The following is a 288,358-nucleotide window of genomic DNA, read 5'->3' on the forward strand; positions in this document are numbered from 1 at the left end:
TTTCAATCCGGACCCGCCAGAAATCACTTTGGGATAATCACAACCTCCGGTCCTCAGTTTCCTTATGGTGGCTAGGGGCGGCCTGAGAGGGTACCTTTCAATCCGGACCCGCTGGAAATGACTTTGGGATAATCACAACCTCCTGTCCTCAGTTTCCTTACCTGTGAAATGGGGCTGATAACGCATAGCTGTGGGAAGCACTGGCCCAAACGCAGGGCTTGGGGGCACGACCACGATCCCCGCCCTCGGGTCCCCGCGCCAGGCCTCGCTCTCCACCCCTCCCGCCGCGGGCCCCCGCGCTTCGCGGAGGTCGGCCCCGGGCGCCGAGAGGCGTGGTCGGCCCAAGCGGACCCTCGCGGCGGCCATGGCGTCGGTGGTGGAATACAAGGGCCTCAGGGCCGGCTACCACTGCGGTTACTGCGACTCCAAGGAGGGCAAAGCGTCCTGCGGTGAGTGTTCTCGACGCCCGAGCTAGCGCTGCCGCTTCGCGCCCAACCCCTGGCGCGCCCGCCGCGCCCGGACAGGCCCTCGGCGAGGGCAAGAGCGGACTCGCGCCCCGACTCCCGCTTCCCTTCCCCTCTCAACGCTCCCCATCCTGTTTCCCTTCCCGCTCCGTCTCTCCGCCTCACCCTCACTGACGACGGCGGCCCCTTACGGAGAAGGAACGGAAATAATGGAAAGCTGCCCTCGGTCAAGATGGCGCGGCCGGCGTCAGCTCCAAGAGGCGCCGGGCCGGCCGGGCCTGCGGGCGCCCGAGTGGCTTCGCGTGAGCCTCGGGGGCTCCCGGGCGGCGCGCTGCATTGTGGGGTGGCGGTGGCGGCGGCGGCTGCGACGCTGAGCCGGGCGCCTGAGCGTTCGCGGGGCCGAGGCCATGGCTTTCTGGGCTGGGGGTTCGCCCAGCATCGTGGACTATTTCCCCAGCGAGGACTTCTACCGCTGCGGCTACTGCAAGAACGAGTCGGGCAGCCGCTCCAATGGTGAGCGAGCCGGGCCGGCGGGCGTGGGAAGCCGGGCGCCCGGGTCTCGGGATCCCGGGGTCCCCCAGCGAGGACGCGAGGGGGCCGGAGCCCCTGGGCGGCCCCAGTGCCACGGCCGAGACGAAGGGGGGCACCCTCGGGAGGGCTGCGGCGCCAGCTTAACGGGGCAGCTTCGCGGTGCCTGTTCTGCAGGAAAGTCCCCACCAGTGCCCAGACCCTCGAAATCGTTGTGGTCTCCCCAGAGTCGGGAGACGGACACCCGTCTGGGGTAGATTGTGTGAGGTGAAGGACGGCGCGCAGTGCCAGGGAATGCCCCAGAGCCGTAGTTAATGGCCGGGGCGGATCGGTGGGTGCTGCAGTGGGAGCGTCCCGGGAGCGAGGACGAGACGCGGTGCAGAAGGAGCTGTGGGTGTGCACACAGGTGCCGGTCTTGTGTGAATCAGACGTCCCTGGACGAATGTACAGGATGAGCCCCTTGCATCTCTGGGTTTAAAAAAAAAAAAGACAAGAAACTGGTGACCGCGGTCGCTACCGGCGAGAGATTGTCCTGATCTGTTTGAAATTTTTACCATTTGCTTATGTGCCGTGTGTTTCCTCCACCCACCCCGACGACAGCAAAGCCAGCCCACAAGTTTGTTTGGTTTTTCCATCGTGATTCAGATTTCTTGGGGGGAGATTCGTTGTTGGTAAACAAAACATCGTGTTTATTTCTTCTCTTACCATGCATTGGCCAATATAGAATGTCCAATCTATTATTTTAGTAGAACAGTCTAGCTTTGTGGAAAACGAGATTTGCATGAAAACACACAGGCATTTTCCATGAAAAAGGTATAAGTGGGGAATAATTTGGTCGATAACGGTGTGTGCATTTACTCCTTCATTAAAAGTGTTTATTAAGTGCTTCTTGTGGGCAGCGGTCTTGTGTAGACAGTTATGCAATCATTAGAAGTGAGGATTATGAAGACTAAATGGAAAAATGCTTCCAGTTTGGAGCTAAACGGAGGAAATCAACAGGATGCAAATGACTTATGCGACATGATTACAGTTCTGAAAGGAAGAAGGCCCGGAAGCACACCAAATAGTGACAGTGGTAATACGGCCTTAGAGTGATATGGATTTCTACTTTCTTTTTTTCAGAATTTTTGTATTTTGGCTATAATATTTATAAAATCAATAAGTTACATTAAACGTGCCTAAAATTAATGTTTTAATAGGTCATTACTTATTTTTTCCCAGTAATTGTGGTAAGAGGAAATTGGCTAACATAAATGTCTTGTGTTTCACATTTTGTCGAAGAAACCTGCCTGCAGCCTTTCCATCAAGAGAAAATAATAATCAATTTCTAGTATCTCGATTTTAATTTTAATACTGTTTATTATGGGGCATCTACTTACTTGGTAGGTGAGTTTTATTTTTTTATTTACAGATGATGAAATTGAGGCTCATTGGGTAACTCCTTAGTGTCAGTGAGTGCCTGCCAGGTTTCCGGATATTTCTGTTGGACTCCAGTGTCATGCTTTTCCCACTATATCCTGCTCTATCAAGCCTGTCTCTATCTTTACATATCTCTGATGTGATTTACTGTTTACAAAAGGGAAAAATCCATTTATTTATTTATGTATTTATTTATTTATTTTGAGACGGAGTTTCACTTTTGTTGCCCAGCCTGGAGTACAGTGGCGTGATCTAGGCTCACCGCGACTGCTGCCTCCCAGGTTAAAGGGATTCTCCTGCCTCAGCCTCCCGAGTAGCTGTGATTACAGGTGTCTGCCACCACGCCCAGCTACTTTTTTTGTATTTTTAGTGGAGACGGGTTTCACCATATTGGCCAGGCTTGGTCTTGATCTCCTGACCTCAGGTGACCCACCCACCTCGGCCTCCCAAAGTGCTGGGATTACAGACATGAGCCACCGTAAGCGGCCCATTTCTTTTTTAACTTCAGTTTTTTTTTTTTTGTTTGTTTGTTTTTTAAAGAGACAGGGTTTTGCTCCTTCGCTCAGGCTGGAGTGCAGTGGTGCGTTCATGGCTTACTGCAGCCTCAAATCTCGAATTCCTGGCCTCAAGCCTTCTCCCACCTCAGCCTCCCAAGTAGCTGGGAGCATAGGCACAGGCCACAAAGCCTGATTAATTATTATCATTATTTATTTTTTGTGGAAAAGGAGACTTGCTGTGTTGCCCAGGCTGGTCTTGAACTCTTGACCTCAAGTTATCTTCCACGTTGGCCTTCCAAAGTGTTGGGATTATAGGCTTGAGCCACCATCTCATGAAGCCTTAACTTTAGTTCTGATATGCCTTTAAATGTTTCCTCATAGACTTCGTTTTTTTCCGTGGTTGTGTAATTATTCCATCATGTCGACAACATCATAGCCCCTGTAATCATCTTCCTGTTCCTTGGCATTTGAGCTACTTTTAGTTCTTACACTTAGAAGGAATATTGTTACATGCTTTTCTCCAATTTTTAATGTTCAAGACTGTACCGTAAATATATACCTATATATAAATCAGGAGAACTAATAAGTACAAAACATTCTGTTAAGTTTTCTGAAGAGACCAGTATGTTAAATCATTGGGGATATTATTAAACTTTGAAGGTCTGATGCAGTTGAATTGCAGTGAGGACCTAAATTTATGATGTCATAGAGACTATTGACTAATTCTCAAATAAATATAATGACTTTGATGTGTTTTATTGAATTAAAGTATATATAATGTCATTTTTTATTTGTGCTGTATGTATGCCAAACTAACAGATGTGAAGTATGTACAAACTTTTCATTTATCCAATATGACAATTTGAGTGTTTTGGAATTTTAACCTAAACACTCTTTTTCTTTTTTTTTTTGAGACGGAATCTTACTCCGTTGCCAGGGCTGGAGTGCAGTGGCATGATCTCGGCTCACTGCAATCTCCACCTCCCAGGTTCATGTGATTCTCCTGCCTCAGCCTCCTTAGTAGCTGGGATTACAGGCACCTGCCACTATACCCAGCTAAATTTTTGTATTTTTAGTAGAGACGGGGTTTCACCATGTTGGCCAGGCTGGTCTCGAACTCCTGACCTCGTGATTTGCCTGCCTCGGCCTCCCAAAGTGCTGGGATTACAGGCATGAGCCACCATGCCCAGCCAAACACTCCTATTTTAAAAAAATCACACTTTGAATTTAAAAAAGAAAAATGTTACCGTGCCGTAATTAACACACTACTTATTTTTTCAGGCATGTGGGCACATTCCATGACAGTACAGGATTATCAGGATCTCATAGACCGAGGATGGCGAAGGTAAAGCTTCCAGATACAAAGAGACTTCCTACGGTTACTCAGGTTCTTGAAAAATACAGCATGCCTTTAAAATGCTTTCCTGTTGTTGGAAAGAGGTTTAAGAAAATTTTTATTATATTCTTTGTGTAGTGATTTTTTTCTCTTTTAAAAAACTTTATTAGAAAAATGTCAAATATCTATAAAAGCAGAGAGTGCATTAGAATGCACCTCAGGTACCTATCACTAAGCTTCAGCAGTTATTAACATTCTGCCAATAATGTTTGATTCTCCTGCTCATCCTTTTAATAATTTAACAGCAAATTGCATCAGTAGGTTATTATGACATTTTTCCTATCAATAGATTGGCAGTAAGTATGTGTCTCTAAGAGAGGTCTTTTTTTCTTTTTAACTTATCCACAATGCTATATCTCACCTTACAAAATTAATAAAAATTCTTCGATGTTACCTGTTACCTACTTTTTATTAGATTTTCTAGATTGTCTCAAAAATGTCTTCTTTAACAGTTAGTTTATTTGAATAAGGATTTCCTTAAAGTCTGCACATGGCCTGTTTTGAGTAGTTATTTTTATGTGGATGATTTTTAAGTAACTCTCAGGTAAAGTTCCTTGTGTAAATATAAGTAATAGTAAATACAATATGCTAATACTCGCCAAAGACGCGGGATTGGGAGCACCAGCTGAAACATCACAACTTTCCTTAAACTTAATAATGAGATTCAAAAGGTAGACTTAGGTCAGATTTTAAAGGGCTTTGTATGCCATGATAAGGAACTTTTTTTTCTTTTTTAGAGACGAGGTCTCACTCTGTTGCCCAGGCTAGAGTACAGTGGCATCATCATAGCTCACTGTAACCCCGAATTCCCACACTCAAGTGATCCTCTTACCTCAGCCTCTGCACTTTCTAGGACTACTGGTGTGCCTCACAACACCTGGCTAATTTTTCAGTTTTTTGTAAGATCTTGCTTTGTTGCCCATGCTGGTCTCGACCACCTGGTTGCAAGTGTTCTTCCAGCTTAGCTTTTCAAAGTGTTGGGATTATAGGTATGAACGTATAATGCCTGGCCAGAACTTTTAAAAGGTAGAAGGCAGTCATAGAAGGATTTTATGGTAAGAGAAATGTGATGGAATTTGTTTTAGAAAAGATTGTTCAAATGGCTGAGAGGTATTTGAGGGGGTGGTCAGAGAGGCAGGAAGATGAGTTCAGAGGTTATTGCGCTATCTAGATGTGCGATGATGAGGACTGTCACCTTAGTGGCAATGGTGATAGAGAAGAGGGGACAATTAAAGATAGGGTTTAAAGTGGGGGAAAGCTTGCTGGCAGGATATAGAGGTGAATTCCAGGGAGGAGTCTAAAATGACTCCCAGCTTTCTGACTTGAGAACAGAATGAACAGTTCCGTTACTACCATAGACCTGGAATGCATGGAAAGAACCGGCTTGGTTTTGGGTACTCTGTGCTGGTGCATGTGGAATACCCAAATGTGGTTGTTACAGGCAGCACATATATGAGTCCCACAGCATCGTGGGCATTTCTCTCATTCCCCTCGTGGTATTGAGGATTGGTGGCAGGTAAAGGCAGAGCAGGAGTGGCAGATGCTGGTGAGAGGGTAACTGAGATGATTGACCTTGGGGGACTCAAGTAAAGCTTTGGGAAATAAAAGGCAGAGTTCTAAAGTTTGGTACATGCACTTTGAAGATTATTTGGCTTATGAATAGTACTTAAACCTACATACATTTCTACAATATTGATTAGATTTTTTACACTTAATTTAATGCTCCTGTGCTAGGCTGTTTTGGTACAAGTGAAAAATATATGACATTAACAAACTGTTTTTATAATTTTAGAAGTGGAAAATATGTGTACAAACCTGTCATGAATCAAACATGTTGTCCTCAGTACACAATAAGGTAAGAATTTTAATTAGCCGAAAGAGGATTTATAATGTGAAGATTGTGTATAATTTTTTAGTATTCTCTTGTGCTTTTTTAATGTTTATTTCCGCTCTAGGTAGATGTCCTTTAAAAGGAAGAGTAAATGATTTATGTCTTCTCTTCATACTGATGCTGTATTTATGTGCTGATCAGTAGTTTTTAGTAATACTCTTTGATTGGTTCAGATATAAATATGATGTGAAAAAAATACCCTCTTAATTTAGCAGTCTTGTCAATGAATGCCAGGAAATACTGGGAAAATGTTGGTAAATATTCACATTTCTTTTGGATGTTAAATATTATAGGACTTAGCTTAGGATTTTCTACATTCTGGTATATTGCTTGACACAGTGCTTGTGTTCAAGCAATACTACAGGCTCCTATGAATTACTTGGTAGGCTCATGTTCCCATGTTGTGGGATTCGGGAGGACGAGAGAGACCTGGGGTTAAAACAGGAGAATCTTTATTGAGTACACTCAGGCCCATCTGACTCAATGTCCAAAAGACTGGGCCCGGAACAAAGACTTTTATACACACTTCACAAAAGGGCGTGGGCTAGCTTGAAGCAAGCTTACAGTGGCGTGAAAGCAGGGATACAGAGGCAGGACAAACTCAGGATTACACATGACCATTGCCAAGCAACCCAGATGTCCGTGATCTAGGCTTGCCTGGCCTTATCCCATAATCTTCACTATGGTGCCCAGGCAGCTGTAGTTCAGGCCTACTCAGGCTTCTCATGACATTTGTTGTACTTCTCAGATAAAACAGAATACTTGAAGTCACTGGTTACAGAGAACAGGAATTTATAAACTCATTCCATAAAACAAAGGAAAATTTGTTTTTTCTTCTCCCTATGTCCAGTGCTGGGAGAATCTCCAGAGCACATTAGATAATATTATCAAGGCTTTTCCTGGATCTGGGCTGTGCCTGTTGCTGCCTCTGGGACAAGTCAACCTAATACAGGAAAGCTTATTTATCTTTCTTTTTACTTTTATTTTTCTTTAATTTCCTGCCTCACTCACTTATAAGTGGGAGCTAAATCTTGGGTGCTTGGACATAAAGATGGCAAAAGTAGAAGCCGGAGACTGCTAGAGGAGGAGGGAGGGCGCGAGCTAAAGATTGAAAAACCAACTTGGGTATGACGATCAGTACCTGGGTGATGGGATCATCCATATTGCAAACCTCAGCATCATGCAATATATCCAGGTCACCAGCCTGTACCTGTACCCCCTGAATCTAAAGTAAAAGTTGAAAAAAAATTAATTGGAAGGGAGAGGGCTTAAATTTAATCTGCCACCTGCACTTAGAGTTCAGTTTTTTTTTTTTTTTTTTTTTTTTTTTTTTGAGACGGAGTCTCGTACTGCCGCCTGGGCTAGAGTGCAGTGGCGTCATCTCGGCCCACTGCAACCTCTGCCTCCTGGGTTCGAGTGACTCTCCTGCCTCAGCCTCCGGAGTAGCTGGGATTACAGTTGCCTGCCACCACGCCCGGCTAATTTTTTGTATTTTTAGTAGAGATGGAGTTTCACTATGTTGGCCAGGCTGGTCTTGAACTACTGACCTCATGATCCACCCGCCTCTGCCTCCCAAAGTGCTGGTATTACAGGCGTGAGCCACTGCGCCCAGCCCGGAGTCCAGTTAATTGGAAGGGAGAGGGCTTAAATTTAATCTGCCACCTGCACTTAGAGTTCAGTTTAAGTTTCTTAAATGGGAAACTTAAACCAAAGTCTGTTTTCCTACAGAGTCTTTGTTGGATTTTTTAATAATCTTTTGGATTTTCCATGTATCTTCTCACCTCACCCTAACACAGAAGAATCTTCTCTCTTACTCTGTTTATAAGGTCATCATCACCTTTTTCTTCTTTTTTCTTTTCTTTTTTGAGACAGGGTCTTGCTCAGGCTGGAATGCAGTAGCACAACGGTGGCTCACTGCAGCCTGCCTGCCAGGCTCAAGTGATCCTCCCACCTCAGCCTCCCAAGTAGCTAGGACTGTACATACCACCAGGCCTGGCAAATTAAATTTTTTTTTTCTTTTTTTTAGTAGAGAAGGGGTCTTGCCGTGTTTCCTAGGCTGATCTCACCATGTTTCCTAGGCAGATCTCGCCACTTTTCCTAGGCTGATCTCCAACTCCGAGCCTCAAAGGAGCCTTCTGCCTCAGCCTTGCAAAGTGCTGGGATTATAGGTGTGAGCTACTGCACCTGAACCTTTTTTTTGATAGAAAATGTGAAAAGTGCATTAACATTTTGAGGTATGTATTTGCCTCCAATTTCAATGTGTATATATACTCATAAAATTAAAAGACAGTTTTACTTTAAGAAATGAAAAATTAAAAATCAAATAGTTTTTTATCCATTACTTTTTTGTTTGGTCCTCAAAGCTATCTCCCTTGGTTGCTCTTAACTTATTTTTGGGTTGCAAACCATTCTGAGAATTTGATGAGAGCCAGCCTCCTGCCCAAAGGCATGTAGACAAAAATATGTAATATTTTGCATATCCTCCCCACCGAGACTGAGTCTTGCTGTGCCGCCCAGGCTGGAGTGCAGTGGTGTGATCTTAGCTCACTGCGGTGTCCACCTCCTGAGTTCTAGCAATGCTCCTGCCTTAGCCACCTGAGTAGCTGGGACTACAGGTACTCGCCACTAGGCCTGGTTAGTTTTTGTATTTTTAGTAGAGACGGGGTTTCACCATGTTGGCCAGGCTAGTCTCAAACTCGTGATCTACCCACCTCAAAGTGCTGGAATTACAGGCGTGAGCCACTATGCCCAGCACATTTTGCCTGTTAATTTTAGGATGATCGAAGACTCCCAAAGGTTCACTGATCCTTGATTAGGAGCCTTCTCTCTCTCTCTTTTTTTTTTTTTTGAGATAGAATCTTGCTCTGTTGCCCAGGCTGGAGTGCAGTGGCTGGCGCTATCTCAGCTCGCTGCAACTTCTGCCTCCCAGGTTCAAGTGATTCTCCTGCCTCAGCCTTCAGACTAGCTGGGATTACAGGCGTGCACCACCACACCTGGCTAATTTTTTTGTTATTTTTAGTAGAGACGGGTTTCGCCATGTTGGCTAAGCTGGTCTCAAACTCCTGACCTCAGGTGATCTGCCTGCCTCAGCCCCCCGAAGTGCTGGTGTGTCCAGAGTTGGATCCTTCTGTTGGGTTCTTGGTCTTGCTGACTTCAAGAATGAAGCCACAGACCTTCACAGTGAGTGTTACAACTCTTAAAGGTGGCGCAGACTCAGTGAGCAGCAGTGAGATTTATTGTGAAGCACGAAAGAACAAAGCTTCCACAGCGTGGAAGGGGACCCGAATGGGTTGCTGCTGCTGGTTGGGGTGGCCAGCTTTTATTTCCTTATTTGTCCCTGCCCATGTCCTGCTGATTGGTCCATTTTACAGAGTGCTGATTGGTCCATTTTTCAAACCTCTAGCTAGGCGCAGAGCGCTGATTGGTGCGTTTTACAAAATCCTCTAGCTAGCTACAGAGTGTCAATTGGTGCATTTTACAATCCTAGCTACAGCGGGCTGATTGGTGCATTTTACAATCCTCTTGTGAGACAGAAAAGTTCTTCAAGTCCCCACCCAACCCAGAAGTCCAGCTGGCTTCACATCTCACTGGGATTACAGGCATGAGCCACCACACTCGGCCAGGAGCCTTCTTTTTTACCTAACTGGCTGTTGGATTGGCAGAGGATGAGAAAAATGGGGTCTGGTTTGCTGACACCATGTCATTACACAAAGAATAGAATGACAGAGTATCTTGTGCTGTCCTCTTTCAGCTTTCGTGGTTATAAAGAGAAGGTATCGTCTAAGGCAGAAGTCATTTGTCTTCAATTAGCAATTTATTGGATTATGGACAGGATTCTATTCATAAGTTTGAAGTTGATTGGCTTAATCTATGATCAGAAAAGGGTGACTTGGAATGGTTAGAGAAAAAAGAATCTAAATTGTGTTTGGTGCCTGTTACATGGAAAGCACTATTCTAAGTATATTGCCTTTATAAAAGGGGATTCAGTTAGCATTGCGAAACAAGTAGTTATGTGATTTTTGCAATTTACCTGGCATCAAATGTTTCCTGAATTGCTTCTCTTTGTAATTTCATTATACATCATCTTCTTTTTGTTTTTTGTTTTTTGAGACAGAATCTTCCTTAGTCGCCCAGGCTGGAGTGCAATGGCGCGATCTCTGCTCACTGCAACCTCTGCCTCCCAGGTTCAAGTGATTCTTCTGCCTCAGCCTCCCGAGTAGCTGGGACTACAGGTGCATGTCACCATGCCCGGCTAATTTTTGTATTTTTAGTGGAGACAGGGTTTCACCATATTGGCCAGGCTGGTCTGGAACTCCTGACCTCAGGATCCGCCTGCCTCAGCCTCCCAAAGTGCTGGGCTTACAGGCGTGAGCCACCAGGCCCAGCCACATCATCTTATGGAGTCATTTTCCATATTTAGTCTTCTGGTTATTTTTACCTTGTATATAACAGTAGTTACAGTGAGAGCTTAGATAAAGGAGAGGGGCTTATAGCTAACAGCTTAGCTTCTTGTTAGTCAGAAGTTAGAGACTCTCTAGTATGAATGTATAAATGAGGATGAACTTTTCTGGCTATGATTTTTTTTTTTAAGTTTTTTATTTTTATCAGAATTACATATGCTCATAAAGTGTCAAGTTGCAATAAAACTTGTTTTAGATTGGCCGGGCGCGGTGGCTCAAGCCTGTAATCCCAGCACTTTGGGAGGCCGAGGCGGGTGGATCATGAGGTCAGGAGATCAAGACCATCCTGGCTAACACGGTGAAACCCCGTCTCTACTAAAAAATACAAAAAACTAGCCGGGCGAGGTGGCGGGCGCCTGTAGTCCCAGCTACTCGGGAGGCTGAGGCAGGAGAATGGCGTAAACCCGGGAGACGGAGCTTGCAGTGAGCTGAGATCCGGCCACTGCACTCCAGCCTGGGTGACAGAGCGAGACTCCGTCTCAAAAAAAAAAAAAAAACTTGTTTTAGAAAAAGCAGTCCCCCAGACCCCCCTTTCCCATTTCCTTTTCCCCCTTGGCAGTCATCTTGAAACATTTTAACTAATTCTTTTGGTTTTTCATCTCCCTGTCTTTAAGCAACATGCTTGTATAATTGTAACACTTGCTTTTTTTTGTTTTTCTGTTTGTTTTCTCCATTATTTCCAGGCTTCTCTCTGTGGAAGATAAGGATTTAGTTTTCTCTTATTCCTGTTACCCTGCCACATTCAAGCTCCTTTTTGTCCCCATCCCCAGCTTTCCATTTAGAAGTCGTGTAATTTTGAGCAGATGTATTCACATCCATTGTAACTGTAAATATACTTCACAACTGAGTCATGGCGGGTACTATGATTACTTTTCCTGCACAAGTTTTTGTTCTCCTTGGAGTTACTAATTACCTTTTTTGTTTGCACAGTCTATATAACTAGGACCAGATTATCTTGAAAATAAACCCCAGTTATGTAAGTTTCTTCTTAGTATGTTTAAATGCACCAAGTGCTATGATCGCTTTTATCTACTTGAGAAAAGTCCCTTGTGGAGCCTTCTGACCTGCTTGATCTGAACAGGGTACCCCTACACCTGAAGCATCACAGTCAGCCTGGGCTTTTTTTTTTTTTTTTTTTTTTTTTGAGTCCGAGTTTTGCTCTTGTCGTCTAGGCTGGAGTGTACTGGCGCAATCTCAGTTCACTGCAACCTCCGCCTCCTGGGCTCAAGTGATTCTCCTGCCGCAGCCTCCTGAGTAGCTGGAATTACAGGCGCCCACCACTATGCCTGGCTAATTTTTGTATTTTTAGTAGAGATGGGGTTTCATCATGTTGACCAGGCTGGTCTCGAACTCCTGACCTGATGTGATCCACCCACCTCGGCCTCCCAAAGTGCAGGGATTATAGGCGTGAGCCACCATGCACGGCCTGGGCTATTCTTTTTACTGTCATCTTGGGGATTTTTTTTTTTTTTTTGAGGTGGAGTCTCGCTCTGTGGCCCAGGCTGGAGTGCAGTGGCGCGATCTCGGCTCACTGCACCGTCTGCCTCCCAGATTCAAGTGATTCGCCTGCCTTAGCCTCCCGAGTAGCTGGGACTATAGGCGTATGCCACCATGCCTGGCTAATTTTTTGTATTTTTAGTAGAGACAGGGTTTCACCGTGTTGGCCAGGATCGTCTCAATCTCCTGACCTCGTGATCCACCCGCCTCAGCCTCCCCAAAGTGCTGGGATTACAAGCGTGAGCCACCGTGCCCGGCCTGGGGATTCTTTTTAGCACCTGAGTTGGAAACCCTTCTGTCTTGGATTATTCCCTTATTTTAGTGAAGCACATCTTCTAATAGAAAAAGTGCATAAGGGGTACATATTTGAGTTCTTGTGTGTCTGCAAACTTTGATTCACTGCTCAAACTTTATTTTAGTTTGGGAGGATACCACTGCTGAGAAGTGCAGTGGTATTCTGATTCTCATACCTTTATCTGAGACGTATTCTTTCTCTTTGGAAGCATTCCTTTTTGTTGTTGTTGTTTGTTTTTTGTTTTTTGAGATGGAGTCTCGCTCTGTTGCCCAGGCTGGAGTGCAGTGGTATGATCTCTGCTCACTACAAGCTCTGCCTCTTGGGTTCACGTCATTCTCCTGCCTCAGCCTCCCAAGTAGCTGGGACTATAGGCGCCCGCCACCACACCCAGCTAATTTTTTGTATTTTTAGTAGAGACGAGTTTCACCGTGTTAGCCAAGATGGTCTCCAAAGATGGTCTCCATCTCCTGACCTTGTGATCTGCCCGCCTCAGCCTCCCAAAGTGCTGGGATTACAGGCATGAGCCACTGTGCCCTGCCGAAGCTTTTCTTTTCATTTCTTTTTCTTTTTTTTTTTTTTTTTTGAGACGGAGTCTCACTCTGTTGCCTAGCCTCTCTTTGGAAGCTTTTCTATCCTCTGTTCTTACATTTCATAGTCAGTTTGGCTGTGTGTCTGTTTTAATCCATCACAGACGAACTGGAGGGGCCCTTCTTATCTGGGGGCTCGTCCCATCTTATCCTTTAGTTCAGGGAAATTTTCTTAAATTTTTTGTTCTATCTTTTCACCTCCATTTTCTTCTTTTTTAAATGCCTTTATTTAGCTTTTGGACCTTTTAAACTGGTCTCTGACTTTACCTTTTGTCTTCAGTTTTTCATCTTTTTTTGCAGAATCTTCTGGGAGGTTTCTTCAACTTTAAGTTTTCAGGTCTTCTACTTAATTTTTACATTTCTCCTGTCATATTTTTACTTCTGAAGGTCTTTTTGTTCTCTGACTCTTGTTTGTTTGTTTAATAACACCTTGTTATTTTATGGCTCTGGTGGCTTAATAAATGAGATCTTTCTAAGGATTTTTTTTAAAAGGTTCTCTTCTTTCTGCCATGGTCTGTGTCCTCCAAGTGACTCTCTCCAGTTTGTTTGGTACCTATCTTTTCAGTGGAGGCTCTCCTCGAGTGTCTGGTGATTAGGACTTTTCAGGGTTCCATTGGAAATTCCATGTCCCTGGTGGGTTTTGTTTTTTGTGGGTCTTGGGTATTTCTCGGCCTTGTGTACTGTGGGTGATCTGGTGGGGCTGTTCTGTTGGGGAATCCCTGATGTTAGTATTTTTAGGTCTGATCATGTTCTGGAGAGAAAGTGTTACATAACCTGCTGCTGTTCTGGAGCTGGATTGATGATCTCAACATGTACTGTGTACACTTTCATTTAAGCCGTTTTCAGTAGTACCCCTGCTTTCAGCTGTGGCTTGCATCCATCCTGTAAGAGGCTCTTTGTTACTCTTTCCTGAAAGTTTGCAGTTTTCTGCTGGGTTGAGTAGGGAGTCGTCTAGTCATCTGCGGGTGGGAGAGGGGATCTGGTGTCTATCCTAACTGCTTCGAAAACGAGACTTTGAAGGGATCTTTCTATTTTTAGACATACTTTCACTCATATTTCCAGAGCTATGAGGTGTCACCAATCCCTTATACTTTTAAGGGTAATATAGAGAAAATTGGCTTTTTGTTTTGTTTTTTTCCACTGTTGACCTAGGATTCAACTTTCTTTGGTCTGTTAAAGCAGCATTGCTTTGTACATCTGTTTTCAAGCTTCTAACACTTCTCTCCTTCTCTTTTTTCTAGTGTTTTATGTCTTTCTCTTTTTTTTGGGGGAAAAAAAAAAACTCTTGCTGGGAGCCCAGGTGGCTCATGCATGTAATCCCAGCACTTTGGGAGGCCGAGGCAGGTGGATCACGAGGTCAGGAGTTCGAGACCAGCCTGACCAACATGACGAAACCGTGTCTCTACTAAAAATACAAAAATTAGCCAGGTGTGATGGCGCACGCCTGTCATCCCAGCTACTTAGGAGGCTGAGGCAGGAGAATCACTTGAACCTGGGAGGTGGAGGTTGCAGTGAGCCAAGATACCGCAACTGTACTCCAGTCTGGGCGACAGAGTGAGACTCTACCTCAAAAGAAAAAAAAAATCTCTTAACTCTAGTCTTAGTGTGATGTGGGCTGGGATTAGAGGCTACATTAAGCCCCATCTTTAACCAGAAATCTCGGGCATGAGATGGTCTCATTGTACTAGGTGATATCCAGAACTGATTTCATTTCTTCAGGGTTTGAGTTCACTTTTTAAATATTTATTTTGCTTTCCTAGGTGCCAACCTTTACAGTTTCAGCCTTCAAAATCTCACAAGAAGGTTTTGAAAAAAATGTTGAAATTCCTGGCTAAAGGGGAGGTTCCCAAAGGAAGTTGTGAGGGTAAGATGGGCTGGGTCTAAAAACGATTTACTGTCTGTCTTTGCAACAGTCCCACTTTCAGTCATCTTAGATAGAGGAAGGGTCATTAATACAGTCATGTACTACTATGATGACAGCAACTACTGTTAGCACTGCTATTACTGTTACCATCGGCCCCCAAGTCAAGGTACAGGGAATATATCAGAAGAGTTTAGCTTGGAAAGAATATTGAGGATTATGTTAAAGATGTGATTTCTTGGAGTTTATCAACCAGAATGCTTTGATGACTCATCTTTCTTGATCCTAATACTATCTTTATCAAGTAAATAGAAAGTGCCATTGTCTCTCAAGAAGCAAGTGCTTACATGTAGCTTGTACAAGATTCCCCTGTTCCTTTTAATGCTGAATAAAGATCAGCTTTTCTGTTTGAATAAGGCTTTACTTCAGTAAATTATACTGTTTGAAATCCTCTTATCTATGTGATCAGTTTTGAATTGTGAGTGACTTTGCTAAAAGATAATAGCATGTATTTAACTTTAGTTACACATGATTTGCTTTTTTTTCTTAGTCTTTTTCCCAGTTTTGGTTTTATTTCTTTAAATTTTCTTACTGGGTCCAGGCGTGGTGGCTCATGCCTGTAATCCCAGCACTTTGGGAGGCCGAGGCAGGCAGATCACGAGGTCAGGAGATCGAGACCATCCTGGCTAAGATGGTGAAACCCTGTCTCTACTAAAAATACAACAAATTAGCTGGGTGTGGTAGCAGGTGCCTGTAGTCCCAGCTACTTGGGAGGCTGAGGCAGGAGAATTGCTAGAACTCAGGAGGCGGAGGTTGCAGTGAGCCGAGATTGCGCCACCGCACTCCAGCGTGGGTGACAGAGCGAGACTCCGTCTTAAAAAAAAAAAACAAGAAACAAAAAACCGAGCTTGGTGGTGCACTCTTGTAGTCCCAGCTACTCGGGAGGCTGAGGCACAAGAATCAGGGAGGTCAAGGCTGCAGTGAGCCAAGATTGTGCTCCAGCCTAGGTGACAGCAAGACTCTGTCTCCACCAAAAAAATAAAAGGGAATTAGGTTCTGAGTTGGAAAAATGAACATGGAGACATGGAGATGAGCACTGAAGATGCTGTCCATTTGTAAATTGGTGGTTGCCTTTTTTTTTTTTGGAGACGGAGTCTTGCCCTGTCACCCAGGCTGGAGTGCAATGGCTCAGTCTCGACTCACTGCAACACTCCACCTCCAGGGTTCAAGGCATTCTCCTGTCTCCGCCTCCCAAGTAGCTGGGACCATAGGCGTCTGCCACCACGTCTGGCTAATTTTTTTGTATTTTTAGTAGAGACGAGGTTTCACTGTGTTGGCCAGGCTGGTCTCGAACTCCTGACCTCATGAACTGCCTACCTTGCCCTCACAAAGTGCTGGGATTACAGGCGTGAGCCACCACGTCTGGCCGCCTCTCTTTCTTATGTAGTGTTTATATTTGGTTCTTTATTTGACTTGTTATAGGCTTCTGAATTATCTGTGCTTGGAACTTATCTTAGGAGTGATGAGCTCATTAGGGTAAAGGAATAAACAACTTATGACAAAAATATACCAAAATGCAATAACTAAAAAAAAGATAAAAGTCTGTTTCTTTCAGAGCCGGGTGCGGTGGCTCACGCCTGTAGTCCCAGCACTTTGAGAGGTTAAGGTAGGCAGATCACGAGGTCAGGAGATTGAGACCATCCTGGCTTACACGGTGAAACCCTGTCTCTTCTAACAATACAAAGAATGAGCCGGGCTTGGCCGGGCACGGTGGCTCACGCCTGTAATCCCAGCACTTTGGGAGGCCGAGGGTGGATCACGAGGTCAGGAGATCGAGACCATCCTGGCTAACACGGTGAAACCCCATCTGTACTAAAAATGCAAAAAATTAGCGGGGCGTGGTGGCGGGCGCCTGTGGTCCCAGCTGCTCGGGATGCTGAGGTAGGAGAATGGCGTGAATCTGGGAGGTGGAGCTTGCAGTGAGCCAAGGTCGCGCCCCTGCAACCCAGCCTGGATGACAGAGGGAGACTCCGTCTCAAAAAAAAAAAAAAAAAAAAATTAGCAGGGCATGATGGTGGGCGCCTGTAGTCCCAGCTACTGGGGAGGGTGATTCAGGAGAATGACGAGAACCCGGGAGGTGGAGGATGAAACTGCACTCCATCCTGGGCGACAGAGCAAGATTCTCTACTGGGGAGGGTGATTCAGGAGAATGGCGAGAACCTGGGAGGCGGAGGATGAAACTGCACTCCATCCTGGGCGACAGAGCAAGATTCTGTCTCAAAAAACAAACAAAAAAGTCTGTTTCTTTCCTCACATAACAGTTCAGTGTGGGTTTTCTAGGTTGGCATACAACTCTGCTCCCCACCAGCCATTCTGGGCTTTTCTTTAACATGTGATTTCCCAGGTTGCTCTGGTTTTTACTAATCCAGCCACTGGGGGAAGGGTAGAAGTTCAGGGTTACAAATTTCCTTTAAAACTAGTGAGGCACAGTTGGATGTATCAGTTGTGTTATGTTCCATTGGCAGGAGCTTGGTGACCATTTGTAAATGGTCACCCCCACCATTGGCAGGGGACTGGCAGTACATTCCCCTGCTAGGGTGCCACAGTTTGTTTTTTTTCATTTATTGTAGAGATAGTGTCTCACTATGTTGCCCAGGCAGGTCTTAAAGTCCTGGCTTCAAGCAGTCCTCCTGTGTTGGCCTCCCAAAGAGCTGGGATTATAGGCATGAACCACCATGCCCAGCTGTGCTAGTCTTAAGTGCACCTCTCTTATTTTGGAGGATGAGAATGGATTTGGTGGACAGATAGTAATTCTGCTACAGTGGATAATAGGGGCATTGTGTTTCTGTTTTTACCTTAACTGTGTCAACCCAGCTGATGGATTTTTAATTTCTTCTTATTTGTAGATGAGCCCATGGACTCCACAATGGATGATGCTGTTGCTGGTGACTTTGCATTGATAAATAAATTGGATATACAGTGTGATCTTAAGACGCTCAGTGATGATGTCAAAGAGAGTTTAGAGAGTGAAGGAAAAAATTCAAAGAAAGAAGAACCTCATGAATTACTTCAGTCACAAGATTCCGTAGGAGAGAAGTTGGGCTCTGGTGAACCATCACATTCAGTTAAAGTTCACACAGTTCCTAAGCCAGGTAGTAAAGATTTTTGATAACAAGTCCTATTCACTGCTTTGCTTTTTGCTGAGTCATTTTAAACCCTGGGCCTTTCCATCAGCCAAAAGGATGATTTAGTCATGCAATCTGTAAAACAGAAGCCTGCTTTATTTATTGTTGCCAGAATTAGAGGGACAAATCATGCCTTTTGTAAACTGCTGTGCTTAAAAAGCCTGAAACAATAGCCTTATCCCTAAATACAGATATTTTCAAAGAGTTCCATTTCTTTTTACTACTTTAGGGCCTTACAGGGTTGAGAATCAAATTTTTCTCAGTGAAAAGGAGTGATAAACATTCTTACTTTAGGATTAAGTGAGACAACATTAATTATCGGTATTATGTCCAAAATACATCATAAAATTCTTCAGTTTATCATTAAATTTTTTAATGTAATTTTAGTACATTTTAGTTTTAAAAAGTCCACATTTTGATGTTTAACTTTGCATTTAATCAGGTAAGATTTTTTTTTATGTTATTACTTATACAAGAATTAGCCTTCAAAAGTTTATCCAGTATTAAATGAGTGTAATATGTGTGTATGACTCTTCCAAAATTATTTCATAAAATGTGAAGTTGAATGGTTATTAGTTTATTAGATGGTGTCAGTTTTTGAATTAGTTCTTATATTTATGCAAAATGATCCAAGGGAAAGATTTTTAGTACTATTTTAGTTTTTCTTGTCTAAACTATGTTACACATGTTAAAGTAGAGAAAATTCTCCATTTGCAATTTTATTGAATAGTTTTTTACGTAAGGTTTTCATTAAGTTGATTTTGGTCTGAGATTTCATCCTAATTAATACTAATAGTTCAATAAAATATTTATTTTTTAATTTGAGAGAGGGTCTTGCTCTGCTGCCTAGACTGGAGTGAAGTGGCGTCATCATAGCTCACTGCAGCCTTGAGCTCCTGGGGCCAAGTGATCCTCTTGCCTTAGGTTCCTGAGTAGGTAGGAATACAGGAGCTTGTCACCATGCCTAGCTATTTTAAAGTTTTTTGTAGAGACAGGGTCTCACTATATTACCCAAGCTGGTCTCCAACCCTTCACCTCAAGTTATCCTCCAACCCTGGCCTCCCAAAGTCCCGAGATTACAGGCGTGAGCCACTGTGCCCAGCCTCCAGTGAAATATTTTGAATAATTTAGACAGTTTGTTTCAGCTATTTCTCTCGTGCGTGTAGGGTCAATTCTTTTATTATTTTTTAATAAAATTACTTATAGTTTGTCAAATTTTAAAAATCTTCATTATTCAAACATAGATGAGCATAGATTGAATAGTGTAATCGACTTCCATGTACTCCACCTGCATTTGAAACAATTACTGACTCATGTCATAGCCACTCTTGTTTCGTCTAGTTCCCCCTTCCAAAATTATATGGAAGCAAATCCCAGACATTGTGCCATCCTGTATTTCAGAATACGTTTCTAAACGATAAGAACTTTAAAAAAACATATTCACAATACCATTATTATACTTGAATAAAATTTCTTAATGGCATTGAATAGTGTTCAAATTCCAAGTTTTTTTTTTTTTTTTTTTTTGAGATGGAGTCTTGCTCTGTCACCCAGGCTGGAGTACAGTGGCGCGATCTCTCGGCTCACTGCAAGCTCCGCCTCCCGGGTTCACGCCTTTCTCCTGCCTCAGCCTCCCGAGTAGCTGGGACTACAGGCGCCTGCCACCTCGCCTGGCTAGTTTTTTGTATTTTTTAGTAGAGACGGGGTTTCACTGTGTTAGCCAGGATGGTCTCGATCTCCTGACCTTGTGATCCACCCGTCTCGGCCTCCCAAAGTGCTGGGATTACAGGCTTGAGAAAATTCCAAGTTTTAAACATTTATTTTTGCCAGGATCCAGATAATGTCCACGTATTGTGATTGTTGATACATTCAAAAAATCTCTTGGCGAGGCGTGGTGGCCTACACCTATAATCCCAGCACTGTGGGAGACTGACGACGCAGGTAGATTGCTTGAGCCCAGGAGTTCGAGACCAGCCTGGACAATATGGCGAAACCTGTCTGTGCTAGAAATACAAAATATTAGCCAGGTGTTATGGCGCATGCCTGTAGTCCTATGTACTTGGGAGGCTGAGGTGGGAGGATCACCTGAGCTTGGGAAGTCGAGGCTGCAGTGAGCTGAGATCATGCCTCTGCACTCCAGTCTGGGTGACGAGAATGAGACCCTGTCTCAAAAAAACTACAGTAAAGATCTCTTTTGTTTTAGAGGTTCCGCTTCCATCATTCCTCAGCTGGGTTGTCTGTCTTGGGTTGTTTGTTCCACTTTCTGTATCTGACAGGTTACGTTTGCGGTTTAACATGTTCCTCTGCCTGCTTATAAATTGATGGTTAGATATAGAGCCTTGATCGGATTCTGTGCTAAATTTTCTTTTGTTTATTTTTTTGCGGCGGGGCAGGGGGCCAAGTCTTAATCAGATTTGAGTTTGAATTATTTGAGGATGGGTGAGATTACTTCATGGGTGTTAGAGTGGTCTTTCAGGAGACGTGTAATGTCTGGGTGCTTCTCTTTTCGTTAGTGCTAATAGTCAGGGATGATCCATGCTTCAATTCATTCATTTCTTCATTTCCAGGCTGGCTGGACTGCTTCCATAAAGAGAGTCTTCCCCTTATCTGTTTGTTTCTCATAAAAACCCATAGCAAAGGCAGGATGCATTGTTTTTTTGAAAGAGTCTCACTCTGTCGCCTAGGCTGGAGTGCAGTGGGGTGGTCTTGGCTCACTGCAACCTCCGCCTCCCGGGTTCAAGCGATTCTCCTGCCTCAGCCTCCAGAGTAGCTAGGATTATAGGTGCGTGTCACCACGCCTAGCTAATTTTGTGTATTTTAGTAGAGACAGGGTTTAGCCATATTGGCCAGGCTGGTCTTGAACTCCTGACCTCAGGTGATCCACCTGCCTTGGCCTTGCAAAGTACTGGGATTACAAGAGTGAGCCACTGCACCCGGCTGGCAGGATACATTCTTGATTCCTTCTTTTTATTTACCATTTTTCAAAATAACATCTAACAGTGACCAGTTAGTTTTCTTTTTGGTACCATTGGGAACTCATGGATCTGAACATACTGCTGTTGCAATCTGTTGCTCCTCTGAGAGCTTCTTTAAGTTGACTTTTGAGTCCTTTCGACATAATCCTGGTAGTCTTTGACAGCTTCCTTGCTATTTGGCATGATATTATGCTCCTGGATCATCTTGTACAGGCATTTCGAGAGGTTGTGGTTCCTTTTAGTGGGAAATGGTATTTGGAGATCACACACTAGATTAGGAGTGCACATTATTGCTGCTGGCTTGGTCATTGTTTTCTAGGCTTTGTTGGCGAACAGACCTATGAGGTTATGAGTTCATACTGATACTTCCAATTCAAATTCAGGACTATAGCATTCTAATCTTTTATGAGACGGAGTCTCGCTCTGTTGCCCAGGCTGGAGTGCAGTAGTGCCATCTTTGCTCACCACAAGCTCCGCCTCCTGGGTTCATGCCATTCTCCTGCCTCAGCCTCCCAAGTAGCTGGGACTACAGGCGCCTGCCACCACGCCCGGCTAATTTTTTGTATTTTTAGTAAAGACGGGATTTCACTGTGTTAGCCAGGATAATCTCGACTTCCTGACCTCGTGATCCACCTGCCTTGGCCTCCCAAAGTGGTGGGATTACAGACGTGAGCCACTGTGCCTGGCTGCATTTTAGTCTTTTTCTTTATTTTTATTTTTTTGACACAGAGTCTCGCTTTGTTGCCCAGGCTGGAGTGCAATGGTGTGATCTCGGCTCACTGCAACCTCTGCCTCCCGGGTTTGAGTGATTCTCCTACCTCAGCCTCCTGAATAGCTGGGAGTACAGGTGTGCACCACCACACCTGGCTAATTTTTGTACTTTTAGGTACTTTTAGTAGAGATGGAGTTTTGCCATGTTGCTCAGGCTGGTCTCGAACTCCTGGCCTCAAGTGATCCACCTGCCTCAGGTTCCCAAAGTGCTGGGATTATAGGCATGAGCCACCGTGCCTGGCCATACATTTTTATCTTTTTCTTTCTTTTTTTTTTTTTTTTTTTGATGTTTGTAGTTTCTTCTACACTGAGAAACCTAGTTCTTGAGAACACTGAGGATGGTAGAATTAGGTTAGACTATCACACATTAACCTTTTGCTTTTTCCCATATTACACAGTTTTAGAATAACAACCTTACTTCTAGCAGTACGGTTAGTGAAACATTAAAAACTGTTTTTGCAGGGTTTTTCTTTCCCCCCTTAAGATATCTTTCACTAAAAATCTGAGACCATTTTAAAATCCTTGGATTTTAGCCAGGCTCAGTGGCTCCCACCTATAATCCCAGCACTTTAGGAGGCCGAGACAGGCGGATCACCTGAGGTCAGGAGTTCGAGACCAGCCTGGCCAGCATGGTGAAACCCCATCTCCACTAAAAATACAAAAATTAGCTGGGAGTGGAGGTGCATGTCTGCAATCCCAGCTCCTCAGGAGGCCGAAGCAGGAGAATTGCTTGAAACCGGGGGGGCAGAGGTTGTAGTGAGCTGAGATCTTAACACTGTACTCCAGCCTGGGTGACAGAGTGAGGCTCCATCTCAAACAAACAAACAAACAAATAAACAAACACAACACCCTGGATTGTTTTTTTTTTTGGAACCTGCAAAAGCAAACCTGCATTTCCTTTTTAATTTTTTGTTGTTGTTGAGACAGGGTCTTTTTCTGTCTCCCAGGCTGGAGTGTGGTGACGCGATCAGGACTCACTGTAGCCTTGACCTCCTGGGCTCAAGCAATTTTCTCACCTCAGCCACTGGAGTGCTTGGGACTACCAGTGCATGACACTACACTTGGCTAATTTTTTGTATTTTTAGTAGAAATGGGGTTTTGCCATGTTCAGGCTGGTGTTGAACTCCTGGACTCAAGTGATCTGCCTGCATCAGCCTCCCAAAGTGTTGGGATTATGGGCGTGAGCCACCACACCTGGCCTAAAAATGTTGATTTGTAGAGATGAGGTCTTGCTATGTTGCCCAGGCTGGTCTGGAACTCCTGTGCTTAAGGAGTCCTCTCACCTTGGCCTTCCAAAGTGCTGGAATTTACAGACATGAGCCATTGTGGCTAGCTTGCATTTCCATTTTAATTTAAAAAATATTACAAGTCTGTTCCCTTGGACTTAATTAGAAATTATGTAGGTTTCCTAAACTCTATTCAAATCACCTGGAACTAATCTCGAATTCTTGAGTTGCTTTGAACCTCTGTGGGTGCAGGGTTTGGTATAGTGTACTGATTTTACACTGATGATCTATTTCCATTCTGTTGAAGGAATTTAGTGAACTGGGAGATCTGTATCCCCTAATATGCTGAAATCCTACTTTTTTTTTGGAGACAGAGTCTTGCTCTGTTGCCTAGGCTGGAGTGCAGTGGTGTGATCTCGGTTCACTGCAGCCTTCACCTCCTGGGTTTGAGCAGTTCTCCTGCTTCAGGTTCCCAAGTAGCTGGGACTACAGGTGCACACCAACCCTCTCGGCTAATTTTTTGTATTTTTAGTAGAGACAGGATTTCACTGTGTTGGCCAGGTTGGTCTCAAACCCCTGACCTCAGGTCATCCGCCCGTCTCGGCCTTCCAAATGCTGGGATTACAGGCGTGAGCCACTGAATCCTGCCTGAAATCCTACTTTCCATTGCAGTAACATAGTATATAAATGTAGAGCAAAACAATCATGAGAAGGCTTACCTAGTCCGGTGACTTAGTTAGTGTAAAGATGATACAGGTAGTCAGTCCTGCATAAAAATACCGAAAATGTGTGTTTCTTAGATCATGTTAGTTTTAAATTTGCTTATAATTTTATAACTTCTGTAGGGAATATAATTTTCAGTATAGGAAATGGAAAGTTTTGAAAATTACTATTTATGGAATTTTATATAGGTAAAACATTATTCTAGATGTTGGTAATACAAATAATAGCTAATAATAGTTAGCCCTAAATGAATGGTAGTTGATTTTTTATGAGCTGCACAGGTATTAACTCATTTAATCCTCACAGGAATGCTGTAGGTAGGATTGGTTTTTGTCTTTCTTGTACAGACAGGGAAACTTGTTCAAGGTCATCTAGCGAAGTGACAGAGCCTGGTCCATGACCTCAGGCAGCTTGTGTCGGAGTGTGTGTGCTCAGAGCAAATTTGAGAAAACACACAGTTTGTGGTCCAAGAAAAGTAATTCTGTTAGGCAGTAGAGTAATAGTTACAGAAATGTTCTTTTGTTACCTGGTTCAGACTTATATAACTTAGGCTTACTCAAAGTCGTTTTTTAAAAAAGTAAACTTTATTTTTAGTTAGAAAACATTAATGAAGTTGTGAGATAGTCTGAAATGTTTGTGAACTCACTACTTTCTCATCAGATTGGTTTTCATTTGGTGAGCTTATGGTCTCAGGCAAATCCTTTAACTACTCTAGGTTTTGATTTTCTTCTCTCTAAAAACTGAATTTGTTGGTTTTATAAACCTTCTTTTTGTTGACTTTCATATGGTTTGTGAATACCTTGTTTTGGGGTTTTTTTTTTTTTTTGAGACGGAGTCTCGCTCTGTCACCTAGGCTGGAGTGCTGTGGTGCAATCTCAGCTCACTGCAACCTCCGCCTGTTGGGTTCAAGCAATTCTCCTGCCTCAGCCTCCTAAGTGGCTGGGACTACAGGCGTGCGCCACCATGCCTGGCTAATTTTTTTTTTTAATATTTAGTAGAGACGGGATTTCACTGTGTTAGCCAGGATGGTCTCCATCTCCTGACCTTGTGATCTGCCTGCCTCGGCCTTCCAAAGTGCTGGGATTACAGGTGTGAGCCACCACACCCGGCTGTTTTGGGATCTTAAACAGCTTATTTCTTTAATATCTTCTAAAAAATTACTAGCGTAATGTTTGTTGTTGGAAAATTCAGCCAGGCGCGGTAGCTCATGCCTGTAATCCCAGCACTTTGGGAGGCCAAGGCGGGTGGATCATGAGGTCAAGAGTTTGAGACCAGCCTGACCAGCATGGTGAAACTCCGTCTCTACTAAAAATACAAAAAATTAACCAGGCATGGTGGCACGCACATGTAGTCCCAGCTACTAAGGAGGTTGAGGCAGGAGAATTGCTTGAACCCGGTAGGTGGAGGTTGCAGTGAGCTGCGATCGTGCCACTGCACACCAGCCTGGGTGACAGTGAGACTCCGTCTCAAAAAAAAAAAACAAAAAACACAAAACTTGGAGAAAAGATAACACTACTAAAAAGGGAAATTCTCTATCTGTTTCTGAAACAAAGTAAAATGACTGTCACCATGGTGTCGTCTTTCCAGGTTTTTTTCTAAGTATTTTTATTTAGTTTATAATAGTAAAAAGTTTTTTATTTTAAAGGGTTGTCAGTTTGATATTTGGTCTTTTAATTAGAACAAAACTCTGATTGACTACAACTGAACTAATGAGACCCAAATACCTGCAGTGTTTGGATAAAGACACAGATACCTTTAACTGAGCAAGGATTCCTTTTTTGTTTTTTGAGACAGAGTCTCACTCTGTCACCCAGGCTGCAGTGCAGTAGTGCCATTTCAGCTCAGCACAACCTCTGCCTCCCTGGTTCAAGCAATTCTAATGTCTCAGCCTCCTGAGTAGCTGGGATTACAGGTGTGTGCTACCACACTTGGCTAATTTTTGTATTTTTAGTAGAAATGGGGTTTCACCACGGTGACCAGGCTGGTCTCGAACTTCCAACCTCAGGTGATCTGCCTGCCTTCGCCTCCCAAAGTGCTAGAATTACAGGTGTGCGAGGATTCTTTTAATTTATAAAAACCTGTCAGAGTTTGTGCTGGGATCAGTATTCCTTTACACCTGGTTCCTAAGTATTTATGTTACCAGTGCTTTCAGAGAAATGTCCCTCAGAAATGTTGGGCAGAGATATCAGTGTCCTTTTAATGCAGAAGGTACTTTGATTTGATTGGATGAATGTGTTTTTGTTTTTTTTTTTAAAGATTTTCAGGCTGGGCGTGGTGGCTCATGCCTGTAATCTCAGCACTTAGGGAGGCCAAGGCGGGTGGATCACAAGGTCAGGAGTTCGAGACCAGTCTGGCCAACATGGTGAAACCCCATCTCTTCTAAAAATACAAAAAATTAGCTGGACGTGGTGGCGCACGCCTGTAGTCCTAGCTACTCGGGAGGTTGAGGCAGGAGAATCGCTTGAACCAGTGAGGCAGAGGTTGCAGTGAGCCGAGATCACGCCATTGCACTCCAGCCTGAGTGACAGAGCAAGACTCTGTCTCAAAAAAAAGATAAAAAAGATTTTCAGCGGTAAGAGCCGCCTTGGAAAGTTTCTGTGCTATTTACTTTCTCTAGCAACTCTCACTTCTAAGGTAGAATTTTAGATCCACTTATAGCTCTGTATTGGGATCCTCTGAAACATCTACCCCAAAGCTAGCCTAACCATTGGAACTCTTTGGACTTACTCTGTAGAATCTTTGAGACATGTGAAAATACTTTTCTAGAACCAAATGTGATTGGTCTAATATTTTAAAATTCTTTTTAGGCAAAGGGGCTGATTTGAGTAAGCCTCCATGTCGAAAAGCAAAGGAAATCCGGAAAGAAAGGAAAAGGTTAAAACTCATGCAGCAGAACCCAGCTGGAGAACTTGAGGGTTTCCAGGCTCAAGGTCACCCACCATCTTTGTTTCCACCAAAGGCTAAATCCAACCAGCCCAAATCACTCGAAGATTTAATTTTTGAATCTTTACCAGAGAATGCATCACACAAGTTAGAGGTACTTTGAAGGACTTTTGTTGTTTGTTTTATTATGATTTTTTTTATTTGAGCATATCGTTTATTTTTATTTGAAGTTCTAACCAGTTGATGTTTTGCTAGGTAAAGAATGAGAATTTAAAAGAAATTAAAGAGAATTGGGAAGAAGTAACATTTGAATTTACTAAGTTAACTGTTATTTGAGAGAAACTCCCTTTTTTAAAAAAGACTTTTTGAGAATACTTCAGATAGTTGGCCACTAAACTTGTGAAAACAGTGTCAATTTTAGCATGCTACCTTGATTGAAATTTAATAGTTAAAATGAAAGAAATACTCTTTAAAATTGTGTTTTTAGCAGTTTTGGTTTAGATAGTAAAAGACAATGGATTACACAAGGCAAATCACTATTTTCTCCATTATAATATTCTGATCTTGGTAAAGACAGCAAATGGTGTCATATACATAAGCTAGCAGTTAGGAATTATCTAAATAGGGCTCAAATGTACTGCTGAAATCTTCTCTCATTAGTACCCAAACCAATTTGGGCATAATATGAATCCTTTTAGAGCCAGATTCCTCCTTTTTTTCCAAATTTTTTTACATTTCTCGATCAGATCAAGATTTCTCAGTATTAGTTTCTCATATATAAAAAAACCAGGACTGGATGTGGTGGCTCACACCTGTAATTCTAGCACTTTGGTAGGCCGAGGTGAGTGGATCGCTTGAGGTCTGGTGTTTGAGATCAGCTTGGCCAACACAGTGAAACCCTGTCTCTTCTGAAATAGAAAAATTAGCTGGGCGTGGTGGTGTGCACCTGTAATCCCAGCTCCTAGGGAGGATGAGACACGAGAATTGCTTGAACCCAGCAGCTGGAGGTTGTAGTGAACTGAGATCATGCCACTGTACTCCAGCCTGGGAGACAGAGCAAACGTTTGTCTCAAAAACATTAGCCATAACGATTTTTATCTTATTCTCATATGTGATTAGTAACTGGTCAGCCTTTGAATTTTATGGCTTACTTCGTCTAAAAATACCACTAAAGTCCTGATAATAAAAATTAACTTTCATGCATTCTAAGCCTTAATTCAATATATGTGTTATCAGAGGATTTAGCTTTTTTTTTTTTGAGACAGAGTTTCACTCTTGTTGCTTAGGCTGGAGTGCAATGGCGCGATCTCGGCTCACTGCAACCTCCGCCTCCCGGGTTCAAGCAATTCTCCTGTCTCAGCCTTCTGAGTAGCTGGGATTACAGGTACCCACCACTACACCTGGCTAATTTTTGGTATTTTTAGTAGAGACAGGGTTTCATCATGTTGGCCAGGCTGGTCACGATCTCCTGACTTCAGGTGATCTGCCCACCTCTGCCTCCCAAAGTGCTGGGATTACAGGTGTGAGCTACCTCGCCCCGCCAGATTTTAGCTTTTATAACTCCTTGGCTACTCTGATTTGGATACAGATTTTTTTTCCTTCCAAAATTGTAAACAGAGTTGAATACACTACTTAAAATATTTTACAAGGTGTCTTTTATCTTTTGATCATAAATAGTAATGTATTCAGGGGGCCAAGCATGCTTAACATAACAGTTGTCCAGTGGTTACTTTTACTTTTTGAATGTAGTGATACTCAGGATGTATAGAGATCTTTTACCACTGGGTGTCGCTGTTTCTTCACAAAATTACCCCTCACGGCACACATGTCAAGTTTCCAGTTGTTTTCGTTGCATTGCATTTGACTGTTTTACTGTTCTGTTTTGCTAATACATTTTAAGTGGCTAGTAAATAATGTTAAAGTAAATGTTAGCCATTACTGCATGCAATTACTGTTTTAAACTTATCCTTATTTTACAAGGTTACTTAAGCAACATGGTGACATTGTAAAATTTGAATGAAGGAAATGTGACTTCAGAGTCATGGTTGTTAATTATGCTATGAAGTAGGAAAACTTTATGAGGTCTTTTAAGCTTAAACAGCAGAGTTTTAAGTTGAGGGTTAGCAATGATGAATGAGTGTCCAAAAAATGTATTCATATTTTTAGTCTTTCTTAGAGTTACTGGTAGTTGTGCACAACTAGAGGTTATTTATTTATGTGTGTGTCGTGTGTGTACGAGTGCTGGAAATACTCTGCCAGTTTACAATAGAGGCAGGCTCACATAATTCAGTCACGAAAGCTGAGGCTTAGAGTTTAGAGGGCATCCTCCTCTGTCTTCTTAATGAGTCTGTAAGTTACAAAAATAACTTTTTTCTTTATTTACTAACTGGTTGGTTTTTAATATTAAAATATTTAGTTGCTTTAATGATTCTTAAAACTCGGTTTCTTGGATGGGAGTTACTGTTAATGCATATTCCACTGAATGAATAAATGAATGAATTAGTGAACTTGTTTTTTTAACTGCTTCTGAAGGTGAGGGTGGTGAGATCATCTCCACCAAGTTCGCAGTTCAAAGCCACACTTCTGGAGTCTTACCAGGTCTATAAACGTTACCAGATGGTTATTCACAAGAACTCACCTGATACGCCAACCGAGAGCCAGGTCAGCAGGCCAAGTGTAATTTTCCTGTGCAAACAGAGCTTTCCTTCCACTTAATATCATTTAATGAAATCTTGGTTTATTTGTGCTACATTTTATTTGTGTTCAATTTGCAGCATATCTGCAAATACCTAAGACTGAATTAATGGACATTCTGAAAGTGCAAATTTTACCTAGTGCCATGTTAAGTACCAGCTATGTATAATTTCAGAGTGGAAAGTAATATGTAAAATTATTTAAAATCACTATTTTAGATGCATTTATCTAAAAGATAGTAATAGAGCTCTAAATTAAAATGCCTATGAGGAAAATGCAGGAAACTTTATATTTTTATGGTAGATACATACTTTGCCTAAAATGATTTTAATTCTTTATCCGTATTTGAAAGACCTATGTAGAAAGAATTGATCCCAGCTAAATTATTATTTATTAATGTGCTACCCTTGCACAATTGAGTGAGACTAAAAAAGGCAGATAGTAGAACATTTTAATAGAAGAACTCATATGCTAATAATTTTGTAAGTTAAATGACCCAAGAAAAATCTGTAAAGGAAAAAAGCTTAAAACACTTAGTATAAGTAGAGATAGCAAAAGTAGTGATCATGACCACGATTAACAACAATATTGACTCTAGTTTATGCAGAAAACTACAATAAGTGGATAGAGAAAAAAAAAAGAAGAACAAATTGTTGGCTCTTATGATTTTGAGATTTTCATAAGTTTTAGTACAGAGTTAGCACTTCAGTCTCTGCGCCAGTCCGCCCAGTCTAGGGTTTCTTTTCATGACAAATTCCAGTTTGAGCTTTGGTGTGGATTTGCGGAGATCTTACTCTAGCCTCACCTTCAGAAGCATATCATCAGTTAGAGATGTTTCAATAGCATTTGCTTGTATTTTCCTTGCTCTGAAGGTGAGGTTAGTACCTGCCTCCTTTGAGGACCCAGAGTTCAAGTCGTCTTTCAGCCAGTCCTTTTCTTTGTATGTCAAGTATCAAGTGGCCATACACCAGGATCTACCTGATGAATGTGGGAAGACTGAGGTATTGTTTGTTAACTGTTGTTTTCTGTGTTGATAAGGTTGTCTGGGAAGAAGTATAATATGTGCTGTTTTCTTACTTGTCAGGTGGAGCTGATGACCCTTTCAGTGTGTATTACTGAACTTCCATGAACACTCACATGAGTCATACATGTGAGCATTTTAAATCCTTAGAAAAAAGGATTGCAAATTCAGGATGCGTTCTCAGTGTCTTCTCTAGGAACCTGAATGTAGTGGTTTATATGGTCAGTCATCCACCCTAGGTTAACAGTCATTTACTGAATACCCATTGTGTGCCAGACTGTGCCACAGAACAAAAGGAGGAGTCTCGGTCTTCAAGAAATTGATAATCAAATGGGAAAGACAGACCAATAAGCAAAAATATCTTAACAAGTGAATTAGAAAGAAATACCTACACCTAACCTACTGAACATCATAGCTTAGCCTCGCCTGCTTTAAACATGCTCAGAACACATATTATAATGGCCTTTAGTTAAGCAGAATCATCTAACACAAAGCCTATTTTATAATAAAATGTTGAATATCTCATGTGATTTATTGAATACTGTACTGAAAGTGACACACGGAATGGTTTTGCATCATTGTAAAGTTGAAAAAGCGTTAAGTCCGACCATTATAAGTTGGGGACCTTCTGTTAGATATAATATGATTTAACAGGCATTTTTTGAGGGCCTGCCTTTCCCAGGCTTGGGATATTGAAATGAATGAGATGGCATCATTGTCACAGTAGAACCATGATATGTTGGAAGAGAGAGGCCGACGGATACAGAAGACTTAGAGTTTTGATTTTTTGACTGCTTTTGTTTTTTTAATGACACAATGTGTAAGCTAAAAAGAGAGGGTTAATAGGATGGGAGTTAATGCTGCATGTTCCCTGAGAAAGGGCTCACTTCCCAGATCCCCCAGAGTCTTCTGGTTAAAGTGTCATCTGCAGACCTGCAGCATCAGCAGCACCTGGACCACAGACTCGCAGTCCTGTTCATTCAGCATCTTCATTTTTTTTTGAGATGGAGACTTGCTGTGTCGCTAGGCTCAAGTGCAGTGGCGTGATCTCTGTTCACTACAACCTCCACCACCCGGGTTCAAGCGATTCTCCTGCCTCAGCCTCCCGAGTAGCTGGGACTACACGCGCGCGCCACCACGGCCGGCTGATTTTTATAGTTTTAGTAGAGATTGGGTTTCACCATGTTGACTAGGTTGATCTCGATCTCTTGACCTTGTGATCTGCTGCCTTGGCATCCCAGAGTGCTGGGATTACAGGCGTGAGCCACTGCGTCTGGCCAGAATCTGCATCTTAAACTAGGTTTCCAAAGGATTCATATGCACATTTCAGTTTTGAGAAGCTGTGTCCTGGGTTTCCTATTGATCCATGCCACTGTAGGTGATAGCATTTGTGGATAGTAAGGATTCTGCTAGGCCTAAGAAGCTTCCTTTGATATTCTCAGGGAGTCTTACTCCTTTCTGAGCTTTCCTCCTTCCTACTGCTTTGGAGATGGTGCCTTTGTACCTCTCTGCTTAGCAGGTAGGAATAGTTGGGATAAAATGTTTCTGTGGCCCAGTGTGTTTATTCAAGACTTCCCTAGGGACTTCTCCTAGTAGGCTTCAGGCTTCTGGGAAGTCCCTTTATGTACACTTAGAGCAGCACTAAAGGCATTCATAGTCTGAATTGGGGTGGTAGACAGGTATGTAATTCCAGTGCCTTTAGAATTAGCCACTGGATTAGTAGGGACAGCCAGCTTAGTGTGAGACTGGAAGTTATAGAGGTTTTTCTGAGGGAAGTGACATCTGAGCCAAGTCTGGAAAGATGAGTAGGTGTTTGCCAGGACAAAAAGGGAGAAGCGTGTTCTGTGCACCAGGACTATGCAGAGATGTGGATGGTGAAATTATACGCCATTTTGAGGAACTACTATTAATACTTAGTTTAGTGTGGCCAAAACATAGAGTACATGTTAGGAGGTAATAAGGGATGAGGTTTTTTTTTTTTTTTTTTTTTGAGACATTCTTGCTTTGTCTCCCAGGCTGGAGTGCAGTGGTGTGATCTTGGCTCACTGCAGCCTCGGCTCACTGAAACCTCTGCCTCCCAGGTTCAAGCAGTTCCTCTGCCTCAGACCCCTGAGTCTCTGGGATTACAGGTGTGCGCCACTACACCTATCTAATTTTTATATTTTTAGTAGAGACAGGGTTTCACCATGTTGGCCAGGCTGGTCTTGAACTCCTGACCTCAGGTAATCCACCAAGCTTGGCCTCCCAAAGTGCTGGGATTACAGGTGTGAGCCTGACCAAAGGATGAGGCTTTTGGAGGTTTAGGTAGGAGCCAGATTTTTAAAAAAATAATATTTTAGAAATAGTTAAACTGCCACATACCTACCAGCAGTCTTCAACTAGCCTTAACATGCTGCCATTCTTGTTTCATCTATCTCTCCATACCTTTTTGTTATTATTTTGCTGTGCTATTTTATACCAAATCTCAGACATATTGTTTTATATGTAAGTCCTTAAGTGTGTATCTTAACTGACTAAAAATGTAGGAGGAGCAGATAACGTGCCTCCTAATGTAATCCAGTAAGAAGTATAAACCACCACCTATGGAATGTTCTTGCTAAAGAAATTGAATCTGGATCTATCCAAGCTTCTATTGACCAGTTCACAGAAAATATGAGGGGTAAAGGAATATGTTAAAATGACACTTGGGCACTTGTATAAGATCAATTACCTAGTTTCTTTAAATAAATTAATAAAGAAAAAGGGAACTCTATTCTCAGATTAAAAGTTATTAATATAGACATTAAAAATATATAACACAGTACCATTATTACACCCAGCAAAATGTATATTATTTAATGCTTTGTACATGTTTGATTTGTTTTTTTCTTTTTTTTGAGTGGGGGAGACAGTCTTGCTCTGTCGCCCAGGCAGGAGTGCATGGCGCCACATTGGCTTACTGCAACTTCGCCTTCCAGGTTCAAGTGATTCTCGTACCTTAGCCACCTGAGTAGCTGGGACTACAGGCATGTGCCACCACGCCTGACTAATTTTTGTATTTTTAGTAGCAATGGGATTTTGCCACATTGGCCAGATTGGTCTCAAATCCTGTAATCCTAAGATGCTGGGATTACAGATGTGAGCCACTGCCCCTGGCTGATATACTATATTTTGTTTTCCACTCGTCCATTGATGGACATTTTGTTTTTTGTTTTTTTTTTTGAGCTGGAGTTTCGCTTTTGTCAACCAGGCTGGAGTGCGATGGCGTGACCTTGGCTCACTGCAACCTCCGTGTCTCGAGTAGCTGGGATTACAGGCACCCACCACCATGCCTGGCTAATTTGTTTTTTTGTGTTTTTAGTAGAGATGGGGTTTCACCATGTTGGCCAGGCTGGTCTCAAACTCCTGACCTTAGGTGATCCGCCTCAGCCTCCCGAAGTGCTAGGATTACAGACGTAAGCCACTGTGCCCAGCCTTGGGTGGTTTTTATTGTTTGACTTTTATAGAAAATTCTGTTATGAACAGTTCATGTTCCTGTTTTTATGTGGATGTGTATTTTCTTGGGTGTATACTTATGCGTGGAATTACTGGGTCATGTGGTAACTGTGTTTTCCTTTTGAGGAACCGCCAGACTTGTTTTTCAGAGAGCGAAATCATTTACCATTCCCACCAGAAGTGGATGAGGGCTCCGCTTTCTCCCTCCATGTGCTCACCAACACTTGTGTCTCTTTTTTCTTAAAATTGATTACGTTACTCATAGTGCGTGTAACGTGGTGTCTCATTATGGTTTTGATTTGCATTTCCCTTCCTGTGCTTTTTGGCCTTTTGCATTTCTTCTTTGGAGAATTGCGTATTCCAACCCTTTGCTCATTTTTTAATTGGGTTGTCTTTGTTACTGAGTTGTAGGAGTTCATTATATGTATTCTGGGTACAAGTCTCTTATGTATGTGATTAGACTCTTGCATTCTGTGAATTATCTATATTCCTAGGAACATTTCCTGGTGAAAATCTATTTTGTCTGCTCTTAGTAGAGCCACTCCATGTTGCGATTCCTGTTTGCATGATACATGTTTTTCCTCCTACCTTCAGTCTGTTTGTGTCTTTGAATCTAAAGTGTGCCTCTTTTAGACACCATATAATTGACCTGGGTTTTTGTTTTCGGTTTTTTAAAGTCCAGAGGGAGAACAGTCTCCCTTTTCATTGAAGTGTTCAGTCAGTTCACATTTAATGTTTTGATTGAACTAGTTGAATTTACACCTTCCATTTTACTTCCATTTCCATTTCCCTGATATGTCTGTTTTTTTTTTTCCTCTGTTCCTTTTTTTTTTTTGAGACGGAGTTTTGCTCTTGTTGCCCAGGCTGGAGTGCAATGGCGTGATCTTGGCTCACCGCAACCTCCGCCTTCCGGGTTCAAGCGATTCTCCTGCCTCAGCCTCCCTAGTAACTTCTCCTGCCTCAGCCTCCCTAGTAACTGGGATTATAGGCATGTGCCACTACGCCTGGCTAATTTTGTATTTTTAGTAGAGACGAGTTTCTCCATATTAGTCAGGCTGGTCTCAAACTCAGGTGATCTGCCTGCCTTGGCCTCACAAAGTGCTGGAATTACAGGCATGAACCACTGCGTCCGACCTTCCTCTGTTCCTCTTTTACTGCTTTCTTTTGCATTAGATATTTTCTAGTGTACTAAATGAATATTTTCTAGTGTAACATTTTTATTTCTTGAGTGATTTTTTTCATTATATATTTTTAAAATATCAGTGGCTACTCTAGTATTTAAGATAGAGATCTTAATTTACACAATTGACTTAAGATTTATACGAACTTAATTCCAGAGAGATGTAAAAAATGCTAGTTCTGTATCGTTTTAGTCCCTCTTTCCCTTTTTTGTGCCATTATTGTTATACGTATTACATGTATCTGTGTTACAAATTCAATAATTATAGTTATAATTATTCCTTTATGTAATTGTGTCTTTTATAAGAAAAGGAATAAAAACAAGTAGTTATTTATAGTTTCTTACGTTAACCAGTTTGTTTACTATTTCTGGTTCTCATTTGTTCTATGGATTCAAATTACCTTCTAGTATAGTTTTGTTCCTATCTACTTAATGAAGTTATTGTCAAATATATTACTTTTCTCTATGTTATTGTCCCAGTGGTACAATTATCTACATATTGTTTTTACAATTTTTTTTTTTTTTTTGAGACGAAGTCTCGCTCTGTCACCCAGGCTGGAGTGCAGTGGCGTGATCTTGGCTCACTGCCTCCCGGGTTTAAGCGATTCTGCTGCCTCAGCCTCCCGAGTAGCTGGGACTACACCTACCTGTGTGCCACCATGTCTGGCTAATATTTTGTATTTTTAGTAGAGATGGGGTTTCACTATGTTAGCCAGGATGGTCTTGATTTCCTGACCTCGTGTTCTGTCCGCCTCGGCCTCCCAAAGTGCTGGGATTACAGGCATAAGCCACCACGCCCGGCCTACAATTGCTTTTTAAGTCAGTGAAGAGAAGAAAGGAGAGTATGCATTTATATATGAGAAGCCTCTGATGTGGCTCCCTGGAGGGCTCAGCCTGGGTCATATGCACAGTCATCCTGGATGTCGGTGGTCTTAGTAGTGTTCTTTTTGTCTCTCCCTGATGCTTTTTAAATGTTTACCACTGAGGCTGGGCACGATGGCCCATGCCAGTAATCCCATCACTTTGGGAGGCCAAGGCAGTTGGATCACATGAGGTCAGGAGTTTGAGACCAGCCTGGCCAACATGGTGAAACCCTCTGGAGGGTCCTACTACTAAAAATACAAAAATTAGCTGGGCATGGTGGAGGGTGCCTATAATCCAGCTACTTAGAAGGCTGAGGCGGGAGAATTACTCTAACCCAGGAGGCAGAGGTCGTAGTGAGCCGAGATGGCACCATTGTACTGTGGCCTGGGCGAGGGCGAGAAGAGGGAGACTCTGTCAAAAACAAAACACAACAAAAGATGTTTGTCACTGTTTGTGTCACACCCAGCTTTTAGTTTCCACTGATTGCTGACTGAGTGCTCTGTTGATTTCAATGGTCTCCTGGGGCATGGTCTTCTAGGGCATGGTCTTCTAGGGCATAAATTGCTCCACAGTCTGCATTAATTAAATTTGGGCCCATTTGCTCTAGAAGTTTTTGAGTCCAGTTTTCGAGGTTTGTTCTGACCCCAAGAGGGCTCTTCTTAGTTGCATCTTTTCCTGGTTCCCTTTACTTGTTAAGCTTGTTGCTTAAATGGAACTACTGGCTGCCTCTGAATTGCTAACCACCAGAATCTGTTGTTTTCAGGTGTTCTTAGCTTTGAACTTCCCCATATCTCTTTTCCAAATAAAGAGCTCTGAGGAACCCCCTTTCACCAACTGCTCCTCCCTTCTCCCCCAAATCTTTCTGCCACTCTTGTGTTCTCTTTGAATGACACCTCTGGTCCAGGTAAGATAATTAAATTTGGGGCTCATTAACAGGGATTAACCTGCCAACTGCCCTAGTGATAGTTCTTTTTTTTTTTTTGAGACAGAGTTTCGCTGTTTTTGCCCAGGCTGGAGTGCAATGGCGCGATCTCGGCTCACCGCAACCTCCGCCTCCCGGGTTCAAGCGATTCTCCTGCCTCAGCCTCCGGAGTAGCTGGGATTACAGGCATGTGCCACCACCCCGGCTAATTTTGTATTTTTAGTAGAGACGGGGTTTCTCCATGTTGGTCAGGCTGGTCTTGAACTCCCGACCTCAGGTGATCCACCTGCCTCGGCCTCCCAAAGTGCTGGGATTACAAGCGTGAGCCACCACGCCCGGCAGTGATAGTTCTATATAAGGAGATGGTCACTGCTGCAGATGAGGTTCTTCACCTGCTGTGTTTTCATCCTACAAATTCTTCCTCCACTCGGCAAACCCTTGGCTTCCAGATAGAGAGCGCACTCTCTGTGGGACTGACTGCTCTAATGCAGAAAGAGAAGCCAAAAAAGTTCTTTGAGAAGTTTGCGTTCTACTGACTTACTGTAAGGGACTCTGTATAGTATCACACTGTGATGTAGTTTCGTTAATATAAGAGGGGAAACTAATTATGTTCAAGAAAATACATGTTTTGCTTTTTTTGTTGGAAAACATTTAAACAACAGTTAATATGCCTATTTGAAGATTTCAGGTAACCAACCACATCAGTGCATTAAGTCCATTTTGACTCTGTAAAATAATCATTTAAATACTTTGAAAAATAGGTTATTTTTTGAGAAATTTGATGAGAAGATAAATATAGATTGCCTGGCTATTCTAAGCAATTCTTTTTAGTAACATTAATACAGGCGTTATTAAAAAATAATTTTTAGGCAACCAGAAAGGGTAAAAGTTCTCAGTGGAATTTTCCTTTAATAAAAAGCAACCCTAAACCATTTCTTCTCTAACAGAAAGCACCCTGAGGAGTCAGGCATAGATATGCAAACTAGGAGCTTTTATATGTAAATGCAGGCAGCTGTACCTGGAATCCAGGTACATTCAGTATGGCCTCTCCTGCCCTCTTTTCCCTGTTGCCACCGTGTGCGGGCATCATGGTAACCTCCATGTAAAATCACATGTACGGGTATCATGGCCACCACCTGGTGGAGGCCACATTTGCATAATAAAAGACTAGGGTGGGAGGGTCAGTCTTCGAGGGCTATATAAATGGCATACCTGATCAACCCAATCCCCTGAGCCCTATGTAAATCAGTCACCACCTCCTCAAACCTCTTTACAAAACCAATTGCATTCTGCCACAAACTGGAGACCCTTTTTGGGCGTCCCACTTTCTCATCTTGAGGAAACCTTTTCTTTCTCTCTTTGTCTGCTAAACTTTCTACTCCTAAACCCACTCCTCGTGAGTGTCCGTGTCCTGAATTCTTTCTCGACCGTGACGGAGAACCAGGGTGTATACCTCAGACAATGGAGTCGTTTCAACATCTTTAGAAAAGTAGCGTATAATTGCAAATAGTGAAATAATACAGGACTTTGTCAATTAATCCAGTGCGTGTGTTTCCATGACTCTTTTCAATCATTCGGGTGGATACCAGATTTTCAGAAAATAATGTAATATAAATTGGAGTAATATGTGACCTGTCTCGTTTATAATACAGTATAAAACTAACTTTTAAGAATCTTTATTTTTCAGGATACCAGTAATTCTATGTGATAGAAACATGAGATTTTAGCTGAAATTTTATTGATGTTATTCTGTAGAAAATACTGTTGTCTAATATGTGCCATTGGTTCCCTAGAATAACTAGAGTTGACCTGTCATCTCTTCTTTACTATCTCAAAAACAGGCTAGTCATAAACCCAGTAATCTCATCACACTTCCGCATTCACTGACTAATTGTTTTCCAAATTTTATTATCAACACTATCAAACATAAAGGAAAATTGAAAGAATGGTTTACTGATTAGTATAATCAGTATAATTAGTATAATCAGTATAATTAGTATAATGACCTCTACACCCCTCACCTAGTTTCAACAGTTGTTAGTTTTCCTTTGCTTTATCTTCTTTTGTGTGTGAGTCATTTTAAATCCATTATATATCATGACATTTTACTCCTAAATTCTTTAGCATGCATCTTCGATAAATGAGATGTGCTTCTACAAGACACAGTATAATTATAACGCATGAGAAACTTAATGATAATTTGTAAATATCTAGTATTTAGTGCTTATTTTACATTTTCCCATTTTAAAAGATTTAGTGTTTAATCAAAGTTTATTACATTTTGTGATATCATCTTAGATTCCTTTATTCTAGGACAGCTTCTTAATTTTTTTCTATAATATTGACTTCTTTTCCTTAACTTTTGACTTTGAAACTTGGAGTTTTTGAACAGAAATTGAAAGAATATAATTAACATCCAGACTCCATTCACCAGTGTTCACAAGTTGTTAATAACTTTGTCAGGTTTGCTTTATCTTTCTCTCTTGAACCATTTGAAAGTAAGTTGTGCATGTTATGACATTTCGCCTGAATGTGCTCAGCATGCATCTCCTAAGAATAAGTATATTCTCTTATATAACAACAATATTTATTCTTTAAAACCTGTAGAAATTCTGTAACATCACAGTCCACATTCAGATGCTCCAAGTGTACCAGAAATACCTTTAATTTTTTTTTTTTTTTTTAAGAGACAAGGTCTTGCTTGGTTACCCAGGCTGGAGTACAGTAGCAGGGTCATAGTTCACTGCAGCCTTAAACTTTTGGGCTGAAGTGATCTTTCTGCCTCAGCCTCCCTTCTGAGTAGCTGGGACTACAGGAGTGGACCACCATGCCAGGCTAATTTTTAATTTTTTTTTTTTTTTTTGTAGGGGTAGAGTCTTGCTCTATTGCTCAGGCTGGTCTCGAACTCCTGGCCTCAAGCAATTTTTCTGCCTCAGCTTCTCAAAGTGTTGGGATTACAGGCATAAGCTATTGTGCCTGGCCCCAAAATAGAATATAGCTTTTATAAATTAATGAAAATAGGATCCAGTCACGGTTCACACATTTTACATGAACTGTATTGTGTTTATGATATGTTTATGAGTATTATGTTTCTGTAATCTTTTTTGATTTTTTCATTTAATGACTTTGACATTTAACCCAATTATCTTTAGAATGTTCTGTATTCACAATTTGCTTGTTCTCTAGTAATCAGATTCTGTCACCTAGGCTATAGTCTCAGCTCGCTGCGAGCTCTGCCTCCCAAGTTCAGGCCATTCTCCTGCCTCAGCCTCCCCAGTAGCTGGGACTACAGGCACCTGCCACCACGCCTGGCTAATTTTTTTGTATTTTTTTTAGTAGAGACGGGATTTCACCATGTTAGCGAGGATGGTCTCGATCTCCTGATCTCGTGATCCGCCCACCTCAGCTTCCCAAAGTGCTGGGATTACAGGCGTGAGCCACCGTGCCCAGCCTAGTAATCAGATTCTTAAGGGTTTTTAAAAGCTTGCATGTTTTTAGGTGTAGGTGATGTGTACTTAAAAAAAAAAAAGCTTTTTATTGAAGTGTAATGTATATGCAGAATAATATGCATAGGTGTTCAGATAGATGAAATTTCACAAATTGAACTCACATGTGTAACTACCTCTTAGATTAAGAAATTGCTACTCAGCAGGCTAAAGTGGGAGAATCGCTTGAACCCGGGACGCGGAGGTTGCCGTGAGCTGAGATGATGCCACTAAACTCTAGACTGGGTGACAGAATGATACTCTGTCCTCCAAAAAAAAGAAAAAAGAAATCGATTATTACTAACTCCTCAGAAGCCCCTGTTTGTTCTTTTCCATCATACCAGTATTCTCTTGACTTGTAAAACTACAGATTAGTTGTGCCTGTTTTATACTTAATGTAAGTAGAATCCCACTCTTTTGAGTGTGGTGGTGTTTGGCCAACATTATGGTAGTGTGAGTCATCTGTATTATTTTGCCTGTTGTAGTAGATTGTTCACTTTCATCGCTGTGTAGTGTTTTATGTATGACTAATCCAGAATTTATCCCTTTCTACTGTTGGTGGGAATTTTAGTAGTTCCTGGTATGAGGCTGCTGTGAAAAGTGCTGCATAAGTATATCCTTATACATATCTTTTAGTAAACATATGGACACATTTCTGTTTGATGTATGCCAAATAGAAATGCTGTGTCATAGAGTGTGCAGATGTTCAGCTTTTTCCATATTGTCAGTTTCCTCTAGGGGTTGTGCCAGTCTTACTGTTTTACTGTATCATATCAAGCAGCATGTAATGTCGGTTGTCCTTCATTTGTGATGAGGGACATTTAAGTCTATTGTCACTTGGTTTGCTTAATCAGCTCTCTTTATTATTATTTTACTTATTTATTTATTTTTTGAGATGGAGTCTTTGCTCTGTTACCCAGGCTGGAGTGCAGTGGCACGATCTCGGCTCACTCCGAGATCAACAGTAACAAACTCTGCCTCCCGGGTTCACGCCATTCTCCTGCCTCAGCCTCCAGAGTAGCTGGGACTACAGGCGCCCGCCATCACGCCCGGCTAATTTTTTGTGTTTTTAGTAGAGACGAGTTTCACCGTGTTAGCCAGGATGGTCTCGATCTCCTGACCTCATGATCCGCCCACCTTGGCCTCTCCCAAAGTGCTGGGATTACAGGCTTGAGCCACCGCGCCCGGCGTCCATTTGTTTTAGCATCCTTTGATGATCCTTGCCTGAGTAGTTATTATGGAGAGGTGGGAGAGGTAGCAAAACGGTGATTTGTCTAATTGTATTATTGTTTCTACACTTACTAGCTGAAATTCTGTTTCTCTGTAATGAAGAAATTTCTCTCTGTATTCACAACTCCCTACCTCCCACCATCTTTTTTCCTTTTGATAGCATTGTAGGCTCATGGCCTTATATGAAGTGCTATAATCCATTGCCATCTATTTTATTTTCTTCTTCTTCATCTTCATCTTCGTCTTCTTCGTCTTCTTTGTCTTCTTCTTCATCTCCTCCGTCTCTGCCGTCTCCTCCTCCTCCTCCACCTTTGCCCAGGCTGGAGTGCAGGTAGTGTGATCATAACTCACTGTAACCTCAAACTCCTGGACTCAAACAGTCTTCTCACCTCAACCTCCTAAGTAGCTAGGACTACAGGTGCACGTCACCACTCCCAGCTAATTTTTAAATATTTTTGTAGAGGGGGATCTTGCTGTGTTGTCCAGGCTGGTCTCCTGGCCTCACATGATCCTCCTGCCTCAACCTGCTAAAATACTGGGATTATAGGTGTGAGCCATTGTGCCCAGCCTATAATGTTTTTGAAATTAGTTCAAGGAACTTCCTATGAGAGATGGAAATAGGAGGCGATATCTACTTCTGAGGGATGCTTATTTTGAGGATCGTTATCTATATATTCAGATGTATGTATATTCACTTGTTTAGACGATGAGTGTGGAAAGGAAAGGTCGTGATGATCCATTCTGACCCCATGGAGGCTTGAAAGGAGACTGTGGAACCTGTGCCACTGTCTCACTCTGCCACCAGGTGGTGGTGTAGATCGAGAACCCTTTGCTCTTTCCTCCTGGCTCAGCTCTCTGTGCAAGTTGTGTGTTCACAGCCCAAGAAGTTTGAATAAAGGCTTCTTTTTCTGTCATTTATTGTAATTTTCATTGAGGCCTTAAAAGGATAATTACAAGTGATTCTTTGCTTGTTAAAGAATTTAAATAGTTTCTGGACTTTAATCTCGAGAAGTTTTCATCTTCATTTTTTTCCCTCTTAATGGTTTACATTTTTGTATATGAAAGTAATAACTTATATTTAGAAAATTTTTCAGTGTATTAGAGAATTGACTTTCTCCAATTATGCAAAGACCAGACAATCATATATAGGCATACACAGTAAGTTCTCACTTAATGTCATTAATAGTTTTTGGAAACTGTAGTCATAGCTGAAATGACATACAAGGAGACCAGTTTTACCCTAGATCAATTGATGTAAACAGGAGTTAAGTTCCTGCAGCATATTTCTGATCACAAAACATCACCAGACTTCTAAATAAAAACCAAAGCACTTCTGATATTAAACATTGAAATAAATGTGAGCTATATATACATTTAAGAAAGATTAATAAACATAAGTAAGATAATTACCCAGTGATTTCAGTTCAGGTGGCAGGGAGCTGCAGCCTATTCTGGAAGCTCAGGGCGCAGATTGGACACTCACCCTGAATAGGAGTCTGTTCCACCACAGGGCATATTCAGGCACACACCCACACTAACACTGGGACCATGTAGACATGCCAGTGAACCTAACGTGCACACCTGTGAGATGTGGGAGGAAACTGGAAGACCCAGAGCAAACCCACGCAGACGTGGGGGGAATTGCAAGCTCCATATAGACAGTAGCCCTGGCCAGGAGGCGGGGTTTTTTTTTTTTTTTTAAATCATCAACGTATTTTTGTTTCTTGTTTTTTATTTTTTATAGAAGCAGGATCTTGCTATGTTGCCCGAGCTGGTCTCAAACTCGTTGAAGTTATAACGAAATGATGTTGAGCAAAGCAGTGCCACCTGAGAACCTGCTGGTGCTACAGGTTGAGTATAGCTTATGTGAAAATCTGAAATCCAAAAATGCTCCAAGATTGGAAACTTGTTGAGTGCCAACATGACAGTCAAAGGAAATGCCCATTGGAGCTTTTAGATTTAAGATTTTTGGATTAGGGATAGTGAACCTGTATTTTATAAATATTTAACTCTGGCATATAATTAACAGAATTAGAATGAGAGTAAGATCCGAACATTTTGAAACGTTTTAATATTTATTTAATATTTATTTATTTATTTAGAGACAGTCTTTACCTCTGTTGCCGAGGCTGAAGTTCAGTGGTGCAATCTCGGTTCGCTGCAACAACCACCTCCCAGGTTCAAGGGATTCTCATGCCTCAGCCTCCCAAGTAGCTGGGACTCCAGGCGCGTGACTCCACGCCCGGCTAATTTTTGTATTTTTAGTAGGGACAGGGTTTCACCATGTTGGCCAACCTGGTCAGGAACTCTGGCCCCAGGTGATCCGTCTGCCTGCCTTGGCCTTGCAAAATGCTGGGATTCCAGGTGTGAGCCCCTGCGCCCGGCCACATTTTGAAATGCTTCAGGCAATTTTTTTTTTTTTTTTTTTTTTTTTTTGAGATAGAATCTCACTCTTGTCGCCCAGGCTGGAATTCAGTGGTGTGATCTTGGCTCACTGCAAGCTCCGCCTCCTGTGCTCATGCCATTTTCCTGTCTCAGCCTCCCGAGTAGCTGGGATTACAGGTGCCCACCACCACGCCAGGCTAATTTTTTGTGTTTTTTAAATAGAGACAGGGTTTCACCATGTTAGCCAGGATGGTCTTGATCTGACCTCGTGATCTGCCTGCCTCAGCCTCCCAAAGTGCTGGGATTACAGGCGTGAGCCACCGTACCTGGCCTCTTTTTTTTTTTTTTTTGAGACGGAGTCTCACTCTGTTGCCCACGCTGGAATGTTGTGGCGCCATGTGGGCTCACGGCAACCTCTGCCTCCCAGGTTCAAGCGATTCTCATGCCTCAGTCTCCCGAGTAACGGGGATTACAGGCGTGCACCACCACACCTGGCTGATATTGTATTTTTAGTAGAGGCAGGGTTTCACCATGTTGGCCAGGCTAGTCTTAAACTCCGGATCTCAGGTGATCCACCTGCCTCGGCCTCCCAAAGTGCTGGGATTACAGGCATGAGCCACCGTGCCTGGCCTGAAGCTTATTTTTTAAAGCCCGGCTAACTTACTTGAATAAAGTAGAGAGCTTAGGCAATTATTTGTATAATTCGATCAAGGAAGCCAGTTTCTTTAAGCAGCTCCTAAGTCAGGGCACACTTGTGCATTGTAGTCTGTCCCAAGGTCTGTGACAAGACATTTGTTACTAATAGTAGTTAAATGACCAAAGCTTTTCAATCGTTTACTATTGGAGAGAGACACTGTTATATCCCAAGCATGTTCCTTTTTGGGGAGATCCAAAGGGATGCAGTTAAAACTAGCACTGGAAATATTCATCTTTCTTTCCTTCTCTTTCTTCTCTCCCTTCCACTCCTCTCTTTTCCCTTCCTCCCTCCTTTTCATTGTTTGACACAGGCTCTTGCTCTGTCACCCAGGCTGGAGTGCGGTGTCGTCATAGCTGACTGCAGCCTTCAACTCCAGGGTACAAGCAGTCTCTCCTGCCTTGGTCCCCTGAGTAGCTGGCACTACAGGCATATGCCACCACACCTGGCCCTTTTTTTTTTTGAGAGGAGGCCTTGCCTTGCTATGTTGCCCAGCCTGGTCTTGAACTCCTGGCCTGAAATGATCCTCCCAAAGTGCTGAGATTACACGTATGAGCTACTGTGCCAAGCCAACATTTAACTCAAAGTTCCTTTTGGTCAGTAACTTCCTAAAACTTGTCTCAGATCACAAAATCATACCATCATACAACATTGGAGGTGAAAGGATTTTAGGATTATATAGATGAATGTCTCATATTTAAAGAATTAATTAATTTGCCTAAGGTAACATGAGTAGTTAGTGGCAGAGCAATGTCCTGAAATTGCAATGCTTTGGTTTTTTTTGTTTGTTTGTTTGTTTTTGAGACGGGGTTTCACTCTGTCACTCAGACTGGAGTGCAGTGGTGCCCTGTTGGCTCACTGCAACCTTTGCCTTCCAGGCTCAAGCAATTCTTCTGCCTCAGACTCCCCAGTAGCTGGGATTACAGGTGTTTGCCACTACTGCTGGCTATATATATATATATATATATATTTTTTTTTTGACACGGAGTCTCGCTCTGTCGCCCAGGCTGGAGTGCAGTGGCGCAATCTGGGCTCACTGCAAGCTCTGCCTCCGGGTTTGTACCATTCTTCTGCCTCAGCCTCCCGAGTAGCTGGGACTACAGGCACCCGCCACCACACCCGGCTAATTTTTTATATTTTTAGTAGAGATGAGGTTTCACCATTCCCAGGATGGTCTTGATCTCCTGACCTTGTGATCCACCCGCCTTGGCCTCCCAAAGTGCTGGAATTACAGGCGTGAGCTACCTCACCTGGCCCCGCCCAGCTAATTTTTGTAGTTTTAGTAGAGATGGGGTTTCACCATGTTGGCCAGGCTGGTCTCCAACTCCTGACCTCAAGTGATCTACCCGCCTTGGCCTCTCAAAGTGCTGGGATTACAGTTGTGAACCACCGCGCCCCAGTCTGCAGTGCTTGTTATACTAGACATGATGTTGCCATTGGAAAAAGTTAAAGTGGGCCTCAGTTAAAATATGGAGTGACTGACATCAGTGAGTGAATTGTTCATTGTAAGCAAATTTTCCAGGCATTGGAAGCGTTTTTATTGCTGAGATATTATGTACTCTAATCATTTAAAATGACAATGTTCCCAAAACGTATTGTGTTCTTCCTCACCTTCTCAAACAGAATGCTGAGCAGGACTTGCCTGTTGATTATGGCTCTCATATTTTCCTAGGAATATTCTTCTGCTCTTGTTGTATTTCCGCGTGGCATGGGCCACTGCTTTTCTCTCTAAAGTTACTCTGTTGTCCCCTTTATCCTTTCTCTTTCTTGCTGACAATTCTTGTGTTAGTTTGTCTAGTATTAGCATTTCTTCCCTTTCTAATTTGTAATTTCTTAATATGTTCGTTAAAATATTGAGCACCTGCTATACGTCAAGTACTGTCGAGGCATTTGGTAACTCTTTAATCAGTGAGTAAATCAGATAAAGATCTCTTGCTCTCATGGAGCTTGCATTCTGGGGGTTTGGTTGGGGGAAAATGGTCAGAGATAGTTATTAAACAATAAGTATAATACATCAGTAAATTATATAGTAGGTTAGCAGGCGGTGTTATGGGAAAAATAGAGCAGGTATAAAGGAGGGTTGGAAGTATTGGTTATTGGCTTGGAAACTAGATCACCAAGTTTATTGTTAGTAAAGTTACAGTCAAGAGGAAAGTGGGAAGAGGAGCTTGTGGGACTCTTCTGTAAGTTGGGAATATAAACATTAGGAAGTGCCTTTTTTGAGTCCTCATTTTCACCTTTATTGTTTTTTTCTGGGTTTTGTCTTTGATTTGAATGTCCGAAGTTCTGGAGTAGCTTGATAATTGACCTCTGCTTAAGGTTTAGCTTTATATAACAATAATTATTACAATTAATTTGAACATAGTTACAATGTTTTCTGAAAGTTGAGGATTAAGCCCGTGAAATGGGACGTTAGCTGTCAAATGGAATGCTTGGCATGAAATGGATGCTGGTTCTTGATTAACCTTCTGCCTGAGAACAAATGTGCCCAGTGATAGACTGTTTGGATTGAACGGTGTGAAGGTGATATCAGTACTACCAAACAGTGCTTGCTATGTTCACAGTTCCATAATTTTGGGTCAGGATATTGTTGACATGAAGGCTGAGTAGCATCCAGGGTGAAAATGTGAACTCTAACTAGTCATTTCTGCCTTAACTCTTGTCTCCTCTACTTACTACCTGTGTGGCTTTCAGCAAGTTCCCAATTGCTCAGCTCTCTTCACTTCAGGTTCCTCATTTGTAAACATGGGAAGGGCCTACAACACAGTTTGTTGTGATAATTACATAAGGTTATACTTGTAAAGGTGCTTGGCCAAATAATCATCGACTGAACTTTTGTTACTAGGTCTGGATGATGTTATTAGGAACTATCAAAGATACTGAGGTCAAGGGCAAGTAAGTGATCCTTCTGGTTACCCAGTCAGCATTTGCACATGAAATTATATTTTTCTTGGTTGTTTTTTCTTTTTAATTCAAATATTTGTCTGAATTAAAAGGACATATATTTTAAATTTTAATATTAAAATCAGTCTAGTCAAAGAAAAAAGTAATATTCAAAACCACTCAGTTTATCAACGTATAATTTTAATCTTTGAGAATTTTTAATATTTTAATTTATCCTTTTATACCACATAAAACCTGTAGGCCAGGCGTGGTGGCTCACGCCTATAATCCTAGCTCTTTGGGAGGCCGAGGTGGGCAGATTGCCTGAGCTCTGGAGTTTGAGACCATCCTGGGCAACGTGGTGAAACCCCGTCTCTACTAAAATACAAAATAAATTAGCTGGGCGTGGCGACATGTGCCTGTTGTCCCAGCTACTCAGGACGCTGAGGCAGGAGAATTGCTTGAACCTAGGAGGTGGAGGTTGCAGTGAGCCGAGATCGCTCCATTGCACTCCAGCCTGGGCGACAGAGTGAGACTCCTTAAAAAACAAAACAAAACAAAACAAAAAAACCTGTAAAGAATTTTTAATATGTTGATTCATCTATTATACCACATAAAACCTGTAAAATATATCATTTGGGAAAAGATTTATTTATGATTTTCTTTCCTTTTTTTTTTTTTTTTTTTTAAGAGACAGGATCTCACTATGTTGCCCAGGCTGAAGTGCAGTTGGTTATTTATAAGTGTTATGATCACTGTGCACCATTGAATCCCTGGGCTCAAGTGATTCTCCTGCCTCAGCTTCCCGAGTAGCTAGGACTACAGTCACGCTATGGTGCCTAGTTTCTATTAATATATGTGTATTTCTTAATTGCTTTACCTAGAACTGGAGACAAAAGAACTATAGGTGTCCTGTTTTTTTATTCTAGTGGTAGAGCTTCTTGTTCATACAGGAGCAGATCTCTTGTTTTGATAAATTAGCTATATTGGGGTACTGTAATCCATAGCATTACTTTGTGCTTGTTACACTGACGTATAAAAATACTATATGCAAGAGTCTGAAGAAATACACAATGCCCAGCAGAGTGTCTGGAATGGAGTAGAAGCCCAGTGAACATGTTTTGAATGAATGAGCAGCTGAGTTGACTACTTTTAAAAAAACAGCTGGAGAGAGAATTCAGTTGTTGCCAAATTGAAAGCTACTTGGGAAGAAAATAGTGTTCTTGAAACTTGTGACATGAAGCAAAAAGGAAAATTCAAATGATGTCATAAGCTTTTGACAGTTGTTCTACTATAATAAGTAAAAGCTGCTTTTAATTTCCTGAGTGAGAGTGTTGAGCAATTTACGTACAACGAGTTAAGCACATTTTAGTGAGTGCAAAGCTCATGTGATAGGAACAACTTTGCTGTGAGTGCCATTTGTCTTTCGCTTTTGTATTTTAGGTCTGTTTTTCCCATTAAAACTGAAGAGCATCAAGTTTTATGACCTTCTGGTAATCACTTGACAAGTGAACAATAGTACCTTTTGATGGCTAGTCTAAACAAGGAAAGTTTGTATTTTCACTGTGGTCATTCATTTTATATGCCAAATAATTTTAGGTAACTGCCTGTATGATTAAAAAGCAGTTGATTTTCATCTAGTCAGTAGTAGTTAATTATAAAAGTAAAACATGTATTACATATGGTTATTTATCCAGAGTATAATTCTGCCTTAAGAATATGTAAAAATAGGGAATATATTTGTATAGGTCTCTAAATATTTTTATATATATATTATATGTATATATGTTTGTTGGCTTTTATGTGACTTTTTTTCCAGAAATAGCTCAAAAATTTATAATGGCTTTCATATTACTTTTTCCTGGAGTGTGGAAGAATGTGATTCTTCTATTCAAGCAGTCATATAATCATTTAAATTGGGGCATGTTCCATTCACTGTGCTAGATACTAGGGATGCATAGATGAATAAGACATGTTTAGTTCTTGCACATTTTAGCCAACAAATAAAATTTAAAATAATAAGTGTCTTGTCTTTTCTTTTTTTTGAGGCAGGGTCTCCCTGTATTGCCCAGGTTGGAGTGCAGTGGCGTGATCTTGGCTCACTGCAAACTCCGCCTCCTGGGTTCACGCGATTCTCTGCCTCAGCCTCCCCAGCAGCTGGGACTACAGGCGCCCGCCACAACGCCCAGCTAATTTTTTTGTATTTTTGGTAGAGACGGGGTTTCACCGTGTTAACCAGGATGGTCTCGATCTCCTGACCTTGTGATCCGCCCGCCTCAGCCTCCCAAAGTGCTGGGATTACAGGCGTGAGCCACCGCGCCCAGCCTATAAGTGTCTTTTCATAGCATTGCATTGATGTTAAAATGTTAAAAATTATTAGAAATACATGTACCTGACAAGATGTGGGCATATTCAAACTTGCTTTAAATCAATTGGTCTGGTAGGTTATGCAAGCAGTACGTGTAACCATTATCAATATGTTTATGTTAATATAGTCATTCTTAATAATCAAATAGCTAATACCATATTCCATTTTTATTACTTTGACCAGATGGCATTAAAAACAAATATTGTCTTTATTGTGGTTTCCTGCTAATTTTGATTTCTTGGTTTTGTGGTATTTTCTGTTTATCCCTAATTTATGTTATTTGGATTTTTGGAAGACACCCAATTTTTGAAGGTTAAATTGAATGATTTTGCCTAGCTTAGTGTAGTTTCAGTGATACCTGGTTTTGTTCTCCATATTTTTTGTAGGTATTCCTTGCTCCTTACAAATGGTATGTGCTGGAAGTTTTTCTGCAGGAAGCTAGTGCTTGGAGGACATGGATGTTCCCAAGAAGGTCTAACAAGAAGGGGACAGGTTTTTACTTCAGCATTACTGGGTCTTCCTTATGGTGACTGCTTCTCTCTGTTTATGGAGTCTCTCCATGACCAGATGACTTAATTCTATAGCGTATCCAGAGGCTGTGAAGAGACATGGGAGAAAGAAATGATTATGAATATTCATTTACTCATTGATGAATTACTCCCATTCACAAATGAATGGATGCATTTATTCATTGAATTCATGAGTAATTGAATGCATGTAGACATTTCAGTAGCAAATACTTGAGTCTCTACTTTGTGCCAGGCATTGTTTTGGACTGAAGATGTAGTATAGGGAACAAGATAAAGTTCTTGCCCTCAGGGAGACTATGTGCTAGAGAGGAAGATAAATAATAAGTATGCAATATAGTGCCAGAGTAATGTGTGCTAGATATGTGAAGGGATAGAGTGGTGGAAGATGAGAATAGATAAGGATATCAGGAAGAGGCTCAGGTAAGGGAAGCTCTTCAACAGACACCTCTATAGAGAGCATGCACTTTGTGCATGGCTGAGGGAAGTACATTTTAGGTAGATGGGAGAGTACCTGATGTTTTCTTTTTTTTTTTTTTTTTTTTGAGACGGAGTTTCGCTCTATCGCCCAGGCTGGAGTGCAGTGGCCAGATCTCAGCTCACTACAAGCTCTGCCTCCCGGGTTCACGCCATTCTCCTGCCTCAGCCTCCCAAGTAGCTGGGACTACAGGCGCCCGCCACCTCGCCCGGCTAGTTTTTTTTTGTACTTCTCAGTAGAGACGGAGTTTCACCATATTAACCAGGATGGTCTCGATCTCCTGACCTCGTGATCCGCCCGTCTCGGCCTCCCAAAGTGCTGGGATTACAGGCTTGAGCCACCGCGCCCGGCCAAGTACCTGATGTTTTCAAAAAACATCCGGGACCCTGATGAGGCAGGAACACAAGTCATGGTGGCATCTGTCTTCTTGATGATTTCTGTTGCTTGTGAAAGTTTTTTTAAAAAAATCCCTACCTATGCTTTTTGCCGTTTGTTAGCTGAATTTTTCAGTATCGTAAAATTGTGTATTTTGTTGTAGACTTACTCTTTTCTTGTTACCTAAACAACTATTTGTCACCTTATTTCAGTGTTGTTTTAGTTAAGCTGAGACTCTTGTTGTTGGTGTCTCTGGATTTTGTTGCTTTCTTGTTGAGTTCTGATTAATGGTATTGTTAAGTCCTTGGTAGAATGAAGGGGAGCCATAGATTGGAAAAGGTTTTGAGGTTCTGATGGTAATGTAACAATTTTGGATCTCAGTATGTAAAGGAGGTGGGCTAGATAATTGCTGAGATATAGCTTAGCTGTCTAATTGTGTGCTTTCACTGATTTCAGGAAAAATCCCCAGGTGGAACTCTACAGTTTCTTCTTCTTTTTACATTCTTTTTTAAAATTAATTTTTAAGTTGATAGTGTAGTAAAGTGCGTAAATCTTAGGTGTATAGCTTGTTGATTTTTTTTTTTTTTTTTTTTTTTTTTGAGGCACAGTCTCGCTCTGTCGCCCAGGCTGGAGCACAGTGGCGCGATCTCAGCTCACTGCAACCTCTGCCTCCTGAGTTCAGGCAGTTCTCGTACTTCAGCCTCCCAGGAAGCTGGGATTCCAGGCGTGTACTACCATGCCCGGCTAATTTTTGTATTTTTAGTGGAGACAGGATTTTGCCGTGTTGACCAGGCTGGTCTCGAACTCCTGGCCTCAAGCAGTCTGCCTGCCTTGGCCTCCCAAAGTGCTGGGATTACAGGTATGAGCCAACGCGCCTGGCCAGATTTTTACTTATGTATATGCTCTTATAGTCACTGCTCAGATTAAGAGAGAACATTTTCAGCATGCTAGAAGGCTCCCTCATGGCCCTTCCCAGTCAGTATTTTCCTACCCAGAGGTTAACTACCCTTCTATCACTGTAGATTAATTCTGCCTGTCCTTTAGCTTCATATAAATTTATCATACAGCATACACTCTCCTGTCTTACTTAACATTCTGTGTGAAATCCATGTGGCATATAGCAGCAGTTTTCTTTCAGTGCTATGTAGTATTGCATTGTGTGGATACAGCACTATTTATTAATCTATTATTGCTGGGCATATGTGTTGTTGACAGCTTTTGCCTGTTATGAATAAAGTTGCTGTGAACATTCTTGTACGTATCTTCTGATGGACATAACACTAATTTGTCTTAGATATATACCTGGGAGTTACACTGCTCAGCCATAGGGTAAACATCTTCAGCATTTACAGAAATGTGGCCAGTTTTCCAGAGTGCTTGTACCATATAAACATGCTCGTTGTCCCACATCCTCATCAATATACGGCGTTGTCTGATGCTTTAGTTTTAGCCTTTCTGGTGGGTGGATGGTAGTGTTTGTATTGGGGTTTTAATTTGCTATTTGCTGATGTCTAAATAGGGAACTTTTTATGTATTTATTGGCCATTTGAATATGTTCCGTTTTGTTAAGTCTTTAAGAGTTTGCCCCCCTACCTTTTTAAAGTTAGGTTCTTGTGTTTTTTCCTTATTGACTGAGAGAGTTCTCTATATTCTCTGATATGAGTCTTTTGAGATCTATATATATATATATATATATATATATATTTTTTTTTTTTTTTTTTCTAACTATCTTTTCCCAACCTGGAAATAACTATACTCCATACCTAGGAAAATATTATTTTGGAAGAATCTAATATTGAAAACCTTTGAGTTTTGGTACATTTCTAAACACTCAGCTTGCAGATCAAGAATGTCAGCAAGTGATTTAAAGATTGCTCTTGTATAAAATTTCGGCCTCAGTGTTTACTTTCAAAAACCAGAAGGCGTTTTTTCTCTTAAACATACTTGTAAAATTATTTCCATACTTCTTATGAGATGTTTTAGTATTTGGTGCTGGTATTTATTTAATGCAATTAACACACAGGCCTTAGGTCATTAGGGTCCTATGGCAAATTATCTTCCTGTTAGAGGAGCAAAGGATTCTGAAATCAGCACAGAATGCCACCAGCACCGGAGTCTTTCTTTGGTGGGTGTTCTGTTTGATGACTTTGCCAAGAACCTGTTCTTCTTTGTGTTTTTATATGAACTCTGTTACGGTGATTTTGTTTGCTGCTGATAATGTTGAAAAGCAACACAATTTTTAAAGATTCCGTTGTTTTTGACTATAGCTCTTTAAGATATAGAATTGTTATACTGTTATCTGGATTTTATAGATTCGTATTGCAAACTTAACAGTTTAATTTTAGAAACAAACTAGGCTTGAAGGTAGTAAATAAATGATATTTTAACAAGTTTATATGGATATCATTGATGTTAATAAGTATAGAGCCACCATTTCTACTATTTATAAAATATATGATGATTATTATAGTGGATATAAGAGGTAGATATTAGTGAATAACCTAACTACAACCCAAATCCCTGTTGCTGTTAGAAATTAGGGAGAAAGCTGCAAAAAATAGTAAAAGGATATTTATTGAAGTAGCTCATTAATTAGGATGTGTTTTAGCAAACTTTGAAATCAACATTTAGAGCAAAACATTTATAACTAGCTCTGTATATTAGTGTTTTACGGGCTTTTATGATTCTGGGCAGATACTAGAATTTTCAAGAGGCATTTTATTATAGTGCGTCTGTGGCATTGCTTTGAGCATTTGCCCATAATATCACCAGGAATATTATTGGGTAGGGACCAGAACTCTTAAACGGGGGAAAAAGAGGGTGAATAATTCATTGATAGTATTGGATTTTCTGCCATTTTTGAGAGCGCCACACTGAGTGTTTTCAGTGAGCAATTCTAGTAAGTACAGATTGAGGAAAACAAGTTAGAGCTGGTAGGGACCAGTGTTGCCTAAAATGAGCTTTGTGGAAAATGGATTCTGTGGAATGTTAATAGATATTATATGAAATTAAAAACAAAAATCTCTAGGCATGTAACTTTGGGAAGCACTTGACTGAGGCTGAAGTAGAAGAGTTTTTTGTTTTATAAATACAGGAATGTGCAGAGCCTTTAATATATCAGTGTAGCCTCCAATTCACTAAAGTAAGGAGGAAGGGGAGGTGAGGCCGCTATATAGTAAGAGCATTTCCTAAACTTACGTGGCCATGGAATCGTTTTTTAGAGAGTGTCTTAGGAGCCTGCCATGCCACAGGATACCATCTGGGGAAGGTGGGTTGGCTGAAATCCTTTTACACATCAAAAACCAAGGCCCGGCTGGGCACGGTGGCTCACGCCTGTAATCCCAGCACTTTGGGAGGCTGAGGTGGGCGGATCACCTGAGGTCAGGAGTTCGTGATCAGCCTGGTCAACATGGTGAAACCCCGTCTCTACTAAAAATACAAAAATTAGCCGGGCATGGTGGCAGGTGCCTGTGATCCCAGCAACGCGGGAGGCTGAGGCAGGAGAATCGCTTGAACCTGAGAGGTGGAGGTTGCAACGAGCCTAGGTCGTGCCATTGCACTCCAGCCCGGGGGACAAGAATGAGACTTCATCTCAAAAACAGCAACAACAAAAAACAAACCCCAACCCCAAGGCCTAAATAACTCAAGTGGGTAGACCTAGTAAGATTCTAATCTTCGGGCAAAAAAGGAGATGTAATGCTTCAGAAGACAAAGGTTTAACTATGTTAGAGTGTAAATAATATTTTTGTTGTCTTTTTTTTTTTTTGAGATGGAGTCTCGCTCTGTCACCCACGCTGGAGTGCAGTGGCTCGATCTTGACTCACTGCAAGCTCCACCTCCTGGGTTCACTCCATTCTCCTGCCTAGCCTCCCGAGTAGCTGGGACTACAGGCACCCACCACCACGCCTGGCTAATTTTGTGTATTTTTTAGTAGAAATGGGGTTTCACTGTGTTAGCCAAGGTGGTCTTCATCTCCTGACCTCATGCCGCCCGCCTTGGCCTCCCGAAGTGCTGAGATTACGGGCGTGAGCCACCGTGCCTGGCCTTGTTGTCATCTTTTAAGATGTTTTGAAGCTTAATATCTAAGGTGCCAAGTGTAATCAGAAGATGTAGCACAAACAGCCCTTTCAGGTACATTGCTTACAATTGGGACAGAGAATAGCTATAAAAAATGAATTTAGGGAATTACCTGAATCTGCCCTTTTTACTCCCCACTAATAGGTTAAATAAGATCTTCTCAAACCTTAGTTTCTGCTCCTTGTTAAATACAGATTTAATTCTCATTCTTTCGATGACTTTTTATATGGGCGCTAGCTGTGTCTTTTGGCTGCTTTGAAGGTTTTATTTGTCTGCAATGAAATGTGAAACAAAACTTTTTTCTTTTGTGTAGTCAAATTAATTTCTTAGCGTTGTAGATTTATCAGAGACATTCTTGATATAAAACCTAGTTTTGCACTGCCTTAGAACTACCGGTTATTTATAGTGTAAATATGTGCCAGAAATTGAACAGGGATGGGAAGGGAGTCTAAAATGTTATTTACGTTGACATAATTTAGAGTCATAACTGAGTTAAGGCTTCCAAATTCCTGATAGAAGAATTTAGTATTTTACATTGAGGTGTAATTTAGATTGATAATTGCAAAATTTTTAAATAAAGGTTTTATTAGATTATAACTTAAAATAATCAGCCCTGTCCCCTGATAAATTATAGGACAGTAGGTGGAAGTAGAGTACAATAAGTGAAAGGCCCAGGAAATACAACCGGAAGTGTATATTGTTAGTGTGAGGAAATTTTGGATAATTGATATGACTAGTTATGAGATTTGGAATTTTACTTTGGCAAATAGAGACACACCTCACTGATGTTCCTTGGGTTAGGAAAAAAAATGTGATTTATCTTTGTAAAATTTGCGTTTTGGCGTTGAGTGTCTCCTTTTTCTTTAAAAGATAGGAATTTAACCACGGTTACTTATTAAACAGATAAGGCATTTCAGGAACAAAGTGTCTTGAATTATCTGTTGAATAGTTTATATTACAAAGAGAAAATAATTACTATTTTTCTGGGACCTTTTTTTTTTTTTTTAACTCACCAAAAAGGAAGTCATTACATCCAAATTGCTAGGATCTTTTGACAAAATTAGCAATGTGTTTTCTTTGGTCCTTATTCCCACCACCCCTGTACTTAGAAAAAGAACTTACTGATTGTAACTAATAGGAGGTCTAACTACAATTTTGTGCACTTGGAAAATGGTTTAGAAAATTTCGGTAAGCATTAAGTGCTTCTTTGGAGGGAATGAGAAAGGATTATGTTATGAGTCAGGCTGCAGATGATGACTAGAACAATGGTACCAGGCTTGGTAAGTGAGAATACTTCAAGAAAAGCAAGGTCAGTAAGAAGCTGTGGAGTGTGAGCGCTGTCTGTGTGTATCCTTTTTCTTTTTAGAGGCCTAAAGGATTTCAAAAATGGTACTGATGCCTTTTATGCCTGGATTCTAAATATAGACCATAATTCTTACATTTTTTAAAAAAATTCAAGACCTGACAGAATAATTGGCATTTAGAATTTTTATAAATTTTATCAAGTGAATCAAATTGATAGTGTTACTAATATTGTTACAAACAGGAATCTTAGCTGTTAAGTTTAAAAAGCCAAATATGCAAGTTATTCCTTTATTCAGCTATGTTAAATCAAGAGACTTCCTAAAAGTAATCTTTAAAAGTGGGTACATAGGGAGATAAAGAATATGGCTATGTTAACCTCTGATTGTTATTAGAATGATAAAATTGTATGCCCATCTGCAGAATCAGATATTTTGTAAAACATATTATATTTTTTATTTATTACGCCCAAGTATTTTGAAAAGGATCTTTCTCTTAACTACTAACTTTACCCATTATTTATTATTAAGTAGTCCTATTAATATAGTCATATCAGACAAATGATATTAATGTGTGCTACCATCTGTGTGCGGCCATAGTCTTTTTTTTTTTTTTAATAGACTTTACTTTTTAGTAGTTTTAGGTTCATAGCAAAATTGAGCCACAATCCTTTTTAATACTGATCAGACATGGTAGTGATTGTTAAGGAATCTATTTCTACTTTCAATTGCAGTGTATATAGAAAATGTATTTTGCAGTCTCATTTTTTATAATTGTTTTTTCAAAGTATTACCATTTCTACTGAATATAATATGTACAGTTTCATTATGAAAGAATTTACTAAGTAACTGAAGTGAAAAAACAATGGGTTTTACTGATGCACTAATAAAGAGATGGCATTTTTTGAAATCTTTTTCATGTTGTGGGAATAGGAGTGTCAATGTGTGTCTTGTGATTTGTTATTCTGTTTTTACTGCTTTAGGATTGAAAACTTTTACTTATGTATTTCACATTTTGGCGGCTTCAAGCAGGGTGAGAATTTTTTAGGTCTGTTTTGAAAAAGCTGTGACACAAATGTTGGACATATACACATGCCAAAAATGTGTATAAACTGTTGGAACTTCAAGGAGACATTAGTTTTTATAGACAGCATTTATATTCTTGTCTTCATTGTTATTTAAAGTAACTTCCATCCTAATTAATGCATCAATTACTACTGAACATGACTTGCTTATAAATTCAAAAGTATGTGTATAATATTAACATTCACTTTTGGGGAAAAGTGTAGAACCCTTCAGTATCAAATTTCTGATTTTAAAATCAAAATTTACCATGCCTCATTTTTCTCCACTGTTAAAACTGGCTAGGCTTTGAACTGGCACTTTTTATTCTTGGGAGGAAGGGTAGAGATTGTCTCAGGTTGAGCTACAATGAAAGAATCCAAGGCCACAAAACTTGCATTTTAAATTTCATTAAAATTATTTGCTTCATGTCAGCATTAAGAAATCTTAAAATTTTGGTATACTTTGCACTTTCAGAAAGTTATCTTAAGAGTTAATATAATCAAACTGCATATTGATATATAAATTAAGAAAAAATTCTTACTGTTTGCATTTTTTTTCTTTTCTTTCCTTTTTTTTTTTTTGCTTCCTACTGAAGTGTTTACATTTTGATATACTGTCAACTAGGGCCTAAATGATACTATTTAATTGAATGGCTTTGGTATGCATTAGTGATATTCTAAGAATATATTTAGTGTTTTTGGTGGGAGTATGTGATATCTTTTTAAAACTTATTATAGAAAACCTTAAACATTTACAAAGTAGATAGAATCAGGTGATGAACCCTAATCTCTTGTCCTCACTCATTTAATATCATGTCTAGTCTGTTTTATTTGTTTTTTATTTTTAGGACAGTCTCGCCCTTGTTGCCCAGGCTGGAGTTCAGTGGCGCGATCTTGGCTCACTGCAACCTCTACCTACCAGGTTCCAGCAATTCTCCTGCCTCAGCCTCCCAAGTAGCTGGAATTACAGGCGCCTGCTACTACACACAGCTAATTTTTGTATTTTTAGCAGAGACAGAGTTTCACCACGTTGGCCAGGCTCGTGTCGAACTCCTGACCTCTCTCGGGTGATCCACCCACCTTGGCCTCCCAAAGTGCTGGGATTACAGGCATGGGCCACCCCACCCAGCTAGTCTTTTTATTTTATACTACTACATTTTACTTTTCTCCCTACTTCTCCAATGATCATGAAGGGAATCCCAGATATCTTATAATTTCATTGATAAATATTTCAATGTGTAACTCTAAAAGAGAATACAAGTTATTTGTATTCCCTGTGAGTACTAGCTTTGTTGTGGAGAGGAAGTTCATGAGTGCTTGGAAACAGGCTTGTCATTGTGTTTTATTGTAGTTAATTTGCATTTAGAAAGATCAAGAGTGTGTATTATTTGGGTGTTATTACAGTAAATCTCAAAGGATTTGAAATGTTGAATCTGTAAATAACATCTCTGAAAACATTATGAATTACCATCATGTGTATGCATGAAGTTATGTGACAGTCCTCGTTTCAGAGGTATCCTACAATTTGCTTTGTCATTTGTTTCTGTCCGCCTCTATAATCTGTTTATTTAAATGCTGATCATATAGCATTTAGTTTCAGGTGATATTCTGTATTCCTCTATGTGTGTCATAAAAAGAAAGAGAAAGGTGAGAGAGAAGGGAGAAAGGGAGAGAGGAGGAAGGAAGGAAGGAAGGAAGGAAGGAAGGAAGGAAGGGGATATGGGACTGAGAAAAGAGAAAGATCAGAACAGGGTAAAGACCACAGATGAGATGCCAGATTGTGGAGCTAAAACCTCACCTTCTCATTCTCACTCACCTGACCTCTCTCTTGGTCTTTCCTCTCCCCTTTTCTTGGTCTCCTCATTGGTTTGTATCTTCTTCTCTTGGCATTTACTGAACTTTGCCTGTCAAATTTAGGGTCAGGAAGATTGCTGATTTTTTTCCTTAAAAGGTGTTTTTATTATGTAGGAGTTGTGAGATAAAATTTAAGCAAACTATTTTAGGACTGATTTGTTGTGCTTTATGTGCTTTTATACAGAGTTTTAAGAATGTTTATTGAAAGGAATTCAAGTAGTTAGGTGCCTCCTATGGACTAGGTTGAACCTTTCTATTCTCTGGATGAATTTTATGGACGCATGAATTTTCTATAATCTTTGGGTTCACTTTAAGTGGATTTACTGGAAAATTGTATAATAATTTTTTTCTTTTTCTCTGTGTTTGTTTTTGCTGTTTATTTACTGGATGAAACGGATTCTGTTCAAATTTGACTCTGCAGTTCACAAGATTCCTTTGCAGTTCACCCTTGGAGGTAAGAGTTACTCACTGACCTTAATATTAGAATTGGTAATTGAACACCATTATTGACATCTTTCATTAGGCATTTATTTGATAATTTAGGAGTGCTTATTTTGGTGTGACACATATATTCTTCAATAACAGTAATGGAGTGAGTTACTGCCCGCTTTTTTTTTTTTTTTTTTGGATAAAAGTTTCTAGAAGTTATATCAGTAGCAATTCACCTTCATGACAGGTTATTGCCTCTTTTTAAGTATATTTTCTTTCTCAATAAGTAGAGAGAAATCAGTCCTTTATTTTAAAGAGCCTTGTTGTATCGTCATTACTCCTGTTTGTTTAACAGCAGCCTTATGTTCTATAAATTGCCATGGTATTAAAAGAAAGCTGGAAAAATCAGAGGCAAAGGCTGTCTTCAAGGAAGTTTCAGTTAGAGAGAGCACTTTAAAATCCATGAATGGACAAGAGAAGAGCAAAGTGATTGAGCTGCTATTATAACAAGGCAATATTCTGGGTTCTTCATTCACTTTTTCATTTAATCCTCATCATGGTTTTCAATGTAAAACTGAGAATCCAGTGATAAAATTGTGAGATAAAGAAAAACTATTAGATATTTAGAGAACTAGATATCGTTATGAGCTGCAGTTGCAGAAGAACTTGTAGATGATCATTGAGACTTGGAAAAGAAAGTAGAGAAAGGGTGGAAGCAGAGTTATGTGAAGAGGTAATGGGACTTAGAACCAAAACCGGGTAAGAGCTTGCCTTCACTTACTAACCATATGGCATTGGGTAAATCACAACTGCCCTGAGCCTCATTTTTCTTATCTTTTAAATGCAAATAATAATTCCTCTCAGATGAGGTGATGGAAATGGGAGCAGTTATAAACTATGCTAGTTACATCATGGCACTATTTTGTGTTCTCCTCTTAGGCTTCAGCTCCACGCGATGAGACTCTGTTCCTTGCCTTGCACTTGTCCTTCCCTTTGTGCCTATTGTTTATTTCATTTTATGCTTTTCCCATTCCCAACTTGTCCAAATCATATTCCTCTTCAGGGTTGAGCCTCAATACCGTGTCCTTTCTGAGACCATTTCTGCTTTTATAACATTTTATTTGATTATTGAGACTATTACTGCTGATAATGTGGTGTGGCCCACAGTGGCACATTGAAAACGTGTGGTAGCCAGCTAAGTGGTCACCAGGAGAAATGGACCAGACCAGTGGGGGTAGTCCCATCCAGACTTGGTCACATTGTCTGAGTATCCAGGATCAACGGGGAAGCAGAATGGTATAGGGGAAAGAGCCTAGGCTTTGAAATGAGAGAGGCCTGAGTAGCCCACGGGCAAGTCATTGACTCCTGAGCCCTTTTTCCTGATCTAAGAACGGAGATAATAATACTTACAGGGATATTAAAATTAAATGAGATGATCTGTGGCAAACACTGAGCACAGTGTCTGGCAGATAGAATTTTAATTAAGAGTTAGGTGTAAAGTGAAAACCAAACCATAAAAAGTTGAAAACAATATAAGTTTTATAGCCTGCTCTATAGTTATGGAAGCACTTTCTCACTTCAAAAGCAATGGAAAGTATCAAAAAACAGAGTGAAAAAATTAATTTGATTATGTAAAGACTCATAATTTTGTACATGAAAACAAATGTAGCTAAAAGGTAACTTGGGTAAAGTATGATGAAAGGGTTTTACTTACTGTAATGATCTTTTAGAAGCAATATGAATTTCTTTTTCATAAAATTTGGTTGGATTTTTATCAGGTAATTGATAAGATAAAATACAAATGGTAATAAATGTGTGTTAAATGTTTAATCCTATTAATAATAAAAGAAATGTAGTTTAAAATGACAGTGATCTACAATTTTTTTTTAACCTATCAAGATATCTTATTTTTTAAGTGAATGCTTGACAAGATATAATGAGATGGGATGTTTATGAACTTCATCCTTTCTAGGAAGCAGTTTGGTCACATACACTAAAAGCTTTATATACATCCATACCTGTGGTTGAGTAATTGTATTCCAAGAATCACTGTCAGAGAGTTCATCAAAGATGGGGACAAAACTTGCATTAAAATGTTTATGACAGCATTATTTATAACGGTAAAAAACTGTAAACAATCTAAATGTACAACAGGAACAGGTCAAATAAATTATGACACAGCCATATGATAGACCACCCTACAACCATTAAAATGGAGATTGTGTATATGTGTTTATGAGTATATATTGATGAATAACACATATAAAATACATTTGATATATTGAGAGGTAAAAGCGTGATGCAAAATTATACATGCAGATCTCAGTTTAAAACAATTTAAGTGCACAGAAAAGTAGAAAGGAGCTGCATAAAATGTTAACAACTACAAAGTGCTGTTTTATCCTTTACTTTTCCAGTAAAGGGCCCACAGTAGGTAGAGGTGCATTGGGGCCGGGCGCGGTGGCTCAAGCCTGTAATCCCAGCACTTTGGGAGGCCGAGGCGGGCGGATCACGAGGTCAGGAGATCGAGACCATCCTGGCTAACACAGTGAAACCCCGTCTCTACTAAAAATACAAAAACTTAGCCGGGCGAGGTGGCAGGCGCCTGTAGTCCCAGCTACTCGGGAGGCTGAGGCAGGAGAATGGCGTGAACCCGGGAGGTGGAGCTTGCAGTGAGCTGAGATCCGGCCACTGCACTCCAGCCTGGGTGACAGAGCGAGACTCCGTCTCAAAAAAAAAAAAAAAAAAAAGAGGTGCATTGGTAGCTTTTTGGTAATGCTTCTTGTAATCAGTGTTTGATAGATGTACATCAGGGGAGTCTCTTTGATTTGGTGTGGAAACAGCGTCTAACCTTGGAAAAAAGGGGCTGGCAGGAGCTTAGATGAGATAATGTTGATAATGTGTAATGCTGTGCTCTCATTTTAGCAAAAGCTTAGAGGAATGAACAGGAATAAGGGTTTTTAGCAGAAGGCGATTAGGCTGGGTTGGCTTTCCTATACAGGGATCAATAAGGAGGCTTGAGCTTGATGTCCACTTTACTGGGGCAAGTAGCAATTTAAGGCTGTTACTCACCAATGGCAAAGATACTTCTCAGTAAATCTTAACAGTTGACATCTCTCAAATGTAAGCTCATTGAGAGAGGACCCTGTTTTTCTTGTTTCCTTGTTTTCATTCTTAGTATATGTAGAACATAGTAGGCACTGAGTCAATAAATATTTGTTGAATGAGTGAATGAACAAATGAATGAATGAATTTTGTGGGGCTGAGACTGAGAGTAGCAGTCTTTCATCCATAATTTGGCAAGACTCAGCTAAAAGTAGACAAGTTTCAGTATTTACATTTTAGTATGGTTAACAGTCTGTCTTTCCAGTTAGATTGTAGCTACTTAAGATTGAGAGCTTTGTCCTTTGTACTCTTTGGATTCTCTCAGTTATAGATAGGTCTTGGAGTGTACTTAGAGTACACTAGCTGCAACTAGAGTATATAGAGTATACACACACATATATATATGTGTGTATATATATATTTTTGATACAGAGTCTCGCTCTGTCACCCAGGCCGGAGTGCAATGGCACAATCTCAGCACATTGCAGTCTCTGCCTTCCATTTGAAGCAATTCTTCTGCCTGAGCCCCCCAAGTAGCTGGGATTACAGGCGCCTGCCACCATGCCTGGCTGGTTTTTGTATTTTTAGTAGAGACGGGTTTCACCATATTGGCCAGGCTGGTCTTGAACTCCTGACCTCAAGTGATCCACCCGCCTCGTCCTCCCAAAGTACTAGGATTACAGGTGTGAGCCACTGTGCCTGGCCACAAATATATACTTTTAAATTACATATTACTACTCTTGTTAAGTATTGGGAATATATGTGTGGAAGCTTCAATCTTTGGTGAAAAGTAGAAGGGAAAGTATCCAGAGTTTAATGATAGTTTCTGTCTGCTTTCATCACTTAATGATCTGGAGTGGTATTTACCTTGGTTAATTATCTTTTTTATTACTGGGTTTATGACATTGGAGAGGAAGAAAAATCAAAATTAAAGATGACCAATATAAGTCTCCTTTCTTGATGGGAAATATTTTGCAGGCTTTCTGTTGGTATTTTTCTAGTTTGCAGTTCCACAGGGGCCACTTGAGGGCTTAAGTTAGTGGCAGCTACCCTTAAGTCTTCACTAGCAGCACTAAGCCGGTGGCTGCTGTTCCTTTGCCACCACATAGCACCTGAGAGCCGAAGCAAAGGCAAGGCAGGAGAGTGTTGGGAGTCTCTGAGTGTTTAATTTTGCCATTAAGCTTATGACTTAGCTGGAGAAGGAAAATTACAAATATGGTCTATACCCAGCACCTTCTTTAATTTTGAATAGAAGTCAAATTATTCTGGCAGAGATAGTAAAATACATGAGAGTTGCAGTTGAAAACAAAGCTGACTTTAAACTTCACTTTCTCCACAATGGCTACTATGAGTGAACCATGTCCCTTTGTTGTAAGTCCTAAACAGTTAACTGCCACATGAATCTAATGAAATTGTCAGGTTATAGTAATTACATCAGTAATTTGATATGTTGTCATTTGAATGGACCATATGTGGAGAGTCAGTTACTTCCCTCTGTGGGGCTGACCCTTTTACATTCCTGTAAGCTGAAGACTAATAGAGCTCATTAAGCTTTATGGGAAAAGAGCTTTTATCACCTCGTCAAGTCAGGCAACATATTTCCATTAGATCCCTAATTTCGGGTGGCTCTGTAGCTGCTGATATGTACTCCCCTGCTAGGCTTACACCGGACCCTTGCCTTAACAGACATTTTTATTGACATTTCTAAGTCTGAATTACATTTTGTGTGGCACCACTTACAGATGTCTTCAATTAAATGTAGGTAAATAAAAGGGATTATATATCAGAGCTCGAAAGATTCTTGAATTTCTCTTCTGAGTCAAACTTTGCCAGCCAGTCCAGTAGGGCGCAGTCTCATTGTCACTTTTGTAGGTAGAGAGCTATAGGAGAGGCATTTATAACAAAAGTTAAACCAGGTGTGAATGTAGGTCACCTAGGTTTCTCTTCAGGTGTGTCCTTCTGTTCCTTCATTTCAAAATTTTCTGTATTAATAGGATAATAGCTTACTGATAAGTTAGCACCTCTAGTGTAGATACTGTGCTTTCCACTCTCCTTATTTTAATTCTTACAGAATGTCAGTGAGGTAGATATTCCCAATTTTCTTATGAAGATAACTGAACCCAGAGAGGTAGACTAGGTAGGTGCTCAATATCACAGCTACTAGTATGTGACAGTAATCACAAGATAGGAAGAAAGTAGAATGTGGTTAAGATTCTAACATTACATGAAGTGATATGATAGTATTTGAAAGAAGACAGTGATTAGTTAGGGAGTATTTAGTAAGCCCCAGAGCAGGGTTTCTCAACCTTGGTACTATCAGCATCTTGGGCTGGATAATTCTTTGCTGTGAGGAGCTGTCCTGCACATTATGGGAAGCTTAGCATCTCTGGCTTCTGCTCACTAGATGCCGGTAGGACCCACCCCACTGAGTTGCAACAAAATGTCTCCAGACTTTGCTAAATGTCCCGAGGGGAACAAAATAGCTCCCTGTTGAAAACCATATCCCTAGAAAAGCCTTAAAAAAAAAGTACAAAGAGGTATTGTTAATAAGCCAATTTAATGATAAAATGTTTTCAGTCTAACAAAAGACAAGAAAAAGTGAACAAAAAACATGTGGGACAGATAGAACAAATAGCAAGAAGGCCCAATTAAATTCAACCCTACTGATTATGATGGTACTAAATACAAATAGTCTAAGTGAAAACTCTGCTTCATGGTAATTTCTGTTTCTGAACGTCTGCATGTTCAACACCAGCCAATGGTCATACATCAGGGGTCCCCAGTTCCCAGACTGAGACCGGTAGTGGTCTGTGGCCTGTTAGGAACTGCGACACTCAGCAGGTGAGCAGCGAGTGAGCGAGGGTTGCTGCCTGAGCTCCACTTCCTGTCAGATCTGGGGTGGTATTAGATTCTCATAGGAGTGTGAACCCCTTTGTGAACTGCCCATGTGAGGGAGCTAGATTGCGTGCTGCTTATGAGAATCTAATGCCTGATGATCTGACTTGGAACAGTTTCATCCCTACACCTTCCCCTTCTCCCCTCTGACCCTTGTCTATAGAAAAATTGTCTTCCACAAAACCAGTCCCTGGTGCCAAAAAGGTTGGGAACTACTGTTATACATTAACTAATGAGCTTTTTGGGAACTGAATTTTAAATTTTTAAAATTTGAGTTAACTTAAGGCTAAGTGACCACATGTGGCCAGTGACTATACTATTAGCGCAGATTGAAACATTCCAATTACAAGTCAGAGATTGTCAGGCTAGGCTAGATAAAAGGAAAAAATCAACATCCATCTTAAACACGAAGACGTGGATGGGTTAAAAGTAAAAGACTAGAGTAAAACACTACTATACAAATACTTATCCTAGGAAGGCTGGCTCATGCCTGATCCTAGCAACTCAGGAGGCTGAGGCAGGAGGATCACTTGAACCCAGAAGTTTGAAACCAGCCAGGGCGACATAATGAGAACCCCCATCTCTAAAAGAAAAACAAAAATATTAGCTGGGCGTAGTGGCGTGTGCCTATAGTCCCCGCTGTGAGAGAGACGGAGGCTGTGAGAGAGACAGAGGCGGGAAGATCATTTCAGCCTTGAAGTTTGAGGCTGCAGTGAGCTGTGATTGCACCACTGCAGTTCAGCCAGGGCAACAGAGTAATACCACATCTCTAAAAATAAAAATGAAAAAAATTTAAAAATTAAGAATTTTAAGTCAGAGTGACTGTATTCTTATCAAAGTAGACTTCAGGGCGGCCGGGCGTGGTGGCTCATGCCTGCAATCCCAGCACTTTGGGAGGTCGAGGCAGGTGGATCACAAGGTCAGGAGTTCAAGACCAGCCTGGCCAATATGGTGAAACCCTGTCTCGACTAAAAATACAAAAATTAGCCGGGCGTGGTGGCAAGTGCCTGTAATCCCAGCTACTCGGGAGGCTGAGGCAGGAGAATCGCTTGAACCCGGGAGGTGAAGGTTGCAGTGAGCCAAGATCGTGCCACTGCGCTCCAGCCTAGGTGACAGAAAGAGACTCTGTGTCAAAACAACAACAACAACAACAGCAGCAGCAAAACAAAGTAAATTTCAGGGCAAAGATGGAAGAAAGAGTGACATTTCATGGCAGTAAAAAGGTCAGTTCATCAAATGAATATGCAGTAATTTGAAATGCGATCCACTTAACAGAGCCTCAAGATAACAAGAAATAGACACTAATAGAACTGAAGGGAAAAGTATAGTAATTGGGGACTTCAGGACAACCTTCTCAGTAATTGATAGAACATTTAGATAGGAAATTAGAGTAAAATAGGAGGCATGAACAACACTACAACACAACACTACAATACAACACAGTATGCTCAAGAGTAGCAGTGCATGGGGTGTTGGCTAGCCATATGTATACCCCCCTTTAATTGCATGCAAATTAAGGAGTGCATTATTCAGAAATCTCTGGAAAGGGGGTAGTAACTTGCGAGTGTCGCCATGGTCTTTGTAAACTGTCATGGCACTGGTGGGAGTGTCTTATGCCAATGAACAGCAAGGGCAATGAGAGGACACTTTTGATGCCATCTGCTGGTTCGTGCTGGTTTTTTCATTTCGTTCTGTCGGGACCGGCAAATAAGTCCTACAGGTTTCCTACCTCAGTAGTATTTGTTTGGCTGTTAGGAAGGAAAGAGGCCTGGCGTGTTAGCTCATGCTTGTAATCTCAGCACTTCGGGTGGCTGAGACAGGTAGATCACTTGAGCTCAGGAGTTTGAGACCAGCCTGGGCAACATGGCAAAACTACGTCTCTACAAAAAAAAAAAAAAGAAAAAAAAAATTAAAAAAATTAGTCAGTTGTGGTAGTGTGTGCCTGTAGTCCCAGCAATTCTGGAGGCTGAGGTAGGAGGATCACTTGAGCCCAGGAGTTCAAGCCTTGATCACACCACTGCACTCCAAAGAAAGAAAAGAAAGAACCATAGGAACCTAACCATCTCTTGAGTCTGTCAGTGTATGAAGTATCATTGCTTGGAGTAGCTGTAGATATCAAGGTCTCTCCAATGGCTAGAATTCAGAAGGAATGGCTGTTACTCAAAACTGGGTCCTGTACGTAGCTTGCAGAGGCAGCAATAAAGGGACGAGGTGGACGAAAGGTTGAGTTGTTAAGCTGAGGAAGGGAGTTAATTTTACTGAATGAGGAGAACACCGAAAATAAAATATCCAGAGAGCTGGCCCAAATTCAAGAGTAGTGGAGATAAGGCTAGGAAGAGGACTGAGCTGGTGAATTGGGGGAAGCTTTTACCTGCTTTCTGGTCTAAGGCCTGGGAGGCTCAGCTGTGTTTAAAGAGCCAGGCGCAGGGAACAAAGAGGTAACTACTTGGGGGGCTAGACATCTTCAGAGAATAATTGGCACTCTGCTCTTGGTACTGAATTGAATCAGAAGGGGAAAGCTAGGCTGTGGCTTGATCCATTGGGCAAAAACAGAAAATAGGAGTACATTGTTGTTACTCTAGTCATGAGGGCTTACGGTACTTCAGTTAGTTTTTGGATGTGACCTTATAATTGAGTCAGTGTAAGTTGCAGCCATATATCTCATGATATCAACTGGAAGTCTTTTCCTAGAAACCAATCCCATATGATAAATGTACCAAAGTTGATTCTGAGAATAAAAGAAAGTACACTTAGAGTAGAAAACTAAACATTAAATTAAAAAATGCCAGGAGTTTCCTGGCTGAAGATTTTCCTGCTTGGGGCTTGGATTAGTATAGGCATCTTAAAATCCAAGGCATTCAAGACATCTTTTGGCTGGGTCAGTCTTCCTTTAGCAAGTAGTGGTGTTGCTGCAAGCACCTTTCAGTTGTGTTGAAAATTAGGGTCATCTGCCTTGACAATTTTCATTGCCCATTAGATGTGCATGAATGCTTCAGAAAATGTTTGAATAGTAAATCCTGGGGTGGATTAGTTTCCATGGGGACGTCAGTCTTGTTTGATGTTGGCAGTCATTGAGTTCTCAGTCGGGGTTGTCACTCTGGGATGTATTTTTCCCTCATAAGAAATATTGTAAAAGCAGGAGTCTCAAATTGAACTGACGTTAAGTAAGGGCTCACATAAGGACAGTTCTGGGTTCTCAGGTGCTTACTAGAGTGCTTAATAAACATTGACTTGTAGAATTGAGAAGTTTGGGATTCTGTTACTTAGCCTTTTTGACAGTGCCTCACTACAAGTCTTTTTGTTGGAGAATTAGGATTTAAAATAAAAGGAAATGTCAAAGTAAAGAAAATAAATAACAGCATCCTGATATTTATCTATTTGTTCTGCAGTAAAAATGCAGAAGTAAATTTCTTATTTCTGTCCAACTTATTAAAAACATTTACTGTACTTCCTTTCTTAATTACATAAGCTTGGCAAAGTTTGTTTAAAATTTTTATTTCATTGCTTCTAGTATTAAGTTGTGAATGTCAGGGTAAACCTTTTTGCTTTCATGGAGACATTTAAATTCAAAGAACGACGTCATTGAGAAATACATTTCTTTGTTCATTCTTTGGTTTAGTAAGTGGCTAAAATCTCTTACCTCTTATGTTGACTAGAGCACGTTGATACACTGTGATTGTGTGTTGGCATGGTGGACTGCAGAAGCAGTGTCCAGCGAGGCAGACACTGAACTGAGAGGTGGGAATTTCAGGCTTTGGTCTTTCCTAGCATTCCCCTAAATTGGCTTTGTGGCCTTGGGCAAGCCCCTTAGTCACCCTGACCCTTCCTTTTCTCACTTACAGAGTAAGAGTATTCCAGATAAAGAAGTCCCTCAAAACTAAGTGAACTTAGCCAACATGTCAACACGTATTATACCGTTTTCTTACTCTTAGATATTATGACCAAAGCCCATAAAATTCACTTCCCCAACCTACTATACTTTCTCAAGTTTTGTCTCCACTATGCTGTTTTGTTCTGTAATAAGCTGCCACTTTGGAATAATCCTACTCACATTTTCCTTAAAAAGCAAGTCTTTTTTTAAAAAATTATTTTTTATTTTCTGAGATGGAGTCTCACTCTGTCGCCCACCCAGGCTGGAGTGCAGTGGCACGATCTTGCTCGCTGCAACCTCCGCCTCCCAGGTTCATGCGATTCTCCTGCCTCAGCCTTCCGAATAGCTGGGATTACAGGCACCTGCCACCATGCCCGGCCGCCCTGCTAATTTTTGTATTTTTAGTAGAGACAGGGTTTCACCATATGGGCCAGGTTGGTCTTGAACTCCCGACCTCAAGTGATCCACCCACCTTGGCCTCCCATAGTGTTGTGATTACAGGCATGAGCCACCACGCCTGGCCTAAAAATCAAGTCTTACACCATTACTCTGCTTACACAAATGTATGTCTCTTATTTTTGCCCTTAATATGGCCTGAACCATCCATATTAATTACATCTCTTAAGAAAATAATAAATTTTCTTTCATAGGGAGAACTGGGAGGTAGCTCATTGAGAAGTAACTTTTATATGAGCATTATAACAGACTGAGAAAGTTTGTAAATGTCACAAATTTCACAACTTTCTTACATACCCTTTTTTTCTTTCTTTTTTTTTGGAGACGGAGTTTTGCTCTTGTTGCCCAGGCTGGAGGAGTGCAATGGCGCGATCTCAGCTCACTGCATCCCCCACCTCCCAGGTTCAAGCTATTCTCCAGCCTCAGCCTCCCGAGTAGCTGGGATTACAGGCATGCACCACCACGCCTGACTAATTTTGTAATTTTAGTAGAGACGGAGTTTGTCCATGTTGGTAAGACTGGTCTCGAACTCCCAACCTCAGGTGATCTGCCCGCCTTGGCCTCCCAAAGTGCTGGGATTACAGGCATGAGCCACCACACCAGGCCCTTACATATCCCTTTTATACATTCTTATGTACATTTTAAAGTGACAACGATGAGCATGTTTATTGACAGACCCCAAAGATGTAGCTATTCTGTAGTATATAAAGGAAAAGTAGGTAAACTTCTAATTATGGTCATTATTTTAGTGTTTGTTCCTACTTAGAAACTATTCAGGTAGCCAAAGATTATTTAAGTTGTTGATTTACATTAATTTACGTTTTAAAATTACCTAAGGATCTTCAAAATTATGGTAAGACAACCCAAACCAAAATATATAAAAATGTTTGTCATTTGTTCAGCATCACGAGGGGAAACACAAAGCAAAACCAAAATGAGATATTACTTCATACCTATTAGGTGGACTATCATCAAAAAAATGGAAAATGGTAAGTGTTGGCATGGTTATAGAGAAATTGGAGCTCTTGTGCATTGCTGGTGGGAACATGAAATGGTACAGCTGCAGTGGAAAAATGTATAACAATTCCTCAAAATATTAAAAGTAGAATTACTACGTCATCCAGCAATTCCACTTGTGCATATATACACACACAAAAAAATAGGGACTTGAACAATATAGCAGTGTTCAGAGCAGCATCATCCACAGTAGCCAAAGGTAGAAGCGACCCTGAACCACTAATATTCATCAGTGGATGAATGGATAAGCAAAATGGTATATAGAGATGATGGAATATTATTCAGCCTTAAAAAAAGAGGGAAATTCTCAATCACACATGCTGGATGAACCTTGACAACATTATGCTAAGTGCAATAAGCCAGTAACAAAAGGACAAATATTATATGATCTACTTACATGAGGTACATAGAGTAGTCAAGTGGCTAGAGATAGAAAGTGGAATGATAGTTGCCAGGGGCTACGGAGAGGAGAGAATGGAGAGTTAAGTATTTGGTGGGTACATAGTTTCTGTCTGGGATGATCAAAAAAATGATGGATTGCATGGATAGTTACATGATAATGTGAATGTACTTGATGACACTAAACTGTACACTTACAAATTGTTAAAATGGGTACCTAGGTTGATTCTGTTTCTTTGCCGTTGTGAATAGAGCTATGATGAATGTATGAGTGCCTGTGTCTTTTTGGCAGAACGATTTATTTTCCTTTTGGTATATGCCCAATAATGGGATTGCTGGGTCAAATACTAGTTTTAGTTCTTTGAGAAATCTCTACACTGCTTTCCACAGTGGCTGAACTAGCCCGTCAAAGGTGGAGTGGATAAAGAAAGTATAGTACATTTACACTATGGAATACTATGCAGCCATAACAAAGAACAAAATGATGTCCCTTGCAGCAACATGGATGCAGCCAGAGACCATTATCCTAAGCATACCAACACAGAATCAGAAATCCACATGTTCTTGCTTTTAAGTGGGAGCTAAACCTTGGGTACACATGGACTTAAGGATGGGAACAGTAGATGCTGGAGGCTGTGATATAAAGAAAGGAAGTGGGGCAAGGGTTGAAAAACTAACTGTTGGGTACTATGCTTACTACCTGGGTGTTGGGACCATTTGTATCCCAAACCTTAGTGTCATGCAATATACCTGTGTAACAAACCTGCCTCTGTACTCTGAATCTAAAATAAAAGTTGAAATTTAAAAAACCCCAAAGTGAAGTAAACAATGAAAATAAAAAAGTGGTTCAAATAAATTTTATGGATATTTTACTATAAATAAAAAATGTTTAAACAATGTTTATCAGAATTATAATTATTTAGTTGAACACAAACTTACATTTTTCAAAATCTTCAGCATTACAGAGGTATGATGTTAGCTTTTTTGATTAGTAAACCAATGAGTAGTTTTGGAAGTTCAGTTGAACTATTCTCATTAGAAACCAACCCCTATATAGGCATCCTTCATTTTGTTACGCTTCATTGCATTTCTCAGATACGCCTTTTTTTACAAATAGAAGGTTTGTGGCAATCCTATGTTGAACAAGTCTGTTGGTGTCATTTTTCCAACACCATTTTTTGGCACTGAAATATTTTTAAATCAACATATATATATTATATTTAGATGTGCTATTGCACACATAATAGACTACAGCATAGTGTAAACAGTGTTCATTGGAAAACCAAAAAATTTATGTGATTTGCCTTATTGTGATATTTACTTTATTGCAGTGGTCTGGAACAAAACCCACAGTACCTGCAACGTATGTCTGTATTATTACTATTATCTTTTTGAGACAGAGTCTGGCTCTGTCACCCAGGCTGGAGTGCTGTAGCGTGATCTCGGCTCACTGCAGCCTCCTCCTCCTGGGTAAAAGCGATTCTCCTGCCTCAGCCTCCTGAGTAGCTGGTATTACAGGCACCCACCACCACACTCGGCTAATTTTTGTATTTTTAGTAGAGATGGGGTTTCTTCATGTTGGCCAGGCTGTTCTCCAACTCTTGCCCTCAAGTGATCTGCTTCCCTTGGCCTCCCAAAGTGCTGGAATTACAGGCATAAGCCACTGCGCCCGGCCAGGTATGCCTGTATTATTTTAAAAATCCACTCATATATTATACTTAATACTAATAATTCTGAGAAAAGAGATAACTATTTTTCCCCTCAGACCAAACATTTTAAGCTAGCTTTATTTATCCAAAGATTTACCTTAGTTATGTATACTTGGATTCTTTTTCTTTTTTTTAAATTTGAGATGTAGTTTTACTCATGTTGCCCAGGTTGGAGTGCAATGGTGTGATCTCAGCTCACTGCAGTCTCCGCCTCCTGGGTTCAAGCGATTCTCCTGCCTCAGCCTCCCAAGTAGCTGGTATTACAGGCGTCCACCACCACGCCTGGCTAATTTTTGTATTTTCAGTAGAGACCAGGGTTTCACCATATTGGCCAGGCTGGTCTCGAACTCCCAACCTTAGGTGATCCGCCTACCTCAGCCTCTCAAAGTGCTGGGATTATGGGTGTGAGCTACCACGCCTGACCTATACTTGGATTCTTAAAAATGTTTCTGAACTAGCAGTTTCTGTTAAGAGTTTCCTTAGTTTCTGTGAATTTGGAGAATAATTTATATACATGCTTTCTTATCTCTGTAAATCAATTTTACAGAGCTCTTCTGTTTAAGAACTGTAACATGTAATTTATTAATACCCTCTGGAGGTAGGAAAATACTTCACACACAATGAGAAATAATGGCTTTTTCAAATTATAGATGCACAAACATGTAGAAGGCTTTTCGCTTCAGTTCTACAACTTTAGCAATAGATCACAAGTAAACACAGAAACTAATCGTTTCAAATCTCACAGGAGCTGTTCTCCTTAATTAATTAACTCACAAATATACAAATAGACAGACAAGAGGACTAACAAACCAGATTCTCCGTCATCTGTCATCCAACAGAGAATAGGTTTCTGTCATCCATCCAACAGAGACCATAAATGAAATCCACCTATTACTGTTGCAGTCTTGCCAGTGTACCACGTTTAAGTCTTGTCATCTGAGGTAGTACCTGGAGTTCTTTGTCTCATGACCAAGAAAATTAAGGAGCATGGACACAGAGTGAGATAGGAGTGAAAGTTTAATAAGTGAAAGAAAAAAGCTGTCCACAGCAGAGAGGGGTCTGGGAGAGGGTTGCCATTTTTACAGTTGAATACGAAAGCTTTTATAAGAATCACCCCTCATCTCTGTAGCTGTTTGTGTAACTTCCCTTACCTGTGAAGCTGTCTGTGTAACTCCCCTTAATCTGTGCAGCTGTGGGCATGTCTTTAGGAAAGCACAAAGTATCGCTTCTCTTGGTTGTGCAACTGTGGGTATGTTTTGGGTAAGGTCCACCCCTCCCCGTGCAAGTTCCCATGGAACCCACCGTGTACGTTCCTGAAAAGGGGAGGAAACTTTTTCCTGGGAGCCCATGGATTACATCAAGAACAAAGGCTTCTACGTTGGGCCTTGCTTTCTTACCTGTGCAGCTGCAGCCTGAGTTATCCCCAGGTTGCTCTATTTGTGCCTGCAGCTTGATTTTTCAGGGTGTTTCTGTGTTTGAAGGAGTTTTACCAAAGATGTATCCTAACTGTCTGACCGTCTTTTTTTCCCTTTCTCATTACTACCATCATTGGGGATAATGTATTGGTCATGAGTGAACCAGAAACACAAAGGCACAAACTTAGTGGAGAAGGAGAAAAATACATGGAGAAACATCAAAGTTAGAGCTTTATGGCTGCATGGGCATCTCTTTGGGAGCCAAAGAAAAGTTGTGTTAGGGGTGTGTTTCTCATTTACTTAGCTCCATCACGTCTACTTGAGCTTCTCGGTGGATGACCTCCAGAACTGCTGACTATAATTTTTAAAAAGGTAAAATTGTGACCTTCATGCAAATAGAGAGGATGAACACACGCCACATACTGACTCAATTAGTGCAAAACCAGTAAGGCATTAAAACTGGTACAAAGAGCATTTAAGAGTATGTACAGATACTAAGATATATGCATGTGATTTAATAGGAGATTGAGATGAGATTGCTAGATTAGATAAAAACAACTGGTTATTGTCTTTCATGGTGGTAAACCATAACCGTTGGGCTTATTTGTTCCCGCCGCCCCCCACCCCTGCCCTACACACAGAAATCTACAAGTTAACCTTTGCACCTGCAGAGTTGTAAAATAACCCAGTCAATAGAAAATCAAGCCTAGAGCTTCACTGAAAGAATACCCAGTGCTATAGTCTGAATGTCGGTATTCCCCCAAAATGCGTATGTTAGAACCTAATGCTTGGTGTCATAGTATTCTAAGAGGTGAGGCCTTTTGGAGAGTGATTACGTTATATGTGCTCTGCCCCAAATAATGGGATTATGTGCCCTTATAAAAGTGGTTGAAGGGAGCTACCTTCCCCTACCATCACGTGGGGAGACAGAAGGCACCATTTATGAGTAACAAACCCTCACCAGAGATCGAATCTGTTGGTGCCTTGAACTTGCACTTCCCAGCCTCGAGAACTGTGCACAATATATTTCTATTGTTTATAAACTGCCCAGTGTAAGGTATCTTGTTATAGCAGCCTGGATAGACTAAGGCACCCAGTAATTACTCTTTTCAGATAATCTTTCTACCACCTATTTTTTAACAATAAGTTGAGTATTCCTTATCTGTTCTGTTTAATAATTACACATTAAGTATTCCATATCTGAAATGCCTGGAAGCAAAGTGTTTCAGATTTTGGATTTTTTCAGATTTTGGAATATTTTCATTATACTTACTGGTTGAGCATCCCAAGCCTGAAAATCTAAATTCTGAAATGCTCCAGTGAGCATTTCCTTTGAACATTATGTCAGTGCTCAAAAAGTTTCTGATTATGGAGCATTTTGGATCTTGGATTTTTGGGTTTGGGATGCCTGACCTGAGCTAGTAATTCTTCAGTTTAGTGTTTTAAAACTCTTTTGATTATAACATTAATGCATGTTTATCTAAAAATTCAGAAAATAGAGAAAAGAATTTAAAAATTACTCATAATTGCTTTATTGATAATATTAAATTTATTTCCCCCTGTCTTTAGTGTTTAATGGTCAGCCAGAAAATTAGGAATCTGTTACACTTGATTTTTAAGTCACATATATAAAACTATGTGATACTTTAACAGCATTACCAGTTGTATTTTCCAAATTAATTTTATTATGTTTTTTCATTTCTTAACTGTAGACTGTTATTTCAAAATTTTATTTAGTTTTGGTGTTTTAAATCATAGATTTTGAAGCCACAGTGGCTTAGCACATCTTTGTATTTCTATTATTTATTTATTTTTTTGAGACAGAGTCTCGCCGTGTCTCTCAGGCTGGAGTGCAGTAGTGCGATCTGAGCTCACTGCAACCTCCGCCTTCCAGGTTCACGCCATTCTCCTGCCTCAGCCTCCCGAGTACCTGGGACTACAGGCGCGCGCCATCACACCCGGCTAATTTTTTGTATTTTTAGTAGAGACGGGTTTCACCGTGTTAGTCAGGATGGTCTCGATCTCCTGACCTCGTGATCTGCCCGCCTTGGCCTCCCAAAGTTCTGGGATTACAGGTGTGAGCCACCACGCCCGGCAGGTTCTGCTCTCTTAAAGTCCCTGAAGACTTTCAGTCTTTGAACTTCCTAGTAAATCCCCTCAAATACTGGCCTGATGCCTAGCATATGACTCTCCAGTCTCCTATTTTTTTGAGCCTTTACAGTGTTTTGGGCATAACTGAGGTACAGGGAAGCAGGTGGGTAAAGAGACAGGTACACTTTATCAGAGTAAATATGCACCCATTTTGGGAGCAGTTTGGCTGGCAGCCAGAATTAGCCTATTAATATTGATGTCATTTCTACACAGTGCCTTTGGTATTATACCACATAGGTCATTAATCACAGAAGTCATTCCTTTTCTCCCCAACATGTAAGGTGGTTTTTCTTTTGTATAGGTAGAAGTGAGCTTTATTATTTTTTTTCTTGTTATCAGCTAAATCCTTGAAATTGAGGAACTTCTGAAAAATTACATTAATTCTTCCACATATCTGAAATATGCAAAACTGCAGACTGGTAAAGATAAACTAAATATTGCTAATCATATGACAGATTTATGTATGAGGAAATTAAAGATAACTGCTGTTTAAGTAACTTTGCTATTAAGTTAGCTACTGATGTAATTTTGTAGATACAATCTTAGGATGTACTATTCAGACCCCTGAAAACCAAAAATAAAAACTGACCTGGCCAGGCGCGGTGGCTCACGCCTGTAATCCCAGCACTTTGGGAGGCCGAGGTGGGCGGATCGTGAGGTCAGGAGATTGAGACCATCCTGGCTAACATGGTGAAACCCGTATCTACTAAAAATACAAAAAATTAGCCGGGCGTGGTGGTGGGCGGCTGTAGTCCCAGGTACTTGGGAGGCTGAGGCAGGAGAATGGCGTGAACCCGGGAGGTGGAGCTTGCGGTGAGCTGAGATCATGCCACTACACTCCAGCCTGGGCGACAGAGTGAGACTCTGTCTCAAAAAAAAAAACCAGAAAAACAAAAAAGAAAACACGGACCTAAACTTTTTATAGTCTGCAAAGTGCTTTTATTTGTATATTGTTGTTTCTCACAGCTAATGACAGTTGAGACTGACCAGTAGTATGATTCTTGTTTTAACAATGCAGACATTGAGGCCAGGCGTGGTGGCTCACGCGACAGAGCGAGACTCCTTCTCAAAAAAAAAAAAAGACATTGAAACTTTTATTTTTTTATTTTTTAATTTTCTGAAACAGGGTTTTGCTCTGTTGCCTAGGCTGGAGTGCAGTGGCACAGTCTCGCCTCACTGCATCCTCTGCCTCCTAGGCTCAAGCAATCTTCCCACCTCAGCATCCAGAGTAGCTGGGAGTACAGGCATGTGCCACCACACCCGGCTACTATTTTGTATCTTTAGTAGAGACGGGGTTTCATCGTGTTGCCAGGCTGGTCTCAAACTCCTGGACTCAAATGATCTGCCCACCTCAGCCTCCCAAAGTGCTGAGATTACAGCTGTGAGCCACCATACCCTTACCTAGACACTGAAACTCTTAAAAGAAGTTAAATTACTGTCTTAGTTAGTTCAAATAGCCAGAAAAGTATACAGTGGAGTTAGGGCTCAAATCCAGATCTTTTGACCTTGAATTCTATAACCTGATCACTTTCTATTTGCCACTTACGGTTGGCAGGCTCTCCTTCTACCTGTATTTCCAAAATGGATGGATATCAGTGATTCTCAAGAGTGTGGCCTGGTAATGCCTGAGGCCCTTTCAGAGGTTCCACAAGGTCAAAATTATTTCATGATACCAAGACATGATTACCTTTTTAACTAAGGTTTGAGGAAATACAGCAATCCCATATATCGAAGTAGAATTCTCAAGGCAGTAAATAGAGAATGGTAAGTGAGTTAAGGAGGCTTCTCTAGGAATGGATGACTGAGCCTCCTGGAAAGACGTAGCTCTTTGGGACCTAGTTGGGGTGGGGTGGTAGAGGAGAGTATAGAGAGCTGGAGGATACCCCTCCGGTGGGCTAAATAATTTGTATGTATGTATTGTTTAGTGTTGATTCTTTTTTAAAAACAGGTTCATTCTTGGTGTTTTTTAGCCTCTTTGTGTTAGGACATGTAATGAAATGCTTATGTTGTTAATTGCTGATGGAATACTCAATGCAACAGTATGGATAGGTGGAGGTAATTCACCAATTCATTATTTGGTAGTGAGTTTCCAGTTTTTCTCTATAACGAACAATACTACCTGACCACTCTTATAGATAAATCTTTGTATTGATTCTTCAGTAAGGGTAAACTCCTAGCTGCAAGATGACTAGATGGGTGTGTGTGTTCATAGGCGAACATCAGACATGTTTGTTAAGTCAGTTTATGGTATTGGAGGGTTGGCACTGATTTTTATTTTTATTTTTCCTGAATTTCTTAGCTAGGTGTGAGTGATCTGGGGGTTCTGGCTGCTCCAGCTGCAAGGAACACAAAGAGAATCAGTATCTCAGGCTCACCTCCAACTCATTCTCCACAGCTGCCATGTACCTGTTGAAAAAAATTGTACTGATTGGCTTACTAGTGAAATTGAAAAGCGCAGATAATTATTAACCAAGAGTGCTGAGTCGACCAGTTATACTTTTAGGAAAATGGCCTCTGACCTGCCTTCCTTGGATCGTCTGTGAAGTGATGGGAGGCGGAGTAGATAGGTATATAGCTTGTTGTTTCCTAAGTAATTATGAGGCAGCCCATATCTTACAGGAAGTGCCCTGCAGTTGGGGAAGACCCCAGCTTCCACCGGAATTGAGAGATGGGAGTAATGTCTGTGATAGGACAAATTGGTTATGACTGGACTCAGAGGAGAACAAACCTGTGAAGTAACTGAAACAGGTTTTCAGATGGGAGGTCCGGGGGTGAGAAACATGGTGAGAATCAGAAACTGAGAAAGTAAACTGCAGGTTGAACAAGTATTTCAAGCTGGTACAATAAGTAAGACTGATTTATATTTAGGATTAACAGAGTGCATTGGTTATTTAATAATGTGCTTATTGAGATTATACTTATGTTCTTTTTTTTGATAGCTGCAAAATAGCTTGCTGAGATTTTGATTGTGATTGCATTAAATGTATATATCAACTTAGGAAAAACTGAGGTCATGACAATATTGACTTCTAATCCATGCACACATAATGTTTTTCTGGTTTTTTAGATCTTTGATTTCTTTTGTCAGAGTTTTGTAGTTTTCTGTATATATTTTGTTTGATTTATAACTAAGCGGTTCATTTTTTGTTGTATTGTAAATGGTACTGTATTCTTAATTTCAGATTCCAGTCATTGTTGGTATATAGAAAAGCAGTTGCTTTTTGTATATTACCCTTGTATTCTGGGATCTTGCTATAATTGCTTATTTCGGTTTTTTATTGTTACTGATCTTTGTTTGTTTATTTTAACCTACCTCAGTCACATTATCTATAAAGAAAGATAGGCTTTTCCTCCTTCCCAGTCTATACACCTTTTATTTCCTTTTCTTATTGCACAAGCTAAGCTTTCCAATATGATGTCAACTAGGAGTGATGAGAGAGGATATCCTTACCTTTTTCTTTCTTACTAGTAAGTTTGCTGTTAGCTGTGGGTTTTGGGATATATATTATTTAACCAATTGAAAACACTTTCTTCTGTTCCTAGTTTGTTAAGAGTGCTTAGTCATGAACAGGTGTTGGGTTTTGCCAGTAATGTTTGTTGCATCAATTGATATGATCATATGATATTTCTTCTTTTGGCCTATTGATGTGATGAATTACATTAATTGTTCATTAATTGCTTTTTAAAAAACTGCTTTTCTAACGTCAAGCCAGCCTTGCATACCTCGAATAAATTTCTCTTTTGTTCATGGTATAATTCTTTCTATGTATTGTTGCATTTGATTTGCTAATATTTTGTTGGGGATTTTTGCATCTGTGTTCATGGGAGATTGATTTGTAGATTTATTTTCTTGATTTTTTTGCTTGGTTTTGGTGTTATTCAACCTGTTCTCATTTTTCTTTATTTTCTTCTAGCTTTTATTCCTATACATTCTCTGATTTTAGCTGTGTGAAAATGATGCACAAGTAGTAGTGTATTTGTTCACTTGAATTAGTAATGTCTAACATCCACTCAGTCTCCAGGAAAGCCTGTTTTATGCTACTTGATACTGTTCTTTACATGGTTTTCATTTAAGACCAGTTATATTTAAAATGTTGAATTTTAAAATGAGACATGTCATTTAACTAGCTATATTTACAGGAAGATGGTTATACTCTGAAATCTCTAGATTTTTCCTGTGAAGTTATAGTTGAATTAAGATAACAATGAAGAATAACTTTTTTTTTCCTTTGACTAATAAGGAGAAGTATCATAGTCCCTTTTACTTACCCAAGAGCTCTCACCTAGAAGATATAATGGAATTGTGTACCTTCTCAGAGCTGGAGCACTCACAGAACAGGCTTGACTGGCAGTATCTCACCCTACCCTTTCTTTTATGTTCCTCATATTTTTCTCATGCATTTCTTTCCTAACTTTTGTATGAAATAGAAGAACATAGTTTTTATGTTTTTATTTTATTTATTTTATTTCAGTAGGTTTCTGGGGAACAGGTGGTGTTTGGATAAGTTCTTTAGTGGTGATTTCTGAGACTTGAGTGCACCCATCACCCAAGCAGTATACCCTGTACCCAATATGTAGTGTTTTGTCCCTCACCCCCCTCCTGCCCTTCCCTCTAAGTCCCCAAAGTCCATTGTGTCGTTCTTACATTTTTGTGTCCTCATAAGTTAGCTCCCTCTTGTAAGTGAGAACATACAATGTTTGGTGGTCCATTCCTGGGTTACTTCACTTAGAATAAGTGTCCTCAATAGAATAAGAGTCCTCAACTCTATCCAGGTTGCTGCGAATGCCATTATTTTGTTCCTTTTTATGGCTGAGTAGTATAGAAATGGAAGAACGTAGTTTATTTCCTACTGTCAAGTATTAAAACAAGTAAATTGAAGAAAACATAAATTGATTTCTCTTTTTGAATTTTGTATTTCCTCAGTATTTCTATGATAAAAGTTTTGCATCTTAATATAGGGTGTGACTAGGGATGATGAAGGAAACAGAGGAAAGTTTACGACTTACTAACCTGAGGAAAATGAAAGTATATTATATATTAATTATAAGATTATTTTGATATTTTAAAAATGGCAAACTGTTTGCGTTTATGCCTCTGCTTTTTCTTAGGCAGAGACTCCCCCTAATGGGCCAGATTGTGGCTATGGCTCCTTTCACCAGCAGTACTGGCTTGATGGAAAGATCATTGCTGTGGGGGTGATTGACATCCTCCCAAACTGTGTGTCATCTGTGTATTTGTACTACGATCCTGATTATTCGTTTTTGTCTTTGGGTGTCTACTCTGCACTACGGTAAGATTGGTTTTTGCCATTATTGTAGTGGGTTATATAGAACTTCAAATAATTACTCATTTGATTATATTTAATTATGTAACAGTAGAAGTCCTATTTGACAATGTATTATAATGATTTGTTGCTAGTCTCTTATATAGAATACATACTACTATGTAATAGGCATTCTATATAAGAGTTAAATACTACTATATAATATATAGTTATATATAATTTGTAATTTTCATTTAAGAACAACATTTAAAATCACATTGAATTTTAAAATAAATGTCATTTAGTTGTATTTATAGGAAATATACATATTATATAACTATAAGTATATAATTATGTAATATATAAGTAAATATTATGTATAACTAGTATCTATAATCTCTGGTAGTTTTGTATTGTATTTGGAAGATACTACCTTTAGAACTGATGCCGGTGTCTGATGGTAATTCTCTAGCTTTTTAAGGTATCCATCTAGTTAAGAAGTCATTGTATTTGTGGGTAGCTTTTGTTGTTTATACATTTATTTAAGCCCCCCTGTCAGAACTACTTATATTCCTTAAATGTTATATGACTTACATTCTTGTCATCACTATTTTCTATTTCTTTTTTCCTTTTCAAATGAGATGGGGTCTTGCTTTGTTGCCTGGGTTGCTCTTGAACTCCTGGGCTCAAATGATCCTCCTTCCTCAGCCTTTCAGGTACCTGGAATTACAGGCTTGTACTACTGCATTCAGCTTTATATTTTTTTACTGTTAATTAAAAGTTAAGTTAATATGGTGTAAATGAATCAAAGTAATATGAGTCTACTGGAAGAAATATACATGTATACAGAACAGGCCTGGGGAATCCCTGGCTGACTGGTTGAATTTATGACCCTCATCAAAAGATAATTTCCCTTTTGTGTCCATGGCTACAAACATGTATATACAGCACAAAACATTTTTAATGGTGAGAAGACTGGAGTCTTCCTCCAGTTTTCTCTATTTATTTCTGTTTGTCTATGTGTATATGTGGTGGAGGAGGGAAGGAGGGTTGGGAACTATTTTTCTTTTGTTTATCTGGGAGCTTGAGTCTCTCTCTTTCTCACTTTTTACTGTAGTGTCATACTTTTCTCGTCTCTCAGTCTTCATGTCTGATGGTCACATTTTTCACGTCATAGTAAAATGTACTGCCAGATTATTTTTTGTGTATGTACTTTTTTATGAATTATAAAAGAGTTGAAATTTTTCATTAAATCAGCAATTTAATGTTTTTAAAAATCTGGTCCATAAGTGATTTTTTTGTGTCTGTTTCAGTGGCCCACAATATAAAGTTCTTCATCTTAGCATTTTCAACTTGACTTTTTTCTTAATGCCAATTTTTAACAAATCCACAATTACATAATATTTACAATGGATCTCTGTAACAGTCTTTTATTCTTATGTATTTAATCACATTTTTGTATAAAGTAGTTTAAAAATATTTATGGCTGTTGGTGCTCTCACTGAAATTGAAATTGATAGTTTAAAATATTCGTGTTTTATGACTATAGATTTTACAATTATTATATAACTTCAGAGGTTTTATTTCAGAAAAGATATATTTTCTTTATACCCAAATCAGTCAGTACTTTCAAATAATTGCTGGTTTTTTGTTTTGTTTTATTTTTGTATTAACACTTTACAATGTGTTATAGATTTTTCTAGGCTTCTCAGATGAATTTTTAAGGGTGAGATTTATTTCTACATAATAAGCTCTGGCCTATTTCTGAAATATTTCGTGGCTCAATAAACTGAGAGATGGTTTAGATATTGAGATGGTAAATAATTAATTCCCAGCAAAATTAGCAAGAGTTCTATTGACTGCCTAGTATATCCCTGCAAATACTAGAGCTGGAGAGCCGGGAGGGAGCAGGAGAGGAGCCTGAGGTCATGAAAGGTTTGCCAGTTGAGGACTGGATGGCTGCGGCTGCTCTGCAGTCTTGTCACTTCCTTTTGGTGCTCTCGAGAATATGAGTTGCAGAGTTTATAGAAAAGGGAAGGCAGCCGGGGGACTGACCTCTTGAAGCAAAATTGGAGAAAGTAGGTAATCAGTTGCTAATCCCATTATTGATTTTAATGTATTTTGGTGAAATCTGTTCCCCTCAATTTCTTAAGTTTCTTAAGCAATCGAACAATCAATATAGTTTTATGTTTATAGATTTATGTAATGTAGCCTGTAGATTTTTATTTATTTATTTATTTAATTTATTTTTGTAATCAGCCTCTGCTTATCCATAGCGTGTAGATACAAGAATTGTTTGAATTGGGGATCATGCGCATGGCATCTGTTTTTGTGTTTTTAGAAAGATACATTTTAAAAATGTAATTACACTCATAGACATGAATAAGACAGGTTTCTAGTTTGTTCAAACAGACCATAAATAATAAAACAGACAACTTAATTTCAGATACTCCCTAGCACTGTGACAAAAATAAAATTAGCGGTGGTGGGCATGAAGCCTGTTTTATATAGATTAGTCTTTCCTCATAGAGAACAGGTGACATTTCAGGGGCAAAGGAAGAAGAAAAGGAACCAGTCATGTAAAAATCTGAGGCTAGGAAGAAGCTCAGGTGAAGGGTAGCAAATCTAAGTGCCCCGAGGTGGCCAGGAAAAACAAAAAAGTCTTTTGGGCTCGGGTGTAGGGAAGGACGTAGAGAGCCTTATGCAAGGGGCAGAGAGGCAGGTGGAGTTGGTGAGAAGGATTCAGCTGGAGTGGCGCTTGTAGGACAGGGTGGGGAGGTTGGGTTTTATTTATATGTGGTGCCAACCCACTGCTGGGGTGGGAGATTGGGAGATCTGATTAATATTGTAAAAGATTACTTGACCTGTTCTGTGGAGATTATGGAGGGGCAAGAGTGGAAACAGGAGCCAGCTGGGAGGCTGCTGCAGTCATCCAGGGGCACCATGATGTTGCTTGAACCAGAATATCTGAGGCGGAGGTGGTAAGAAGTGGTCAGATTCAAGACATATTTTAGAGAGAAAGCCCAAAAGACCTGCTGATGGATTGGACACGGGGATGAGAAGAAAAGGATTAAGGATGACTCCAAGGTTTGGGGCCTGAACAAATCTGGGGAGACGTGATGAAATGAACTAAGGTGGGCAGGACCAAGTGGATTGGTACCATGACTGGGTGGGCCTTCTCGGAATTGGTGGTCTTACACTTGCTTGTGTCAGTGCATTCTTTCCTCAGTTTGAACCTTGAGAGTGGATTAATTCTGGAAATAGGATTTATTCTGTTATAGGCTAATAATGTTTAGTCTGGTTGGATTTAGAAATACTTTTAATTTAAAAATGAATTCTTAAGGTAATAATTCTTCAAGGATTTAAATTTGAAGTAGAAAAATGCACAGAATATTGCATTACAAATACATTTCTTTAGAATGTCAAGCATCAATTGCTACTAATAAAGAAAAGAATACCTTAAGAAACAAACATAAAAACAAAACTACTTTCCTCATACTTTAGAAATATACTGAAGTTTTACTAAGCACTTACAAACCAGTCGTTTAGCTGGGCAAGTAGAATGAAATTCTGTGCCAAGATTTATCAGGATACACATGAAAACCACTTCATGCATAGGTGTTACAGTGGAGAGACTGACAACTTCTTATGTTCGAGTTACTTGGCTTATTCCAGCAAATACAGAAAATGTGGTGAGATAACATGGTATTTCCTGCTCTCTAGTTTCAGGGGAAATAAATATTAAAGTTGTACCTAGATAAAGGAATGAGTTAGGTGTCATATGCAGCTGAAAGTGTTTGCATGTAAATGGTCATAATAATAGTTATTCTTCCTGAAATTTATTGGCTTTTGTGTTTTCTAAAATTTGCTCTACTGTTTTTAACCTGTTAAGCCCAGATTCTTTGAGAGCCGTAGGGCATGATGAACAATAACAGATCACTGTAGGTCTCTTTAATTTTATGCTATTTGAATTTTAGATCAGGTACTTTGTCCAATAAAGTGTAAAACCTGAACTTAGATGCATTTGCCTAAAATTATGTAGAGGGGTTTATTATTTCTTTAGTAAAAATTACTGTATAGTGTATGTTTTAAAAGTTTTTCTTTAAATATTTGTAATTTTTTGATAGCTTAATATCAGATTTTATCAAATGTTTACCATCAAATTACATAGATATTTGAACATCGGAACCAGAATTAACTGCCTTCAGCTTTCTTCTTTTTCTTTTGGCAGAGAAATTGCTTTTACTAGGCAGCTTCATGAGAAAACTTCTCAACTCAGCTATTATTATATGGGTTTCTACATTCATTCGTGTCCCAAGATGAAATATAAGGTAAAGTTGATTTTCACATATGTGTGTTTTTATTATAGAAAAATGAATCTCTAATAAAATTTTTATCTCAGGGCACTGGATTTGAAGCTTTGAAGGAAGGACGAATGGGTTAATAAGGAAATCTCTTTGCTGCCTCAGAAATTAAGCTTTCTGTAATGAGAACCACAGCCTCTCCTGCTCTTGTAATCCATCGCATTATTGTGAGATTTAAGTATATTTCAGAATTTCCCTTTTAAAAAACGTTTTATGACTCTCGTTAATGAAATTCTTTGATGTCTCCTAAATATGAGTGGCCCACTGTAAAAACTGCAGAGTGAAGACCAGTGCAGAGGAGCAGACCCACCGCGACTGCAGTAACTAAACACGTCTGCTTTACTTAGAGTGAGGCTTTCAGCTCTGAAGATGCATGGATCTTCTACTTAAAACTTGTGAGCTAGGGGAAGATTAGGGGCATTTTACTTAAAACCAGGGCATACAGTGGTCTGGTCAGTGGCCTAGGAGGACATGGTTTTTTACTACACAAGATGTGGAAGAGGAAAGGAAGGAGTAGCTCAAGAAAAGAGTAGGTAGGATGGAGAAGCACATTTCAAGGAGAAGAAGCAGTAAAAGAAAGGATTCAGAAGGGCAAGTGCTGATGATGTATTTGTAGAGGAAAGGGTAACTGAAGGACTGTGCAGGACCCTGAAGGCCGGGCTAAGGTACTTAGGCACCTGGGAGTCATCAACAGTTGCAGAGCAGAGCAGCGTAAATCAGAAAATGTACATATGTCCACACATAGAAATATGACTTAATGGGGGTTTTAAAACAAGCCAAATTAAGTAAAAAAGCATAATTGAACCCCTGTGTACCCATTACCCAGCTTTAGTAATTTTCATGCATTTGTTTCATCTGTTCCTTCACTCCATTCCCACCTCCACCCTCTCTTGAATTATTGTGGAGCAAATCAAAAGTATCAATCTGCCAATATTGTAGTCTGTATTTCCAAAAGATAAGGGCATTTTGAAAATGTAATCACGATCTCATCATATACCTAGAAAGTATTAACAGCGTTTCCAAATATCACCTGGTCAGCATTCATATTTCCTGTTTACTTTATTGTCTCATAATTTTTTTTACAGTCAATTTGTTTGACTTAGGACTCAGTAAGGTTCATATATTATATTTGTGATGTGTCTTTTAAATCTCTTTAAATCAATAAATATTCCCTCCCCCCACCTACCTTTTTTCTTTCTTACAAAAGAATAATTCACAGGACTTGGTGATTAACTAAATTTGGGGATGATTGTCATTCTAAATCTTTGAGGTTAAGTACTGAGTGGGGAGATGGTTCCATTATCAGAAATTATGGATTCTGAAAGTAGGACTGGCTTTGAGAGACAGGTGAAAATGCAGGGCCTTGCTGGTTTTACATTGGCAGTCCAGGTAAGCTGATCAATGTGTCCTGGCATTTGGAGGTTTTCTTTTGAGCTTATATTTAAGTGTACATTGTAGGGAGATAACCCCTGAATTTGGTTATCCTCAAAAACTTCTTTTATGCCTGAATTACTAATTCACTTGATGGGCCTTAACATATGTTCTGTACAGAAGGAAAAGTATGAGCATATTTCCGTTTTGCCTAAAAATAATGATTTGCTTATGTTTTTACTAGTGTTTTATCCTTCTGGCTCATTTTCATCTGGTACTAGATCTAAATTAGTTCAGAGCAGAAAACTCTAGTACTCAAGATATTTTAATGCATTTATAAGACTGAAAGAAAACTCTGGCTGTCCTTATATTAATCTTCCTTTATGTAGTACATGACCCATTCAAATGAAGTATTTTCATACTAGACTTAAGGACTGGCACAGATTTCACTTTTATGTCTCGTCTTTGATGACCGTTCTAGTCTCACAGCATTTCTCTTGAAAGTTTTTAATTATGCCTAAGCTAAATTCTAATTGGCCCTATATTTTAACCTAGGTCTTTTTTTTCTTTTTTCTTTTTGTTTGTGGAAATGCTGAATATAGTTTCATCATCCTTTTCCTCTTCATGAAGACGTTTTGCTCACACCTTTGTTGACTCTAGTTCAGACTAAATATTTTAGATTCTTTAGTCTCCTTCCTAGGTAGAGCTCTGCTTGGAAATTCAGGCCAGCCTGTGTATAGTTTTAAGTTAAAGATTTAAGGCCGGGCGCGGTGGCTCAAGCCTGTAATCCCAGCACGTTGGGAGGCCGAGACGGGTGGATCACGAGGTCAGGAGATCGAGACCATCCTGGCTAACACGGTGAAACCCCGTCTCTACTAAAAAATACAAAAAACTAGCCGGGCGAGGTGGCGGGCGCCTGTAGTCCCAGTTACTCGGGAGGCTGAGGCGGGAGAATGGCGTGAACCCGGGAGGCGGAGTTTGCTGTGAGCTGAGATCCGGCCACTGCACTCCAGCCTGGTCGACAGAGCGAGACTCTGTCTCAAAAAAAAAAAAAAAAAAAGATTTAAAAAATGCCGTATGTGCTTTTCAGTCTACCTTAATTATATCCAGTCAAAATCCATAAGAATTATAGCTTCAAAATATTATTTGTTTAAATCCATTTATATGAGAGGTACCCCCATGCCTGCTTGCCTTCTGGTTTGCTTTCTTCCTTCATCCAGGAAATACTTATTCAGATCCTACTGGAAATAACAGCCGTGAGCAATACAGGCAAGATCCCTGGTCTCTTGGAACTTCCATTCTAGTGGAGAAGCTAACAGTAATCAGGAAGACAGATGTCAGGGATGAGTGCTGTGTAGACATTAATTAACTGAGTGTGGCTACTTAGGGTCCTCTCTGAGGACGAATGTTTAGGCTAAGATTTGAATGTCATAGAGTCAGCCAATGGGAAGTTTTAGGGTCATTGCAGAAAGGCACTGAGGAAACAGCTAGTGTAGCACTGCCTAGCCTTTTAGTTGCTGCAGTCGTCAGTTTTGACTGGAGTTGAGGACCTGGAGAACATTTTCATAAGACCTGTGTGCTTAGGCCATATATTCAGAGATTTTAAGTAATTTGTTCTGGGATCAACCATGGGCATCAGACTTGTTTAATGCTCAGAAGATTCTGATATGAAGTCAGACTAGAGAATCACTGTACCAGATTATTTTTTCACAGCTGAGAGCCTCATGAGGAACTAGAAAGACAGTTATTCCCCATTTTAAAGTTTATTGTTTTCTGTTTATTGAATTCGGAATTACTCCTATTGAAGAAGCTCATTTCTTTGCCCTGTCATCTGTGACCTAGAACATAGAACACTGACCAACCATAGAATTCCCACTTTTTTCACCCTACTTGAGACCTTTATCCGTACTGTACTCTTGTTTTTTACCCTTCCCTTTGCCCCACCCCCAAGCTTGCAAATTCCCCATCTATCATTTTTCAACTCCAGTAATTGCTACTGGACTCTTAAGACTAGATTTCATCATTCACCCATCTACCCCATAGCAGTTCACATTTCTTCCCAGAACTAGTCCATCTCCTGTGCATACATTCCATGAGAGTCTAATTGACATTTAACTTCTTGTGTCCCAGGTTGCAAGCAGTGTGCCTGCTACATAGTAGATATTTAATGCTTAATATACATTTGTTGAACTAATGAATGAAAATACTAATGCAGAGAGCTGAGAAGTGTGTAGGCTAGTGAGAAATACCTTTTCATTTTTTTTTTAACAAAAATGTGTTGCGCATGAATAGGTTATAACTTAGTAACAGATTCACAGTTCTAACAGAATGTGATAGGTATTGTGACTGATTGTCTTTGAGTATTGATAAATAGTCTGATAGTAAAGGGAGGTGGTGACACAGGAATGTGTAACAGTTTGGAGAAGTTGCTTAACTACATCTGGTCTCAGTTTTTGCAACTGTAAATGGGAATGATGTAGAAATGAGACAGGTTGTTATCTGCATTTGAGTGTAGACTCTACCTAGTTGGGTAGCATTCATAAAATCATTACCTGAGCTTCTTTTGGGACCTGTCACAGCTCTCTCTGTTTGTATACTGATAATTGACATCCAGATTTCTAAATGCCTGCTCCTGTTATTAATCAGACTCCTTAGATTAGTTTAGATGCTGGGGAAAGGGAGAGGCATATATTACTGAATACCAATACTGCCTCTCTCTGAAAGTTCCCAGAATTGCGGACACTTGTCTTTTGCTTAGAGGCCAGTGGCGTAGTATTAGTTTGTTTTCATGCTGTTGATAAAGACATACCCAAGACTGGGAAGAAAAAGAGGTTTAATTGGACTTACAGCTCCACTTGGCTGGAGAGGCCTCAGAATCATAGTGGGAGGTAAAAGGCACTTCTTATGTGGGGTGGCAAGAGAAAATGAGGAAGATGCAGAAGCAGAAACACCTAATAAAACCATCAGATCTCGTGAGACTTATTCACTACCACGAGAACATTATGGGGGGAGCCACCCCCATGATTCAAATGATCTCCCAATAGGTCCCTCCCATAGCACATGCAAATTATGGGAGTAGAATTCACGATGAGATCTGGGTGGGGTCACAGAGCATACCCATATCAGACACTGAGCTCTGTTAGGGGATAGTGCTACAGTGTAGAGAACCTTTAAGTAACAAGTCTTATATTGTGCCATAGGATGTCTGTCAGCTTTGGCTTTATCTGTTTAGGACAAAATAAGTCTCTTCGAGCTCAGGTATTTATTCTGAATAAAATGGTTAGTTTGCTCCATTGGAGTGAGGAGAAATTGGTACATTTGTGCTAGAACTCCAACCTGTATGTTGTAATTGATGGCAATCTAATACTCAGGTCTAGGCCATGTAGATCAGAAAAGAGTATCCTTTCTATGCTAACACCATTGTAATATTCCTGCTTATCCCACAAACTGAGCTACTGAATTTGAGGAGGACTAGTCGGTGTGTGGCAGAATATCATGTCACTCCTTTAGTCCCTCTTCCAAATACTGCATCAGAAGCTAAGACTGTAATTTCTGTTTACTTAGGGATAAAGCTGGGCAATTCAGAATAATTTATGGTCACTATAGATTATTGCCACTTCATTCCTGTTTTTAAAATAGCAAGTTACTGTGTCTGTGGAAGATCTTTAGAGCAACAAGTATCATTATAAAAGATGACTGATTATATACATTTACTGGAATTAGTAGCTGGTCTGGGTTGGTAGAAATTACTTCAAAAGCACATTGGTCTTTTTTTAAATAAAGTAATGCTGACATGAAAACTAATGTTGCCATGTGGGAATTTCTTTCTGCCATCTTTTGGTAAATTTATGTTTTTTTACAATCTTGAGTCTTGACAAAAATCAATTGACAAATCAGGAAATTGAGAGAAAGTGATAGAATTCTCCTTCAAGAATTAAAACTGAACAGTCAGCATAGAAATGTTACTGGGTTGAAGAAATCCAATGGATGTCAAGTCAAAAGAAAGGACAGGAGGAAACCCTGACTTGCGGAGCTGACAGTTAAAGTTGACATTCGTAGGAAGCAGGACAGGAATGCAGAGGAGGGAGCAGTCATTGTCTGATCAGTCAGTCTTGCTTGTAGCTGTGTTATGGAATGTGTGTGTGTGTTGTCAGTTTGCTGATAATGATGTGAATAACTGTAAATACAAATATTAATAAGTTTATATACAAAATGCATGAGTTAGTGTTCCAAGAAATAACAATTTTTGGAAGCAAAATAAGTTTATAAATTTATGTGTGTAGTGCTGCTTATTTGCCAAGAAATCCAAACGTTAGATTATTCGAAATAGTATCTAACAATGTTCACTGGAGCTTTCCACTTTTTTGGTATTCACTATAGGCTAAAGATATTTGTAAGACTACTAACCTTAATATTTCTTATTAAGTAATTTTTAAGATATCCATTATAATGAGTAAGGAGTCTGAAGAATGTTGGAAGTATTAAGAATAACTTGTGATTTCAGGAATTATAGTGTTTCATTCCCAAGTCCCCAAAATTAATGTGTTTAGAATTTGGAAACATGATCAAAACTTAGGAAACTGAGTTACAGTCCAAAGTAGAGAAAGACAATCTGGGACTCAATGTTCCCATTTAAACAAAAATTTAAATTTTTTCCAATATATTATGTTCATATTATTTCTTCTTGGGAGGGAGAATTCCAAAAATCTGAAGTAAACTTAGTGATTTTGAAGTATTTGTGAGATAATGATAGAATTTTTGAATATTAAATTAACTTCATAAGGTCAGCATTTTCCTGGCATCATATTTTGGGAAATCTTTTGGGTCCTCAACAATACGTTGATTTTAATACTTTATATTTTAAGAAAATAGTTTCTGTTGCCTTATCATTGAAAATGAATAATTTTAGGTAACTGAGGGATTAAAGTTATTTTCATTTCAGTTAAGGATATTGTCTTTGTTCTTTTTGTGTTTATATAACAGGATACCTGAGGTTTGAGAATTTATAAAGAAAAGAGTTTTACTTAGCTCGTGATTTTGGTGACAGAAAAGTCCAAGGGCATGGCACTTGCATCTGCCCAGCTTCTGGTGAGGGCCCTGTGCTGTGTCACAGTGGGGTGGAGAAACAGAAGTGGGACTGGAGCACAGAGACATGCAGGAGAGCCTGGGTTTATTTATAGTAACCTGCTTTCAGGAACACATCCATTCCCATGAGAGTGAGAACCTATCACTCTCACTAGACAGCTTTAATCTATTCCCGAGGGCAGTTCTCCCATGATCCAAACACTTCCCACTAGGCCCCATCTCCCAACACTGCCACACCAGGAATCAGATTCCGACATGAGCTTTGTCAGGGGTAAACCAGGTCAAACCATAGCAGATACCATGTTATACTTTGAGCACACGAGAACCCTCAGTTACAAAGGAATAGCACATCTGCTTATTAAAATTGATCTTTTCAGTCAGAAAATGTGCTGTTCAAAATTGTAAGGTAGGTGTTGGTTCAAGCAAGAATATTCCTCATTGCAAATTAAAGGTCTAGAGCTAGAGACCAGCAAGAAATAACTCACAGAAAATGAATTGCACACTATTGTAAAATCTCTCATTTTTGTGATTGAATGGGGGTAAATTGAGCATATGGCTACAAAAATAGTTAAAATTGTCTTTTTTTCTTAGTCTGTAAGTATGTAAAGCACTAGTAATGGCATATTTTTGCCACATTGTAAAATATACATGGAAAAATCTATAAACATGTTTTCTATCTGGTATTAAAGAAAAAAAGGAATTTATTTATTAAACAGGAGTGATTTTTTTCTTTTTTTCTTTTCTTTTTTCTTTTTTTCTTTTTTTTGAGATGGAGTCTTCCTCTGTGGCCCAGGCTGGAGTGTAGTGGATCTTGGCTCTCATCTCAAGCACCCTCTTTCAGCCCCTTCCAGGTTTAAGCACTTTGGCTCTCACTGGAGTAGCTGGGATCATAGTGGCACTCACCCACACTCCAGCTAATTTTTGTATTTTAGTAGAGACAGGGTTTCACCATCTTGGCCAGGCTGATCTTAAACCTCCTGACCTGGTGATCCACCCACTTCCCAGCCCATTGTGAGATTTTTCCTTTTCTTTTTCTCTTTTTTTTTTTTTTTTTGAGATGAAGTCTCTCTCTGTTGCTCAGGCTGGGTGCAGTGGCACCATCTCGGCTCACTGCAACCCTGCCTCCTGGGTCTGGCACAGTTCTGCCTCAGTTCTGGAGTAGCTGGGACTACAGGCACAATCACTTACCAGCTTTAATTTTTGCATTTTAGTAAAGATGGGGCTCTACCTATGCTGGCCAGGGATGGTCCCACCCTGACCTTGTAATCCTGGCCTCACTTCAGCCTCCCAAAGTGCTGCTGGATTACAGGGTGTGCTCTCAATGCCCGGGCCAGGAGTAATATTTTAATAAACTAAGCATGAGAACCTGTTAGGTACCTATAGTACGTAAGTAGACACTGGGAATACATTTGTAAGCAGTGTAGATAAGGGCTCTGCCCTAGTGAAGGTTACAAGTTAGGAGGACATAGATAATTACAATGTAGTGCATAAAATAGTAATATGTGACAACTGAAACTAGATTGTTTCATTTGGATTTTCTTACATAGATTTGTACATATACGTTACAGTCTTCACCATATATTGTATGATGTAAAGCAAATTGGAGTATTGAACAGCAGGTCTGAAATAACACAAAAGAGCTCATTTACCTGATCTTTTGTATTGAGTAATGAGCTATCACAATGGCGTGCTGAAATGATGTGTCTGTCTTTGTGTGTAGTGAGCGCCATGTTTTTTGGTAGACGCTTTTCAAAACTGTCCAGCATCAGGGCTTCTCATCCCTATCTGTGCAGCCTGCTCCACTTATAAGCAGTCTAGGCTGTTTTCCTAATCCTAGATTGGAGTCACCTGGCGACTTGCACTGACTGATGGGTAGCCTGGAAGGAACTGCCTGGGACTTCTGGGCTCAGGCCTTGTCTGGCAGCTTTCACTTTCTTTGTCTTTGGAGCTAGCCATCATAGTCCCCTGCTGAAGGGAGAGGCCTGAAACCATCTTGGATGTTTCAGCTCCACTCAAGCTGAATGCACCTGCATGACTGAGCTCGAGAGAGACCAGAAGAAAACCCACCTAGCTGAGTTCTAGCTAACTCACAGAATCATGAGGAATAATAAGTTATCGTTTAAGGCCACTAAGTTTTTGGGTGGCTTGCTACTCAGCAGTGGATGACTGAAACACATGGTGTTGGTATGGAAGTGACATCTTCATTCTCTGTTTTGCTGTGCAGACTCGTGTCTTGAATTGAGCTGAACGGACTTGAGAAGTTTCTGATGGCCTAATGTAAGAGTTTTGGCAAAGTCACTTAATTTCCATATGCAGTCATACCTAGAGATGTGCTCATTGGGCTTATGAGAATTAGTCTTTGTAAGACATTTTATTGAATATCCTGACATGAGCCTACGAAGTATCTTAACATGCTGACAAATTTTGATTTTGCTTGCCTTGCTAATGGTGAGCACTACAGGAGGAAAACCAGTATGTGGTCTCATCATAGTATATAGACAGGATGCATTACAGTAAATTCTCCTCCCTAAGGAAGTTTGCTAATAAGTAGCAGTTATATTCTTGTGCATCATATTCTCTAAAATGCTTTTGTTGAATTTTTTGGTTTTACTGTTCATTGTGTATGGGTTTTGAATAAAAACTGATCTACATTGCATATATTATGTAGTCATTACATTACATTACATAGTCAGATATTTTTTGTCTGTGACCATAGTCTTACATGTAAGGCACAAGATAGTCACAAAATAATGTAAAGAGAGGTGGTAAATAGAGTCATTCATGAAAGGAAATTGTCTTCATATGTTATGCTGTCATTGCTCACATGAGCTATTGTAATAATTGTGGCCATTTTGATTGGACTTGGTACTGTTTCAGTGTAGCTTAGTATCAGTCTGGGTACTCAGGCACTGGTTGAAATTAGTGGAAATTGCATTTTCAACCGAGAAGAGTTTCTCCTGGGAGGAGCTCATCCTTCTGAAGCGAGAGGGGTAGTGTGCTTCTCTGGCTGCTGTCCTCGGTGGTGCTGGTCCTCTTGGTCAGCTCCTCTTACAGTTCCAAGGTGGTGGCTGTCCATTCAGTAATTACAGGCCATCAGCAGTGACTAGAATCAGAAAAGAGTTTTCTGTCCTGTGTCTCCTCTTTTTAAAAAAAATTGCTGGGCGTGGTGGCTCATGCCTGTAATCCCAGCACTTTGGGAGGCTGAGGCGGATGGATCATGAGGTCAAGAGATTGACACCATCCTGGCAAACATGTTGAAACCCTGTCTCTACAAGAAATACAAAAATTAGCTGGCCGTGGTGGCACACACCTGTAGTCCCAGCTGCTCAGGAGGCCAAGGCAGGAGAATTGCTTGAACCCAGGAGGCAGAGGCTGCAGTGAGCCGGGATCACGCCACTGCACTCCAGCCTGGTGACAGAGAGGGACTCCATCTCAAAAAAGAAAAAAAAATTATTGCCCATGAACAGTAAAGAAAATGTGATACAGATATACTATGGAATACTACACAGTCACAAAAGTAACGAAATTATGTACTTTGCAGCAACAAGGATGCAGCTGGAGGCCATTCTCCTAAGTGAGCTAACATAGAAAACCAGATACCACATGTTCTCACTTATAAACGGGAGCTAAACATTAGATACACATGAACTATAAAGACAGGAACAATAGACACTGGGAACTACTAGAGTGGGGAGAGAGGGAAGGTGGCAAGGACTGAAAAACTACCTGTTGGGTGTTATGCTCACTACCTGGGTGACGGGTTGATTTGTACGCCAAACTTCAACATCACATAATATACCTTTGTAACAAACCTTCATATGTACCCTCTGATTCTAAAATAAAAGTTGGAAAAAAATTTTCGTTGTCTGATGTGGTGTCTCACACCTGTAATCCCAGCACTTTGGGAGGCCGAGGAGGGTGGATCACGAGGTCAAGAGTTGAGACCATCCTGGCCAACATGGTGAAACCCTGTCTCTACTAAAAATACAAAAATTAGCTGGGTGTGGTGATGCATGCCTGTAATTCCAGCTACTTGGGAGGCTGAGGCAGGAGAATCGCTTGAACCCGGGAGGCAGAGGTTGCAGTGAGCCGAGATTGCGCCACTGCAATCCAGCCTGGCAACAGAGTGAGATGCTGTCTCAAAAAAAAAAAAAAAAATTATTGGTTGTGGTAAAATACCCATAATGTTTACCCTCTTAAATCCCCCCCTTTTTTTTTTTTGAGATGGAGTTTCGTGGTTGTTGCCCAAGCTGGAGTGCAATGGTGTGATTTTGGCTCACCGCAACCTCCGCCTCCCAGGTTCAAGCGATTCTCCTGCCTCAGCCTCCCGAGTAGCTGGGATTATAAGCATGTGCCACCACGCCTGGCTAATTTTGTATTTTTAGTCGAGATGGGGTTTCTCCATGTTGGTCAGGCTGGTTTCGAACTCCCGACCTCAGGTGATCCACCCTCCTCGGCCTCCCAAAGTGCTAGGATTACAGGCATGAGCCACCACACCTGGCCAAAAAGTGCTCAGTTCGGTGGTATTAAGTACATTCACGCTGCTGTGCACCATCACCACTTTCCATGTCATTTCTTCATCTTACACAGTCAGTACTCTGTACCTAACAGACAATAGCTCCCCTTCCCCACCCCTAAGAATTTGACTACTTTAGGTACCTCATATAAGTGGAATCATAGCATTTGTCTTTCTGTAACTATCTTAATTTACTTAGCATAATACCCTCAGGGTTCATTCATGTTGTCACATGTGTCAATTTCTGTCCTCTTTAAGGCTGAATAAGATTTCATTGTATGTATATACCACATTTTGTTTATTCATTTATCCATTGGCATCTGGGCTGCCCTAATCCCTGGACTGTTATGAATAATGCTGCTATGGACACAGGGTACAAATATCTTTTTGAGACTCACTTTCCCTTCTTTGTGTATACCCATAAGTGGAACTGCTGAATCAACGGTAATTCTATTTTTAATTTTTTGAGGAACTGCCACCCTGTATTCCACAAGGCCACACCATTTCACATTCCTGCCAGCTATGCACAAGGGTTCCAGTTTCTCCACATCCTCACCAGCACTTGTTATTTTCTGGGCTTCGGTTTGTTTTTCCTTTTAATGCTAGCTATTGTAATGGGTGTGAGGTGGTTTGTGTCTGTTCCTAAGATTGAGGAAGCCCTTACTGAGAAGCCTTCTAGCAGACTTCACATGTTTTATTTGTCAGAGTTGTGCCTCTTACTTGTATGTGAGCTAATGACTGGCAAGGAGTTAGACTTAAGGCAAGTATGGTTGGTAATGGGAGAAACTGCTTCCTTGAGCACAGAGTACTGCAGAGGGTGAATGTCTGAAAAATTTTTTTAAATTTCTGCCTAAGCCAGTATTTTCTTTAAACTGAGATATGAAATATATTTTTAACTGAGCTGTTGGTTTAGACATTTCTGTCTGTATGTCATATTTGTAACCTGTATTGTTGGAAAGAAATCTTCATTAAAAATGAGTCCTTTCAACCTTCATTCAGATTTTAATTGTGTGCCTAATGATATTCATCATATTAACCTCACTTTATTTCCCATAATTCCATCTTGGGAATTTGTGGAAATTATATTATTTAATAATTATTATATAACTTAATATTTAAATTATATTAAAGTGGAAGGTGCTTGGTGGAAATTATAATTTCTTTTAAAATTAATCCATTCTTAAAATTACTGTATTTCACATCTCCAAATTTTATATATAGGCTTTGTTCCTTTTTTTTCTTTACCTTGTCTCCTTTTTGGTTTATGCTTGAAAATAGCTATTCACTTTCTTTTTTACTTTAAACATGCTGTGTTTCCTATGCTTTTCAAATATTTATTATTTGCATGTAAACCTTAGTTCTCTCTTTTTAACCCCTTCTCATTTCAAAATGATTACATCTGAAAATGAAAATTAGGCCAGGCACAGTGGTTCACGCCTGTAATCCCAGCACTTTGGGAGGCCGAGGCGGGCGGATCACAGGTCAGGAGATCGAGACCATCCTGGCTAACATGGTGAAACCCCGTCTCCACTAAAAATACAAAAAGAAATTAGCTGGGTGTGGTGGCAGGCGCCTGTAGTCCCAGCTACTTAGGAGACTGAGGCAGGAGAATGGGGTGAACCTGGGAGGCAGAGCTTGCAGTGAACCTAGATGGTGCCACTGCACTCCAGCCTGGGCGACAGAGCGAGACTCCATCTCAAAAAAAAAAAAAAGAAAATGAAAATTAAAGTATATAGAAATGTTTTTAGACATAATTAAAAATTTTCCCCCCATGTTATCTCTCAGAGTGCTGTGTAAGGCCATTCTGTGATCTGAAGAAGGTATTTTGACTGAATTTTTTATCCAGACATGTATGCAGTCCAAAGTAGACAAAGTGATTTCAGGCAGTCTGTTTGGTATCATGACGTGGCCAGACATCAAATCATTGAAACATCAGAAAGAGTTCTGAAATGTCAGAAAAGAAACAAAAGGCTAAATCCATTTGTGATTAATCATGCCTATGTGAATGTCTCAGCTCGATTGTGAGAATTGGAATTCTGCAGGGCTTTGCCTAAAAGTAGGTACTTGGCCTTACTATTATAATAGTAAGCACCTACAAAAAATGGAATTAACAGAGCTGCGTCTGCAAAATCATGCACTACTGAAACCCCCAAGCTTTTCAAAGTTTCCTGACCAAACACATTAGTAAATGTTATTTCACTACAGCCTTGCAGCCCAGGGTGGTGCATGTGGATACATGTGGTAGGTGACTTTGCTACTACTAGGCTGAAAGGAATACAAATGATCTCATCAGTTAACCCACAGCACAGGACAAAATACTGGATTCTTTTGATTCAGCATGTTTTCTTGATGTCAAATGCCCAATGAATTAGACGTAGTCAGTGAGAAAAATTACCACAGGATAATTTAGTAAGGGATTTTTGATGCCCCCTAGAGGTAGTGGGAGGTAAAAGAATTTTCATGGTCATCACAAATTCTTAGTTATAACACTGTCACATGTGTGGAATTGTGCCACACCAGAGTCAAAGCAGTTCTTTACTATTCTAAGCTTCTCATTACAGATGAGAAAATTGAAGCTCAAGATGGTTAGCTTGCCCACGGTTTGCCTTAACTCACATTTTCATTTTACCCACATGAGGAGAGTTTGAACTTAAGAATTGAAATTCTTGCAAATGGCATTGCTTATCAGATTTATGATAAGGTGTATAAAACTCTCAATTTTGGAGTATCCTAAAACGCTTGCCATGTTAATTAAAGGTAAGTTTTAAGGGGAATAAAAGTACATTTAATCATGTGTCAAATTTTTCTGATCCTTTGACTAGTCTCTCTCTACAGTGAACTAGAAAGCTTGATGTAGTGCCTGATTCCCAGCCTTGGAAAAGAATCAGTCATCTGTGGAGCTTTCTAGAAAATGCTGATGTCTGAGCTCTATCCTGATCTACTGCAGAAGGAAATGTGCTTCCTTCTCTTGCATAGCCCATGCTCTGGCTGCAGGGCACTATCTGTGTGCGCGGAAACTTTCCTGCCTCCGAGCTCTGTGTGTTCTCTTGCACTGAGATGTTTTTCACTTGTCCCTGTGTTTAGAAGTAGGAGCTGCTTTTCCAGACCAAGTTCATGTACAAGTTTTCCCAGGAAGTCATTCTCTGTGTTTTCGCCACTTCACCTTCACCTTCTCTACTCCCTGTGTTCTAAAGCTGGAGGTAATCTCTTCACTTCTGTGACCTCTTCTCATTTTTAAGCGCTTTATCTATAGTTCTCCTTGGACTCTGGTTGTTTTTAGGTGTATATGATGAGTCAGTGTTTATGGAGGGCCTCTTCTGTAAGACATCATGAGAGATGCCCAGGCAAAAGGAGGATTAGACATGGTCACTGCTGCTTGTCCATTTGTGAGCAGACTGTGTCTTACCTGTCACTGTCAGCAGTGCCCAGCAAATTAATTGGCAAATAAGGTACTCAGTGGAATTTTTAAAAAAATTTTTTGGGGCATGCATTGCATGTGAAAGGCAGACTCTGCATGGATAAAACTGAAAAAATAAGGAAAGTTATGCGTACTGTGTGCAAAACGTGGTTCAAATCAAAACTGTGGACTTAGGAAAAATTTCAGAAGTTCCCTTTCAGTAGCACAGGTTTTGTTTTCTGTGAATTCATGTCTCTTACCTACCTTTAGTTTCTTTTTAAGTAAACTTATTGAGGTGTGATACATATACTGAAAAGCGTGCCAATCTTACGTGTACAGCTTGATGAATTTTCACAAAGTGAGCACACTTGTGCAACCACCCAAAACAAGAAACAGAACATGCCCAGCACCCCACAAGCCCATCACTACCCTCCTTGGTTACTGTCTCACCCCCAAGGTAACCACTGTTCTCACTTTTAACACTACAGACTAGTTTTGTCTGTTTCTGTACTTTACAAAAATGGGAGCATTCAAGGTACTTTGTTTTTTGATGGGTTTCACTCAACATAAACTTTGTGAGATTTATCCACATGGTTGTATTAGCAATAGGTCGTTTGTTATTGCTGGGTATGGTATACTATTTAATGAATATGCCACACTTTTTACACCCATTCTACTGTAGATGGATTGTTTTGAGGTTTTGGCTAATATAAGTGCAGCTGTGAACATTCTATTACGTGTCTTTGGTGAACATATGTATCAATTCCTGATGAATAGAGATGTGGGTGTGAATTGCCAGATCGTAGGGTATGTGTATGTTCAAGTTTAGTTGATATTGCCCATAATTTTTAAAAAAGTGGTTGTACTAATTTGTGATTCCACTGGCAGTGTATGACAGCTGCATTTGCTTCACTTCCTGATGGTGTGTAGGGAGTGGTGGTACCTTGTGTTTTTTGTTTGTCACCTAGGCTGGAGTGCAGTGGCACAATCTCGGCTCACTGCAACCTCTGCCTCCGAGGTTCAAGCATTCTCCTGCCTCGGCCTCCTGAATAGCTGGGATTACAGGTGTGCACCACCACGCCCAGCTAATTTTTGTGTTTTTAGTAGAGATGGGGTTTCCCCATATTGGCCAGGCTGGCCTTGAACTCCTGACCTCAAGTGATCCACCTGCCTCGGCCTCCTAAAGTGCTGGGATTACAGGCGTGAGCCACCGGGCTGGCCTGCATTGTGGTTTTAATTTGCATTTTGCAGATGATTGTCAATGTTGAGCACCTTGTCAGGTGTATCGGCCATTTATAAAGTGTCTTTCAGGTCTTTTGCCCATTTATCTATTGGGTTGTCTGTCTGAGTTATCTGTAATTCTTTCTAGATAAGAATCCTTTGTTGGATAAGTGTTTTACAGATACTTCTTCCACTCATTGCTTGCCTTTTCATTCTCTTCATGGTATCTTTTGAGGAGCAGAAATTTCTAATTTTAATATGTCCACCTTATCAATTTGATTCTTTATGGTAATGCTTTTGTGTCTTCGTCAAGAAATATTTGCTTACTCTGTGGCTGTGGAAATGTTTTCCTATATATTTTAGGAATTTTATAGTTTTACCTTTTATAATTTAATACAATATAAGAAACTGATTTTAGTATATGGTGTGAGACAGGGTGCAGGACTGATTATTTTTCCTAGATGGATAATTATTTGAAGCTTCGTAAGGGGACTGCCATGCATGTATCAATTTAATAACGTGTTTCAGTTAAATTATTTGTATTATGACAAAATGTCTCAGCTTTCCGTAGCATTGATTCCATTAAATGGGCAAAACAGTAGTTTAACTGTTGATCTCTCCCTGTAGAATTATATTAGCCAGTCTTCTACAGCAAATGCATGATTTAAGCACTGTGCAATTAAGTCATTTTTGCTCTTGTAGATTTCTTCCAAATAACTGAAAAAACAAAACCAAACCATGAGAACCTCTTTAATTGAAACAGGATTATATGTTTGTGGAAATTCATTTAAGAGAATGATTAAAACACAATGAAGAACTCTTAATAGTTGTGCTATCAAACATATTTGCCAGTCACGTCCCATTTTTGTCAGTTTTTTATTATTAATGGTGTATATGTTTAATTATACAGAAATTTACAATTTTTATGTAATACAATCTATTAATGCTTTTCCTTTATGGTTTCTAGCATGCTTCAGAAAGACCTTCTCTACCCCACATGTTAAAATGATGATATCTAAATTCATTGATTAGGACATTTTCATCATATTGTTAGGTGACATAATATGCTGTTGCACAGTTTTTTTTCCCTTGTGAATTGTGCGTGGTATTTATTTATTTATTTATTTGAGACGGAGTCTCGCGCTGTCGCCCAAACTGGAGTGCAGTGGCCGGATCTCAGCTCACTGCAAGCTCCGCCTCCCAGGTTTGCGCCATTCTCCTGCCTCAGCCTCCGGAGTAGCTGGGACTACAGTCACCCACCAGCACCCCTGGCTAATTTTTTTTGTATTTTTAGTAGAGACGAGGTTTCACTGTATTAGCCAGGATGGTCTCAGTCTTCTTACCTTGTCATCCGCCTCGGCCTCCCAAAGTGCGGGGATTACAGGAGTGAACCACCGTGCCAGGCCCAATGTGTAGTCTTCTGTCTCTCATAGTTTGTTTTTATGAGCCCATGTATATAAAACAGCATGTATTGTGAGTATGCATGGAAGCATATGCACTGAAATGTTAACAGTGCTGCTTTCAGATGAGTATGCATTATCTTTATAGCTTTTTCTTAAAGCTGTTTTCATTTGGAGTAAAAGGATCAGAAACCCACAGGGAGTGCATTCCATTCCAAGAGAATGATATTGGTTGATTTATCATCACATTTTTATCCTTAAATACTTCATTCAACTTTTAAGTGATTGTGTGATTTTCAAGTTAATGAAAATGAATTGATAATGCAATAGTGAATTATTTTCTTTTATCAGCACATTTACCCCATTGTTTAGACTGGAAATTGAAGTTTAATCTATCATAGAAACATTAATTTAATGCTAGTTTGAGTAATTACAATGTCATTGTGGTTGGTGGTGTTGTGATTGCTAGGTCAAGCTCGGTTTTTTGATTAAAAAAAAAAAGGTATCAGTATCACTTTAAAAAACAATTCCACTTACCTCCAACTTATCTAGTTCTTATTCATTGTCATTTAAAATGGTTTAACCTTTGTGATTTGAAACAAGTTTTGTGGTTGTGTCTGTCGTGTATATATAATTAATGTGGTTCAAGTGAAGAAAAATGAACTAGCCTGTTTATATTCAGGAGTCTTCTCTTGTTAAACAAGTTTTTAAACAAATTCTTTAAGTAGATCTTAAAGCTCCCTGCCTCACATTTACTAGCAGTGTCTTCCTCCCAAGATGATAATCCGGTGGGGTGTATTTAGAATAAAATAGACCTTTGGGTAAAATATATATGTTCATTTAAAAATAAAGGATTTTTTTCTTGACAAATAACTATGGACTTGCTCTGAGGTTGGTAAGGTGTATGCGGCCTGCTCTTGGTGCCATAGTTTTGTGTGTTTGAGTACCTGCCTCTGCCATGGCTACTCATTACTCTAAATTGCTTTTTTTGGGGGAGTATTTTAAAATTTGCTATAAAAAATTACTGAAATCATAGAAACATAGCTTTTATATTCACGCGCTGATGTTTTTGCCAGAACTTTACATCTTGGACTAACTCACTTTTCTCTAAATGGTGTGATAATTGAATAGCTAATAACTCAGTAATGAAATTTAGCAATTAACTATCTTTTTTTCTTTTCTTTTTTTTTTTTTGAGACAGAGTCTGGCTCTGTTGCCCAGGCTAGAGTGCAGTGGCGCGATCTCAGTTCACTGCAAGCTCTGCCTTTCAGGCTCAAGTCATCCTCCTACCTCAGCCTCCTGAGTAGCTGGGACCACAAGCACACACCACCATTCCCAGCTAATTTTTGTATTTTTTCTAGAGATGGGATCTTGCTTTGTTGCCCAGGCTGGTCTTCAACTTCTGAGCTCAAGTGCTGGGATTACAGGCATGAGCCACTGTGCCCAGCCTTAACTATCCTTATTGTTAACTTACATCAAGAGTGAAATTTTTTTTAAAGGGAAATTCAAATTTTGTTGTAAAATTTAAAGATCTAGGGTTTTATGTGAGATAATCTTATTTTTAATCCCTTCTTTACTTTGTGTTAGTGCCCCAGGATTGGAGCCATCCTTGTTGATGACGGAATCTCGCTATAGGCTTTGACTGTGACCTCTTCCGCTTTTGTGTAACATGTTCTCACCCCTTAACGGGTGGCTTGGCTCTTCTTATCTTCCCGTTACTCCTTTTCATCTTACAAGATTCAACTCAGGTTGCCTGACTCTCCTTGATACAAAGATACTGTTTCCATTGCAGCTTAGAGGCCGATGTCAACGTTTATGAGATTGCATTATAGCTACTTCTTTTCACATCTGCCTGTCTCATTAGACTTTTAAGCTTTTGCAGAGACGGGATTTGAGCTCATTTTTTTCAAGCAGCAATCTCTGATTTATGGTAAATGTTCAATAAGTCTTCGGATGCATGGATGTAGATATGAGGATAGTGAATCATTTGCTTACTGGTTGGGGGCAAATGCATATCTACATCAAATAAAGTGGCTTTGTTTGGCACTTCTACAGGATAGGTCTTTTTATAATTTTGGCAATATTAATGAAAGATAAGTTTATTAAAAAGAGTATTTCTTTTTAATGACAAAACTGTTGTGTTTGAATTGTCAGATAAATGAACAGTAGAAATACCCTTGAATTTGCACTTTCTTCAGATTCTTTTCAGGTATTGCAAATGATTAATTTAGAACATTTGTAGTTCTGAAAAGACAGTCCTGTATAATATTCTAAATGGCTTATATTTGGTTTATGTTTGAATGAAAGGCTTCTTCTTAGATGAAATCAGTCATGTTCAGGGTCATACAGCTATAGACAAATAGTGTGGTTTACAAATATTTGTATCAGTCCATTTGTGCTGCTGTAACAAAATACCTGAGACTGGGTAACTTATAAACAACAGAATTTTATTTCTCACAATCTGAAGACTGGGAAGTTTAAGATCAAGGTGCCAGTGGTTTCTGTGTCTGGTGAGGGCTGCTGTCTCTGCTTTCAAGATGGCCTTGAATGCTGTGTCCTCATGTGGTGGAAGGGACAGGAAAACAAAAAGGGGACAAATAGTATCCTCACAGGGAGGAAGGGCAAAAAGGGGACACACACAGTGCCCTTACCTGGTGGAAAAGTGGAAGGGGCCTAAGCTAGTTCCCTCCAGCTCTTTCCTAAGGCACTAGTCCATTGATGAGGGTGGAGCCCTCATGACGTAATCACTTTCCAAAAGGCCACACCTCTTAATACTGCTACAATGGGGATTACGTTTCACCATGAATTTTGGAGAAGACATATTGAAACCATAGTAGTATCTAATTAAAATCCATTGCATGTAACACCCTTGAAACAACTAATAGAATATAGTATAAAATAATTTTTCTAGGGATGATAATAAATTTTGTATAATTGAATAATATAAACTTACAGTCTAAACACTATTTTAAGAAAATACCATCAATTTGTTCCGTTCTCTAACATAGTAGCTGTAGTAGGGCAATGAAGTGAAATGAGTAGGCACCTACTCTGAGTCCCTATTTCTATTTGCCCTAAAATAGTAGTTCTCTGTAGGATCGATTTTGTATCCCTCCTTTCCTGTTATCTGGAGACATTTTGGTGGTTGTGACTGGGATGATGGGGGATGGGTATGTGTGCTACAGGCATCTGATGGCAAGAGGTCAGGATGCTGCTAAACATCCTGCAATAGGACATACCCCAACAGCAAGGGGAATTATCCAGCCCAGAATGTCAATAGCGCTGAAGTTGAGAAACCCTGTTTAAATGGTTAGTGACTTGTTGAAGTCTGTAGGGCATTATGGTTGCAGAGCTACTGTGGGTAGTTTTGACTCTTGCTGTCAAATAAGAACCTACAGAAAGATTAATTTTGAGTTCACCATAACAAGCTTGAAATAAACTGTCCTGTGTGACACACCAGAGAGAAGTTTCTCATGTCTAATTCATGACCCTGTGCAGCCATAAACTCACTGATGACCCCAGAACTACCTTAAATTTTCTTTGAGGGTGCTTCTGTGTGACCTTTATGTCAATTTAAAGATAATTAATGTTTCTGTAAAATGAGATACGTCTAGCAAATATTGAGGTCCTTCAGAAGCAGTAGTAGCAAGAACAAAGAAGATAAAAATTTCCGGCCGGGCGCCATGGTTTATGCCTGTAATCCCAGCACTTTGGGAGGCTGAGGCAGGCGAATCACGAGGTCAGGAGATCGAGACCATCCTGGCTAACACGGTGAAACCCCATCTCTACTAAAAATACAGAAAAATTAGCCAGATGTTGTGGTGGGCACCTGTAGTCCCAACTACTTGGGAGGCTGAGGCAGGAGAATGGCGTGAACCTGGGAGGCGGAGTTCGCAGTGAGCCGAGATTGCACCACTGCACTCCAGCCTGGGCGACAGAGCGAGACTCCATCTCAAAAAAAAAGTAAAAATTCCCAAGATGTGATGCTTGCTTTTTCCAGTTCTGGTGTGTATGGTAGGCTCTTATTTTTAGTATTTGTAAATCATTGTTTTCCTGGCCATTGTAGAAATAAAAAGATTTGGAGCATCATAGTAACCAAATGAGTTGAATAACTTTCACTCTAGCAGCTAAATACAGTTTATCTTTTTTAGTAAGAAGAGCACCCTGTTGGCACATGTATTTGAGGATGGGAGGTTCTAGTATTATAATTTTCCATTTTAATGGGGGCAGAGATGTTTGGTATGTCCTGTGCTTATGTGCTTCAGTCTCCCATGGTTAGAACCAAGCTGATTTACCCAAGTGCACTTGCATATATATGTGTTTAGAAATGGTTGCCTAGTATCCTATTTTGCTGGTGATGTTAGAATGAAAGCCAGTTTTTCCACCCTTCCTCATCCCGCCAGGATGCTCCATCACAGCTTCGGTCTTCTTTCCTTCTTATATCTCTATATGTTCTATTTGTTCTTAAATCTTTATCTTCATTCTATAAAATAGGATAACTGTAGAATTTTTTCATACTTCACACTTTCAGATGCCATATTGTCCAAGTTTGTGGCAATAGCTAATGGGAAGTGATCTTAAGTAACACAGCCATGTGTATCCTGGATATGCGGCAGTAAGTTGGAAATGACAGTGCTGAGAAGTCATCATCACCAGCTTCCTCCATCCTGCCATCCAATCCTATGTCCAGCCTCAGCCATATTACTGCTCAAAGATGGTTTACGTTGTGTGCGAATCATTTTGTTAGAAAATCTGTGGTGTTTATATAGCTCTCTTAAATCCAGATTCCTTTGCTTGATCTTTGAGTGTTCCCTTTTCTTCCTGATCCTTTCCTGTCTGCCTTTAGACACACCATTGCCCAGTACAGGCATCTTCCTTTCTTTCTTTTCACCAGTTCATTTCTCTTCTCTTTTATGATAAAGTGTGAGTCCAGTATTCCATCTTATCCCATTTTTACCATCCTTTTTTTCTTTGGCATTCCTTCAGCCATTATTTAGTCAATTGAGAGGTGTGCATGTGTGTATATAGTGTATGATTTACGATTGATCTGTGAGCTCTGTAGTGATTTGCAGTAATCTTCCCATTTTTTTCTGTTGTGTTTGCCTTGTGCAGGGAAGTCCATTTCACTCAGATGTCTGCCATGCTCACACCCCTTTTCTGAGGGACACTGCTATTCCCATAGACTCTGCTGAAGAGATTAGGGCTTCATAAACATGGATCTGAGAAGTTTTAAATTGTAGGCAGACTTTTGTACACAGGCACGTTTATCTCAAGGATTGAGTCCATGGGTTATTTTCTTCTGGTTTTCAGAGGGGTCTGTGAATCAAAAGGTATCCAGATGAGAGAGCAGGGAGCTAGGAAGGAGAACTAGTGAATAGCAGATGAAAATACAGGTTGGGGCCTCCTGCTGCTGAGGGAACATAAATAACCTCTTTTTCCACCTGCTTGCCAGTTCTTGAATTACGATCTCTCATCCATGAGGCCTTCATCTAGCCTGGGTTTCCTCCTTTTCCTAGATAGCCTGGGATTCTCTGGAGGCCTGACCCTACCTGACTAATTTTTCTGTCCTCATTTCCTTATGGGCCTCCCTATAGTGTATGTTTCCTCTTAACATGAGTATGAGCTGCTTACTAGAAGCACATGAGTGAATTTCTTTGTTTCTTCACCCAAAGAGTCACAGTAACAACTTTTTCTGTATGCATTAGGGAGGGTAACAGCTGTGCCACATGACTGTGTCCCTTTCCCTGCATGCTCAGTTTTGTGGTCAGTAGTTGACCACAAATAAATGAACCTCTTAACCAAGGTTGAGATGGAGAATGAGGAGGGATAAAGAGCTGGCGAAATACTGTGTAGAAACAGGAATTGATGAGATCCCATATCATGAATAGATTTTAATCTGTCACAGACAGTAAAACATTTCATCCTCTGTTTCTAAGGTGGTGTCCTTAGGGTTGTGATGCAGAATTCAGAAGAGTGTTTGATGGACCATGTTTGTTTTGGGCTTGATTTCATATTTAGTGAGATAAATGGTTACATAAAAACATTGACTTAAAACTGACGTGAGCAGATGGTAGAGAATATTCTATTATCTAAAATTTTAAAATACTGAAACAGATTAATAAGATCTAGGTTTTCTTCCCTGAGAATTTGAAAAAACAAGTATCAGTGACAAACAGAATGTTAGTTGCCATGAAAGAGGTATGCGACTGTCCTATCTAAGAAACAGAGAGAGGACTATCTCCACTCTTTTGGCCTAAATCAATGAAAACTGAGATCAAGGTGGTGATAATGAGTTGATAGTTGTTTTGTTGGATAGCTAGTGGTTACTTTTGTAACCTGGAGCTATCCAAGTTTAACTTAATTTGAGCCATAATTTTTCTAGGGACTTGTTGCTGCTTGTGTGTTTAGCTACACAGAGTTTTGAACTTGATTTAGAAATGAAATTATAGTGAAGGAGGGAAGAGAAGGGAAAGGCCATTGTCATAAAAAATCAGAAAATGTCTTTGTTCTTGTTTTGCAAATTCTTCAATAACATTTTTATTAAATTTTTTAGGGACCTTAATAATAAGCAAAACAATATCAGAAATGTAGAACTTATTTAAACTAACCAGCTGCACTTCTGTGAATTTTGAGGGAGGAAGAGTTTTTAAGTGCTCCCTGACTACCTTGATAGGCCAGGAATTGGAAAGACTTAAAGAGGGTCTTGGGAGATTAAGGACCTCCTCCTCCTTCTCCCCACCCCCCATTTCTCCCTTTGTTGCCATTTATTGATTTTTTTAAATTGTAAATTTTCTTCCCATCTGTTTTGGGTAAACAGGAAAGATGACAAAAGACATCCCTGTGTGGTATTTGTGTGCCTCTGATGTTACGGAGTCAATATACTGTGGCTACATATTTTAGTTAAGAATTTGGGGCCGGACATGGTGGCTCAAGCCTGTAATCCCAGCACTTTGGGAGGCCGAGACCATCCTGGCTAACACGGTAACCCCGTCTCTACTAAAAAAATACAAAAAACTAGCCGGGCGTGGTGGCGGGCGCCTGTAGTCCCAGCTACTCGGGAGGCTGAGGCAGGAGAATGGCGTAAACCCGGGAGGCGGAGCTTGCTGTGAGCTGAGATCCGGCCACTGCACTCCAGCCTGGGCGACAGAGCGAGACTCCGTCTCAAAAAAAAAAAAAGAATTTGGGCTGGGTGCAGTGGCCCAAGCCTGTAATCTCAACACTTTGGGAGGCCAAAGCAGGCGGATTGCCTGAGCTTATGAGTTCCAGACCAGCTGGGCAACATGGCAAAACTTGATCTCTACAAAAAATACAAACATTAGTCAGGCATGGTGGCTCATGCCTGTAGTTCCAGCTACTTGGGAGGCGAAGGCAGGAGGATCACTTGAGCCCTGGAGGCAAAGGTTGTAGTGGGCTGAGATAGTGCCACTGCACTCCAGTCTGGGCAACAGAGGGAGACCCTGTCTCAAAAAAAAAAAAAGAAGAGAATTTGGAATAAGGTTCATAGAAGGGAAATTTCTGTTCTTTCCGTATTCAAGGTCTTATATTCCAGTATAGCACCACATAGTTACATTGCCCCTAGCTCTCCAGGAGAACACTATGAGAGTGATAATAGTTTTTCGTATTTTTTTGATACAGGATTCTAGAAAGAAAAATGTAGAGACATAGTTAAGTAGTTTTATTGTCTTAATTTAGATTAACTCAGATAAATTCATTCCCAAGGGCTTTGTTGAATTCTTTTTTAGGATCAGTTTAGTAGGCTTGGTGAGTCTTGCATGAGGATCTGGTAAGCAGTTTTACTTGTTTTCTGAGCCTGGGGAAAGGTATGGTTTTGTTAATCCAGGTCTGCTTGGGAAACCTCACATTCCCAGACATAGCCCAAGGCCTTCAGTTAGTATTCCAAGTAAGATAATAAAACCAGACAACTTAGTTTCATACTGTGTTACAATTAATAGTCAGATATTCAAAGAGCCTTCCTTTTTATTGAACTATTTATTTGTAAATATTTTCAAACTTTCAGAGAAGTTGGAAGGATAAAAATAGTACAAAGAATACCGGTACAGTATACCCTTTTGTCAGATTTACCTGTTGGTAATATTTTACCCCATTTGCTATATCTATTGTCATTTTTTTCTCCCTCTTTTCTCTCCCTCTCTCTCCCTGTTTATATACAGATATGTGAATGTATGTTTATATACTTACACTCACATGTACGCATGCATATTACTTTTTTGAACCAGTGGAAAGTAAGTTGATTATATTGTAGTCCTTTACTCCAGAATACTTTAATTTGTATTTGCCAAGAATGGAGAAATTATCTTATAAATCACATTACAGTTATCAATTTCAGTAAATATAACATCAATACTTTATATACTGTCTGTTTTCCAGTTTTGTCATTTGACCCATAATGTCCTTTATAACATCAAATGGTAGACTTTATTTTTTAAAAATTTTTTGGCTGGGCACAGTAGCTTATGCCTGTAATCTTACCACTTTGGGAGGCCGGGATGTGTGGATCTTGAGGTCAGGAGTTCGAGACCAGCTTGGCTAATATGGTGAAACCCCGTCTCTACTAAAAATGCAAAAATTAGCTGGGCGTGGTGGCACGTGCCTGTAGTCTTAGCTGCTCAGGAGGCTGAGACAAGAGAATTGCTTGAACCCTGGAGGTGGAGGTCGTAGTGAGCAGAGATTGCACCACTGCACTCCAGCCTGGGCAACAGAGTGAGACTCTGTCTCAACATAAACAAAAACAAAAAATTTGTTTAAATTAGAGTTGTATACTAAATGGAGATATTTTGATTTGGATAGGAAGAAGGTATTGATGTTTCAGTCCTACTAGTCATACATAATATTTCCGAAGAACTTTACTCTTAAAAATACATATTTAGAAGTTACTTCGAAAGGCTGAAGAACTTTGAATAGGATTTTTATATCACATGACAGAAAACCAAATAATTTACACATGCTTATTAAGCAAAGGAATAGATATTTAAAGAAAGTATAAAAATTGTTCTGCAATAAACCTAGTTTTATCCAAAATACTGGCCATACATTCGTAGCAGAGTTGTTCTTTTCAGAATGTCCAGAGGTCTTTTGTGGTTCTTACTGATTAATTGGACATCACTGGTTCAGCCTTAAGTAAACCTTCCTCACCTAGGTACAGTAGAGATGTTCAGTGTTGATCTTTCTTGGCTTTTCACTGTTGACCATTAACCTCTGGGTACATTTTTTTTTGTGACTGTCCTAATTGCACACACTCCTGGTTTCCCTCATGATTCTCTGACTGCACTTTTTCATCTTCACCAGCCCTTCTTCTGTTTGCCCCTTGAATATTGAATGTCCCAGTCTCTTCCACTTCATCGCATAACTTTTTTTCTTGATCTGTAAGTCCCCAAGTGCCTTTTGGATGTCCAGGACCTCAAAACTGTCTTTTTAATAATACTGTGTTACTTGCCCTTTTCCCTGTTGACATTTGCATTAATTACACAAAAGCAACTGTGATGGAAAACTGCTAGTGCCTTAGCACGAATCAAGGCATGGAAACATACCAGTAGCTGTGGTGCACTCGCGATAAAAATAATGCCAGTTTTACTTAAGAATGTTCTTGATGAAACAATAAAAATTATTTAATTATAAGTACATGTGTTTTTTTCCCCATATTCAGTGTGATGAAATGGGTAGTATATATAAAGTGCTTGTGCTATATCCCAAAGTACAAAAGCTGTGTCAGGAAAAGCACTTATGTAGTTGAGTTGTATGCTAAACTGTAAACTAGCTGCTCTTGTCATTGGATGCTTTTTTTTTTTTTACTTGAAAAAACAACTGACAGACTTGGTTATTCAGACCTGGCTATTTGAGAGACATTTTCTCAAAATGAATGTAGCAAACTTGCCACTTCAAGGAAAACAGCTGACAGTGTTTGTTGCCAGTGATAAAATTCAAGCTGTCAAAAAAAAAAAAAAAAAAAAAGACAGTTTTGGAAAACTTGTGTTCATCACTGTGGACCTAATCTTTTCCAGTACTTAAAGAATTCTCTGATGAGTGGTGATGCTAGAAAACATGACTGATAATTGACCATTGAAATACCCCACAAACACCACATGTCAACATTTGGAAGATCTGCCTAACTGGGTCAATCAATACTTTCGAAATAACTGATGTATTATGTTACAGATCATAAATGGGTGACAAATCAAAGTGCAGGATACATCAAAAGATTTTAGTATTCTATAGAGAAGAAAAAGTTCAGAGATGTGACTTCAGATTTCACATTGTGAATAACCTTTAAGAAATTACTTGTGGAAACTGCTAGTGCAATTTTGGTGCAGTATCAAAGATTACTCACAGTTACATGAAAAGGCTGTTAAGTACTCCTTCCTTTCCCAACTGTGTCACATATTTGTGTGAATTTTCCCACACACATACTGAAATGGGCATTTTTTGTTAATTCACCACTGTTAGCCCTGTTCACTTTAAATAAGATGGCTTTTGCTATAAATTATTCTATAATATGTATAGTTGAAGGTATCAAGCAAGTTGTGATTAATAGGTGTAACAAATGGATATTGCCGGATAGTTTGCAACCTTCAATCTTTGCATATGAGTAGAGTTTGAGAATGTGTGCTCAGATGCTTCCATGGTTGCCACTGAAGTGTTAAATCACGAGCTATATTAATTTGCCTCACTCTTCAGTCCTCCTCGATCCTGGGATCTTGCTGTTGAACCCCATCCTCTGTTAGTGTTCCTGTTGCTTGAGCTATAACCTGCTGTTGCTGTCTACTTGCCTGGACTGCTTTTCGTTGTTTCCTGGAACCGTCTCTAAATCTTGCCCAGGTTGATACGTGTAGTTTCCATATCTGGTCATCCAGAGTCTGGATTCTTTGTCACAAATCAAACCCTGATTCTGACAGTGGGTTTAAAAACATGGCTGTTTTACATATTTAATTTGAAAAACATTCGCACATCTACAAATTCACAGTAATAGAGGAGTTTTAAACAAATCTTTATTGAAATATACTATACATGTAGAAAAGTTTACAAATGTGTAGATCCCCACAAATACCACAAGATAAACAGACCCATGAGCCCCCAGTTGTCTCTTGGAAATTGGCATTTCTCTGTCTCTCTGGCAGTTACATTTTTTTATGGTAAGAGTTGGCAAACTTTTTCTACAGGGGGCCACATAGTAAATACTTCAGACTCTTCAGCCACAGGCAGTGTGTGAACAAATGGGCATAGCTGTGTTCCAGTGGAACTTTCTTTATGGACATTGACATTTTAATGTAATATAATTTTCACATCACAAAGTGTTCTTTTGATATGTTTTCAACCATTGAAAAATGTAAAAGCCATTTTTCGTTTGTGGACCATACATAAACAAGCAGCAGACCAAAGCTATATGGGCCATAGCTTGCTGACCGCCACCTTACAGTATGCCACTCACCCATTCTTTGCTTACTCTCCTGCTCGTTCAGCCTAAGTTAACATCTAAATTAATTTATTGAATATCTAAATTAATTAATAAGTAGTCTAAGTCAGTGTCATCATGTGCATCATGTAGTACGTTATAGCCATTCTCCTCCAATCACAAAGATCAACTATAAGGACAGTTTGCTATGTGAAGTTAAATAATAAAGTTGCCCTGGTATCTCTAGAACATGTATTACCAAACCGGGATACAAATGTTAAAATGGACTCCTACTTACATAAATTAAACCTTTGGTAATCTTCCTTTCTTTTTGAATTTAACCTCCCAGATTCTTAGCCAATCTTAAATCATTCTAAATTTAAAGGATTATATAGTGTAGTTTTTCAGTCAGGAAATAACTCTGTTGTGCGTGCTTTAAAGTATTGCTAAAAGTCATTTATTGTCACCTGCGTGATATCTTGGGAAAAGCAAATATTTAGCTAGCTTTTACTCAGGCCTTCTCTGTATGGGGTACTTTGAGGATCTGCCTTAAGCCACTCTTTTGGTGCTGATGACTTAGATATAGGCCCTGTCTTCAGGGAGCTCTTGGAGAGGATCAACATTAGAAAAATATCTTGCACGGTCAAATTGGTAAGTTCTAGAAAAAAGTAACAAAATTCTGTGGGAGCACAAATGCATGCTGGTGGGAGGGAGGAGAGGAGTATGTATTGAATCTGACTTTTTCTCCTAAATTTTAAAAATGTCAAACCTGCAGAAAAGTTGAAAGAACAGCACAGTGAACACCCATGTACCTTCACCCGAAGTCACCAGTTAACAACATCTGGCACATTGCTTTATCTTTGTATGTGTTACATACATGAGTGTATGTATGTGTGTATTTTTTCTGCTAAATCATTTAAAGTAGGTTTCAAGCATCAAGACGTTTCACCCCCACGTACATCAGCATGGATCTGAGAACAAGGATATTCTCATACCTAACTGCAACATCGTTGTCATTCTCAAGAGATTCTAATATTCTTACATTAATATCATCAAATAGGTAGTTCATATTGAAATTTTCCAGTTGTCCCGATAGTGTCTTTTATTCTCCCCCCGCTCCAATCCTGGGTTTAATCAAGGATTATGTATGTCATTTGTTATGGGTTTTTTGGGGGTGAGGGAGTCAGGGTCTCACTCGGTCACCCAGACTAAAGTACAGTGGTGTGAATACAGCTAAGTGCAGCGTCAACTTCCCAGGCTCAAGCGATCTTCCCACTTCAGCCCCTCAAGTAGCTGGGAGTACAGGCATGCTCCGTCACATCTAGTTAATTTTTGTATTTTTTGGTGGAGACAAGGTTTCACCATGTTGGCCAGGTTGTTCTCAAACTCCTAAGCTTAAGCCATCCACCCACCCTGGCCTCCCAAGGTGCTAGGATTTATAGGCATAAGTCACTGCGTCCAACCTGTTACGGTTTTTTGAAGTATCATTTGAGTTTCTTTTTTATAGTTTCACAGCATCAACATTTTTGAAGAGTTTAGTTTCCTGTAATTTGAATTTGGTTGTGTCTTTATAATTTTATTAAGTTTCCTCACTTTTGCAGGAGTACTGCCTCGGTGATGCTGTGTCAGTCTCAGGAGTCCCTTACTGTCATTTTGTCCAAGTATTGGTGATAGTAAGTTTGGTCGCTTGGTTAAGGTGACATCTACCAGACTCCCCACTGTAAAGCTGCTTTTTTCCTTTGACTTACTAGTTGTGTAATTGTATAATATAAATAGTTATTCAGTGATCTGTGGGGCTAGACTTTGAGACTGAATATCTTGTTGCCCATAATCTTTTGCCCAGTGGTAGGTTCTTCTTGTTTTTCACAGTTTCTCGTAAATGTTAAGGATTTCAAAAACATTCGATAATTCCAATTGTTTTTAAATATTAAAATATAAATATGTATGCATTCTTTTAAGAAAAGCTGGTGACAGTTGAACTGTAAATACATTTCTTTATACAATTTAAACATTTTAAATTATTAGTACCATTTTAGCAGAGTTATGTTCTCATTCTCAGACGCATAAGAGCTGAGTTCTTGATTTTATGCTTTATTGTATGTATATACAGGCATTGTAAGACTCAATCTCTTTATCTGTAAAATAGGGATAATAACCACCACTCCTTATGGGATAGTTGTGAAGATTTACGAGGTAGCTCATGTAAAGAAAGCAGGTAGGATAGTGCTCAGCTTATAGTAACTACTCAATAAATACTAGCTTATTGTTGTTTTAATTAATACCAAAATTGTCTTAATTATAAATATAATCTTTACTAAAAATTAGTAACTTCAAGTTGTAGAAAGAAAAAGTTAAACATTTGTTTGTTTATTATTTTATTCAAATTTCGTGCTCCCAGTACATTTGGTTTATTCTAGATTTTTATATGCCCTACAATTACAGCTAGATATTTTTGCTAAAAGTGCTTTGGAAGGGTTACTTTTAATTGTCTGGTGTGATTCTTTGCATTCGTAGTGTAAGTGCTTCCTGCTGTTACTGCGGAAAGAGAAGACTCAGATGCTTGTAAATCATACTCTTCCCAAAGACTAAAGTTAAAATAATCGGTACAGGCTTTACATATTTATTTAGCAATAGATTTTCAGATCCGTTGCTCACAAACACACAGTAAAGTCTGCAGATAGTCAAAACTCCCTTAATAAATAGTCTCTGTGAAGATAAAAAGAAGTTAGCAAGCATGGAGGCTATCATAAACTGTTATGGTTGTGTTGGAAGCACTCAGGAGATGACTGAGCTCCCACTGGCCAAACTGTGGACAGTTTGAGCTTGAAAAGGATAACTGTAGTAGATTCAAACACGTTAAATATCTTCAGACTTATGAGCTCATAGTGCAAAAAAAAAAAAATGTTAGAATGTATGCTGCGTACCACATTGTATTACTCAGACACTCATCACCAGGAGCTGATAGCTCAACAGCTGATGGATCACCAGCCTGTGCTCAACAGCTTCCAAACATACTCAATGCTTCAAACGTTTAAGCTCAAAACTATAATCATCTCTATGACTAATACCATAATTTCAGGCTCTCCATAATAGTAACTTGTCAAAATTATACTTTTCCCACATCTGGAAGTTGTAGATTTCAGCTTCAATTTTATTTATACTATTTCCAGAGAGTTCTGATGTGGTAAACTGATAATTATGCTATTTCGGTATCGCTAAATTGTAATTGTTTGGTGGTGATTGGCTCCTTAAAATTTTAGGGAAATACATTTTAGGTGTAAAGTCTAAGATAGGTTCCACTGTAGAAGAACTTTATTTTTTTTAATTTTTTTTTTTTTTTTGAGATGGAGTCTCGCTCTGTCACCCAGGCTGGAGTGCAGTGGCCAGATCTCAGCTCGCTGCAAGCTCCGCCTCCCGGGTTTACACCATTCTCCTGCCTCAGCCTCCGAGTAGCTGGGACTACAGACGCCTGCCACCTCGCCCGGCTAGTTTTTTGTAGTTTTTAGTAGAGACGGGGTTTCACCGTGTTAGCAAGGATGGTCTGAATCTCCTGACCTTGTGATCCGCCCGTCTCAGCCTCCTAAAGTGCTGGGATTACAGGCTTGAGCCACCGCGCCCGGCTGAAGAACTTTATTTTAATGGTGTAATCATTGAATGAAGAACTAAGGGTTCCCAAGTTATCATCCAAAATTCCCTGGTGTTTGTCACATAATGCATTCTCCACAGTAATTTAAAATTCTGTGAAATTGACTTGACTTTCTCCCCTGTAAATAACTATGTGTAAGTTAAAAGTGGTCATGTTTATCATGGTTATGTGACTGATCGTTTTTAGAAAGGGAGGAAATAATCTTGAACTTGCTACTAAAATGTAGGCACTACACAAAAGCTGTTACATTAACTTTCTACCAAGGCCTTCCCTGCAGAAACACAGAAGACTGATGGCATCCAAGGCGACAGGATGTAAATTCTACCAGAACCCCTACTGCTGCACAGTGGAGGGAGGAAAGGTTATCCTTAAACTCAAAGCATTTAAGTCATTTGTGATGAATTTTCCATCAGGCAGAAAAAAAGGAATGATTACCAAAGATTACACCCCTGGGATAAATATGAGGTTAAAGCTAACTTCTTACTCCCCTCAGGGGTGTAATTAAACAGACCTTTATGATTAAGGCTTTCAGGCATTGAAAAATGTTTGCTGTTTTCATATTCTGGGAAAAATCATAACTCCAGATAGAGATATGATTAGTTAGAGAGAGCTCACTGACTTTATTAAAGCCGTGTATTTGTAGGAAACTGTTTTTTAGCATTGTTTGATTCAGGGCATATACATTTTAAAAAGAATGTTGAAAAGTGAAACCAATTTGTTTCTGAGGGGACAGATCCCAAATGATTCTAATTAGGCAGATCTTTATAAACAGGAACATAGAACATTGATGATACAATTTAGGTGTTCATACTTATTTCTGATTTTAGGTTGGGAATTTTAACAGAAAAAGAATATTAAGATTGTGGTTCTAATCTTGGTTTTGCCAGTAATTAGCCTTGATCGAGTCACTTGGCTTTTCTATATCCCTCCCTCCTCCTTTTTAAACATATTTAAGTGCAGCTAGGGAAGCCTGAGGTCCTAATTTTAAGATTCTCTGGTTCTCTCTTTTTAAGAAATACAATTTGACAGAAATTAGCTTAACTGAAAAAGTATTTATTGAGAATTTGGTCCAAACAAGGAAATCTGCATATGCATAGGGAATGCAAAGAAATAGATGTACTCCCAGCTCTTAGGAAACTCTAAGTTTGAATTTTAGGTCAGGGAGTGGAAGGGGAGGGGTGATGTAAAAATAAGAGAAACACAGCGTATAAGCAGACAACTCCAATAGATTGTATTAAGTTCTAGAATAGGCCTCTGTGGAAATCTAGATATCTCCTAAAGACGTCAACCCTGACCCTTCCAATCTAAATTGGATTTCCCCATTGTATTGGTGTGCTTTTCCTTCATAGCATTTACCGTACTTTGTAATAACATTTCTGTATGATTATTTCCTTAAAGTTTGTCTACCCTTTTGGACTAAAAAGTCCCAGAGAACTGAACCTGGCAGTGCTGTTGTCCACCATGGCATGCTGAGGACCTTGCTAAGGACCATGCTTAAGTCCTTAGCATAGAATGTGGAAGATGGTAGGCTTTTAATAATGAGTCATTGAATGCAGGAGTGGCAGCACAGGGCATGGTTTAGCCTGGGGATGGGAGCAGTGGGTGGTGAGGTGAAGCAGAGTCCAAGGAAAGCTTAGTAAAGTAAGAAGGCAGTATTTAGGTTGGGTCTCAAAAACAATAGGGGCCAGGTGCGGTGGCTCACACCTGTAATCCCAGCACTTTGGGAGACTGAGGCCGGCGGATCACCTCAGGTTGTGAGTTCGAGAGCAGCCTGGTCAACATGGTGAAACCCAGTCTCTATTAAAAATACAAAAATTAGTCAGACGTGGTGGTGGGCGCCTGTAATCCCAGCTACTCGGGAGGCTGAGACATGAGAATCACTTGAACCTGGGAGGTGGAGGTTGCAGTGAGTCAAGATGGTGCCACTGCACTCCAACCTGGGTAACAGTACAAGACTGTCTTAAAAAAAAATGTGGAATAGACATTGAGACCAAATGGGTAGCCTTGCCAGGTGGAGGATAGCCTGTGAGTGCCCCGGAGTAAGTGAGTTAAAGGTAAGAAAGTAGACTGAAAGCAAATCTTGTGCCATGGACAGGTATCTCTCAACTGGAGAGCTTTGGCAAAAGGGCTATGAATCCCTGTGCACACTGTGGATATAGACTAAGGACACACACTTGTGAGTATAGTACTATTATTGTTTTACAAACACAGATTCTGTTGGAATTGGTAATATCCACACTCATTTAAGAGCATTCATGAATTTTTAGTGATTTGTCTCATTGTGATTTCTCATCATCTGTAACTAAAATTCCAAAAGGCCCATGGTTTTTTCTTTTTTTTTAACTTTAAAAAGGTATCTTTCTACTTTTCTTATAGATACTGGAGAGCCAGTAAGAGGTTTTAAGTAGAGAACTTATATGATCAGTTCTGTCTAGCAGGAGTGGGAGGATGGATGGATTCAAGGGAGAGCACTTGGAGTCAGCCCCTCACTCTTGTCTAGGTGAGGGTGGCCTCAGCTAGGGTAGTGGCAGAACCAGTGATTCTAAGTGCTGTTTTCCAAGCAAGAGCCTAAAAAAAGCAAATAAACACCTAAATTGGTTCTTCTTACAAACATGGTGAATGCCAAATTTATGTATAGACACATATATGAATATTCATATGCATATTTAATCTTTAACAGAAACTAAAGAGGCTTAGAATTTTTCTTTCTCTCTTTATATTATCTTCTTTGTCTTCATCTTTCATTCTATGTCTTATTTAAAAAATCCTTTTCAACTTATGAACCTTCAGTTTGAAATTAAATTTGGGCTGTAAGTTGACTCCTTGAATCTTTGCTTCACAAGGTTTCTTTGTCTTTTTTAGAAGAAAAAAGATTAACTCAGGGTTTCCAAAATAAAAGCAAAGATTGTGATTAAAACTGAATTAGAATCTTGATTCTCTTGTTATTTGCTAATAGTAAAATAAATAGCTCAGTCTTAAAGAAGCTTTAAAGTAAGTCCTGGAGCCTTTGAGAACCCTTGTATTTTAATTAAAGAAATACAGAATACCATCACTTTCTGTTTGTCAGTGGAAAAAATATGTATTTTTAAATTTTCGGAGCTTAGCCTAGCAACACATGGAGTACATCTGTTGGCTTTCAGAATTTGGGGAACACAAATGGATTCAGATGTTTAGGTCCTTTGTCTTTACTGGTCTCGGCTCACCTCGCCAACTGAGCATGGCACAATCCAAACACAGTTTTTGAAAACAGAGCAGCTAGAGTTACTTCTAAAGCACTCTCTTGGGGACTGATAAAGTCAATCTCTGTTTATGTAATGAAATCAGGGAGCAAGGGGTCTGCTGTAGTACTTTGTGGATGGGATTCCATTGGTGTTGTCTTTCAGGGGAAAGACTGGGTTTAATAAGCCTTTATTCTTACTCATTTTCTCTGGGGGTACAGCCCACTCTAATGAATTATTTTGAACTACTTTTGTTTATGTACTGTTAGAGCATCTCTTTAATCTGTCGGTTTTAGTACAATCAATAGATTTATTGTAGAAAATTGGGATACCAGTGTCGACTTTGCATGATAAAAGACTTAAACATCTAGTTAATCTTCTGTTGTTGTTGTTCAGTGCTACTAATGTTCAGTGTGTGTCTCTCTCTCTCTGTGTGTGTGTGTGTGTATTTAAATAATATTGTCTTTTTGGTGTACTTATATTTTAATTTAACTTGAACTTTCAAAACAAACTGCTGGTTTAGCCTCTTTTCAAATATAAAATCCTTCCTATTCTTCAAAATATTTATAAAGTATTCTTGAGAGTGAGATCTCATAAAGATCTTTGGTGCAGGACCAGAGTTCAAAGGAAAGTTCGTTTGGTTTTGATTTGAAAACTGTAAAAACAAAATGCCATCAAAATGGCGGGGTGTGAATTGGTAACTTCAATTTTATTGCAATCCGCCAAGCCCATCCCCAGATGTTTCCAATTAAAAGCCAAGAATGCTAACTTGGTTGAATATCATATGAAAGTATTTCTTTTCTGATTTTTTTGTCTGAGAAAAATAACAAAGTCTCAAATAATTTAACTCTAATTAAAGAAATAATTTCTCATTTGCATGTTGTTTAAACTTAAAAAATAATGTAATAGTTAAAGGGAATTCTTACATGTCACATTTGTAAACATATATAGTTCTGAATACATAGGGCTTCACATCCATCTTATAAAGGCCAAAGGAAAAAGAAAGATTTAAAAAAAGATGTTAAAGCCCTTTAAAATTAAAATCACATATTTCTGGATTTACGATTATAATCAAAGAGTGGACCTTTTCACACAGGATTTGTTTAAAAAGGGTTTGTTAGAAATTTCAGTGCATTTTTCAGTATTACAGGGAATTTTCCATTATAATGTAAATAGTAGGTTTTTCTTTTATTTCTGATCAATTGTATTTTCAATTGTAAGAAGTACTTCTATGGAAATCTAGGAAGATAGGAAGATGTAATAAGATAAAAGAAACCATAATGTAATTTAAAAACCATGAGTTTTATAATATTTTTCCAGATATACCAGGATACTTACTCACAGTAAATTTGAATTTATGGAAATTGGCATTTGTTCAGAGAGAAGATGAAGTTACTCTTTATAACTAATCTAACATTAACATTTTGGATATAAATTTAAAGATAAATTTATGTTTGAAGCTTCCTGAAACTGTAGACACAGGACCACATACTGGCTGCAAAGATGAAACAGTTGTTTCTCATTTCATCTCCTGTTTGGTGAAATTTTGATGGACAGGTATTTGAGAGCTCAGGAGGGAGACATCTGTATAGGTCTTGGATCTGTGTTTGCTATTGGTGAGTGCCTGTGTTTTTTTTTTTTTTCTAAACATGGTGCTCCTTGGCCTGTAAGACACATTGCAGGAGGGACCTGTTGTAAGGAAGCTCCAGCTGCTGCTTCAGAGAAAGCTGATTCTTTCACCTCTGTGTTCCACCACAGCTTGTTGACAGACCTTGTTGCTGTCCTCAGTATTGCTGGCTGCTCTAGCTCCTTCGTGCTTCTATAGCAGCCTGTGCCCACCGCCCATTATTGATCATGGCTGTGAACGTCATTGGGGCCAACTGCCTCTTCTTCCCCTAGCAGAGAGTGAGCACCTCACAAGGCTCTTTTCATCTTTTCCTCCTTGATGTCAAGCGGAGTCCCTGTGTGTATTGAACTGAGTTGTGATTTTTAAGGTTTTTGGAAGTTATTTTGAAAATACATTTAAAAATTGTGCTTTTTTTTTTTTTTTTTTTAGATTTAGGCAGGAAATGAGAATAGGAACAGAGTCTAGCTCTGAGTTCGTCACTACTATTTTATCATCTTATTGTTTTATCTATACAATAGGAATAATGTCTGTCTTCATTACCTTTTTTTTTTGAGACAGAATCTCACTCTGTCATGCAGGCTGGAGTGCAGTGGCACAATCTTGGCTCACTGCAAACTCCACCTCCTGGGTTCAGGCAATTCTCCTGCCTTAGCCTCCCGAGTAGCTGGGACCACAGGCGTGCATCACCACGCCCAACTAATTTTTGTATTTTTAGTAGAGACGGGGTTTCACCATGCTGGCCAGGCTAATCTTGAATTCCTGACCTCAAGTGATCCACCCATCTCTGCCTCCCAAAGTGCTGGGATTACAGGCATGAGCCACTGCACCCGGCCTGTCTTCATTACTTTTAAAGTTACGAGATTTAACTCAGACAGTGTGCAGAATTATTATGAGGACTATGTTCTTAACAAATACAGAGAGAAGTAATTATTATTGTCATTGTCATTACCTACCAAAGTGGCATTGTTCAACTCTCCTAACAGATAAAGAGGCCCTTTCAGAAGTTGCCTTTCCTTCTCCTTTTTTAGAGTGAAAATTAATATGAAAAGCTATGCATCTCTTTTGAAATAAATTTATTTCATTGGCATATACTTTCTATTCAAAAAAACTTTAAATTGACATGAGCCAGTAGTTTTTAACTTTTCTGAGTATGAAAACCCCCTTTTTAATTTCAGTAACTCTTATAACCCCTGTCTTGATTATGTTCTTGTAATTCTAGTGTTTGGTGATAATTCACTGAATTCCCAAAGGTTGAGAACTATTCTTATACAATAAGAATATGCAGGAGCCACATCATAAATACAAATTCAGCAAATACTGCTTCATGCATGCCATGTTAATGAGCAAGGCAGAAGGTGTTAAAGTAATGTCCACGGTGTTTAGAAAGTGGAAGTAGAAATGGTATAAGTGAAGTGTACTAGATTCATTGTTCATTCACCTAGTAGTTATTTACTGGGCAGGTTTTGGAACACATTAGTGATCAAGTTAGACTAAAATCCCTGACTCTACATTCTAACAAGGAGTTTTCTATAGATATAAATAAGTAAGGGAATTAACAAGACGGTTAGACAGTGAAAAACCCCATGAAAGTAAAATGGTAGGGAGGATAGGTGGGCTTCGTTGAGAATGTGACATTGAGCAAAAACTTAAAGTAACTGTGACCAGAAAAGAGAACAGTCAGTGAGAATCTCTGAGGTGGGAGCAGGCCTAGCATGTGCCAGGGACCTCAAGGAAGCCAGTGTGGCCAAGGTGGCATGATAGAGGAGGATAAAGCAGTAGACGACCAGTCTGAAGGGTAACGTGGGCCGCACCACTCGGGGCCTTATAGGCTGTGCCACGTCTTTGGTTTTTTTTTTACTCCCACTCAAATGGGAAGTGTGGCATGTGAGGAAATATTCTATTTTTAAATGGATTGTCAGTACAATAGTAATTGCCAGGAGCTGGGGGGCAAGGGGATGTGGAGTGACTGCTAATGGGTACTGGGTTTCTTTGGGGATGATGAAAATGTTTTGGAATCTGACAGTGGTGATGCTTGTACAACCTTATGAAAATAAAAAATGCTTTGGTACCAGTACCATGCTGTTTTGGTTACTGTAGCCTTGTAGTATAGTTTGAAGTCAGGTAGCGTGATGCCTCCAGCTTTGTTCTTTTGACTTAGGATTGTCTTGGAGATGCGGGCTCTTTTTTGGTTCCATATGAACTTTAAAGCAGTTTTTTCCAATTCTGTGAAGAAAGTCATTGGTAGCTTGATGGGGATGTCATTGAATCTATAAATTACCTTGGGCAGTATGGCCATTTTCACGATATTGATTCTTCCTATCCATGAGCATGGTATGTTCTTCCATTTGTTTATGTCCTCTTTTATTTCACTGAGCAGTGGTTTGTAGTTCTCCTTGAAGAGGTCCTTTACATCCCTTGTAAGTTGGATTCCTAGGTATTTGATTCTCTTTGAAGCAATTGTGAATGGAAGTTCATTCATGATTTGGCTCTCTGTTTGTCTGTTACTGGTGTATAAGAATGCTTGTGATTTTTGCACATTAATTTTGTATCCTGAGACTTTGCTGAAGTTTCTTATCAGCTTAAGGAGATTTTGGGCTGAGACAATGGGGTTTTCTAAATATACAATCATGTCATCTGCAAACAGGGACAATTTGACTTCTTCTTTTCCTAACTGAATACCCCTGATTTCTTTCTCTTGCCTGATTGCCCTAGCCAGAACTTCCAACACTATGTTGAATAGGAGTGGTGAGAGAGGGCATCCCTGTCTTGTGCCAGTTTTCAAAGGGAATTTTTCCAGTTTTTGCCCATTCAGTATGAGATTGGCTGTGGGTTTGTCATAAATAGCTCTTATGATTTTGAGATACATTCCATTAATACCAAATTTATTGAGAGATTTTAGCATGAAGGGCTGTTGAATTTCGTCAAAGGCCTTTTCTGCATCTATTGAGATAATCATGTGGTTTTTGTCTTTCGTTCTATTTGTATGCTGGATTACGTTTACTGATTTGCATATGTTGAACCAGCCTTGCATCCCAGGGATGAAGCCAACTTGATCATGGTGGATAAGCTTTTTGATGTGCTGCTGGATCCGGTTTGCCAGTATTTTATTGAGGATTTTTGCATCGATGTTCATCAGGGATATTGGTCTAAAATTCTCTTTTTTTGTTGTGTCTCTGCCAGGCTTTGGTATCAGGATGATGTTGGCCTCATAAAATGAGTTAGGGAGGATTCCCTCTTTTTCTATTGATTGGAATAGTTTCAGAAGGAATGGTACCAGCTCCTCCTTGTACCTCTGTAGAATTCAGCTGTGAATCCATCTGGTCCTGGACTTTTTTTGGTTGGTAGGCTATTAATTATTGCCTCAATTTCAGAGCCTGTTATTGGTCTATTCAGGGATTCAGCTTCTTCCTGGTTTAGTCTTGGGAGAGTGTAAGTGTCCAGGAAATTATCCATTTCTTCTAGGTTTTCTAGTTTATTTGCGTAGAGGTGTTTATAGTATTCTCTGATGGTAGTTTGTATTTCTGTGGGGTCGGTGGTGATATCCCCTTTATCAATTTTTATTGCGTCTATTTGATTCTTCTCTCTTTTCTTCTTTATTAGTCTTGCTAGCGGTCTATCAATTTTGTTGATCTTTTCAAAAAACCAACTCCTGGATTCATTGATTTTTTGGAGGGTTTTTTTGTGTCTCTATCTCCTTCAGTTCTGCTCTGATCTTAGTTATTTCTTGCCTTCTGCTAGCTTTTGAATGTGTTTGCTCTTGCTTCTATATAGACCAATGGAACAGAACAAAGTCCTCAGAAATAATACCACACATCTACAGCCATCTGATCTTTGATAAACCTGAGAAAAACAAGAAATGGGAAAGGATTCCCTATTTAATAAATGGTGCTGGGAAAATTGGCTAGCCATAAGTAGAAAGCTGAAACTGGATCCTTTCCTTACTCCTTATACGAAAATTAATTCAAGATGGATTAGAGACTTAAATGTTAGACCTAATACCATAAAAACCCTAGAAGAAAACCTAGGTAATACCATTCAGGACATAGGCATGGTCAAGGACTTCATGTCTAAAACAGCAAAAGCAACGGCAACAAAAGCCAAAATTGACAAATGGGATCTAATTAAACTAAAGAGCTTCTGCACAGCAAAAGAAACTACCATCAGAGTGAACAGGCAACCTACAGAATGGGAGAAAATTTTTGCAATCTACTCATCTGACAAAGGGCTAATATCCAGAACCTACAAAGAACTCCAACAAATTTACAAGAAAAAAACAAACAACCCCATCAAAAAGTGGGCAAAGGATATGAACAGACATTTCTCAAAAGAGGACATTCATACAGCCAACAGACATATGAAAAAATGCTCATCATCACTGGCCATCAGAGAAATGCAAATCAAAACCACAATGAGATACCATCTCACACCAGTTAGAATGGCGATCATTAAAAAGTCAGGAAACAACAGGTGCTGGAGAGGATGTGGAGAAATAGGAACACTTTGACACTGTTGGTGGGATTGTAAACTAGTTCAACCATTATGGAAAACAGTATGGCGATTCCTCAAGGATCTAGAACTAGATGTACCATATGACCCAGCCATCCCATTACTGGGTATATACCCAAAGGATTATAAATCATGCTGCTATAAAGACACATGCACACGTATGTTTATTGCGGCACTATTCACAATAGCAAAGACTTGGAATCAACTGAAATGTCCATCAGTGACAGACTGGATTAAGAAAATGTGGCACATATACACCATGCAATACTATGCAGCCATAAAAAAGGATGAGTTTGTGTCCTTTGTAGGGACATGGATGCAGCTGGAAACCATCATTCTCAGTAAACTATCGCAAGAACATAAAACCAAACACCGCATGTTCTCACTCATAGGTGCGAACTGAACAATGAGATCACCTGGACTCGGGAAGGGGAACATCACACACCGGGGCCTATCACGGGGAGGGGGGAGGGGGGAGGGATTGCATTGGGAGTTATACCTGATGTAAATGACGAGTTGATGGGTGCAGCACACCAACATGGCACAAGTATACATATGTAACAAACCTGCACGTTATGCACATGTACCCTAGAACTTACAGTATAATTAAAAAAAAAAAAAAAAGAAAATGCACATTCTGATTTAGGAGGTTGGGGTGGGGGCCTGAGATTCTGCATTTCTAACAAGCTCCCAGGTGATGCTGATTCTGCTGATCTAAGACAAACCTTGTGAATAGCAAGAGCTTAAAAAGAGCTTTAAAAGATGGAGTTTTCTGGCTCTCATGTAACAAGAAATCTGAAAGTTGTTCTACACTTGATTCAGAAGATCAACAACATCAGTGCTCTGGGATTGGCAGATCTGGGAGTGGCAAACTATGCCCCACAGGCCAAATCTAGTCCAGTGATTGCTTTTGTAAATAAAGTTTTATTGAAACACACAAAGAAAAAAAAATGCTGAATTGTACAATTTAAAAGGGTGAATTTGATGGTATAGAATGAATTACGTCAATGAAAACATTGCAAAAAAATGGATCACTAGGGCTTGCTGGAAACATTTTTTGCTCCTCCTCTGTATCAGTTTCTAACTTTTGCCTTTGAAAATTCAGATTTCTAACTAGTTACAGCTTAACTGAGGGAAAGTCTCTTAGTGTTGTTTGCTGTGTTTTAATTAGAAGTAAAAGATGTTCATCTACTTTAAAGTATCTCTGCCGAAATGATTACTAACTGTGAAATCCGACGTTTCCACATACATATATCCTTTTATACTTGTGTTCACTGTTAATCCATATAAGATATGTATAGTGAGATAACTTTTAACCTCTGGCTATCAAAATGATTGTAATTTTTAGGTTGAATTCTATTATATTTTGCTAAACTAAGATATTTTCCATATAATTTATTTTGTGATTCTTTTATAGGGTAAGAAATTGGATCAATATGATAATGCTCTTCAAATTATAGGCTAAAGCATGCAAATGAGAAGAATGCCTTTGTTCATTCCATTAACCAGAAACAAGAAGTATATAATCTCCTCTTCCAGAAGACACAGTCGCTTTTAATAGAAATAGAGCAGGAAGTGCATTTAGCTAGGGTGTTTTTCTTTCTCCTTTCAATGTTTTAGATTTAACTTTGGCATTTCCTAGATTTTCATTCTGTATTAATTGAAATATTATGAGGCCATATTTAATTTTATTTGGTGGGGGGAGGTATAGTATAATTTGAGTCTTACAAATAGTCTAAGTGGTTTTCATTAAAGAAAAAAACCATTGAATATTACAGCTCTACTTTGTGTAAAACATTAACTCTTCTATGGTAACTCAAAATATAGACGCACATAGGTAGTTTGTTTTATTTTGTTTTTAAGTTTTGTTTTCCAGTTCTAAAACAGTTTGTAAATAGTTGCAGAAGTTAAAACAGTTTGGTGAAGTCAGGAATCATAAGATTTGCTGAACTTACTTTCCCTTTGAGGACTTTGAATTGAGTGATGATCCCTCACCGAAAAATATTTAATTAATAATAAAAAGTAAGCATCCCTTCTCTATTTTTAGTATTTTTAAACTTTTTTTTTTTTTAACTTTTTCAGGCATCTTATCTTGAACTATGTTATCCTCTGTGGTAGCCTTCCCTCTTGAAATAGGTATCCTTGCTTGGTAAGACTTCCTTTTGTTCTTGTTGGACGGCTGAATTTCTAAGGACTTGCAAAGGGTGTCTAGCGGTCATCTTCTAAAATTGTGGATTGAAAGAACTCTCCAAAAAATTGTGAGATAAGCCCTGTCAGACCAATTACATTTTCAAAATTTTGAGTACTTAAAAAATCTATAGTAACTCATTTCTTCTTATTTACAAAAAGTCAGCACCCTAGGAAAGAATTAATCTGCTTTTACCTCTTTGTTCTAATCTGAATGAATGTACTTAGAGGTTGATTAAATATTTTTTCTTCTGACCATGGGAAACTATGTCCAAATCCTTAAGTAATTACATTCTTCATACAGACATTTCTCATTTTCTTATACTAGCTGAAGAGGCAGGGTAGCTTTCAACCCCCTGTGTTTTCATTTGTGTGATGGTGACTTTAAATTGAGCTTTAAGCACTTTGGTCATTTAACTCTTGACCGGCTTAGTTTAGAAAGCGTAACATTTCAAAGTGGTTTATTTCAGAAATCTCCGTACTTTGATGACTTGTGAGAATATCTGAAACACTGAAATAAGCCTGTACTTACAAGAAAAATAATGTTTTAACCTAGTCTAAAAATGTGATTTCAAATGATGAGCAGAAGTTAAAATGTATACATTTATGGTCTTTGAGTGAGATAAACTGAGTATATAGTTAAAAAAGGAAATATCATTGTGTAAGCAGGTATTACCTTCTTAGAGCACTGTGAAAATTTAGAAACTTGGGATAGTTGTATACTGTCATATTTATTATGTTTTATGCATACTTCATCTTAATCCAGCTTTGTCATTCCCAGTAGGTTGTGAATTATCTAGAGGCATGCATTTGTTCATCTTTTTGTTCCAGGCTTTAGTGCCTGTTACGTAGTGAGGATTTATATAATGTTCATTGACTAAATATCCTTTTTTTTTTTTTTTAAATTTATTTTTATTTTTTTGAGACAGAGACTCACTCCATTTCCCAGGCTGGAGTGCAGTGGTGCGATCTTGGCTCACTGTAACCTCTGCTTCCCGGGCTCAAGCGATTGTTGTGCCTCAGCATCCAGAGTAGCTGGGATTATAGACACGTATCACCACGCCCGGCTAACTTTTATATTTTTAGTAGAGATGGGGTTTCACCATGTTAGCCAGGCTGGTCTCAAACTCCTGGCCTCGAGTGATCTGCCTGCCTCAGCCTCCCACAGTACTGGGATTACAGACATGAGCCACGGTGCCCAGCCGACTAAATGTTCTTGATGGTCAGCATCGTTGTTAAATCTAGGCACTGGGTTCAGGTGGCTGTTGATGAATCTGCATATCTGCAAGGTTTATGTTATTAAGGAAAACAGGCTCTATTTTCTCCTTAAGGACTCAAAAGTTGATGTCTGATCACCCCCATCTCCACCCTCAATATTTGTCCTGTGCTTTTTTGCCAGTGAACGAGCATTCAGTTCCACCTTATATTAGAAAATGGGTCCATTAGTATGTTTAAGATCTTACGTTGTTTTTTGAGATGATACATATGTTCTTTTTTTTTACCAGACATTCTTGGTATTCTCTTCTCCTTTTTTTTTTGGAGACAGAGTCTTTGTCACCTGATCTGGAGTGCAGTGACACAATCACTACTGACTATTGCCTCTACCCTCCTGGGCTCAAGTGATATTTCCACCTCAGCCTCCCAATTAGCTGGGACTATAGGTATGCACCACCATGTCTAGCTAATTTAAAATAATTTTTTTATAGAGATCGGGGTCTCACTGTGTTGCCCAGCCTGGGTATTCTCTTCTTTTATGTTTTGTTGTCACAATGATCAAGATATGCCATTCCATTTTTATTAGTGTTTCCTTACTCATGTTAGTAATATTTTTGTACCAAATTCAGAATCCTCAAACAATTAAGTAAAATAAGCCAGAAAATTCTACAAATGAAGAGTGATGAGGGGGAATTAAATCTGTAAGATATTAAAATATAATATAAAGCTTTAATAGTTAAAACTATGTGGCACTGGTACATGATAAGACAGACAGGTTAGTATAACAGAATAAATAGAAAGTCCATAAAGAGATTTCCCTATATATGGGAATTCAGTAAGTTACCAAATTAGCAGGGGAAATGAAGATTGTTTTAATAATGATGCTGAGGCCATTGCATAAACATTTGAAAGAAATTAAGTTGGATTCTTTTTGTATACCTTATACCACAATACATTCCAGATGGAGCATAAATGTAAATGTAATATTGTAAAACCATGAAAGTACTAGAAAAAATATGAAGATATGTTTTCATAATCTTGAAAGTGAGGGTGGCCTTCTTAATTATTGTGTAAACCCAGAGGCCATTTTTAAAAATGATCGATTTGACCAGACATCAGATTTTCATATGGCATAAGAGTATGGCATACAAAGTCAGAAGATACATAAAATTGGAAAATATTTATGACATATTTTACAAACCAGTGGCTTAATATATAAAGAGTTCTTAATATATAAAGAATTGTTTAATAAGAAAAGGCCAGCAATTTAACAATAAAATGGGCCAGCTTTATGAAAAAGAAAAATGCAAATTCCTCTATACGAAGATACATAATGCTAATTAAAACCACATGAAATGTCTTTTTTCAGAACAGCAAAGATTGAAAGTTTTGATAGTATACTATCTTGATAAGGATGTGAGGGAAATCAACTTGGGAGCATAACGTTGGTGATAAGAATATAAAATGGCACAGCTTCTGTGGAAAGTCATTTGACACTATAAAAGTTACAGCCCTTTTACCCAACATTCCCAGTTGAAGGAATTTATCCTAGGCATATTCACAAATGATATATGTACAAGAATATTTATATTTTACCGAGTGCTTCACCATTTTAAACCAACAATATGTAAGTTCTAGTTAGTCCAAATCCTTACCAAAACTTGTTTCTTCCATCTTTTTAAAATTTAGCCCTTCTAGTGGACACGCAGTGATAATTTGTTACGGTTTTAATTTGCATTTCTGGTAACTGACGATGTTGAACATCTCTTCACATGCTTATTAGGCATTCATATGTCTTTGGTGAAGTGCTTAAGTGACTTGCCTTTTTTTAAAAAAATGGATTGTATTCTTATTATTGAGTTGTTACAATTGTTTATATATCCCGGATACAAGTCTGTTTTTTAATATATGTTTTGTTGAAAATTTCTCCCAGTTTTTGGCTTTCCTATTTTCCTAGTAGTTTTTTTGAAGATAATTTTGAGGAAGTATAGTTCATCAGTTTTCTTCCTCTATGGTTGGTGCATTTTGTTTTCAAAAGAAAACTTTTTATACTCCAAGGTCAAGAAAATTTAGTCCTTTTCCCCCCCCCAGAAGTTTCATATCTTTAGCTTTTATATTTAGCCTTTTTTCCCATCAGATTTGCAAAGTGATCTGTAACCAAGAAGGAAAAAATGGATTTAGAACCACAGCTTTAGAATGCTGTCTAGTTTTCAGATTCATGTCCTTTCCCCTAGTAAAACAGCTTCTGATTTACTGGAGATAATGCCATTGTTTTTGATAAGATAGATAGCAGTGAAGTATCTGGCTTTAGTACACTTCCTAAGTAAATCCTCAATTCACTCCTAATTCTGTGTTTGAATATTAATGTTAGATGCGTCTGTAGACCACCTGGAGCTGCCGCCTGTAGAAGGCCTTCTACTGCTGTAGGGCAGTGAGGCAGCAACAGTGCAGTGAGCACTCCGGGAAAACTGAGTCAGAGACCTGACTTCTGGTCTTCACCCTGTTATCTGCTCCTATTGGAATAGAACAAAACTCTCCCTCTTATCCAGCAAGCCTCCCATTTCATCTAGAAGAAAATTCCAAACATGTGGCTGTTGCCCAGAATGTCTCCCAGAATCTGATTCCAACCCCACTGTTCCATCCCTGTGGTGCCATTTCCTGTTCCTTAGAGTTTTCTGCTTGGCCCAACTGTGTGTCTTTGTTTGTGCTGTTCCCTTTATCTAGATTGTTCTCATTCTTTTCATCCTACCCTAGGCTTAATTCAGTCAGTCTTTTAAGTCCTCAGTAAAACCCCATATCCTCCTTGAACCCTCTCCCATCCACTCAAACAGGAAGGAATGTTCCCTCACATTTTGTCGATGTATAGCCTCCCTCGTTGACTTCCAGACTTCTGAATGCTTTGTGGGCTGCTAGGGCGTGGTGTTCATTTTATATCTATGTTTCGTATGGTGACTCACACAGCACCTGGTATAGAGCCTTTCTGTCGTAAAGCATCACTGCCGAACTCTTAAGCTGTATTCTTTGTAATGAGTTTTGCACTGGTGTTTTTCAAACTCTGTGGTGTGACCCATTTGTTGCTTGTAAAAGCAGTTTTGGTGGTTCATGAGCAGCATTTTTAGAAAAATGAAATAAAGTAGACTAGAACATAACATGGGTAAGCATTGTATGCTAAAAGGTTTGTTTCTGGTTTTATGTTTGCAAATATGTTTACTAGGCTGTGATATAGAATGTATTTTGTACTATGGGTTGTAGTAAAAAAAAAATTGAAAAACACTATACTAGATTTTAACCTCTATGATGAATTTTAAAATTTAGAGGAGAGACACTTGGAATTTTAAATAAGCCCAAAGAATACAAAACCTTGATAGTTATGAAAATTTTCACAAAATGCTTTCACATAATTTATATCATCTTCATTATCCCCATTAAGTGAATGATTTTTTTTCTTCAGCATGTATTGTATAGTCTTTGTGTTAGATTTGAGGTGTATAATTGGATTATAAAAATATAAATCGGCCAGGCACAGTGGCTCATGCCTGTAATCCCAGCACTTTGGGAGACTGAGGTGGGCGGATCACCTGAGGTCAGGAGTTCGAGACCAGCCTGGCCAACATGGTGAACCCCCCCCCACCACCAAAAATACAAAAATTAGCCTGGCGTGGTGGCATACACCTGTAATACCAGCTACTCGGGAGGCTGAGACAGGAGAATCCCTTGAAACTAGGAGGCAGAGGTTGCATGAGCCAAGATTGCACCACTGCACTTTAGCCTGGGTAACAGAGCAAGACTCTGTCTCAAAAAAAAAAAAAAAAAAAAAAAAAAAAAAAAAGGTATATATATAAAATTTTTAAATGGGATTTTTGAAGAAAGTTTAGTGGATTATCAGATGTTTGCCTGAAACTTCTGTTTCTTAAGCTTCTCTATATTATATATTATCAATTTAGATTGCTTATAGTAGAAGTATAGTGATAAGACAGTACTTTCTACATTAGAACAGAATGAATATTGTCAACTGAGTCTACAAATCAAAAATTAAAAAATTTGTCATTAAGGATACTGAAATTCTATGTTGAAAAATAAGTTCACTTTATATAGTACTCTAATACATGAAAAGAAATTTCTTTGTTAATTAACTAGTATTTAAAAGACAACTTAATTTTGAAACTGATTATTCTCAGTCAGCTCAGCAAGAATCACATTAAATATTTCTTCTAAAAGGGAGTAAAACCTCAAATTTTCCAAATCAACACAGGCATCCTAAGTGTGGTGGTTAACTTTCAGAGAGCCTTGAGTCAGACGTGCTTTCCTGAGATGGGAAAGCTATCAGCTACAGGGTTGCTTAGTATTTACAGTAAAACAGTTTCTGATTGACTTTTAAGTTTTTGCTTTAAACCTTTCCTAGATCCCTGGTCCCTTTATCTCTGGCGTTGCTATGTTAATAATGCCTGTGCCTTTTTCCTTCACCTTTCTTCAGGGTCAGTATAGACCTTCTGATTTGCTGTGCCCCGAGACATATGTTTGGGTCCCCATTGAGCAATGCCTGCCCTCACTTGAAAACTCCAAGTACTGCCGTTTCAACCAGGACCCAGAAGCAGGTAAGTTTGGAGCTGAGCTCAGCTGGAAATCATTGGCTTTGTTTTTATGATCCATGTGTGTGTGACTGTGGCTGTGGCTGTTAACAAGATCCAGGTAGCTTTGTATATATTATAGAGCATGCTGTGCATGAGTGTGTGTGTGTGTGTGTGTGTGTGTATAAGATAGAGGAAGACTTTGCACATGCACACAAACTCACACTCACAGTTTGGCACAAAATTAAGAAACCTCATGTGCTCGTGCCACTTACTGACCTGGCTTCTCCCATTAGGTTAGTTTTTATATGCTTTGAGGGGCTGATATCAATATCCATATCTTTTCCAACTATCACAGTGCCTAAAAATTGACTTCTAGTTGGATTATTTAGTCAGTGTAGAGGAGACAGATATATTGACCAACTGGACAGAATAAAGTTGTAGAATGGTTTCATGGAGGCAAACAGACTGTAATGGATTTTGTGACAATACTTTTTTGACTTTCTTCTTATCTCTGGTGTACCCCTCCAGTATAGTCCCAGCTGTATTTTGTTCCCCATTGTTCCATTTTCGGTGTTCTGTGTACTAAGAGTATATACAGACATTGAAAGTATATCCCTGGCTGGGTGCAGTGGCTCATGCCTATAATCCCAGCACTGTGGGAGGCCGAGGCAGGCAGATCACCTGAGGTCAGGAGTTCGAGACCAGCCCGGCCAACATGGTGAAACCCCTTTTCTACTAAAAATACAAAAATTGGCCAGGCTTGATGGTTGGTGCCTGTTATCTCAGCTAGTCAGGAGATTGAGGCAGGAGAATCGCTTGAACCCGGGAGGTGGAGGTTGCAGTGGGCCAAGATTGCGCCATTACACTTCAGCTTGGGCAACAGTCTTAAGACTCTGTCTCAAAAAAAAAAAAAAGTATAGCCCTGGAGTTAGGCTTCCTGGATTCAAATCCCGGCTTCATGATCAGCTGGTAAACTGTATGCCCTTAGGCAATTTAATAATCTCCCTGGTCTCAGATTTCTCACTTTTAAAATGGAGATAATAATAGGATCTACCTTATTGAGCTGTAATGAGGATTAAAATGAGATAAACATGCTAAGAACAGCCCCCATTACTGTTTTTTGGTGGTCACTTGCCAAATTAGAATGCTGCATCCCATATCTGCCACAGGCTTTTGTCTGCATTTACTTTTATTTACTGTGATCTCTCTCTCTGCAAAATCGTGCAGTTTTGTTTACCTCCCTGTAGTCTAAGTACCACTCACAGTTCAAAGCAGCACTCCTCCACACAGCCCTCGTAGTCCTCCCGGCTTTCAGCCATGGCTTTGTAAGACAGTCACAGGTGCTGATGCTATTGGGATGGATTGCATTAAGTTGACAGGCTTGTCTTCCCCTTAAAGTTCCTTGATATTCTCAATTGTGCTTAATTAAACTTTGAGGCCTCATAGAACCCCACCACAGAGGGAGATGCCTGATCCTTATTTCATAAGAGTATGAACATTTTTCTAGCTACCACCCGTTGTCTAAGTTTGGGAAAAAAGAAGGAAAGATCAATGGAAAGCCTGGAGGAGGAGAGAGGAGTAGATGGGGCAAAACCAAATGAAAGATAAGGGGGCAGGGAAAGGGATGCAGTAACTTCTTCAGTTCTAAGATGTGCATTTGTTTCACAAATCAGGTTTTTCGTGTAAAAAAAAAGGCTCATGTAATATATTTTGTTATCTCCTTGAAAAGCTGTTATGAAATCAAGAGTGACTCCTCCTTACACATGATGATACCTTAGAATCTGATGACGAGTGACCATAGGGACACAGATGACTCATATGTCAGGTACCCTGGCATTAGCCCCAGTTTTTCTGGATGTTTAGGTTTCTTAGAATAACCAGAGCTTTATAGTTTCCACACCTGAAATTATTAGTCAACGTCTGATCATTTCCTTCTGAGTAAAGTTACACCTCATTGATCAGATATGTTGCTTAAAAACAAATATTAAATTTGTCAATCAGTTTTGGAGTCAGGCTGAAAGCCAAAGGCAATAGGATTATAAGAGAAAGCATACACTTATCTACTCTCCTCTCTTCCCTCAAAAAAAATTTCTCCTCTAGCTTTCTTAAGGTCAGGTTAGTCCAGTCCCTATGATGAAAACTGCTGAACATCTTACTAAAAGATTTCATGTTCACATATAAAACTTTTTCTGTTTAAGTTGCATTCCAATAATATTATTATGATCCTAAATTTCTTACTCCCCAACTTATGATACCTTCGCCTTCTTTTTTTCCTTATTGATCAGTTTTAAAGGTTGCATTTCTTCTTACATAATACTTGGAGACTAAACACAAATTCTCCTTTTATTAAGTTGAAAAGATGACTGAATAATTTCTATCCATTGAATAGACATTCAAATAAACATTCATGTTAATATATTTAAAAATTATTTTCCAGAATACATACTAATGAATATGGCAAAAAATATTTAAAGTCTCATAATGACCATTTTTGTCACGAACATACTATATCCTTGTGAGCGATGAATATATTGTATGTTCTTTTCCTATAACTAGTAGGTTACATTTCTTATGGCAGTAGCTTTAGCTCTTAATCTTCATTGTTTAGAATTCATTTACAAAACTCGAGAGTAAATTTCTTTGAGAATAAGTGCTTCGAAGAAATCGAAGATCTTTTTTTCATATGCTGAATCTGTGGAACTTTCAAGAGAATATCACACACAGTTTTATCAGTATTGAATGTCACAGTCCAGACACTATTTGAAATCAGACTTATATCCTGTGGTTTTAGGAAATTAAAATGCAGTTACATGCTGGAATGTATTGAGCCTGCTGTGAAACATGGTCATTTGAGGTTTAAATGGCAATCTGTGAGAAACGGTTCTCTTCTCTGGGGCCAGTTTTACTTTTACATGACCCAAACTTTGACTCAGAAAATAGAGCTTAATATGGGCAATATTGTTGTTCATCAGCATGGTGCTTTTTTCACTAAATCTTGTTTCTCTTTCCAGCTGTTGAGTAGTTAAATTATTCTGCAAAGGCCAGTTGATCACCATAGGCTTTGGTTAAACCAAGTATGGCTTCAAGGTGTGTCAGTGGCCAGTGTTAAGGAAAATCACCTTTTCCCCCATCCTTTTGTGTACACTACTTTGTGGTACTGTGGGGGGAGGGATTGACAAGCTGCAACAACTTGGAAAATTCTGAAGAAATCCTTTTGTTCTTAGATAAGTCCTTTGTTTTTCAATGCAGGACTTCTGCCTACTTCAAAGGAAGGGGTTCAAAAGTTTCTCAAACGATTTTTAAGTAAAAGTCTGTTAGATTTTTTAAATTAATAACTGAATATGTATAGGTTTCAAAAGTTCTGTACACATTTATGTATACACATATTTATGTGTATTTTTTAAAAAACTAAAGAATATTCTGCATCCTTACGTTATCATTTTTACTTAATACTTTGTGTTAACTTCTTACTTTTGATAAGGTAGAAACTTGCTTTCCGTAAAAAACAATTTGACCATTAATTTGGTCATAAGAAAACAAACGCTGCTACTGTGTGATACACAGTGTCTAATACAGATTTTTTTTTTTTTTTTTTTTTTTTGAGGCCAGGCTGGTGTGGTCTTGGCTCACTACAGCCTCTGCCTCCAGGGCTCAAACGATCCTCCTGCCTCAGCCTCTTGAGTAGCTGGGACTACAGGTACACATCACCATGCCTGGCTAATTTTGGTATTTTTTGTAGAGGTGGAGTTTTGCCACGTTGCATAGGCTTGTCTTGAACTCCTGGACTCAAGCGATTCACTCACCTTGGCCTCTGAAAGTGCAAGATTATAGGCGTGAACCACCGTGCCCAGCCAATACACATATCTTACAGAAAAGCGTTGTTATTTTTTGTAATATTTTGTAATTAGTTTAGAACCATAGTAGATAAAACTATGATTTGATTTGACTCTTAATGTTATGCAAACATCATATTATCATTGGTAGTAAAATCCTTGGTTCCAGATTTACAAAAAAAAAAAAAACTTTCTTGAGCATATGCTGTTTCCCAGGCACTATACTATGATTTCCCCGTTACTCATTTTATCCTGAAAACATAGTTGAACATTTCGTATTGACCTCTCAAATATTTTTTGTCACAAAAGTAACAGGTAGCATTTGTTTTAATCAGGATAAAAAATAATTTAAATTCAAATACTGCTCTATACTTTTTGTAAGACTTATTTTTAGTATTCATTTTAAGGGGGCTAATAAGAATAATTTTTATTTCTATATGTAATTATAGTAGGATATATATTTTACCAGAGTAGTTTACATTTCATTCTGTTCTATACATTGAAATACTTGCAAAAATCTTAGTTTATTTTTAATGTAGCTAAATCATTCATTATTAATAAGGATGTCAAATTTAAATTTGCTGCAAAGAACTAGTCCCTAAACATGATTTAGTGCTTTATCCATTTACCCAGGATAGTGAATTTCTAACACACCTCAATTCTTCCCAGCTGTTGCTGAAAATCTAAACTAACATAAAGAAGCTTGTACCTGGTGTGATCCTGAAACTCTGAGCTTCTCGTCTGTATTGTGGTTTTGCTGTTAAAAGGCCTCTTTCTTTTCTCCTCTCTCTACTCTGTCCATCATTCTTGCTGGCATGATACCCTGGCCAGCAAGGTTTTATACTTTCAGCATTTTGTTTTATACTTTCATAGTTTCTCTATCATATGCCCACAGAGAAAGTAAGTCCCACTCTGACCTTGACTGTCTGTGGAAGAACCAGGTTCAGGAAGCACGCCGTCCTGCATTCATTTGCCTGTTTCTCCAAGCCTGGCACCACTTCCCGAGTGCTGTATTGATGGACCCTCAAAAGGGTATACCTAAGCCAAGCTGTCATTTTCATCACGGGGAAACAGTGCCTAGTGAGAAAGCAACTTCCTCGGGCGCCTTACAAAGGTGCTGCAGTAATAACTCATGACTAAGGAGACAGTGTCTTTCCTAATTATTTTAGATGCAGAATTCAGCTTTTTTTTTTTTTTTTAATACTTCTGAAGGTAAAATTGTTTTCATATCTGCATTTGAGGTCGAACTACCTACTTCAAGTTGCAAAATGAATGATGTTGCTTGCTAAATACTTAATAAACATATATTCTTTGTTTCCAGTAAAGATGGTGGTGCTTGGATGTAGCCAGCTGGAAGTAGAATCACTTGTACACTATTATGTGCTATAAAGGATACCATTGAAACAAGAAAATGTCTTGGAAATTTGACTCCCAAGTTTGGTGAATCTGGAGAATGTATTTTAATATGGAAAATACGAATGTTACAGGCTTCCAATTTTTCAGTTTACTTTCTCTCCTCTTAAAAATATCACTCTATTGTATTATTACTATTTTTTTTTTCTTTTTTTGCGATGGAGTCTTGCTCTGTCACCCAGGGTGGAGTGCAGTGGCGTGATACCAGCTCACTGCAGCCTCTACCTCCTGGGTTCCAGCGATACTGCTGCCTCAGCCTCCTGGGTATCTGGGATTACAGGCGCACGCCACCACATCTGGCTAATTTTTGTATTTTTAGTAGAGATGGGGTTTCACCATGTTGGCCAGACTGGTCTCGAACTCCTGACCTCAGGTGATCCACCCGCCTCTGCCTCCCAAAGTGCTGGGATTACAGTCGTGAGCCACCGCACCTGGCCTGTATTATTACTATTTTTTTTTTTTTTTAGCCTCTTAGTCTCAAAGATACATTATACACAATTTAGTATGGTGCCAACATGACTGTTGGTTTAAAAAGATACTAGGCTTTCCTAGTTTACATGATCTTTTAGTGAAAACACTAAGAAAAAATACAGGTTTTTGCTACGATATTTGGTGTACATGACTGAAGTATAATATTTTACTTGTTTGCATTTTCTACTTGGAAATGTGGAAACTAAGATGTCTTAAGATAAACTTCAACAGTTGTTCTCATTTTAAAAGATTGCTTTAAAGCCAGTCTTGCAGAGAAATTTTAAAACATACTAGTTTATAAATTTTTACCAGCCAGTATTTGCTCAATAAGCCATGCATGAGCAGTGAGCCAATGGCTGAAACTTGTTAGAGTGCTGGCCAGACAGGTTTGAAAAGCAGACTTAAGATTTCCATTTAGCAACTAAATAATATTTCTCTAATCCCTTCCTTTTTTCTCGTAGAATAGGTTTTAAAATTTCAAAATACGTGCCAGGCAATGTGGCTCACACCTGTAATCCCAGCACTTCAGGAGGCCGGGGTGGGAGAATTGCTTGAGCCCAGGAGTTTGAGGTTACGGTGAGCTGTGATTGCACTCCTGCACCCCAGCCTGGCCAGGAGAGCAAGACCTTGTCTCAAAACCAGAAAAAAAATTTTCCTCAAACAAGCAGTTCCTTTTATGGTTACTCATTTATTTTATTTAATTCTGTAGTAAATAGTAGAAATCATTTTAGTAAGTTAAAAAATATCGTGATGCTTTAGAGCATGTCTATAAATGTTAGTTACACCTGCTTCGTGGCATCTTAGAGTTCTACTTCATTTGTTTGTATAGAAAAGTGACATTTTTTAGTATTTTAAGGGAGTTGTCCAAAATGCCAATTAAAAAATAAAAATAAAGCCCATACCAGCTATTTAAGTGCTGGTTGAACTACAGTGTTTTATTGAAAATAAGAAATCAGTTTTCAGTTTTTTTTATTTTATGTACCACTAAAAAAAACTGTGCTGCCAGGTAAACTGTGATTCCATTGGTTGGAAGATGCATATGGGTTTTTGAGCTGTCGAAGTGTATAAAAGTGAGAATCTTAATATAGCAGAACCATGGTTCAGCCTGTACACTATAATACCTGGCAAACCTGTGGAGTGTTTAGGTTACTTGGTTTTTCTATTTCAGGAGCTTTATAACATCTTAATTCTAAGCATTAAACATAATATAGATGGAGTGTGCTTTTATGTTTCAGAGTTTGAGGGTATTGAGTTCAGATACTTTTATCTAAAAATAAGATTACCACTATTGATTAATGATAATAGAGTTCTTATAATACACTGATCTAAAAACAGATACTGTACTTCTAAAATTTCGAGAAAGCATGTAACTACCTCTCAAAGATATTTTATTTTGATGAAAGTAAAAAACATAGGTATGAGCTGAGAGGAGTGTAAAAAGAAAGAAAAAATTGTAATAAACTTTTTACTGCTGTATTAAGGTTCCCTAGAGGGACAGAACTAATGGAATATATATATATATATATAAAGGGGAGTTGATTAAGTATTAGCTCACACTGTCACAGGGTCCCACAGTAGGCCGTCTGCAGGCTGAGGAGCAAGGAGAGCCAGTCCGAGTTCCGAAACTGAAGAACTGAGAGTCCGATGTTCGAGAGCAGGAAGCGTCCAGTATGGGAGAAAGATGTAGAATGGGAGGCTAGGCCAGTCTCTCTTGTCACATTTTCTGCCTGCTTATATTCTAGCCGCACTGGCAGCTGGTTAGATTGTGCCCACGCAGATGAAGTGGGTCTGCCTTTCCCGGCCCACTGACTCAAATGTTCGTCTCTCTTGGCAACACCCTCACAGACACACCCAGGATCAGTACTTTGCATCCTTCAATCCAATCAAGTTGACACTCAGTATTAACCATCACAACTACTGAAAAAGCATTAAAATTCTGTAAACATTAATGATCTTCCTGCATCCTGTTTATAAGCAAATTTGAAATTTAAAAAATTGTGTGATGTTAGAAGGCAGCAATAAATGTAGAAAATTAAAAACTTTGCTTAGCCGGTAAATTCAGTCATCTCTGACAGTTAATGAATGATTATACATTAAATAAGTATAGAAGGGGGCAAAAGATGGGTATCCTAGGATATCATCAAGCTGTTCATCAGCTTTAAAATTTCCACATTTGATTGAACATTTTCCTGCCTTGTGAATTATCTGTAAATATTTTTTAACTGTGGCTTTATAGAAACACAACGTTGAATCATTAGCTTAACTGAGAAAAATTCTTAAAGGATACTTGATGCTATATTTTAGAAACCACATTATTTGACATTCAATACACTGTCTACTAGTAATGGGAACAGCTGACTCGCAGACAGACATAACAGTCGAAGAATTAAATCATTCACACCCAACTTCATAGAAGAATGGAGTCTCTGCATTTTTTTTTCCTGCAAGGTATTTTTAAACTATTTAGATTCTTTTTTGTGGATGTTAATACTTGGTCTCTTTGCAGAAAAATAAGCTATAACCTGAAGGTATGTGAAGTTCTGTTTATTTTATAGTGTTCTTTTATGTCATGCTAGCAAAATGTTTTTAATATAAATATGGAAACTGGGATAAGATTCTTCTTCTTGTAAGAAACGTATTTTCCTAACTGGCATTCGTTTGAAATAGATATCATTCAAAGGAAACGGCTTGTTCATGCTTCTGTGCATCATTCACTGGTAATATGAAATCTGTCTGAAAATAAGAAGGGCATGTTGACAATAGGGAAAGAATTAAAGTTTCTGCTTTACTAACCCCTGTCAAAAAAGGAAAACCAGAGTAAAGTTCTGAGCTCTTCTCATGTTAAGGAGACTTTCTTAGCTTAGTTTCTGTCCAAAAGCAGATCCTGCAACATGGTCTTCCATTCAAGTTATTTATTTGGGAAATGGTCCCTTGGAACAGGAGTAGGGTCTAGGGAGAATAAACTGGGAAGGAGGAAAAGTCAGTAGAAGGATGTGTTATTGTGTGATCCATCACCCTAAGGACTGGAGCTCAGTCCTTTTGAGACACCTGGTGTACATCTGAGGGGCCAAAGGAAGAAGGACTTATCTGCTGGCTTCCATTTTCCACTGGTTGATGGTATCCCATTGAGTGTTAATGCCTCTGCACTTGAGTGTGTGCGTGACAAATACAGAGCAGGCTCCTACATGTATACCAGCCTGCTGCATCAGAAAGGCAGGAAGCAAGAGAGACAGACCTTGCCTACGTGCCTACCTGTCTTTACAGGACGTCTCCATAGTCGTGGCATGAGTCAGAAGTGAGGCTAAGGGGATGAAAGGCAATGCCCAAGAGGTATCTAATACAGAAAAAAAAAGTGCAGACTGATGTAACATGTTGCCTCATGTCAGTTGATCATGTCAGTTGCATGGGGCCAAGAAGAGTAAGGACCCAAAACATGGGAAGGTATTAGACTCTAAAAAAAACAAATGAAAAGCTAGCTTAATTTGAAAAAGAGGAGCCAACCAAAAGTAGAAACATTAATTTAAAGAATTCATAAATGCATTCACTCAGCATGTATTTACTGAGCCAAGTATTAAGCTAATGGGAGGTGCCAGCCCTCAGGGAACCTAGTGGAGATGACAGACAGTCAAGCACACTCAGTCAAGTGTGATAAGCAGCATGTGGGAGAAAGAAGAGGCAGTGAGTCCCCATAGGAGGGTCCTCATTCCAGAATTTGACGGGGTATAGGAGGTCAGGGAAATCTGCTCAGATGAAGTGGCCTAAGTGAAGATTTCAACAGAGGTTGGAACACAAGCACCAAGTGCTCTAGGTAGAGAAGAACATATTCAGAAGGCCTGGTGGCAAAGAGTGCAGCTGGACTTTAGAGCAGACCAGATGCAGCTGGCTAGTAAAGTGTTTTGTAAATCATGATAAGGAGTTGAGATTTTTATCCTGAAGGTAATGGAAGGCCATGAAGAGGTCGTAAGCACTAGTGGGCATTGGCAGATGTGTTCTTTGGCTCCACGTTGTGGAGAAAGGGTAGGAATTGGTTAAGAGCAGAATTAAGAAGGATTTGCATGCAGTAATCTGAGCAAAAGATGATGATGGTCTGATGGACCAAGGTGATGGCAGTGAGTAATGGAGAGGAAATGGATGGATGCAAAAGATAGTCAAGAGGTAGAACCCACAGAATTGGGTGATTAGTTGTGTTTGGTGATGGGGAGGGAGAGAGTTTGTGAAGAGAGTTATGTAGGTTCTGACAGAAACTTGAGTTAATGCTGACTTCTTTTCTGAAATGAGAAACAGGAGGTGGAGCAGGTTTTGCAGAGAAGAATGGTGAGTTCAGTTCTGGACGTGTGGAAATAATGGTGTTGTGAGACATCTGCTAGAGATGTCAAGGAGACAGTTGGACATGTAGGTCTGAAACTCTGATGAAATCTGGGAAGGAGCCACTAATCTGGGAGACGTGGCCATGAGTGGCAGCCCTAAGAGTGAGTGAGATTGCCTTCTGGAGTGAAGAGCAGAGGACAGCCCCAAGGGCCCAGCATATAATGACTGAGCAGATGAAGAATTCCACTGGAGGCCAGAGAGGGAAGAGGAAGCCCAGAGTGTGGAATCAAGAAAGCCACAGAAAGCATTTTCCAGAAGCAGGAGGCAGTGACAGTATCAGATTCTGCTGAGAGGACCTGAGAAACATCCTTTGACAATCTTGGTGAAGATCTGTTTTAGTTTTAGTGGGACTAGAATCGTGGCTTAAAACTAGAGTGAAAGTTAAGAAAGCTGCCATAATGAAACTTGATTTTGAAGACACTGGCTAGAGCGGTAAGTCTAATGGAGGAAGGGGATGAGAGGTTTGAGCATTTTCAGAAACTGATGGAGGTCAGGGAAAGGAAACAGTAAAGATGTAGAAGAAAGATGAAAACACATCGGGGTCTCTGAGAAGGAATGTAGCATGAGAAAGATCAAGAACACAGATAGGAAGATTAGCTTTAGAGAGAAAGACCCTTCCTGTCTTAGGAGAGGATGAGGAAATGCTCAATGGGAGTGAAGAGAAATACGTTGGTGTGAGCACTTTCTCGCTTGTTGCCTTTTCTCTTTCCATTGAAGCAGGCGCTGGTGAGGAGAGAGGTAAGGGATTTGAACAGGTGTGTTACGTAGCTGCTGAGAAGAATGAGAGATGGAGCTGATGGCCAGGCCTGGTTAAGACTGGTGGGAATGAGATCGATGTAGATGTGACGCTTCTTCAGCAGCCTGGCTTTTCCAGGGTTGGGAACTTACTAGGCCATTGCAGGGAAAGAGCAAATATTGAAGACTTAGGACAGAAATCGTTCTGAATTCAGTTAGGAAGGAACTAAAGAGAGGATAAATGTGCCAAGATAACATAGAAAGGTCAAAGAATTGGAGAACTAGAGTAGTAGGGTATGTGAACAAGCTGAAAGGATAGGAAATGGTGTTGAGAGCGAGTGTCTGGTTTTACTATTTCAGAGGTATGACAAGATGTGGCCATGGTATTGGGAAGCTAACTTAGGATTAAAGTGAAAGTCATTGAAGAAGACTGAGATAGCCAAGACAACATCCACGTTACTTAGCAAAAGCAGGCCATTACTGGGCGCAGTGGCTCATGTGAACTTGTAATCCCAGCACCTTGGGAGACAGAGGCAGGCGGATCGCCTGTGGTCAGGAGTTCAAGACCAGCCTGCCCAACATGATGCAGTAGAGACCCTGTCTCTACTGAAAAATACAAAAATTAGCCAGGCGTGGTGGTGTGCACCTGTAATCCCAGCTACTTGGGAGGCTGAGGCAGGAGAGTCGCTTGAACCCAGGAGGTGGAGGCTGCAGTGAGCTGATGTCACTCCACTGCAGAGGAAGCCTAGAGCGTGGGATCAGCTCCAGCCTGGGCGACAGAGCAGGGCAGGACAACGTCTCAAAAAAAAAAAAAAGCTTGACGCATCTGGAGGTTTTTGTTTCTTGGCGTCATTTAGGTGTAAGAATGGTAATGTCCAGAATGATGATCCTTTTCATTTACCACACGGTTCTGATGCTGCCAACCCCCAGTAAACATAAAGAAGCATGAAGTGCCTCGTTTGTATCAATATATTATGGAGAATAAGTAGAATACAGGTTTTTAGAGAAAGATACTTTTTGATTCATGTGATCCTTAGGGCGTTAAATACGATGCAGTTCATTATTTTTTGTTATTCTATTTAAAAGAAAATGACAGTAAGATGATTTCATACCCCACTAAAAGGTCACAGCCTACAATGGAAAGACACTGGTTGTCTCAACTTTTAAAGCTGTGTGTTAGGTTTCCCAATTTGTGGGTGTATGGTTATTAACTGTTAAACGTGAGGTTTTCAGTGCCCATGAACATGATTTTCCTTTGCAGGAAAGATGATTCAAGGTTTCCTTTAATTTTAGAAATTAGTATTCAGCTCATTAAAGTAACAATCTATTAGAGTAACATCTGTTTCTTCTTTAAAGGTTTAAATGCAAATTACAGTTCTTATTTTCAATGTATAAGTCTTGCAAATTTTAGCAATTATTTTTAAGGAGACTTTGAATAATGTTTGCGTTTATGAAATCCCGATTAAATTTCTTTAAACATTTTAAGCTTCTTTTACAAACTTAATGTATTCAGTTTCCCTCTTAATTCAATTATCTGACAAAGTATTCTTAAAAACATGATGAATTACATTTATAGACCCAATAAACCTAAATTTCTACTTAGTTTGAAATCACAAGTCTAAATCAGTTATTTACATAGCATTTCCTGTGGAATCACAAATTATTGTTTACATAGAAAATCTTCAAGAGTGCACTATCCAACTAGTGGAACTAATAAGTGAATTTTAGCAAGGTTTCAGGACATGAAAGTTAATATACAAAAACCCAGTTGTATTTGTGCATGACCAGGTGTCCCTCTGCATCACTATTTGTCTGCTCCATGAAGTTGGCATCTCTTAAAGCCAAGAGGTTTCTATGATGACTGCTTGTGTATTTCCTTAGCTCTTGAGGTCTGTCATTGATTCCTTTTTAACTCTAAAGAGATTTGAACTTGATGGAACATTTTGTCATGTTCTTAGAATCACTCAAATCTCACGGATATTGGAGTTACAGCCAGTTGAATTTTAGGTATCACTCATGACATTTTCTGATTATTCATTTACAGCTTCCAAAATTGTTCTATTCACATTAACATTATTTATACCTAATGCTTGACCATTGCTATATAATACCAGGTAACTGGAGCATGAACACTGAGTATTTTAGTGTTTAGAAATCTAAAGACACATTTTCTAGTCCTGCCAGTCATTAGCTTTGTGACTAGGCAGAACACAACTTCTCAGCCTCAGTTTCACTGTATGTGAAGTGGGAAATTCAGACTACGTAAGTTAAGATTCTAGTATGTTTTATGACCTCTGAATCTTTAAGATTCCTTTGTGAGAATCAAACTACTTAAAAGCTAGAATGCATTACACAAATGTAAGATGTATAATTCCAGAGCACCCAAGTTAGTGCGTACCTAACTGTTTTCCGTAACTGTGCTGAATTTCGCCACACTGCCCTTTCATCCACCTTCTCTCTTCCTCACTGTTGTGATCAGAAGATGGAAGTTGCAGTTTTAGGTGAGGTCATGCCTAGAATAGTGTTTTCCAAACTCTCAACTGTAGTCCCCTGTAAGACATGCATTTTACGTTGACATATAATACTCGCTTTCATGTGTCTATGCACACATGTGCATGCGTTCACACGCACACAGCTGAAACAAAAATGTGCTAAACAGTACTCACCCACACTCATGTGGTATACTGTGGTATTTTTTAATCTGTTCTAGTTTTTAATTTTTAAAAGAAATGCTGGTCACAGCCCATTACATGAATTTCATGCCTAGGACCACTCACAATTTGACAAACACGAGCCTGGGAGAACTTGTGGGAAGGATTCTCACTCCAGTTCTGCCATGAATTCTATTTTAGTGATATGGTAGTGGTAGCACTGATTAATATGTATTGATCGAAGCATTTTGCTAAAGGGTTATCATGTATCATCTTATTTCATCTTCACGATGACCCTGTTGCTTTTCTGTCTGAATAAATATTCATGAGACCAATGACTGATGTAGAAATAGGAGGGATTTGGGCAGGGTGGGGGGGAGGGAGGATGAAGAAGGATGGATATAAAAATACAGCTAGATAAAAGGAATAAGATCTAGTATTTGGTAGCACAATAGGGCAACTATAGTTAACAGTAATTTATTGTACATTTCAGATTAACTGGAAGAGTGGAATTGGAATGTTCCTAACACAAAGAAATAAGTGTTTGAGGTGCTGGTGTCCCAATTACCCTGACTGTCATTACACATTGTATGTGTGTATCAAAATATGACATGTACCCCTTTATGGGTATGTACAAGTATTGTTAGGCATCTGCAACTAATATATGCACATTACAACTATGATGTGTGCATAAACAACTTTTTAATTTTTAAATGAGAAAAAATGAAATAGAAGGGATTTGGGATGGGGAAGGCGTATTAGAGTGTTCTTGCCACTGGAAGGACCTGTGTAAATGACTAACTAGACATTTCATAGCATTGGCTGGAGACAGTTCTTTGCCAAATGACAGATAGGTGCATCCAGGCTGTGGACCTGAAAGGTGAGGTCAAACTACAGAAGGTGTTGATTCAGCCAAGTTACTGTCCTGTGTGGCCATATTTGAGTGACCAGTTACTACCCTAGATACCGTCAGTGGAGGGACCTGCTTTCTTAATGCTGGTGATACTAATAAATAAAATACCAACTTTGCACATAGCTTGCAATTTGTGTTGTATTCTTATTATGTATACACACATATTAGTTGTGGGTGAGAAACATCACTTATAAATTGGTGAGAGGACAGATTGGCTCTTTTCCTCCTCTCCTCTTCTACAGTAGATTTAAACTTAGAGCTTAGCACAGATCTTTTTGTTCTTTTTTTTTTTTTCTTTTTTAACTTTAAATTCTAGGATGCGCAGATGTGCAGATTGGTTACTTAGGTATACACGTGCCGTGATGGTTTGCTGCACCTATCAGCCCTTCAACTAGGTTTTAAGCCCCTCATGCAGTAGGTATTTGTCCTAATGCTCTCCCTCCCCTTGCCCCCCCCCCCCCGACAGGCTTTATGTTCTTATAAAGGGCTTACTATCTGTATTAGTTAAGATTTTAATATTTTGTATATTTTATTGGGGTCAAATTTTGTAGTTTTATTGGTCAACCACATCCAAAGATTATGTCCTCAACTAGATACGTAACTGAAAACTATCCAAAACAAAACAAAATTCTGTTCTGTAGTATTATACAATATCGTTTATCTATTTTAGGAAACTACACAACTGTGTACAGTATTTTAAAAATAACTCTTTGCTTTTGTTTCCTTTACAATGTAACTGTCTTTGTCTGCCAAGTGTCTGGTTTCTCCATGTGTGTCTGCCTTTTGAGAAAGGTGTGACCTTAGAGACTTGCGTTTGGGCACATTCTAGCCTGAAATACTATGCTTTTTTATTTTGTAATATAGTCAAAGATGCATTTGAGTGTGTCAGGGAAATTTCAAATTAATTCTTTTTTTTTTTTTTTTTAACCTTCGTTTTTGGGGGGGTCATTTAATTGTAAGTTGCACAGATAATTTCATCAGCACAGATATTTCCTGGATGAGCCCACAGCAGAAAAGTTTATTTATTTATTTATTTATTTATTTATTTTTTTTGAGACGGAGTCTCGCTCTGCCGCCCAGGCTGGAGTGCAGTGGCCGGATCTCAGCTCACTGCAAGCTCCGCCTCCCGGGTTTACGCCATTCTCCTGCCTCAGCCTCCGGAGTAGCTGGGACTACAGGCGCCCGCCACCTCGCCCAGCTAGTTTTTTGTATTTTTTAGTAGAGACGGGGTTTCACCGTGTTCGCCAGGATGGTCTTGATCTCCTAACCTCGTGATCCGCCCGTCTCAGCCTCCCAAAGTGCTGGGATTACAGGCTTGAGCCACCGCGCCCGGCCAAAAAGTTTAAATACAGGAATCTGAGCCTTGATGTCAGGAACTTTGAGTTCTGATTTTACATATAGATCTAAGTTCCCTCAGTAAAGAACACAGTTTCTATCTCTTCCAGAGTAAGTTGTGAAGTGTGATGATTGCTGAAGAAAGAATGTAATGAACTTGCTCTGTAAAGCTCTGTAATAATACTAGAGCTGTTTGAACTTCCTCGTTGGCATTTTTCTCACCTGCCATCTGTACTGACCTTGTAAATCCAGAGCAAATGATTGCTCGTATGAGAGCTTTGATCTTCATTTTAAAGTAATGAGATAGAATTCCTCAAACCTCAAATTAAACCAAAATTTTTTTTTCTAGGTTAATGACATTGTTTAATTTTCTGACCTTGACCTGTGCAAACTTTGAAGTTAAGAGAGTATTGGGGAGGAAGGGGGATTAGATACCATGGTATATTAACTGAATGTAAATAAGTATATTTGAAGTAGCTTACCAAATTGGCATAATCATTTAAAATAATGTGTTTTTAAAAGTTGCATGCAGTCCAGTGATTATAAATTGAACTGTATTTTAATGTCTCTTTTTAAAAAAATCCTGTTCAAGAATCCATTATTGCGTATCCGTTGATAAACAAAGGCTCTTTTGCAACGAAGCTGATCAACCACTGTGTTATATTATCATTTTTAAAATTAGGGTTTTGGAATATGTTTTCTTAAAACATTTAAACTGCATTCAAGATAACAAGAAAAAGTAGAAGTACCATTTAGTTCATGTTCACGTTTTGAATTTGCTGGTGTTTCTAGAGTTTGCTTTTGGAGCATAGTCCTGACTTTGTAGAAACTACAGCCATTTCATAACTACATACTTGAAAGTATTTTTGGAAACAAATAATGCCTTAAAATTGTGATTTTTTCAAGAAGAAGGGAGTATGCAGAATGGAAAAAGCCGTGCTTTATGGTACTGTTTTGTTTCTAGTCACAATGCTATGTTTTTCAAAATACACTCAAGGAATAGTTGATATTTTAAAAAATATTTAACAGAAATGTTTGAATTAAAAGGACTGTGCAGTACTGCTATATATAGGACCTTCTGAATCTGTAGTTTTTTATTACTGTTATATAATAGATTCAAGACTCTAAAAAAAAGTCCCTGGATGTAAGAAGAGTTCGTAAAGATTTGTTTTAAATGCCCCAAAGCTGGAATTTACTTAAAGTCTCAACTTTTAGGGACTTGTGAATAAATCATGTAAGCTGAGCATTGTGAAGACAGGGACTCGGTTTCTGTGTCAAACTCTGTTAGAACTGATAGGAGACCCAGGAGAGAGTCCCAAGATTGGCCTGGAACAAAGCAATTGTTTTTACTGCTGTTACTGTCCAGAGTTTCACTGTATTGAGGATACAATTTTGCCCTACTGACTTGGTTGCCCGTTACCTTGCTTATTGAATGACAAGAAGGGTGTTTGAATATTTTTATGATAGTGTTCCCTACACCTTTTCATTGTTTAAACATTGCTTCAAAGTACACATGAAAAGCATAGAGTAATGAAATGAAAATGAAAACCAAGAGCATTAGGTCATTTGGGGAGATTTAAATCAGCAGGTAACGAATGGATTCCATTATAAGCAAATGTAAACTAACAAAAGCAGAAAGCACGGCAGAAGCTCTGAAGTGCATGGTACATTCCATTGGACTGGTAGCACAAAAAAGAGAGTGGGACGGTCCAATAAAGATAAAAGCAAAACACCAAAACCTGAGTAGCTCTAAGAGTTTAAAGAAAACATTCCTTCCTCTGAGCAGGAACATAGCAAAGCTTATTCTCTTTGGAACTTTTTGTGTAACACCTTAGAGAGAGAAGTTTGCTTTGTAGAAGTGGATTGCATGTTCCAACCTAGTAGTCAAAGAGAATGGAATCAGAAATCTTAGTTGATTATGCACATTGAATTTGGACTATTAACCAACAAGTTTTTTAAATAGCAGCAAAGCAGTTTGTAGTTCATGGCTATCTCAAAAGTATCTGTAAATTCTGCTTAAGTGGTTGACTTTGGCCGTGACTTATTATCGGGTTTGGGCCCAAATTCCACTCACCATACAAATCATCAGTTGAGCTTTAGCAGTTACTGAAAGATCTGGAGCTTGGGTATGGAGCATGAAGTGTCTGTTTCTGGAACCCTAGCCTCTCTGGAGAAGCCAACACAGACTACTTCAGCTGCGAGGCATGAGACAGGGCCTTTCATTCCAAAAAGTCTCGGGCATTTTTGATGGGTCCCTTGCATTAGCATCGCTTTCTTACATTTTATTGTGGTTAATTAACAAGAGTTTTGTGAAGATTCGAAATAATACCTTTCTTGTTCTAAATAAAAGTGGATCAACACAGCACAGTTTAAAGTGATCATGACTTGATTAATTTCAACATTTATAACACATTCAGAAATGAAGAAAAATAATCCAAGAATGTTTTAATTTGAGAATTCAGACATTGAGTAATAAACATGTGGTACTAATTAACAAGAAAGTTGATAAAAGCGGGTCATTGGCCCTGCAGATGTCTTCTGTAGCTTGTCTCCAAAGAACATGAAATGAAGATCATCACCACAAACCACAGACATTTATTGGATGCCTGCTTGGCGCTGTATTCTTGTGTTTGTATCCCTGATGTCTGGGGAATGTGGTGTCTGGGCAGTGGGGGTATACAAAGTATAAAATTCTGTTCCAGCCCTCAAGGAGTTTACTGTCATGTTGGGAAGGCTGTCCACTTATAAAATGATAAAGAACCACAAGAATATTGTTCTCACAAATGACAGGGATTTTCTGAATTTAAAAGCACCACTTTTAAATGGTTATAGTAAAGAAGAAACTAAATTCACAATAATAGTTTACAGAAATAAAGTTGCTGAGATACGAAACTGCATTTTTCTAAGTGTGTTGACCAAAGCGTAAAATGAATGTCACGTGCATTTTCTTTGCTGTTAATTTTTTTCAAGTATTGAGCTGTTTTGCTCATTCCATTTTAGTCTCCAAATTCTGAGACCAGATAGAAATGAATGGAAATGTAAAGTCTTTGCATTTTTTAAAAAGGACCTAAGAGTTACATTTCCTCTAATTTGTTTGCATAAAAGAACTTGAAAACATTTACCATAACCATAAGCTCTGTTCATTGGCTTTTGCTCTCCTACCATTGTTTGGGATTAAAAATAAAACTAAAGTGTGTTTCATGTCTGGAGTGTGAACAAGCTTTAGGACCTTAAGATAAACTGGATAATGGCTGGTGATTCTGGGGTTAGAAGGTGAGTTTCCTTGTAGCCTTTCTTCCTAGATAAGTACTACCTATGTTCATTATTAGGCATGGTTCAGTAATTTAAACAAACTGATTATCATTATTTTGGCATTCAGAAAATCACTATTTAAAGTAGAGAGAGGCCGGGCGTAGTGGCTCACACCTGTAATCCCAGCACTTTGGGAGGCCAAAGCGGGTGGATCACGAGGTCAGGAGTTCAAGACCAGCCTGGCCAAGATCGTGAAACCCCGTCTCTACTAAAAATACAAAAATTAGCCAGGCATGGTGGCAAGCGCCTATATATAATCCCAGCTACTCGGGAGGCTAAGGTAGAGAATTGTTTGAAGCTGGGAGGTGGAGGTTGCAGTGAGCAGAGATTGCGTCACTGCACTCCAGTCTGGGCAACAAAGCGAGACTGCATCTCAAGATAAATAAATAAAGTAGAGAGAGATGGTTGTGTGTAACTTCACTTACCTCAGCTTTTTCTGACATTTTTTGAGGGATCTAATTTGGTGTTTTGTTTGTTTCTCCCCCCTGCCACCCTCCAGGCCTTGGTTTCATTCGCTCATGTGAAATGTTTCCTCTTTTAGGATTTTTTTCTGCAAGCTTTTACTGGTTAAGTACTGTTCTTGTTATAAGGCTTCAGTGTTTATATGCAAGATGTTTTAGGCATTCATTCATTCATTTAAGGTTCTTTTAAAGAATGAATGTATAAAGTATCATTTTGAAATTGTGAACAATGAAAGGTTCTAATAAGATTTTTTTTTTCCAGTTAAGGAAGTATCTTATAAATCCCCCACTTATCTTGAACAATAAGTAAGAATCAACCACAGTGAATTATTGTTTTATTAAGTCGGGTCAGACTTATTAAAGTGTGGCTTTATTGGTCAAAGAATTAGGTTCATAGCATTGTTTGAATTTTAAACCACAAAGAAGTAATTGGTCTTTAGGCTGAAAAGCAGATAGTATTAAAGAACATGGGACATAATGAAACCTGAAAATATTTTAAATTTGTACATAAAATGCTATAATTTTGCTTTTGTTTATAAAAATCAGCACGATCCTGAAATACTACCTTTGCTAATCTCAGATTATTAGGGACTTTTATGTTAAAATGACTAAACTGCAAAGATACAGCCTAGTAAAAATATCCTAAATATTTTTCTGTATTTCCTTGGTGAGTTCTCTCTTTTTCTGCATGTCTCTCAGTGTGTATACAGGGTGTGTGTGTGTGTGTGTGTGTGTGTGTGTTTCTCTCTTGTCTGTCTTATTCTTAGTGTATCAGTAGTTCATGCCTTCTTATTGTTAAGTAGTATTCCATGGCATGGATTAGTTAGATGTGTTATACTTTGTTTAACCATTCACCTGTTGAAGGACGTCTCAGTTGTTTTTCAGTTTAGGACTCTTACCAAAATAACTACTACAAACATTTGTCTTCAGATTTTTACATAAACTTGAGTTCTGATAAATGCCAGCAGTACAGTTACTGGGCTGTGTGGCAAGTATATGTTTAATATTTTAAGAAACTGGCAAACTGTTTTCCATCATGGCTGCCATTTTACATTCCCAACAGCAATGGTTGAAAGATAACACTTCTTTCATATGTTTGCCAGCATTTGGTTTTTGTTACTCCTTTTATTTTAGCTGTTCTAATGTATGTAGCGATACCTCACGATAGTCTTAATTTGGGCCTCCCAAATGGCTGATGTTGAATGTCTTTACATCTGCTTGTTTGCTGTCCACTAATCCCCATCAGTGAAATGTCTCCTCATGTTCTTTGTACATTTTCTAAATGGATTTGTTTTTATGTTGCTGAGTTATGAGAGTTGTTATATATTCCAGATATGTGTCCTTTGGTAGCTTGTCTTTTCATCATTTTGCCCAGGTTTTTCACAGAGCCAATTTCAAATTTTAATGAAGTCCAGTTATCAATTTAAAATTTTTTTTATGCATCATGCATTTGGTATTATGTCTTAAGAACTCTTCACTAAACCCTAGTTCTCAAATATTTTTCTCCTGTATTTTCTTCTAAAAAGTCTCATAATTTTACATTTTATGTTTAAATCTTTGATCCATCCATTTGGGGTTAAGTTTTGTGTAAGATGGGAAATTTAGCTATAAGTTTACTTTTTGCTGGTTGCTACCCGGTTGCTCCGGCACTAGTTGTTGGAGAAGCTCTTCTTCCTTCATGAATTACTTGTGCAACTTTGTCAAAAATTAGTTGGCCATACTTGTGTGGGGCTCTTATGGTTTCTTTGTTTTCTTTCATAGATTTATATGTCTGTCCTCCACCAATACTACACAGTCCTGATTTCTGTATCTATACTTTTAAAAGTCTTGAAATTAGGGAAAAATTAGTCTCCCATTAGTCTTTGTCAGAATTATTTTAGTTACTGTAGCTCTTTTGCCTTTCCATATAAATTTTAGAATACTCTTGCTTCTCTTTGTAAAAATTCTTACAGAGACTTTTGATAGGAATTATGTTAAATCTATATATAAATTGGAGAGAATTGACATCTTTACTATGAGCCTTTGGATCCATGAACATGGATTGTTTCTCCATTTATTTAGAGCTTTGATTTTTTTCATCAACAGTTTGTAGTTTTCAGCATGTAAGTTGACAAAGTCAAAATAAAATAAATCTCTAAATTAGTGTTTATTTAGGAATCACAGAATTGCAATTTGGGGCATACATACAGACCACGGTGGTCTTCTGTATGTCCCAGGAACAAAGAGAAGGTTGAGCATTTTATTAGAAAGAGAAATGTTATGTAATGTTTTGAAGAAAAGTTCATTGACACTAGAAAAGCTTTTGGAAGCTGGCAATCTCTGATTGGTGAGCGAAAGTGGCAGGTAAAAGTGGTCTTAGAGTCACAGCAGGTCATTTCAGCAGCTATTGGTAAAACTGGTCTTAGGGCTACAGCAGGCCGTTTCAGCAGCTGGGCTTCTGGAAAATTCAATTATTGGAGCTGGTGCTATGTGCCCTGAGTGATTTTTTTCCCCCCGGCCCCTCCACTCTGACCTACTTAGGTATGACAAGAATGGCAGAATTTGTATAATCAACTTTCAGAGTCCTATACATATTCTTTTAGATTTACACCTAAGTTTTTTTTAAAAACTATAAATGGTATATTTTCATTTCAGTTTCTATGTGTTTATTGTTAGTATATTGGAATACTGTTCACCTTTTAAGTGCATTCACACTGTTTTGCATCTACAAAATTTTTACCATCTTGCAAAACAAACTCTGTGACTTAGTAGACAATAAACCTCCATTCTTCCCACCTCCAACCCCTGGCAACCACCATTCCGCTTTCTGTCTCTATAAATTTGACTTCTCTAAGTACCGAAAATGAGCGATATCATACAGTCTTTTTTGTGACTGGTTTATTTCACTTAGCATAATTTCTATAAGATTCGTCCATGTTATAGCATATGTTAGAATTTTACCTCTTTTAAAGGTTGTGTGTATATATCACATTTTGTTTATCCGTTTATCCATTGGGTTGCTTCACCTTTTGGCTATTGTGAGTGATGCTGCTGTGAACGTGGGTGTACAAGTAATTATTCGTGTTCTTGCTTTGATTTCTTTTGTGTATATACCTAGAAATGAGAAAGGTGGGTCATATGGTAATGCTATTTTTAATTTCCCAAAGAACATAGCAATTGCACCATTTTACATTCCCACCAGTAGTGCACAAGAGTTCCAATTTCTCCATGTCCTCACCAACACTTACAGTAACCATCCTAATGAGTAAGAGTCGTGGGTTTGATTTACATTTCCCTAAATGATTAATGTTGATCACCTTTTCATGTGCTTATTGGCCATTTGTATATCTTCTTTGGCGAAGAAACTTCTCTAAATATTATGGATATTAATTTTATCAGGTGTGATTACAATGCAGCTAGTTTTTATGTGGTGATCTTGTATACTTTTACTTCACTGAACTTGTGTAGTTCTTGGAGGGTTGTTGAGGTTTTCTACATTATCATGTCATCTGCAGATAGAAACAGTTTTATTTCTTCCTTTAAAGTCTGTCTGCCTTTTAGTTTTTTTTCTTGCCTTATTGCACTGGCCAAAACTTCTAGTATTTTGAATAAAAATGATGAGAGGAGACACCCTTGCTTTTTTTCTGATCTTAGGGGAAAGCATTCGGTCTCTCACCTTTAAGATATTAGCTGGAGGGCTTTTGTAGATGTTTTTTATCAAGTTGAAGACGTTCCCCTCCACTCCTCGTTTTCTGAGTTTTTATCATGAGTGGTTGTTGAATTGTGTCAGGTGATTTGTCTGCTTTAAACTGTTAATATGGTGGATAGCATCGATTTGGTCTTTAATACTGAACCAGCCTCGAATTCTTGAAATAAGCCCTGCTGGTCATGGTGTATAATGCTTCTGTATGTTGCCGAGGTCAGTTTTCTAGTATTTTGTTAAGGACTTCTACATCTGTGTTCATAAGGGGATACTGGTTTTTGGTTTTCTCTTTTTGTACTGTCTTTGTCTAGTTTGGATTTCCTCCTCTTTTATTCTCTGAAAGGGGTTGTGTGGAACAGGTTTTAATTCTTTAAATGTTTGTTAGAGTTCTCCAGGCCCTTCTGGAGCATGAACAAGTGGTGGAAGCCTCATTCTCTCTATGCCATCTGGGGCTGGAGATTTTCAGATTTTTAATTATAAATTTAATTTCTTCACTCTTTATAGGGCACTTATCCATTTCATACTGGCTGAATATGGCAGTTTGTGTTTTCTGAGATTATTGTCTGGGAGGTTTTTTGTTTTTGTTTTTGTTTTGCTTTTTGTGTAGGCCGCCCCTTTCCTAGTACTTTGGCTAGAGGGAGCCACTGTTTTGGGGAGTTTTTGGTCTGTGTGTGTTGGCTTTTCAGAGTTGCCAACTTTTTCAGTGTTTTGCTTGGAATAGATGAGGCAAAAAGAAAACCCAGGGAGTTTATCACTGTGTCACTCCTCGAGTTTCAGAATCCTCAGTTGGACTACCGTCTTCTCTCACTTTTCAGAGTCTTTGTAGGGTTGTTTGATATATAACGTCCTGAGTTTCCAGTTGTACTTAGTGGGGAGGATAGGGAAAAGTAGGTCTCCCTCATCTTCCTGGAGCAGAAGGCCCCCTGCTTATAGTTGCCTACTAGTTAGGAATGCATAAACTCTTACCCTTATTTTAGCTGTGCACATCTGACCCCACCATGAAGAATATTAAACATGTCGCAGATAGTTAATATTTGAGAACTAATTGAGAAAATCTAAAATAATTTACTGCCTGGTAAAACTTGAACCTTATAAAATCTGATCCAAGTTTTACAAAAGGCTTATTTCTATCATTCTACTACTGCTTACTATAATAACTTCCAGAAAGATTATAGCAGGCAGGTTTAGGTTTAAAAATTCAGAAAAGAAAACCAAGTTTTACCAGAGTAAAGCTGTCATAATAATAGAGACAATTATAATATATCACCATGGCAGTCTCCTACTCCTGATGTTCTGAAATTGATGTTTAAGGGACCATCAATATCTGTCTTCCTCCTTCTCCCTTTTTAACCTATGGTTAATCTATTGGTTTTTTTAGTCCCCCACAGATTCACTTTATCAAATTGCAAATAAAATTAAATGGAAGTCTGCTAACTTCTAATACCAAAATAGTGAATCAGAATATTGCACTAAGATATAAAGTGACGACTGAGGTTATTTTCTATGTTCTCATTTGCACCTGAGTATCTTTCTGTCTATTCTGAAGCCTTAGTGGGAGCAGAAATGAAAAATCCCCACATGAATGTGGCAGTATGGGAGTTTTCTTGCCACACTCCTGGTGTGTTAGTAATTTTCTGTCCTGGAGCATTATTTTTAAAGCCAAGTGGCAATAAATTGTTCATACACTCTTAGATTTGTGCACTGATATTTTTTAAGGCTTTGTATATGTCTGAATATGCGATGCGGATTTTTTTGACATCGTTATCTGTCTGTAGGCCCCCCACTCACACATAGTCTGATGGTTCTGCAGTATATCCTGAGCGTCAGCATATTTTAAACCTCCCTGCGATTTGAATATGCAGCCAGGGCTGAGAATCACTGCACTGGAATTGAGCTTACTGTGTTTCTTACGTATTTTCTTTGAGAGTCTGGCAGAGCTTTATTTCTGCTGCCTCCTTGACCATACATTTGTACTGAAGGGTGGATGAACCCTCAGAGGTGACTTCTCATTGAGGGCTAGGTCCCGGCCTGTGGCCAGCACTACCTGGGGGACTCTGCACCTTCAGAAGCTCCTTCCTCTGTTTCCAGCAGGAAGTGAGCCAGAGAGAACACAGTAAGCAGTGCCCTGCCAGCCACCTCTCTGTTCTCTCTACCCAGCTTTGGCCCACAGCGGCAAATGGTAAAGGCAGCAGTAAGCACTGTCTTTAAATAAAGTCTCATTGACAAAAGTGTGAGTTCTTAGTTGTTCTAAAAAAAGTAGCACTACTTGGAGATCAGCAGTAATGATAGCCCTGCTATCCTTCTTTAGCACCCACCTTATGCCAGACACTTCATATTTATTCTCCAGCACTTTACCTCTCTAGACAGCTTTTTACCTGTTTTACTAGAAGCAGCAACACATGAGTGATTATATGCTTGTTATTAGTAATGATTTAATGTGGAAAGTCACAGTTCTACAGCACATTCCAGTAAATGTGCAGGTAGCGTACACGTCTCCACCCCTCACTCTGCACAGGTAAGCACGCTTGAGGTTCGGTAGGGAGGCTTTGGGCTCTTTTTTTGTGTAACTGATTTTAAATTTTTTAATTATATCAGTTATTTAGACATACAATTTAAGTAGTTACAATTAAGTCATACCAAAAATATTCTGTGGCTTGTTTTTTACGTTAAAATTAGGATATCTTGAAAATCATTCCCCATTGTTACATAAAGAACTTCCTCAATTTTTTTTTTTTTTTTTTCAGTAACCGGTACAGATAAGGTCTTGCTATGTTGCCCGGGCTGGTCTGAAATTCCTGGCCTCAAGCAATTCTCTTGTCTTGGCGTCCCAAAGTGTTGGGATTACATGTGTGAGCCACTGTGCCCAGCCTTTGTAAAAGTAAACCATATCATAGTTGTAGATTTATAGAAAAATGGCAAAGGTATAGTGTAGAACATTCTCGTTATTCCACACCCAGCTTCCCCTGTTGTTAATGGCTTACTTTTTTTAAATTAGTACACTTTTTTTTTTTTTTTAACAGCTTTAGGTTCACAGAATAATTGAGCAGAAAGCACAGAGTTCCCTGTGCCCTCCAACGCCCCTCCCTGAGCCCCCCATCATCAACATCTCACATTGGTGTGCTACATTTGTTACAGCCGATAAGCCAGTATTGATCCATTATTGTTAACTAAGGTCCATAGTTTGCATTAAGATACGGTCTTTTTATTTTATTTTTTCAAGACAGGGTCTTACTGTGTCGCTCAGGCTGGAGTGCAGTGGCGCAATCCTGGCTCGATGCAAACTCTGCCTCCTGGGTTCAAGCAATTCTTGTGCCTCAGTCTCCCAAGTAGCTGGGACTAAAGATGCGCGCCACAGTGCTCAGCTAATTTTTGTATTTTTAGTAGAGCAGAGGTTTCGACATGTTGGCCAGAATGGTCTCAAACTCCTGGCCTCAAGTGATCTGCCCACCTCAGCCTCCCAAAGTGCTGGAATTACAGGTGTGAGCCACTGCGCCCAGCTGGGTACGTTCTTTGTGTTGTCCATTCTCTGGGTTTTGACAAGTGTCTAATGACATGTACGACGTGTATCCTACAGAGGAGTTTCACTGGCCTAGAAATCTCCTGTGCTGCATCTGTTCATCCCTCCCTTCCGCATCTCCATCCTCTGGCAGCCACTGATTCTTTTACTGTCTACATAGTTTTACCTTTTCCAGAATGTCTTCAAATTGGAAACAAACAGTAATATAGCCTCTTCAGATTGGCTTTCTTCATTAAATGCATTTAAGGTTCCCCTATATCTTTATGTGGCATGATAATTCATTTCTTTTTATTGCTGCATGATAATTCTGTCAGGTATAGTACTAGAGTTGATCTGAAGGACATGTTGCTTGTTTCCACTTGTTGGCAATTATGACTAAAGCTGCTGTAAACATTTTTTGTGTATTTTTATATAGACATAAGTTTTCAATTCATTTAGATCAATACCAAGAAGTGCAATTACTAGATCATGTGGTTATTGCATACTACATTACTGATAATAAGTCTCCACTTTGCTGTACTTTTAGGTTTTCAATTTTGCTATTTTAAACCATACCCTTAAATATACATTCTTTTGCATATATACTAAAGTTTCTGTAGGACAGATTCCTAAAAATGGGATTGCTCTGATAAAAACAATGTGAATTTGCCTCTAAAAGGCAAATTGTACACTGTAGTGTCCTACCCTCACATCATACACAGTAAGTCTTCAGTTAACATCATCAATAGGTTCTTGGAAACAGTGACTTTAAGTGAACTAATGTAAAATGAAATCAGTGTTATCATAGGTTTAATTTACATAAACAAGAGTTAAGTTCCTACAGAATATTTCTGGTCACGAAAATATGACCAAATTTCTAAAATCTAAATAACGTTTCTAATATTAAACATTGAAATAAATGTGAAATATATGTACGTTTAGGATTCGTAAAAGCAAGATAGTTATTTACCTATGATTCCAGTTCCAAGTGTCAAGGGACTAGAGCCTATCCCTGTGGCTCAGAGCACAAAGTGGAACCAGTCCTCGACAGGACGCCATCCCCTCACAGGGCACACGCACACTAACCACGCTCACTCACACTGGGACCATTTAGACCCACCAATTCACCAAATGTGCACATCTTTGGGATGTGGCAGAAAACTGGAGTACCCTGAGAAAATCCACACAGATGTGGGGGAGTGGGCAGATGCCACAGAGTGGCCCTGACCGGAGATACCTTTTTTCGTCAATGTTGAAATCAATGTTTCATCAATGTTTTCGACTAGTGAAGCGACCAGTGAAATAACATTGTTTGAGAACCTGCTGTAGTTATATCAAGTCTTCTGAGGATTTGGAGGCCAGACTTAAACGTGGTCATTGAATCTACACATGGTAGTTGAATCCACAGCATGGGTGCAATTTTCTAGGGAGAAAGTGTAGAGCAATGAGAGGAGGACCTAGAAAATGAGAGGAGGACCTAGACACTGTGTAACTTCCAACATTTTATAGGTAAAGAAGGGAGAAGTCAGTCAATGAAAAAGGACGGCCCTGGGGTGAGAGAAAACCCAGGATAAATAGTGTCAGGAAAGCTGAAGGCAGAGTGGGTTTCAAGGAGGATGACATGGTTTTCTGATATGCTTTGCTGAAGGTAACGGAGACAGAAACATATCCATTTTGTTCGAGAACAAGGGGACCACTTTGACTTCAGTGAACAGAGTGAAGGTGACTGGGCCAAGATACACTTTGAAATAGATTATAGAGTGAGTGGGAGGTGAGGGAACAACTGTTAAGTAAATACTTTTTAGAGAAGGAAAGAAAAATAGAATTAAGGTAACTGGAGGATGAGAAGGGGATCACAGAGAGTTTTTTTGTCCCAGATGGTAGTCTTTTTTTTTTTTTTTGAGACTGAGTCTGGCTCTGTCGCCCAGGCTGGAGTGCAGTGGCCGGATCTCAGCTCACTGCAAGCTCCGCCTCCCGGGTTTACGCCATTCTCCTGCCTCAGCCTCCCGAGTAGCTGGGACTACAGGCGCCCGCCACCTCGCCCGGCTAGTTTTTTGTATTTTTTAGTAGAGACGGGTTTCACCGTGTTAGCCAGGATGGTCTCGATCTCTTGACCTTGTGATCCGCCCGTCTCAGCCTCCCAAAGTGCTGGGATTACAGCAGATGGTAGTCTTAAGCTTTTGTAAGAGTTAGTGAAAAGGAACTAATATAGAGAAAAAATTGATTATAGGAGATACTGTAATTTACAGAGATTATATACAGATTGGGCTGAGACTAGGAATGGGGAAAAGGATGGATTTCTAGATTGGGACTTGTGGCAATGTAAAGAAAGGAGTTTGGGAGGCAGGGCTAGGGAAGTCGGAAAGGGGATCCTCTTCAGAGATTAGGGCACCCTAAATTTCCCAGAAAATTGGGGTTATACGACAGGCATGCCTTAGAAATAATGTGTTCGGCTCTAGACCACTGCTAGAAAAGAAGTCACACAAATTATTTGGTTTCCCAATGCATATAAAAATCATGTTTACAATGTGCTGTAGTCTATTAAGTACACAATAGCATTACGGTGGGAAAAAAAAAAACTATCTTACATAGCTTAATTTAAAAATATTCTATTACTAAAAAATGCTAATGATCATCTGAGCCTTCAGGAAATCATAATGTTTTTGCTGATAAAGAGTTTTGCCTTGATGTTGACAGCTGCTGACTAATCACAGGGTAGTGCTTGCTGAAGGTTGATATGTATCTTTGTTTGTTTGGTGTTGCTGTAAAGCATATCTGAGGCTGAGTAGTTTATAAGGAGGAGGTTTATTTGGCTCAAGGCTGTGCTTGAAGCTTGGCACTGGCACCTGCTTGGCTTCTGATGTGGGCCTCAAGCTGCTCCCACCCGTGGTGGAAGTCAGAGCAGAGCCATGGCACGTGCCGGGATCACATGGCCAGAGAGGAAGAAAGAGACAGGAGAGGAAGGTGGCAGGCTGTTCTTAACAACCAGCTCTTGTGGGAACTAATAGAATGAGAACTCGCCTCCCCTGCTCCAGATCATTAATCTGTTAACGAGGTATCTGCCTCCATGACCTAGACACCTCCCACTGGGCTCCACCTCCAACATTGGACATCAAATTTCAACATCATGTTTGGGAGGACAAACATGAACTACAACAGGGTGGCTGTGGCAGTTTCTTAAAATAAGACAACAAAGAACTGTGCTGCATCAGTTAACTCTTCCATTCACAAGAGTTCTCTGTAGCATGCAGTGCTGTTTGATAGCAGTTGAGTTTCTCTCAGACTTGGAGTCAGTCTTCTCCAGTCTCGCTGCTGATTTATCAACTAAGTTTATCTAATATTCTTTAGGTTTTTTGTTGTCATTTCAACCATATTCACAGCATCTTCACCAGAAGTAGATTTTGTCTCAAGCAGTCACTTTCTTTGCTCTTCCGTAAGAAGCAACTCCACCTCCATGCAAATTTTATCGTGAGATTGCAGCATTTTGTCACATCTTCAGACTCCACTTCTATTTCTAATTATTGTACTGTTTTGACCACAGCTGCAGTAACTTCCTCCGCTGCAGTCTCAAACCCCTCCAAGTCATCCATGAGATTTGGAATCAACTTTGTCCAAATGTCTGTTAATGATATTTTGACTTCCTCCCATGAACCATAAATGTTCTGAATGGCATTTAGAATGGTAGATCCTTTCCAGAAGATTTTCAATTTACTTTGCCCAGATCTATCAGAGGAATCACTTCTATGGTAGTTATAGCCTTATGAAATATATTTCTTAACTAATGAGACTTGAAAATTGAAACTACTACTTGATCCATGGGCTTCAGAATGTTTATTGTGTTAGCAGGCATAAAAACAACACTGATCTTGTTTCATCAGAACTCTTGGGTAACCTGGCACATTGGCACATTGTCAGTGAGCAGTATTTGGTAAGGAATCAGAAAAACTGAGCAGTAGGTCTCGACAGTGGGCTTAAAATATTCAGTAAAATATGCTGCAAAGAAAATATTCTGTAAACAGATATGCCGTCATCTAGGTTTTGTTCTTCTATTTATAAAGCACAAAATTTACTGTAATTCTTAAGGACCTTTGCATTTTCAGTATGGTAAATGAGCATTGGCTTCAACTTAAAGTCACCTACTGTGAAAGTCCTAGATGGCAGCTTCTACCAGTAGAAGATTGTTTCATCTGCATTGAAAATCTCTTGTTTAGTGTAGCCACCTTCCTGATGATCTTGGCGAGATCTTCAGGGTAACTTGCTGTAGCTTCTACATTAGCACTTGCTGCTTCACCTTGTACTTTTTTTTTTTTTTTTTGAGATGGAGTCTCGCTCTGTTGCCCAGGCTGGAGTGCAGTGGCGCAATCTCGGCTCACTGCAAGCTCTGCCTCCCGGGTTCATGCCATTCTCCTGCCTCAGCCTCCCAAGTAGCTGGGACTACAGGTGCCTGCCACCACGCCTGACTAATTTTTTTGTATTTTTAGTAGAGATGGGGTTTCACCGTGTTAGCCAGGATGGTCTTGATTTCCTGGCCTTGTGATCCCCCTGCCTCGGCCTCCCAAAGTGCTGGGATTACAGGCGTGAGCCACCTGCCCGGCTGGCTTCACCTTGTACTTTCATGTTACGGAGATGACTTCTTTCCTTAAACCTCATGAATCAACCTCTCCTAGCTTCTGCCTTTTCTTCTGCAGTGTCCTTACCTCTCAGTCTTTAGAGAATTGAAGAGAGTTAGGGTCTTGCTCTGAATTAGGCATTTGGTTAAGAGAATGTTATGCCTGGTTTGATCTTCTATCCAGATCACTGAGACTTTCTCCATATCAGCAATAAGGGTGTTTCACTTATCATTTGTGTGTTCACTGGAGTAACACTTTTTATTTCCGTGAAGAACTTTTCTTTTGTATTTGCAACTTGGTGGTTTGGCACAAGAGCCATCAGTCTGTCTCAGCTTTCAGTGTGCCTTCATCACCATGTTTAATCATTTCTAGCCTTTAATTTAAAGTCAGAGACTTTCGACACCTAAAGGCCTTTTAGGGTTTTTAATTGGCCTAATTCCAATATTGTTGTGTTTCAGGAAATAGGGAAGCCCAAGGAGAGGGAGAAAGACAGCAGAAGGGCAGGTCTATGGGGCAGTCAGAACATGTACAGCATTTATCAGTTAAGTTTGTCATCTTACATGGGCATAGTTTGTGATCCCCAAAACAATTACAGTAGTTAACATCAGCGATGACTGATCATAGATCACCATAACAGATATAACAGTGAGAAAATTTGAAATATTGGGAAAATTACCAAAATATGACATGATAAACCAAGTAAACACATACTGTTGGAAAAATGGCACCTATTCTCAATGCAGGGTTGCCACAAATCTTTATTTTGTAAAAACAAACAAAAAACCCTCAATATCTGTGAAGCACAGTAAAGTGCCACAAAATGAGGAATGGTTATGTTTCCTCCAGTAGAGCCTGTCTCCATAGGGAAACCAATACTGTTGTAAGGAAAGTGAATTTGTATTTGCCCCTAAGATTAATACTGTAATTTCTAATTTAATTTTACGCTCCAGGAAATTTTCAGAGGTATTGCTGCCTAAAGGTACTTTTGGAAGTCTCTAGCTTAATTCTCTTGGAAAGAATCAAAAATCAACCCAGTGCCAGATTCATTCTTTGAAATTAGTAGTATAACTCCTTTTCATTGTAAATGGGAATTTGGCTTTGTGACCTAAAGAGGTTGCCTGTCCATTTACCATCATGGTAATAGCTTTTGTGACCTGTGAAATATGGTAGAATTTAAAGCTATTGATTTAAAACAAAAATCTTACAGGCAAACTGAACATAATAGATCCTAAGATGAACCAATTCGATGTATTTGATAATTTAAAAAAAAGTATTAGCTACACATACATTTACGTATATTAAGTGTAGTACCTTCTTTGTCCTTTTCTCAGGACCCTATCCTATTTAACATCTTTATTTTTATTTTGATAGCCACATTTCTGTTACTGTTCAACTGGTAAGGATCTCTTAACGTGTCAGAAGAAAAGAAACAGAATGTGAAAATACTTCAGTAGGCTGGAGTGACGGGAATATGTCAGAACAAAATTTAACAAAAGAGTACAAATGCCATGCTTGGGTTCCAGAATACACACAAATATGAGGGAATATGATGGGAAGGTGAAGAACACAGTTTAGCACTAGCATTTTGATATAGTTTAGCTCTGTGTCCCCACCCAAGTGTCATCTTGTAGCTCCCATAATTCCCACATGTTGTGGGAGGGACCCAGTGGGAGATGATTGAATTATGGAGGCAGGTCTTTCCTGTACTGTTTCTGTGATAGTGAATGGGTCTCGCAAAATCTGATGGTTTTAAAAATGGGAGTTGCCCTGCACAAGCTCTCTTTGCTGCCACCATCCATGTAAGATGTGACTTACTCCTCCTTGCCTTCCATCATGATTGTGAGGCTTCCCTACAATATATTTTTTATTTTATATTTTATAAATTGCCCAGTCTCAGGTATGTCTTTATCAACAGCCTGAAAACAGATTAATACAGTAAATTGGTACCAGGAGTGGGGTGCTGCTGAAAAGATACCCTAAAATGTGGAAGCACCTTTGGAACTGGTCAACAGGCAGAAGTTGGAACAGTTTGGAGAGCTAAGAAGACAGGAAAATATGGGAAAGTTTGGAACTTCCTAGAGATTTGTTGGATGGCTTTGACCAAAAGCCTGAAAGCCATGTGGACAATAAGGTCCAGGCTGAGGTGGTCTCAAATGGAGATGAGGAACTTGTTGAGAACTGGAGCAAAGGTGACTCTTACTATGTTTTAGCAAAGAGATTGGCGGAATTTTGCCCCTGCCCTAGAGATTTGTGGAACTTTGAACTTGAGGGAGGTGATTTAAAGTATCTGGCGGAAGAAATTTCTAAGCACCCAAGCATTCAAGAGGTGACTTGGGTCCCGTTAAAGGCATTCAGTTTTATAAGGGAAGCAGAGCATAAAAGTTTGGAAAATTTGCAGCCTGACAATACAATAGAAAAGAAAATCCCATTTTCTGAGGAGAATTCAAGCTGCCTGCAGAAATTTGCATAAGTGACAAGGAGCGGAATGTTAATCTCCGAGATGGTGGGGGAAGATACCTCCAGGGTATGCCAGAGGTCTTCACGGTTTCATGGGCTGGGCCTAGGGTCCCTGTGCTGTGTATAGCCTAGGGACTTGGTGTCCTGCATCTCAGCCACTCCAGCCGTGACTAAAAGTGGCCAGGGTACAGCTCAGGCTGTTGCTTCAGTGGGTAGAAGCCCGAAGCCTTGGCAGCTTCCACGCGGTGTTGAGCCTGTGGGTGCACAGAAGTCAAGAATTGGGGTTTGGGAACCTCCGCCCAGATTTCAGAAGAGGTATGGAAATGCCTGGATGCCCAGGCAAAAGTTTGCTGCAGGGGTGGGGCCCTCATGGAGAACCTCTGCTAGGGCAGTGCAGAAGGGAAAGGTGGCAGTGGAGCCCCCACACAGAGTCCTTACTGGGGCACTGCTGAGTGGAGCTGTGAGAAGAGGGCCACTGTCCTCCAGACCCCAGAATGGCAGATCCACCAACAGCCTGCACCGTGCACCTGGAAAAGCTGTAGACACTCAACGCCAGCCCGTGAAGGCAGCACGGAGGGAGGCTGTACCCTGAAAAGCCACAGAAACAGGGCTGCCCAAGACCATGGGAACCCACCTCTTGAATCAGAGTGACCTGGATGCGAGGCATGGAGTCAAAGGAGATCATTTTAGAACTTTAGGATTTGACTGCTCTGCTGGATTTTGTACTTGGCATGGGACCTGTAGCCCTTTTGTTTGGGCCAATTTCTCCCATTTGGAATGGCTATATTTACCTAATGCCTGTACCCCGTTTGTATCTAGGAAGTAACTAACTTGCTTTTGATTCTACAGGCTCATAGGTGGAAGGGACTTGCCTTGTCTCAGATGAGACTTTGAACTTGGACTTTGGGGTTAATGCTGAAATGAGTTGAGACATTGGGGGACTGTTGGGAAGGCATTATTGGTTTGAAAATGTGAAGATACGAGATTTGGGAGAAGCCAGGGGTGGAATGATATGGTTTGGCTCTGTGTCCCCACCCAAATCTCATCTTGTAGCTTCCATAATTCCCACATGTTGTGGGAGGGTCCCAGTGGTGAACTATGGGGGTATGTCTTTCCCATGCTGTTCTCATGATAGTGAATGGGTCTCATGAGATCTGGTGGTTTTAAAAATGGGAGTTGTCCTGCTCTAGCTGTCTTTGCCTGCCACCATCCATGTAAGATGTGACTTTGCTCCTCCTTGCCTTCTGCCATAATTGTGAGACTTCTCAGCCACGTGGAACTGTGAGCCCAATTAAGCCTCTTTCTTTTATAAATTGCCCAGTCTTTGGTATGTCTTTATCAGCAGTGTAAAAATGGACTAATACAAAACATTTTTTATTTTTAAATTTCAAATTTACAGGAAAATGACAATAATACAAAGAACATATGCATACCCTTCAGACTCCCCAGTTGTTAACGTTACCACATTTGCCTTTTCGCTTCTTCTGTTTTACTCTGTATTTTTTTCTAAACCATTTGAGAATAAGTTTCTGATATATTGTACCATTGTCCTTCAGTATCCCAGTGTATATTAGCTGAAAACAAGGACACTTTTTTTTACATTACAGAACATGGCCATCAAAACCAGGAAAGTAACATTGAGATATTACTACCATCTAATCCACACACCCTGTACAAGTGTTACAGATTTTCCCCTTAATGTCCTTTATAACACAAAAACACATACACAAGCCCACTTTACTTTTCTCTCTTTCTTTTAGACCCAAGGTTCAAGTGAGGATCCTGTGTTATATTTATTGTTGTGTCTTTTTAGGCGCCTTGTCTAGAACAATACCATAGTATATCCTTGTCTTTTGTTACTTCGATATTTTTGAAGAGTCTAGTCACTTTGTAGAGTAGTTTTTAATTTTTGTTCATCAAATATTTCTTTATAATTAGATTCAGGTCATGTAGTTTTGGCAAGAACACCCTAGAAGTGATACTGGGTTTGTATTGCATCATATCAGGAAGTGTGCAGCGTTAATTCATCTCTCTGCTGTGACTTGAATTTTTATCACAAATGTACCAGGTTTCTCCACCGTAAAGTTGATAAGTATTTTGTACATGTTAATTAGTAATTGGTAAATATTTTGTAGAAAGTTGTTTCGAGATGGTGTAACTATCCTATTGTGTCAAACGTATATCTACTAGTTTTTACATCCATTGATGGTTCTTGCCTCAATCAGTTATTACTGAGATGGCTGCCAAATGATGATTTTCTAATTCTATCACTACTTCTACTTTTATTAGTTGGCATTCTACCATAAGGAAAAGCAGCCCTCTTTCCCTGTCTGTTTGTTGTTTATATTGGCGTGGATTCATGGCATCTCGTTTTAATCAATGTGTTATAAATATTGTTACTTTCATTATTTCTTTTGAATGCTCAAATTGTCTCAGATTTGGTCAGTAGGAGCCTTTTCAGGGTGACTCATGTTTTCTTTTGACGAGTCCCCATCATTCTTTGAGCACTTCCTTTCTGGCACAAAATATTTCAGACTCATCTTATGCTTTCTCTGACTCAGTTCTGTAATTAGGCACTTCTCCAAGGAGCCCTAGTTCTTTTTCGTGGAGAGTAGTATTCGGAATACAAGATGTGACTAATAAGTATGGTCATTGCTGCTGGGGTTTCATTGTTTCTAAGCCCTCTCAGCAGACAGATCTAGGCAATACATGTGAGTTTACACACATATATTTATATCTACCTGTGTATCTGTTTGTCTATATCAGTGTATAAAAGTCATGAGTTTTCACCAGTATCTGGAACTTTAATCCACTCAACAGTTCTAGTCTTCTCCTTTTCCATACCTGTAGCTCCATTCTCTGACTGAGAAATCTGGCCTCCCATTTTCTCAGTATATTTATATGCTCAGTTCCCTTGTATGTGACTAATTTCTTGACCACATGGGCCAGAATTGACCAAGTCCTGCCAGCCTGAACTCGCAGATGTCTCTTTGGCCCAAGCCCCCGCACATAAACCAACTTCCCTCTCATCTTTGAGAAATTCTGTAATAGCATGTTTTAATTTACATTTCTTTCATTGTATTCTATGAGTTTTTAAGCCTTGCCTTTAGTAGGATAAAGATAAACAGTGGAATAGGAAGTGTCTAAGATGAGTACCTAGGAGTCAAAACATGGAATAGAAATTTGAGAGTCCTTACTTCATCATCATAAGAGAGATTTTGTTAGCATTTTACTTGGCCAGTATTTACAGGTCCTACCAGCAGTGTGTGTGCTGAGGTGATAAAGTTGATATGATTTTTTTGCATGCAATTGCCTGATTTTTGCATTATCTTTCTGCTTTTCTCTGGTGACCTTTTATGGGACTTTGATATCAAATGAGCATAATATCAAAATTAACCTGGAGTTCTTTCTGGCTAGAATCATCTTGATAAATTAAATGTTTTATATTTTGTTATGTGACTTTTGGGAGCCAATGTTATTTTTAATCAACATCATATCATGAGTTTAAATTACATAGATTTTTTTTTCCTTTGAAAAATTATATTTTAGCCATGCCAGTTCAGCAAGAAAATGAAATAAAAGGCATTCAGATTGGAAAGGGAGAAGTAACACTGTCTCTCTTCTCAGATGACATGACCTTGTACCTAGAAAATCCTAAAGAATGTAAAGAACTATCAAATATAATAAATGAGTTCAGCATACACAGAAATCAGTTTTATCCTACACACTTAAACAATGAGCAATTTAAAAAGGAAATTGCCAACGATTGCATTTACAATAGCATTAAAATAGAATTGTTAGGAATAAATTTAACAGAGCAATGCAAAAATTATCTTCTGAAAAATATAAAACATTGTTAAATTACAGAAGACCTAAATAAGTGAAGAAAACATCCCATGTCCATGGATCAGGAGACTTGATATTGTTAAGATGGTAGTACCCCTCAAATTCGCTTACAGACTCAGAGCAGTGACCTACTAAAATCCCAGCTGGCTTCCCTGCAGAAACTGATCATCATAAAATGCACATGAAAATTAAAGGAACCCAGGATAGCCAAAACAATCTTTAAAAAGAATAATAAAGTTAACACTATGTGGTCGTGGCATGCAGGTAGGCATACAGATCTGGACTAGAGTTGAGAGTCCAGAAGTAAACCCTCATGTTTATGGTCAGTTAGTTTTCAAAAAGGATGCCAAGATAATTCAATGAAAAGGATACAGTCTTTCAACAAATGGTTCTGGGTCTTTCAAAAAAATGAAATTGGCCCTCTACTTCACACCATATACAAAAATTAACTCAAAATGGGTTGGACTTAAGTGTAAGAGCTAAAACTATAAATTATTAGAAATGTCGGGCACGGTGGCTTACACCTGTAATCCCAGCACTTTGGGAGGCCAAGGCAGGCGGATCACGAGGTCAGGAGACGGAGACCATCCTGGCTAACACGGTGAAACCCCGTCTCTACTAAAAATACAAAAAATTAGCCAGGCTTGGTGGCGTATTTCGTAGTCCCAAATTCCACTGAGACTGAGGTAGGAGAATGACATGAACCTGGGAGGCGGAGCTTGCTGTGGGCCTGCGCTACTGCACTCCAGCCTGGGCGACAGAGGGAGACTCCATCTCAAAAAAAAAAAAAAAGGCCGGGCGCAGTGGCTCAAGCCTGTAATCCCAGCACTTTGGGAGGCCGAGACGGGCTGGATCACGAGGTCAGGAGATCGAGACCATCCTGGCTGTTTCATGGTGAAACCCCGCCTCTACTGGGGTAATACAAAACTAGCCGGGCGAGGTGGCGGCCATGCCTGTAGTCCCGGTAGCTACTCGGGAGGCTGAGGCAGGAGAATGGCGCGGGGAACCCGGGAGGCGAGCCTGCAGTGAGCTGAGATCGGCCACAGCACCTGCAGCCTGGGTGGCTGTGACCCAGACCTCGGGCCTCCCCAAAAAAAACTTAGAAATACACATTGGAGTAAATCTTAATAACCTTGGACTGGACGGTATTTTCTTAGATACGATACAAAAAGCACAGGTAACAAAAGAAAAAAATAGATAAATTGGACTTTATCAAAATTTAAAACGTTTGTCCTTTCAGAGACCCAGTCAAGAAGGTGTAAAGATAATTCACAGAATGAGAGAGTGTATTTCCAAAGGATGCATTCAGTAAGGATCTAGTAACCAGAATATGTAAAGAACTGTGACAACTCAATAAAAAGACAACCCAATTAACAATGGGCAAATGATTTAAATAGACATTTCTAAGAAGACATATGAACGGGCAGTAAGCACATGAAAAGATACTCAGCATCATTAGCTATTGGAGAAATGCAAATCGAAATCACAAAAAGATACTGCTATGTACCCACTAAGAAGGCTGCTAAACCTAGAAAGCAGCTAATAACAGTGCTCATGAGGATATGGAGGAATTGGAACCTTTGTATACTGCTGGTGGGAATGTAAAATGATGCAGCCACTTTGGAGAACAGTCTGGCAGTTCTTCAGTATGTTGACTGTTAATAGATGTTATGGTTGCACAACTCTGTGAATACACTAGAAATCCTTGGTTTGTATAATTTAAATGGGTGAATTACATGGTGTGTCAATTATATCACGATAAAGCTGTTATTAAATGACATTTTACAAGCTTAGATATTTCTTAGTTTTCATTTTGACCAAAAATATTTTGAGTGAAATTACTAACAACAGTATTACTTTATAGAATATGAACATGCGTAATTCTCTCAGCTGGAGTCCCAAAATAATTTCTGAGCCTCCCACCAAATGGGCTTAAAGAATGGGCTGGGGAGCCTTGTTATCTCTATCACAACTACTCTGCATTTCTTGGCCTATTCTTTTGCCATTTTATACTGAAAAACTTCCTTCCTTCTCACCTTTCCTGTCCCCTCCCGAGTAAAGATTAAAACATTTGTTAATATCTCCTGTCACTTTAAAATATTCTAAATCATACTTGACTTTGAACTTCCAGAGTTGCGTTTTTGTAGAGTATGTCTCCCGCTGTCATACATTTGTTGAAAATTTTAAATTATTTCATTAAATCAGTTTTGTCCAGCTATCTCTGGCCATCTGCCATTTATATGAGTATCTTCCTTGGAGTGTGTAACTTGTTTTATTTAAGTAGTAATGCTGTATGTAGCAGTAAATAATGAAGGTAAGAAAATAGACTTTCATTATTTTTTGGAAAGCCTAGAAATTATAAAGTCTCTTTAAGAATAACAAATGAGTTAAATCCCCATAAGAAGGAGAAGTAAAGCTTTGATCTCTAGATTCTTGTCCTTTGAAAGCACCTGTGATGTGCAGTTCATCTCCTGTGAATAAAAAGTTGGGGAAAAAAATCAAGTAGTTGTTGCCCATCAGTTTTCCTTGAAGATTAAAATTTCATGGAGTTGACAACATATTTGTATCACTAGTGATCAAATGCTCATCTCAGAAGAGAGTTTGCAGAATTGCTTTTGGTTTTTATTTTATGAAATTAGATTGTGATACATCAGCGAGGAAAAGTGGAAGAAGTTCTAGTTGGAACAGGTTTCTAAGATATCTCAGTAAGCTGGGAGTTTTTCTTAGATTAAATGGTACGTGGTCCTTAATCTCCAGATGGCTGATTTTTCTGTTATCTTCACGGTCACCTAAGAAAAGGCCTGTTGTGCTGTGTGGGTTTAGCTATAGAAATTTTTGTCTACAAGCACTGATGACATTTATTAGGCAGGCAACAAAAGATGATTATAAACGGGTTTTGTAAGGATTTGGGGTACATTTTTTCCTTTAGTATATAAATCATAATTTATTGTTAATGGCTTAAGTATCTTTTGGTTAGGTTTTAGTGTTAATTATGTAGAATATGCTAAGAATAAGAATCTGCCTTTCTTAGGAACGTAACTAAATGAGTGTAAGACCACAGAACGTTAAGCCCAGAAGACAGAAGTATGTTTTGCCTGTAACGATAATCAGTAGTTTCTCAAGTTAATATATTATACCCACTGAAGGGGTAATTTGATGTTTCTTCCTTCAATTAAGGTATGGCTAGAATGTGATCCAAAACCATATTTGAATATTTAAATGCATTTTATGAAATTGTTAAAACACTGGTAACTTGGATGGGGATTTGGTGAGGGTAGGAGGAAACTGTAGAAGGGAAGGTTCTGCATGAGGGCTGACATTCTGCTCTACTTTGTTTATTTCTATGTTACTTGAATTTTACAGCAGGCATTACTTTGATGACTAAAAATTATGTAAAATTAAAAATCAATGTTATTGAATATTGATTAATTGATAACTAATTCCAAGACAGTTTGTTGAGTTCAGTCAGTTTGATAGATTGAGTTTTTAAAAATGTATAGTGTATCTTTCCTTTGTTTCTATTACCGTATGTCTTGTTGATCTGTGTTCCCTTTTTCTAAAGTACTGCATTTGTAGCTTGATTTCTTTGGATATGCAGAATTCTAAATTTGAGTTACAATTAAAGGGTTTTTTAGGTGAGAGAAGATAGGCTTTAGTATTAGTTTTTAAGGGGAAACTAAATGTTTTTATATACTTGTATGTTAATATCTGAGTATACCTTCCTGGTTGAATAAATTGTTCCTGACACAATGTACAAATTAAGTTTGAATTAACATAACTACAGAATTAGATATAATCTTACTTAAGTACTGAGGATTTTGTGAAATGTTAGAACCTGGTGTATTGCGCATTATGAACATTAACCCAGGGAAGCAGTTAGATTTGAAGGATGGTATGGGCAGGAGCTTGACAGATGGTGGCAACACATATTATTAGATGTTTCTGTGCCATTTTTATAGCCAAAGTGTGTTCATGGGAGAACTAAAGAATTTGGGGCAACTGACAAAATTAAGTCGTATTTTAGTAAATTAATTTAAAAGTTTCCATCAAGTTCCAGCATAGTCTGTGAGTTGGTGATGGAATTAGCACCACATTACTTGCAATATTAAACAGCAATCCTACAAACTTCTGAAGGATTTGAACACTAAGACTAAATATAGTTGGATTTCCAAGTGTCTTGGATACATTAACATTGAAGAGAATGAGAGGATTTTAAAATTCATTAGTATCACTTTTTATAATTATGTATGACATTAAAAAGTGAATAGCTTCTTAACATCTACTTTGTAAGATACTTTATTATGGATTTGACAACTTTGATCCAGAACAATTCTAGGCCTCAAAACTGTTTGGAGTTAAAAAAAAAAAAAAAAAAAACTATTGAATTTGATTAATTTCTGTGCCATAACTCTATAAAAATGCTGTAAATTAATTTAGAAGTTTAGGAGACTTAATTAGATATGTTTGTTAACAGATAGATCTCAGTGGCATCATAAGTCAAGCTGGAATTCAGTGGTTGAAACATAGGTATTGTAGTGTTTCCCAAAAATATGACAGTGTGTCATTTTAGAGCTTTTTCATGTGATCTCAATAAATAGAATGGAAGTGTATATTTTGACAAACAAAATTTCTGCTCTCTACAGGGAATACATTTTAAAATAATTGATGTAAATTATACATAATGGTAGATTTTTCATAATCTTGTATGTTTATTTGTATGTGTCATACTGGAAAGAAGTAAAAATTAGAAGATGACATTTTATTTTAGATAAAATGACATATCAGATCTCACACCCTAGCAAATAAGAACGTTTCATTTATTGGGACCTTAAAGTATATCTGTCCCCAAATATTTTAGGATAAAGGTTTAAACTGTTAAGCATCATTCTGTATAAATATAAACATACTTTAAAATTCCAATTTAAAAAATTCAAGGTTTTAGATTTAGAAAATTTTGTTTTGCCATTGTTCTTGCTGTTTTTTCACTTGCTGATCTCACCGATCTTCACTTTTTTATTTGTATTAGACTCTAAATATGCTTGCATCTGCCGTTTTCCTGCTAGACACATTTAGATGGTAGAGATTGTTATTCATGTTACAATATGCACACATTAAAGTATCCAAAATGGACAGCAGGAACCAAGGTGCTGCCTCTTCCTTTGTTTGTCATTTACTCTGGTAAGGGATGTGGTAACCTAGTACATGTTAAACGTATAATTGTTTAAAAGTATGTGGACTTTCCCCTTTGGTTGGATAAAGTAATTTGTAAGAAACATATTTTGAAATTTGTATGTGTATCAGGATCTAACCAGGAACACCAAAACCACTTCACGTATTTACAACAGAGAACATGTAATGCAGGGAATTGGTGATAACAGGCAGTAGTGTTGCTGGGAGCCAAGCAAGGCACAGAAAGGTGACCCAGAGATTAGCAATTAGCAGGAAGATACTGCTACCCTACGCTGAAGAGGAAAGGGAGTCCAGGGGTCAGGGCTACCCAGAACCCTGATAACTTCAAGAACAGCTAGAGCAGCTTCCAAAAAGCAGAGCCATGGAAGAGAGAGGAGAGGTTTGCGGGGGAAATGCCCTTGCTTCTCTCTCCCCCAGCTCCAGTCCCTTATTACTGGCTGAAGCCAGTTGGAGACCATCTGAGCCTGCAGGAGCCAGCCTCCTGCAATACAGAGCAGAACAGGTGGAAGGTGAGGAACGGAGCTGAGGGCAAGCAGGCGCAGGATGAAACAGCGATATTGAAGAAGTTCCTTCTCGTGACAGATTATGTCCATCTTCATCTTGATCTCCTTTGAATATGTCCCTGGACAAATTGAAAACAGAAAGTGACAGGCCGGGTGCGGTGGCTCACGCCTGTAATCCCAGCACTTTGAGAGGCCGAGGTGGGCGGATCACGAGGTCAGGAGATGGAGACCATCCTGGCTAACACGGTGAAATCCCGTCTCTACTAAAAATACAAAAAATTAGCCAGGCGAGGCGGCAGGCACCTGTAGTCCCAGCTACTTGGTAGACTGAAGCAGAATGTCGTGAACCCAGGAGGCAGAGCTTGCAGTGAGTGGAGATAATGCCACTGCACTCCAGCCTGGGCAACAGAGCGAGACTCCATCTCAAAAAAATAAAGAAATAGAAAACGACAGTGGCACTCAGTTCTGTGGATGTGAAGGTCCTCTGACTGGCAGCGTTGGTGTTCCTTTCTCCTCATCCCTCCATGCCATCCCAAGCTGGTTCTCAATCAAAGACTGTGGTCTTCTCTGCCAGTGTAGAACTTCTTTTTGGCTGACAGCACATAATTAGCTTGCATCTCCTGCTACAAACCTCTAAACAGGCATAGAATGTAGTCATTTGGGGGAATGCCCTAACTGACATTCTCTAAGATGATTGAGATCAGTTAAGCCTCTGAAATAAATTCATATAGTGGGAACACTCTCATTTAGGTATCGGAAGGAGTGTTATGCCTGTCACTTCTGAAATTGAGCTTGGATGATTTCTCCTGATTAATTAATTAATATCCCTTTAGAGAAAGCAGTGACTGTTGAAGAAGAATAAACTTTTTTTTTTTTTTTGCTATGATTACAAAATAAGGGATGTAATCTAACTTAAGTATTTAGAGCATAGAGCCTGGTATGAAGTAGACATGCAGTAAAATGTTCAAATTTGTAGTGGATCTACTGTGAAAAGTTGATCATTGGCTTTGGGCTTTGAGAACTAGATATAGGATTTTATCGCTGGAAGACTAAGAAATCTCCTAAAACAGTCTGGTTGATTTATAGAAAAGGAGGCTGGCATTTCTATTTTTATTTTCAGGAGATTCAAATTTACAAAACTAAAATGCTTAAATCAACCTTAGAAAACAACTATTTTTTAGATGACAAAAGTCTTACAGAATATAAAAAAAAGATGAGTGTGTGTGTGTGTCCCAGTGTGAAAGTCTATAATTAATTCTCCCAGAGATTGATGCGGCAAATATTTGCGGTGCCTCTGCTGTGTGCTAGGTAGTGTTCTAGGCACTGGGGAAATATTAGCAGACGAAATCGTTGAAATATTTCTTCTTACAGCACTTTATTCCTAATGGAAAGGGAAATAGGCAGTAAATATATGTGTCAGGTGGCGGTAAGTGCTATGATGAAAGATAAAGGAGAACTAGAGTGGGTTTCCTATTTTGTGTGGGTCCAGGGAAGCCCTCTGACGCTCCGGGGAGCTCCGGGGAGTAAGAGGGTGAGCTGTTTGATGCTGTGGAGAAGCGGGTAATTCTGGGCAATGGGAAGGGTTAGCAGTAAGTTCTATTAACAGGCTGACATATATGTCTCCAGATTTTTTAACATTGGACTTTTAAATAAAATTTGTTTATACCGTGCCCACTTTTCCCTTTCACTTAACAATCTGTCTTCCTTTGTCTTTTTAATAGTTGTGTATAACGTTTCATTCTGTAGCTATACCTTAACTCTTTACCCAGTTCTCCATCAATGGCCATTCAGGCTGTTTAGTTTCTAATGTTAGAGAGGGTGTTGCCATAAACAGCCTCATACATGCATGGAAACGCTTGTGTGGCTGTTTCTCTAAGACAGTTGTTCTTAACCCACTTTAAAAGGCTTAAGAAAATGCTGAAGCTCAGGTCCCATTCAGACTAGTTTTTATATTAGGGTCTCTGGGGAGGGGATCCAGGCTTTGGTATTTTTCAAAATCTCAGGTGGTTACAATATATAGTCAGGCTTGAGAACCACTGTTGTAGGATTGTTCTTAGAAATAGACTTACTGAGTCAGTGATATGAAACATTGTACATTTTAGTAGATACTGTAACATTATTCTCTATATTCTTTAGGATTAGGAGTGACTGCCAGTAATAGAAACCTAAGATAATGTTGGGTTGAACAAAATAGTTTATTTGTAATGTAAATATCTAGACATAGGCAACCCGGAGCTGGTATGGCAGTTTTGTTCCATGAAGTCCCCAGTTGCCCAGCTGCCTTCTAGCTTTTGTTTTGGCTGAACTGAAAGTAAGCTCTTAGCCCAAAACTCCAAGGTGGAGGGTAGGGATCCTGCCATCACATCCACATTCCAGGCAGCAGAATGAAGGAAAAGTTGAAAATCGGCAAAAGGTACAGGTCAGCTATCCCTTGGAAAAGATGAAACTTCCACTGAACACTTCCACTTGTATCCCATTGGCCAGAACTTGGTCATGAGCCCACACCCAGCCGCAGGAAGGCTGGGAAATAGGCTTTTGTCTGGGTAACCTGTGTGCCCTGAAGAAAACCGGGGCTGGTTTTATATGAAAGAAGAGAAGGACAGATAGTGGCAGCCACCAAGAGTCTCTTCTGCGTCTTCCATGAAAGCTGTAAGAATCTGCCCTCCTACCTAAGACCGTAAGGGCACATTGTCCAGACCTGGTCAGTCACAACTGCAGAGTTAGCCGGAAGTTTCAGTGCAGAGATGAAAACTTCAGATAATATGTGGGTACAGGGAGAGGCGAAACAGACCTAAATCAGATGCAGGAATGATGCTGGAGAGTTGTAAACTTTATCATGTGCCAGAAAATAAAGGTGCAGGAGGCCAGTGTTTTAATTGGACCCACTTCTTTGTCTCTGCTTGATGTTTCAGCTGCCATCCTGGCGGGTCTTGATCACCCTCAGCATGGCAATTGTTACTTAATTACTAACATACTCAAGTTTGTGGTAATATTAATGCTGCCCACCCTCACTTGAACATACTTGTCAAAGACATCTTAATACATAATTTTTATGTTTTAAATTAAAAATATTTTAATTAAGAAATGAAGGCTGGGTACAGTGGCTCAAGCCTGTAATCCCAGCAGTTTGGGAGGCCGAGGCGGGTGGATTACTTGAGGTCAGGAGTTCGAGACCAGCCTGGCCAACATGGTGAAACCCCATCTCTACGAAAAATACAAAAATTAGCCTGGTGTGGTGGCACACACCTGTAATCCCAGCTACTTGGGAGGCTGAGGCAGGAGACTCGCTTGAACCTGACAGGTGGAGGTTGCAGTGAGGTGAGGTGGCGCCACTGCACTTCAGCCTGGGCGACAGAGCAAGACTCTGTCTCAAAAAAGAAAAAAAAGAAAAGTTTGATATGTGACATTTTACAAATCAGTATTTGTTGTCATTGCAGTGGATGAAGATCGCAGTACGGAACCTGACCGATTGCAGGTGTTTCACAAGAGAGCCATCATGCCTTACGGTGTTTATAAGAAACAGCAGAAAGACCCAAGTGAGGAGGCCGCTGTTCTGCAGTATGCCAGCCTGGTGGGGCAGAAGTGCTCCGAGCGGATGCTGCTATTCAGAAACTGACCTGCTCGCCTCTGCCGGGGCTTCCCGTGTTGTGCTGATGGTTTGTGTCAGGGTACTTACTCAGTACCTGTGGGGAAGTAACTGTCACCACCCACAAATTAAGACAGTTTTTATTTTGACTATCTATGGCTTTTAAAATATATTTTGTGGCAATGTATCTGTGAGAATCTCATGGTTAATATAAAGATTTTAAAACTGTGTTGTGACCTAGCCCCCATAATTGGGGTTTATCATTTTGGAGGTTTCTTTCTAGAGCAAGATATGCTCAGATTCTCCTGTTTAAATTTTGTAAAAAGAAGAAGTGAATCTAAGTAACTTAATCACAGTTGTGCATTTTTTTTGGGTTCTGTTAAAGAAATTAAAACAGACTGTTTCCTCAGGCCCATTTTAAACATGAACTTATGTTAGGAAACCTTAAGTATGGGGAAGGTAGAAAGTTTGTTTCATCACTTAGAAAATATGTCTTCTCAAGAACAAAACTGTGTGCTGTCACTCAGTGTTCAATATTAAATTGCTGCCAAATGTTATGTAGTTTAATAGAGAACTTGAAAAAATAAGACATTAAAAAGGATCTTGTGTTAGCATCAGGCATCCATTTGTTCAGGACAGTCCTGTCATGTCTGTTGTCTTGGCATAGTTTTTCCCCTAGAATATAGTACTCCCTTTTACTCTAAAAAATATCCCAGTTTGGACAATAAAATACATAATTACTCTAGTTATATTATTTGCTTTATTTCTAAAAATGTAAGAAACTAAATTTTTAGAAGAAAAACATTGGTTCCTGCCTTGATCCAAGCCTCATCCAAAGGAAATAGTCCCTAGTTTTTTACCTTACAACTCAGGACCTTTGTCTTTGGTTGTTAATGGAAATTAGTTAGTATGTGATCACTTTCATAGTTCTGCCCAAATCACATGTAAGAAGGAATCATTCTGACCTCTGTTCCAGGACAAGAGCTAGAACAATCCATTTCTTGCCCTTTGATGTGAGAGTCAGAGTCAGGGTGGCTTCTGGCCCCCTGAGTAACTCAGAGCGGAGGCCAGCCCCCTCCTCCCCTCTCACTCAGAGTGGAGGCCAGCCCCCTCCTCCCCTCTCACTCAGAGCGGAGGCCAGCCCCCTCCTTCCCTCTCAGAGCAGAGGCCAGCCGCCTCCTTCCCTATCACTTTCTTTTGCTGAGTCCTTTGCCCACCTGTCAAGGTGGCAGGCACTGTGCTGGGTACAGGAGGAGGAGAGTCAGACATGTCCCTTAGCTATAGTCAAGCTGTCTGGGAAACAGAATGAAGAACAGAGGAGGGTTATTTTCTTGTTCCCTCTTTGTCAGCTGATCCCCTCTTCTGCTACCAGCTGTTTGGCCAGCAAGCCCTTTTTAGTCCCCACTTTGCCCATTTTTCTGTTTTGGTTCATCCTTTTTTAAAAGCCATATTATAAAACATGGTAGTTTGAATCCTGTTGCTGATATTAAACTTTTCTCTAAAATGTACTGAATTTCGACAAAAATTTGAAAATATCCTTAGCTAACTAGAATAAAAAGGATCATAAAAGAATGATTTTAAAAATGAAATCTGTGGAAACTCAAAATCCAAGTCAGCCGTATTTCTTCATTCAGAGCGTGTGTGTCACCTGCCAGGTGCCGAGTGCTCTCCTAACCATGCTAGAGTAATGAGCAAAGCCATTTTCTCTGATCACAAGATTTTATATTTTTCTGGGATTTTGACCTGCAAAATAGTCTCGTAAGAGCATTTGAGAAACTTATTTGGAACTGCCTTCAGAATCTATAGAGCTTTTTTTCTCTTTTTCCTCTAAAATGAAAAGAGCTTCATTTTATAACAAAAGTGATACTGTAAGCAGAACAGTAAGAAGTTATAAAAGTAAAAATCATCTGAAACCCTACCATACTCAAGAACTGTCATGTATGTATACACACACCTATGTAATTTTAATACAGTTAGAATTATGTTCTACATGCTGTTTCATTTCCTCAACAGTAAATTATGAACATGTCTGAAATTTGAAATAAATTTCAAAATAAAGCTTCAGAAAAGTAATCTCTGCACTATTAAAAATAAGCAGGATAGGGCTGGTACGTGGCTCCCTTAGCGTTTGGATGTCCAACTTGATGTTATCACTGCATCTTTCCTCCTTTTGTCTTTGTGATTAGCATGTAAAATGGTATTCATAAAGATCACAACCCTTGAATATCAAATGAAGAGAAAACTTGATTTCAGCGTCTTACCACAACTCTGGTTTCTTCCTGCAGAATTCATTTTCAGAGGAAAATGATGAATCATCCCTGTCTGTGAACCACTGTGCTATCCCTGAGGGTGGCATTGTAGGTTGACTCCAGCAAAGCCTCAGAGTGACTTGAGCATGGAGATCTTTCTACTTGGCTGCTGTATTCATGCATTATGTTTATTTGTTTGATATATTGATCTGAGTAGTCAAAGTGTCTTAAAAGGACACCTATGTGTCCTTTTGAGCCCCAGCCGAGTGAATATTGATAGTGAGCTAGAAAAGCATAGTCAAGGAAAGTGACCCAACCTTATTACTTGACCAGCAGTCTAGCTGAGAGATGTGATTTTGTGTTCGTGGCTTTCTATAAAGACACAAGGACTTTTCAAAGACAGTTTCTATCTTTCCAAGGCAGGAAACTTTGCATTTGCAATCTCAGTATTGTGTCCCCTTCTGATTTCAAATACATCACACCTGCCTTCCTGTTTTGGGAGCAAAGATGTAATTTTGATTCCCTGTGCTACCATCCTTATTTAAATTATTTCCATTCTAAGAGATTTTTGTTATTTTTTTAAATGTAATCTGAGCACTTTTTTTGTATTCGAAAAGATAGATGCTATCAGATAAATATATTGTTCATTTGATTAAAATTATTTAGATAAATATTACTATGTTGACTTTTAAATAGCTTTATCCTATTCATTCATTTTGCAAATATTTGTTGTGTGTAGTTTCTTAACATGTCAGAGTCTATTATGTAAAAGAACCTTTTCAGATTTCTGAACAGTATATGCTTTGATTTTATAGGCTTTATATTATTTCAGTATGAATAAAGATAAGGAATATGATGGACAGTTAACTAAAATGTATCTGTCGTTGCTAACTTGAAAGAAATGAAGTGGAAACAGTTGGAAAATGTTTGAATTAGAAATTATTCAAGTGCACATTCTTTTCTAAAAACCAATGACTATAAGGCAAAACAAGTTTGATTGCATGTGGTATTTTTTGCTCTCGTATATGCTTTTTGAACAAGTTATTTGATAAAGCCTGAATGGAAAAAATAAAGCTGTTTCTATCTGCAGTGGCTCTTGGTGGTCATTACTTAAAAGACATATGTTTTCATCTTTTAAATTCCTGAACACATTTCACCTGCTGTGTGAATATGTCGAAAACAGAGGTAAGACACTGGCTATATGAATCATAAAATTTAATTTTCACTAAATGGAGTTCCAGACCGTGTGGTTATCTAAATCAAAGTATGGTGGATTCCTTTCTCAGAAAGAGAGTAAAATCCCATTTTAAGCCAAAAGTCTGGATTTTCACAAGATAAAATTAAGGAATAGACTTTTATAACCCAAAGGGATTCAAAATAGGACTTTAAATATCAATTCAAATATAATTTATCTTAGAAAGTTTGCAGAGAAATTTTCAAAAATATAAAGTATGCTTTAATTGTTCATAATAGTCTGTGGTATATTTATGCAATACATTTACTAGTGTTTTATTTCTTTACAGTAAAGAGGGTCCTGGTAGGTTGGTGATAAAATTAGTGCTATTTCCAAGTGATTTAAATATTAGGTACAATTCCCACTGACATTTTTTTCCTCCAGAATAGACTTAGCCTTTTCTTACTTGAAGTGGACAGTGTTCATCAGGAAACATTTAGACAATATGGAAAAGAATACTGAAGAAAAAGTAAAAACACTTTTAATCCCATCAGCAACAACCCCTGATTACCTTTCACATTTTGGTGTAGGGCCTTTGACACTTTTTCCTACCTTACATATATGTATATGTCTTGTTTTATTTTAAAAGAAATACGGAATCCTGTGTATATTGTTTCATAACTTTTTCATCTAATATGTTGTGAACATCTTAATACATCTGAGCATAAATGAGGAAGAATATAATTTTTTTTTTTTTTTTTGAGACGGAGTCTCGCTGTGTCACCCAGGCTAGCGTGCGGTGGTGCGATCTTGGCTTACTGCAGGCTCTGCCTCCTGGGTTCAAGTGATTCTTGTGCCTCAGCCTCCCTAGTAGCTGGGATTACAGGCGCGCTCTACCAAGCCCAGCTAATGTTTGTATTTTTAGTAGAAACTGGGTTTTGCCATGTTGGCCAGGCTGGTCTCGAACTGATCTCAAGTGATCCACCCACCTCGGCCTCCCAAAGTGCTGGTATGACTAACCACTGTGTCTGGGCAGAATATAATCTTTTTAATACCTGCATAATATTCCACTGTGTCTAGAATCTTTTGGGAATGAGGCCTTAAGACTTTGGCCCCTCCTTTTGGGTAGTGGGAGTTGTAATTGACCAGCACTAACATTTTCATAGGAGTTCTTTAAAACACTTGGTGCTATAGACACGGTTTGGTTCCTCCCGAAGTTTATATATTGAAATCTATATCCTCACTGTGATGGTGTTAGGAGGCAGGGTTTTGGGGAGGGCATTAGGTCTTGAGGGCAGAGCACTCATGAATGGCATTAGAGTGCTCCTAAAAGAGACCCTGGAGGGCTGTCTCACCCGTCCCAGCGTGTGAGGACGCAAGAGAAGGCACCGTCTGTGAACCAGAAAGCGGCACTCACCAGATAACAAATCTACCGGCACCTCAACTTGGAGTTCTCAGCTCCAGAATTGTAAGAAATCCATTTCTCTTGTTTTCGGGCCGCCCAGTTGATGGTGTTCTGTTAAGCAGCCGGAATGGACTAGAACGCTCATTGACATTATTCTTATTCCTGATTTCCCAGTTCCTTTTCCCTTTCACTGGACAGTAGGAATTTTTTCCTTACCTGCAGCTTCAGGAAATACGTAGCTTTGAAAACTTAGTTCCTTTTCTCTCCTTGTTACTCCCACTAGATATTTTCCGGGAGATGCGGAGACTACTGTTTTCACAGGATGCACACCTCTAAAATTTCCAACTAGAATTGCCTTATTTGAAAGCTTAAAGGTATTTAAAACAAATTAAGGTTCTAATTTATTTGATTCTTTATAAAACAGAAGTCTTTAAAATGGGTTTGCTAGAAAAGATGGGTAACCATATTTCTATTATTAATCTTGCTAAGTTTTATATTGGCTGTTTATTTGGGGATTTTGGTAAAATTACATTTTACTATTCAGGTGGTTGTCCCCATTGGGCTCTTGAGTCCTATCTAGAAAATATTGTCTCATTAACTTTTTGTTTTTGTTTTCATTTTGGTTTTTTTTTTTTTTTTTTTTTTGAGGCGGAGTCTTGCTCTTTCGCCCAGGCTGGAGTGCAGTGACGCCATCTTGACTCACTGCAACCTCCACCTCCCAGGCTCAAGTGATTCTCCTGCCTCAGCCTCCTGAGTAGCTGAGACTACAGGCGTGTGCCACCATGCCCGGCTAATTTTTATATTTCTGTAGAGATGGTATTTCACCATGTTGGCCAGGCTGGTCTCGAACTCCTGACCTCAAGTGATCTGCCTGCCTCAGCCTCCCAAAGTGCTGGGATTATAGGCGTGAACCACCACACCCAGTCCCATTAACTATTTTGATTAGACTAAGAATTAAAGTTGAAGACATTTTGTTTCCCAAATTTTTATTAGAGTGTCAAAATAGCTTACATGCATATAGAGAGCGTGGTTTCCTCATCACAGCTCTTCATCTGCAATATGAAGAAGCAATTCTAAATTAAAAGTGCTGTTTTTAAAAGTTAGTATAGCAGATCTTACTATTACACGGCATTTGTAATACCACTCGAAATGAAGCATTTCAGCCACCTTAGAGGCATCGTTGCTTGTCTGGCACGTATAAAGCAGACTGTTATTGACTAGCACAAGTATTTTTGTTTCTCTGATCATTAGAGTTTGGTTAAATGCAGTATTTAAAAAGTGGTTTTAAAGATTTATTTATTTTAATGTTACAGGCTAGAGTCATTATAAGAAAAAGGTCCTTTGGGAGGCCAAGGCAGGAGGATTGCTTGAGGCCCAGAGTTCCAGACAAGCCTGGGCAGCATAGTGAGACCTCATCTCTACAAAAACAAAATCAGTTAGTCAGGCGTGTTGTGTGCCTGTCGTCCTAGCTACCTGGGAGGCCAAAACAGAAAGATCGCTTGAGTTCAGTGAGCTATGATCACACCACTGCTATACAGCCTGGGTGACAGAGCGAGTCCCTGCCTCTCAAAAATTGTGTGTGTATGTGTGTACACGTGTATGTGTTTATATATATAAATGTTGTACTCCCAACATATTATTCACCTGTGATTTTGAATGGAATTTTCCTCTGAACCTTAATTTTCCATGCTTGTCAGTCTGCGCCAGGGTCTTAAAATTATTTAACATCAGGTTTTTTAAATTTTAATTAATGTTAAACGAAAACTCATGAATACTTCATGATATCCAATTCATCGCACTTTGTTAATTCAGTATTCAGTGAATCTGAATAGCATCTCTCAACTATTGGAGCTTTCTGATCATGAAACAAGAAAAACAGCATTTTAGGTTTGTGAATTCAGAGCTTAAGGCTTTTAGCGCAGTTGTATGTGAACAGTTCTATGTATTTGTCCAGCATATTTTAAAATATCGAGAGGTGGCCAGACTGTACTTTGGAAGTTAACTGTTGCTGATGTGAGTTATTTTACTGACCTTTAAGGCAAATATTATCCACACATACATATGTACAGCAAGAGAGCGTATATGTAGTGAAAGCTCCGTAGTAACTGTAGGATGTAGTCTCAGTTTTGATTCACAGAATCAACTTGATAAAGGGTTTGGATTTTTGACTATGGTAGAATGACACAAACTGCTAAGGCTGCCCTGTACAATAAGGTAGCTTTAGCCGCATGTGTCTAATTCAATTAAAATTTACAATTTAAATTCAGGCCGGATACAATGGCTCACGCCTGTAATCCCAGCACTTTGTGAGGCCGAGGTGGGCGAATCACGAGGTCAGGAGTTCAAGACCATCCTGGCCAACATGGAGCAACACCGTCTCTACTAAAAATACAAAAACAATTAGCTGGGCCTGGTGGTGGGCGCCTGAAATCCCAGCTACTCGGGAGGCTGAGGCAGGAGAATCGCTTGAACCCAGGAGGTGGAGGTTGCAGTGAGCTGAGATCACGCCACTGCACTCCAGCCTGGGTGACAGTGTGAGACTCTGTTTAAAAAAAAAAAAAATTAAAATGTGTCAAGCTTTGATACTTTCTTAGGTTTCTATGTGGTAAAACTGTGGAACTATGACAGTGGAACATTTGTTTGGGGGCAACTTTCTTTGACACTTTGCAATTTATCATCATATGTAATTTCCATTGAGCAATCTCGTTCCACCTTTGATTGAAGTGCAGCTATGCATATGTGCAGTTGTAGCATCTCATTACTGTGTCCGTTTCCTAAGATAACTGTCCCATTTAGATTTACAGTTAAGCTATGTACAGAGATGCTGCTTCCTTAAAGAACAATTTGAATGACTGAAAGATTAATTCAGAAATATTTACACAGGATTCCTGTTCTTTTATCTCCATTTTCAAATATTGCATCTTAAATTTCCTTCCAGGTTTCTAGTTTTCTAGTTGCATATTTATTTGACCCAAATAAAAAACTTTATCAAGAACAATCTCTGAATCTATAGCAATAAAAGGATGTTCACGCATCTTACAAAACAAGTCTACTCAAAAATCTTCAGTGACCTAACTCTGCAAAAGAAAGGTGAGGAAAAAATAAATACTCATCATAGCATCTCCCTTATACTGTTTAACATACAGCTGGTGGGTAACACACATGATTACATCAACCCAGAAGAAAGATTGGAAAGATTTATGGCTCTGCCTTTTGGAGATGTTTTATTCCTTTATTGCATTTTTTTAGGGCAATTTTGATTACTAGGGTTTTTTCCAGCCTACTTCTAACCCAAGTTGCATGTCAATGTGTCAATCCTTAGATCATATGGAATTTCAGTGGAGGCATTTTATTTAGATATGGGGAGGTTAGTCTGGACTTGCTTCACCAAAAATTGGTTGCAGACCCCCTTGGGCAGAGCTTGTGGGGGTGGGAGATTGGAAGGGGCTCCTGCTAACGGGCAGTGGCCATGAGAGTTTTGTGCAAGCATGAAGGGCAGCGCCTGCAGAAAGTAAAAATGACTACTTCAGTCTTCCTGGTTTCTGCCTGTTCTTGAGCCACGTTGCAATTCCATTTGTTATTTTATGAAGAAAGCCAGGAAAATAATCAGTGTGTGGCCAGCCGTATGCAATTAAGGCTTCTGCATCTACAGCAGCTGGTGGTTATGCTTGAAGTATTTAATATTTCTGATAAAGTCACTAATGATTCTGTTGGGAAAGTTTGGAACTAAAAGAACGAAGTTTAAAAGGAAAATCTGGAGACTAGTTTGGCCTTATTCTAACGAGTGTTATTCGTTTCTCTTACCCATTTATTGCCTTTGTAAAGATATGGAAACTGTTAGATGTCAGCATTATCGGTGTGTGATGAATTGTAGACCTCACTTATCAGTAGGCTGCTTATCTGGCCACTTCACCATCTGGCACATAGAAAAGGAAGGCAGAAAGGAAGGAAATACAATCACCGCTTAGCAGCTAGAATGGGCTGGAATTCATGCACCAAAGCTTCTGCCTTACTCCTGGGAGCGCCATTAGAGTTACTGGTGCAGGGGAAAGAGCATGGGGCTCTGTGGAGACGTTTCTCTGAAGAAATTTTTAGTACCAAAGTAAAAGGAAAAAGTGAATTGGAAACGACGTGCTAATGGAAGGCTGCACATCATACCCTGATCGGCTCTCCCTGTGCATGGCCGACACATTCCACCCATGCCCTGTGGACAACGCCGGGTGGGGAGCGCTGACATCAGACCAGGAGCAAGAGCAACCTTCTGACCACATTCCCCCAGCAAGCCCCCACATCCTTTTATTCACCTACTTAGTAAGTTAAAAAGAAAACATGTTTTGGAGAACCTGGACTTGGAAGGCAAACCAGACTAAGTTCACATCCTAGAAGCACTACTAAGTGTGTGAGGTTAGTGCCAGAAGGAAGCTCAGCGAACTTCAGCTTCCTCATTGGGGGTGGTGAACCGGACAACCTGCTGCCCAGCTGATAGGAGTTGATGAGATTTGCAGGTGTAGATAGCTCAGAACGCAGCCTTGCTGCTGTTCTTCAGCCCACTATATCTTGATCAAAGCAGGTATCAATCAAAAAAGAAAGGTCATAAGATTCAAGTGTTAACAAACATTACAGAGAAAAGGTGGAGTAAACACTACTTATCTAAGGTTTGAAACCCTAAACAACGGGGTAGCTTCAGGCCAATCGGAGAGTTGACTTTGGTAATGACAATGTTGAACTGTCCAGCAAATGGCTAAAATACATTTCCTATACTCTATTATAAGCAAATGTATAATGCAATGGAAATATTTCATAGTTAAAGCAATCAAAAGGTTCTGTTACAGGATAAATTACAGTTATCTGCAAAATTCACGATATTGGAACAGGCCTTCAAGACCGTGGAATTAGAATCCATTTTAAATACCTGCTCACAAAGAAGACCCTAATGTCAGAAGGCTAAAAACATGCTAATGGCTGCTGCTGTCTAATCGAAGGTTGATAAACAATTATTCATAGGAACCCATTATTCATATTCATGGAACAATTATTCATATTCACGGGAGCCTCACTCCAGTGGGGCTACCATTCAAGTTTTCCTTGGTATAATGGAGAAATAAAACGGGCTGGAGGCCTAGGTACCATTATGCACATTTCTGTTTTGTTTGAGACAAAACTAAACGGGCTATCTGGAAAACCAGCAACATTTCACGGGCTCTGCTGATTGTCTTGCTCAGCACGCTGCCGCATGCAGTTACAGTTTAACTGATAATGACTAGACTGTTTTCATCTTGCCCCCAACTGCTCCGGCTCTTCTGCCTCCTTCTGCATCCTTCTTCTGCATGCAGGCGAATTCTGGAGGAGGCATCACATCTTAAAATTGGCTTTTCACAGAGCCGCACAGGTTAGCGGAAAGGCAGCATCAAACCAGGACATCGAAAGCACATCTTTTGGACTGGAAAAGTGGTGACGTTGGGTCCTGTGGGATGCTGCCTCAGTGGGAGGGAGAGTGGGCTGGAAGACAATATTTGGAAATAGATCTGCAGCATTTACCAAAAACAGGTGTTTCTATAGTTAAATATTGTTTTCTGCAGCCTTGCTAAAAGTGGATTCTGTGTGTCTGTGGCTGTGTATCCAGCCCCTGGGTCCTCAAGCTTGGACACGGGGAAGCCAGGGGGATGTTTTCCTGACACTGTCACAATTGCTCTGCTTCCCAACCCGTTGTAACAGCTGCTCTGAGAGCCCTGATGGCAGCAGTTAGAACCGCAGCGGCAACTCTGCTGTCCACCCGGGCAGAGCCACTGGCTCGGATCCAGCGGAGGAGACACTGGCTGTGGCCCAACCTTGGCCGAGAGAGAGCTGGCGCGGGAGGGGAGCGAGCCCTCTGGACTTCTCCCTTATTGTCAAGGGTGCTGCGTGCTCAGTTGACCCTTGGGTACAAAGTGGAGAGAAAGCGGTCCCCTCTGCTCTTTCTGCCTTTTCAGTGACGTTTCCCCAAAGGCCACCAGGGGGCAGAAGAAGCCTCTTTGCCTTTTTTTTTTTTTTTTTTTCCCCAGCCTCTTACATTGGTCCATTGGGCCAATGTTTTTGACATAGAACATTTTGACATAATTATATTTATATCAAATAAATGTATGAATTCTATTTCCCATTTCCCACATCTTTGATTTTTTTCCCCAGATTTGGGCTGTCTGTGAATGAATTCTTCTGTAGCTAAGGCAATTGTGAGGGGAGGTCTTCACTTAAGCAGGAATTTCTGCCAATGCATGATCTAGTTACAGGATCCCGTGTCTGATGCATCCCAGTCTCCCACCTTATTCTCTGTCTTTCCAGCCTCACTGGGCTGGGGCAGCCCTGGGTGTGTTTTATTTGGATTATTGCAGCACTCTTTCAACCAGTGGCCACCCCAGCCCCGTTATGCAGACACCACCAGTTTCACCTGCCCAGTGCAGCAGCCAGCAGCTCTGTCTCTCCTCTGGCCTAACCTCAGCCAGCTCCTCAGCCTGCCCATTGAAAGCTAAACTGGCCCACCTGGCATGCCCAGACTTTCCTGCCAACCTTTCCCCTATATCCTCCTTCTACACGCTGCTGTCTCAGGTCTTTCTTTCCTATTTCTTGATCTTCACCGGGTCTGTTTCCTCCCCAGTCATGCTCCCTCCCCTTCAAGCACAACAGGTTCCAATCTTCTGGGTCCCTATCAGATGTCACCTTCTAATTAGCACCTTGTGTATGATATCAGGATCCCTGCCAGGCGCGGTGGCTCACACCTGTAATCCCAGCACTTTGGGGGGCCAAGGTGGGCAGATCACCTGAGGTCAGGAGTTTGAGACCAGCCTGACTAACATGGGGAAACCCTGTCTCTACTAAAACTACAAAATTAGCCGGACGTGGTGGCAGGTGCCTGTAATCCCAGCTACTCAGAAGGCTGAGGCAGGAGAAACACTTGAACTCAGGAGGTGGAGGTTGCAGTGAGCCGAGATTGCGCCATTGCACTCCAGCCTAGGTAACAAGAGTGAGATATATATATATATGTATATATTTACATATCAGCACCCCTTCCTACTGTTGCATTTCTTTCATAAGTGTCTAGAAAACCAACCACGCAACTGGGGTCACAGGAATGGTGCGTGTTGGTCTCAGTGAAGGGAGCTAAAGAAAGGCTGGACTCATTGGAGAAACCTGCTCGAGAAAACACCCATGTGTTGTGTGGAGGCTGAATCCCAGCATCCGGGACCCCAGGCATGGCCTGCTCCTGGAGCTGCTCGGGACTCCCTGGAAATATCTAGGAAGCTTTCCCAAGGAGCGAGTCCAAACTGGACCATAGTGAGCTTTGCAGTCTCTGAACACATTAAGAACAACAGAAACACTCATGCAGAAGAGTGGTAAACGTGAGGCATAGAAGTGAGTTTTGCTTGGTAACCCTAGGAAAGTACCAGTCTGTCTGCTTTTGAATGTGCAGCTACTAAAGATAATCTCTAAGAAATGCACCCTTTGTTCTGCCTGCTCTTTTGTTTCCTTGAAACAGACAGGTGGAAGTGAGAGGAATAGGTGTTTGGGGAGTGTTCCCAGAGGTGAAAGCGGTGCTTGCGTGGATGTCTGTGCCTAGGCAGGCACCTTCGTGGTCACCTGCTGCCAAATGAGCAGCAAGAGACAGGAGCAAATAAAGGATCTCATGCACAGCGGGGGGTTGACGTGCCTCCCAGCAGGAGAAGCACATATGAGGGAAATTGTCTTGGGACACTTGGCTGTTGGTAGAACAGCTGCTTTGCATAATGAATTCCTGGCCTAATGGGTACGTAGATCCCAGCACTTGGGGCAGGACTGTTTTTGGTTTAGTGCTCACACACCAGAAAATAGAATGCGCCAATATGAATTGAAAATTCTTAAAAGGGATCAGTGTAATCCCTATTTAATTTGGACTTTTCCTTGTAAATTCATTTCTCAAATGGTAAGACATTCTAGTAACGGACACAAAGGCATTTTTATACATGCTGAACACACTCCACCCTGGGACTAGTCCACTTGCCCCTAATTGAGATCCTAAAGAAGGGGAAAAGCCTTGCAAAGAAACCTCTGCAAGTGCAGAAAAGAGCTCTCAATGCCATCCAAGTGGCATGTGTAATAAAAGTTCACCTTCCCTTCAGGGTTTCACACGGCCACAGATCCTTGAAAATGTTCAGGAGGGTGAAGTGGGGCTGAACATCATTAGGAAGATATCACTGCTGTTTTGCTTTCCTCACTCTTAATTTCTGTTAACGCTTCCTAAATTTTATAAGACTGATGCTTTTCCTTGAAGCTCATAAGGCATTTAAGCACAGGCCCAAATGTGTGAGACATGCTGCTCCTCTTATTTGAATTGGTACCTGCATATGGAGATGAGCACACAGTGATGTTTGCAGAGAATTACCACATCACCCGATGGCAGAACATGTCCATTCCAATGGGGAGGCAAGGAGGGTGGTGCCAGGGTAGGCTGTGTGCACACAGACCTGATACTAACCCCATACATCTCAGGCCACAGACTGACCACTCTCGCAGAGGCCTGGGGCTCTCAACCTGCTTGCTGTTTGAAAGCTCTGTGCAAAACCGAAGTCACACCTATATGCTCCAGGCATTTATTCCTTAACTGATACCTTCATCCACAACTATCTGAGCACCTACTCTATGCTAAGCATTATACTTGCCACTGAGATTGGTACACAGATTGGCTCTGTGTCCCCACCCAAATCTCATGTTGAATTGTAATCCCCACATGTCAGGAGAGGGATGTGCTGGGAGGTGATTGGATCATGGGGACAGTTTCCCTCTTGCTGTTCTCATGAAACTGAGTGAATTCTCACGAGATCTGATGGTTTAAAGTATGGCACCTCCCCCTTCAAGTGCTCTCTCTCCTGCTCCGCTGGGGTAAGATGCGCTTGCTTCCCCTTCTGCCATGACTGTAAGTTTCCTGAGGCCTCCCAGCCATGCTTCCTGTTAAGACTGCAGAACTGTGAGTCACTTAAACCTCTTTTCTTCATAAATTATTCAATCTCAGGTAGTTCTTTATAGCAGTGTGAGAACAGACTAATACAGAGGTGAACAAGACAGATTGGAATTGCATTCTAGGGAGAGAGGGAATTTACAAGTAAAAGAATAAATAAAAAAAGGATGTTTGATTGTGTGCAGTGGTACAAAAGCCCACTTCGGACAGGGTGGTCAGGAAAGGGCTTTTTGAAGCAGTGTCAGTAAATGTGTGTTGATGGAATGAAACCATGAATACAGGAACATGTAGCACTACTGGGATTCAGAGGTGGAGTGTCATGCTCTTTTCTCTTTAGGAGTTCAGAGTCTCAGAGGATAGACTCAAAACCATGAGCTGGAATGAGAAGGGATCTAAGAGTTCAGATGAATCCTATGGATGTTCTTAGGAAGAAGGGCTTGTCTCTAATTGAAGGCAAAGAGGTCTCCTGAGACAGCTGATCTTTGACCTCAAATCAATTTTAGGAAAGAAAGAGGGCCAGAGTGTTCCCGGCAGAGGAATGCAGCCCTGTGCAGGGATAAAAAGACAGGGCATGTGTCAGGAACAGTATGAGGTTTAACTTGGCTGAAATACAGAGAAGTTGAAAGAAGGTCATGGGTGCTGCGGCTGAACTGGCCAAATGGGGTATCTTGTGGAGGGTCTGCTTGTGTGACTGGCACGCCATTGTCTGCAAACGGCTTTCTGTCTGGCAACCCCAGACATAACTTTAAATACTGGTGGCAAGTTACCATGGCTGGAAGGATGGATGGTCTGAGGAGTCTCCACCATTTCCCTGCCACAGGGGAGAGGAAGCCACATATTCACCTCTCAGGATAGATGTGAAGCCGGCTGGAAACACAGTCGACCAGCCCGGATGGTTTTTCACGACCAGCGATGTTGGTCTGCTGCTTTCCCCAGAGGTCTAGGGTGGAATGTGCACAAATCCTAAGCCTTTCCTGTAGGGAGAATCCAGTCTGAGGGGGAGGCCCAGCAGAAATGCAGAGGCTTCCACCGGAACAAGTCTCAGGGCAGATGCCCTGAAGACAGCTCCGTGGACTCTGAGGGGTCAGATGAGGGCCTGCATGGAGACCAGTGTGGACCAAGAAATCATGGTTAAAAACAATCAGTGAGGAAAGCACTTAAAACATGTTGCTGGTCGAGTATGGTGGCTCACGCCTGTAATCCCAGCACTTTGGGAGGCTGAGGCAGGAGGATCACTTGAGCTCAAGAGTTTGAGACCAGCCTGGGGTTAACAGCGAGACCTCGTCTCTACTACAAATAAAACCAATTTTTGAAAAATCAGCTGGGTGTGGTAATGCCTGCACCTGTTGTCCCACTACTCAGGAGGCTGAGGCAGGAGGATTGCTTGAGTTTAGGAGATGGAGACTGTAGTGAGCTATGATTGCCTCACTGCACTCAACCTGCATGACAGAGCAAGACCTTTCTCAAAATACACACACACACACACACATTCTCACAATCATTGCAATCCCTATTTCCCTGGGTTTCCTAGAGGATTTTTAACACGCTGCTTCCACGGTTGTGTGGGTTTCACAAGCTGGCCCTCCAAGCCCTCTGAACAAGCTGCCTGTTTGTGTGATGTGAATTTAACTGAGGGCATCACTGGATTCTTCATACACCAGCATTTTCCCTTCTGAGATGCTGCCTCTTAGATTGTAAGTACAAACACACAAAGTGAATGTGATGCAAATGCAGGAAAGAAATGTCTTTTTAACAAATCTTCACAGGAGACGTGCTAAAAGAAAAAGAGCAGAATACTGAAGTCCCCAGAGTGACCGAAGGGGGTGCGACAAGCACCCTTACTTTCTAGTGGATCCAGGTGGTGGCTGTCGAGAGCCTCTGTGCTCCAGGATTTCTGCAACCATGAAGCCTCTCCTCAAAAGTCAGTTTGGTTCTCACAACCTCGTGCAATGAGGACAGGGCCAGGCATTACCCGCTCTTAGTCCTGGTTCTGAGCCATTCACTGGCTTTGTGCCCTTAAAAAAGTTCCTACTCCGGCCAGGCGCAGTGGCTCATGTCTGTAATCCCAGCACTACGGGAGGCCGAGGCGGGCGGATCATGAGGTCAAGAGATCGAGACCATCCTGGCCAACATGGTGAAACCCCATCTCAATTAAAAATACAAAAATTAGCTGGGTGTGGCGGCGCATGCCTGTAGTCCCAGCTACTCAGGAGGCTGAGGCAGGAGAATCGCTTGAACCTGGGAGGTGGAGGTTGCAGTGAGCTGAGATTGCACCACTGCACTCCAGCCTGGTGACAGAGTGAGACTCCAACTCAAAAAAAAAAAAAAAAAAAAAAAATTCCCTGCTCCTCCTCAATGCCCCAGTCCCTAAAGAGGATGCTAGAACATCCACCTTCCCACTTCTCTAGGATTCTACAGGCTGATGAGTGTGTAGACATGGCACTGGAAATAACCACATATACCAAGGTTGAGTCACACCAGGTGAAAGCCAGATGGACTCGGCATCACAACAACACAGTGACCAGCTTGGTTAAGAAGGAGGCAGTGTGCTGGAGTTTCCCCTCACCCCCCCACAACCACCTTGGAATTTTGTTCTTACTTCTAAGTTTCTAGAGAGGAACACCTTTTAAAAAGTAAACTTAAAAAATAGATAACATGCATGCAGAAAAATGCACACTTATGTTTGCAAGTATATGAGCTCAATGAATTTCTACAAAGTGAACGTACCCAATCCCACCCCCAGGCCAAGGTAGAGAACACAGCCAGCATCCCGCTCACTGCCCTCCACAAAGGGCATCTCTGTTGAGGCTCTGGCCCCATGGTGAATCTGTCTCTCTTTGAACTCAGTATAAATGGAACACACGGCAGGCTGTCTTTCACATCGGGATCCCTTTACTCAACATTCCATTTGCAAGACTCCCTGTACCTTTGCTCATGTAGGATTTCATTCATTCTCACTGCTGTCTAGTATTCCATTGTGTAACTGCCACAATTTAGCCATTCTACTAGTGATGGACATTTGGGTGATTTCCAGAATGTTGGCTATTACAAATAGGTTTTTCTTTTTTCTTTTTTTTTGAGACAGTCTCGCTCTGTCACCCAGGCTGGAGTGCAGTGGTGCGATCTTGGCTCACTGCAAACTCCGCCTCCAGGGTTCACGCCATTCTCCTGCCTCAGCCTCCCGAGTAGCTGGGACTACAGGCGCCCGCCACCGTGACCGGCTACTTTTTTGTATTTTCAGTAGAGACGGGGTTTCATCGTGTTAGCTAGGATGGTCTTGATCTCCTGACCTCGTGATCCGCCCACCTCGGCCTCCCAAAGAGCTGGGATTACAGGCGTGAGCCACCGCGCCCGGCCTACAAATAGGTTTTAAGCATTCTTTTATACATATTTGGAGCATATATGCTTGCATTTCTGTAGGATGTATACCTAGAAGTGCCTACCACTTTTTTCTTTTTACAAAACTTTATTCAAAGCTATAGCACATTCTTGATATACATTCATGTATTTTTTTCTTTTCATAAATGACAGATAAAATTGTATGTATTTGTCATGTACAACATGATGTTTTGAAGTATACATTGTTGCCTACTTATTTTTTAAGAGACTTATTTTTTATTGCTGTGTTGCCCAGGCTGGACTTGAATAGCTGGGCCCTAAGGATCCTCCTGCTTCAGCTTCCCAAGTAGCTAGGATTACAGGCATGAACCACCATGCCTGGCCCCACCACTTTTAAAAACCTGTGATCTCCAGAACAAAGATGCCCAGACACCTCACTGGTGCACAGCAGGACTTACTAGAAATTCTCTTAGATTAATTTGTATCTGGAAAAATTATATTCACTAATTTTTGTTATAAAGATTAGCATTGACACCCACAGGCTGCAGGATAACAGACCATCAAGTGTACAATGTAGTGTAAGACATCTGAGGCTCCCTCACCCCCAGGTTAAGTAGATTTACACTTTTAACCAGATAGACCCTCACAACATGACAAGTGGCTTTTAAAAAAGTTGTGCTGGGTGCAGTGGCTCACGCCTGTAATCCTAGTACTTTGGGAGACTGAGGCAGGCGGATTGCCTGAGCTTAGGAGTTCAAGACCAGCCTGGGCAACATGTTGAAACCTCGTCTCTACTAAAATACCAAAAATTAGCTGAGCACAGCAGCAGGTGTCTGTAGTCCCAACTACTCAGGAGGCTGATGCAGGAGAATTGCTTGAACCCAGGGGGTGCAGGTTCCAGTGAGCCGAGATAGCACCACTTCACTCCAGCCTAGGTGACAGAGCAAGACTTCGTCTCCAAAAAAAAAAACAAACAAAAAAAGAGTTGTATACACATATGCACACATACACGTTCAGAGACTGAAAATAATTCTAATGATGCAAGCACAAGCAGGCAAGGAAATGACTGTGACCACTTCTGCTCCTGGCTCTTCAAACAATTGACGACTTACTTGGCAAGAAGACCCACAGATTAGAAAATAATCAGTGCACCTTAACAACTGACCTCAGCCCAAGTGTATACTGAGCTTTGATATTTATCGCCTGGTGGGAGTCGTACATGTATTTAACATGTAAATAAACAACCGTACAGGCACTAGCCCGGAAGCATGCTCCTGCTTAAGTCAGATTTCCTAGATGCAGAACCGGACCTGGATTCTCGGACAAGCCATACATGGAGGGCGTTCTCTCAGGAAAAGAGGAGTGTGGGAACGGGACCAGAGCAGGGGAAGGAACAAAGCGAGGCTGTGGCCTCAGCCCGACCCTGCAGGGAGGTCGGAAGCAGACATCGCACCCCAGAGGACTGGCGGAGGTCTCTGGAAGAAGCGGACTGGCCTCTTGTACTCCCCTAATCATACAATGGCTGTGAGCTGCTCCCAAGGTGGTGGGGGCAGGGTGCTCAGGTGTGCCTTGTAACCGCACAGGTGAGCCTAGGGCAGTGCTCCAGCAAAAGGGGGAGCTGCCGGCGGCCAATATTCGCAGCAGCTGGGTTCTGGGCAGGGCATAGCCGTGTCTACTTCCAGGCTCACCATTTACCAATGGGGATCGTTTCCATAAAGTTCAAAGGCCACTGATAGTCCAATGTCAGACTCAGGGATGAGAGCGAGGGGTGTGCTTCCCTGTGGATGACACATAGAAAACCCGGCAGCATTTGGCGTGCGGCGGTGCAGCCCTACATTCCCACAGCCCCCTGAGCACCTGGCATGGGTCCCCCAGCCCTCATCTTCCAGGGTCAGCAGCATCATGCACACTGTGGCCATACCCTTGGACTGTGATTTGTCTGTTCTTACGTGGAGCCTCCACAAGAGTTGCGTTTGATTGTAAGAGCCGGAAGGACATGCTGACGCAGGTAGGATGGTGATCTGGAAAAATTTAAAGGATGGCTTGAAGGAAGCTGTGGGGCATTAAGCTAAGAACGAAGTCAAGGGTAAGAGACTTGACTTGGGGTAAAAAGAACACACACACACACACACACACACACACACACACACACACACACACAACAAAGAATGGATGGGCTAGTCACCTGGAGCCAATGTGGAGAGAAGGGAAGAGGAGACCTAGTTCTCATCCTGGCTGTCACCAAAGAGCCCTGTGGACAAGCATCCTACCCTCTCCAGACCCAGACCCCAGAAGAGCTTGACGCTCAACCCCTGGATGGGGCCTGAGCTGCCCATCCTCCCCAGGGCACCCCTGTCCTGCCCTGGCCCCACCATCCATCCTTCCTGGATGTTGCTCCCTTCCCTGGCCCTGCCAGCATCTCCTCAGAGAGGCCTCTATCCACCGGGTCTAAAGGAGCCACTGACCATCCTCTTTCAACACAGCAATTAGAACACTTTGAATTCTCGGCATGGCCTTGCTGTCTGCGGGTCACTGTTCTTGTCTCTTTAGTCGCCAGTCTGTGGAAAAGGGATCCCCCTGGTTGTCCACTGCTCTGCTGCCAGAGCCTAAACAGCACCTCACTGTGGTAGGCTCTCAGCAGATACTTTCTAGAGGCTGCAACAGGCTTTGCCAGAGGAAAAAGGAAGATAAAAAGAAGAAAAGACTAGGGAAAATTTTAAATTATACATATACCTAGCACTAATAATATAGGCATTCCTAGCTAAGGCCACTCTGCATTTTTCTTTGAGAATATATACAGATATCCATTTTAGATCTTTTATTTTTTTCCTGTAGAAGTGTGGAAACGTGATAGTCAAGACAATCAATTCATGTCTCAAACGATTTAAAAACACACACACACAAATATTGGTTTCCTTTAAGTTGCGCCTTTGGTCCCCCCTCCCCTGCCTTGTAAGACGAAAACTGGAAAGTCCCTGCCTGTGCCTGTCTTACGTGTAAGGTGACTTCTATCTACTGCCTGGGCCTCTGAACCTGTTTGGGTGGGGATGATACTGTGGAGTTACGAGGCCTTTCTGCTCAGCGCCCATCCCTCCAATCCGCTAGGACAGCAGTCCCTGCACACACAGCAAACAGCCTATTCCAGATGCTCTCCCCAGCCTGCTCTTCAGCTCTTGGAATGTGTGCTGTGGTCTGAACGTGTCCCCCAAAATTCATGTGTTGGAAGCTCCATCCCCAGTGCAACAGTGCTGGAAGATGGGGGCTTCCGGGAGGTGCTTAGGTTGTGGGGATTCCACCGTGACAAATAGATTATTGTAAAACAGCTTGATGGAAGGGGGTTGTGCCCACCCCCCCCCTTTTTTTGTCCTTCTCTCTTGTGCCATGTGAGGACACAGTGTTCAAGGCGCCTTGATTTTGGACTTTCCAGCCTCCAGAACTGTAAGAAATAGTTTCCGTTCCTGTAAATTACCCAGTCACAGCAACACAAACGCTCTAAGACAATGTGCTAATATCTTAAATGCATCATTGATAGGCAAGGCCTTATTGGGCCAATGGATAATCTAGTAAGTCACCAATATCAGGACTCCCAGGACCTGGTGGAGAATAAGACACCTTGTTAATGTTGTTTCCAGCACCCAAATTCCTCAGGGAGTTTTGGGGCCATGAGTTCCTACCTACACAGATCCCATTGACATTAATAAGAGACATGTGACTGAAGCCACATGCTGTGTTTGGAAATGTATGAGCAGACTTACATATTATCTCCTGGGAAAGGTGATCTTTTACTGCTCTTGGAGGAGGTCAAAGAGAATCAAAACCAAATGTGTCTGCACTGCATGCAAGCTCATGTAGATATGTTTTTTAAACTCACAACTTTGCAAATGTGAATTATGTGTGATAGGTCAGAGGTAGTTAGTATAATTGAAATATAAACTTGTTGATGGCTCTATTAAAGGTGTCAGGACTTGAATAATTTTTGTACATCATGTTCTTTCCTCTCTGCTATGGCTGAGAAACACTGACTTTGTCATCAAATTATATTCTGCAGGACAACTGGTTCCATATTCAGTTGGCAAGATGTTGTATGCACCTAAGATGACATGCATTTTCAACTTTGAAAATGCACTTCAAAATCTCTTTACAGTCAGGGAATGTGCACAGCCTTTTTTTTTTTTTTTTTTTACACACAGTAAGGAGGGATAGCTCGCTGACCTGCTAGCAGTAGGAGACTCGATTGATTTTCTAAGAAGTTCTTCTGCTTGAAGACCCCTGCAACAAACGAATCTCATCTTGCAAAATGATGAGCTGAGAGTCTCCTGCCAGCTATGGCCAGGGAGTAAAGTACCACTCATTAGCCAACCCAGGAGTCCAGCCTGTCGTTTTACATGCCTTAGCTATAAACTCTCAGCCAAAGTCAGCGAGCGCTTTTGGCTCTGCTCAGAGTGAAACAGTTGGCATTACACCTGCATGGGATGGCTTAAGAAGTATTCCTTTATTCTGGCAATGGCCCCCTGATTTCTCTATTCATCTCCTTCAGCAGTGTCATCTTCACTCATGGGACCACCTGGGGTTCTCTCCACTCAGTCCTCTCACCTCTGCTCCCAGCTCCACTCTCCTGTTGAGCTCCTTCATCACAACGCAGTCCTGCCTGCCTGTTCTTCCTCCTTCTCTCCCATTCCATGCGTGACATTGATTCCCCCGGTCATCTGCATTTGCGGCTTCCGTGCTATCATCGACTCTTCTTGTGTCCAACATACAATCACTTGAAAATCAATGTCAATTTCACCTCCAAAGTGTCCCTGGCATTTTTATCCTTAGGTTTCTTGACATTGCTCATGTTCACCTTCCCAATAGCTCTCAGCTCAGTGATTGCAGTAGGCTCCTTACTGGTATCTTTAGCTTCAGCCTTTTCTCTCCAATCTGCCTGATGCTTTGCTAAATAATAGGAAAAAGATATTCCTTCCTAACATAAGATAATGCTTTATTTTGCTTTTCATTGATTTCAGATATTTCATTGACCGAAGCAGCCTTTTACTGTAAACTAAACTCTAAACTTAAATTTTAAACCTCACACCCATTAGGATGGCTACTATCAAAAAAACAGAAAATATGAAGTGTTGGTAAGAATTGGAATCCTTGTGCATGACTGGTGGGGATGTAAAATAATGCAGCTGCTTAAAAAAACAGTATGGCAGTTCCTCAAAAAATTAAAAATGGAAGTACTATATGATACAACCACTCCACTTCTCAGTATAGACCCCAGAGAATTGACAACAGAGTCTTGAAGAGATAATTTGTACATCCGTGCTTGTGGCATCATTATTCACAATAACCAGGAAATGGGGACAGTCCAGGTGTCCATGGATGAATGCCTGGATGAGTAAAATGTGGCACAGACATACAATAGAATATGATTCAGCCTTAAAAAGGAGGGAGATTCTGATTCATGCTACAACATGGATGAACCTCGGGGATATTATGCTGAGTCACAAAGAGACAAACACTGTATTATACCACTTAGATGAGGTATCCAGAGCAATGAAGTTCATGGAGAAAGAGAGTGGAATGCGGGTTGCCAGGAACTGGTGGAGGAGGAAAAGGGGAGCTGTTGTTTGGTGGCTGTAGAGTTTCAGTATTACAAGATGAAAAAGTTCTGGACACTGGTTGCATAACGATGTGAATATATGTAACTTTACTGAACTATACACTTGAAAATGGTTAAGATGGCAAATTTTATGTTATGTGTATTTTATCACAACTTTAAAATTTATTTATTTATTATTTATTTTTCTGAGAGGGAGTCTTGCTCTGTCACCCAGGCTGGAGTGCAGTGGCACGAACTCCACTCACTGCAACCTCTGCCTCCCGGGATCAAGCAATTCTCCCACCTCAGCCTCCTGAGTAGCTGGGATTACAGGTGCCCATCACCATGCCTGGCTAATTTTTTGTATTTAGTAGAGACGGGGTTTCTCCATGTTGACCAGGCTGGTCTCGATCTCCTGATCTCAAGTGATCCGCCCCCCTTGGTCTCCCAAAGTGCTGGGATTATAGGCATGAGCCACTGTGCCCAGCCTAAAAATTTATTTGTAGATGTAAATTAAGCTTACATTATGACATAGCAGCCTGGTTATCTGTTTGTTGTACTGTTTTACAAAGATGAATTTCAATATTTGGCAAGAGAAGTTAACTTTGAAATGTAGAACTTGTATAATAAAGAATAAATTCTAAAGGCAGAAATTCCATCGCTGTTCTAAGAAGGATGAATTAGATTCTGTGGAGTAAATTTATAGTATTTTAAGGATTCTTTTAGGCAAAGCTTTCCAACGGAAACTTGTTCTGTTATTAGCATGACCACGAGTCCCTGTGTTCCGTGTTGCCCAGCATGTTCAGCAAGGTGGGGTGGCTGAGAACCTAGAATCTCAAGAAGGTGAAGTTCAAGCGTGCATTTTTTGTATTAGAGCACAAAGGGATTATGAGAGTAGTTAGTTACGAGAATCTGGACCATGCCTCTGCCCGTTTATCAGGAGACTTTCCATTCCCATTTCAAAGGGAGAGAAAGAATAATAAGAACCAGTGTCCAGATCATTTTAATAAATACAAAGTTCCCAAAAAGGCCTACTGTTCCAGACCTTCCGGCTCCTGCCAAATCCTGTAAAAATAAAGATTGAACTGTACAGATATTTGTTTTGTCTTGATTGCTGTTATTTTGTTTCGGTAATAAAAGTCCCCAGGCATCTGGCCTGAGAGAGTGCTGATGGCTCTAACTTTTGACGCCAGCCCTCACCAGCCCGTTCAAGGAGACATTTCTTCCTTGGCTGTGTAATGCTCTCCTCTCCTTGAATCACAGACTCTGCATTGCTTATGGGGCATGTGACACACACTGTATTGTATTCAGCTGGCACACAGCAGGGAGCTGATGGCACTTGACTGTCCCACGGAAGTGCTGGGTTCTAGGATCAGCAGTGTCTGGGGCTCAGATTCCTCATTGCTGTTTACAATTTTGTACTTTTTAAATAATGTCAAGCTTTTTGAAAAACTACAAGAACAGTAGAAAGAACCACTGCATACCTTTTTGGAAATTAAACATTGACACAATGGTGTTATCTACAGGACATCAAATTTCACCAATTTTCCTAACAATGTTTTTCGACTTTTTTTTCCAGTCTAGGACTGCACATTGAATGCATTTAGGCAGTACGGACCCTTTCAGTTTTGACCACCAACTAAGCAAGTCAGCCCGTCCCACTCTTTCCCACTTTTCAGTGGGAAAAAAAGTTGGTGATTACTGAGAATTGGAGAACACAATGAGCTTATTATTAACAGCCTATATAAATCTATTATTATTTACCCTTGAAAATAAGATGGATTTAGCTGGGCATGATGACTTATGCCTGTAATCCCAACACTTTAGGAGGTCAAGGCAGGAGGATCACCTGAGGCCAGGAGTTCAAGACCAGCCTGAGCAATCTTGTGAGACCCCATCTCTACCACTGATCAATCAATCAGATGAACTTACGTATGACTTTATGTTATCAATCAATATAATAATTGAAAATACCCAAAGGTAAACGAGAATGTTCATTTGATTCTATGTTGCTATCTCTTTAAATAGTACAGCTTCACAAAGAGTAGTCCTCAAGAAAGTGTCCCTCTGCAGTAACAGGGGAGTTATGACACAAACACTTTAGCAACAGGGACAATGTCTTGTGGGTAGGCTAAAATTATGTTGCATCGCTGCCCTCAGTGGGCGATATGGTTTGGCTGTGTCCCCACCCGAATCTCATCCTGAATTGTAGCTCCCATAATCCCCACATGTCATGGGAGGGACCTGGTGGGAGGTCATTGAATCCTGGGGGTGGATTTTTCCCATGCTGTTCTCATGATAGTGAATAAGTCTCACAAGATCTGATGGTTTTATAAAGGGCATTTCCCCTGCACATGCTGTCTTGCCTGCCGCCATGTAAGACATGCCTTTGCTCTTCCTTCACCTTCCACCATGATTGTGAGGCCTTCCCAGCCATATGGAACTGTGGGTCCATTAAACCTGTTTTTATTTATAAATTACGCAGTCTCAGGTATTTCTTCATAACATTATGAAAATGGACTAATACAGTAGGGTTAACCAAACAACCGATAAGAAACCTAACAGTAACAAGAGAGACTAGAGAAATGGTCAGAAAAAAAGTTAATGAGCTGAGAGTGGAAGGAAGGCCTCTGAGGGTGTGAGCCGTCATACGTTATGTGACACCTCCAAGTGGAAGACTGAATTCAGCCTCTTGAAAACATCATCTGTGCTACTATTCGCTGAAATATACATTAATTTCTCTAGCAATGAAGACTCCCAAAAGAGGAAAGTGTGAGTGTTTAGAGTTTGATGGTAAAAAGGAGGGTGTTGGAATTTAACAATTGTCATTGTAATACCCTTCTCCCCACATGTGCACCTGTCCTAGAGGGGTGTGTGTGTGTGTGTGTGTGTGTGTGTGTGTGTGTGTGTGTGTAGGGGGATCCTTCTCTGGGTATCTTTGATCAGAGTGTATTCCTTTAAGAGGTCTTTGTATAAGATGAAATGGCAATAGCCAGTCCATAGCCAGTCCATCACATTGTAGGAATGTCAGCCTTATGCACGAGTTGTGACTAAGTTTCAAATGTTATTAATTTACAGGGATGATTGAATGATGTCAATTAAATCATTCAGGATAATCAATGTCAGATTAGAAAGTAGAGGCAAGCAGCCTTGGGACTGCTACTTATTCCTTTAGAAAAGAAGAGAGAGAGAAAAAAAATTTTTTTAATTACTTAAAAATTTTTTTTAAAAATAAAGAGTGGGTCTCACTATATTGCCCAGGCTGGTCTTGAAATTTCTGGCCTCAAGCGATCCTCCCTCCTCACCCTCAAAAGTGCTGGGATTACAGATGTGACAGATGAGCCACCACACCCAGCCAAGGGAAACTTTTTTTTTTTTTTAGATGGAGTCTCTCCCTGTCACCCAGGCTGGAGTGCAGTGGTGCAGTCTTGGCTTACTGCAACCTCTGCCTCCTGGGTTCAAGCAATTCTCCTGCCTCAGCCTCCTGAGTAGCCAGGACTACAGGTGTGCACCACTGCATCCAGCTAATTTTTGTATTTTTAGTTGAGATGGGGTTTCACCATGTTGGCCAGGCTGGTCTCAAACTCCTGACCTCATGATCCGCCTACCTTGGCCTCCCAAAGTGCTAGGATTACAGGCGTGAGCCATTGTGCCTGGCCAGAAACTATCTTAATAAAACATTTTAAACATACAAGTTAGAGAGACGGATATAATGACCCCCATGTACCCACTGCGTAACCTCAACCATGCCATCTAAGGGCTGTTTCATTTGTTTTACCTTACCCTGACTCCGCTACCCTATCCAGAAGGACTCTGAATCAAACCCTGATGGCATGTCATTTTATCAATAAATTTTGCAGTATGTGTCTTTATAAGATACAGGCTGTTAAAATAACTAACCATAAAACCACTAGCACTCTTCATCACATCTCTATTTATTGCAATAATCAGTAATTCCTTAATATCATTGAATAGCCATTCAGTGTTCACATTTCTTCAATTGTCTTATAAATTTTTTCACAAATTGTTCAAAATCAAATCCAAGTTAGGTCCACATATCATAATCAGTTAATATGCTTACATTTATTTTAATCCCTAAATCCCTTATACGTCATTTTTTTTTTCCTTGCAAGTTATTTGTTGAAGAAACCTGGTCATTTTTTTCCGTACAGTTTCCAAAAATCCAGGTTCTGCTGATTGTGGCCCCATGATGTCATTTAACATGTTCCGCTTTCCCCTGTACTTTTTGTAATTGCTATTTAGAGCCCAAAGCTTAATTACATCCAGGTTCAAGTTTTTTTGTTTGTTTGTTTGTTTGTTTTGAGACAGTCTCCCTCTGTTGCTCAGGCTGGAGTGCAGTGGTGTGATCTTGGCTCACTGCAAGCTCCACCTTCTGGGTTCACACCATTCTCCTGCCTCAGCCTCCCGAGTAGCTGGGACTACAGGCACTTGCCACCATGCCCAGCTAATTTTTTGTATTTTTTAGTAGAGACGGGTTTCACCATGTTAACGAGGATTGTCTCGATCTCCTGACCTTGTAATCTGCCTGCCTCAGCCTCCCAAAGTGCTGGGATTACAGGTGTGAGCCACTGTGCCCAGACTCAAGTTTTAAAATAAGATTCCTTTAGATGATGTGCTCTTCCAACAAGAGTCAGAACGTAATCTGATGGTTTCTCTTTTTATGAGATTAGCAGCCGTTAGTGACCGCCTGGATTCATTATTTAATTACAGGTTGAAAATGGCGATATTCAAATCTTATTCCATCCACACTTGAGATAATTTACCCTCATCAAGTATGAGACCCCAAAGGTAGTTCATATAGAAAAGCCTTATTCTTTCTCTTCATTTAGCAACGTGCAAAATAAGCAGTTGGTTATCTAGAACATCTGAAAGGTAACCAGTGAGTTTCTTTTTAAATACCATATGGTATTTAGACATAGTTGGTGGATTTGAATCCACTGCAGTTTTTAGGACTCTAGAGATTTTACTTAACCAGATCAAACTTGTATCTATATCTCTTTTCTCCATGATGAGAAATCCCAGTTCCTGGCTGGGCACGGTGGCTCATGCCTGTAATCCCAGCACACTGGGAGGCCAAGGCAGGTGGATCACTTGAGGTTAGGAGTTTGAGAAAAGCCTGACCAACATAGTGAAACCCCGTCTCTACTAAAAATACAAAATTAGCCGGGCATGGAGGTGCGTGCCTATAATCCCAGCTACTTGGGAGGCACAGGCAGGAGAATTGCTTGAACCCAGGAGGCGGAAGTTGCAGCGAGCAGAGATGGCGCCACTGCACTCCAGCCTGGGCAACAAGAGCAAAACTCTATCTCGTAAAGAAAGAAAAGAAAAGAAAAATCCCAGTTCCCAATGATACCAATGTAATAATTCTTTTCCTTTATCTTGTATCACGCGCGCGCACACACACAGCCACCCCAGTCTCAAAATAACAATACTAACACTGTCACTGATAATATATTTTCAGAAAATAGTGATTCAGTTTAAGAACCCACTATGTGGAGATTTACTCGAGCTACTAAGACTCTCCGTTGGCATTTGGGACAATCACACATGGAAGGAACTAGGACCTCACTCAGGATTCGGCAAAGGAATGAGTCTGTGGAATTGGAGGTGGTCTTGGCAGTGACTGCAGAGAAGACTTTGAAAATTGTGAAGCCCAGGTGGAGTGACTGGGTCTACAGTTGTCCCTGTGTGTACCATTGCCATAAGACTAATGACAAGAATCTTCGTTCACCTGTTGTCAGATTTGCATGTTAAACATTATTCTCCTTCTATGTAGCCTGGCTTCCTTTCAGGCCAAACCTAATTATATTTGAGCTCCTGGTTGGCAGATGAGCTTCATAGGATGTTGCATCTAAAAGGAACTGCAGATTCAGGGAACATGGAGTCCAATCTGCTTATTTTACAGATGAGGAAACTGGGTCTCGGAAGGGTGTGGTATGCTTATGGTATGTTTTAAATGAATGTGCAATACAGTAGGAAATGCTCCTTTGGTCACTTTTCATTGAATTTGGGAGTGAGGAAGCTTTAAATCCAAATAATTTTCAAAATATTTTTATTATGACTTAGATTAAATGTTATCATGGCTATCAGATCAGAAATTATAATGGAAATGGATAAGAAAGTCTAATGGCTAGCTCTCTCTTGTGTTATCTGACCACGCTATCTAATAGCATACATTTAAGAGTGATCACATCACAAAATCTAGAAGACAATGCCATGCCACATGCAGTTAATCTTTTTGATAATAAAGAGAAAGGACAATACCTTCGAAGGCACCTGAGTCAGCTTTCTAGGTTTCTGATCCCTTCAGGAATAAATGAAAACCTAATATATTAAAAAAAACTGTACAAAGGATTTAAACATTTAATTCACAGAAAAAATTAAATTACCAATAAGCACATGAAAAGATAAGCAAATTGACTCATAGTTGAAGAAATGCAAGTCATATCATCAGCAGACATACCTTTTCTCACTTGCAGAATTGTCAAAAATGTAAACAGGTGATAGCCAGTGTTAGGAATGCCATGGGGAAATAAGCACTAAATACACTGTGGCTTGGAGCATAAAAAAATGTGACAGTGCGCCTCTACATTCTGACAGTATCTTGACAATATCTCTCAAAATTCAAGATGGACATATCTTTTGTAAACCAAAAATAATAAATTCTAAGGCCCCTCAACCATCTGAATGGACTCCTCCTCTTGGCCAAAGGCATTCCAAAGTTAACCTGAAAAAACTAGTTCAGGCCATAATGACCAGGGGGAGCTGGACATGCTTCATTATACCTCCTCCTCCTTGGAATTACTGATAGAACAGACTCTCTCAGTCTGATAAGAAGCATTTGCAGCCTATTATCTCTGAAGCCTGCTACCTGGAGGCTTTGTCTATGTGATAAAACCTTGGTCTCCACAACCCCTGATCTAACCTGGACAATCCATTCTACTGATAATAACTTTCAACCAACTGCCAACCAGAAAATCTTTAAATCTATTTATAACCTGGAAGGAGCCCCCTGCCCCCACACATGAGGAATGTGATCCCCACATACGAGGAAGCCACTTAGCAAGTCATGTTCTTCCAAAAAAAAAAAGGATTAATAAACTATAATAAGGTAAATGCCCCTATAAGCCCCAAGCAATAGAACTTTGCCGAGTACCCCAGAAGACCTTCCTGTACTCAGTCATAGTCACAAATGCCTTCCTCTCCCCAAAGTCACCACTATTCTTTTTTTTTTTTTGAAACACAGTCTTGCTCTGTTGCCCAGACTGGAATGCAGTGGCATGATCTTGGCTCACTGCAACCTCTGCCTCCTGGGTTCAAGCGATTCACTCACCTCAGCCTCCCAAAAGCTGAGACTACAGGGATGCACCACCACACCTAACTAATTTTTGTATTTTTTGCTAGGGAGGGGGTTTCACCATATTGGGCAGGCTGATCTTGAACTCTTGACCTCAAATGATCCTCCTACCTCGTGGTTTGGGGGAAACTCCACCCCAAAGTGCTGGGATTACAGGCATGAGCCACTGCATATTCTAACCACCACTATTCTAATTTTATAGCAGTCCCCTCCATGCCTTCCTATACTATAGTATTCCCCTTATTGCTTCCTTTGACCCATAATGTCCCCCTCCATACTTTGTTTTTCTTATGATTTATCTGAGTTGTCTGACAGTAGGTAGAGTTTCCCCCAGGCAGAAATTTTGCTAATCACACATGCATGATGCAATTCAACAAGTCCTCCTGTGCTCTGTGGATCCAGGAGCTTGATCAGACTCAGGTTTGATCCCTCTGGCAGACTACAGGAGACATGTAATGTCTTGTTTCTGTTTTCAGGATGTTAGTGGCTTTTAATACTGTATGCCTGGGTCCACTAATTCCTTTGGGGAGAGGTTGCAAAATGGTAATATTCTAATTCTACCATTTGTTAGCTAGAATTATATAAGAAAATGCTTCTTCTCGTCTACTGTTACGCTGTCGTAAAGTTCACATAGGAAATGAAGGATAAATGTTAGGTCCTTTCCCTTTATTTACCAGTTTTCATGAGACTGAATCCTTTATTCTCTGAAGGTGACCAATTAGGTACACACACACACACACACATACGTATATGTCTATATATCAATATATATAATCGAATCCATAAACATATTAATGAGTTTTAATCCATTGCAATCCTTATCCTCATTAAAGCCCATAGTGTGTCATCTTTGACTAGTGGGAGATTAGTGAGCACTTCTTGATTATCAATCATTCATTCATTTGCTCATTCACTTAACTTCTAGTCATGCATACATGTATTAAAGGCAAGACTGCATGATAGAACCAGTTAATGTAGAGGATGAAAACAAAGTATGGTCTCTGTCCACCAAAAGCTCACTTTCTATGAGAAATGACATATATACAGATTGCAACTGGAAGTTGTTATCATAGAAGATGTAGAAATAAAGATATGTAGTAATTTGGAGGTAAGGCTGCTATGATAAGCTAAAGAATCATCAAGTATCTAGGCCTCTTCTTTGCTCTGCCATCCTTGGCATGGGGATTCCATTTCTGATCTAAGACAGCCGCTCCACCTCCTGCTGTGATGTCTAAATCTGGCCAGCAAGAAAGGGGAAGAGAGAAGGGGATGTGTCGGTCTCCTTCTTTTTGAGGACTACACTGGGAAGTTGCACATGTCGCTTCTGCTCACCTGCCACTGGCCAGAACTTAGTCTCTCAGCCAGAGAGCTTACTGCCTTAGAGAGCTTAGTGTCTTGGCCACACTTAGCTGCAAGGGAGGCTGAGAAACATAGTCTTTCATTGGGGGACCACTGCCTTTTCACTCAGTTGTGTGAAAACTGTGTAGACCACCAGTTCTCAAACTTTAATGTGCATATAAATCACCTGGAATCTGGTAAAGTGAAGATTTGGATTCTGTAGGCCTGGGTGGATAGGTGGCTGAGGATGTTGAAATCTTGCGGCTTTTTTTTTCCCTTTGTCCATGAGGCATTTTATTTGTAAATATGTATTACAGCTCTAGAAAAAGAACCCCAGGATTTTCCCTTCCGTGTGTTTCATCTTGCTTCTTTGTGGTCCATGATCCCAGCTGAGATTATCAGTACAATGAAGCCAAACTGGCGGGATGGAAGCAGGTTATTCTACCCTTTTTCTAGATCTCAGGGTTGCACATCAAATCTGGGGCTGATCACTCCATACTTGTGTAGCCTGCCTGTGAGATTCATAACAATTTTCCCAGCTCTGTGATCATCGATGATTTCAAATTCGCCAGTGTAACCATGCTTCATCATCACAGTGAGAAAACGGATGATGACTTTGGAGCACAGCCTAATAAGCACCTGGTGTTTGCCTCTCTTTTTGGCATTGTTGATGCTCTTGAGAACATCAGCCAGGACATTCATGCGCACCATTGTGGTGGCGCAGAAAGATGATGGAAAGAGGACAGGAGGGGAGGGCACACAGAGTTCCGGGTGAAATCTTGCAGTTCTAACAGGCTCCTGGGTGAAGCCGATGCTGTTGGTTCCTGGACCATACTTAAGTAGACACTCGAAGAGTCTTGACAGCCTCATGGGAAGGTCTGTCTGCTTAGGGTGGACCAGCCTTGCAGACTGAGTGTTCGTTAACCTGTTCTCATTGCTTCTGCAGCTATTTGGGCAAAAGCCTTTGGAGAGTGCTGCATCTTCATATTAAATACAAAGATCAGCCTGGTGCGGTGGCTCATGCCTGTAATCCTAGCACTTTCAGAGGCTGAGGTGGGCAGATCATTTGAGGTCAAGAGTTTGAGATCAGCCTGGCTAACATGGTGAAACCCCATCTCTACTAAAAATACAAAAAAAAAAAAAAAAAAAAAAATCAGCCAGGTGTGGTGGCGCATGCCTGTAGTCCCAGCTACTCAGGAGGCTGAGGCAGGAGAATCACTTAAACCAAGGAGGTGGAGGTTGCAGTGAGCTGAGATTGCACCATTGCACTCCAGCCTGGGCAACAAGAGCTAAACTCCATCTCAAAACAAAGCAAAACAAAAACAAACAAACAAACAAAAGATAATGGCCAGTGTACAAAGTGTAACTAGGAGGCTCTTTGCCTACATTAATTTGTATATTAACTTTTGTTTAAAATTTGGAGATTTCCTTGGGAAATAGTATTACTAACATAGTAATAATACTAATGAATTATTTTCTAAAGTCGAAAATACATCACATTAACACAAATTTCTTGGCACTATAAATATTTAGATTTGTGGTCTTCATCCAATTTTCTTCAAACACTTTCAAAAGTGTGAAAAATTATACTTTATGCCAGTATAAATAGCATTTTTATTTCCTAGAGAAATCTAAGCACTCCAAGGCCCTTGAAGTAGGCTATCTTTTAAATTTTGTTAATAAAAGTAGAAGCAAGGCTCCCGGAGAAGCGTGGCCTCCTCGGCCTGGGGCAGCCACCCTTGCTGTGTTCTCTTGCCTTCACCTCCATGTCTGAGCGCAGCCTGAACTGTGAGCCCCAGGATGGCAGAACTGTATCCCATAGTCCAGAACAATCCTGGTCCCTAGGGTTGGAGTTTGGAGGCCGGGATTCTTGGCTCGTTTTGCACCCAGCACCGGCCCGTTCTGCTTCTTAGCCTGGCAATACCTCGAAAAGGGGCTTTGACCTCCCTCTGGCAAGGCATGAAGAGGGCTTGTCAGAATAGCATAGGAGGGGTCAGGAGGGCGCTGGTATCCCAGCACTTTGTCGAGATGAAAGCAGATCATTTCTTGAGGCCAAGAGTTTGGAGATGCTCCGGTTAACATGGCAAAACCCCGTCCTACCAAAAACATATAAAAAAATAGTCGGAAGGGCAGGAGATGTACCAATTCAGTTAGGAGGCTGAGGCATGAGAATCATTTGAACTGGGAGGCGCAGAGGTCGCAGTGCGAGTCGGCAGATAGCACCATGCCGCACTCCAGCCCGGCTAACAGAGCTGAGACTCTGTCTCAAAAAAAAAAAAAAAAAAGAATAGCCCAGGCTGATCAGGAAGATTATCAGAGGTAATTACAGTAAGTGAGCCATCGAGTGCTATGCAAACACAGAGCAGAGCACTACTCTTGTGTAATAATGACAACTATTATTGTTAGTTTCTGGGTATTGCCATGTGTCAGGAAATAAATGCTTTACATAATTCTCTTTTAATTCTCTTAAAAGTTGTATGACATAGGTGCTATTTTCATCTCTATTTTATTTTATTTTTTTTGAAATGGAGTTTCACTCTTTTTGTTGCCCAGGCTGGAGAGCAATAGTGCAATCTTGGGTCACTGCAACCTCCGCCTCCCGGGTTCAAGTGATTCTCCTGCCTCAGCCTCCTGAATAGCTGGAATTACAGGTACATGCCACCACGCCGGGCTAAATTTTTTTATATTTTTAGTAGAGATAGGGTTTTGCCATGTTGGCCAGGCTGGTCTCAAACTCTTGGCCTCAAGTGATCTGCTCATCTCGGCCTCCCAAAGTGCTGGGATTACAGGCGTGAGCCACTGCACCCAGCCGTCTCTATGTTACAGGTAGAGAAGCTGAGGTTCTAAAAGATTCAGTAACTTGCCTGAGGTCACATGGCTGAGCAGCCAGAGTCAAGATTCAAACCCAGGCCTTCAGATTCCAGAGCTCGGGCTCTGATATTGGACACTTGAAAATCTGTTTCTATTGTAAAAACATATTTTTGATTGTGTTCAAGCTTGAGTCTGGATTTTGAAATCACAATTATGTTTAGTTTCTTTTAATATTCCAAAATGTGCCTCTAGCTACCTGGAGTGCCTCCTGGTGACTTTTAGTTCCTGGTGGCTGAAGTGCAGTCTATGTCAGTTCCTCATATGTGTATCCAAAGTGTAGGGCGTGTGCAAGCTCTGCATCTCAGCATCACATGTGTGGGTGAGCGCTCGGAGCCTCTGGAGTTTTGGTTCACCCTACGGGCAGGAGAGGAGAAAAGGAATGGGGTCATGGAAGAAGGAAGATAAAGAAGCAGGGACTCACGGATGCCCCCCGCCCCTCCCTTGGAGATCCTGCAATCTGCCAGAACGATTATCTCACCCCGTCCTGTGTGTTGTAGTCCAGATAATGTTTACTTCCCCCCTCCCTCCAACTTTGAAAATCACTTACCCCACAGTGTATAAAATAGGAATGCTGGGTGCTTTAGAAAGAGGCACAAAAATGGAAAGAGAATTTACCTTACCCCCTCTGGGCATCTCAATGGGCATTTTTTAAGATGCTTAATGAAGCATGGGGCTTCTTTGGCGATGACTTACATTCAGGCTGCAAGCTTGGGATTATTTTCTTCCCCAGCCCCTGAATAGGAGCGAGGGCGCCTCTCTTCTCCCTCTCCCCACCCCCACCTGCAACTCCACACAGCTCCCATCTACCACCCCCAACCCGGGCGGCAAATTTCCCGTGGCTCCCTCCCCCAAATCAGCCTGAAAATAGCGCTCCGAGGGAGAGAAAGAGGCTTTGGGGAGTGTGACCTGAGCAGTCAGCTTAGGCGAAATGTGCACAATAAACTTCTATCTGGACTGAATTGTTCTGTAAAGTGGCAATCACTTCCCAGACAGACAGGCCCTGGAGGACCCGCCATTCTGCATCTTTTAATCATGGTTGCTATGGAGAAGGCCACTATTGCATTAGAGAAAGCGCCTTAACGCAATTAACACATAGTTCAGTTGTTCCTCATCCCTTTTGGGTCCAGGGCGGAGGGGGTGATGGAGTATGGTTTTCCCCGGGGCATGAAGGAGACTGCAGGCCAAACCGGGCAGGGAGGATTCCCAGGAAGGAAACAGCAGCACAGGACTGGGTTGTAGATGAAGGGACATCCAAAGGAGAACCAGGCTTAAAATGAACAGAAACTCAGCGTTGAGGGTTTCAAAGCAAAGCAAAGCAAACCAAAATAAATAAATAAAGAGCCTCTGCTGGTTCCTTTTTGGATTCGGAAATACACTGAAAAATCTCTACACATCCTCTGGTGAAACAGATTTTCTACTATTTCTTATTTCAATGTGCTGCGTTTTCTTTTCTTTTTGAGAACAGGGACAAACCCAGTAGCCCAGCCAAGTAGGGTGTAGATGCAACTGCCTCTGCTGTTTTAAACTCCGATTTGCAAGCTCATTTGCAAAACAAGGAAGATAAGTTTTTCTACGTAACTGAGCTGTCAGTAGAAGCACTTCCCAGAGTGTCCACCTGGCTAGAAAAAGGAAATACTAGCGAAAATGATGAGTTTTGCTGGTTATGAAATGAGGACTTGTAACTACATTCCGAGCTTTTCCCAAGAACGGGGCTGTAGCTTGGTGCTTTCTCCTCTCCTGTCTCTGGCTGTGTAGAGTAAAAGACTCAAGCAACAATTTAACTCTCAATTAACAGTATTTAAAAGAAAAAAAAAAAAGAAGGTATACTCAAGCATCCTCTTTTAAGAAATCAGCCTGGAAAGGGGAGGGCAGTGGAAAAGCTGGCCAAGAAAGCAGAGCGGGAGCGTATATGTCTTGTATATAGATGTTTTGTATCACCCCTAATTAGCTAATGTATTTCTTTCCGCCGGACTCTTGGAGGAATTCTCAAGCGCGAACCCTGCCGCTCCTGGAGACCGCAGAAAAGCAAATGACACCGAATTTTCCCTTCTTAATTAAAATGTTAAACAGGGTTAAGATGCCAAGCTTCATCAGAGATATTTGTTCCCCTGGTGAACTCTGAGCCCTGCTGGGGTTCAGTTCAATGGGAGTTATTTGAGTCAACGCATGTTATTAAGTTTCCAAATGTAATCAGCCCAGATATTTTAATGGAAACTTTCTCCATTCTTTTAATAAGCATGTGGTTTGGTTAAAAAAGCACTTGGGTTAGGTGCCCTGCATTGCCCTTCTGTAACCAAATCGCATAGCAACAGGCAGCTGTCTCTACAAAGCCAGGCAGGCCCGGCGAGGGGCAGCCGGCAGGAGCCCAGCCCCCAGCCCCGGTGTTTGGCCAGGCATAAATATCTTCAATAGGATTAGAATGTTTAAGGGGCTAAAGGCTGTGGGAAAACTTTTGTCTGCCATATTTATCTCTTCTGCTGTTGTGTCTTAACATTTCCACTTGGGGGACAACAGGGTTAAAAGTAAGAGCAAATGTTTTGATGGGTTTATTTTGAATTATGAATCCATGGAGCTGCATAATTGCCTGTGGGCCTCAACCTGCTTCTCACTGTGCCTTCTGGGGACCAGAGGATAGGTGGATGGGGAAGGCAGTGGGAATCAACACCAGGGAAGGGCTTCAGCGTAGAGAATTAATTACATGGGGTTGAGGGGAGACGCTTTTCTCCCTGGGCAGATGCCTGGTATCTTAGAGACAGGTTTCGGGCTCGCAGCCGTGCTGCTGGGGTACATGTGATGCAAGAGCAGGTTCCGGAGGAAGGAAGAACTGGGAGGCAGATGTTTCTGTCTCCTGGTCTGCGGCTCCATATAACTTGGGGGGATGCTGCATTCAAGTCTGGGCAAGGCATTCCTGCCTTCTGAGATGAACTGTGTTCCATCCCCCGAAATTCATATGTTCAAGTCCTAACCCCTGGTACCTCCGAGTGGTTGTATTTGTAGAGAGGGTCTCAAAAGAGGTGATGATGTTCACATGAGCCGAATAAGGTGGGCCCTAATCCAATCTGACTCATGTCTTTATAAAAAAAGAAAGTTTGCACACAGAAAGGGACAGCAAGGATGCATGCGCACAAAGAAAAGACCATGTGAGGCACAGCAAGAAGGTGGCCATCTGCAAGCCACTGAGGGAGGTCTCAGGAGAAACCAAAGCTGCTGACACCTTGATCTTGGACTTCATCCTCCAGAACTGTGAGAATATCAATTTCCGTTGTTTAAGATTCCCAGTCTGTGGCATTGTGTTATGGCAGTCCTAGCAAGCTAGTCATCCCCTCAAAGTCTTTTCCAACCCCACTAGAGATGTTGACATTCATGTGTCAGAAGAAGCAGGAATAAGGGCCTGAAAAGACAACCTAGGCCACAGACCAAATTCTCTCTCTCCCTTTCTCTCTATCCCTCTCTGGAGAGAAACAAAAGTCACAATACTGAATGAAAGAGGCTGCCATCTAACCAGTGTGAGCACATCCCCACACTGCACAAGAGAGCTAGGGAAGCCTCACCCCCCTGCCAAAGAGATGAGCAACGTGTGAAGTGGAGGGGTAGGCATTCTCCAACTTTAAGCAAAGTTGATATATTAAACTTGGTCTTGAAAAGAGATATATTTAAGATTTATGATTCGCTTTATAGAAATGACTCTTCACTTTGCAAAAGTATACATAGAAAACATTAAATACAGACTCCTTAGGTACATCTAGAATTGGATTTAATGGAGAAAAATCTGGTTTGTACAAAATTTCTTACAGAAACACTTGCATGAAGCAGGGTCCACCAGTTTAGAGGATAAGGCACTGATGAGTAACTGAGATCTCTTGCATCAGTTATGGTCAGCAATGGGAGCCGTACAATCAGACACGTGACAAGTGAAGCTTAATAGATGAATAGATACACATCTCTACCCCTTTATAGGTGACTATATATACATTTGCACACACACGTGCGTATGTATGAGTATATGGATATACATGATCCATACACATGTACACTATTTCTTGCTGTTGAAATCTTCATTAAAGAGCAATTTATCCAGTGCTTGCTCCATTTGCTATTGCGCTGAAGTGCTTAGAATACAAAGACAACACATGTTTTCTGCATCTGCATGAGTCTGCAATCTACTAAAGGATGAGCTATGGAGATAAATAACAGGTGATCTGAACATGATAGACGTTAATGCACCTGTTAGGGAAGCAAGAGCCTAGGAGAGCCAGAGGAACGTCATTTTAAGTTCAGCGCTATCTTGAGACTAACTAACAAGGGGCACATTCCTCGCCAGTCATGACCCAGCGTCATAAGAGGTTTATAACTGAGGAAACAGCTTAGAGATACATGCAAAGACACACTCCTACAACAACAGAAAGTCCAGATGTCCCAATATCCATAACGATATATGCTATCAAGATAATTATAGTTATGCTTTGATGTGCTTATGCGCTAACATACCAGGGATAGTTCTCTTTAAATCAGCAGAATAATAAATTTTGTCATGCTGTCCGCCCACCCGCACATAGACATAGCTTAGCTTAGCTTTCACATAGATAAGACCCCGATATGAGAAAATCTTAAAATACAAGGCATTCCCCCTCTTGCTTTGTGAGGATGCCCCACTCTGTAACTGAGCAGTTTTCAAGAAAACCATCTCTTCTCACTGTGCTCTGTGACTCACCTTGAATTCCTTCCTGCACAAGATCCAAGAGCTCTCTCTTGGGGTCTGAATCAAGACTCCTTGTTCTGGCAACCCAAGCACATGGGGGGATGCCCACCTATGTGACTATTCTAGGGCTGCAGTTCCAGTGTCCTCTTCCATCCACCTCTCATGACGTCCAGCCTCAGTGTGTCTGGGTCACCTGCCACTTCTGACCTCCACTTTAGGGAGGAGGAAAAAGAGAATTCTGAGCCAAGATGTGGTCAAATAGATACTCACTCTGTATAAAGGTAGTGAAAACATGAACATTTAATAAAATATATTGCAAATTTGTCTTAGGCTGGTAACATAAGTTTCCCTTACCTGAAACGGGTCTCAAAGATAATCTAAAAAGCAGATAGGAAGCAGTTCAATTTTATTTTCTGCCCTTACAACCCAAAGCTTGCACTGGTCTCTTGGTTTTGGGGTTCCAGTATTTTTACACCTTCCTGGAATTTGTGTATGTTTCACTCATCCACGTTCTTTCTTCTACCTCTCCCTGTACCCGTCTGCATTCAGATTCCTTCACTCTCGAATGTTGTAGAAACCTCTAAGTGCCCTCCATCATCTACCTTGTTTCATGGCCTGAATAATGGTCCTAGTGCACAATTGCAATGACATCATTCCCCTAATCAACAGCCATCAGTGGCTGGACATGGTGGTTCACTCCTATAAATCCCAGCACTTTGAGAGGCCAAGGAAGGAGCATTGCTTGAGTCCAGGAGTTCAAGACCAACCTGGGCAACATAATGAGACCTTATCTCTACAAAAAAAATTAAAATTAAAATTAACTGGATGTGGTGGTGCCTTCCTGTGGTCCCAGCTACTTGGGAGGCTGAGGTGGGAGGATAGCTTAGGTTTGGGAGGTCGAGGCTGGAGTGGGCTGTGATCTCACCACTACACTCCAGCCTGGGTAATAGAGTGAGGTCCTATCTCTCAATAGATAAATACACAAATGAAGAGCCATCAGCATTTTCCCATTCAGGTGTACGTGACATTTATTAGCTGCTGTCTATGTGCTAGTTGTGCATATATGAGGCTTACAGAACAAAGTCCTAACTAGTAAACCAGGTATTTGGGGGGCTGTATGCCCAGGACTCACCTGGCTCTGACATTTCAGTCAAGCTCTGTGGCCTGCCCAGGTGTCCAAGGCTTGGTCCTGGCTGCACCACCAGCCAGCACACCTCTGCTGTCACGTCCCCATCACTGCTGTGCTCCTCCACAGCCTAGGACAGTTTACAATCACTGAAAAGGGAAAGGGAAGGCCATGAACCCGTTTGTATAAAAGAACAAGAATCATGCAATCAGCAATGCACACACCAAAAAAACAAAAACAAAAAACCCCACCAACTTTGGTTTAGTAAAAAATCTTTGAAGAAAAGATACTAAAATGGCCGAGCATGGTCCCAGCACTTTGGGAGGCTGAGGCAGGTGGATCACCTGAGGTCAGGAGTTCGAAACCAGCCTGGTCAACATGGTAAAACTCTGTTTCTGAGGCCCGAGAATCACTTGAACCCAGGCGGCAGACAGAGGTTGCAGTGAGCCAAGATCGTGCCATTGCACTCCAGCCTGGGTGACAGAAGGAGACTCCGTCTCAAAAGAAAAAAAAAATACTAAAATAGTGGTAATTTTGGCATAATGAGTCACACATGTGGGTTTTTTTTGTTTTTACTTCTGTGTTTCCCAAACTTTTAATAACAAATATATTTTTGTTTTAATAATAATAAATTTAAAAAGCCCAAACCTACATATTCTTCAAGATCTAACCCAACTTCCACTCAAAATAGTAGAAAACGAGTATGAGCTTTTAGAATTTTGAACTGAAGTTCAGACCCTGCTATCACGACCAAGTAACCTCGGGAGACACATCTGTAATATGGGATAGTGCCTTATAAAATGTGGAGGCTGAAATCTAGTGTCCCAAACCACTTAGCCTATTGCTATGTAGTAGAGCAGCTGTCCCCAAACTTTTTGGCACCAGGGACCAGTTTCGGGGAAGATGATTTTTCCGTGGACAGGTCGGGGGAGAGGAGGATGGTTTCGAGATGAAACTGTTCCACCTCGGATCATCAGACATTAGTTCGATTCTCACAAGGAGCATGTGACCCAGATCCCTTGCATGTGCAGTTCACAATAGGGTTCGTGCTCCTCTGAGAGTCTGATGCTGCTGCTGATCTGAGACGAGGTGGATCGGGCGGTACTGCTCGTCTGCCCCCGCTCACCTCCTGCTGTGTGGCTCAGTTCCTAACAGGCCACGTGGACTGGTACCAGTCCACAGCCCAGGGGTTGAGGACCCCTTTAGTAGAGGATGAATACACTTTAATTCCCTTCTCTTTCTTTCCCTCCACAAAGCCTGAAGCCCCATCAGGAATGACTCTCATCTTACCTGTGTGTGTCCATCGTGGCCCTACTGTGAGCTTTGATTATTTGTATGCCCTTGACTGAAGGGAGAAATTGTGAATAGGGCTGGTATTTAGTAGTCTCTGTATTCCTCGAAGCCCTGCTCTTCCCATGATGGTATGTTAAACTATTTGAGTGTTAAACTGGAGTAAATAATCAACGTTTGTCCTGAAATGAAGAATCTACCAGAATGGTCTCAAGAATCCAAGATTCGATGAAAAACAGACTCAACCAGAACAAGAAAAACCAAATGAAAAAGAGTAGTCATTTTAAACTCACTTTAAAGTCATAACTATCAGAAAATTCAGAATTATGACTCCCTTTCCCACCATAACCTTTTCACATCACACATATGTAATAGAGGCAGTAAAAGTTAACACGACATTCGGTAGTGCACGCTACAAACAGATTGCACGATGCGGCTGAGTTACTGTGGCAATGGGAATCATAACTTTGAATTTCCTCACTTTTATGCATTTGTAATAGCATCAGCTGTAACTATGCATTAGTGGCCGGGTTTACACTGAGAACCCAAACTGTATTTATAACAGGAAACAAGAGAAATAAGCTACCATTTACGAGGCCTTGAAACTGCCCGTGACCTCTTGGGTTTTATAGGGCTTTATCCAAGTTTTCCAAGTGACCATTATCAGAAAGACATTGGAATAAACAGGATATTTTCCCCATTCACATAGCATTTTGTTTGGCTTTACCAAACAGTATTTATTTGTTCACTAACATAAATGCTTTTAGGGAGGGGCTGCACCACTGTAGTAATGGTTGTTGTCCGTGCCACGCAGCTTGTGGTAGGAAGCTCTGGGCTTTATTAAAATTGGGACTTTGAGGACAGTAAATAGTGCGTGCTGCTCATGCAACACCTGTCTCTGCGCGCTTTCGGAGAATTCCAAAATGTCACCTCTAGAGGAAGCCACTCACCCCAAGGAGATGCAGGATGTAGCACCTTGGGTTAAGAGGTGGGCTGCTTTTCCATCACCACGCCACAAAGATGTCCCACAAGACCCTGAGCTTGGTTCTGTGGTTCTGTGGTCTTCAGGGAGCTCAGCGCCTGGATCCACTGGGCCTGTGAACCGCTTCTGTCCCTCAAAAGATGTGCAGAGAATGAGTCAAGATGCCTATCACATGACTAATGATTCTGCCAGGCATGAAATTCTCCTGCATGTTCACCTTCATCCTCCATTCTTGTTGCAACTCTTAATCATGACTGTCTTCTCTGAAGGTGGAGAATGGATGAAGACTCTCTTTTCAGAAGTCTTTATGCACCTGAAGGTTGTTATTAAAGTTTTCCTCACCATCTTCTCCAGCCTAAATCAATGCAGTATGCCTTGAACCTTTCTTCCTGGGCCTTCTTTTCTTACCCTTTGATCATCACTGTCATTTTCTCAGAGGAGCTCCAAAGAGTCCACTCACTGGGGCGTAAACACACAGTCGCCAGATGAGAAAGTGCAGGCTTAAGGATTGACTATAAAATCATTTTGAGCCAGAGGTAGAACTTGTAATAGCTCCCAGAAAAAAAAATTGTTTAAAGTACTCATCCAAATCAATATCAATAACCCACAAACAGCAGGTCTCTCTCTCCCTCTCTCTCTTTCTCTCTCTGTGTCTCTCTCAATCACACACACACACGTACACACACACACACACACACACACAAATATTTAAGGATGGTGGCGAGATCGTGTGAGCAGGAGTCTATTTACGTGCTTGTTTCTTCTGAGGAAAGTCGGTTCGTGATGAATGGTCATGAACTGGGAATGTTTTAAGCTCCTACATTTTATTTTCTATTTAGTTGACTTTGGTGAATGTCATTTGGTGATTCCTGTCAGGGTTGCATTTTGGAAAATGGCAAACACCGCCTTGGCAATACTTTAGAGGAAAAGTCTCAGCAAGCGTTGGGGTGAAGGCCAGGCAGCCGGTGCCTGTGAGCCAGCCAGTGAGGTCAGCGTGGTCTTTATTTAGGGGGACAGAAGGAGAGGCAAAATTGTTTGTTAAATAAAATGCCTTTGAAATTTGTATGAACTTCAGGAAGTACAGAACTAATTTCAGTAATCTCCAAACAAGGGAGGCAATGCTGGCAGTTTTATGCTTTTTGCAGGTATGTCCGGATACGTGATTATTTTGCAAGGGGTCCCAGGAAGAGCGAGACTGGAAGAAAAGTCAGAGATTTTAGTCCCATCAGTTAAATTACCTGACATGTCAATCTCTGTTCATTTTCAGGTGGTAGCACAAGCAGTGGGTGAGTGTTTTTCCATGGGGTGTATAAAGGCCAGATGAAAGTCAAAAGGTTTTCTAGGCTGGGCGAGGTGGCTCAAACCTGTAATCCCAGCACTTTGGGAGGCCGAGGCAGGTGGATCACAAGGTCAGGAGATCGAGACCATCCTGGCTAACACGGTGAAACCCCATCTCTACTAAAAAATACAAAAAATTAGTTGGACGTGGTGGTGGGCGCCTGTAGTCCCAGCTACTTGGGAGGCTGAGGCAGGAGAATGGCATGAACCCAGGAGGCGGAGCTTGTAGTGAGCCGAGATTGTGCCACTGCACTCCAGCCTGGGTGACACAGTGAGACTCCGTCTCAAAAATAAATAAATTAATTAGTTAAAAAAAAAAGGTTTTCTAAGAAATTTGATGAAGCTCAAGATTTCTCATTCAATTCATTGGGGGTCTTTCAAACACAAACACTAAAACCACCAAAAACAAAGTGTCTAAGTTCTTGGCTAAAGCAATTTGGTTTTGGTAGGGGATGTAGTGATTATTAATAGGCTCTTCTCTTACTTATTCTGGGGGACCATGGAAACCTGTGTTCTAAGAGGGCTTAAGCCATTGTATCCAGGAGTCATGGCAAATAGACTCCATTCACTTGCCTGTTCAGTTAAGTACCTTCGGACCTTAAGTACTTTTAAGGTCACAGCAATCTCTGGTGGAGTTTACTGTGGTTAAATCAGAATAAGGGTTTTTTTTAAACTGCTATGTGGATTTATCATCTATATGCTGTTTTCAGAGTTTGGTACCTTGAAATAAAGGCGTATATTCAGTGAGAGAGATTTATAAAAATAATAAAGACAAAAAGCAAAACGAAGTCCAGGCACAGTGTCTCACACCTGTAATCCCAGCATTTTGGGAGGCTGGAGCAGGCGGATCACCTAAGGTCAGGAATTTGAGGCCAGCCTGGCCAACATGGTGAAACCCTGTCTCTACAAAAAATACAAAAATTAGCTAGGTGTGGTGGTGGGCACCTGTAATCCCAGCTACTCAGGAGGCTGAGGCAGGAGAATTACTTGAACCCAGGAGGTGGAGGTGGCAGTGAGCCAAGATTGAGCCACTGCACTCCAGCCTGGGGGACAGAGCAAGACTCTGTCTCAAAAAAAAAAAAAAAAAAGATCAACCACATAGTGGGAGAGGAGTCATGGTGGTTGGAGATGATTCTATCTGGAATGTGCAGGGAGATGAAGCAGGATTAGGTTTGACTGTGAGTGAAAGAAGGCCAAAATTAACATGGGTTTCTATGAGGGAGGAGTTTATTTCCCTCTCCTATAAATGTCCAAGGATAGGCAGTCTAGGCCGAGATGGTGACTTTACGATTACTGTGGCTCTTTCTATCTGCCAATCTTAGTTTGTACCTCATGGTACAAAATGGCTGCTCATGCTCCAGCCATCACATTCACCTATCAATCAGCAGGAAGCAGGACAAAGGAGAAAACTGCGCACTATGCTTCCCTGTACATCCCATTGGCCAGAAGTTATAGCTATACCTGGTTGCAAAGGAACCAGAAAGATGTAGTTTCTATTCTGAGTAACTTTGCTTCCAGCTAAGAATCAGTTCTATTGAAAAAGCGAGAATACCCATTCTTAAGGAGTGAGAAATATTTTCCTGAAATTTAACTGTAAATTGTAGCCATACTAGCATTTGTCTAATTAAAATTTGAAAATAATAACAATATTAGTAATTTATTCATGTTTACTACTCAGAGGGAACAACTTTGAGGATTGGAAAGGTATTCTTTTTTTTATTATTGTACTTTAAGCTCTGGGATATATATGTAGAACGTGCAGGTTTGTTACCTAGGTATACATGTGCCATGGTGGTTTGCTGCACCCATCAACCCATCATCTACATTAGGTATTTCTCCTAATACGATCCCTCCCCTAGCCTCCCACCCCCGACAGGCCCTGGTGTGTGATGTTCCCCTCCTTGTGTCCATGTGATCTCATTGTTCAACTCCCATTTATGAGTGAGAACATGTGGTGTTTGGTTTTCTGTTCCTGTATTAGTTTGCTGAGAACGATGGTTTCCAACTTTATCCATGTCACTGCAAAGGACACGAACGCATTCTTTTGTATGGCTGCATAGTATTCCATGGTGTGTATGTGCCACATTTTTTTTATCCAGTCATCATTGATGGGCATTTGGGTTGGTTCCAAATCTTTGCTATTGTGAACAGGGCTGAATAAACATACATGTGCATGTGTCTTTATAGTAGAATGATTTATAATCCTTTGGGTATATACCCAGTAATGGAATGGCTGGGTCAAATGGTAGTTCTAGTTCTAGATCCTTGAGGAATCGCCACACTGGCTTCCACAATGCTTGAACTAATTTACACTCCCACCAACAGTGTAAAGGCGTTCCTATTTCTCCACATCCTCTTCAGCATCTGTTGTTTCCTGACTTTTTAATGATTGCCATTCTAACTGGCGTGAGATGGAATCTCATTGTGGTTTTGATTTGCATTTCTCTAATGACCAGTGATGATGAGCTGTTTTTCATGTGTTTGTTGGCTATGTAAATGTCATCTTCCTTTTTTTTAATGGCTGCCCTCTGTCCTCTGCCAGATCTGCCCCAACAGGGCCCCTGTCCTGTGGACTAGCAGTGGAAATGCCTCTTTTCTGCAGAGCACCCCGCCACTCCTTCCTCCCAGTGTGGCTTGGGGCGAGCCCTCCATGTTGCTGCAACCTCAGTTTCCTCTTGAATCAAAAGTGCAAAATAACACCAGCCTCAAAGGTGAAGTTTCAGGTACACCCAGTAAATGGGACTGTTCTTTGTCCTAAGACCAGGGGCCACCCTCTCAGCCGGACGGAGGCAGGATTGACGCTGACACACGTCAGAGTCTCTGTGCAGGCTCTGTGGAAGCCCGCCGTATCATCCACATGACTCATCCTCATTTGATAGACAAGGCACCTGCAGGTGAGAGAGGTTAAGAAATGTGCCCTGGGTCCCCCAGCTGGGCTGTGGCAGCTAGGACCTCAGCCCAGTTCTGATGACTCCTGGAGCCTGGGAACCGAAGCTCTCCGCTGGGCTAAAAATAACAAGCTTCAGGTTAAAAGTCTCTTCTCACTTTTCAAATCTATAAAAAAAAGTCAAAACTTTCACAATTTTTCAGCTCCACTTGGAAGCATTAAAGAGGAAGGTCTTACTGTCTCCTTGAGCATATGGCGGAACTTGTTAATGGCTCACGATGGTGTGTTTCTAAATTTGACGTTAAGGAATAGGCAAGGATAATTACTGCTTTCCTTTTGTTTGTGCTTAAAAACACTAATTAAGGATACAGAATCATGTATAAAGAGAACCTGTGTCTGGTGCAGCCATTTTTTGCAGCACCATTAGCTGTTTACTCACATTATTCAGGGAATGTAGGTTTTTCTCATGAGCCTAAGTAATCCACCTGAATGGACCATTGTCCCAGGGTGTCTGTGGGCAGCCCCAGTCCACAGAGCCCCCTTCCTTCACTCTGCCCTTCTGTGGCCGGCATCCAGGGCAGATTCATTCTTGACATGTGCTAATTCCCTGACTCAGAACACAACAAGGTGTCTGTATGTCTTCTGTCTCTTTTGTTTTTATTTTTTGAGATGGAGTCTTGCTCTGTCACCCAGGTTGGAGTGCAGTGACACAATCTTGGCTCACTGCAACCTCTGCTTCCTGGGTTCAAGCGATTCTCCTGCCTCAGCCTCCCAAGTAGTTGGGACTACAGGCGCCCGCCACCATGCCCGGCTAATTTTCGTATTTTTGGTAGAAACGGGGTTTCACCATGTTGGCCTGGTTGGTCTTGAACACCTGACCTTAGGGGATCCGCCTGCCTCGGCCTCCCAAAGTGCTGGGATTATAGGCATGAGCCACCGTGCCTGGCCTTTTATTTTTATTTTTAATATTTTTTAGAGACAGGGTCTCGCTGTCTCTCAGGCTGGAGTGCAAGGACACAATCATGGCTCACTGCAACCTCAAACCCCTGAGCTCAAGCAATCTTCCTGCCTCAGTCTCCTGAGTAGCTAGGACCACAGGCATGTACCACCACTACACTCAGCTTGTCTTCTCTTTGATTGTCAGTGTCCTGCTGTGACCTGAAGCTTCAGAGGGAACCATTTCTCCCCACTCCCATTCTCTATCCAGGCATGTAATTCCCACCAGTCTTAGGAAGCTGGCTGCAAAGAGAGAATGTGGGTTATAAGGCAATGGCCAGAAGGGAAGATAAAAGGCACCCATGCTGGCACAGACAAGCCCGTGAAGTGGAGACTCTGCTTGCTCATGCCAGGCCAGATGGCGGCTTCTGTTATTCCACTTCTGTTGGGGGACGCTTGCCCCAAAGGCCATGGGGCTCTGAAGGAGGGTACCCTTCAGCCAGGTTTTCTGCCTGAATACAGGAAAATAAGACAAAGAAGATATTTTTTCTTTGCTTTCTTGGTATGGGACCCAGTAGCTTTTCCAGATCCATCAGAAATACAGGCCTCCAGGCCTGAGGGGACTTCTGCACCCTATCTTCTGGTTACTGCCTATTCTTAGGCTCTGCTTTTTTTGACAATCGAAGAACAGGGTCTTATCCAGCACAATACCCTGATCACACTGGATGCCTTGGAAATATCTGCAGCACTGAACTGACTGTAGAGTGGTGGAGAGTAGACGAAGCCCCTGGGAGGAGAGCTGTGCGGCTTTCATCTGGGCTGAGGCTCTATCTCAAATGGCTTGATTTTCTCTGTGTGGTGGCCAAGCCATCTCCCCCTACCCAGACACTAGCTTCTGCCAAAACGCAATGATGCCTTAATAGTTGGGCTGGATTTCTGCTGGATCCTTTTAGCTTCAGCAGAAGATAAACTATTTGCTCCTTTACCTTCCCAGCCTTTGAGAATAGGACTGTCCCCATTTCAGGAACCCCATGGTAACATCATCCTCCACCCCACTGGGGGCAATCTCATTTCCTTAGTGAGGATGACCAGAGACAGATGGGTGGCCATGCTCAGTACTAATTAAACCAGCAAAGGAGGGCTTGATCTCCAGGGCAGGAAGAAGGGTCCTCTTCCCATTCCCTGAGGATGCAAAACACAGCTCTGCTACTCACTGGTCCAGTGACTTTTGGCAAGTCACTGAATCTCTCCCGGTCTCTGTGTTCCCATATGTAAAAGTAATAGACCCATCTCATAGAGGGTACAAAAAGGATTAAATGAGTTAATACACATCGAGGACTGAACATGGTGCTTGGCCGATAGACATGCTCAATAAATGTTATGGCTACCGGAAGTCTCTACGGAAAAGCAGATCTCGGAGGGATGAACTGTGGATGTGTTCAACCTTGAACATGTTCTCTTAGGAATCAACCACATATTCTCCAGTAATGCAGGCAGGTCCTGGGACTTGAGTCTGTACCAAGGACCCAAGATGACGTAGGAGGGAGAAAGCAGAATAATAGTGGTGCCTGGGGGTAATGCAGCCAGGTGAAGATTCTGAGCAGGACACTGAGCTTTTAGGACTAACTGATCCAAACTCATTATGACTTTTCTCATTCATTCATTCACACAACAAATATTTAGCAAGGGCATATTGGGGGCGAGGCAGTGTGCTGAGTCCTGCCGATCCCGTGATGAACAAGAGCATACATTCCTGGAATTTCTGTCCTAACTGAGGGGGTGGGAGCAAGGGGAGGCAGACTACAGATAAGTAGATGAATACATGAACGAGATCATTTCAGAGAGTACCTTGGTCATCTATTGCTACATAGCAAACCACCCTAAAACAAAGTGGCTTAAAATGACGGTGACCATTTATTTGCTCAGGATTCTGCAGTCTGAGCAGGGGAATCTGCAGTTGGAGTGGATCAGCTCATCTTTGCTCCACATGGCTTTAACTGGGGCTGGAGGACCCACTTCCACAATGGCCCACTTGCTAGGCTTGTTGGCTGTGGCTGGCTGTTGGTTTGGGGCCCAGGTGGGGCAATAGGCCAGGGCCTTAGCCCTCCTTTGTGCCACCTCTCCACGTGGATAAGCAAGGGCTTCTCACTGTCTAGGGAGCATTCTAAGACAAGTGTCACGAGAAACAGGAAGCCACCGAAGTATTCTAGGCACGGGAGTAATGCTGTTTGATGGGGAAATTTCAAAACTTCCCTGTTTCTTCGTTTTCTCATTTACAAAATGAGAGGCCTGCCTGAGTCACCATTAAGGTCTTTTCTAGGCAACTCACCTGAAAAAACACCAGCTCTTTGGTGTCTGTAGTTTCGGGATTTGAGCTTTCTCCACCGTCATTTCTCCCTAGAGCAATAAAGAAGCAGAAGAAGGCTTCCTGGACATTTTATGAGAAAAGGCACAAAGCCCATTAATAAAGGCGTTGTTGATACATGTTCCAGGCTGTGCTCTATGCCTCTTGTCAAGTACGCCCTGCATGAAGATAGATGTGAAAGGCCAACGCTTAAGCAAAGGCTCTTTTGAGCAAGAAGAGAATGTCACTCATCCAGGAGTTTCAGAACGTACAGACCTTCTAGTCTAGGCAAGACCAACACACAAACCAAATTCCAGTGAGGCAGCGTTACCCAGTGCTCAGTGATCTAGGGCCGGGGGGGCATCAGAACAGAAGTCGTCTTTGGAATTTAGATCGAGATGGTTGATATGCTCTTCAAGGAGGGAGCTGAGCATTTAAAATTATACCAAAGATATTTTTCCCGGGGTATCTGTTATGGGAGCCACGAACCTATCAAAATGTGTGATAAGGAAGCTACTTGTGTCATTTTAAACTAGTTCAAACCAGCTAGGCTGCTCCCTGCTCTAAGCTGCTGGCTATCAGCTGTCACCCAGCCTGGATGTGAAACAGGCAGGTGGATAAGGAAGACATCATCTTGTTAGGATCTGCAGGAACAGGCAAGCAGAATGCCTATCATCATCACGCATCTCCGAGGCAGGCTCAGGCTCCGGCACAAAGCACTGTCTTAGATCGGCTTTTTCATTTAAATAACTTTTTTTTTTTTTTTTCCAGAAAGGTTAGAATTTAATCCTCTCCCAGGATAGAGTTATTTCAATTGCCACTGATCCTTCCGATAAATGAGAAGGGTTTCATTTTCCTTGCTACCAAGGTATCTAATTTTATAAAAGCCTTCAACAATGTAATAATTTATTGTCACAACAGGATGGCTGCGTGTAGGGACTGGTCTACTTTCTACTAATTTTCTAAATGAACCTCTTCTCCTCAGCACTGAGAAGTTGTGCATGCCTTTCTCTGTGGGTTTCATTAAGACCTGTTTGAAGTCATGATTGTCAGATCATTACGATGTTTTTAAAAGATAGTGGGTTTCAAAGAGTTGTACTTAGAAGACTTAAAAAGCTTCATCATCTTAATTCCTGTCCTCAGCAATTTTTTTTAGAGCTATGATCTGGGTATGCAGTAATTGCTATCATTTTCCTTACAATTTCACACCCAACTTCTATTGTTCTCATTACACCTAGTGCTCTTCGGAAATGACTCATGTAATAAGAAATGTACACATAAAGGAGAGCCTAGCATCTAAGGAATCCAGAGCCACTGCAGAAGTGGCTGCATTTGTGTGCAAGCACAAAAAATGGACTTTTATACGTATCTTCGAGGAGGGAAACTGAGGCAGGGGCCTAGTGTAGTTTACATAACCATTTCTTACTTTCATGTTATGGTCATGGCAAGAAGTGCCGGCATGGTCATAAATTAGACATCGACAGATGAGTCAGTGAAAACACTTGGAAATGTTCCCATCTTCAAAAGATGGGGACAGAGGAGAAGAGGGAAAAAGGAAGTCCATTCTGATCCTAAGAGGTAGAATTGGAGTTTTCTGGTAAGATGGAGGAGAGGGGAGGCGGGCTGAAGCGAGGTAGTCTTGGAAACAATGAAATTATTCTCACAAGTTCTCATTTACAAGGAAGTGTTATATTTGCGTTATAATCATACCATTCTCAGCTCAACTCATGAGAGAAACTTCTGAAGTCTCCATTTTGCAGCAAAGTTAAATCAGAACTCAAAGATGTCAATTAACTTGTCCAAGCTCATAAAGACCATGGATTAGACTGGAAGTGGTGATATTTCTAGTCCTTTGCTTAGCTAGCTGGGGCTTTCTGCCTGTCCTGGTGGGCATTAGGGGAGAAAAAGTGATGTATATTGTATGAACTGCAGAAGTCAGGGACGTACATCTGTTCTCTTTTGTTGGGCCTGTGTTGATCACATTCAAGTGTTTTTTTGTTTTGTTTTGTTTTTTTAAGAGACAAGGTCTCACTCTGACTGGAATGTAGTGGTGTGATCACAGCTCATTGCAGCCTGGACCTCCTGGGCTCAAGTGATCCTCCTGTCTCAGCCTCCTGAGTAGCTGGGAATACAGGTGTGCAGCACAGTGACTGGCTATTTGTGTGTGTGTGTGTGTGTGTGTGTGTGTGTGTGTGTTTTGTGGAGACGGGGTTTCACTATGTTGCCCAGGCTGGTCTTGAACCCCTGGGCTCAAGGGACCCACCTGCCTTGGCCTCCCAAAGTGCCGGGATTACAGGCGTGAGCTACTGCACCCTGCCCCACATCCAAGTATTCTATAGCAAATACTTTGTTGGTTGAGCCAAATTTCAAACCCATTCAGTGCACATTCTTTCAAAGGTTTAAACTAAACCTAAGACTTTTGATATTGGAGTAGACACAGCTTCCCTAGCCTAATGAGGGGTGGGATGGCAGTGTGTAGGACCCAGCACAAGAGATCAGCCTTTTGTAGAAAAACAGCATTTTTGATAAAGTAGAAGTGCAGCAAAGACATCACAGAAATTCCTTTCTGCCACTCAGGAAATTTTTTAAAAACTGAAAGCGGGAGAACGCTGTGGAAAAATATCTTTGAGAAGGAAGGTCTCTCCACTGCGCAGGCTTCCTTAAAGGTGTCTCATGCCCTTTCTGACATGCAAGCTATTGATGCTGCTAAGTCCACTCAAACCAGCCTGATTAACTGCTCTTCCCCCCAAACTCCCCTCTCGGTCATTGTTTCATTTGGTCGACACTGTGGCTGTGCTCTGTGACCGCTGCATGCTCGGAGCCCCTATTATAACCATCTTTTTGCAGTTTGCCCTTATGGCCTGTCACTCCCTAATCAGGAGTCTGTGTTCAATGCAATGGTCTGGGAATGTCCCCCACCAAGTTGGTAGCCATATGCTTTTCTGTTTGGGAGCACTGGAAGTTTCTGGTTCACTAGTTCCTTTTTTAAAGGCGATACGATTTCCTATCTTCTTAAGTAAGCTGGAAAGAATTTTTCGAATGAGAGAGAGAGAGAGAAATACAAGGCACTATGTTGTACAGTGTTGTTTTCTTTTTAAAAAACACACACTCAGACACACACGGCAAACTGTTCTGGAAATGCATGAGTTGAAGTCACAGCCAAGGTCTCTGTTGGTAGGAGCCCTTCCTGCCCGAAAGGGACCGTTGGTTAATAGCTGTATTCATGGAAGTTAAAATTAAATTTCTGTGTGTTGATGTAAAGCCAGTTTTTCCCTCAGGGCTATTTATTTAAAAAATCAAAAATAGTAAAGGGTCCACAGCATAGAACATAACACAAGTGGATTGGGGTCTGTACTCTGAGCAAAGCTTCCTTTGTACTCGTCTCTGCAATTTAATGCCCTCCAGGAGTAAGCTGGCAGCGTGCTGGTTTCCCCGTCCACATGTGGCAAGCTCAGGCGGTTTCTACGCTCACCTGCAAAGGCGATTGTTCAAGATTTTCGTAGCTGGCGTTAAAGACTGTGATAAACAGTGCCGTCCTCAATGGATATGCCACACAGGAAAGTGGGCTTGCGGGAGGCTGTGGTTGTGGCAGAATTGGTTTTCTATGTGGGATTGTTTTGCCTTTAGGGTTTGAGGTTGGGATTGATGCTGTTTTTTTTTTTTTAATATCCACATTTTTTTCATTAAAAAAAAAAATTAAAATTGGCCGGGCACAGTGGCTCATGCCTGTAATCCCAGCACTTTGGGAGGCTGAGACATGTGGATAACCTGAGGTCAGGAGTTCAAGACCAGCCTGGCCAACATGGTGAAACCCCATCTCTACTAAAAATACAAAAATTAGCTGGATGTGGTGGTGGGTGCCTGTAATCCCAGCTACTCAGGAGGCTGAGGCAGGAGAATCACTTGAACCCGGCAGGTGGAGGTTGCAGTGAGCTGAGATTGTGCCACTGCACTCCAACCTGGGCAACAAGAGTGAAACTCCATTTCAACAGAAACAACGAAAAAATTAAAATTAATGATTAAGAAGCAAAAGTGAAGAAGGCTATTTCCAATAATGCCAATAAATAAAGGTAGAAAATAGCCCATACTCTTATCAATGCAAACGTTTAAAATCTTGATGTTTAATAATAATAATAGAGGTTGGGCGCTGTGCCTCATGTTTGTAATCCTAGCACTTTGGGAGGCTAAGATGGGAAGACTGCTTGAGGACAAGCCTGGGCAACATAGCAAGACTCTGTCTCTACAAAAAAAAATTTAAAAATTAGCCAGGCGTGGCGATGCACACCTGAAGTCCCGCCTTCTCAGGAGGCTGAGGTGGGAGGATCCCTTGAGCCCAGGAGGTTGAGGCTGCAGTGAGCTATGACTGTGCCACTGTACTCCAGCCTGGGCGACAGAGTTAGACTCTGCCTCTAGAAAAAATAATAATAGGAAGAAGTAGAAGAAATTTTTCTTCTCAGCTCTCTTGGTTAGAATAAAAGAATAAGCAAGACTCCTTAAAATGTCTTTGAAAGATCCAAAAAGCCCTTTTAATCACGGAAAAAAGAGCATCAGCGGCAGTGGGGAGCAAGGTCAGTTCTGCACAGAACTCTCTCATGCAACCTCAGCTAGCAGCCGCATAGACACAGGTTGCCTGGCTGACTTGATTCTCACTTGATTTCTATGCTTGGACTTGTTATTTTTACCCAGAAGCAACCTGTAAAGCTTATGAAAGAATTTGCTCCTCTGCTTTCTCAGAAGCAAGTCATGTTCATTTCTCTCTTTGCAAATGCTAGTTAAGACATTTAACAGATGGAGTATTGGGAATCAGGCAATATAAGAAGAAAATATTGATGAGCAAGTGTAAAGTGACTTCCTCCTGTTGGTGAGAAGCATATTTCATTTTTTTTTTTTTCTGGAAGAATGTATTAAATTTAAGCCATCCCAGTAATAACTAAATGCTATCTACCTGTCAATTGTATCAGTCGATTGCTTTTGAGTGTGGATTTCTATATTATCGCCCGTCGCTTCTCTCTAAAATCCTTTAGCGATGCACCCACGTGGAATTGCATCTGCACAGACCATTGACAAGAGTTCTCAGTTCACAGCCTGGATACAAATATGCATGAGTGAAAGACTTTTCTCTTTAGAGATTGCCTCTGAAGAGCTCAGGTTCGTTATCCATGTTTTATCTAGGACTTCGCTTCAGAGCAGCGAGGGAAAGAAGAAACCCTCTTGGTGAGGTTTCCCATTCTTTTGTCCCTCATTTGGGATCCATGATTAATCAGTGCATTGTACATAAGAGTGACCTTTATTTCTTTGGGCAAATGGAACCAAGTTGGAGCTGTAAAAGCAGGACCATAAATCAATTCGTTACAATAGTAACTTTCTTGAAAGCACCTAAAAGCCCCGTAGGCATTCCTCCTAGTTAATGAGCAACAAGGTAGAGACCAAATCACTGGCTTGGTAGAGGCCAAGTTAGAACCAGAAGACGGATATGCGAAAATCAGTCACCCAGGAAAATCCAAGCCACCCAGAGAAACACAACCAACTTCAAAGACCTTCCTGCCCCTTCTCTTATGCAAGGCTTTGCTGGCTGAAGCATTTGTATGAAAAGGCATCTGGTACTGCCATGAAACCAACTGTGGAAACCTATTTTGTGCATACTCTATGGCAAAGGATTTTCTCTTAAAAATTGTCTTTACAGCTTCTTCTTCTTGACGTGTTGTCTGGATTTCCTGAGACGTGATAGACAGCTGGTCAGAGCCTCCTTTTCTTCTTTTTTTAATATAATTTTTTATTTTTAATTTTTGTGGGTACATAGTAGGTGTATATATTTATGGGTTTTACAAGACATTTTGATACAGACGTGCAGTGCATAATAATCACAGCAGAGTCAGTGGAGTATCTGTTCCTTCAAGCATTTATCATTTGTGTTGCAAACAATCCAGTTATACTTTTTAGCGATTTTTAAATGTACAATTCAATTATTTTTGAGGGGAGTCACCCTGTTGTGCTAGCAAATACTAGGTCTTATGCAGTCTATTTTTTGTGCCCTGGGGCCTCCTTGTCTAAAAGTCTGGAGATCCTGATGTTCTCCCGCTTATTCACTCTCTCTCACTTCCCGGCGTGTTCAGAACAACCTACTTCAGCAATCCAGAAGGGGTGAGACCCCACAGGCTTTCATAGTAGATAAACTAAAATAGCTTCTTGATGATTGATGGAAACCCTGTAGGAGTTTCTCTTTCTCTATGAGGTGATATGCCCCCAAGCCTCTGAAACCAAAGAAAAAGGGAAAAATCAAATAAAAAAGCAAGCACACGATTCATTTGATCTTCGTATCTGTGTGTTTGTAGGTATATAATTCTACTTTATTGGTCTTTTCTTACCCATTTTTTGTGGGTTTACATATGAACCATGTCATGTCTTTTTAGAGTAAATCCTTACGTACTAATTAGTGTCTTGGCACACCACATACTACACTATTCTCCCCAGTGCCATCCGTGACATGGGGGTACACGTTAAACCACAACCAAAAGTCTATAGAGATTTTTTTGGCTATTCAGGGAAAAAAACCCACCCCTGTGCCCCCCCCCCAAAAAAACATGTATCCCATTCGAGAAACAGTATTTACCTAGAGTGATATTTATGGAATAGCAATAAGAAAAGATTTTGCCTTTTAAAATGCATAACTCTTATCACGTCCTCCTTTTTACGAAAGTGATACATTTTCACCCAATGCCACTGAGTGCGTCACTCCGTGCTGGGTTTCAGGCTGATGGTAGAGGAGCCCTTAGCCTGTTCCGTTTCCAGCCATGACATGATGTTTCTGGTTTGGGCCCCACCCTTGCTCGTAGGCACTGACGGTTGAGGTGACTGCTTCCACCGTGGATTATTCTCTGAGCATCCTGTGCTTAGCCCCTCAGCATAAATAAAGCGTTAGTATCTGCTCTGTCTCTTTCAATCCTCATGTAAAATCATTCTCAAAATTCTCTATGAAGAATCCAGCTTGGCACATAGGGAGGCATCCTGAAAAGTGCAGTTCTCCCACGGAGAGGTACTTACCCAGGGAACCCAGGATCCTAGGAAGTCTATAAATAGGGTTTAGGGTGCAAAACACCCCATTGAGATCATATGCACACTTTCATGTGTGTATAGATTTATTTTGGTGGGGAGAGGGCTTATAGTTCTCCATGGATTCTCAAAGGAGTCTGAGACCTGCCCAAAGTTCATCACTATCACCTCAACTGGCTTCCTCTCTTCCATTTCTTTGCCTTTCCCATCTATCCTGTGTATTACATTAGCCTAATCTACATAAAATCTACTTTGCATGTCTTGTAGCATACCCAAAAGCCTTTCAAGTATCTCCTACCGATAGGACACTGTGCTCTCTTGCCCTGGCTATCCTCCTAATTCCATCTTTCGTGGTTCTTCTCCCCACCTGCTACTCCAGACTGTGCCCTCCTATCTCCCCAACATGCCCTGCTTGTTTGCAGTCTCCTCTGCCTTCTCTCATCCCTTCCCCACATTCCATCTTCCAAGTCCTTTAAGGTTAAATCCTCTCACTAAGCTTTTCTTCGGTCAACCAACAGCATCACTGTTTTGCACAAGCTTGTGCCATCTATATGGACTTTGACTCTTTACCATAAACTCCTTTTCACAGTATTTCAGGTAACGAACCTTTCATGTGTATGTCTGGCCATCCGAAATGGATTGTGAATTTCTTGAAGACAAAGTTTCTCTCATTCATTCATTCATTCATTTATGCATTCAACAGACATTTATTTAATATCTTCTATTCATGGGGAACTGGACCTGGTGCTGGGTTTGGGCCGCCTCTACACAGGAACGAGCTCTACACACACACGGCACGCTCAGTGAACACTGAATGACTCAATAAATGTGGGTCAAACCAAGTCATTTTAGTAGAGCTCAAGAACCTCTGAAATGAAGATAGCACAGTCAGGGTTTCTCTGGGCTTCTGGGGCCAAAGCAGAACCTGCAGGCATGATGGTTCTTAAAATGGAACCTTCTGGAGGGCTCAGTAAGTTTCTTTCCACTTCCAGAGGAGCCTGCGTTCTGCTGACTGTGTTTCACCCATGGTGGGCTCCCGCTTTACTGGCTCTAGGTGTCTCCTTGGCTTTTCCTTCCCTGTGGATGGCTGAGTGAGAGCAGGATCAAAGTTCCCCCTTTCATCAGAGCTTGCATCCTGCAAAGGGGAAAGAAAAAGAAAACACACCCATTCTTTCTAGCCACCTGAGCTTTCTAGCATTCTATCCCAGCAGCTAAACTAATATTCCTGATTGTATTGCTTCGTGGAGAAGCCCACCTCTGGAAACGGGAGTTGGAGTGGGGACCGGCATCTAGCCAGGTGGCGGGTAGAGTTATCACACCTTCGGGTGGGCGCAGGAACCTGGTGCTGTGTGCACATGGCTTTTAGCAGCTGCTTTGAAAGCCCCCTGAGCTGTTTGTCTTGGCCGGCTCCCTGGGCAGTTGCAGTTGAGTGAGCATCTGCCATGAGGGCTGGGGCTGAGGGAGAAGCCAGGTTGTTAGCTTGCTTTCCTCGGCCTTGCATCTTGGTTTGGGATGAATTCCTTTGCTGTGCTCCCTTCAAAGAAAAGGGAGCGTGAGTCCCTGAGATTGAGGGGCCAGTGGTAAGACAAAGCTCCCTGAGCCACATCCTGGAGGCATCTGGGCTGGCCTCCATCACCCAGGATTCTCTTCTCCTCTTTGCTGCAAACCAGAGCACTGGCTGTGCTTGGAGGGGCCCCCGAAGCCTGCTGTTCTTCCTTTCCACCTCCTGCTCTCTCATGCCAGTAAAAACAAGAGAGGGAAACGGCTTTGATGCTGGACCTCCCTCAAGACAACTGTGTCTGCCAGGGAAGAGAGAGACTGTGCACATCTCACGTGTGCATGGTGATGCGTTCCGCATATCTTTTACACATTAGGCATGATTTCTCTTGAATTTTTAGCAGAAGTCTCCTGCAGAGGTCCTGAGCAACTACCTTCAAAATAATGTATTTAAAACACACCACAGCACTCTTTAATTGGGACCACTGACTACATTTTCCATGGCAGAATGAAGGAAAAGTCAGCTTTTACTCATAAAGTGAATCAGTATGAGTATCTGCTCAGATAGCATTTTTAAAATTGTGGAATAATACATATGCTACGAAATTTACCATTTTAACCATTTTAAATGGAACAATTCAGCAGCATTTAGCACATTCACAATGCTATACAACCATCACCACTATCTACTTCCAGAATACACACACACACACACACACACACACACACACACACACACACACAGTCTCGCTCGCTCTGTCACTCAGGCTGGAATGCAGTGGCATGATCTCAGTTCATTACAGCCTCTGTTTCCCAGATTCAAGTGATTCTCCCACTTCAGCCTCCCAAGTAGCCAGGATTATAGGCACCTGCCACCACACCTAGCTAATTTTTGTATTTTTAGTAGAGACGGGGTTTCACCATGTTGGCCAGGCTGGTCTTGAACTCCTGGCCTCAAGTGATCTGTCTACTTCAGCCTCCCAAAGTGCTGGGATTACAGGTGTGAACCACCACTCCCGGCCTACTTCCAGAATATTTTAATCATCCCCCAAAGAAACATGGTTCTCATTAACTAACTGGCCATGCCCTATTTTCCTTTCCCCTACCCCCTGGCAACCACTAATCAGCTTTCTGTCTCTATGGATTTCCGTGCTCTGGATAGTTTATTATAAACTGAATTATACAATATATGGCCTTTTGTGATGGGCTTTTTCACTTATAGCATAATGTTTACAAGGTTTATCTGTGTTGTAGTACATATCAATACATCATTCCTTTTTATGGCTGAATAATCATCCTAAGTGTGGGGGTTGAAGCTATTTTCTCTCTGTGGCACTTCTGTTCCCATTCCCACCTTCACTCTGATTCAAGACCATATGAGGCCTTGACTCATCTGAGCCTGATGCTTCCTAACTCTACCTCCTGCAACCTGGCAAGCAACCCCCAAATCTCATCTGAACACCCCCTGCACCAGGGTCCCCTGAAGAACTGCTTAGAATTGTATGTTCCTGGCCCCATTCCACACCTGAATGGGACCCTCTGGGGGTGAACCCAGGGAATCTGCCTTTCTGACAACTTTCCGGCCACTCAGATACACGCACCTTCCCCAGCTCCAGCCCCAGGACTCCTCGACTCCCCGCAGCTGGGCTTCATCTCCATTTACACCCACCAGATCCCACCCACGTTCCAGATCCAGCTCAAATGCCACATATCCTGTAATTCCCGAAACATTCTTCAACTCTTGGCCAGAAATGATCTCTCCTAGACTGTGAGCTGCATGAAAACAGAGTCCCGGCCTTCTCTTTGTATCCCTTAAATAATATTCATCCCCACAATAGGAGCATTCACTGAGCACTGATGTGCACGCTGTGTTCTAGCTGCAATCAATTAACTATTTTAATCTTCACAGTGCAAGTGAAGGCAATAGGATTATCTCCAAATACCTGGAAGAACTGCCCTGTCCAGGAAGTGCCAGAGTAACTGTGCTCAGGGACAGACAGAGGGTGACTCCTCAGCCCACATGATGAAATGGTGTATGAATGAATGAAGTTTCAGAAACGTGTCCTAAACCTCAATGGGGAAGAAAAAGCCAGGCAGTGCTGGCAGGATAATAACCATTTAAAAATCAATGTTAGTCCGGGCGCAGTGGCTCAAGCCTGTAATCCCAGCACTTTGGGAGGCTGAGACGGGCGGATCACGAGGTCAGGAGATCGAGACCATCCTGGCTAACACGGTGAAACCCCGTCTCTACTAAAAATACAAAAAATTAGCCGGGCGTGGTGGTGCATGCCTGCAGTCCCAGCTACTCGGAGGCTGAGGCAGGAGAATGGCGTAAACCCGGGAGGCGGAGCTTGCAGTGAGCCGAGATGGTGCCACTGCACTCCAGCCTGGGCGACAGAGTGAGACTCCGTCTCAAAAAAAAAAAAAAACAAAAAACAAAAAACAAAAAACAAAAAAACCAATGTTAGTACCTTCTAAGGTGTACATGAGTCACCCTCCATCAGGGGACCCTTCTGTCCCCACCTTTGTGCAAAGTCTTGGTACCTGAGGCTTCCCATGTGGAGAATGTGCATCCTCAATTCCTGCCTCCCCTGTTCACTTTTCTCATTGGTCCTGCTGTTAAGGCAGAAGGTATGCACCATTACAACAAAGGTGCAAATTACTGTGCACGTGATTGGGTTCTGGAAACATGGGCCATGTGACATGTGCCCACGTGGCTCCTGTCAGGTGGGCTAGAACTGGCCTTAGCCAGGAAAACAAAGCTTTAAGGCAAACTTGTAGCTTTCCTTACCATGTGATCCAGCAACTCTACTTGCTGGCACATACAATGAAGAGCGGGAAGCAAGTACTCAGACAAGTACTTGTACGCCAGCGCTCATACCAGCACTATTCGCAGTAACCGAGACACGTACTTGGCGTACAGGTACACGTCTGAGTCCTTGCTTCCAATTCTTCATTAGATACGTGATATATCCCTACAAAGGATTATTCAGTCTTAAAAAGGGAGGAAATTCTGATACGTGTGATAACACGGATGAGTCTTGAAAATATTATGCTAAGAGAAATAAACCAGCCACAAAATGACAAATACTGTAAGATTCCACTTACATGAAACATCTAGAGTAGACATATTCACGGAGATAGAACACAGATTAGAGTTCACCAGAGGCTGTGGGGAAGGGAGGAATGGACAGATATTGCTTAATGGGTGCAGACTTTCTGTTTGGGGTGATGAAAAGATTTTTGGAAAGAGATAGTGGTGATGGTTGCACAACATTATGAATGCGCTTAATGCCACTGAAATGTATACCCAAAAATGGCTAAAATGCTACATTTTGTGTTATAGACATCTTACCACAATAAAAAAAAAATAGATTGCAGTGTTCCTTTTCAACCACCATAATAAAGTACAAAATCCTTGGGCCTCATGTCCCCTTGAATAGGGTCCATTAGGAGCTCCCTGCTGTTGAGCCCGAAATCTGTTTAACCTCCCATTTCTCTGACCCAGCTGCTGTGGTCAGGGGAGAAAGAGATTTCTGACTTTCCCTGAATGGCCCTGGGGAGAGTGTAGCCCAGCTGAGAGGGCAGTGCAGGCCTTTCCAGCAAGCCTCAACCGTTAAATGTGCCCCTAGGGCACCTCCCGCCCTGGGGTCAGAGTTCTGGCTGATTGTTGCACCATGGCCACTGAAAGCCCTCCTCATTTCATTGTTAGAAGCCTCAGTAACGTCCTGCCTGTGTCCTTTTCAGACTTTGCAGAATTTCTAAAAATGAAATGAGGGAGTGTTGAATGTACATTCACATCCAGCCCCAGTCTTGCAAATATACCTGCAGTTACTTTATAGACCTGGCATGGTTAGGTGTTGAGAAGTCAACAAGGGAGGAGGGCAGGGACTGGGGAGAAAAACCTGATTATTAACAAGGCCCTTGGGAGGGAGGGCTGATTTTTTTTTCTCAAACACAGCCACTATTCAGAGCATGTGGTTAATAATCTTCAATCAGCTCCAGTTTATTTGCATATCAAATCAATTTTGCATGCAAAAAGCGTCCCCCATATAAATTAAATGCTCTGTCAAAGACCTCCATGCTTCCCAAAAGCCTCATACACTCCAGGCTATTTGGAAAAGCCTTAGTACTAGCTTTGCTCTCCTGTGAAATCGTTTACAGATATTGTATTTTATTTTGATTAATTTATCAAACACATATGTAGAGTTATTATGCACCTGGCATGTTCCAAGCTTTTTACAAATATCACCCTACTGAACCTGCTTAATCAACCTATGAGGTGGGTTCTGTTCTTATCCCCATTACACAGATGAGAAAACTGGGGCACAGGTCACTCTCAAGGTGACGGCAGGGCAGACTCTGAGGACATTTTCTTTTTTTTCCAAAACCTCCATCTCCTGGGTTCAAGCGATTCTCGTGTCTCAGCCTCCCGAGTAGCTGGGATCACAGGCCTGTGCCACCGTGCCCGGCTAATTTTTCTGTATTTTTATTAGAGACAGGGTTTTGCCATGTTGGCCAGGCTGGTCTCGAACTCCTAGTCTCAAGCAATCCACCCACCTTGGCCTCCCAAAGTGCTGGGATTACAGGCATGAACCACCGTCCCTGATCTTTGAGGACATTGTCTAAGGGGGCAGGTAGGAGACTAAACAAGCCCCCTTTCATGCAGAGGCTCAGCACCCCGTTTCCCCTGTTCATTGCATTGGTGTAAGGCCCAGGGCAGGCAGCCAGAGCACAGGGAAAGAGCAGGCAGGCGCAGCTGTGTCCTGGGATGTCCACTGTGCCTCCCGTCGCCCTGGACTCCTCGGCTTCCCTGAGAAATTGCGGAGTGGGAGGTGACGTTTCTTCCCGCTTGCCTTAGGGACGGATGGCAGGGGGGAGGCACCTTTCGGAACCGCCCTGGCGTGGATTGGCACGTGTGGCTGAGCCTTCTGGAGAGCACAGCTGGGATTCCTGGTCACATCGTGTTTGAGAGCCCTTCGGGTGACTAAAATGCCATTGCTGAAATCTGAATAAGGTCTGCAGATTGTCCCAACCCCAGTTTCCTGGTTTTGATGTACTTTCGTGACGTAAGATGTAAACATTGGGGGAAACTAGGCAAAGGGTACACGGGGCCAGTCTGCACTGTTTTTGCCACTTCCTGTGGATCTATAATTATTTTCAAATAAAAAGTTTTTTGTTTTTAATCGCCATTGTTTGCGGCCCGGAAACTGTAGCTACTTCTTCAGCTTCAGCTTCGCTGTGCTTCTCTGTGCTTGAGAGCCTGGGACAGCACCCAGTCTGTGGAGGGAAACCTATTGTCAGTCTCAGAGCGTGGCTCCCCTCTTGGCCCCCAGCTCCCTCTTTTCCCTGGACTGGGGGTTCCCTTTCCTGCTCTGGAGCTGGGGCATTTTCAGCTGCTTTTTAAGAAGCCTGATGTACTTACCCATAAATCTCAGGCACGCTCTGCCCTGAGCCTCCCCGCTCCCTCTCCTGGCAGTAATCCTGGTGCCGGGGAGCACCCCGGGCTTTCTGAATTGCCATTTCCATCCACCGTTGGGCACCTGGCATGTGCTATTTCATCCAGTTCTCTCAACACCAAGGAAGGGTTTAAGTGGGGACATGTGGGTATCTCTGGGAGAGGGGAAGGGACCTCCAGGTAGAAGGAACTATAGGGGCAAAGGCACAGAGGCAGGATGGGGGCCCCATATGAGGAACAGACCAGATACGGAGTGATGTGGAAGAAGCTGCCAGGTGCACTGAGGCTGGACCAGCACGGGGAGGGAGTGGATGCAGCCAGGCATTCTGACAACTAGAGTCACTGGCCTTATGGTAGATATGGACGTGAAATATGGACAGACCGCAGTAGAACAAAGCCATCCTTCTTCCAGCTCCAAACACATGAGTCTGTCATCCTCTGTAGTTTCTGAAAAACTTGTGTGGTATCCTCTCCTTTTAATGTGGCCAGCCCGCAGGGGGTGTATTTACAATCCTGGCCTGACAGCCCTTTACCTGCCCAAGACGCTGATCCTAATTTATTTCTCTCCCTCAAATCCCCAGCATTTCAGAGGGGCAGCACACACGATGGGGCCTTGTGACACCAGTCATTAAATCCGCAAACCTTGTGTGCTGTGGCCCAGCTGCACAGCAGACATTCCGTGTGGATTAGATTTGGCTGGAACGCCTTGGAGTTTAGAGCCGATTTGTCACAGTGTTTCAGTATTAGGCCCCTGAGGGGCCAAGAAGATGAGCCCAGGAATTCTGAAGCCAGTGTTCAGGGCTTAGGGCATGCTGTTTGCACCTCATCCTGGGACGTGCCTTCTCTCCACCTCACTCAGATGTGGCTTCAGTGTTGAGGGCTTGTTATTAACAAACCTGACATCCCCCTTCCCCTACTTCATCCCTGCTGTCCCATGGGGTTGTCAGGGTAACTCTGCCCTCCCCAAAGGCAAGACACACACGGAGTCCTCCCAGCAGCGCTTTCTTCTCCACTCTGAGCTGTTTTCACTGCTCTGTCTCTACCTCTGCCCTTTGATCAGCAGATAATGAGGCTCCTTCCCTCGTCCCCTCCTCCCCTATCCCAGACTGTTCTGTCTGTTGTGATTTCTTCCCCACAGATGGCCAGGCAGCTTTTCAGAGGCCGTGTTTCTGAATCTTGACCGCCACTTATCTGGGCAGATTGATTCTCATGTGGCATGGCTATGTTTGGGGATAAACGTTGGTGCTTTTATTTTCTCCCTAAAAGGCCCCTGTTCTGGACAGCAAGCTCCCTGAGTGCTGGGATGGGCAGACTTCCCTAATTGCAAGGTGCCAGGGCCTTTCAGGGCCTGCATTGAGGACGTTCTGTGATGGCCCAACGTTAGGCCTTGCTCGAACGAACGTTCCTTCTAAAATCCTGCGGTGGCCAAATGTGACCCTGGATCTCTGGGTCTTTGCTCTGAAAAACAAAATATCTGATAAACAGAAATCCATTCTGGAGGAAGCAGACCGCTGGGGACCTGACCATGTCCCCACTGAGCCAAGGACACACTCGGATGTTCCCATGAAGAAGGGAAAGAAAAGTAGGGCCTTTAGCCAACCAGCCCAATTTCATTTAAAAACTGGTGAGAGAGAAAAGGAAGGCCATACTATTTTTTTAACATTGAACAATTGTATTATTTTTCAGAAATGGGGTCTTATATTGCCCTGGCTAGTTTTGAACTCCTGTGCTCAAGCAATCCTTTCGCTTCAGCCTTCAAAGTAACTGGAACTACAGGCTTGGTGATCATACCATTTTTTATATTGAGATGGTAGGAGGTGACCTCTTCTCACTAAAGCCCTTGTCTGACTGACTTCTCTCTCAGGAGTGCTGGCACACAGTTTGGTAACACTACCTCACACTTAGATAGCGCTCATATTGAGGCACTGCCCTGAATTTCCATCATGTAGTCGCTCATTTAATCCTCACAACAACCCCATTTTACAGATGTGGAGCCTGAGGCACAGAGCCATGAAAACTGAGATTAACTGCTAGAGGATCTGAGCCCACACTGTCTGGCTCCAGAATTCTTCCTCTTAACCACTATGCAGCAGCTAATGATTAAATAATAATTAAATCTTTGTGAAGCTCTTAGTAGGTACTGGGCACTGTGCTTTGAAATACATCGTCTGGTTTAACTCACACTCTTCTGGGGGGAGGTGTTTTGTGCCCATAGTGTGAGCGCAGAAACTGAGCCTGAGAGGCCAGCCGGTGGCTGTGTGGGATTCAGGCTTGGGCTTCTCTGCTTCTACCTCCTGCTCCTGTTTTGGGGTGATCCAGGTAGAAGGAAGGCAGGGAGAGGCAGACTGGGGAGGGAACCACTCGTGGGGCCCCACTCTGTCCCACTGCACTGTGCCAGAGGTGGCCACACACTCACTCCTACCAGAGCTCAGTCCACACCAGTCAAGGTGGTTGCTGGGCAGCTGCCTCCTACTTTTCTGATTCTTGCTAAGTATCTTCCCCTGATCATCCTAACATGCCCAGTACCTTAACCAAGCATGCCTGGGCTTGACCTCCACCCCCGTGTCCCCCGTCCCACCCACCTTCCATCCTGAAGAAACCACTGGCTTCTTCAGCTGCACCTCCCCTTATCCACCTCTATTCTCTTGGTAAAGCCTGGAACCCTTCACATCCTCTATGACTCCTTTTCAACCTGCCTTCAGCCCTCGTAATTGCCAAGTCAGAGGAAAGCAATATCCTTTGGGATGATCCATTGGAGAAAATCCTGCAGTGGCCAAATGTGACCCTGGATCTCTGGGTCTTTGCTCTGAAGACCAAACTATCTGAGAAACATAAATCCACACATACGAGAAGGTAAACTATTCCCTGGGGGCACACCAGCTTTGAGTCTCTCTGTCCCCCGCCACCGCCTCCCTGCCCCGCTCTCTCCCCAGATTTTATGAGCTTCAAGGGTTCCACTTCTTGGGACTGTTAAAAATTAGATTGGGAGGCCATTAGGTTGGACTGGCTCCAGTGCTGTGGGTTCCTAGAATATGTACGCAACTGAAGCCTGATGGAAACAGTAAAACAAAACACATCAGTCACCGCCAACCAACCTCTAACTAGGGACTTACCTACCTTCACAGCATATGCAAATCAGGCAAGCACACAGCTGTAGTCATTTAAGAAATTTCTTTTCTTTACTTCCGCATTCAGCCCATAAAGGCTTCCTGCCCGTGCTGCTGGAGCAGAGTTTTCTGAACCTCTTTTGGTTTTGTGTGCTGCCTGATCCATGAATCCTTTAATACTCAAATAAACTGTGTTAAATTTTTGTCAAATTTTTTTTAATAGGACCTTCCTGGAGGAAGGTGACCCCAGCACTGGGGTGGGGAACAGTGGCAGGACCCTGTTCTGGAGCTCACCCCAGGTGCTCCCAAGGCCTGGCTGTGTGAGCTTCTGGCTCTGTTGGTCTTGAAGGAATGACCCCTGCCCATGCAGGGCTAAGGTAGGAGAGGGGTGGGAGAGAAACCTGAGAAGGGGAGGCCAGTTGGATAACAGGGCTTGCTCTGTCAACTAAGGCTGTCAGCTAAGACTGACAACACAACCTTTCACAAGTGAGGGGGTCTCAAAACAGCCATCCCACTGGATGTGGTGGGAGGGCCAGTGGATCCTCAAGACTAACCTGGAGGTTTGGTGGTTCTTCTCTCCCACGGCCCCAGCTTGAATTCTGCTTGGATTTGGAAAACACTTGAGAACTTGTATTACCCTCCAGCCCCAAGCGAGTTTGAGAGTTGGCTTCACAATGACCGAGAGAGAGTTTAAACTAGAAAATTCCATCTGGTCTTCAGGCAAGGGATTTCTGCATCTCTTCTGCCAGACTTTATGTTAAGCAAGTAAAGTATTGGCACAGACTTGATTTTGATGTACATGAACAGGCTTTTGTGTCGTATTTATTTTGCTGGCCAAAGAAACTCAGGATTTCATATTTTGAAATCAAGCTCTGCACTCATTCTCTTATTCTACTGCTATGGATTAACATATTTAAATAACTCTTATCCCACCACCCAAGGCAATAGGATAAAAGTTTTCAAAGGAAAAACCCAGGAGATACCAAAGCCTATGCAGAGCAGCCTGGTTGTGGCTCCCCTCCCCAGGGGCAATGGCCACTCCTAGTTGATTTGGGGGAATATTGCAGAGATATTCTAGATATTCAATTGCATATGTAAACACACTCCTCCTTCTCTTTCACTTGTGTTGTCGCATATTAAACTCACTGTCCTGCACTTGATTTAAGAAAATACGCTAGATGTTCTCTCATTCTTCTCTCATTCTTCTTCATGGTCTATGTGATCCGTAACAAACTGAAGCAGACCCCTAATAATGGACTAACCAGCACTAAACAGACATTTAGGTTGTCTCCAGCCTTTTTGAATCCTGCTTATCTAGAAGGTAAAAGATGAGCTCTAGCCTGATTTAAAGCGTACCTTTCTCTTTTCTTATTCATAAGATTGAACATCTCTTTTTATTTAAGCAAAGTGATTTGTGTGTCATTTTCTGTGCATTTGCTAAGTCTTTGCTCTCAGCTTTTTGGGTCTCCATATTAAAGAAACACACTCACATTTCCTTAACACTGAAAACTGTTGATGTTCCAGGTGCATGTTAATGAAGGCGTTCAAGAGAGCTGGACGAAGCCCTGGAGTTAGGAGATAGTGCTCTGAGGAGCAGGAAGGGAGGACTCTTGGCAGGATTGTATAATTAGCAGTCTTTCATAGAGGAAAATAATTCCCATTATCCAGGACATCTCTCACTTTCTCTAAGATATTAACAACAACAGCAGCAATTTTTTTTTTGAGGATCTATCATGTGAGAGGTAGTAGGCTAAGCATGTTAAATGCATTATTTCCTTTGATCGGCACAACATCCTGTGATGTTAGCATTATTGTTGCTCTTGTTTTACAGATGAGGAAACCAAAGCTTAGAGAGGTAAACAAATAGTCCGGAGTCACAGAGTAGCAGTCAGGATTTGAACCCAGGCCATAACTTAAATGCTATACAGCCTCTCACATAAGTAGGCAAGTGCTTCTCAGGCTGGTGAGCATGTGAGCAGCCTTGACCCTGGAATTTGGGCATTTCAAAGAACACAGCCAGGAGGACCATCTTGAGTTCTCTTATGGTCATGGTCACCTTTGCCAGTGATGTTCTTTCAAAGGGTGGTTTTACCTTGCACGATGACTGCAAAAACTATCGCATTAAGTATTATGAGAAGCCCTTTTGCCCAGGGCTCAGATTTGCCTCTACTCCCTTGAACCTGTTCATGCATGAGCAGCATAGGCTCCTGGAAGCTTGGCTGTCCCAGAAAAGGAATACCCAAAAAGGGGGAGTGTTATCCCTGTCAGCCCCTCTGGCACCCCGGCATTCCCTGGAATTCAGCATGAGGATTCATAGCTCATCATAGCAGCCTACTTGGGGGAAAAGCTTTGTAATGCTCCTCTTGGGAACTGTCCAACTCACAGACAGCTCTAAAAAAGGAGAGAGAACCATCTTAGCACCTGCCTCGGCCTTTAGTCACTTCCTGGAGACTTTCCAACTGCACCCAAGGTGCGTGATGTCTCAGCTCCCAGTGGGGAACCTGGGCCAAGGGGCCGTTGCCACCCTGGGCTTCCGGCATTCGACACGGCCTAGGAGCTCCAGAACAGGTGCCTCCACATGTGCCTCCAGCTCAGTGCCCTTCTTTTCTGTGTGTCTTGCCTCCTCTGCTCACCTCAGGCTGCGATCAGCCACAGGGAAGAGATGACCAGAATCCTTCCCACTGTCTCCTGATGCTGCCTGGCTGGCCCTGCCTCGCTCTGGCCTGCCCTTGACCTGGGATGCGGAAATGGCTGCAGGCTGATGGGCCAGCTAAGGACACCTCTGTCCATACTGATGTGAGGCCATGTCCCCTTCCTGGCTTGCTGGTTGTGTCTGAGGTCTATGCTAACGGACCACAATTTCTGCAACACTTTCTGCTGATGGCTCAGCTTCAAGAAAGCTGTATGGGTGAGCAGTCTGCAGGATGGTAAAGGCACTCTCTCTCTCTCTCTCTCTCTCTGTGTGTGTGTTTGTGTGGAGAGGGGGGTGGGTATAGAGTATTAAACTCAATAAAGAAAGTATTCCTTTAGAATCTTTTTTAGGACAGAGTCTCACTCTTTCACTCAGGTTAGAGTACAGCAGCCTGATCTCAACTCATTAAAACCTCTGCCTCCCTGGTTCAAGCATGCCTCAGCCACTTGAGTAGCTGGGACTACAGGCATGTACCACCACACCTGGCTAATTTTTGTATTTTTAATAGAGAAAAGGTTTCACCTCATTGGCCAGGCTGGTCTTGAACTCCTGGCCCAAATGATTCCCCCACTTGGCCTCCCAAAGTGTGTGCAGGGATTACTGGCATGAGCCACCACGCCTGGCCTAGCATATTTGCTTTCTCCCAAGTAAGTACCTTCAGGAGGAATTTAATAGTGAATGAGGCTGGGCATGTTTTCCATCTGGTGTGTACAATGAATAACAGAGAGTAAACAAGTTGTCAGGCTCAGTCATGTGGTAAAAGGTAGTTTATCGGCAAGTTGTGGAATCAGAGTTCAGTCAAGCTGGCTCTGGGAAACCTCCGAGTCTGCTGTTCCTATTACTGATGAATTAAGTTTCTGGACAAGAAAAGGCGTTCCTGGTTTGTCCCTTTATCTCATGACCCTGTGCAGGAACTACAACAAACCCTTTCCCACTCCCCGCCCTGACCCATTCTCTCCACCTCTGTACATGTTCCTGCTCTTCCCTCCACCTGAAATGCCCTTCCCATTGTCTCTGGATGTTCCCACATTATCCTTGCTTCAGGTCCCAGCCACAGTCCCCATCTTTCTCTAGGATGGCTTTTGCACTGCTCGGGGAATGAGGAGCAGATATAAATGGGAAGTAGGCAGGGACTAGACACTAGAGACGTGGAGTGTCCTGGCAGACACTGCTAATTGTCTACCATTTTGTTTAGGGAGGCAACAAGTCCAACTTTTTTTTTTTTTTTTGACACAGAGTCTCGCTCTGTCGCCCAGGCTGGAGTGCAGTGGCCAGATCTCAGTTCACTGCAAGCTCCGCCTCCGGGGTTTAAGCCATTCTCCTGCCTCAGCCTCCCGAGTAGCTGGGACTACAGGCACCTGCCAGCATGCCTGGCTAGGTTTTTGTATTTTTTTAGTAGAGACGGGGTTTCACCGTGTTAGCCAGGATGGTCTCAATCTCTTGCCCTCATGATCCGCCCGTCTCGGCCTCCCAAAGTGCTGGGATTACAGGCTTGAGCCACCATGCCCGGCCCAAGTCCAACTTTTAGCTCCCATCCCCGGCTCCCTTGCAGCTAGGGAAAACCACATGTCCCAGTTCTGACCAGTAAGATCTAAATACAAGCTTGCATGGGGCTTTGGGGGAAACTGTTTATATGGGAACAGAATTATGATGTAACACCCTACTGATCAAAGTCACCTACTAGACATTGCCAAAGAAGAACAGGAAGGAGACTGGGTCCCTGAGGGCTCTCCCCTGGCCCCACCTCCCCGGGACCTGCTCTGTCAGATGGATCCAGGTTTTGTGGGGCCTGAGACGTTTTCATTGTGGAAGACCTTCTTTGAGGAAAAGAACACAAAATATAAAATAAACTGGCTAAAACTTGGGAGGGGTCCCAAAGTTTAATTGAATTTCTTCCAGGACTTCCACCTCTGTACTTCTTGGAAACAGGAAAAAGGCAACAGTTTAAGCCAAAGTTCTCAGAACTGAACCTCATTCCTGACAGTCTAGTGTTATCAGCAGTGGCTTCAAGTGCTGGCTGCGCTAAGGAAGAACAGAATCTTCCTTAGAACAAGATCTTAAACCTGGTTAGCAGCTTAGAACAGACCCTAACCTTAGCAGCACCCAGGAGGCATTTAATGTCCTTGTTTTGGGTTGAATTCTGTTCCCCTCAAAATTGATACGTTGAAGTCCTAACCTCTAGTAACTCAGAATGTGAACTTTTTTGGAGATCAGGTCCTTACTAAGGTGATCAGGTTAAAACGAGGTCATTTGAGTGGGCTCTCATCCCATATGATGGGTGTCCTTCTAAAACAAAAGCGGGGGTGGGGGAATTTGAACACAGAGATTGACAAAGAAGGGATAGGATGTGAAGAGACACAGGGAGAAACCAGCCACCTGCAAGCCAAGGAGAGGGGCCTAGAACCTCAGCAAAGCTGATCCTTCCCTTGCAGCCCTCAGAAGGAGCCAACCCCAGTGTCACCTTAATCCTGGTTTCCAGAACAGTGAGACAGTCTGCTCCTATTGTCTTAGTCACCCAGTCCATGGCACTTTGATGGCAGCTCTAGCAAGCCGATGCAGCCCTAAGACCCAGGCCCTACCAGGCTCTGATCCAACCATCTGGGGCCAGCTCAGATCTGGGGCTGTTTTCAAAGGCCCTGGGGTGATCCATTGTGCAACCAGGGGTAGAACCACGACCTTAGAGGATTCAGAAAGCTTCCGAGAGTAGATTGCACTCAGACGGGCCTTGAAGAAGGAATGGGAGTTCAAGGGACAAAGAAGCCAGGAAGGTGGCGGGTGCGGTGGCTCACGCCTGTAATCCCAGCACTTTGGGAGGTTGAGGTGGGTGGATCATGAGGTCAGGAGATCGAGACCAGCCTGGCCAACATGGTGAAACTCCGTCTCTACTAAAAATACAAAAATTAGCCAGGTGCGGTGGGGGCACGCCTGTAATCCCAGCTACTCAGGGGGTTGCAGCAGGAGAATTGCTTGAACTGGGGAGGCGGAGGTTGCGGTGAGCCGAGATTGCACCATTGCACGCCAGCCTGGGCGACAAAGCAAAATCTGTCTGGGTCGGGGAGGAGGGGAAGAAGCCAGGAAGGTGTTCAGGTAGCATTACCAGCCTGAGCATGATGGGGTTACAGCACAAGACCTCACGTGTGCCAGGTCAGAGGGGACCTGGCGGGAGGACCCACGGCAACAGCAGAACAGTCTGGGCCAGGGAGCAGAGTCTTACCTGGCATGCAAAGGGGTTTTCCTGGGCAGCAGGAGCCAGTGAAGATGGCAGTCTGAAGCCCGTGGGGATGGGAAGTGTCCTTTAGAAAGACAAGGCATCCTGTTTTCTCCTTTGCTGTTACTGGATGTGCCCCTCGTCAGCTCCAGCTTCATGACAGTGGCCGTTCATGTGCTGGCCCCTCAGGACGGGCTGGTGGCCTCGGTGCAGAATCACAGGCTGGAAACAACCGCCTTTCCTTGGGGGAACTTGCTGGGGTTTCTCGGGCATTGATCGGTGCTTTCCTCTTGCTGAACGTCCTTCCCCTCTTGCCCTCTGGGCAAACTCCTACAGCACCTTCAATGCCCAGCTTCTGTCACCTCCTCTGGACAACTGGTCCTGTCTCCCCTTTGGGCCTGCTGCCGTTCCCCACCACAGCGCCTCCCACGGATCCTGCCGTGGTTTGCCCCTTTGCCTTCTCTTCACTGGTCTCAAGAAGAAGGACTCTGTCTCCTCTCTCACTCACTGAAAAATGTTTATTGAGCAACTGCAGTCTGCCAGGTCCTGCACCCCGCAGCAGTGAGCTTTGCTGATGTTCCACAGGCAGCCGTTGAACTGATGGAGCAGGAAAAAAAAAGAGCACAAGACGGCATGGAAACAGAAGGAACGATTTTGCATCATGCCAGTTTGCAAATATGTGTTGATTAGATGGCCAGGGGGCTATTAGTATTAAGAGAATTCAGTTAAACCACAGAAAACTCTCCAAGCTGTTTCCCATCTATAAACTCAGAATAAGAATCAACTGTGTGTGTCAAACGTTTCAAGGAAAGTGCACTAAGTTAACTATATTCTATCTGAGTTTAAATTCCTTCCCTGGGGGCAGGGCAGGTGGAACGTATATCTGTGCATTTGACTGATCATTTATCAGACTGTGTTGTGTGCCCTGGGACAACTTGGTGGGCTCCTTCTAGTCTGGATTTCTGGCACAGGTAGAATGTGGACCAATGGAATCGCAAGATCGGCCCCGTGCCTGTTTTAGTAGATGGTATCAATCTCCTTCTTGATTTCCTTACTCCTAACTACAGCTTTGTGGGTTAAAGCTTCATTCCTTTTCTCCATCCCTGACCATTCTCTGTTGCAGCAACCAATGCATTAAATGGATAGAGAAGAAGGAAGGAAGCCCAGAGGCCTGGTTAATTGAGAACAAGGAAGCCAGGCAGTGTTAGCACCGCACCAGGTACTCTGTTCTTGAATAGGATGTGGACTCTATTCTTCGGGCCATATCCTATTAGCATCCTCCAGGACTTAATTCCCTGAACTGGTTTCTGCTCATTCAGGCACTGGGGACTGGAGTAAGCAGATTATAGTCAGCGTGGAAGAGAGGCTAGCTTCAGGGGAAGGGCTCGGCTTCCTTCTGAAAGAAAACCAGGTGTTCCAAGAGGAATTCTGCCATTCAAGAAATGATAAATGTCTCCTTGGCAGACAGCCCACTGCAAATGGGGGGTGCTTGTTTCAGCAAAAGGTATACAATTAATAGACAGTTCTTTGAACCTAGCCCACAGGTTATAGCAACAAGCTTTTATTAAAGACCATAATGACCCCCATATTTGGCATTTACTTCTTCGGGCAGGGCCAGAGCTGTCAGGCTGCTGGACCCTGAGCCTGAGGGGCCCTCTGTCCATTTGCAAGGACCTTAGCCCCAGGTGGACAGACAGCAGCAGTTAGAGGCCTACTGAGACCTTTTCTTGGAAGAGACATTATTAAATACTTTGGCAAACTGAGGCCTTTTCTTGGAAGCAGCATTATTAAATACTTTGACAAGTTGAAGCAGAGAGGTTTCTTTACTCCTTCACTCCTTGACTGTCATCAAAGTTATGCACAGAAGGCTGGGCGTGATGGCTCACATGTGTAATCCCAGCACTTTGGGAGGCCGAGGTGAGCGGATCACTTGAGGTCAGGAGTTCGAGACCAGCTTGGTCAACATGGTGAAACCTCCTCTCTACTAAAAATACAAAAATCAGCCAGGCATGGTGGCGGGTGCCTGTAGTCTCAGCTACTTGGTAGGCTGAGGCACGAGAATCGCTTGAACCTGGGAGGTGGGGGTGCTCTCGGCTCACTGCAAGCTCCGCCTCCCGGGTTCACGCCATTCTCCCACCTCAGCCTCCCAAGTAGCTGAGACTACAGGCGCCCGCCACCACGCCCGGCTAGTTTTTTGTATTTTTAGTAGAGACAGGGTTTCACCATGTTAGCCAGGATAGTCTCAATCTCCTGACCTCGTGATCCACTCGCCTCGGCCTCCCAAAGTGCTGGGATTACAGGCTTGAGCCACCGCGCCCGGCCAGATGAGGTGTTTTTACAAGTTAATAAGGACATACAAAGTTGGGGAAGAGGTGAGAGGGCCCAGGTTTGGCACTTGTGAGGAAAAGGAGCAAAACCCTGAAAAATGGAAACTTCCAGTACTCCAGCAGGGCCAAAAACTGTGAATGGGAACCAAGCATGGTGGGCAAGGGCACCATTTTGAGGCCTGCCCTTTAGAACCTCAGTGGGCCCTTAGCTGCCCACCGTAGGGTCGCTGTGGACACACAGTGCCTTCCCCGGCTGCTTCATGGAGGGAAAAGGCCAGGAACATGGGCAAACTGAAGGTCATACTCTTACCTTTTGTGCCTGTCCAGGGGCCAGCAGGAAGGCAGCCTGCTGCGGGAGCAGTGTCTCTCTGAAACTCTGAGCATTTGTTTCATTTAACAAGTGCCTGCTGTAGACTGACCTAGAGCTGGGCGAGGAGGAAAGGGCCACCCTCTAGGGGCAACAGCTGATTTGGAGAGCCAGGAGGAGTGGCCAGAGGCCGCTGGACATAAGAGAATGCTGGTTCTGTCCCACCAATTCCTTTCCTCTCTTCTTCCCATCTAATCTGTCCCCCAAATCAGATACCTTGTAAATCCCAGTTAGATCACATGACTTCCTTACTCAGCGCTTCTGCAGGCCTTCCCAGCCCTGAATCCTGGTGCTCGGGGACTTGTAGGAGCTGCCTTTCCAGTTTGTATTCCTTCCTGAGACTCACCTCCTCCTGGACTCCAGGTAAACCAGAGACTCCCATCCTCCCACTGTCCTCCCTCCCTGGGGCACTTTCCTGCCTTGGTTTTGTCCACAGCATCCTCAATGCCTGGAAACCCACCCACACCCTCAAACCACCTCAACCCGCACAGCTCCCAAGTCAAGGCCATGTCCAACACCCACGCTGGGCCGGACACGGTGGCTCACACCTGTAATCCCAGCAGTTTGGAAGGCCAAGGCAGGTGGATCTCCTGAGGTCAGGAGTTTGAGACCAGCCTGGTCAACATGGCGAAACCCTGTCTCTACTAAAACTACAAGAATTAGCTGGGTGTGGTGGCACACATCTGTAATCCCAGCTACTTGGCGGGGCTGAGGCAGGGAGAATTGCATGAACCTGGGAGGCGGAGGTTGCAGTGAGCCCATCACACGACTGCACTCCAGCCTGGGTGACAGAGCAAGACTCTGTCTCAAAAACAAAAACCAAAATCCAAAAACCAAAAACTGAAAAAAAAAAAAAAAAAAAAATCCCACACTGCTCTAACTCCCAAATGGAGCCGAGTCTTCCTCTCCCTCTCCCCTCTTCTGTTTCCCCTGGCCCTGGCCCTGGCCTCTGCTTCACCTGCACTGACTGCTTTACCCCATAGTATCTCAGCTCTCTCTGTCCAGGCTAATGGGCTGCCCCCGAGGGCAGTGGCCCTATTTTAAGCCCCTGCTTCTCAATCTGACAGCACATTCTTATCCCCTGGGGAGCGTTAAAAGACCACTCTTGCCGGGTCCCATACCTGGCGATTCTGACAAAATTAGTGCAGGTCTCCGGGGGGCAGCTGGGTAGGGGGAGTTTAGAGAACGCTCGACAGGTGAATCTAGTATGCAGCCACGTGTTGAGAACATCTCTGAAGCCTCAATGCATTGTGCTTCTCAGGTGTTTGTCAGTCATTGCAACTTGAAGGTAATGGTGGTCAATCAGGTCACAGATCAGTGCTGACCCATGGAAATACAACATGAGCCGTGAATACGAGCCACCTGTGTCATTTTCAATTTTCTAGTCACCACATTCAAAAAAGTAAAAAGCAACCGTGAAATGAATGTGTTTATCTTTTCATCCCTGTATGCAAATATTACTTCAATATGTAACCAATACAAACATACGTGAGGAGATACTGTGCATTCTTTTGTTCATACTAGCTCTTGGAAATCCTGCGTGTATTTTACACTTAGGGTACATCTCAATTTGGATGAAACATGTTTCAAGGGCTGAGTAGCCTCTTGTGGCTTGGGGCTGCCATATTAGGGCAGTTACAGACCACAGACCAGTTGAATCGTGGTGTTCTTATGCCTGCAGAGCACATGTGTATTGTGCCAGCAGGCTTGCAGAGGAAGGAGAGGTGGCTTCAGCAGCTGCTGTGAGAGAGATTTAACATTCTTAGCCCTGAGCGCCCCCCTCCCTTCTAGTTAAATCAGAGCATCTTCTTATCTTGCCTCGCTTTCCTCTTCACCCCTTCCCCATACCCGCCCCATCTGGGTCCCACATCCAAAGTAAATTTCCTCCCCTGCTTAGCCTCCTGTGGCCCGGCTTTCCAGCACCCAGCTGCAGACCTGCTGCTGCTTCCTGTCCTGATTCTCTTTGGAGAGCTGGCCGCCAGTCCCGGTGGGAGGGAAAAGGGGTGGGGGAACCTGGCCCAGGGACCTGGGAGGGAGCCGGGAGAGTTTGGAGTTTGGAGTGTGTTCTGTCTCTCTCCTTTGCTTTCTCTTGCTCTCTCTTTCTGGGTCAGCATGCTAGGCCACTGACCATCCCCTCTCCCCCTGGCCTCCCTTCTTAGGGGTCCTCCTGGACCCCTAAGAAGATTCAGAAGCTGAGTAGGTCTCTCGTGGGGTTACTTGGCTGCTTGTCAGCCTTCCCAGGGGCAACCCCTGGTGGGTACATTTTGATGCCAAAATGTGCAAAACCAGCAAGAACAGGACTATTATTAGACCTTCCCCCACCGGCCCAGTTACCGGCCACATGACTCGGCCCTTTGATGGCTCAGTGGGAGCCTCGGCCCAGCTCTCTGTGACTACTAATATGGTGTTTCTAAAAATGCCTTCCCACTGGTGCATACTATCACCGTCCTCCTGATGGTGATCTTTTGTTTCCAAAAGCAATTAATCTTCTTTGTCTTTTCTTTGTCTTATTGCATGTGGCCAGTTCCTGGTCTTTGTTGCAGTACTAAATCTGTGAATCGTTTTGGAGCATGTGGTAGACGGGTTTTTATGCTCTAAGTTTTTGCTGAAAGCTGTGATGGCAGGGATGGCTAATGAGATTTTTTTAAGTGCTACAATTCTTAGGCATGTAGCAAGAGGTTTCACCTGAAAACTTGGAGAGATACATTGTAGATGACCCAATTTCACAGCTTCATAGCATGCTGCAACCTGACTAGTTCTGTAGCTCGTCAATCAGAGATTTATTGAGCAGCAGAGAGGTTCTGGGGGAGGTGCTACAGGGACAGATAACACAGTCCCTATCTGGTTGTGGAAATAAGACATAGCGTGTAGGTAGATAGCAAGACTAAAGGTGCCCAGGATGTATATGCTGAGTGGAGGTTCAGGAAAGCAATGCTGTGCATCTAAATGCTACTGTAGGTGCCAGAACAGAAGGGGTGACCAGTGGAGGCTCCCAGAGGAGGCAGGTGCTTCAGCTGAACAAAAAGGTAGGATGTCATAGACACAATGGCCAGGGAAGGCACCAGCAACTCCAGCAGGAGGTTCCATAGAGAATGGAGTATTGGGCTTTACGATGCTGTAGGTTATAAGCTCTCCATTTCATGGCAGAAGTGGTGATTCTTAGAGCCAATAACATTGGGTTTTCTTTCTAGCTCTCCTGCTGACATCCTCTAGTGACTTTGGCCAGTCACACGACCAGCTCAGGACCCCTCTTATGACTAACAGGGCTTGTCATTGCCCTTCCCTTCTTCTGCTGCTCAGGAAAGATCAAATCAACCATTCATCCATCATCCACCCATTTAAACACCCACTCAGCACACCCATCACTCATCCATCCACCTGTCCATAAATACATATACCCATCCAATCATATACCTATCCATCCGTCTATCCACCCACTCTCCTGCCTGCCTAACAATCCATCCATCCATCCATCTATCCATCCATCCATCCATCCATCCATCCATCCATCCATCCAATCATCCACCTGTCTATCCACATATCCATACATCTATTCATCCATCCATCCATCCATCCTTTTTGTAAGTCAGCTGAGCATTTGTTCATTAAGTTCCTGTTTTCTGAGTGTCTGCTCTGTGACAGACACTGTACTAAGTGCTAAGACATGCAGAGCAAAAAAGCATGATTCCTGTTATCAAGACAAGCCAAGGGCGGGGGAAATGATACATACACACATTTTCCTACCCAAATGATAAGGTTGCCGCCACTACAGAGGAATAAGTAAAGGACTGCCAGTTTAGAGGAAGAAGGGGGCCCTTCTGAACATGTAGTAATAACACTGTAGGCTCGCCTCCACCTGAGCACTGACCTCATGGGTATAATTACCTGTCTGTCTTCTCTGGTGGGCTGAAAGCTCTAGAAAACAGAGGTCATGTTTTCAGTACCGTCCTTGGACCTTGGCAAGGGGAATCCCTAGTCTGGGACCCCTGTTTAATAATCCTATTCTGGGCCTCTTCAATGGAACCCCATTCCAAAGGGTGAGGAATCTGTGAGGCCAGAAGGACATGCCTATCTGGAGCCCCGTCTACTCCCCATTAGTTAGGTCCTGCCACAGAAGCCAGGGACCAACATTCTCAGCCTCAGTGGATTTGGGAAACCTACGTCTAGGACCTGTGTAAGCCTCTCTCCTGTGTGGGCCCTCCCAAGGGTGGATCATGTCACTGATGTCTGCACCCCTGAGTCTAAGTGGAGGGCCAAGGGCAGCCATTTGTAGGGTGTGGACAGAAATTGGGAATGAGACTAGGCGGTCCACTTGTGTCTTATGGGCATGCAAGGCCCCATATGGTATATTTTAGCATTGGATGGAAAGAGAAGGAGGACAGGCTACAGGCCAGGGACTGGAGCTTAGCCTTCCCAAACTATCAATTCCGGCTCAGAACCTTAACAGGTCCAAGAATTCCACACTCAAACACGGACTTCCAGGTTGTTATAAAGGTATATTTGTACAGGTATACAGAGAGAATCTATTAATTAACAGTTAAAAAAAAAAACCTTAAATATTTAGACATATGGTATATGGATCTCCTCTAGTGATCTTACCTGGGCCCTATAAATATTAGGGATAGGACTTCATGCCTTGTTTGTGGTTGAATCATGAATTCTTAAGCACACATGGTAACTAAATGTAGTGTGTGATTCTGGACTGGACTCAGGACTGGAAGAAAAAGTGCTATAAGAGATGTAATTGGGACAGTGGACAAAATTGGAATATGAACTGTGGGTTAGATAAAACATATAAATGTTAAATTCTTGAATCTGACAACTGTCCTATGGTTTCCTAAGAGGATATCATTGCCTTTAAGAAACATAAATAGATACATGGGGATAAAGGGTCATGATGTCTGCAGCCAATAAAGAGAGAGAGAGAGTAATGAATGTGGCAAGATGGTAAAGACTGATGAATGTGGGCAAAGGGTAGATGGAGGTTCTCTCTGTATTATTCTTGCGATGTTTTTTCAACTGTGAGTTTGAAATTATTTCAGAATAAAAAGGTAAAACAAACAAATAGCACACTGCCTTGGGCAGAGTAGATATTTGGTAAGTGTTTGCTGGGGTGACATTGAAACAGGCTCTTGAGGAGGGCTCTGGTTTCAATAGTTAGTCACAGGGAAAAGAGCATTAATAACACTGACCAAAAAACACAGGGGTGAACAACATACCTGCACCATGCTCAGGGCTCTGTTGTATTAACTCATTTAATCTTGGTGCAACCCTGTGTGGTAGGTGCTATTATTCTCCTCATTTCTCATACAGGTGAGAAAACTGCAGCCCAGTAAAATGAAATAACTTGCCCCAGTCCTGCAGTGGTTAACAGTCTGTCTCCAGAGCTAGCTGCTCAGCACTTGTGCTTAGCAGTCTCTGATAACATTAGTTAATACTCAATGAGTGCTCAGTATGAAGAGTCATGGTTCTGGAACTCTCACATGTACCAACTCCTTTAATCCCCATAAACTCCTATGAGGTTACTATTATCCCCATTCTACAGATGGGGAAACCATAGCACAGAGAGGGGAAGAATCCAGGGAGCTGGAGTCCAGAGCATGTCCTGTTGAGCCATGCCGTTTACTGGAAGTGTTCCTGGAAGACTGGTTCACATCAAGGCACAGAAAGGGAAATACAGGAGAAATGTCTATAGGAGGCCAGTAACTGGGTCTACCTGGATTGGAGCTATCCATGGGTAATGTGGTGCAAGGGCAGAGACTGGGCTGGGAGATGCAATGACCAGCTGGATCCCTGGCTGGTGCATCACAGCCCTGGGGGGTGATCAAAGCATGGGTTAGTCTGGAGGGGGCTCCCAGTGATTATCTCCCAGGGCCTGTGTTGGCCACAAACCATTTGGCATCCTCAACAGCAACTCCTAGTGGCATGTGTGTTTTCCAGGTGGGGTGATGTCAGTGGGAGGAGGGGGAATGGAGAAATCACAGGACCCTATCAGGATCCAGGAAGAGCCAGGCATGCAGGAGCAAGCCAGCCCAGCCTAATAAGGCAAACTTCAATACAGCCTGCCTTTTGACCTAATTGCTCAAATGTAGGAATGAATACATTTGCTCAGCCACAGCCTGTGTACCTGGGACTCAATGGTTTGGTCACTATCAGTTCAGCTGGGGCACAGGATGGTGGGTTGCTGAAGCAATCAGCTGCAGGCCCACGTCGCACTGTGCAGAGCGAACAGAGAGGCCTGTCTTGTCCGCACTGGGCAACCACTCTGGGTTACTATGTTCTCTATGAGGTGCAATGCTTTGGGGGCATACAGACCTGACTATAGTTTTGTTACAGGCTGAATTGTGTCTCCCCTCAAAATTTGTATGTGAAGTCCTAACCCCCAGTATTTCAAAATGTGGCTGTATTTGGAGATAGAGCCTTTTTTTTTTTTTTTTTTTTTTTTTTTTTTTTTTTTTTTTGAGACAGAGTTTCTCTCTGTTGCACAGGCTGGAGTATAGTGGCATAATCTTGGCTTACTGCAACGTCTGTCTCCCGGGTACAGGCAATTCTCCTGCCTCAGCCTCCCGAGTAGCTGGGATTACAGGTGCCTACCACCATGCCCGGCTAATTTTTGTGTTTTCAGTAGAGATGGGGTTTTGCCATATTGATCAGGCTGGTCTCAAACTCCTGACCTCAAGTGATCAGCCCGCCTTGGCCTCCCAAAGTGCTGGGATTACAGACGTGAGCCACTGCACCTGGCCCTAAAGAGGTAATTAAGATAAAATGAGACCATTTCGGGGGGCCCCAATCTAATATGAATGGTGTCTTATGAGAAGTGGAAATTTGGACACAAAAAGAGACACCAGGGAGGCACATGCACAGAGAAGAGACCGGGTGAGGACACAGCGAGGAGGCAGCCATCTGGAAGCCAAGGAGAAAGGCTCAGGAGAAATCAAATGGGCTGATACCTTGATCTTGGACCTCCCAGCCTCTGGAACTGGGAGAAACACATTTCTATTGTTTAACATTCAGCCTGTGGAACTTTGGCAGCCCAAGGAAGCGAATACAAGTGCAATCAGTGGAGAGGAGCCTGGGTGCCAGGGATTTCAGGTCATTTCATAGGAGACACAGGTGACATCTTTTTTCCGTGCTAGATGGGTTATGACAAAAAATGGTGACTCATGGGAGATAGAATCACTGACTTCCAGTAAGTGAAGGGCTGTCATGGGAGGGGAAGGGGTCTTCTCCCTTACAGCTCAAGGGGCAGAACCAGGGCCAGTGTCTTGACTCTTCAAGGAGATGTGAGCTTGGGAAAAGCGAGGTTCCCGTCACTGAAGGCACTCACACACAGCTAATCACCTGACAGAAATGCAGAGTTGTGTAGAGGTGGCAGAGTTCAGTAGCCTGGATCCCATCCAACTCTAACACCTAGAGCTCTCTGCAGTGCTGAGAAGGCCCACTGGAGACAGATGTGGTTGGCCTCAGATGTCAGGCTAAGTTGCCTGGGGTTTACCCTTAAACTGCAGAGAGTCATTGGAGGTTTCTGAGCAAGGGAGCACCAAGATCGGGGAATGACTTAAGAGGGTCACCTGGAAGCAGTGAGCAGCATGGATTGCAGGGGTGAGAAGGAAGAGATTGGTGGCGGGGCAATAGCCTAGGGGACATAACAAGACCCTTAAAGGGTTACATGGTGGGAAAGGCATGAAGAGGTTAAATGCAGGAGCTGTTTCTGGGGTGATGGACAAGATCTGGCAACTCTGGAACAGAGGAGGGCGCCAGCGAGCAGCTTCCAACACAACGAAAGGATGTGGAACTACTAACTCAGCTACTCCTTCCGCTCCACTCATCGCTGAATGCTCCAATCCCACCTTCCCAATGAGGCCTAACCTGATGAGTTGGCAGGATCCTTGGAGAGGCGGATGCCACAATGGGCTTACCTGGTCAAGAGATTTCTTAGGAGCCACTCCAGTGAAAGAAAGCAAGGCAAGAGCAAGAAGCTAGGAGAGTCTGACTCCAGCAAGGGAGAGACGGCAGGGAGGGGGGTGGGAGTATCTTAATCTGCAGATGACTCTGAGAAAGTTCAGCAAGGCTGTAGGGGCACCTCGAGCCAAAGTAGCCCGTGTCTCCCAGGAATGGACCTCACGTCCCTGCAGTGCTGTGAGCAGCCTGTGGGAGGCCTGTCCTGAAAGCAAGCGCAACTCAGAACCCAGCAGTGGATGCTTGGCCAGTTACTCACTTCTGAGGTACCTATCTACTCTGTTTAATGTTGTCACCTGCCCTGCCCTCAGTCCCTGTCCCCGGGCTCCCGATGCTGCTCACCCCGGCCCTACTTTGTTCCCCCATGGCATTTTTCATATTCGAACATGGTATCTAACATACTTATTGGTTATGTTTATTGTTCAGTTTTCATCTCCCTGACCTCCACCTCCAGCTAGAATGCAAGCTCTATTAGGGCAAGGATGTGTATTGATTTCATTCACTGATGTATCCCAAAAGCCCATGACACTGCTTGACACATAGTAGGTGCTCAATAAATACTTGTTAAATAATTAAACGGAATTAACAGAGCTGGGGAATCGGGAAGAGGAACTAGTTTAGGAGGAAGTATTATGAGGCCAAAGAGAAAAGTTCTGTGACCTTCCAGAGGGCACAGTTTATAAAGTGTGGTCTCCACCCCAATTCCTCTGCTGAGCTTGGTTTCCCAGGACCAAGATACTGCCCATGTGCGTGGCCCTGGCTCCCACAGATTGAGGTCGCACTTGCCTTACACAGAAAGACCTGAACTAATATGCCTTTCATTGTAAAGGCTGATGGAGGTTGGGAGTTTTAATGTTACTGTTAGCAGGAGAAGAGTCATTTCTCAATGGAATCAGATCAACAAGCGTTGCATTTTGTACCTGAAAAAAACTTCTCCCTCAAAGATAAGTTTTACTCGGAAGAGCTGGTGAAGACGAGCACTTGTGCTCCTGACAAACAGCACGACTTCGACTGGCACCAAAGATAGGGCTGTTCACAAGATGGGGGGCTAGATGCCTCCTCTCCCCACCCGTGAGGCTGCTCGCCACGTGGACACAGCGGATGTGGCCCTCCACGCTCCCTCCAGAGTCCCAGAGCCCCTTCCTGCTACTGCTTCCACGGTTGTTGTTGCTGACCTGCGGCCAGGCCCCCCGGGGCCGAGTGTGGATTCCGATGCTCTTCCAGGTCACTTTGTCAGTGTTGCCCCTGGCACTGTGCTCCCTGGCTGCCCAAACAGTTGGAAGAGATGCTTTGAGGGCTGCTTCCAGACTTGGCTCTCTCCATGGAAATTCCGGGCTGCTTCTACCACCAAGCAGGCTGACTGCCCGCTCGGCCTCCCAGCATCTTCCTGCCCTGGGAGCCCTCCTTCCCGGGGCCAATCCTCTGCCTTTGCTTTCTCAGAGGCTGCAGCGGGACTGGGTATCCACTTGCTCCTCATGTAGGCTCGTAAATTGGGCCTGAAGATAGGAACCATCTGGAGAGTCTGCGAGACCAGTCCTTGGAGGTCCACGCAATAAACTGGCCACCCCCAGCTTGAGAAAAGTTGGGGCCAGGATAACCAAATAAACCTTCTAGAACCTTGGACAGGATTCTGTTTGTAAAAACTGAGAACTTTTTCCAGCTTACACTAAGGTCTTTCAGAAGCTGGCCTCCATCTCTGTGTCCATATCTCCTTCCACTCCACCATCTGAGCCCCACAGCAGGTCCTGTGTACACAGCACCCAGCACATGGTGGGCACCCAATACACAGGTGTGGGACGGGTGCATTCCCTTCTGTGGGGAATGGACACTTCCTATCTCTCTGAATACCAGTTATCCTTCAACACCCAGGTCCAGGCCTTCTCTATGTGAAGATTTTTGGGACATCTTTGCCCCCCAGAAATTGCTCCCTGCTCTGAAATCCAGAGGCAGATGTCTGAACCCCTGGTCTGACATGCAGCAGACACTTCTTGTCCTTCATTTTTTCCCACCAACATGTATTGAGCTAGTCATTACCAATGCAACAAAGTAAAAATGCTTCCCGTGACTGCCCTCAGAGAAGTCCTCACAGTAGGCTGAGTGTGATGGTTAATTTTATGTGTCAACTTGGTTGAGCCACAGTGCCCAGATATATGCCCAAATGTTATTGTAGAGGTTTCTGTGAGGGTGTTTTTGGATGATATTAGCATTTAATCAGGCCAGGTGTGATGGCTCATGCCTGGAATCCCAGCACTTTGGGAAACTGAGGCAGGCCGATCACCTGAGGTCAGGAGTTCGAGACCAGCTTAGCCAACATGGTGAAACCCCATCTCTACTAAAAATGCAAAAATTAGCAGAACGTGGTGGCATGCACCTGTAATCCCAGCTACTCGAGGGGCTGAGGCAGGAGAATCGCTTGAACCCAGGAGGCAGAGGTTGCAGTGAGCCGAGACGGCACCACTGCACTCCAGCCTGGGCAACAGAGCGAGACTCTGTCTCAAAACAAAAACAAACACAAAACGAAACAAAATGAAAAAACATTTAAATCAGTGGACTTTGAGTAAAGCAGATGCCCTCTATAATGTGGGTGGTTCTCGCCCAATCTATTGAAGATCTGATCGGAACAAAGACGACCTCCTCTGAGCAGGAGGGAATTCTGCCAGCTGGTGGCCTTCAGACTGGAACCGCAACATCGGGCTCTTTTCTGGGTCCCACCCTGCAGATTTCAGACTTGTCAGCCTCTGTACCTGTGAGCCGATTCCCTGGAATAAGTCTCTCTCACTCTCTCTCTCTCTCTCTCTATGTATGTATATACACACGTATCCTACTGGTCCTGTTTCTCTGGAGACTCCTGAGTAATGCAATGAGGTACCACCAGTGAGAAGTGGCACAAGGTGAAAAGTGAAGAAAGAACAAAGGATCTTGGGAGCACAAAGCCCTCTATCTAAGCCAGGGTCAGGGACGGCTTCCCAACGAGTTCAGAAGGACACTTTGCCACCTTGCCTCCATAGGAACTGCCTCCAGGTGAGGTTTCCTTTGCTTTTGCAAGGGCACCGCGTAGAGCCCCGGAATGCTGTGGTCATTGTTATTGACGACAGATCGCTTTTGCAGCCAAGTCCTTTTATCCGTGTTATTTCCCTCCCTGCTGTAGTCAGACGTGGGAGGCAGCCAGCCTGCCTTGTAGTCATCGTTTCAGTCTGCTGAGTGCCTGTAAACTGCCGAGCTGGTTCTCCTTCCTGTGGCCAGGGGCATCAGAAATGGCTTTGTAAGCCTTCATGGACTTCCTCACTCAGCACCCTCTGCGGGAGGCTGAGGAAGCCCAATAAGACCCATTCATCCAGCATGTGACACTCTTCCCTCCATTCCACCCACAGCCGGAATTGAGGCCCGTCCTCAAAGCTGCTTTGCTGCTCTCTAATCTGAACCAGGTCTGAACAAATCGGCTGATGTGACACGGCAAGTGAAAGTCCGCTGGTTCTCGTGACTTAGATCTAAGAGTTGGCTAGGCGCGGTGGCTCATGCCTGTAATCCTAGCACTTTGGGAGGCCGAGGCAGGTGGATCACCTGAGGTCAGGAGTTCAAGACCAGCCTGGCCAACATGGCAAACCCTGTCTCTAACTAAAAATACAAAAATTAGCTAGGTGTGGTGGCACATGCCTGTAATCCCAGCTACTTGGGAGGCTGAGGCAGGAGAATCTCTTGAACCTGGGGGTGGAGGTTGCGGTGAGCCAAGATCACATCAGTTCACTCTAGCCTGGGTGAAAAAGTGAAACTCTGTCTCAAAAAAAAGGAACAGAAAAGAAAAAGATCCAAGAGTTGACCTGGTTCCAGTATTTTCCAAGATTACAGTTTTCAGCCTTTTCCTTTAGTTCTGCTAGAACCTCCAGCTTTACAAGAAATTCCTTACATCCATTGGAGCTGGTTTCTATGACTTGCAACCAAAGAATCTCATCTACTTTATGAATAGAGACTTGGGCACAGTAAAAAACGAGTTGGGGCAGGGAGAAGGGATCATCATATATATAGAAAACTCCTCCATGCCAGGCAACATGCCGTCTTGTATTTCACAGATTCTAGCTCCAGCGTGCACATTTCTCCAACACACGTGCAGTTTAACTTTTTAAAAAAAATCTGGCATGACTACATCCTAGCTGTCAGTCACACAGCCAGATGTGGCCATTACTGCTTGTGTGTGAACATCAGTACTTGCAGGGTCAAAAACTTGGACAAAAATCCCAGAGATGATAGAGGAGCACTTCTTTTCTTTTTTTTCAACTTTTATTTTAGTTTCAGGGCTACATGTGCAGGTTTGTTATATAGGGAAACTCATGTCACAGGGGTTTGTTGTACAAATTATTTTGTCACCCAGGCACTCAGCCTAGTACCCAATGGTTGTTTTGTTTTTTTTTTTTCTATTCTTCTGTCTCTCACCCTCCACCCTCAAGTAGGCCCCAGTGCCTACTGTTCCCCTGCCTACTGTTGTGTCCATGTGTTCTCATTATGTAGCTCCCATTTATAAGTGAGAATATGCAGTATTTGGTTTTCTGTTCTTCAGTTAGTTTGCTAAGAATGACAGCCTCGGGCCAGTCACGGTGTCTCACGCCTGTAATCCCAGCACTTTGGGATGCTGAGGTGGGTGGATCACGAGGTCAGGAGATCGAGACCATCTTGGCTAATGCGATGCAACCCCGTCTCTACTAAAAAAAAAAAAGGTATGGTGGTGGGCGCCTGTAGTCCCAGCTACTAGGGAGGCTGAAGCAGGAGAATGGCACGAACCCAGGAGGTGGAGCTTGCAGTGAGCCAAGATCATGCCACTGCACTCTGGCCTGGGCAATAGAGCGAGACTCCACCTCAAAAAAAAAAAAAAAAAAAAAAAAGAGAATGACAGCCTCCAGTTCCATCTGTGTTCCTGCAAAGAATGTGATCTCATTCCTTTTTATGGCTGTGTAGTATTCCATGGTGTATATATACCACATTTTCTTTATCCTGTCTGCCATTGATGAGTATTTAGGTTCACGCCATGTCTTTGCTGTTGTGAATAGGAGGAACACTTTTTAAAGAAAAGTCACGTCACCCCTGGAATGAGGATGTTATATCTCTAGCAGCCACGGAGAACGATACTATCTGGGAAAACATGAACAGTGACAGCTCTTATTTTAAAAGAAGATTGAGAAAAATAGGGCCCTGAATGAGAAGAAGGTTTGGGCATACCTTAGTCAATTTAATTCATGTATATTTCCCATTTCATTAAAATGGAAAAGAGTGGTATATGATTTTTAAAAATCAATGTCCATATAAGCTTAAAAGAGCTATCTTAATAAGTATAAAATAGGTATTCTAAGCTGGAGATTGCCAAAGTTTTCCTAGGAAGGGCCAGAGAGTAAATATTTTAGGTGGTCGAGGGGGCAGCTACTGAGCTGTACTGTTGTGGCACAAATGCAGCCATCCATCATGCATAAACAGACGAGCACTGCTGTTCCCATTCTAGATGCCTGTATTTGTGGACACGGAAATGAGAATGTTATATAATTTCCTTTTTTTTTTTTTTTTTTTAAAGTGATAGGGTCTCACTCTGTCACCCAGGCTGGAGTACAGTGGTGCAATCATAGCTTACTGCATCCTCGACCTCCTGGGCTTAAGTGATCCTCCTGCCTCAGCATCCCGAGTAGCTGGGACTACAGATGTGGACCATCACCCCTGCATAATTTTTTATTTTTGTATTTTTTGTAGAGATGGGGTCTCTCCATGTTGCCCAGGCTGGTCTTGAACTCCTGGGCTTAAGTGATGCTCTTGTCTCGACCTCCCAAAGTGCTGGGATTACAGGCATGAGCCACCGTACCTGGCCAGAATTTCATACGATTTTCATTCATCACCAAATATCATTGTTTTATTGTTTTTTGGGGGAAGCCATTTACAAATATAAAAGCCTTCTTAGCTCACGGGTCATAGGACGAGCAATGGCCGGCCAATAGTTTGTCTACCCCTTTCCTAAGTGATAAGAAAGCCCGTGTCATTCCTCTCTTTAAAAAAATACTATCCCTGAAGGTCTGGTCTGATTGATTGTGACTTTTATTTCTGAGTTCAGTAATGGGGCCCCTTACAGTCAATGAAATAAACTTTACAGCAGTCCCATGAAGTAGGTAACAACCCCAGATGGTGAAATGAAGGCACAGACAGGGCCGGGCACAGTGGCTTGCACCTGTAATCCCAGCACTTTGGGAAGTCAAGGTGGAAAAAAGATTAGTGGAGTATGGTGGCCTGTGCCTGTAGGCCCAACTGCACAGGAGGCTGAAGTAGGAGAATTGCTTGAGCTCAGGAGTTTGAGACTGCAGTGAGCTGTGATAGTGGCACTGCACTCTGGCCTGGGTGGCCCTGTCTTAAAAAAGCAAACAAATGGCCAGGCACGGTGGCTCACGTCTGTAATCCCAGCACTTTGGGAGGCCAAGGTGGGTGGATCATGAGGTCAAGAGATCGAGACCATCCTGGCCAACATGGTGAGACCCCGTCTCTAGTAATAACACAAAAATTAGCTGGGTGTGGTGGCGTGTGCCTGTAGTTCTAGCTACATGGGAGGCTGAGGCAGGAGAATCACCTGAACCTGGGAGGCGGAGGTTGCAGTGAGCCGAGATCATGCCATTGTACTCTAGCCTGGACACAGAGTGAGACTCCGTCTCAAAAAACAAAAACAACAAAACAAAACAAAACCAAAAGATATTTTATTGCTCAAGATCAAACAATTAGCGGGTCCAAGTTAAGTTTCAACCCTGGGTCTGATTAACTAAAAAAGAAGTCAATATGCCTTTTTCAAAGATGGCAACTTGGAGGTTATAACTAACATTACAGTCTATAGATACAACCTAGAATAATTCTAGCTGCCTTTCATTCAAGTCTGCCTCCTCTACATAAAAGAATGTAAGAATTTAAGTGTAGTTTTGGGTAACAACAGCATGACTGACCAAGTGGGTTGTTCTAAATGGGCGCCAATGGCCCGATACAGTGACTGACATGTGCTGGAGGGCTAAACTGCTTGTAGGATTTATCAGCTTACTGTCTTTCCCACATCTTGAATATTAAGAAACACATTTTTATGCAGAGAGAAAAATGCAGTAAAAAAAAAAAAAATAGAATCAAGTGTAACTTATAATATGTGCAACTGGCCTCAGGGGCTTCCTGGCCTGTTCATACACTTGCCTTTCCTTTATCTTGGGCAGGGAATTGCTATCCCACTTGAGTCCCCCGGAGGCCTGGAGGAGCAGAGGAGTGGAATGAGGCCTGCGGTTGATGGAGCAGGGGCTGGCACATCCCAGTGGCCCCAGAGCCACAGAAGGAATTAACAAGTGTTCTGCTTCATTTGTCCAGGCTCCGTGCTGTGGACAGGCCTCCTGGACAAGCCCTCAAATGAGTTCTGCAAATGGGCTTCCAAAATCAATAGGCTGCAAAAATCTATCTGGCCCACAAAATCTTCCTCGGTCTCCTTCACATCCATCAATGCCCCCCCTCTCCCTGGCGCTGGCATGTCCCTCCACCCTGCACTGCTTGGCAGTCACAGCCCTAGCCTGGGATCTGGCAGGTTAGCTCAAAGCTGCAAACACGGGGGCCTGTGAAATGATACCAGAAACGAGCCATAAAGAAAGCTTGAGCAAACACGTCTCTCTGGGAATCGTTCCGGGCTTGCCGGTGCTCATGGCTGCCCTCAGCTATTGAGACGTTGCCTTTCCCTCTTTGGGTGTGGTCCTAGAGAGCTGAATGTCTTCCAGTTGCTGTTTAGGTCTTGCTTCATAATATTAATAGCTACCATTTATTGAGCAAATACTGTGTGCCAGGCATGGTTCTCTGAACTTCAGAGCCGTTATTCCTCTCCTTTAAAAAACAAAAACAAAAAACAAAAAAACAAACAACAACAACAACAAAACAGCCCTAAAGTGTTGGCCGTGTTTTACAAATGAAGAAACTGAGACTCAGAGAAGTATTAAACTTGCCCAAGTCAAAACCGAGCTTTGTGGCTTAGCTGGGATTCTAATATGATTCTGTCTTCCTGGGAAGCCTGCACTGGTTTCATGTTACGGAAGCAGAGACTTTGAAGAGCCAATCAAAGCCGAGGCGTTAAGTCGGAATCATTGCCTCTGCCATGTCCGCGCCATCATTTCTCAAGTCCGGGCTCTCTCTAAAGCCTTTATCCGTCTCCCAACAAGAGGTGAGACTGTCTATTGTCTATCCCCTGACGTGGCACACAGAAGCGGGTGTTGGTGAATTTCTGTCATTTCCTGGACCAGAGGGAGAGTCTGAGAAGAGAATGAGCTGTTGGTATTGCAACTGACCCACCCCAAACACGGCCCCTGTGGTGTCGGGCTTACTAAATACTGAATGCATGAATAAACCCACCATTCAGATAGCCCGCTACCTCTGTATAAGACGAGTCCAGATCATTAGGTGGAAGCACACCTCAGTTTAGGGAGCTGCAGTGACATTATCCCATCGTTAATTTTTGGAAACAACTGGAGTTCCATGTTGAACCTGTGTGTACAAAGCCGGCTCAGAGCTCCGTGGTCACTTGGAATGGAAGAGAGTTTTTATTATGTAAGCAGAATGTATTTTTGAACTGACTGGTTTTCCTGAAGGCATTCAATTCTTAGGGTTGTATTTTACCACGAAAATTGTAGCGGGTTACTGAGAGCAAGCTGTACATTTCTAACCTGACAGGCAATTGGAAATATGCGTGCTGAGAATGAAAAGCATGTTGCCGTGTTTATGGAAAACTGAGACACACTTGTGATTAAGGACTGCTACATGGAACTCATCGCCAGGGTTTGTCTGCTGTGGTTGAGTAGAAGAAACAAAACAAACAGCTCTGGACACACGGAGAGCCGTCCGTCCCACCCCTTACTGTGAGGACATGGTAGACGTCAAAGTGTGACTTTAAAAGGAAATCCCCGTTTTGTCTTGCCAATGTGGCCTGAAGACTAGTTAAGCAATTACATCCAAGCTGTACCCTGATTTTGCATTCATCTGAGCTATTCGTGGAACTGAATGGTGAGTTTTCTGGTAAAAATGGCTCTAGAATTACAAAAGTTTCAGTTCACAGATACTTGAAAATGTTACATTTCAAAAAAACTCAGTATTCTAAAACTAACTGTTCAAGTTGGGAGACAGCCAAACAAAGATTGAAAACCAAGCCTCCAGCTGTTGGTAGACCTAAGGACCCCGGTACCTTTACTGCGGGATGATACTAGAGGTGCATCCAGGCTATCCAAGTGGTCTTCCTCGTGCACAGAGCTCTACTGAACACTTGGGGAGGGGACATGGCAGAACTGGAAGAGGCGTCCTGCAGGACTGGCCCAGCTAAGTTCCCCACTTCAGCTCCCTCCCTCAAGGCCAGCAGCCACACATTAGCATGCCCAGCTCAGGCCTGCCTCAGGGCCTTTGCGCTGACATTGCCTCTGCCTGGCTCACTCTTCCCCCAGCTCCTGCTATGGCTCACTCCTTACCATTCAGGTCTCTGCTCAAATATCCTCTCCTCCGAGAGCCTTTCCCAGCCACACTATCAATCAGTTCCTCTTCCTCCTCTCAGTCTCTGCCCGTGACCCTCTTCTGTTTTTCTCATAGTAGTTGTCACGATGTGAAGTGATATTATGTGTTCATCTGTGCACTTGTTTCCTTTATTCTCTGCCTCACCCACTGGAGTGCAGTGCTGTGAGAGCAGAGATCACTCTTGTTCAGGGTTGTAGACCCAGGTCTCAGAAGAGGGCTGGCTTCTGGGGTCAGGAACCCCTTTGGCCTCTGGTGAAGCCCATGGACCTTTTGTCAGAATAATGCTTTTTTTTTTTTCAGTAGGTTTTTGGGGAACAAATGGTGTTTGTTCACTACCTGTTACATGAATAACTTACATGGATAAGTTCTTAAGTGGTGATTTCTGAAATTTTGGTGTGCTCATCACCCAAGCAGTGTACACTGTACCCAATGTGTAGTCTTTTATCCCTTCTACCCTTCCCGTTGAGACCCCAAAGTCCATTGTATCACTTATGCCTTTGTGTCGTCATAGCTTAGCTCCCACTTACGAGAACAGATGATGTTTGGTGTTCCATTCCTTAGTTGCTTTACTTAGAATAATGGTCTGCAACTCCACCCAGGTTGCTGCAAATGCCATTGTTTTGCTCCTTTTTATGGCCCAGTAGTATTCCATGGTGTATATATACCACGTTTTCTTTATTCATTTGTTGATTGATGGGCATTTAAGCTGGTTCCATATTTTTGCAGTTGCGAATTGTGCTGCTATAAACATGCGTATGCAAGAGTTTTTTCGTATAATGACTTCTCTTCCTCTGGGTAGAAACCCAGCAGTGGGACTGCAGGATCAAATGGTAGATCTACTTTTAGTTATTTAAGGACTCTCCATACTGTTTTCCATGGTGGTTGTACTAGTTTACAGTCCCACCAGCAGTGTAAAAGTGCTCCCTTTTCACCACATCCATACCCAACCTGTATCATTGTTTGATTTTTGAAGTGTGGCCATTCTTGTAGGAGTAAGTGGTATCACATGATTTGGGCTTGCATCTCCCGATCATTAGTGATGTTGAGTATTTTTTCATATGTTTGTTGGCCATTTGTATATCTTTTTTTGAGAATTGTCTATTCATATCCTCAGCCCACTTTTTGATGGGATTATTTGGGTTTTTTTTCTGGCTGATTTGTTTGAGATCCTTGTAGATTCTGGATATTAGCTCTTTGTCAGATGCATAGTTTGCAAAGATTTTTTCCCACTCTGTGGTTTGCCTGTTTACTCTGCTGATTATTTCTTTTGCTGTGTGGGAGCTTTTTAGTTTAATCAAGTCCCATCTATTTATCTTTGTTTTTTGTTGCATTTGCTTTTGGATCCTTGAGCATGAAGTCTTTGCCTAAGCCAATGTCTAGAAGGGTTTTTCTGATGTTATCTTGTAGAATTTTTATGGTTTCATGTCTTAGATTTCAGTCTTTGATCCATCTTGAGTTGATTTTTGCATAAGATGAGAGATGAGGATCCAGTCAGAATAATGCCTTTAGATGCATAAAATAAAACCCATAAGACTGGATAGAAACCAAGTATATTGAAATATAATCGAAACAGTTATCAAAACATTAAAAAGGTGATATATATGTATGTTCTTTTAAAAACGTGATATATGTGTATGTTCTTTTATTAACACTTAAAATAGTGAGATTCTATGTGGGTGTAATCACTACTTTAATTTCAAGGTGTTGATGAGAATAAATGCTATTTTACAAGGCCTGCCACAATTATAATGTGACCTGAAACTATCTCACAAAAGTCACAGGTACTACTAATACTACTGTGCTTTGGAGGTCTATGTTCACAACTTATGGAAATACTGAATATTAGTTCAAGGTTACTAAAATTAAACATGTACATTTTTACATCCGAGTTCACAAACTCTGTAAATTCACTGACCCCAGGATAAGAAATTCTATGAGGTGGTCCGTAATTGTTTGTTGGATAAATGAACGAGAGGCTAAAGGTTGGAGCATGAGTCATGCTCTGTAAGCTTCATGCACAGCAATAAGATGTAGGTTGCTTTGAGGAGCCAGGTTCTGTGCTGGGTCCTGGGGATACGGAGATAGAAAAGATACAGCCCTACTCTGGAGGAGTTTCCTGTTCTAGTTGGACAAAATACCTGTGCATAAGCAGAACAATTTCAATACAGTATGGCAAATCTGATGACCTGTGTCCAGCGACTGGGCCCACACTGGCACTGCAGAGCAGGCACCTGGAGAAGAAACCCTTTGAGCTGAATGATGGAGAACAAATTATAGTTCCCCTGACAAAGGAGGGGTTAGGAGTGTGTTCTAGACCCAGAGAACAATGAGCAGAACTCAGAGTTTTAAGGGAGTTGGGGTAGGAAGTGAGCAAAATGAACTGTGGGAAGTAATGGGAGACTCTTTCCTTCCTTCCACATACACTTATTGAGCATCTACTGAGTGCCAAGATCTGGTCCAGGGATTGGGGATTCTGTGCTGAATAAGAAAGATGCATGAGCCTCCACATCCCTCCACATCAGAAATCTCCTGTGCTGCCCACAGCGGGCCCTGGCTTGTTTGACCAGCAGAGTGGCTACTCCCGTATGTTTGCCATTGAAGGCATGATTCAAAGAACGAAATGAAATGAAGTGAGCTCTCTGCTTCCACTGAGCTTGCGCTTTATTTATTTGTTTTTATTTTATTTTATTTTTGAGACAGAGTCTCACTCTGTCACCCAGGCTGGAGTTCAGTGGCGTGAGCTTGGCTCACTGTAGCCTTGGCCTCAGTGGCTGAAGTAATCCTTCCGCCTCAGCCTCTGGAGTAGCTGGGACTACACGCATGCTCCACCATGACTGGCTTTTGTTCCTTTTTCTTTTTGAGACAAGGTCTCAGTCTGTCACCCAGGCTGGAGTCCAGTGGCATGATCTTGGCTCACTGCAACCTCCACCTCCCGGGTTCAAGCGTTTCTCCTGCCTCAGCTTCCCTAGCACCTGGAATTACAAGAACCAGTCACCAGGTCTGGCTAATTTTTATATCTTTAATAGGGACGGGATTTCACCATTGTTGGCCAGGCTGGTCTCACACTCTTGACCTCAAGTGATCCACCTGCGTCAGCCTCCTAAAGTGCAGGGATTACAGGCATAAGCCATGGCACCTGGCCTAATTTTTGTATTTTTTGTAGAGACGAGGTTTCACTATGTTGCCCAGGCTGGTCTTGAACTCCTGTGCTCAAGCCATCTGCCCACCTCGGCCTCCCAAATTGCTGCAATGACAAGAGTGAGCCACGTCGCCTGACAGAGCTTGCATTTTAGTAAAGGGAGTCAGACAGCAAATAAGTAAGCGTCCAACATGCTATAGTGTCCAACAGTGACAAGTTCTGAGAAAAATAAAACAGTAGACAAGGCTGAGGTGTCTTATGAGGACTGTGGTGTGAGGAACTCTGTAGCCCATGCATGCTAAGAAGATTTAGTGCCAGGCATGGTGGCTTACACCTGTAATCTCAGCACTTTGGGAAGCCAAGGTGGGCAGATCACCTGAGGTCAGGAGTTTGGGACCAGCCTAGCCAACATGGTGAAACCCCATTTCTACTAAAAAATACGAAAATTAGCCAGGCTTGGTAGTACGTGCCTGTAATCCCAGCTACTCGGAAGGCTGAGGCAGGGAGAATTACTTGAACCTGGGAGGCGGAGGTTGCAGTGAGGGGAGATCATGCCACTGCACTCCAGCCTGGGCAACAGAGCAAGACTCTGTCTCAAAAAAAAAAAAAGCTTTAGGGGCACAGGGGTTGACATAAGCTGCTGGTGATGCAGAGAGATGTTGTTATGAATTGAACTGTGTCCCCCTAAATTTATAAGTTGAAGCCGTAAATCCCCCAAAGTGACTGTATTTGGAGACAGAGCCTTTAAAGAGGTAATTGAGATGAAATGAACTCATAAGGATGGGCACCTAACCCAACAGGGTTGGTGTCCCTAAGGAAGAGGAAGAGACACCAGGGGTGTACTTGCACACACAGAAAATGCCGTGTGCAGACACAGAGATGAAACAGCTGTCTGCAAACCAAGCAGAGAGGTCTCGGGAAGATTTTCCTTGCTTTGACTTGTAAGATTCTCAAGACTGTCCCCGGTAAGTCAAGATCACAGTGCACAGATGCCACCAGTCAGGGATGGGGGCAGAAAGACCATGGGCTTGGCCTCTGGGCTCACTCACTGTGCAACTTGGAATTATGAAAGTGGATTTGCCATAAGGCAAGGGACTGGGAGTGATTCTCTCAGTGATTGTAGAAGAAACAATCACAGTGGATCCCCGGCACTGTAGGGGACCCACAGAAGCCGTTCGGTCCAGCTTCCATCCTTCCATCCTGCTTCCATCCTTCTGGGAGGAGCAGACAGGCTCTGCCAGTCTATGGAACTGTGATGCATTCACTCATTGGAAAAGGAATTCACGGTGCCAATTCTGTGACAAGCTCTGTAGTAGGTGCGGCAGAAACAGAATAAAATGGACAGAAATCTCTTCTGCCTTCATGATCTCAGGGACAAGCAGTTGATGTACAGGCGCACACACACAACCTTGGCGTTCACTTCATTCTCTCGCTCACGCCTTCATTGGCAAACATTCAGGAGTAGCCACTCTGCTAGTGAAATAAGCCAGGGCCCGCTGTGGGCAGCACAGGGGATTTCTGATGTGGAGGGACGTAGAGGCTCATCTGAGCAAGAGGGATGCAAATCCACCTGCCCTCTTTGTTAAAATGCCATTCTTTTGTGACCAGCATTGTCCCCTCAGGCTACGTCAGGAGAGATCAACCTTGCTGACACCTTGATCTTGGACTTCCAGCCTTCAGAACAGTGAGAAGATAAAGGTCTGTTGTGAGGTGCCCTGATTGGCAGCCCCAGCAGACTCACGCAGGGGTGCATTGTCAGAAAGCCCCAGTGGGACAGAGGCAGAGAAAGATGGGAGAGAGAGTGCGAGGGAGCACAACATGCAATGGGAGGTGGTGGCAAGAGTCTAGATGTGAGGTCATGCCCAGGCCAGCTGGACTCCCGTGGAGGGCATGGGGACCAGAGACCTGCTGCAGAGGCTCATGTGGCAGGCCTGGGACACTGCGTAGATGGGAGGAAGGTGAGCCCCTGGCAGGTATGGACCAAGAGGTGACCAACATGCAGGTAGAAAGTTGGGCTTGCTGGAGTCACCAGAGCCGCTAAGTCTTCAAAGCACTAAGATGTATCCCTTCTCCCATTTCCATGCAGACTAGGAAGTAGGAGGCAGGAAGGTCATTGTCCTGAGACTTCCTGTCTCTGGAGGTCGGGCTCTCTGGATCCCATTGTTCCCACACAAAGGGGCAGTGATAAGCTGGTTGTTTGCTGCTTCTGGTGCCAGCAGGAGAGGCTGCCTCCTTTCCTCACCCCCATCCGTCAGGCACAGATGATGTGAGGCCTCTCAGGGCACCAGTGGCTGCAGAGGAGGGACGGGCACTTGCACCTCCATCACAAAAGAGGGATTGACGGGCCGTGGGGCAGGCTGGGAGGCGAGGACATAGCCTGGCAGCCCCGGGCTGGCACAGGCTGCTCCTGGGCTTTGAGCAGCGCAGCTGCTTCTCTGCACTTCAGGGGCACGTGTTCTGCTTCCTTGAGCCCAGGAGTCCCGGGGTGGACATTATATTCTGTTTCTAGACCTCCCATTCTGTGCTTCTGTCTTCTGACCACCTGGGGTGTATCTGCTCCTTACCTACCAAACCACCTTCCTCCTCTTTCCGGGGGGAGATCAGGGTTCTGATGACCTGGTTCACACCAAGGCTAAAGCATCTAGCATTTTAAATGACAGTCTGAGGGGACAATGCTGGTCACCAAAGAGTGACATTTCTGCAAAGGGGGCAGGTGTATTTGTATCCCCCTTGCTCAGATGAGCCTCCACGTCCCTCCACATCAGAAATCCCCTGTGCTGCCCACAACGGACCCTGGCTTATGTCACCAGCAGAGTGGCTACTCCTGAATGTTTGCCAATGAAGGCATGAGCGAGAGAATAAAATAAACGCCAAGGTTACATGTGTACACCTGCACATCAACTGCTTGTCCCTGGGATCACGAGGGCAGAGATTTTTGTCCATTTTGTTCTGTTTCTGCAGCACCTGCTGTAGAGCTTGTCACAGAATCGGCACCGTGAATTCCTTTTTCAATGAGTGACTGTGTCACTCAGGCATAGCCTGGCTGCTCCTCCCAGGAGGATGGAAGGATGGAAGTTGGACCGAGTGGCTTCTGGGGATCCCCTACAGTGCCTGGGATCCACCTTGTGTAAGTTTCTTCTACAATCATTGAGAGAATCTCTTCCAGCTCTTCCTTATGGCAAATCCACTTTCATAATTCCAAGTAGTATTTGGATGGCTGTCATAGGCCCTGCTCCATTTGTTCCTCACAATTACCTGCGTTGGAGACAGGACTAACCCCATTGCCCCCATCCTATCACGGGGAAGCTCAGGCTTGGGGACGCTAACTGTCTTGCCCGAGGTCACACCGTGAGTGAGCCCAGAGGCCAAGTCAATGCTCTTTCTGCCCCCATCCCTGCCTGGTGGGGGCATCTGTGCACGGTGATCTTGACTTACCAGAGAGATCCTTGAGAATCTTACAAGTCAAAGCAGGGAGGATCTTTCTATCCAAAGAGACAGACATCCTCTTCTATTTAAATGTGTGGCTCTTGGGGCCTTTCCCCCACTTGCTTGAAAAAAAAATTAGGTAAAATTCACATAGCATAAAAACCCCTAAAAAGGCACATTTCAGTGACATCTGGTGCATGCACTGTGTTGTGCTATATCACACTTACATGAAATTTCAAAACATTTTCCTCATCCCCACAGAAAACCCCCTTACCCAGTGGTAGTCTCCTCCTTCCCTTGCCCCCAGGCCTGGCAACCACTTGTCTCCTTTCAATTGCCATGGATTTGCCTATTCTGGGCATTTGACATCAATGGGGTCAGACAACCTGTGGCCTTTTGTGCCTGCCTGCCTGCCTGCCTTCCTTCCTCCCTCCCTCCCTCTCTCTGTCCCTCCCTCCCTTCCTTTCTCTCTCTCTTTGCTCTGTCACCCAGGCTGGAGTGCAGTGGCCTGATCTCAGCTCACTGCAACCTTCACCTCCCAGGTTCAAGCAATTCTTCTGCCTCAGCCTCCCAAGTAGCTACGACTACAGGTTCCCGCCACCACACCTGGCTAATTTTTGTTTTTTTGGTAGAGATGGGTTTCGCCATGTTGGCCAGGCTGGTCTCGAACTCCTGACCTCAAGTGGTTCACCCACCTCGGCCTCCCAAAGTGCTGGGATTACAGGAGTGAGCCGCTGTGTCCAGCCTGGCTTCTTTCACTTAGCGTCATGTTTTCTGTGTGCAGTGTGTGTCAGCACTGTGTTTCTTTTTATGGCTGAATAATATTCCTTTGTTTGGAGAGACCACATTTTATTGATGGTGTCTAAAAGGTTGTGTGAAAAGGTTTGACTTTCTTAGGATATTGCCTTCTGTGCAGATGCTCTGAGACATGTCTAAGGAAGCCCACGTCTGCCTAAGGAAGCCCATTTCGTATCACATCCTTTGATGACACTGAGATGTCTCTGAGGAGGGAAACTGAAGGTCAGATATGGGTGAAGACCAGCAAGTCCAGTGAACCCAAACAAGATCCGATCTACGAGGTTATGGGGATAGCAGTCGGAATGGAGATGGGAGACAGCTGTCTGCCCAGCCCTGCCCCAAGGTCACTGGCAGCCTGGCTAAGAACTAGCCTCGTGGAGCTTTGCTCCCTTCTCTGGGGAGACGAAGTTAGGCCGTGGCTCCTCTCTGCTTTTCAAAACCTGAGGTTCCACCCTGTTCTTTCCACAGCACTGGTTCCTCCATGGTTAGTATCCAGGTTTGGGTTTTCCATTTGTTTTCCCTTCCACCTGCTGTGTGGAACTTTTTGATGCCCAATAGAACCTTCCTTAGGGGATAGATCACTGGACTCCTGCAGAAGCTGCCTATGGGACCATGGGTTAGTGAACAGGGACTCCTGGGGCAATGACAGGAGTTAATAGCATCAGGTTCCTGGCTCATGGTAAGTGTTTTTGGTAACTGTAGCTGTTACTACTATGATACTAATAACAATAATTGTTAATGTTATAATTTAGGCCATTGGAAAAAATAGTACAAAAATGTGACTGGTTTGTTCTTGTTTGCCAGGTGAATTTCCAGCTTCCCTAGGTGGAGTTGAGATGGGAACGATGGACCTGTCTTGTTTGGACTGAAGCAGCATCATGCAGCTGGCCACCTGTGGCTACCTGGCCACGGACCACAGCGTTCCCACCTCCACGTCAGCCACAGACACAAAGGAGCTGGGCTTCTGCACACCAAGTCGTAGCCCATATTTGACTCAATTCAAACCAGACATAGCCCTTTCTCAGGATTCCCCTTCCCACATCCTGTTCCCAAGTGGCTTTGAGGATGGAGCCAAGTTCTTCTTAATGATATCACAGCAGGAGTTGATTGCTACTTTGAGTGGTTTGGCTGCAACAGGCTTCATAAATGAGTGTTTCTTGAACTTGAATGTGCTTACAGATCGCCTGCCGATCTCGTCACAAGGTAGAGGCAGATTTGGTAGGATCCGGAGGGATGTCTGAGGTTCTGTGATTCTAACAAGCTCCAAGCTCCCAGGGGAGGTTAAGGCTGCTGGTCCTCAGATCACCCTGGTGGTCACAGGGCCCTATACACATTATCTCCCTGCCTGGGCTGTGTGTCGGCCAGCTCAGCCTTCATGGGGAGCTTCCAGAAAACCCCTATCTGGGCTTCTTTACTGTCCTGTGGTATAAAAACTGTTCCTTGATGGCATTAGGAGAGGGCCACCCAGCAGCTGTAACCAGCCATCCAACAGGAGGAGGAGTCGTGGCCTTGCTGTGCTGGCGGGTGACCTGGGACAAAAGCTGGCTCTGCAGTCTATCAAGCGTAGTGGTCTGAGCTGTGGGAGCCACTCCCGCCCTGTGGGCATAGCCCAGGCTGCTGGGGGACTCAGCCCATCTGTGTGGGGCTCAGGACTGAGGAGCTCCTGTGGGCTCACTAGGAGAGTGGGGGGTTTGGGCCCCCTGTACCCTGCTTTAGTCCCTGCTCTCAGTCACACGTAACCAGTTAGTGTGACTTGCGGTGTCATGTTACTGCCACATAGGCTTCACCATGCTGCAGAGAACAGGAAAGGGGACTAATTCCCACCCCCAGGTCACCTGGCCCAGGTCCTGAATCATCTTTTTCCCCAGCCAGTGCCGCAGTATCTACTGAAGAGTAGTCATTGTAGAGATGATGGAGGGCATGAAGGCTTCTGGAATATTCTAAAAGCAGAAGAGCATGCGTAATCTAATCCTGAGAGACTGTGGGGATGAATGATCTGCTTCCCATTGGCCATGCAGTGCCGGAGGTCCACTCCCTGCCACCCCACACCCCGTACCGTCTGCAGTCATGGGGCCTTGTAATTTATGAGGCTCGCATTGCCTGTAGGATATGGGGTGGACAGCCAGGAATCGTATATTTTGTCCTTTCCCCTTCTTTCAAGGGTAGCAGAGCATTCCCTCCATTCCATAGTCAAGGAATGAAACCTACGTCCCTGTTTGGATTGCTTGAGTTTCAAACACACCTTTCCAGGATTGAGATATGATGAAACCTCCACTGGAATTTTTAAATCATGAGTGTGGGTTAATTTATCAGCAGTTGAAATAATCAGTTTGCAGCATCTATAAAAGCTGCTACATTTCAAACTCAGGGTAGAGGTGCCAGGGCCACAGGAAAGCCATGAGAGAGCTACCTGGACAGTGGGAAATGTGTGAGGGCTTGGGGAGATGGCCCCAAGAGATGCTGGTCCCACAAGTACCTCTTTGGTTGATGGGAAATAGAAAAGGAGGGGCTAGCTGGGCGCAGTGGCTCACTCCTGTAATCCCAGAACTTTGGGAGACTAAGGCGGGCAGATCATGAGGTCAAGAAGATCGAGACCATCCTGGCCAACAATGGTGAAACCCCGTCTCTGCTAAAAATACAAAAATTAGCCGCGCATGGTGGTGCATGCCTGTAGTCCCAGCTACTCGGGAGGTTGAGGCAGGAGAATCACTTGAACCCGGGAGGCAGAGGTTGCAATGAGCTGAGATTGTGCCACCGCACTCCAGCCTGGTGACAGAGCGAGACTCTGTCTCAAGCAAATCGCCGTCAAAACCAAAAAAAAGGGAAGGAGGGACCAGGGTGAGGCCAGCGGTAATGAAGTGAAAGTCTTCTCACCAGAGCAGGGGCAGGGTGAGGATGGTCTGAAGAGGGGACGATGCCGCCTCTGAGAAGAAACTAGCTAATACCAACAATCTCCCATGAGCCAGGTGTGGTGGCTCATGCCTGTAATCCCAATGCTTTGGGAGGCTGAGAAGGGAAGATTGGTTGAAGCCAGGAGTTAGAGACCAGCCTAGTCAACACAGAGAAACCCTCGTCTCTACAAAAGTTACAAAAATTAAATGGGCATGGTGGCGCATGCCTGTAGTTCCAGCTGCTCAGGAGGCTGAGGTGGAAGGAAGGTTTGAGCTCAGGAGTTCAAGGCGGCAGTGACCTATGATTGTGCCATTCCATTGTACTCCAGTCTGGGTGACAAAATGAGACCTTGTTTCAAAAAAAAACCGAATCTTTCTTGAAATGAGTGCTTTACATGTATGTGTGTTACTCAATCTTCACAAAGATCTCACACGTAAGATGTCATTATGCCCATTTTACAGATGCAAAAACTGAGGCTCCTTGACAGCTGCAGTCATTTAAAGTCATGGTGCAGCCACCCAGTGATGGAATGCATCTTTGGCAGTCTGTTTTGCCAAGCCTTCCAAGTGACTGCGAACACGAGCGACGACCTCATGGCTGGGGTTGTGCAGTGGTGACCATTTTTCAAAACGGAAAAACTGCTGTTAAAAACTGAGACATGCCATTGTGAAAGCTTGATAGAGAAAAATAGCAACTGATGGCCTTCTAGAAGCATCCTGTGAACTCTTCAGGCAACTGATTTCTGAGCATGGACCAAGGCCAGAAGGGCTTTACAACTCCACGGAATCTGCATGTTTAGAGAGTGTGTATCAGCTTTTATTGAGAGGCTACAGCTTTTGGGTTTGCTAATGTTCCCATAAGGTAAGATCTTCACCTTTAAAGATTTTTATTGATTCAGGGCTTTCGGAAATGCCTTGTTTTGATCTGTTGCTGTGCAGAAGCTGAGCTAGTACATAAATATGGGTAGTGTTTATTGAGTATTTACTATGTGCTGGATATTGAATGTGCATTATATTGTATTGCCTCATGTGATCCTCACGACATGCCTATGAGGCAGGTATTATTGTTATCCTTATTTTATAGATGGGAACATTGAGGCCCAGAAGGGTTCAGTAAGTTTCTCTTTGTCATAGAGCAGGGGAGGGTTGGAGCCAGGAAATGAGCCCAGGTTGTTTTTTTAAAAAAACTTTCATTATAGAAAAGTTTAAACATATATAAAAGTAGAAAAAAATTGTATAATAAACCCCTATGCATCCATCACCCACTTTGAACAAGGATCAACATTCTGCCATTCTTGTTTTATTTTCCTTCCTCACATTTGTTGTTTTCTGGAGTATTTGAATCCTGGATATCACATCATTTCACCTGTAACTACTTTCATAAGCCTATGTAACAGACAAGGACTTTTTTTTTTAATGCTAGTATAATACTATTATCATACCCCCAAAATTATTCCTTTATATCCTCTAATACTTGGTCCATGTCCTGTTTCCCTAACTGCCTCAAACATGTTCTTTTGCAGTTGTAATGTCTGAATCAGGGCGCAACCACCCAATAGTGCACTTGGTTGTTGTGTTTCGTTTCTTCAAATCTGTAAGTTTCCCACTTCTTTCCCTTCGCCATTTATTTGTAAAAAGTTCCATATTCTGGATTTTGCTAATTATATCTCTATGGTTTCGTTTAACATGTTCCTCTGTCCCCTATACTTCCTTTAAACTGTGTGTTAGAGCTAGAAGTGGATTTGATTCAGGTTGAATTTTCTGGAAATAATGTTTTCTGGGTAATACTCTTCCTGCCTGTTGCACAGGCTCTCTGGTGACTCCATTTTTGATGATGTGAAGATTGTCCAGTGAGCCAGGTGATGTCAGCCTGATCAATGCATCACACAACTCTGCTGGAGTCTTCCACCTGCCTTAGCAGCCATCAGTGTCTGCTATCAAGGTGCATTATAACATCACGGACAGCAAAAATGGTGGGCGTCTCATCCCATCCTTCTGATCTGTATTCATTAGCTGACATTCTTCTCTAAAGAGTTTCCTACATCAATGACTTGTTAACCTAGGCAGTCCGATGCTAGACTGCTCTCAGAATCTATGCATCTCATACTTTTATGTGAGCATAAATCACACTTGTCAAAATGCAGATTCTGACTCACTAGGTCTGGGGTAGG

General features: G+C 41.7%; 1 protein-coding gene and 1 pseudogene across 15 annotated transcripts; one reads left to right on the forward strand and one right to left on the reverse strand.

The window, feature by feature from the left end:
* The first annotated feature begins 303 nt into the window (after positions 1 to 303).
* Positions 304 to 186,176, forward strand: ATE1 (arginyltransferase 1). Of its 15 annotated transcripts, none has more exons than XM_021943750.2 (13): positions 764 to 977; positions 4,190 to 4,253; positions 6,097 to 6,159; positions 14,795 to 14,898; positions 17,802 to 18,047; positions 26,583 to 26,812; positions 29,191 to 29,319; positions 30,225 to 30,353; positions 59,956 to 59,988; positions 82,091 to 82,272; positions 86,477 to 86,576; positions 135,880 to 136,000; positions 182,690 to 186,176. In XM_021943750.2, the coding sequence occupies exons 1-13, from the start codon at positions 872 to 874 to the stop codon at positions 182,866 to 182,868; spliced, it is 1,686 nt and encodes a 561-aa protein (XP_021799442.1). In that variant the 5' UTR covers positions 764 to 871; the 3' UTR covers positions 182,869 to 186,176. The 15 variants fall into 15 exon arrangements, with proteins under 15 accessions (XP_021799441.1, XP_009213773.2, XP_021799448.1 ...); XM_021943754.2 differs by lacking the exon at positions 182,690 to 186,176 and adding an exon at positions 143,998 to 147,368; XM_021943749.2 differs by lacking the exons at positions 764 to 977; positions 86,477 to 86,576 and adding an exon at positions 304 to 449.
* Positions 186,177 to 213,014: 26,838 nt separating this feature from the next.
* LOC110744045 lies at positions 213,015 to 215,359 on the reverse strand (annotated as a pseudogene).
* Positions 215,360 to 288,358: the final 72,999 nt, after the last annotated feature.

The sequence above is a fragment of the Papio anubis genome, chromosome 11, assembly GCF_008728515.1.
Source record: "Papio anubis isolate 15944 chromosome 11, Panubis1.0, whole genome shotgun sequence".
Lineage (NCBI taxonomy): Eukaryota > Metazoa > Chordata > Mammalia > Primates > Cercopithecidae > Papio > Papio anubis.

Excerpts from the sequence above, each read along its gene's own strand:
- ATE1 (XM_021943748.2), top strand. The coding sequence starts at position 872 with ATGGCTTTCTGGGCTGGGGGTTCGCCCAGCATCGTGGACTATTTCCCC. Across the intron at positions 59,989-82,090 it reads TTTGCAGTTCACCCTTGGAG|GCAGAGACTCCCCCTAATGG; the intron begins GTAAGAGTTACT and ends GCTTTTTCTTAG. Across the intron at positions 136,001-182,689 it reads CAACCAGGACCCAGAAGCAG|TGGATGAAGATCGCAGTACG; the intron begins GTAAGTTTGGAG and ends TTGTCATTGCAG.